We start from the raw sequence: 252,953 nt of genomic DNA, 5'->3' as shown, positions 1-252,953 counted from the left end.
AAACCAACCCCAGGAAACATTTTGTCTGTTTATCCTATGAATTGGCAGAACATGGGCTGCTGTATCCTGAAATATTCTATCATCCCCCACTAAATAAATAGGGAACTGAGCAGTTCCTAGCTACAGATCACAAATGGAAGTGCTGAGGAAAGTAAACATCCAGCTCAGCTCTCACCTCAGTGCATTGCTGGCTCCAGCTCACCTGGAGATTCTCCATAATATCCATAGGAAAATAGGCAAGGACCTTGTGGGGCCTTTCTTTAACTGGACATCAATTTCTTTGAAGTGCTCACATCCTTCTTGTCTAAACTTATCCATTCTACATGGATAAAGACATCTGTAAAAAAGGGAATTATTTTCCAACCTCTGCCTGGCCGGGGGCCACTGGAAGCTGTGTGATGTTCAATCTTACATTCAGCGTGGCATGAAAAAAAAATGTACAGGGGAACTCTTAGGGGCTCAATCAGGCTGCTTTTCAATACTTTAACATGGAAATCTTTCCCTTTAGTTAAAAAAATTACAAATATATGTATATATGTTTTATTTTAACACAGTGACCTTGGGGGATTGTGAGTTTGGGGTTCAGAGGCTTTTTTCCCTCTAGGATTTCTAATGATTTCTAATGGCAGCAGGGATTCCTGACTCCTGCATGCAGGATTTTAGCTGCGGGCAGGGCAGCAAGGACAGGCTGTGCTCTGTCAATCTGGTAATGAGCAGTAATGACAGACTCTAAGCTGTCATAAGAGGATATGACCGAGCCTTGTTTGGGAATGGAGAACTCAGCCCAGTCTGGGGACAGCCAGGATGGCCTGAGGGAAGGGACCTGCCCACAACAAAGAGCTTTTTGCCCTCTCGCCAATAAAACTGACCCCTCCACACGATGTTCCCAGCTCCTCCCCCCTGCCCAGCCTCCCGCCTCTCTCCTGTTCCAGAACAGGTGGTCAGATCTGGATTTGTTTCATTTTGTCCTAAACACGGTGTTAATTCTGTGCTCTCACTCAACCACAGCTTGTGGGGGAGAATTTTAATCCTGGTGAGATTTCCCACCCTTGCAGATTCCCAGATGGAGATTGCAGCAGCCTTTGTCAAGTGTTGGGGCTGCTGCAGGCTGTGGGATTTTGGGGAAGCAGTGGGGATGTCCAAGCCTGCAGGAGGAGCTTTCCTGCCCTGGGGCCAGGCTGGGCCCCTTCCCTGAGCAGCAGGGCAAGCAGCATTCCCATTTTTGCTCAGGAAGTCACACACTAATTACAGAGCTATTGCTTTCCTCATTTAAGCAGGCAGTTAATCCCAGTGCTATTAAAATCCCAACATTCCCAGCTTCCCTCAGGAACACCGAGTGGCTGTTCACGGAGCAGCCTCTTCTGTGGTGACACTGGGCAGGACACAAATGCTGCACAGTCACTACAAATCCATATTTTGCTGCCCTCCTTTCCCCAGGAGACAGCCTGGGGCAGGATCTGTGCTCCTGCTTCCTCCTGTGACAAAGAAGGTGCCACAGGAGGGCACAAGGAAAGTGAGTCATTCTTGTCATCATTAATTAATTAGTGTCCTGCTGTTCCCCCAGGCAAACCAAACAGATTACACAGGGTACAGTTGACATAAACAAGTAGGAAACTCTGCTTATAAAGGAACTTGGGAAGACATTCAGTCCCAAACGTGCCAGAGCTCCAGACAGTCCCAGTCTCTTTGCAGGATGCTCTTGGGTGCTTGGATCCGTTCTCCCTGATGAAGGTGGGGTTCCCAGATTAAAGGATGCACAGAAATTATTCTCCCTGATGAGATAAATGTTTCTGTCTCCAGCCTGGATGGGTGAAGCTTTAGGGTCTGACTAAACCAGAGCCAAGGTCCCCACTTCCCAGCAGGTGCCCCATGGCAGTCAGTGGATATCCAGTCAGTGGATATCCCCAGATATCTCCACACCCAGAGAACTGGGGGGATCAGGACAGCATCATCCCCATGCTCAGGCACCTCTGAGTTTGCAGAGACCACCTGGAACAGGGCACACAGGAGCCCCTGCTCTGTCCCACCTCCCTGTACTCAGGATCTGTCTTTTAAAACTGTTCAGGCAGACACAGGTGCACTTTGCAAAAAAGCCACTAAAAAAAAGCCAAATCCCATCTGCATTTGTGCATTTCCTTGTCTCTCAGCATTCCTTGCCTTGGACAGCAAAAGCAGCCTGTCAGGATGTGGCCTTCCCTGGTGTCCCCTGAGCCACCCCACAGGAAAAAACTCACCAGAAAAGGCCATATTGTTTAAAAAAAAAAAAAATAAACTTCCAGTCTCTAGAAAGAGAAAAGAGAAATCTTCCAGTCCCTCTGCTCAGAGAAAAGCTGTCGGGGCGTGTGCTCAGCCTGCCCTCCTGGTCTCTCCCAGCTTTCTGTGCCTCTCCCAGAGCTGCTGCTGGGGGAGGCTGAGCAGAGCCAGCAGTGATGCTCCCCAGAGCTTGGGCTGCCTGCCAAGGAGCCCTGCCAGGTGCTGCCTGTTTAAATTGCTTAATATATTGTATTAAACAAAGATCAATATCAGGATCATGAGCTCCAGGCCTGGCTTGGAGTGTGAGCTTGTCCAGAGCTCACAGCATCCTCCACAGCTGGGCTGGGCACCCTCAGGGCTCCAGGGAGCTGAGGCAGATCCTGCTGGTCATTCTCCACCTTCCCCAGCCCAATACAGAGAGTTTCTGCTCCTAAACTGAGCCTCTGCAAAGCCTGGGCTGCTTTTTCCTGACCCCAGCAGGGAAACAGGTGGGAAAACCCTGAGATCTCCGTGTGCCTGATGATGGGAAAGGCCTCAAAGCTCAGAGGAGGGTGCAGAGCCCCAAACTCAGCCCAGCCAGGGTGTGGGAGGTGCAGTCGCTTTGGGGATGATGGACAAAGCCACAAACCGTGCTGTTAGTCCCCATAAAGGTGAGTTTGTCACATTTCCAAGTGCTGTGGGCTCGGGTCCAAGCTCTAATGGCTTCATTGTTGTCGAGTTACAATGGGCTGTGATAAAATCTCCAGCTCTACAGAGCATTTCCTGGCAGGGGTTCAGAGCAGCCAGCACACCTCGGTTCCAGCTGTGGCAGAGCACCAGTGGCCATCCAGGGCACAGCCACCAAACTCCTGTGGCATTGCCAGGTTGGCAGTGATGCCTCAGGTTTAGCTTTTATGTTTTTCACATTCTGTGCTGCTTTAGTGTGTGGGTCTGGGCTCACATCAGGGATGCTGAGCTCTGTGCACAGAGCAGGGACACAAAACAATTCCTGCTCCAGCTGGGCACCAAGGACAAATGACCCAAATCTCAGCCCAGGAGCACAAACACCGTGGGCTGGAGAGAGAAAAACAAGCAGGGTGGGACTGCAGGGGCTAAAGCTGGAATGGGACAATGAACTGCAAGGTGCAAATGGAGCAGAGCTGATCCCAGGGACAGAGCCCGTGCCCGGCCGTGCATTTTGGGGCCATTTTGGTTCATCTTGGGTGCAGCCCTGGCTGGGCTCTTGTGCTGCCCATGGAGGAGATCTTTGAATAAATCCCTGCTTTATTCTTTAGTTCTGTCCAGTCTCTGCTGTAGGTCAGCCTTCACAAGGCATCAGCAGTAGCCACACAGCACCAAGGATGGCAAAATCTGTGCATTAATAACTTGTGCTGGGCCTCTGAGTGAAGGACGATGTGCTGCACTTGGTAAGTAAAGTGTCTGAGGTCTCACAGCTACGCTGGTTTATTAATTTGCCTCGTTAATCTAATTTGCTACACTCTTTTGGGAAAGATTAAATGAATCATTTGTAGGCATAAAAAATCAGCACAAGGGAAAGAAACGAGGAGGTCTGGCACAAAAAAAAAAATTAAATTCAAAATTCATTTTAAAAAATTGAATAAATGTTTGTGGTGACCAGAAGCTAAAATAACAAATATTTGTTATGAGGAGGAAAATTCCCCTTTCCTCTGTAGGTAGGTGGGAAACCCTATGGAAACCCCATGCAGGACTGAAAATGAGCAGAATTTAAAGATGTGTGTGAAGCTGGGAACCACAAATTGCTGAGGGGGTTCTGTGGTACACTCACATTTGTGCCTCTGTCCTTTTGTTTTCTCAAGTATAGATATGGCTTTTCAAGGAAAACAACAAAATTACAACATGTGAAAAGCAAAATGCTCAAACAAACCTTGTGGGTAGGTCACCACAACCCCTGGTAAGTCAGATGTGAGATAAACTTCCCTTGTTTACCTCATCAGTTATGTGTGTGGTCAAGGGCACATGACACTTTGTTATTTTCTGTAAGCCAAACTGGGGGGGGAATCATCCTTTCAGATTTTCAGTAATACAAATTTTCCAAATTTGATTTCCAGTAATACAAATTTTCTGCTTAAATTTTTTGCTTTAGCAGAAATTCTCTGAAATGAGATGGAAGCTGTTGCCTAATGAAGAGCCAAAGACAGGTTCCAAGTCCAATTCACCTGATTTGGAGGTGGGTGAGACACTTTACAGAGGGATGGGTTTCAGGATTTAACCCTTAATTCCACAGAGGAATTGGGAAGACCTGGAGCAGGGCAGGGTTTTAGGGATTCTCCCAAGCAGGGGTTAACCTTTGCTTTGTTTAAAGGGGAATTTCCAAAAGCCTCATGCAGGACATGAGAGGATGAATTTCTAGGCTGAGCCTCCCTGTTTTCCCCCCAGAGCAGGCTCTCTTTCAGCAGCTGTTATGTTTAGCTGTTTTGCATGACTGAATTTCCATTCCCTGACTGCACATCATGTCCCAGCTTGGAGCTGCCACCAGTTTGAGACTTTAAAAGGACTGCTCTCTCCTAGACTTCAGAGATTTCAAATTAGAGCCTGTCAGAGAACTCCCACCCCTGATCCAATGGCAGATCTGAAGTTTCCCTCCCTTTGCTCCAATATAAACCCTTGGAACAACCCTTTGAAAAGCACCAGGTCCTGGACTGCCCCCACAGAATTAACCCAAGGCAAGGGTCAAGACTTGGTCCCACCTTCAGAGTTTTGTAATTCTTTCATCAGTATGACACTTTAAAAGTTCCTTTCATCATTATGACACTTTAAAAGCTGTTAACTCCTTAGTTCACCTCATTTTCAGAATGTTTCCAGCCAGGCTGAGTGTCTGCCTCATTGAAATGGAGCATCACCACCATTTCTCACTCAGATGTCTCAGAGGTCATGGACCATCTCAGCTCCTGCTGCAGAATATCTAATGCCTGAAAATAATTGAAGGGGACCTTTCTGAGACTAAAAGTCCTTTATCAGCTGGGAAGGTGTGGATGGATGAAGCCCATCAGAGCCCATATTCCAGAGCAGATAGTGGAGGGTTAAAGAGCTCAGGTGATGAACACAGTCCTGCAGGAACAGAGTGGGGACAATAAACACTGCAGACATCAGTGAAGGCTGCAGCTCCCCCTTCCCCTGCCTGGCACTGCAATGATTGCCAGCATCAGCACACGTGGCTTCCAGCTCGGTGTCCAGCCCTGCCACTGCTCCATGGAGTGGCCATGTCCCCTCCCATCCTGTCCCCAAAGCCTTCCTGACACCCTGGCACCATTCTGCTTCTCTCTCCCTTAGCTGTCCCATTTTCTCCCTGTAGAAATAAACCACTTTTTTTCCTGGAAGATTTTTAGTGCTTTTGCTTTGCAGAGATCAGTGTTTTTCCTGAGTGAAGCCCAAAGCCTGTGAAGGAGTTGGCTGTGCCAGACAGGAATTCATTCCCTGTTTATTCCCAGGTGGAACCAGTGGGATCCACCATCCCCTGCCTCGTGCTTGGTGCTTCTCTGTTGAAATGGGATCTGCCGGCTCTCCCACCCTTCTGTGAGGGATTTTAGTGTTTTCTTCTGGTTCCCAGCTGAGGCAGCAGTGGAATGAACTTCTGGGCTGCCCAGTGAGGGGCAGGCATGGTGCAAGGACTGAGGGACCTGGGGACAGAGGGGATTGCTGGAGGGTCTCAGGGAGATGCCTGGGAACCAACACTTCTGAGATCCCCCAAAAGGAGGTGAGCACCAGATGCCAAATTCTGATCCCTGTCCCGTGGCAGCAACTCACTGATGAGTTTTAGGGTGATTTGTTTTTCTCTTTGCTCTTAGCCACATAAAGTGATAAATGGTTCACAATCAGAGATCCCAAACTGGAGAATTTTAACAGCTTCAGCAGAAGATTCAGCCCTAAGTTTGCCTCCCCCAAACACACAGCAGTGGTCAGAAGGGTCCTGTCACTGCACATCCATCATGGGGCAGCCACATATCCCTGTGCATCCACACCTCCCTCTCCCTGCTCTCCCACTGCAACAATCAGACCTTTTCCAAAGACATTTACCAGCTCTTTCCCTGTTCAAAATCCTAAAATAATTGTCAGGAGCTATTTAAAGCCCTTCACAGCCCATGGGTACAAACAAAACCCTTCTGGGAGAGCCCAGCCTGGCTGTTTGTAACAGGACACACAAAGCTCAGTCACATTGCCTGGGAAGCTCAGGCACTCCTGAACATGCCTGCAGCTTTGTGTGCCCATGGATCATGAACCTGCCCTTTGATAATCTGCCCTGGTCAGAGGCAGAGCAGGTTTGGGTAATGCTGGCTCACCCTGGTGACATTTCCAGCTTAATTGGTGAAAAAGCTTCCGCACAAGGGGTGCATCCCACAGCAGGGAAACACAGAGTGCTGTTCCATGGAGCTGCTCAGGGTCTGGAGGGAGAACAGGCTTTAAATGTGGAGAGGAAACAGGGAAACACAGGTGTGGAAAATGAGCAAAGGGTGTGAGTGAGCCTGGGAGGAATCCAGCTGTGACATCCAGGGGTTTACTCAACAGCAAAACAGGCTGCAAAGAGTTTTTCAGGCTGGATGGGGAACTGGAAACACAGGGAGTTTCTTGCCACAAGTGCTCTACAGTGCACAAATGTCAGCAGACAGAGTTCCAAGTGGCTCTAAGGTCACTCCTATAAATAAATCATCTCGGCCCCGAGGAGCCCTGCAGAGCTTCCCAGGAAATGTTCATCCTGGCAAATTGGAGCTGAAAGGGGAGACAGGTAATGACTGCTCCTTTCAATGCTGCAGGAACAGCGAGCTTCAGCAGGACCAGCAGTGGCTCCTCCAGTTTTTCATCTCTCTGATGAATAATGCAGCACATCCCATGAGGGGATGGGCAGCGTGTGCCAACAAACTGACACCAAACACCAGCAGGGCCAGGGCTGCCAGGGATGGTAAAAACAGGGGTGGATTCACTCCACAGGAGCTGTGTTTGCACACTCAGGTGTGCTGGGGTGGGTCATCCCTGGCTCTTTAATCAGGCATCACCCAGTGCCCACCTGCAGCTTGACCTGGATCCCCACACAGAATCCTTACCTGGATCCCTGCACAGAATCCTGACCTGTATCCTGCACAGAATCCTTACCTGGATCCCTGCACAGAATCCTTACCTGGATCCCCACACAGAATCCTTGCCTGGATCCTGCACAGAATCCTTACCTGGATCCCCACACAGAATCCTTGCCTGGATCCCTGCACAGAATCCTTACCTGGATCCCCACACAGGATCCTTACCTGGATCCCTGCACAGAATCCTGACCTGGATCCCCACACAGGATCCTTACCTGGATCCTGCACAGAATCCTGACCTGGATCCCCACACAGGATCCTTACCTGGATCCTGCACAGAATCCTGACCTGGATCCCCACACAGGATCCTGACCTGGATCTCCACACAGGATCCTGACCTGGATCCCCACACAGGATCCTTACCTGGATCCTGCACAGAATCCTTACCTGGATCCCCACACAGGATCCTTACCTGGATCCCCACACAGGATCCTTGCCTGGATCCCCACACAGGATCCTGAGCTGGATCCCCACACAGGATCCTGAGCTGGATCCCCACACAGGATCCTTGCCTGGATCCCTGCACAATGTGAGGAAGGGAAAAGGGCATATATATATATATATATATATATGAGATGGGGCAAATTCCCCAGGCCTGCAATGCACACTGTGCCACTGCTGAGAGTGAAAACCACCCCTGCAAAGGAAAACACAACATGTAGGCAATCATCTGATTACATGCTTTAATATTTCTGCAGCACAGAGCTCGCTATAAACTGCTCTGCAAGCAGAACTTGGGGTGCTGAGGAGGGGAGGCATTAGGGCTGGGGCAGGCACTGGGGGCCATGGAGGGTTTGCATGTCTTGTAATCAACTTCCATTGCATTGAAACCACCACTGTTCTTCCAGGAAATCACTGGATTTCAAAAGAATAAACCATAATTATTTTTTTAAGTACTATTATTCCATCCTTATCCTAAAGCTTCTGCTGACCTCCAGCAGCACAGATCAGATCCATGTAACACCCTTTAGCCTCAACCCACTTTAAAATATTAATCCTCATGCATGGCACAGCATTTCCTCTGGCTGGGGAAGGCTTGGCAGGGATAGGGATGAGCTGCTGGTGCTGCAGCCAGCAAGGGGAAAGCAGGATGGCAGCAAGGATGTGCTGGGCAGAGCAGGGGCTGGGGCAGTGCTGAGCTCTCTGCTCAGCTCCCAGGGCAAACCCAGAGGGATGGCACCACCCCAGGGCATGGGGAACTCAGCAAACCCACTGCAAGGCAGGAATAATACCTGCCCTGTTTGGGGAAAACTGTGTGTGTGGTGTTTGCAGGGTCCCAGGAAGAGGGAAGAGATGAGAATCTGGCTCCATGTTTCAGAAGGCTGATTTATAATTCTATGATATATTATATTAAAAGAAAATTATATACTGAAACTATACTAAAAGAATAGAAAAAGGATTCATAAGAAGGCTGGCAAGGAATAGAAAGGAATGGAATGATAATAAAATCTTGTGACTGACCAGAGTCCAAGCCAGCTGGATTGTGATTGGCCATTAATTAGAAACAACCACATGAGACCAATCCCAGATGCACCTGTTGCATCCCACAGCAGCAGATAACCATTGTTTGCATTTTGTTCCTGAGGCCTCTCAGCTTCTCTGGAGAAAAAATCCTAACGAAATGATTTTTCATAAAATGTGTCTGTGACAAGCATGTGTATTAAAATACTCCCATGGTAAAATTATCTGTGCCATTTTTTGAGTTAACATTAAAAATAGCTACATAGGAATGCAAAACAACCTCTGATTTTAATTGTTTTGCTTTGGAAAATAGAAGGGGTGGAGAAGGTTTCCAAGTGAGAGAGAGCTGCACTAAAAAAGAGTACACGAGCTTCATGATTTTTCATAAAGGAGGAAAACTGCTGATTAACCTGAAAATATATCAGGAAAGGTTCACTGTGGACTGAAAGGGCTTTTCTCTCAAAGTGGTTCAAATAGAGAATTTATGATCAATACCAGTTTAGAGTCCATAATGAGCCCAGCTGCAAAGGGGTGGCAGACACCTTCCCGTCCTGCAGGAGCAGGAGAAGGATGAGCCAGGCTCCTCCTGCCCTCCCACTCATCAAACAGGCGCCCCAGAGATGTTGCCAGTAGCAACAATGAGACTTTCACCTGCTCAGAGCTCTCCCCTCTGCATGAGCAGCCTCCTGGGCCCTGCTCCTGCTGCCCAGGGTGCACCAAAGGCTCTGGCCTCACGCTCTGTCACAGACACATTTTATGAAAAATCCTTTCCTTAGGATCTTTACTCCTGAGAAGCTGAGAGGCCGCAGAAATGAAATGTAACCAATGGTTATCTGCTGCTGTGGAATGCAACAGGCGCATCTGGGATTGGTCTCATGAGGTTGTTTCTAATTATTTAATGGCCAATCACAGCCCCACGCCGTCCCACAGTGTCCCTCAGGTATCTCTGTGGCCCTGCAGAGCCAGTCCCCAGCCAGCCCCACGGCCTCTCCTGCCATCCCAGCTCCCCTGCAATTCCAGTTCTGGAACTCCTCTGTGCCTTTCCTCTGCCCCCAGTGCAGCCCCAGCTCTGCCCAAACACTGCTTGCCATTCTCAGGGTGTTACCCTGGCCTAAATCATCCTGAAATGTGGATTCTCAGGGATGATAAAAGTGCAGATCTCCCCTTCCAGCACCTGTAAAAAGTTGTGCTTGGCTTTAGTACTTTGCATTCTCTCACCTTCCTCTGAAAAAAAAATCCAGGTTTTTTTTTCCTTGTTATTCTGAATCCATTTTTGAAATGACAACTTGAGTCAGTGCCTTTTGTAACTGCAACTGAAAAAATAAAAATAGGGTAGATGAAATATCTGCAGAGAAGTTTGCTGAAGCAGAAAGAGCCCCACACAATAGCAGGTGTCAGTCTGCACGAGTATTTCTGGCAAGGGAAAAGCACGGGCTGTTCAAATCAGGGATGTTTTGATTATCATTCCCCCCCACAATGACTGTGCAGTTACAGCTAAGAATTATCCAGAGGTGTTAAAAATTATCATTGCCAAAAACAGAAGGAATAAAGAAATTGTGAGGCAGAGCAGGGGAGGGTCTGGCTGTGAGGGAAGGTGCCACACAGGGAGGCCCTGCTTGCTCAGAAAAGCTGTGGCTGCCCCATCTGATTTTGCAGGGCCCTAAAATCAAACCTAACTATGAGATGGAAAAATAAAATCAAACCAGTTGTACTTAATGACAAAGACATGGACCATGAAACAGAGAAAATTAGAGAAAGAGAGGAGCCAGGTGCTGTGAGCTGCTGGTTAGCAGGGACTCCACACCGACCCAATTCCCTTGCTCAGATGTGATTCCCAAGGGCCAGCATGAAATGAGCTGCAGTGGAGTTTCCAGGACAGCTGGATAAAGGGGATCACTCAGCTCTCCCTGCAAGGCTGGGTGTCACCAGGGTGGATTTATGGGATACAGGTGCATTTCTGGGATACAGGTGGATTTCTTTAACCTGTGCCAGCTTCAGCTGAAGATCCAAGCAATGCCACAGCTGTGCCTCATGTGCCCTGGTCACTCCAGCTGCAGAGGGACTCACTGCAGGGCTGGGGCTGCCACTGGCACCTCCAGGGCTCTGGAAAACCCTGTCTGAGGGAGGCAAGCCCATCAAGAGCCTGGGGTTAATTCCACACCGTCAACCAGCATTTGGTTTTGAAATTACCCTCCTACAACACTGAAGGCTATTATTTAATCTGGCAAAATCAATCTCCTTCCTGGGGAACATCAGCACAGAAGAAGTGCCCAGGGTGAGTCCCAGCCCTGTCCCCATGGATTGCACACAGAGCACCCACACAGGCTGCAGAAATGATCTCTCAGTGCTCCATAGTTTTTTATTGCCTCACCTGCTTTGAATTGCAAGAGCTTTGATAAATGAACTGAGGAGTTCCCCAGCTCCTCCTTGCCATGGGTGAGCAGCTCAGTGGGAAGTGCCAGAATAACCAGGGTGATTTTTCACAGCAGGGCTCACTGACTCCCTGCTGAAGCCTCAATGCCTTTTCCTGCTCCTTTATCCTTGCAAACTCCCTGCTCTTCCACAGCAAGGCACAGATACTTTATACATTTTGGGAGATGGGCTCAACAGGCAATGTTTGAATTTGGGTATAAAAGCTTGATTTAAGGAGTTTTGTGCAAAATCAATAGCTCAGAAAGCAAACATTCCCTGGTAGCAACCTGTAGGAGAGCAGTTAAAAATGGGAATAGCAGCACTGGGCTTTGTGCATCCATAACAGGGAAAGGCATTGGGTTAAGATCCCTTAAATGTGCCAAAGCCAACAATTCACCTGGGTCTGGACAATTCACAGCCATGAAAAAATGACAGAACAGGAGCAAACCCCCCTCAAGCACCAGGGACAAGTAAGAAACCTGCTGCTAAAGTAACAGCCTTAATCCCACCAAATTTATCATTATAAATATCATTCTAATCATTATCACGATAAATGTCTGATTTATCCTCACAAATCAGACATTTATAAGGATAACTGGCACATCCTTCATCCCACCCTAGCAGGGTGGGATCATCCTCCACAGGACGAGCAGTGTGAGGGCTCTGGAGCTCCAGGGTGGGCACTCCTGGGAGTCTGAGCAGAGGGACAAGGGCCTGAGCTTTCTCCTCAGTCTCTGCTCAGGGATTTATTGTGGGGCACTCCGAAATTCAAGGATTAGAAGAGCCTGAGGTGTCTCTTTCTGAAGGGACCTGCTCAAAAGCACCTGCTGAAACCAAGCTCCATTTCTGTGGGAATTAAAACTCCCCCTTTGCATGGCTGATACACCCATGGCAAGTTCAGCTTTCTGCTCTTCCAGGTATCCAGGCTGAATTAAATTTAACATCCCCGCATTAAGGGTTATTGTTAACCAGTGACAGCTACTTTAACATGCCCAAAGTCAGCAGAGCATTCACCTTCCTGCCTGCCAAAACCTTGTATTATTGCAGAGCAATATATTATACTTAGAAAATATATAATATGATATGATATGATATGATATGATATATGATATAATATAATATAATATAATATAATATAATATAATATAATATAATATAATATAATATATATTAAAAATACAATATATATATTAATAATATAGTATAGTAACACAGTGATAAATAGTAATATAGTAATATAAAGAAAGTATGGAGGGTTTTGTTTCCTCTAGTGTAGGTTCGACTCCTGCTTTTCTAAATATAATATATATTTAAAAAATTATATAAATATATATAATATATATTTAAACATATTATATATATATCTATAACTAAATACTTATATATAAACATAAAAATGTAATATATAAAATACAATATAAATATTTATAATATTATTATAAAAATTATATATAATTATATATAAAATAATTTGTGATTATATATAAAATATATAATTACATATATAAATATATAATATATAATATATTAGAATATATTATATATAATTATAATTATATAATTATATTTAATTATATATCATTATATAATTATAACTATATATAATATAATATATATTTATTATTATAAAAATTTATATATTTAAAATATTTTATGTAATATATATTAAAATATATTATATATATCTATAACTATATAATTTTATTTTTTATATATATATATATATATATAAAATTCTTAGAAAAGCAGGAATCTAACCTACACTAGAGGAATCAAAGCCCTCCATACTTCCTTTATATTCCTTTCTAGTAGGGTCAGATAAACAAGCTATTGGACCCATACCCCAAAAATGATGGTTCATCTCCTTCCCCTGCTAATGAACCCCCAGGCAAAACTAATCTTTATCACTTAAAATATATCACATCAAATATTTATCACATAAAATATATATATTTTAAAGCAGAGAGGTTTAAACATTCCATATTCTATGACTCAAACCTCTCTACAGGTTTAAGATAAAAATTTTGCTGAGCACCAAGCAATGCCTTCTGTGCTACCTCTCTGCTAAGTCTAAAAAGTTACAGCCACAGCATTTGGGTGATATCATCCTGTTTAAAGCACTTTTCCCTAAGTGCTGAGTATGAACATTTTATTTATGGCTAATATTGGCTATTTCTTATTAATATCACAGACTGCCAATGATCGCTGCTCACAGCTACAGCAGCCTCTCACTCTTGAAAATGTGTTAAAAATCACAAACTGCTACCAAAAAATTGTTGTTCTACCCCATGGTAGAAATGGGCTTTCTGAAGTGAAAACTATTAGCAGTACTATTTTTCCTCCTTTGGAAAAAAAGCCACATTTCCCCAAAGCAAAATATTGAGCAGGAAAATAAATTAGGTAAAAGTTTTAAAAAAAATATTGCTTATAATGGAAAAATTTCAAAACACCTGTGTGTTTACTCTAGTAGTTTATTCTACTGACTTGTCTCTTGTGGATTTTTATATTTCCCTTCCAACACCTTCTCCAGCAAAGCCAGAGGAAATAAATACAAATAAACACAAATCCACATGAGGGGAACGCCCAACTCTTCTCTTTAGTACCAGGTGAGAACTGAGAGCCCTGGTGCTGGCAGAGCCTGGAGCAGGGAACAACAGGATCTCAGGAGAGCTGGAAATGCTGAATGCAAACCCCTGCAGTGACCTGGAGTGGTGCAGAGCAGCTTTCCCAGCCTTGGTGGCCTTGAGCTCCTTCTGCAGAGCTCAGCAGGCACCTCTCCCTAATAAACCTGGAAAAGGCAATAAGGTGTTTTGTTTTCTCTGGATGATGCCTAGGAAAAAGACAAGGATGTGCGAGTTACCATCTTATTTAAAGGTCAGAAAGAGGAAAAAACTACTTTCCTAGGTGGAAAAGCCTCCTATGTTTCCACTGGCACAGAGCCTGCTGCTGGATTTACTCCTGAGCCACCCACACCACGAGCTGATGGGATTGTGACGATCCTTCTTTCCTGAAGGTAACTTTGCTGGATGCAGCTGACCTGCTCTGACATCCATCTCCATCTGCAGGGCTTGCCCTGGGGAGCTGAGCCTGAAATTCTCTCAGAATGAGGAGAACAATCTCCCAGGCTGGAGCTCTGGTAAAGTGAGCTCTCCTGAACTTCTGCTCCTCCTGCCTTTGAAGCTCTCTGCTCCCACCAGGGGGAATAACACGAGCCATTCCCAGAGGGGAATCCAGGGATTTTTGTGCACAGCAAAGGAATCTCCTCTTTTTCTTCTTTTAGGAACTTCAGTCAAGATGCTGCTGCACAATGTAAGGTTATTTACAGGTAAGAGTGAAGCAAGAAAAGCCAGGAGTCACCGGTTTGAACATTGTCACTCTTGGTTCCATGGGGTGAGACAGGTGTAGGGGTGAGAGCTCTGCAGGAGCCCCCCAGGAGGACAAATGGGAATTTGAGCCACAGGATATTCCTGTCACTGGCCTGAACACAGCTCGTAGAATCCCAGAAGGGTTTGGGTTGGAAGGGACCTTAAATCCCATCCAGTGCCACCCCTGCCATGGCAGGGACACCTCCCACTGTCCCAGGTGCTCCCAGCCCCAGTGTCCAGCCTGGCCTTGGGCACTGCCAGGGATCCAGGGGCAGCCACAGCTGCTCTGGGCACCTGTGCCAGGGCCTCACACCCTGCCAGGGAACAATTCCTTCTCAATATCCCACTTAAATCTCCCCTCCTTCATCTTAAAGCCATTCCCTGTGTCCTGTTCCTCCATCCCTTGTCCCCAGCCCCTCTCCAGCTCTCTTGGAGTCCCTTCAGGCACTGCAAGGTGCCCAAGTTTACCAGTTTACTAATGAAACTAATTAAATTCTATTTTCTTCCCAAATCCATAAGCTACAGAAGCAGCACTATAAAGGCACATGCAAATACCCCCACAAATCTGACATGACAGAGAAATGTGTGTGTGAAACCATAGATATTGGAGAGAAAACAGAGAGCCAGAGGAAGATTCACCTCAGGAAGATTCACCTCAAAGGAAGCCAGAAACCAACACCTTTTAAGCTGATCTGCAGACTGCTCAGAGGCAGAACCATGGAAGAACCCAGCAAAGCAAGCCTGTTATCAAAAATAACCCTTAAAATAAACCTTGCAGCACCAAAAAAAGCAAAGTTTCAGACTTATTCTAGTTACATTCAGTGTACTCAGAAGCATCTTCCCACTTAACAGGAGTTTTATCAGTTTGCTTATCTTATCTTGATGCTACCCCAACAGTAACAGCTTCTCTTTACATTTTAACTCAGGACATGTCGGAGGCAGTGAAATGTCCCCAGAGAAGTGAGACATGAGCTCTAAACCTGCAGAGTCATGAATATGCCAAAATTAACAATGCTCACAAGTCTTTCTGCCAACATTTTCCATCCCATAAGCAAAGACAGGACTTGGAGACTCCCAGAGTGTCAATCCAAGCTAATTTCAGAAATATTTGCTGATGCTTCCTTTTGTAAGCATATGTGATAGCTCTAATTCATTGAGGCTTCCCATATGGTGCATCCCTGTTCTTCTTACTATCAACAGTCAGAGGGGGAATAAATTTTGAAATAAAGGAAACTGCAGTTCCAGGTTTCTCACAATCAACCAGAAAATATTTCACTGTACCAGGAAAACTCCAGGATTTGGAATAGGACACAGAAGCCAATTTTCAGTAGCTTTTCCTCAATGCTGCCTTCCTGTTGGAGAGAGGACACAGCTACAGGCCCTGCTCCTGGGGATCACCAACAGGGACAGTCCAGGAGTCACACTGGAACCCTGGTGTTGCACAGGTGTGAAAATTCACAATTTAAAGCTACTCCCTGCGGCCTTCTGACAGATCTCAACCCACCATTGTTGTTTCTTGACAGGACTGTGAAGAAAACTGCAAAGTTGAAGCAGGTGTATTTTTACCAGAATATCACCTACATTAAAAACAAAAAAGCCACACCCTTTATCTTTATGAGTCAGCAGTTATGGTGAATGAAAACACCTGCAGGTAGGCACTGGCTGGAGGCACACAATGACACACCTGTCCCACCTACATGGTGCATGAAAAACCAAGCAGAACTCGTAACATTTTTTGTTAAACAACCCCAGAATTCAAGGATCTTGTACAAACATGTGTCAGGCATGGAATATTCCCTCTGCTACATCCCCTCAGTCCCAGCCTGAACAAACTTCACACACTTCTGAGCTGCACTTCTGCTGCCCAGTGAGCTCCTCCACCAACGTGGCACCTGACAAGCATTAAAACCTATGGTAGGATTAAATAAGATTTTATTGTCACATTGAACTGCTTTCTCAGAGATGTACATTTTGCAGGTTTCTGTGCAGAACAGAAATGAAGAGGGTGGCTGCCAACCTGTCAGTTCTGATTTCAGCATGGACATGTCCACACCTGAGCCACAGGTGCTCACAGGTGGTGTCTCCACAGCCAGGTCTCTGTTCCAGGGATTGCAACACTCCAAGACAAAAATCCATCCAGTTAAGGCTAATGAGAACAATGTCAAATAGTTAAAACCAGAGCACTTGATGTTTAAAGATGGAACCACTTTGAAGAAAAGTGGCAATTTTAACATCTCATTTTTTTCCCAAAGTTATTTTGCTTAATTTAGTACAGGTAAGGAGAGGGTAATGAACAGACTTTTGCCTATGGATATGATCCAGAAGACTAAAATTTCAGTGGGTAAATTGGAGATATTTAAAATTTTTCAGCAACTGTTTTGCTGTTCTGGGTGTAAACTGAAGAAGTGGCTATCGATACCTCAAAGTGATAAACGCTGCAGATAACCTCATCTTAAAATGTGTATTTTCTCATTTACACATCAGGGATAAAGTCCAATAATACAAACTTCTTAGTGGCACAATTTCACATATTTTGGGCAACGTTAGCATACAAGCAGTATTTAAATAAAAGTAAGTGCATCCAAACATGAAATTCTCTAAATATACCACACTTCATTTATCCCAAACGGCAGTTTTCTGACAAGAGCTGTAATTCAAATTAAAATAATCATTTACATGTTTCACCCAGAGGAAAAGAGGTAATAAACCCAGGGGACTCTCCAAACAATCTTCTCCTACCCTATCCCCTATTTATCACATAAAATAACTCATCTAGAAGCGTAAATCCAATACTCAGATGCAAATAAAATGCAAGTAGCAGTCTCTGATGTTTGCAATTTGCAGACTCCAAAGTCCAATCATGATGGAATTTACTACTTCTGTCGGTCATTTACTCCTGTATGTGCACTTCATATTTATGCTAAAAGAACACATGAGACAATAAATGAGGCTAGTGTGGCATAAAGTCATTGTAAACCCAGCGAAACCAGAATAATTCTATTTATGACATTCATCTGGATGATTTACCAGGCATCCCACCCCCCCAACATCCTTTACAGAAAAAAAGGCAACCATCAGTTGAAGTGAGACACATTCTGTTTGTAAAAAAGGTCAGACCAAACCCCTCCTCTGATGAGGGCATGCCCACAGAAGGAGGTTGACCACGTCTTTTCCTATCAGGCTTCTCAGAATTATCAAAATTTCTTTGCTTGCAAAGGCCAATTTGGCTTACCATAGAAAGCTATTCGGAAGGCGGCTGATATATTTATTATTCCCTTTCAAAAATTAAAATTCAAGGCATGATAGTGCAAGAGGTAAGTTTTGATTTGAGAACATTATCTGTAGACTAACTGTGCTTAGTTACTACATCCCAATTTATTGTCTTAAAGAAAATATGGCAACAAAAGCTACAAGATCTCTATAAATTTCATTTTGCCTAAATTTTACCAGTACATCCATGAACCTCATCAGTATTAGTACAACTTGATTATCCTAATGATTCCATTATAAAACTTGCAAAATGTATCACAAGGTGAATAAACCATCTAGTGCAAGTCTTCTACATTTCGTGTGCACAGTAATCCTGTGTAGTTCATTTCCTCCGGGTCAAATCCCCAAAATCTCTCGGTAACAATTATGAAAAAACAGTGTCACGTGGATTTGTTCTGTTTTCCCCCCTATCAAATCTGAGAAGTTTGAGTGTTCCTGGAATCACCATCGGGATGTGCTGAAGGTCGTGACTCCCTTGTCTGTGAGTATTCACTGTCAGAGGACTCTGTGGGTTCAAGCAAATTCTCATAATCACTGTCTTCTGATTCGTCAACATTGTCAGGCAGCGCTCTTTGGGAAGATGGCATGGATGCTCCATTGCCAGAATATTTCAATCCTGCACTTGTGGAAACATAACTGGAAGACCCCACTGCCTGAGGCCGAGGCATGAAGATGCTGCTGCTCTCCAGGAGCCCGGGGCTGCCAGAGCTGTCGTGAGTGCTTGTGTTGAAATCCGAGTAGGGCGGGGGAGGATCGGACACGTCGGAATCCTCCAGTGTGCAGCCTTCCACAGCAAAGCCAGTGTAGGACATTCGGGGAACAAACATGGGTTCCACGTTATCTGTTGGCATTTGCCTGCTTAAAATTGCCTGCTGCATTCCTACAAAGCAAAGAACAGGAGGTACTTAATGCTTTCTTGGCAACGTGCTCCCATGACCTGAGCTGTGACCACCTCGCCTGCCCTCGCTTCTTTCCTTCTGCTTGTTATCAAATGCTCACCCCTGGCACTGCCTTCCAACTCCAGCACTGGATCCTGTCCTCTCAGTCTGCTCTTCCCATCTTTCATACCTCTGATTTAAGGCTTAGAGAGTCATCAATACACTGCCCCTGGCTGTCACATCAAACCTTGTTTAACAATGCACCCTTCTCTTTGAGCGTGACAAACTCCCCTAAATTCAGCAGTGCAGCCTGAGCCTCATCAGGATCAGCTCAATTATCCCAGTGATCCCTTTCAAACCCAAAATGAGTCAGAAAGCAAATAAACCAACCAAGTGCAAACATGCTACACTTTCATGTGCACAGTCATCCTGTACAGATCATTTCCTCCGGTTTAAGCTCCCAAAAAACACAGCTACAGGATGTTTCCACAGCCTGTTGCTGTTTCCATCTCATCTTTTCTCTGTATTTTTCAGCTCCTTCTCACATCAAAAAGCACCTGTGCTAGAGCTCAACCTGTTCCTCTCTGCCTGTGTCTTACTCAGTAAAACTCAACTCATTTTTCATCCATAATTGATATTTGATATTGTATCTTAAAAGTATCACTTTGTACTTTCAATGCCCCTTGTGCTAGGGGACAATCTCATAGTACCTGCAAAGAAATCACCATGTCTTCTTCTCTCAAATTATTATTGTCTTCTTCCCTCAAATTATTATTTTAATAACTTCACTCACATTAAAAATCCAAATGATGGAATTATAGCTGGGAGTGTAGCAGGGTATCAGAACAAGAATGTGAAAGTCATCTTAAATGAGCTGATTTGGAAACTAATTTGAAGAAGACGTGCACAGGAATAATGAACTGCAAGAGCTGCAAAAATGAGGAACACTTGCATCCTTCTGCAGAAAAGAAACTTGATTTATGTAAAGTATAAATCAAAATGCATGAGGTGTGCTCAGCTGTGGAGATACAGGTATGTATCATTTCACTGTAGTTGTTAAAAATATAACCAAAATATATGTAACTATGAACACCATAGTTTATAAAATAGGGAAAACTGGAGAAACCCTACAAAACACAAGGGATCTAATAGTCATGACCTAAGAGGAAAGGCTGGAACAACGGGGATTAGTAGGGAAGACTGAAGAAAGCATTTTATTCTTAAATGTGCCTAAGAGGCTGCTGCAGAAAGGTAAATTTGAGTACTGCACACTAGACACAAGGAAAGACTTCCTGGCAGGAAGGTTTTTAAGCACTGGGAGACACTGAAGTTTTTGACTGGTTCCTAAGGGATTATTAACCAACAAACCTGCCAGAACTGATACTGGAATGTGCAAGGTGAGGGACACATTGGGATCAGCTCTGTTTACTGGAGAAACCCCACAGGGAGGGTGAGAGCTCCTCTAACCAAGTCACTGAGATGTCTCTGGGGAATGAAAAGAGCACGTTCCCTCAAGTGGCTGCACAACAACAGCACTCCAGTTCTGGGCCACACCAGAACAGCACTGGGAGATTTCCTGGCATCTGGGAAGTGCACAGCACTCACCAAACCTGGAACATCCTGCTGCATGTACAGAACTATTTCAGTGATCTGGCAGCTGAAGTCTCAACTGCCTTTCATAATGGAGTGTTTAAGTCATAACCTGCTAACCCAAGGTTTGTAGGAACACCAAGCTCTCACACAACACTCCCACAGGAACTGGAATCAAACTCTCCCTTTTCCTCACTAAAACTAAGGAAATTCTCCCAGCATTGAGCAAGCGAGGGAACAGAAGGCCAGATTCAGTAATTAACTACTCACATCTAAAAATACTGCATGTTTTCTTGTTTCAGCCCTCTCACATGATTCTCTGCTCTGGCATCAATTCTCAGTCCAGCATTTGCATCTCCCTGGTAGTAGCCAGAGCTGAGCACTGACTGCTCTTCCTCCTCCTCCCCCAGCTTTTTCCATCTGTGCTGGGATCAGCTCCAGTCACACTAAATATCCACCTCTGCTTCCCCATAGTAGCAGCTCCCTGCCTACTTCATCTACAGCCAAGCAGGAAACAGCAGTGACTCATTTACTTCCACCTTTCAAATGGTCCTGGGCTAATCCTGGCTCTGCTACCTTATCTTTGAGATTCAAAGAAGAACTTGTGCTGACTAAAATGTTCATGTGATAACAGTGCCTGGAGAAAATTAAAATACCAGTCACAGCAGGAGCAGCAGGCCCTTTGCAGAGTTTAGGGTGTTCACCCACCTAAACCCCTTTTTTGTCACACACTGCTTTAGGTAACAGGATTCAGAAATAATAAAAACCACCTCATAGCTAAAATGACAAAATTTCATTATTTGCTTATCAGTTCAAAACATGGGTAAAAAGAGGCAGTGTTTGCTGAAACAATGTGTAATTTGCTTATGAATTATTTAGGTTTTTGTCTTACTTCCCATTTGCCTGTTCTCTGCCCTTACTCTCTACCTTCAGTCTTCCCTTGCACTCACAAATTCAATTAGATCAGCAATGCCTCTTTGGAAGGAGCTTCACAAAACTTATCTGCTGCTAACCAAAGTCTCCTGAGGCCACACTCAGTTTTAGGAAGGAAGGACAGTGTGGCAATCAGCCAAATGTGCTCACACAGCAAGGCTCACTGACTCAGGACATTATGGAGCAGCAAAATAAGATGAACAACACCTAAAAAGATTTTCTTCAACACTGAGAAGTGATATTTCAGTGCTGAACATCTTTACCACTAAGTCAGCAAATGGGAGTGGGAATAAAGACTTCATAAAACCATGGATAGCTCCTGGCCTGTGAACACTGTATCCTGTTTCTTTACTTCAAAAAGAATCTCTTCAGTATTTAGCTTTTTTTTCCCCTCACTTTTCTTTTCCTACAACTGATCTTTTCCTGTGTTATTTCCAGAACAGACTTGCTTATTCTTTCTTTACAGTGTTGTCTCTGCTGTATTTTAAGCTTGCTAACACTGGATGATTCCAGCAGAAATACCTTCAACACACACTTTCACAGCTCAGGTGTCACTCAACACAAATCCATCATACTGCCCTTCCCACTGGGATGTTTTTTCCCACGAATTATCAGCAATACAACAATTACTTTAACTCCACAAAACATTTTCTCCTCACAGCACCTGCTTCTGAAAGAAAAAAGGTAATTAAAAGGCAACTTACTTATTTCTTGTTCTTTTTCATTCTTCTTTTGTGCGATTTGCCTTTTTAACTTGTTTACATCAGCTTGAAAAGATTCAACAACACGTTCACTTTTTTCTACATCTATACATACTGCCTGGGAGAAAAATGTAAGATATGCTAAGATTGGGCAAAAATGTAGGAAATAGTTTCAGGACAACATTAATAAAGCTAGTACCTGGCAAGAAGCCATTGAAGCACAAAACTAAAAGCAGGATTTAACTGCAGCAGAAATACTCAACCTCAAGATTGTTTTCTTTACTGGTTGTTGCTGCATTATAGGAAAAGCATTTCCAAAAAATGCATCATGACAGGAGATTTGCAATAAGATGCAAAATTGGTTGGTGTCCAACATCCCCTGGAAGTGTTCAGGATGGATGAGGCTTGGAGTAGCCTGGGACAGTGGAAGGTGTCCCTGCCATGGGAATGAGAAGAGCTTTAAGGTCCCTTCCCACCCAAAGCATTCTGTGATTCTATGAAATTAAATATTGGCCATGATCACTTCCAGGGATGCTGATTCCACCACTGTCCTGAACAGCCTGTTCCAATGCCTGACAGCCCTCCCAGGGAAAAAATTGTTCCTAATCTCCATCCTAAACCTCCCCTGGTGCAACTTGAGGTGGTTTCCTCTCCTCCTGTCACTGTCACTTGTTACTGGAGAGAAGAGAGCAACAATGTCTCCCCTCAGCCTCCCTTTCTCCAGGCTAAGGAAGCCCATTTCCATTTGTCCAGACAGCAACTGAAACAACAGCAGGAGCACAGAGGACAGCCATGCTCCTGGCAATGACAGCATCACACAACAATGCCATTAGCTAATGGACACAGCTCTGAAGAGAAACTTTGCTATTCCCTGAAGCTGCCTGGAAGTGTGTGCCTTCCAAAGGAGGCTGGAAGGTGCCAATTCCCAGTGAGAAAGAGCAGTGGGTGCAGGGGGTGGCTGGAGGGATTGCTCCTTGCTCCCTGCTCAGGAGGGAAGCAGCAGAGCACAGCCAGCAACCCCCCCAGGGCAGAGGCACGGGGAAAGCCTGGAACGAGCTGTGACTCCACACAATCAGCAGATGTGTGAGCTGCTCCCCTGCAGCACAGCTCCACTGCTCTTCACACAGGACAAGCTGTGAGCTGACAAGCTCACAATGAGCAGAGCTGACACTCCAGGCATTCTCAGATGCTTTGGCACATTTGGAGCAGGATTCACTCATGCTCCACACAAAATGTTCACAAGTTTTAACTAACAGATGGTGCTCTGCTCGTGCTCCATACCCAGAGCCAGGAGTCATTTTTAAACCTCTGCAAATCCCTACAGCCTTCAGCAGGGCTTCTCTTCACTGCAAACCCTTAAAAATGACTAACACCTCCCATAAATCACTAAGTATTAAATCCTTTACTTGCAAAAGACAAAAAATTGGTGCTATTTGTACCAACCACTTTCACAGAGGCCACACAGAAGCACTGCAGAAGCCACTGCTCACATTAAATACAAACTGAAACATTTAACTTTAAAGTCAGTCTTATTTTCCTACAGTTCATGATAATTCCTTATGGGCTCTAAAAATCTCCACCTCCTCCATGCCTGCTTTAACCAAAGGATGAATAAAAGATGCCACATATACACAGACCAGTATGGAGTAAAGGATGTTACCTGTACTTTTTCCTGAAGTGCATTATAAACCTGATAGATAGCCCTGATGTCCTTCATCACTCCATCTTTGTCAAAAAAATCAGTACTAAAAAGAAAGCAGAAATCATCAGTGATGAGAAAAGACAATACAGGCTTCTAGCTCATGCTGTCTTTGAATTCCAGTTAAGCAGTCTATCACTGTATTTTTAAAATATATCTTATTGCTAAATATGCTATTTTAGCAATAGTACATTGTTGAAAATGTACCATACTGTCATAAACAAAAATTTGGACACAGCATATTCAATACCAAAACTCCTCCTGGAACAATAAAGTCTCACTTGAATGAGATTAAACTTGTGCCAAAATCTTTAAGCTTGTATAATTTCATTGTTAACAGCCAGAAAAGCTACTTTGAATTTATGGCATTTAATTGAAAATACTCAAGAAAACCATCAAGAATTCAATGCTTCTGAGGCAGACTCCAAGTGCACACAGAATTCCTTGGGGAGGTGGGTGGAAATCAAGCCAGAATTTCCAGCCAGAAGGGTCCCAGCATGGACTGGCCACACCAACTCTGCCTTTCTGAACAGTGCACTGAGTTCCCTTGGTTCTTCTACAAAATCCAATTCTAACCAGGAAAAAAGCACACTGGGAACTGACCACTCTCCTCCAGACCTGGTTTTCTGGTTTTCAACATGCACATTTGTGTTATTCTCTGTGAGGTACAGAGAGCAGAGCTTGATGACTACTTCATTTAGAAAGGAAAAGTCCTTACCCATGTTCCTTAATAACTTTGGCATAATTCTGAGAAGTATTTGGCACTGAAGAACCTTTGTATTCCTGTTGGCTAGTGTTGCCTAGATTAGGAATAGTAAGTGACACCCTTTGATTATACCTGCAGAGAAGGTTCAGAAAGATTTATTAATTCAATTGAAAAAGATTCTTTACAAAAGCATTGATATTATCCCATCCCTCTGACAATCAGAACTCATCTAACTTTAAAGCTTCTGCATTAGGTTTGTTATAAAAGCAGCTGAATATTACAAGTTGTATTCAAAATAAATGTAGGATCAAAAACCCTTAATACAGAGCTACCTCTACACCTCCAAGAATGTGCAAACTACCAGAGGTATATTCAGGTCCTCTAGAAGAAACATGGTAGTGACATTTGATGTCTCTTAAAATAGATTATTTTTGTCTGATGACTTAGAGATTGAAAAGATTTTTTGTTTTTTTGTTCACCCTAATTTTAATTTATAGATTATTTGCACCAAAAAAAAAAAAAACAGAACAAAACCCCAAAATAAAACCAAACCTGTCATCATTAATAAGCACCCCAAGACACCACTGGACAAACACAAAGCTTTCTTTAAGTGCAATTGTACAAACTCCTAAATAGTTTAAAAATAGCAGTAAAAAGCAGAAAAAAGAATGAGGACTGCTTCACTGGCAGAGTTTGCTTACCTTCTGTTTGGTCTAAAAAGCACATATTCTAAAGCATGTGTGGAGTTATTTGCAGTGGAAATGAAGCTGAAGAGAAGGAAGACGAGGTCAGGCACTCCAAGGATGTGTGTCAGCTGTTTATGGATGATGTGCTCTCTGTATGACATCTGCTGCTGAGTGTTTCTCCTGAATCTGTACCATCCAATAACGTTCTGCAATCAAATACATCAGGAAAAACCCACAGTGTTACCTGAGAGACACACATTTACCTTAAAGGGGCTGATATTGTGGTATCACCATCACCCAAAAGCTTTAGCACAACGAAACAAACTGAATTCCTCAAGATGTGAGTTTGAGGTGGTCAATACAGCCCTACACTTTTGGAGATCTACATTCAAATCCTTTGCATTTCTTCAGGGGAATTAGACATTGCTCCCAGTTTAATCTAAGTACCACAAATCCAACAACTTCTGTACAGGATAAGCCCTGGATCAAAACAAACCATCAGATTTGTGAAGGAAAGTATTTATTCTACTTAACTACCTTTTTTTTTAAATTTGTTTCTCAAACCCACTCTTTTTAATGCCTGTAAGGGGATGAAAAGATAGAAAACTTACTTTTCTTCTGTCTTTGAGAATCCTGTCCAAACTCTCCTCATTAACTTTGCCTGCATAGTCATAAAAGCTTGGACAAAAAGGAAGAGAGAAAGGTAAATACATAGTTTATACACACATTATACATAAAGTAAATAATTTCTATTTTGACTGTTCTACAAGTAGATGGCATTCTAGACAATACAAAGCAACTTCCAGAGCCTTACTTTTACCACAGAAATGCACTGTGCAATTTTGTTGTGACCAGCATCCTGTAAAACTCTGCTTTGATAATCAGAAGCCTACCAGCCCCAGAAGAAATGAAAGCAGGGCTATCCCAAATGCAACTCCAAATCAATTTCTGGAGCTCCAATCCTGCCACTGCACTCACTTGGATGGATCCTTGATGCCAAAAGAGTCAGCAATAATTCAAAGTATCATGGTCTTTCCAAATGGCTCTGCTTCCACAGCTGAACCCAAACCCTGATATGTTATTTTGTGGACAGAACAGATTTAGGAATTTATAAATCTACTTATGCAGACAGGTTTAGGTATTCAGCTAGATCAGAGTGCATGATAAAAGGAAAAACATTTGAAAATAGATTCTTCCTTGGTCTCTTTCAAGAGCTGATATTAACACCTAAAGCAGTGCAGGAAAATGCTCTGGTTTAGGGGTCTGTGACTTCAACTTTTGGGGGGTGGGGTAAAAAACCACCAAATCCTGAGCTCAGTGCTTGGCTGGTAAATCAGGGTGGAAATGCCATTTACTTCAAGGTGGAAGTTGTTGGGAAAACTCAGACTACAACTAATGACAAATTTGAGACACTATGTTATATTTACACAATTTTTTCAGTTCATGTTTGCAATATTTATTTATAACCCTGGTGGACATCCAACTCTTTCTGTGTCTGTGCTTTATCTCCATGTCTGGAGTCTGCAGCATTTTAAATCACTGAGTTAAGAGTACCCTCTCTGTAATTATCAGCCAGCAAAGTGACTGACTGCAGCTTTTCTCTTTAATGCAACCACTGTCAATCACAATGTCTAAGCTACTGTGTCTTCTTAATTGGCTGGAAATCTCTCAAGATGAGAGGAGATTAATTGGGAATTCCTTCTCAAAAGGAATTCTAGACAGTGCTTTAGAAGCCAACACTGGGTAACAAGTGAAGACTATAGAGAAAATCTACATGTAAATAGATGGAAGCTGTTAAATAGAATATATTAGCCCCACATTTAATTTAAATTCTTGAGTTCAGAAGATCAGAAGGCAAAAATAACTAGAAAGCTGAAGATTTTTCAGTAATTACTTGGTGCAGGTTGGTTCCACTAAGCACAAACCAACTTGTTAACCCAGCAGGTTACCAGGGTTAGGGCACACAGGGACCCACCAGGCCCAGGCAGAGCCAGCCTAGACTCCAACATTTAAATTTAATTGAATTTCAATTGATTTTGACATTCCTCCTCATCATCAGAGTGATATGAGCTGAGCTGACCTGACTGCTGCCCTACCTCCACAGCTGCACAGAAATCCAAACAGATGGAGAAATAAACCCCTCCAAGCTACACTACAACTGTAAACTCCTGCTTTGATTGTCATGGTTGGTGTCACTTGTGTGTGTTCCTGTAAAACCATCAGATGAGCAAGCACTGCTGGGGACACCTGAAATGCTAATACATTGCAGAGAGCTCCCTGGTTTTATATTCTGCAGCCAGCACAGCAAGACAACAAAAGAAGCTTACCTAAAGAGTTTTGAACAAGGCTCATGGTTATGGATTTCTGCAAGAACAAACAAACAAATTTAAAAAGTGACATGTGTCCAACTGCTCCAGGCAAAGAGAAATTACAGTGGCATATCTTGCATGAACTTTCCACACCAGAGCTACTGAGCAAGAAACATTTGTGTCACAGCACACACTGCCCCCACTGTCTCCACACTTGATGACACAGCACCATACACAGAAAATGCCTTCACTTCATAATTTCACCTTTTACACAGAAAATTATTTCAATAAGCAAGGCATACACTTGCCCAGATGCACAGAGATTTATATCAAATACACACTTTTGATACTATTTGATAGTTACAAACTCCTCACAAAGGCATTTGTTTTCTTTTTTTCTACACCCTTCCACAACAGCTTATTTGCATCCATCTACATTGTTTCTTACAGCAGCAAGGAATGAAAAAGAGATGGGGAAGGGAATCACTGATTGTAGTGTTTAAGGAGGCAAGGCAAACAGAATCTGTAATGAGAAAAGGGGTTAAAAGCAATTTCAAAACATTTAGCTGCACTTTATAATTCTGTTATATGAAATATTAAAAAGTCAGGGCAATGTTTTTTCATTGAAAAGGTTGTGACAAATGCTAAGATGCTTATTTAATCAGCAAAGGTTGTAACATGTCAGCAACCTCAGAGGAGAATAAGAAAAGAGTAAAAATCCAATCTTACATTGCCTTTGCAACACCAAACATGACTTATTTTTATATATATATATAAAAAATATGTATCTAGCACATATATGTATATATGTACCAGTATATATGTATCTAGCACACATACTATGTACACATACTTTTATTTAAACACCACCACTAAGGAGACACAAAAGAAAGTGAAAAGTCATCTGTGACAACAGTGCCACAAAACTGTCAATCTCATCAGCTGAACTGGCAGCCCAAGAGTTCATTTTGGTGAATAAGTATTGAAGTAAAAACGGTAAATAAAAAAATATCCAGCAGGTGTTGAGGAGTGGGTGACTTCCATTCTCACTGGAACCAATAATGTGACAAAGGGGTGAATTTAAAAGGGAGCAGTTTTTAACACCACAAACACTTGGTTTAGGAACCCAGGGCAAGGCTGCAGGTGGTGACATCACTGCCAGCAATAACCAAGATCAGTGACCAGTGAGGAGCAAGGTCTAATTAAAAAGCTGTAAGTGACTGGCTCTGCCAGCTCTGCCTGAACACACAGAGCCATCAGTGAGTATATGCAAACACAACAAATGCTGTGCCTTTATCTTCTGGAATTTAGCTCACAACTGACACTTCCCAGTCAATTCACCACCTGAGTTCTCTTAGGAATAACCAGGACAGGAAAGCACTGAACCTTCTGGAGCCCAGAGCACAAAGCCATCACCACTGCAAGTGGGAGATCTCCTGGGATGTACCAGGGTGCCCCTGCACACGTTCACAGATCACCTGGCTGTGCCACAGTGTCAATTTCATGTTTTTCTTTGCTGATTTACGTCCTGAGATATTTCAGGGACGCCGCTTGTAGATTTTCGGCGTTTCTCTTTTCTCTTTGCTCGGCTGATTTATGTCCTGGTGATAGCTCAGGGAATGCCACTTGTAAGGTTTTCTGTTCTGTTGTTTAGGTGGCCTGGAAAGGCCCAGGGATGGCCTTGAAGAGCCGACGCTTCAAAGGACGAGGAGAGACTTCTGATCTTGTCTCGGTCTTGGTGTTTATTAATTGTTTATCTAAAAGATTTTCTTTCAGCCCGACAGAGGTCTGCTCAGCAAGTCAGCCATGAGCACACTGCGAGCCCCCGGGCGGTCACTTATCTTTATACCCTAAGTTACGTGTACAATATTTATCATTTTTCCCCAATACCTTCTACGCTTATTAACCGGTGCACTTCTAGTAATAACCAATCCCAAAGTGCCACCATCACCACAGAAGATGGAGGCCAAGAAGAAGAAGAAGAAGGACAGGACACGCCCCAATTCCTCCATCTTACTTCTTTAGACCCCCCTGTACCAAAATCCTAAACCCTGTGTTTTACACTCTAATTAACTTATCCCTTCACCATTCACCCAGTGAAATCCTCCCATCCTCATACAGGCGTCATCTCCTGTGTAGGATCAAAATCCTGCCACCAGACACTTCTGGCAACATTCCAGGATTCCCGAGCCCCCCAAGGGTGGTCTCGGCCTCTCTGCACCTCCATCCTGAGGTGCTGAGATCCCACACCACAGCAACATCTGAGAGTCAATCCAGAGCTGTTTGTGCTCTCACTGAGCTTCATGCACAGCCTGCTTTGTGATCTGGGATCACAGCCACAAAGCCAGGTTTGTAAGGGGGTTTAAATCTATTTTAACAGCTGGTTTTATATCCAGAAATAAAAAGGCAGTTTCTTTCAGGGCTTTCCTATTTTCTATAAACAAAACATGCAACAGCCTCTCATTCATGTCTAAAAAATCTCCTTCAACCAACACTTAGCAGCAAGATTTTGATTTTTGCTCAGTTTTCACAACACATCAGCTGCACAGAACTTGTGCTTATCAACAAATTGTCTGACTGATATTCCTTGTCCAGTCCTGCTGTGACAGTTTATGATGTCACCAACTCCCAGCCATCCATCCAAACCCGCTTCTGAAAATCTGCTCCTTCCAGTACCAGTAAATCAAGCAATAAATTAATTTTATTTTGGGCACATGCTGTATTTAGGCAACTGTGTCAAGCAGGAAATTCCCCACAGTAATTTTTCCATCACAGAATGCAGACAAATATCTTCCATAAATAATCCTTCCTCCATAAAAGGAGGTGCAGGAAACCCCTGCAACTTGCAAAGATTTGTTTCTTTCTTCACATCCCAACCACAAACACACAGACACTGTGGCAAACGTGATCCTGGAAGTCTGACACAGACAATCCTGTGATTGTCTCACACCATAAAACAATTCTTAATGAAACCTCCTGAAAACATGAAACCTGAGCAGTGCCTGTTTCAGAACAACTCAAAGTTACATCACTTACCTATCACTTGTAGGAATTCAGTGTTGCTGATCTGTGAATCACTAATGCTGACAGTCTCTTCTTGTCTCACCTCTCCCAGCAGAAATCCTTCCTGCAATTTTAAAAGAAAAAGATTAAAAATAGAGAAAAAAATCCACTATATGCAGCCATTTACTGTAACTTTCTTAGCTTCAAACTGAAACAAAGATGAAGTTTGAAAGACACATCTGAGTTCCAGTGGATAGAAACTGCCCTGAGGTTTTACCAAAGCTGTTTTTTTGCTTTGCCAGCATCCTTTTACAGCACTACAGGGATGGGCTGTCCAGAAGGAACATTCTGCACACAACCCACACGGGCAAACACATCACAAAAGGGAGGGCTCAGCCCCAAATACAAGGGGGAAAAGCTCCAGCAAAGCCAAGGGAAGAGGAGTTCAAACCTGCAGGGACTTCCACAAATTTTAGTGTAGAGACTGGGCTGGACCCTGACCAACACCAGGGATTGCAAAACCCAAGAGCAAATTTAACAGTAAGGCAATTTTAAGGTACATTAATTTATTCTCCATCCCTACCCAAAATGAAGAAAGAGACTGAGCTGGAATCAGGTTTTGGCACAAGGTGCAGAGGAAAAGAGCAAGCTCAGGCTAAAAAGGTGCCAACAAAACCCAGTGATTTGGGAACAGCCCAATCTGCACTGCACCCGTGGTCGGCCGCAGCTACTGGAAAATCCCTCGTGGAGCTTTTACAGGAGCGCTTTCCTGCCACAGCCCGTGTGCTGCGGGAGCCACACCCCGCGGGGAGCACCCCGGGCACCCCACAGCCCGCTTGGACACCCCGCATCCCGCCCGGGCACCCCGCATCCAGAGAACAGCCCGGATACCCCGTGGGGAGCACCCCGGGTACCCCACATCCCGCCCGGGCACCCCACATCCCGCCTGGGCACCCCACATCCAGAGAACAGCCCGGATACCCCGTGGGGAGCACCCCGGGTACCCCACATCCCGCCTGGGCACCCCACATCCCGCCCGGGCACCCCGCGTCCAGAGAACAGCCCGGATACCCCGTGGGGAGCACCCCGGGTACCCCACAGCCCGCCCGGGCACCCCACATCCCGCCTGGGCACCCCACATTCAGAGAACAGCCCGGATACCCCGTGGGGAGCACCCCGGGTACCCCACAGCCCGCCCGGGCACCCCGCATCCAGGAAAGAGCCCACGCATCCCGAGGGGAGCACCTCTGGTACCCCACATCCCGGGGCAGCATCCCGCAGACCCCACATCCCTCTCCGAAACCCCACACCCCACCCAGACACCCCACATCCCGGGGGCAGCATCCTGGGGTCCCCACACTGCAGGAGAAGCACCCCGGGCACCCCAAATCCCAGGGAGCAGCCGGGACACCTCACATCCTACCCGGGAAGGAGCAAACCGGGCAGCCCACATCCCGGGTACCCCGCGGAGCATCCGGGCACCCCACACGCCGGACAGCCCGCATCCCGGCCGGACACCCCGCATCCCGCCCCGCTGTGTCCGTCTGGGGCCGCCCCCGCCCGCTGTGACCCGCGGCCGGGCCCCACCGGCGGCGGCGCGGCCTGGAAGCCCCGCAGCGCAGCCGCCGGCCGGGGTGCAGCGTGAGGGAGCCCCGCGGGCCCGGGGCGGCGGCGGGGGGCACGTACGTGGTCGGCGCTGCTGTTGGCGCTGCAGTAGCACACGGAGCTGAAGGTGTAGCCGGAGATGGACGCCGCCATGACGGACACACCGCCGCCGCCGCCGCCACGGCGCACGCGCGCCGGACGCAAGCCCGCTTCCGGCGGCGCCGCGGGGCATCATGGGGAGTGTAGTCCTGGGAGGGACAGTGTGGTACCACCCCCCCCCCCCCCCCCCCATGGGAAGGGTGGGAAACTGTGGGAGCCATTGGAACATTGAGTTTGGAACAGACCCCTGAGCCCAACCTGTGACCGATCATCAACCGGTCACTCAGCCCAGAGGACTGAGTGACACGTCCAGGGGTTCCTTGGACACCTCCAGGGGTGGAGACTCCTCACCCTTTCCAACCTTTAACAACCTCTTCTACGGAGACATTTCCCCTGATGTCCAACCTGAGTCCCCCTTGTCCCCGCCTGAGGCCGTTCCCTCTGCTGCTGTCCCTGTTCCCTGGAGCAGAGCCCGAGCCCCCGGCTGTGCCCTCCTGGCAGGAGCTGTGCAGAGCCACAAGGTTCCCCCTGAGCCTCCTTTGCTCCAGGCTGAGCCCCTGCCCCGCTCCCTCAGCCTCTCCTGGGGCTCCAGATCCTTCCCCAGCTCCGTGTTCTCCCTGGACACGCTGTTCTCTATCTCATCCTGAGGAACATTGGTGCGCTGGAGCTTGTCCAGAGGAGGCCACAAAGGTGATGAGGGAGATGGAGCCCCTCTACTCTGGGGCTGTTCACCTGGAGAAAAGGCTCCAGGGAGAGCTCAGAGGTGCTCCAGGGCCTGAAGGGGCTCCAGGAGAGCTGGAGAGGGACTGGGGACAAGGATGGAGGGACAGGACACAGGGAATGGCTCCCTGCCAGAGGGCAGGGATGGATGGGAGATTGGGAAGAAACGCCGCGGTTCACACACACGGAGCTGTACAGGAGGCAACTGAGCAGCAGTGCTGTTTATCACTCTCATTTCCTTATTAAAACACCTTGCAATAAACCTTGTAACAGCAATAACGTCTGTGGCATTTGCAACGAATAAACGAATAAATATCCAAAAGAATATAAATATTGCGCTGATTTTCATGGAATCACGGAGCGATTGGAATCGGAAGGGACTTTCAGGGCCATTTAATTACAACTCCTGCCGTGGGCAGCGACACCTCGCACAGACCGGGTGGCCCCATACCCCATCCAACTCAGACGGGATTTGCAATATTTATTTATAATCCACATTATATCCAGTTTATAAGCCCGGGGGGATTGGGAAACCTTAGAAACCACGCCAGGCTCCGGAGCGGGCCGCTTTTAAATGCTCTAAAACATTAGAAACCACTCAGGTGCCTGCGCCCCCCTCACGGCCGGATCAGCGAGCCCGGCTCCTCCCGCCCGGGAGCGGCCGCGGCCGCTCCGCCCGCAGCGCTCGCTGGTTCCGGGGCGGGCCGGGCATGGCGCTGGCCGGGGACGAGCCCTTCAGCCCCTCGGTGCTGGGCACCAGGGAGCAGTGAGTGCCGGGGAACGGGCGGGTGCCCCAGCGGGGCGGGCACGGCCACGGGCACGGGCGGGACGGGGCTCGGAGCCACCCGCGCTGGGGAAGGCGGCCCTGCCCACGGCGCGGGGAGGGGACATGGAAGGTGTTTAAGGTGCCCCTCTCGGCACGAACCGGTCTCTGGTTTATGTGTTGTTTATTTGTTTAGAGAATCTGTGATTCTGTAGAGTGGCACTGCTGCACAGAGGATAGAGCGGTCTCAGCCTTTCATGGAATTATGGAATGGTTTGGGTTGGAAGGGACCTTAAATCTCATCCATAGGCAGGGACACCTTCCACTGTCCCAGGCTGCTCCAAGCCCCAATGTCCAACCTGGCCTTGGGCACTGCCAGGGATCCAGGGGCAGCCACAGCTGTGTCAGGGCCTCCCACCCTGCCAGGGAACAATTCCAAATATCCCACCAAAATCTACCCACTTTCAGCTTAAAGCCATTCCCTGTGTCCTGTCCCTCCATCCCTTGTCCCCAGTCCCTCTCCAGCTCTCTTGGAGTCCCTTTAGGTGCTGGAAGGGGCTCTGAGGTCTCCCTGGAGCCTTTTCTCCAGGTGAATGCACCCACTGCTCTCCCAGCCTGGCTCCAGCCTTTGGAGCATCTCCAGGCATTCCCTGGAAACTCCCTGGACTCTCTCCCACATGTTCATGCTCATTTTATGCTAAGCACCAATGCCTCACCACCCTCACAGTCAATTTCTTCCAAATATCTAATCTCAATCTATCTCTCAATTTTTCTTCCCATCCCTCTTTCATCTAAATATTTCCCATATTAATTATGATATCCTCTCCTTTCTTGCCCCCCAACTCCAGCTGGGATGCTGCCTACGAAAGAGAACTGCAAACTTTTCAAGACATTGGAGATACCGGGGAAATCTGGTAAACAAAATAACTTCTGCAGAGCGTTTCTGTAGTTTCTTTACTGTAAAAGACATTGCAAAACCTCAGCCAGCAATTCAACGAGTTGGTGACAAAATGATGGGGAGTTTACCATTGAAACCAGCAGTTCCTCTCTGGCCCAATTTCACAGTGAAGATTGCTCAGCTGCACTTGGACAAGTGTCATTACACAGAAATTGAGCTGGTAATTGAGCTGTATGTTACTGGCAAATGTGCTTTTTATCCCTGAGCTCAGGTTTAACTACACAAGTTGCCCTTGCTGCTTCCTTTTTTAATATATGGATGTTTTCACCTGCCAGAGTTGGAGTTTCAGTGAATTTTAAGGCTGCAGGATTCATTTTCATCTGAACAAAGCAAACATGAAATATGAGCTGCGGCAGCTTTTACTTGAGTAACAGTGAAAAGGGCTTTGCAAAAGCTGGAGAGAGTGAGAGATGAAATAAACTTGCTGTACCTTTTGCCCATTTTTTTTCTGGTTGAATTACCTGAGCCCTTGTTTTTTGCAGGTTTGGAGAGGAAAGCATGGTGCGCATAATCAGGTGGCTGGAAAAGCACAAGGTCCCCCTTGACAGCTCTGTGCTTGACATTGGGACTGGCAATGGTGTTTTACTGGTTGAATTGGTTGGTATTTTGCAAAGTTTGTGTATTTTTTTATACAGAATCAGAGCAGTTTAAATACAGTTCTCACACGTGGCAGTGGTGGTCATGTAACCTGTGTGGAACACCAAGAGTGTCAATACTTCAGGCTTCAAAATTTGAAGTATTTCTCTAAATCAGTCAGCCCGAGCATCCCTTGTTTTAACTTTACCTTCCTGTTTCCCCACATTTAAAACTGCATTTCTTCCCACTGTTGTTAAAACTCCACCAGATAAGGAAGTTGATTAATTCACAAAGTACCCTCATGTACAAAACCAGACCCTTTCTCTGCATGCAGTTCTGATAATAACACTCATTATTGATACAAAAAAGTAGATAAACCCAAGGGATTTTATGTAAATAACTTTAAAAGTTGTTGACACTTCTTTTAAAGAAGTGTCCATTTCTGTCAGGGTGGGTGGGAAATCTGATCAGGTGTGCTCTGAAGATTTTGTTGTGCACAAGATGTTAATGAATTCCAGTATTTTTTTCCTGGTTTTGATTGATTTTTTTTTTTTTTGGTGTAATACTGCAGGAGAGTTGGTAAAGGGCACAAAAAGACAAAGTGTCACATTGTCACAGCTTCTGTTGTTTTGCATTCTCCTTTGGCTCCAGTAGTTCCTGTAGGAATTAGAAGGGCTGAAAGTCAAAGTCTGGTTTGAAGTGGAATTTTTATTTAATATGAACTTTGATTTTAGAAGATTTTAAAGCCTTTATGGAGACTGGCTGCTACACCACATCACAGGAGAATTTATGTCACCAAAAGCAGAAATTGCTCATCTTGCTAAGAGAAATTAGCCTGATAATGGTGATTGTTGAGAGCAGTGATAGCTCTATCATGGTTAAAGTACCCAACAGAAAAATCTTATTTGTAAGACTTCCATTTTATACTGACTCCACTGGCAAATGGGAGCTGATTTTTCTTACTGTAATGGGCAAATGACAGCCTGATAGCTTTTAAAAACTATTAACTCCTGTGAGAGCACCCTCCTCCCTTACATTAAGCACCTCACAGTACTGTGGTTTCTTTCACAGGAAATTGTCAGTCCAGTTCCCTCTTGAAGAGTGGCTTCAAAAATTACCTTGTTTATTTTTGCTGAGTAATTCAGCATCTCACTTGCTTAGTTGATGTAAAAGGAATTTTTTTTCTGTGCTAGCTGCAAGGTTTGGAAATCAAATTGGAATTCTTTTGGCAGCTACCATAGGAGTGTTCTGTGGAATTCTTTTGGCAGCTACCATAGGAGTGTTCTGCCACTGGAGTTGGACTCCATGATGGGATAGAAATGGCTATACTGGAAAAAACTCAGTCATAGAGGACAGGAGTAGCAGCTCTCTGCAAGGGAGCTGCTTGAGGGTACAAAAGTATCACATAAGTGGCACCCCTTGCTGTTTTTATTATCCCTGTGAACTTCAGGGATCTGGGAGCTTGGATTCATGACATAGTTCTTTTGCCTTCCATAAATTCCAGCTCTTCTGAGGAAACCTTGCTGCCACAAAAACCTCTGGCCTCCTCTTATATTCGTAAGTAATATGGGAGCCACCACTATTGAAGAGTGAATAATCTCTGGAGTGGGGAGTGTTCACCCAGTGGGGCTGTCAGCCCTGAACACGGGGCAGAGCTGACAATGTTCCAAACTCCTTCTGCTCTTCAGTCTCCTGCTCCAAGCAGCAGCAGCAGCACAGAGTGCTGTAAATCCCCTCCAGGGCAGCTGCAGGGTGCAGTGTGGTCACGTTTGGCACAAGTGAGGGATCCCTTCCTGTCACAGTCAGGCCCTGCAGGTTCTGCAGCATTTAATGCTGTTTATCTCTAAACCTTCCTTCTCTGCCCCCAGACTAGAGGAGTGAATGGGAACTCCCTCAAGTGACTCAAGCCTTTCCTTTGCAAACAGAGGAGCTGTTGTGGAAACCACTCCTCCACCCCCAAACCTTCAGCACAGGCATCTGAGGAAGCCTGCTTTGCTCCAGGGAGGAACGTGGGCAGGAGCCTGGGCAATAAATGTTCTCCATCCCATGCAAACAACAGTGGCTTTGTGTTCAGCTGCAATTAGCCCTCAGTTCAGAACAGCTGGTTAGCACCAAGCTCAGGCCTCAGGGGCTGCTGCAAGGAGGAAGGACACTTGTGGAAACTCCTCATCCTTTTCTTGGCAATTGGGGTGTCAGCCTCTGGAACAAGCAGACAGGCAGCTGGTTGCTTAACAGCACTCTGTGTGTTTTTCCAAAGCCCAGCCTCCTCCCTGTCTGTGCTGTGACAGCCTGCAGCTGGCCAGAGGATCAGAGCTCTTCCATCAGGTTTGAATCTTGCCAGACACGTGGGGTACCCTGAGTTTGTACCTTCTACCCCAAGCTGGTCCCTTCAGCCTCTGCCTCAGAGCCAGGACGTGTCTCCCTGCTCCCCTCCCACGTGCCAGGAGCCCACCTGCTTTGCCAAAGGGCTGCTGGGATCTCACTAAGTTCCCTAAACTGAGTTATCCTTATCTCCAACAAACTTAGATTAACAAAGTCTCTGTGTGCTATTATATGTGGTGCATAACCTGCCTGAAAATTGCTGATACAGACACCTGGCAGCATGCAAATAGTTGTATTCAAATAGACATTAGCATGAATAATTAGAAAAATGTATGATTTTGCAGTGGATTTCTGTCCTAGTGCAATGTATTGCATCTTTTGGCTCTTAAAATTTGGGTTATAAACTAAATAATTGCTCAATCTCCCATGGTACATGTCAGAGAGGTTTTTTCCCCTTGTTTTGAAGCATCTGTCACATGTCATCACTGAAAATTCCTGGTTTCTAAGTTACTTTTGGTGCAGATAAGAGAGCCCCTCCAGGGTGTTACTTTTCCCAGTTGTGCTCAGTTTTCCACTTGACATAAGCCAGCTTTCAGTCACCAGTCATTTTGGTGAGGTTTTTTTTGGCAGAATAAAGTTATTTCAGCTCATTCAGCTATTGAGCTCTTGTAATGGGAACAGGTATAAAAATGACTAAAAGGTGAGTTGTGTTTTTTGTCCTGTTATTAAGAGGAGGAGAGGCAAGATGGATTATAGGTAGGGAATGTTCTGGCTGGATTAAAACAATTGCTAGCACACTGATTAAGATTCTCTGCTTCTGTCTAGGCAAAGTCTGGCTACATGAATCTCACAGGGATTGATTATTCACCTTCTGCAATACAGCTTTCAGAAAAAGTAAGAGACAAAGAAGGGATGTCTAACATTAAATTAAAGGTAAGTCTTGAGAGAAAGGTAATTGAGGAAATAGAAAGCAATTGAGCCCAAGATTAAATGAGCTAATTGATATTCAGATGTTCTCAGTGTACTGAATGAATGATGTCTTTTGAGATTCATTTGTGAGAGAACTCTACCCAAATAAATCTATTTATGGGAAGGTTTTTGGTCTTTATTTGATTTTTGTTTGTAATGGTCATTAAGGCTAACGAGTTTCCCTGCTTGGAACAGGGTAGTGGTTTACCAAGTGGCAAGTTCTGTATTTTAGCTGCTACATTCTGAATTTCAGACTTGAGGCAGAGGAAGAAATCCTTGAGGGATAGATTGCCTACCATTAGCTGAACAACAGGAGGGTTGAGAGGCCTTGCTGGAGCAGAGGTGGGAGCAGATCACCTCCAAAGGCCCCTTCCAGCCTCAGCCATGCTGGGATTGTGTGGCTGCCTGTCATTCTGAGCTCTTTGCTGTGCTGTCCTACCCTCCTGCTCCCTACCTGTGTGATGTCTCTGCTCCTGTGTGCCAGCTGTAAAATCTCTTAGTGGCAGCCTCTGTCTGTTCTCCTGCATTTGTGCAGTGCCTGGCACATGGCAGGGATCAAAGTCCAAACAGTGATTTAAAGAGTGAGCTTCAAGTGTGTTAGTTTGAGCTTTAGATTCCAGCACATAGATCATCACACAATGTGTGGAGAAGAAAGAAGCTGCCATGGCTCTGTGAGTTACCCCTCCCTGAGCACACCCATTGTCAGCATTGAAGCTTTGTGTCCTGAAGTCTTGCTTTGCATTAAAGATTCAGCAGCAGAAGATTGTTCTCACAGCTGCAGGCTTCTGCTTTAGGTAGAAGACTTCCTGGCCCCCTCAGCTGAGCTGTCAGGCTTTGACATTTGCATTGACAAGGGGACTTTTGATGCCATCAGCCTGGACCCCAGCGACGCGGCGGGGAAGCGAAGGCTGTACGTGGCATCCCTGGGCAGGGTGCTGAAACCAGAGGGCTTCTTCCTCATCACCTCTTGCAACTGGACCAAGGAGGAGCTGCTGGACGAGTTCAGAGAAGGTAGGCAGCTGAGCAGAGCTTTCTGCCAACGTGGGGCTGCTGAAGGAAGGGATGAGGGAATTTTAATGTGTGTGTGTTAGCATATTGACTTTCCCAGATCAGGATTAGAGGAGGTGGAGCGATTAGTAAATGCTCCAGCCTGTCTTCCCTCTGTTTTCCTCGGGAATTACCACTCCTGTGTTTGCCAGTGCCAAGGGAGGACAGGTTTGCTGACGCTTTGGAGGTTGGGAATTTCAGTCTAATTACCCTGGGAAAGTGTGTGTGTGGCTGGCTGATACTTTTTGGGTACTTGATTACCAGGCCCAATTCACCCTTTGATTGCTCCGAAATTGGGGCAACATTGTTACCCATGTTTAGGGGAACTGGCAAGTCTGTGACCTTTCCTATCACTTTTGATCCACTTAGGGGTTTTTTTTTTACATGCCAGTCAGCTTCTGAATCCCATGCCTGAGGCTTGAAACTCAGTGTGGATCTGAAACAACCATCCCTTCTGGGGAACCGAAATTACTGGCAAGTTCTCATCTTTTCTGCCATTAATTTGTGCAAGTCAGCCTGCTAGGATTTTTATTATCCATGGAAGAGTTTCAGCTGTATGGAGCCGTGGTGCAGTGTAACAATACAGTCCTATAAACTCACAGATTAACTGACTTGCAAGTTTTCCAGACGAATAAAGAATGGTTTGCAAAGGGTTATCCAAGAGGCAAATAAAACAACTTCCTTCTAATAAAAGCATTTCAATTTCTGTCTGGCAGGATTTGAAATTCTGGAGGAGCTGCCAACACCCAAGTTTTGCTTTGGAGGAAGAATTGGAAACAGTGTTACAGCATTGGTTTTCCAAAGGAAAAAAGTGAGGCCATCCGTCTTGGACAAATTAGATTAGATGAGAAAAGTCTGAACTTTAAACCTGACAGAAAACCTCAGACACGTGTGTAAATAAATGCTTTTGGAGTGCGCAGTAAAATACTATGTATGGAGCTCTGAGGGACTATAAAACATTGCCCTAGAAACATTTCAGCTTTGCATAATTTGCCCATAAATTGTGTCCTTGCTACAACCTCACTTGTTTCAGGGAAGCTGCAAGTTTGCAAGAGAGAGGAAAATCAGATGTGCTAAATACAGAGACCAATATAACAGAATTATATTTGTGTTTGAAATATAAAGATTGTCTGATATTTCATTTCTGTGCTGGTAAGCAGTGACCTATAGAGGTAAAGGTATCCTACAAAGCAAAAATCTCATTTCTCTGTTGTGCAGTGGAATAGGGAACAAGCTTTTGCAATGTAAGTGCTGGCTCTTTAATGAACACGAGGGTGGCTGGTAGGGAGGGAAATGAATACAAAATCCACAGCACTTTCCAAAAAGGACCAGTTGGTACTTTAAATTCAGATTTTCAGACTTAGCATAATTGTGTCTCCTCTGAAGTAGCTCAGCTCTTTTCCCACAGAGGGAGTGTTTTAAGTCTCCCTTTCCTGAGTGTGTTCATGCCTGGTCAGTTCCTTTCCCTGATCTCATGAATACATAAAGGTGTGATGTTGCAGCTTCTGGTGTGTGTCATGTGCCTCCTTCATTATTAACCTGCTGTATGGGAATGTCTTTGGAGCCACAATGACAAGAAGTTTTCCAGTGAATTTCTCAGGGTGGATTTTAACTGCATAAATCCAAAAGAATTCAAAGCATAACTATCCATTCCTTGTGCTTTTTTTTAAACATGTATTCTTTAAACTTCTGTGTGCAATCCTTTTGCTCAATTTCATTGCCTTCATTTCTTCTGTTTTGTAATCTCAGAATATTGCTGTTGCTTGAAAGGCAGGAAAATGAGATTTCTTCATGCCTCGACAAACACATTTGCAGGTGACAATAAACTTGTTCTTTCAAACATCAAGGAGGCCCTCTTAGGCAATCAGGTTTTGTTTCACAGGCAAGGTCATGTTTGCTTATCAGGGAATTGCTTCTCCTACTTTCCATGCTTCTCCTCATTCCCAGGGCTCAGGAGATCTTTAAGGGTCAATAAATACTTCCAGTCCTCTCCCAGGATAGGAATCAAGGCATTCTTTTGCACAGTGGTGAGTCCTCCCTCTGTGATCCATCTGTTGCTGTTTTCAATATAGGAACCTTACTGCTGCATCTTTTTTGCAAAATGAAATATACTCAACTGGGAGAATGGTTTATCAGCAGTGCTGAAAAAATTCAGTCCCAGGATGATTCTTTGTATATTTGGTCAGAGTTGTGTTCTAACCTGAGTGCCAAAAGCAAGGGCTTGTTACCATTTGTTGTAGTTCTGTGTTCTGCCCCTGCCCAGCAGCCAGCTGGAATGCTAGGAAATGTAACTGGGAATCCAAACAGAGTTTTTTTTTAGCATAGTAGCACAAAGGATTCAAAGTACACTACTGATAACAGCCTCAGTAAAAAGCCTGTGACATTTTTGGCATCAGGTAAAGTTAATACAAGGAAATTTTAATTTTCAAGGACTCTGGCAGGATGTGTTTTGGGCATCTGTTTTATTCCCATCTGTAATTTTTGCTAATGAAGTCATGATGTGTATTTAATCATGGGATGAAAATAAAATCAGGACTGTCATGGATTTTCTTTTAATCAATTACTTGGACTTTAACCATAGATTCCCACTCCGCAAGATATGGAAGAGTCAGGGCAAGGATTGTTTTCTCCACTTCACAGAATTGATTATTATTAGTTTTTGTTCTCTGGGTAGTATTTTTGTATAACTTGTAAAGCTGAAAAATAAGCTTCTTAAAATTGCCTGAAAATAAGGATTTCTGCATCTGATCTGTAGTTTGCATATTCCTTCAGTCCCAAGCACTTCCAGGTGTCACTGGAGAGCAGAAAAATGCTTGTAAAACATGTTTTAGGAGCTTTCTTTTAAGGCAACAATAACCAAAGGCTTACTATTTAAAATCTGCTCTGTTGGAAACCTGGCATTTTCTGGATAATGGAGTCTAGGAAGCTGCTCCAATACTGACTTAGGCAGTGGGGTATTTTTGGCTATGAGAATTTGGAAATTACTTGTCCAAGATTGTCCTTGATTTGGGGCAGTTCATGAAATGTTGATGCATTTCAGTGAAAAAAAAAAAAAAACTTGGAAAAAGAGGCAGAGGAATAAGTAGTGATTTAGGAGGAGCAAGTCTTTGCTGGAAGCTGGGGGAGTGCTCCATGATGGTTCCTGAAGGTTGGAATATTCATGACTGCTCAGCTGTGTGACTCTTGGTTCCAGCTGCTAAATGCAGGAGAATAAATGCAGCATTTGAAACACGTTTCACTCCTATTGTTTTGCTTCCTGAAAACTCTGCCTGTGATTTCACTGTCAAATATGAGGTCTGTGGGTAGTCAAATGAGCATCTTCCATGGATCCCAGAGGTGGCTGAGCCCAAGGCTGTTCCTGCAGGACTGAGTTTAGGCTGGGTGATGCTGCAGAGCTGGCAAACCTTCCTGCAGTGGTTTTGCATAGAGTGTGGGCAGAACAAAAAGGGTTTGTGTTCCCTGCTTCATTGACAGCATGCTGAAGGGTGAAATTCTCCCAGGACTGACCTTTAATTCCTGGCAGATTGAGGACGGGTTTTAGTGCCTGAGCCCAAACAAAGCACCTCCACCGACATCTGTGCCTGGTGCAGCTCAAACCTGGCTCCTGATGCCTCCTATTGCCAAGAAAACTGAGTTTGGGGATTCTCTTCTGAGGCATTTACTAGGAGAGCCATTGAATTCATTGCAGGGTTTGTGCCACTGAAGGAGCTTGGAGCATTTTACTCTGGAATTTTATGGGGCTTATCACAGAGCTGAACTGTCAGGATGAAATATCTGAGAGAGGTGAACAAGCGATATTAATGAAATAATTATTGATTTGGGATGTCTGTTCTAGGAGAGTTTCTACACATGGGACTCTGCTGGAGTGTCAGGTAAATGGGTTCTCAAGACAGAAAGCCTTTGCCCTTTCAGCATCACAGTACCTTCTTGAAATAAGTACTCCTATAATCATTTTTATAGGGATTAAAAAGTGAGAAATACCAGACATGAAAATCATGGCACAACTGAATGAACACAGAAAATTCAGAGGGAAGGATAATGTTTCCTTACCCTTGACTTCCCTTTTGGTGACCAGCTTGTTATCTGCAGGAGAGGCATGTTCATTTGATGGCTCTTAAGGAGCAGGAATAGTTAAGGAATCCCAGAATTTGGGTTGGAATGGACTTAAAAAACCATCTCATTCCAACCCCCTACCATGGGCAGGGACACCTTCCACTAAACCCTCCCCAGCCTGCCCTGCAGTGCTGTCCATAGGCTGCTTTTCTAAAGGTTGATTTTTTCTTTTTTGAAGGCTTAAGAGATATGAAATGAATATTCTGTTCTTGAAACTCAGTGTAATTTTGTGGTGTAACATGAAGAATTTCTGGGAGCTACAACTGTTTTTTAAGAGCTGTTGGGTTACATCAGAAACACCAACAGAATTATGGCAGCTGCTGTTCCAGCCAGGGCCAGCAGTGATGCAGCATGTGATTACAGACTCTCTGTCCCATCAGGAGAATGTTCCTGCAAATCATTATTGAGAGCACTGTTGCAAAGCATCACTGAGGCTGAAATAGCTGTTTGTATTATGGGCTCACCTTCTGGAATCCAAACCCACTGTTGCAACAGCATTTCTGAAATCTGGGAAGAGCCAGCTGCCTTGATTGTATCACAGGATTTGTGGTGTTTAACACCTGTAACAAAGGAGATTCAGGGTTGTGGAGTTGTTTGTTTGTTTGTTTGTTTAATTTGTACTTTTCTAACCAGTGTTACAAAGGAGCTTTCAGATATTTGGGGTTTTAAACCTGCAGTTGGTATTTACAGCAGAGCTCATTATACCTGGGCGAGGAAGCGCATGTCCCACCACACAGATCTCAGGTGTGATTCTCTGGAGAGCAAACAATGTTCTCTCATACAATTTGTATCAGAATTATTTCAGTTCTGCGCTGGTTGTGAAATCTGTGAGCCCAAGAGTCAAATGAATGGGCAAATGAGGGGATGAACTGAAGTCCCTCAGTAGAACCACTGGGTTTGTTCCCAGGTGTGCAGGGCACAGCACTCAGATACCTGCAAAGCTGCACAGCTGAGCTGACACAGCCTCTCTGGAGTTATTTTTATGTAAGGACAAGTTCTTGAATAGCTTTTCTGCTGCATTAGGCACAGCAGGCTGCTCTTCATCGCTGACAGTGGCTTCCATGTATTTCTGCATTCCAGGAATGCACTGGCAGCACTGTAGCCATTGTGAGGAAAATCTGCCTGTGCATATACTCTGCTGTGAGCCAGGGTGCCTGGTGTAAGGCTGCCAAATTTTGTGTTATTTCATACCAGACAAATTCTTTAAGCGTGGTATTTAGCAAAATTTTCAGTGTTTTGGCACTGGGATTGCTTCCCTGATCTTAGCATGCCAAGAGGTGCAGAGCATGGCTTGCTGCAGCAATAACTGCTTCATTTTATAGGCCCTCCAAGCATTTTAATGTATGGAATCATCCCCTGTAAAATAGGAGAGCACAAAGGAAATAATTGGGCCAGGGCTTTGCAAAGCAGTGTGGAGATCTGCCTTTGAATTCCTGTTGCTTGCTGCCCTTTCTGGGATGAGAGGAGGGGGAGCTGCCCTGCACAGCCTTACCTGCTTGGGCTGAGGGGGTGGTGAAGGGTTCTGTCCCATGACTTGGCTGCAAGGAGGTTGAGCATGACATAACCCTTGTGGTGGCAGCTAAATTGAGGAGCAATTAATGGCTACCAAGGGCTTTCAGTGAAAGGGGATGAGGTGTTATAGCCTCCAGACAAAGGAGGAAAAGGAACGCTGGCCTGTTTTGTTTAACACAAATAAGGGAAAAGCCAACCTGCGGCTTAATTTCCATTTGTTAGGTAACAGTATAGCTTGAAAGGAGCCCATTTCTCTGTTACTGGAAATTAAGCTGAGTGCTGTCAGGCAAACCAGCTGCTGCCAGGTAACACATCAATTCTGGGTAATCACAAGTGCATGACAAGCAGAGCTAATAGAGCCCAGTGAGGGAGCAGACACAAACCTCAGCACAGTCACTGCAGCAGCCAGGTATGCATGGACAGTGTCATGTGTCAAGCAGAGGTGAGGAGAGTGTGCTTATATAAAGAAATTTTAGCTGTTGATAGGGCTGAGAACTGAAATTCAAGCAGAAAGATCTTTCACCCCAATTTTCTGTAGTAATTAGCTTTGCTGGCTGCTGCCCTACCCCAGGGCTCCTCAGCTCCATGGGTGCTGCACTGGTGCTTATCCAAGGTAGGGTGATGCTTTGGGGCATGTCTGCAGCTGCCTCGGGCCTTGTGGATGATGGAAAAATAACTCTGGGCTTATCTTAAACCAATTGAAACCCAAATATGACTGACAAAGTGATGAGCACATCCAGGCTCCCATATGTACTTCATGGCCTATTTATTTTATCCATCACTGTTTCCATTGCTCCCAGTCTGGGGCACCCAGATCAGGTGTCACACCCTCTGCCAAGGCAGGGAGGGAGGCAGCAAACACAAAGCTCTTACATGTGTGCAGCAAATGGCCTGTGACATAAAAAAAGAGATTTTTAAGTTTGGTGGAAATCCCACAGTATGCCAAATGCAGTCAGAGCTACACTCCTCATCTCAGCCCTCTGCACAGCAATGCTTCACCTGTTTAGGGCATCTGTGATTCAGGTACTTTCTGACACAGAGCACCTTGACCACATTACAGAGATGTGCTCATTCCCTGGGCATGAAATATTTATTAAAAATACTTCTGCTTGCTGTTATAAGGATTTTGTGGATTTGAGGATTTCCCCTGAAGGTGAAGGGTGTTCCTGGAGACCTTTGGTGTTGACAACATGTCCCTGTGAGTGTGTGGCTCCCAGCACAGCTGGGTGACAGGGACATCAGCCTGTGGCTGGGACTCTCTGACTCTCTGGGCCTGGGCAAGCCCCTTACCTGTGTTCTTTGCCTGGCAGGAGAAGCAGAAGGATGGACACAGAAATAACTGGGATGGCTCAGGTGCTCAGAAGGACACCTCAGAGTCCTTGTGAAAGGCACAAACTTCTGAAATTGTTGGTAACCCTGGTGCATATGACATGAATAACAACAAACTGGAGAGACAGCGAAGCATTGGAAAGGCTACATGGAAAGAAGGCTGTAACTGCAGCCAGATGCTGTGTACAGGGAGTGAAGGAAATGCTGTCTATCCACAGGGCTTAGCACTGCTACATTAACATGTCTTAATGGCTTGGACCCCAGAATCACTTCAGGAGGACCATGGGGATCATTAGATTTTTTCCTATCCGTGGTTTCCATCCCCATCAGGAAGGCTCCCAGTCAGTGGGGAGCAAAGGCACTGACATCTGAGACAAAACCACAAATTAAATCAGCTCACAAATGAACTGAATGAATTTTCTGTCCATGAAGAATAAACTCTCTTGGCCAGTTCTTTAAAGCTTGAAAGTTATTTATTTTCTTTTCCCCCCTTCTGACAAAGGGAAAAAGCACTGTCCGGAACCAGGGCCTTTGGGCAGCCAGTTATTTGAACATTACTGAAAATACTGTCTGTGCAAAACAGGTTTGTGCTTCAGCAACAGGCTTTCACACGTGCTGGGGATTCTCCAAAGCTAGCTCATCTGTTGGGAAGCACAGAGGATGAGAGGCACAAAATGCTGGGTTTGGAGCGAGCTGCAGAAGCAGACAGAAAACAACTTTCTGCTTGAGTCTTGGAGCCCAGGGCTGCCACGGGAATGGATTCAATTACGCTCTGAGCTTTATTGCTGAAATATTCCACTGGGAAACCATAAAAAAACCTTTTCAGACTTGATTCCCGAAGTTCTGGAAAAGGAGTTAGCAAGTGTTTTATTGCTACCAGTCTCAACACGTGATAAGAAAAGCAAATACTGAGTGGGATGGAAGAACATGATGCAAAAGCTCCTTCACATCATCAAACCCTTCTCCCTGTTCATCACCCACTCAGACTGGCCACTCCTGCTTAATTTTATGTGTACTGAGCACGGAGCCACTTTTGTTGAGATCAGCCCTCGCTGTGTTGGTGGGAGCTGCTCCTTTGTTAAGTATCTGCCCGCTACTTCTGCTTGCCTCCCTCTTTCTTCGCTGCATTCAATACTGAGTGGCAAGACTTCCTCGACAGTAATTTGTTGTCCTGGGCAGTGCACAGCAGGGCAGGACACCCGGAGCACTGCTGAGCTCACAGCCACAGCCTCTCTTGCCATTCATGCCCTTACTTGTCCCTCACTTGTCCCTGCATGCCATCCCCAGCCCTGTGCCCGGCCATCCAGCTGCGTGGATGAAATTCAGCCCCAGATTCATTCCTGATGGCATCTGTGTTGTCTGCTAGCATATGTTTAAGATTAATGTTTGGGCTCTGTTTTGTAATGAGCCCTAAATCTTCCTTTTAGCTGTCATGTCGTTTCCTTGTTCGCTCGTTACGCTCGCTCTCGGAAGGAGCCCGCACGCTGTGCGTGGTGCAGCCTGGCTGGATGGAAAATGTCACTGAGAGCTCTGTGCTGCTGAAGGCCATTGCCACGTGAAGCCAAGCAGATGTTGCTCTAGTACTGCAGGGGACTCATGGCTCCTTCCTCAACGGGGTTCAAGGGAACTGAAGAGGGGCTTGGGACAATAAGGCTGGACTGACAGGACAAGGGGGAACAGCTTCAAACTGACAGAAGGCAGGCTTGGATGGGATATTGGGAAGGTGGGCAGGCCCTGGCACAGGGTGCCCAGAGCAGCTGTGGCTGCCCCTGGATCCCTGGCAGTGCCCAAGGTCAGGCTGGACATTGGGGCTTGGAGCAGCCTGGGACAGTGGAAGTCATCCCTGCCCATGGCTGGGATGTGGAACTACTTGATCTTTAAAGGTCTTTTCCAACCCAAACCATTCAATGATTCTGTGAAAGGGTGAGAAAAATTAAGGAGAGGGATTTTTATTCCCTGGTGGGTACAGGGGCGCATGGTGTCCATCAGTGATGTGCCAAAAACTTCAGCGCTACTTCTCGCGGGGACCCTTCAGTGAGCTGCTGGTGCGTCCGGCTGTCCTGCTCCTCCCCGGGCCGGCCGTGCCACCAGGAGTCACTCTCGGCCTCCGAACGGGCGGCGGAGCCCCAGGCGAGCCGCGCCCGCAGCATCCCGGGCTGCGGGGCCGAGTGCGGGCGCTGCTGCCGCTGCCGGCTCCACCCGCGGCTCCCGCCGGGCAGCGCCTCACCGCCGCCCGAATCCCCCTTTTTCATTATTTTTGGGGTTTCCCCCATACACACACGCTCTTCCTGGCGATGTTTAACCCGGGGATGCCCGTTCGGGGCGGCAGCCCAGGGTCTCCCCCGCCTCCCCTCGCAGCGAGCGCTCCGGTGCGCGGCTCCCCGGGGCGGGCGCTCCGCAGGTGCGGGCCGGGCTCTGCCGGCGCTGGCTCCGCTCAGGAAGTGACAAGCACATTTCCTCCTCCTCCTCCTCCTCCTCCTACTCCTCCTCCTCCTCCTCCTCCTTCTCCTCCTCCTCGCTCCCTCCCTCCGCCCGCCCCGCCCGCAGCACGGCGGCGGCGGCGGCAGCGGAGCGCGGTGGGAGCGGCGCCCACAGCCGGCCCGGCCGGGCCGCTCCGCCGCCCCCGCGGGACGCGCTCGGTAAGCGATGCCCGGAGCGCAGCGGGGCCCTGCAGCCCCGGGGGGTGCCGGGGGGCAGCGGACAAAGGGCGGCGGTGCGCCCTGCCCGGGCACGGGGCGGCTCGGAGGGGATGGGGTAGGACGGTGGTACCCCCGCCGCCACCGCATCCCCGCGGAACGGGCTGGGGATGTTCGCCTTTGTGCCGTCGGGGCTCTCCCCGCCCCGGGGTGAGCGGGGGCACGGCGCAGGAGCCGCCCGGGCCCCGGAGGGAGCGTGCGGCGGTGGGATGCGTGTCCGGAGCGGCGGGGGTGCGGGATGCTGAGCCCGGCGTGCGGGGATGGGCGGCTCGCCGGAGTTTGGGAGCGGGCAGCGAGCGGTCCTCACCCGCTCCGAGCCCTCTTTGCCACTGGAATGATTTCCTGCGAAAGGATCAACACGTGCTTTCCTTTCTGCGGGCCGAGAGCGCTGCTCCGGGGGGGCTGGAGCTCGGCTCCCGCCGGGCTCGGTGCTGCCCTGCCCGGTTCGGGGGCTCAGCCGAGCCGCGCCTGAGCATCCCCGCGGAGATGCACCCGCTCTCCCAGGGCCCGCCACACTTCCCACCGTGCCGTGCCTCGCCTTTCACTCCGGGCACGTGTGAGGCGGCTCGGGGCAGCCGGACAGACGGACAGGCCGGTCCCGGGAGGTCTGCAGCCCCCGGCGCTGCTGCGATGGGACACGGCAGCGCCTCGCTGTGCGCAGCGCCCTGGCATAGGGGGGCTGCCCTGGAAAGCCTGTAAGTCTTGTTTCTCCATTCACTGACGTCAGGTTGATCGGGTTCTAAGGTACGTGAAGGTTTCACGTACAGCTGTACGCAGAGATTTCACGGCTAAGGGGCTTTTCCTCGATAATTTAAATTTCCTTGACACGGAGAGGGTTTGTAACAGCGCGGTGCCTGTCACTGAGTTGCGCCGCTGCCTCTCGGTGCCGTGCGGTCTCCACAGACGCTGGTGTACCTTGGCAGCTCATCCCCTCCTTAGGAAATCCTCTGGAGTGAAAAGTGAGCGTAATTTGTTATGAAATAGGCTGATAGACAAAACTTCGGCTGGCGATTGAAACCAGATGTGCATATTTTCCTTTTGAATCCTCGAGCAATACTAAAAGTCTGTTTTGACAGATTAAAAACTACTTGCAAATTGCAGAGGTAGCAGTGCTTTGTGATAATCCAGTAAAAACACGGAGGGCTGCGAGCATCTCTGCCCAGAGCTGGGTATTTCTGAGCACAGGAGGTGCTGCTGCCATCACAAAGCACAGATTCCCTTGGCCTGCCTCTATCGTGGGCAGAAACATTTACCAGGGCTGGAAAAAGGGCTGAGGGCTGGAAAAAGAAATAAAGAAACCCCAAAACAGTGCAGATAATGTTTCTAGAGAAAATATTTGGGGTGGGTCATGAAACAGATTAATTAGAGCGATAGTAAAAAGCCTGAATTTCAGAGCGGTTTGCTCTGTCTATACCTCTCGTGGCTCGTGCAGGTTTGAAGTGAGCTTCTGATTTACTTCTTCATTTTTGGGAGTCCTGGGGAGCCTGAGGATGCTTGTGGTGGTGGGTGTGTCACACCAGCTGTGGCACGGCCCTGCTCGGGGGGGCAGGATCAGGGCTGGAGGCATTTATCAGGAGAAACACTGCTTCCAAAAGTGGGGGGGAAACCCAGCCAAAACAACCTGCCCTGGAATTGCTTCCTTCTCTGCTCTTCCCCACCGTGCCCAGCGCAGCCACGTGGAGCACGGCCACGCGTGCTGGGCTTGCTGCTGCATCCCTGGCTCCAGATTTCTCCCTCCCAGCTTCCACCCAGAGGAGAGAGGGAGAGAGGGAGGGAGGGGAAACTTCTGTGACTTCCAGCTCTGCACAGGGCCGAGGTGTCCAGGAAGCACAGTGGTTATAGAAAGCAGATGGCCTTTTGCTGTAAATGCACAACTTTGCATAGAAAATCTGTGCAGATCAGTGCGGTGGGAAATTGATTTGTGCGAGTGAGATCCAGATTTTTGTATATGCAGATCAGGCAGACTGTGGGACAGAGCCAGCACCAATCTAGGTTAATTTTCAGCTATGGATACCTGTATAAATAAATACATGTGTATAAATATGCACACATGCAAATAGGCAAACATATACCAATAAAAATTCCCAAATCTGCATTGGTTAATTATATGCAATATATTTTTTTTCTAGTAGTAGCAAAGGATTGCTTCATTCTCAGCAAAAGTATAGGCAGAACAAGATACACAACTTTTTGCCAAAACACCTGTATTTGTGTGCAGATCTGACACCATGGGCTGTGTCCTGAGGGGTGGGGAGGGGAATGAGCTTTATCCCACTTGTCTGTTTATTATTGCTGGTAAATTTCTGATTTCTCAAATGGCAGCTGTGTGGTCTGAGACCCTTCCTCCTTTTTTCTTTCTTTCTTAAAATGTTGCATAGAACTTTTATTTGCCAGGATGGAGGTGGTTTGCACTTGCCTTGTAAAATCTCGATGGAAAAGAGGACACCCCAAGCTGAAAGGGTGGTTTTGGTTTTGCTCCCTTCCCCCTCCCGTGTCACGTGGCTTGTCAAAGGATGTTGCTGGGAAATTGTCCTTAATGAACATTAATCTGTGGCAGGGCAGACTTTGCACCAAGGGGCTGGGGCAGGGCGAGGTGCCAGAGATGCTCAGAGCTGTTTGGAGAGCTGGGTCCAGTCTCCTTCCCACATCCCAGGGGAGGCACAGAGCAGGCAGAGCCTTTGTGGCAGATCTGCACTCACCAAAACTCTCTGCTGGAGTGAAAATCCTTTCAGAAATACAAGTTTTATTCCCGTGGCCATGGGGGACCAGGGCAGCAGAGGAGCTGGGGTGTTGCTCCTCTGCAGCTCCTCATGCAAACTCTCTCCTTGGCTGACGTTTTCTGCTCCTTTCTCTCCCAAAACGGGAGGAGGAGGAAGAGGAAGCAAGCCTGCTGACTCGGGGAAACAGAGCTAAAACAAACCAAAGCAGGTCTGCCGAGCAGCAGAGGGCTGTGAGTGCCGTGGGTCTCGCGTGTGGGGGCAGCCACAGCTCCCTTTGCAGGGGTCCCTGCAGGGCTGGGCAAAAATACCACCAAAACAACAGCCTGCTCCTCAGAGAGCTAAATATAAACTCAGAGGGCCAAGAGGAGGGAATTTTCCACCGTGCTGCTCCTCTGTGCCTGCCAGCCTGCCCAGAATGAAGCCTGTGGCTGCTCCCCCAGGGGAGCTCCTGTCCTGATCCCCAGCATGGCAGGGGATGAGTGCCACCACTTTCTGCAGGGCTGAGACCTTCTGAGGATTCCTTGGAATTGGGCGGACCTGAGCCCTGGAGCTCTGGTGCTGCCCACAGGTCTCCCCACGAGCAGTGGCCGTGTTGTGGTTGTGAAAGAGGATTTCTCCAAGGTCACCCTCTGTGCCTGCAGCTGCAGCCTGGCTGCCCATGGCCCAGCTGTTCCTGCAGAGCAGCAATGCAGAACGCGGCTCTGCCACAGGAAGCAAATCCATGGCTGGTTTGTTTTTCCAAACTTTTCTGAGCTGGCTGCCTTTAGGGAGACAAAAATTCCCAAGCAAGAGCCTGTTTCTGAAATCTGCTGGGATGGTGCATCTCAGTACAGGCTGTGGGGTCTTTACTCATCCACAGGTGAGCTGGGGATTGAAATTTAACAAGTGTGGTGAAATTCCAGCCAGAATTTCTGCTGGCTTCAGGTGGCTTATCCATGAGTTTTGTAGCCGGTGGCATTGGATATGTGTGATATTGCATCTTATGCATCTGACTTATGTTATGTAAGATAAATAAGATTTGGTATCTGAGAAGTTTCTTTGAAGTGCAGGGAGGAGTGAACTGCCCTAGACTGACCTGGAGGAGCAGAACCAAACCCTGTGGCTGCTCCCAGCCCTGCTTGCTGTGGGTCCCTACATGGATGGGTGGGAAGTACCAGACCAGTTTGGCTCAGTAATCACTTCATTTGAGTAATATTTTAAGAACTGGTTGAGTGAGTGTAAAAAATCTGTTCTGGTGCGTTGAGTTTCTGTACCTCCCCCCTAAAAGTGTGCCCAAGGGAGACTTGGTCATGGTTTTTGCTTTTAGAGGATTAAATATAGCAGCATCATTGGTGTCACTCCTCTGTAGTCCATTTGAGGCATCCCCTGGGCCACATCATTCCTTGGATTTGTGGCTGCTGGCCATGGCTTTTGCTTTCAGCAGCCAGGGCTGGGGGCTGCCTGTGCGGTAGGTACGGGGCCGTGCTGAAAGAGGAGTTTGACTTTTGTGCTCACAAATCCTTACCTCTCCTAGGGTTTGTATAAAAATGGGATCGGGCAAGCTCTGATCCAGCAGCTGGAAAAGCTGCTCTCCCTCTCTCTGCTCAGAACCAGCCCCTGACAGAAGGAGCAGGGGTTCCTTGGATGGTTGTGGAATGGTGGTGCAGGAGGATGCGGCTGCCCAGGTGCATCAGCGACTGGATTTGCTCTCAGTGACTGGTCTGGGCCAGGGGGTCCACAGACTCACCCCTCATCCTGCTCCTAAAGCCAAGGGCATGAGTTAGAGTGTGTTACTTACTTGCCTTTAAGGTATCTTTTTTGTCCTTTCTCTTGCAGTGACCCCACACAAGCTTCGTGCTCATCTGCCCCAGCTGTGAAAGTGCCAACATCACTGTTCTGCATCAATGAGAAGTGTTAATTATAAGGAAAATGAATTAATACAGAAAACTGGTCTTCTCTGCTTAGGACAGCCTGGCAGCACAGCTAGGCCAGGTGGAGATGGCCATTTCTCATTGCAAGTGATATGAGAAATTCACAATAATTGTGATTTTCTGTGACTGCCTTAACCTTACTGAGAGCAGCCTTGTGGTGTGCTGGGCAGTAGTTGTCAATGCTATGAAATTACTTCAAGTGTATATATTATTATCCCAGTTACCAAGTGCTTTGGGGTTTTTTCTGTCCCAGCTGGTACAAATGAATATTGTATAATATTTTCGAAAGGACAAGCTTTAATATTATGAACTAGGTGCCAAAAGCTACAATTGTGTGCCAAAGCTGAAGAGCCACTATAATTATAAAGATACAGAAAGCATTGGAAATATCCATTTTTGGGTTTGTAGACTCTCTGTTAGCTCAGAAAAACAGTAAAGCCTAGAGAAGCTGTGGCTGCCCCTGGATCTCTGGAAGTGCCCAAGGCCAGGCTGGACAGGGCTTGGGGCACCCTGGGATGGTGGAATTTGTCCCTGGCCATGGCAGGGGTTAGAATGAGATGCTCTTTCAGGTCCCTTCCAGTCCAGGCCATTCTGTGATTATTGGATTGTCAGTTGTTCTATAAATGAGATGCAGTGCAATGGATGGTACTTCTCAGAGTGAAAGCATTCTGAATGAAGATGTACATTGCCAAAATGGAAACGTTTCATTTAGAAACTCTCACCCACATTTTCGGTTGTGCGTGGTTTGTGTTGTTGGTAGAAATTATTTTTCCTGTGGTGGTTTCAGATGTAAATATTTGAAACTTAATTTAAATAAAAGTTCCATCCCTGCAGTGTGGTGGGCTGTGCTGCCTATGCCCTCCCTGTGCCTGTCTTGTGAAGCCCATGATACACCTGAAAGGTGGCAGCTTCAGGAGGAGCTGGACAGGAGCCAGGGCAGCCTGAGGAGGAGCTGCTGTGTCAGCCCACCCTCCTGACCCCTGCACATCCCACCCTGGGACGTGGGACTGCTCTGTGGATCACCATTTCTAGTAATTTTCTGAGTTTAGTTTGTTACAGCACCGACTCGGTGATCTTAAATGTCTTTCCAACCTAATGATTCTGTGATTCAGTGTTTTTCAGACAGGCCCCCCAGTGCAGAGATAAAGCTGTAGCACTGGCTGAGGTCCCCATGCAGCCATTTGTGATGCTGTAGTTTATTGCAATGATTATTGGCTGTGCTGCTCAGGAAAGAATTGCACTTTGCCCTTGCTCTGGATCTGCCTAGCTCCATCTTCCTGCTGCGCTGGGAGGTGTCCCACTGCTGGGCTGAGGGACCTGCTCAGCTTCTCCTGCCCTCTCTGGGGCAGCCAGGTCCTCCTCAGCAGTTACCACTCCCTGTTCCCCCTGTCTTGTGCTGTACCTGAGCCTTGAGGCCCCCAGTTACCCCTGGAGTCCCCCCAGACCTTGGTGAGAGTTGGGGGGAGGCTCCATGGAGAGCAGAGCACAGAGGCTGTGCCATCCCTTCTCCTCCTGGAGACCCCAGATTTGTCCAGTGGACATATCCCTGCATGCCTGGGGAACCTGCTGCGCCATGCAGGGGCCTGGGCTCGTGCTCCTGCCTTTGGGGTGAGTGGCTCTTAAGCAATTTAGTTTTTTGGGAGGTATCTTAACATCTTAACATCTCTGTCATCAACTGTGCTGGTTGCTCCTCTCTGTTCTGTGCAACCATGCTGTTCTCTGTATTTAGCACTTTGCTGGTCTCATCACTTGCAGAGCACTGGTTTTCCTGTTTCCTTCCCAATTACTGCCAGAAATATTGCATGGCATAGGGTGGCAGTGCAGTTTGTGCTGCAGCCAGTGTCACCAGTGACCTGCAGCTCTGTTTGGGATGTGCCAGTAAGGGGTTATCAGTGCTGTCACCAACTCCTGTGCACTTTAATGAGCTGTTTTACACCAGTGCTCCCTTTCACCTGCACAAAGGCTCCAGGTGAGGGGAGAGCTCTTTGCTTGGTGCTGTAATTGTGATTCCTGACTCCCTGACCTTGCACTGAAACCAGAGCCTTGCTGTGCCTGAGGTCTCACTCCCCACATTTACCAGGCTGGTTGTGCTGTGCTCAGGGACCATCCCTGCTGATGGCTCAGAGGGCTTTTTGGCATGATCTTACAAAGCTGAAGGTGTAAATTTATTTGGAGCTGTTGTTTAAGGAGGATCTATATTTAGTGCCTGCTGTTTAATATCATCCCAGGTTACTCCTGACAAATGTGACTGTGTTGTTTTCCTTTCTGCTCCGGACAGTAATGTTTATATTGTCTATTTCTTCCTTTAATGATTCCACCATTCTTTCTGTTTTTGTCAGCGAGACTTCTTATTGTCCTTAACATCCATAAAATCCCCTGTATCTTGTTTTCTAACACAACCTGCTGTTTAACTAGCAGTCTCATTCATTTAAGGAGCTGGCCTTATTTTAGGCACTTCATAATGATTTACAAATTCCAGGATTCATTAATCCCTTCGCTCATTAGGGTTGCAAGTTGATACATGTTTTTCCCATGTGATGAAGGTGGACATTTTTGCTGCCCTATTTGTCCTGGGCAATCATTCATGTTTGTGCACTGACAGAATACCTGGCTTGGTTCCCTTCCTGGCAGCTTTGGAGCAGGGGTGGGATGCAGCATTTAGGTCAGTTCTCCTCGGGATGCTGTTTCAGGAGTGGCCTTTGTGCTTCACACCATGCTGGTGCTGGGGCCAGCCATCTGTTCTTTGGGCTTCCCCTTTCTGTGGCACAAGGGAATCTGTTTCTCTCCTGATTTTCACCCATGGTGTAAGAGAAAGAGGGATGCTTGGAGACTATCCAGAGATAGGGTGGAAAATGCAGATTTTTACTTTCTTTTCCCCCTTTATTGCTGTGTATTCACGGTGTCATAACTGAGCTCGAGGAGTGAAGGGCAGAACTGTGTTGCTGCCAGCCCAAATAAAACCAGGGGCTGTTTGCATTTCCATTACTTTTAAAAAATTTTCCTCACCTCCAAAATGGGCTGCAGAATCTGGGCTTTTATGGCTGCTAAGCTGCAGTGCAGCTCATCCTGCCCTGCTCTGTGGGAATCCTCTGTGGGCATTACTTCTCTGGCTGGGCAGTCCCCTGGTGGGCACCTTGTGTGCCAAAGCTGAAGAGCCATTGTAATTATAAAGATACAGAAAGCATTGGAAATATCCATTTTTGGGTTTGTAGACTGTCTGTTAGCTCAGAAAAACATTAAAGCCTAGATCAGCTGTGGCTGCCCCTGGATCCCTGGAAGTGTCCAAGGCCGGGTTGGACAGGGCTTGGGGCAGCCAGGTTGGTACCTCAGGCTTGCTGGAGCTGTTCCCCATGGGAAACATCTCAGTGCTGGCCCTCAGGGACCCCTGATGGAGCCAAACCTGCAGAAGGTTTGGGCTCTACGTGCTGCTGACACCTCTCAGGAGCCCTGAGCGTTACAGCAACAGATTCCGTATTATCCCAGCCTCGCGAGCGTCTCCCTGGATATTAAAAACACCAGCTAAAAGCCAAGTCCAAGCTCTCCATGAACGACTCTGTGGAAATGCTGTTGGGCACGTTTCAGAGCTGCTTTGGCTTTGATTTAGTCAGGTAAACACCGTGAGTGGGTGTTTGCTTTGACTTCTCCCTCGTAGCCAAAGACTCCCTTTGAGGGCAGGCAGAGCCTCCAGTGCTGCTCCCCATCACAGCAGCAGCCCAGTCTGCCTGTGCCTGGTGTTGGCAGAGCCTTCCCTGCATGCCTGGGCCCAGCAGCAGTGGGAACCCCCAGTTTCCTCAGGATCAGGGGTGCCCCTTGCCCAGGGCTCCGCTCAGCCTGGCAGAGCCTGGTGCCTCCATCTGGATGCAGCCCAGTTGGGATGATGCTGCAGGATGACATCCCCGGTTGGCATCTCCTGCTTGTCCCACACTCTTTCTGCTCTGTCCCCCTCGAATTTACCCAAAATCAGCTGCAGGATGGCTCTGACACCAGAGATCACCTTTGCCACGTGGCGGGTAGTTGCTGGGGGAGGCAGGGTGGGTTCAGCCCATCCTCTCCTTGCCCTGCTGCACCAAGAACTGTGCTCATCACACATTCCCCCATCTCCACCAGAGCCATCATCCCAGCTCCTTGGCAGCCCCTGCACGTAGGAAGCATCTTCTGGTAGCAGATTGTTGTGTATTTAATGAACCCAAGGAAAACAAGGCTGCGAAGGCTGCGGGGCGAGGCGAGTTTGCTCCTCAGTCTGCCAAATTCCCCCTCGTTCAGACAACCCACAGATGTTTGGCTGCTCCTGCCCTAAAGAGATTTATGGAAGGTGCAGGGCTTGGAAAATTATGGGGACATGGAAGTGGCAGTGTGGGCAAAGGTTTCCTGGCCCCGGAGGGCTCCTTCCCTCCCTGCACTGTCCCTTCCCTTGGTGTTGGTGGCAACGGGTGGACAGACAGCAGGGAAAGTGCCTTTGAGTTGCTAGGAGGATTAATAAAGGCTCCAGGTTTGTCTTTCAGGAGCTCTTTGAAAGCCATTTCTCAGCTGAGGAATGAACCCCCAGAGCCTGCCCAAGAGCCAAAGTACTTTGGTCCAATGCAAACAGTGTGGGGTGTGCAGGTGACAGCAGGCACGTGTGTGACTCTGTGTGGGCACAGACACCATCCACTGAAATTCTTTTCATTCTGCCTGCTGAGTTCAGGGAGAAAATTTCAATTTTTGGACTGTTCTAAGTGATCATTTTGTTTGGCTTCACACGAGGGTTCTGCAGTCTTAAAGGATTTATGCATGAAAGGGAGGTGGTAGAAGATAACGTGGAGTCTGGCAGGTGATCCATACATCCAGGGTTCTCCTGCTTTAGATCCAGGCACGTCCATAAGGGCTGCCAGCCTCTCCCTGTTTGCCATCTCAGCCTTGCAGAAAGGAGAAATCTGACTTACAAGCAGCATCCAAATTGGCTCTGACAGCGATGGTGGTGTTGTGGGTCTTGGCAAGTGCTTCCCAATTACTCAGTGAGATGTCCCAGATCCTGCTCCTGCCTCAGCTGGGTGGGTTTTCAGTGGTCACTGATGAGCAGCAGTGTTACAGTCAGTGCTGCAGCTCTGAACTCGCTTTGCATCTCCAGGATTTGCTTCTCACAGGGACCCTGAGAGCTCTGGAGCCAGCAAGTCTGAAAATCCCCCTACCTGAGGGTGGGCAGGGTCTGGCACAGGTGCCCAGAGCAGCTGGGGCTGCCCCTGGATCCCTGGCAGTGCCCAAGGCCAGGCTGGACAGGGCTTGGAGCACCCTGGACACATGGAAATTGTCCCTGTCCATGGCTGGGGTTTGGAATGAGATTTAGGGTCCCTTCCAAGCCAAACCATTCAGTGGTTCTAACCCTGAGAGCATTAATATGTGTCTGTAAGCAGATGGAGGTAGTTTGATACAGGTACTCTGAGGGGTTCATGAGCTGTTTGAAGTTGTTTGTGCTTGAGAGGTGAGTCAGTAACAGCAGTGTGGTGGGGCTGGCTTCAGCTCTGACATCTCAGGCTCTATATTGGAAAAGAATATAAGGAAGGAACAAGAATTGGGGTTTTGTGCCTGTTTACTAGAGCAGCACGCTCTGAGCAGTAATTAAAAGTAAACCCAGACCGTGCTGCCTTGTTCAGCATCCCTACTTGTTGAGATGAAGCAGCCAAAGCAATTCTCAATTCAGCAATTCCTCAGCTTTTGGGAGCGTGGCCAACACTCACAGTGTCTCACAGACCACTGCAAATTCTTGTAATAAATCTCACAACTGGGGCGGCGGGGGAAACCCACAGAAAGGTGAGATGGACCAGCAGGCTGGACTGCTGCTGCTGCTGCTTCAGCTGCTCTTCTCCAGGGACAGCCCTCCCAAGGACAATTCTTCCATGGAAATAGGGCTCAAAGGTAGCAGTGGAATAATGAGTGGAATAGGCAAAAATTGCTCAAAGAAAATGTGTAATTTCTGTGGTCATTGGGACTGGAATCAACTGTAGGCTCTGTCTGCATGGCCCACACTTCCAGGGATGGAGCAGCCACCACTTCTCTGGGCACCCTGTGCTGGACCCTCACCACCCTCACAGGGAGGAATTTTTCCTAATATCTAATCCAAGCCTACTCTCTTTCAGTTTGAAGCCATTCCCTGTCCTGCTGCTTCCCAGGGCTCCTGGCTTGCACCCCTCTCTTGCTGCTGGCTGTTTTGCAATGACTAATTTTGCTTTCTTCTTTTCCTTTTCAGTTGCCAGGGAGGAAAAGGCACAGTCACTGCCAGCACCATTTCCTTCGAGCTAAAGATGTTGAGACAAAGCTCCTCTGCCCCTGCCCTGTCCTTTCAGCCCTTCTGCTGCTGCTGTGCCCAGGAGTCCCTCCCCTGCCACTCCTGTTCCCTAAGAGCACGGGGGCAATAAACCTTTTACCCAGGTAGTTGCTGTGGAATTTTCCTTAATTCCTTATTCCTTTTCTTGTGAGTGCTTGCCTGCAGTTGAGGTTCAACCCAAGCACGTGGATCTGGGCATGAGCTTGGATTTGAGGCTCTCCCTGGAGATTTGGGGGTGTTTGGATGAGTGGTTTGGGGCTTGGAGTGCAGGAGACCCTCTGCCTTGTGTGACTTTGGTGTTGGGCTGAGGCAGTGCCATGCACGTGGAGCAGGGGATGGGGTGAAATAACAGAGTTTTGTTTGCTTGTTCATTCCTTTATGGCTGTGGGCAGGACCCTGGTGTGGCTGTGGTTCCTGGTAGTGAGGGTTATCTCAGGCTCCATCTGTGGTGGCTGCACGTGGCAGTTTTGGTTGCTAACGTGGCCCCATGGGATGGGTGCTGTCCTGGGAGACCTCGAGCTCCTTCTGGCTATGGATTTCCTAGCGTGGCTGTAGTTCAGGGAGAAAATGTCAATTTTTGGAAGGTTCTAAGTGATCATTTTGTTGGGCTTCACATGAGGGTTCTGCGGTCTTAAAGGTTTTATCCATCCAGGCTCCATCCAGGATGCCCTGGCAGGACAGGTGAGCTCTGGGCTGTGCAGGTGAGAGCCTGTGTTCTTGTGTGAAGCTGTTCCTCACAGGCACTGAGGTGATGATGGTTCCTGAGGCTGTGCAGACCCTTGGAGGACCTCACCCCACACACTGGCTCCCCCTTTGCTGTTACATGCAGGCAAGTCCTTTACTTGCTAATTAAAGCCTGCCCTTGCCTTGTTAGCCCTGGTGAAGTCTGGGCTGGGTGCAAGCAGGAGGCAGGGGAAGGCATTTCCTTGCTCCTTTCCTTTGGCTGGCAGTCTCTGAGTGCCTGGAGCATGGGGCAGCAGGAGGTTTTGCCAGGCAGGAGTGGAGCACTGTGAGAGCCATGATGTCCTGGATGGTGTTTGTCCTTCCAGCACCCTGTGGAGCAGGAAGAACAGACTGCAGGCTCAGAGCAGGGCTGCAGCCTTTCTCCTCCCTAGGCTGGGCATCCTGGGGCAGTCTCTGCTCCTGGCAGAGTCCCAGGGGACCATCCTGAAGCCGCTGCCTCCGTGGAAATTCCATCCTTTGAAAGCCACGTGTGCTGGCTCGTGATCCTGTTTGCTCAGGACTAGTCCATGGGGCATTTCCAGAGTGTAAAGATTTCTTCTCGGGCCCTGAATGGCATCTTTCACATTTATTGGAGGTTTTCACCCCATAAATAAATTCAATATTCTCTAATGGCATAGGCTCAAGCAAGGGGAACAAACTGCCCAGAGCTGAGCCTGCTCAGCCCTGTTGCAAAGACAAATTATTGCCTGAGTGAGGAAATAAACCCTGACTGAACTACATGCAAATGATAGACTTCATGGATTTTTTCCAAATTCATAACACAATAAATCAAGAAATTAAAGATGTACTCCTTGGCATTGTCCAAAGCCCTGAGGGTGAGACAGGCTGTGCCATGAGGAGATTCAGTGTAGCCCAAATCACTTCTAAGAAATGGAAGGATGGGGAGAGAGGCATGATTTTTATTTTGGGTGAATATTGCCATGTTATGCTTGCAGAAAGCCTTAAACCCCACAATTTTCAATTCCAGTCACCAGTTTTGGCTTTTCCCCCAAATCCTTTGTAGCCTCCTGTAGGGTTTGGGAGGGGATGACCAGTCTGGTCTGACTGCACAGAGAAATCAAGGTGTGCATAGAGGAGGGAATTTCTGTGTCACTGGTGAGGGTGGGATGGTGCTGGAGCCCTGGAATCGTGCTCAGAGTTTGGCCCAGAGTGATTATGTAGAAATAGATTTGTAGAAAATTTTAAAAATTCAACACAAATTTTACACAGTGTATATTTGTATGTAAACTTTGAGATAAGAAATGTTGACTTAGAGATACTATAGAATAGGACAGACATTAAGAGAAAAATTGAACTAAAAACAAGTTTCAAAGGATGGCTTTGTGGGTAATATTATATACTTTAGAGAAATAGAACTATAAAAGATGTATTGTAGTAGGATTTAGATACTTTGGAGAAATAGAATTATAAAAATTGTATTCTAGTAGGATTTACAGTTAGTTGTAGTATTGTAATTAGTATAGTGTATTGTAATTAGAAAATAGCTTCTGATTGTGATGGCATGAATTATAACATCTGTATTGTCTCACCCTTCTCATGAGACTGAAATAGGAATAAATTTTTTTAAAACACCTCTCAGTTGCCCCATCTCTGGGTCAGAAAAGAGCAGAAAATCCAACAGGATTAGTTTTGGTTCTTCAGACATGTGGGTCTAACCTGCATTGAATAAATTCCAGAAATCCCAGTGGCTCCTTGCTCAGCCCTTTTCTTCCAGCACAGCACAGGGAATGGTGCTGGGACAGGGCTGGGGAGTGGGGTCCTGCTTGGGTCATGGCTTCCTCACTTTGATCAGCATTAAAAATTCAGCAGGGGCAGGTGATTTATATTCTGAGAGAATTCTCACTGTTCTGCTTGTGAGGTGTATCAGTATGCAAACCACATCTCCAGCTCCTTGTTCCCTGTGCCCTTTCCACTGTAAATAGGTTTTATGTCAGTGTGTGTGGCTGGAGATGGATTATTGAGCTGGACAGGGGTTGAATGTGTTCTGTGCAGAGGGGTGGTGATCCCATAGCAAGTGGAAATCTGTGTGGTGCTGATCCTCAGTCTCTAAAAGGAGCATTCTGGGGGTCAGACCGTGGAATCATGGAGTTGGTAGGGCTGGAAAACACCTCTGAGATCATGGAGCCCAGCTGTTTCCCCTGCACAGGCAAGGCCACCACTAACCCATGTCCCCAAGTGCCACCTCCCAGGGCTTTTAAATCCCCCCAGGGATGGGCACTCCAGGCTTGGTAACCCTTCCTGTGGGGAAGTTTTTCATCATTTGCATGGGGATGTGCACTGGTCACTGCTCAGGCTCCCTCCAGCTGTGGCAGAGCATCTGGCAGACAATTTGCTGAATCCTGAGGTGTTTTCCATGCAGTTCAGTATAGCAGGTGAGCAGGGCATGGCTCTGAGTGGTGCTTGGAGCCTGCTGTGTTACCAGTCATGTGTGAGACCCCCCCTGCAGGGAAGGGCTGTTTTTCCCCCATGAGCAGCTCTAAGGCTGTGCTTGTGCCTTGTAAGGAGCATGTTTGTTCCTCAGAATTTATCTTTCAAGCCTGTGGATGAGAGTTGGACCATTTCACTTAATTTTTTTCCAAGCCAAACACTCCATAGGTGTGATACTGTCTAGAAAGCAGCTCTGAGAGAAACCTCTTCCCACCTCTGCCACTGCAAAGATCACATGAGGCTTCTGCTTGGTCTGTGTTTTCAACCATGTAGAAAGCAGGGTTTGCTGAAATTTGGGAATTTCTGTGCCCTAGAGTTTCTTGGGGACTTTTCATAAAGCTCAGGAGATTTTGTCAATCCCAATGGCCGTGGCTCGAGTCTAAACTTAACCTTGACATCATGATGAAGATAGTTCCTTTATCTGATTGCAAATGAGGAAATACATTTCTTAAAGTAATTAATGGTCCCTGCAGAGCATCTTTTTATTACCATGTGTGTGTGTGTGTGTGTGTGTGTGAAAGCATGCAGTCTATAAATACCCAGTGGTTTCCTCCTCAGCATCAATAGGGTCCATCCTGGCCCTGCAGTTTGTGTCCCATGGCATTTGTTTGCATGGAGAGGATGTGACAGGGCAGGGCCGTGCGTCAGGAGCCCTGGGACGCAGGATGGGGAGCCAGAGATCACATTTCACTGGAAAGTTTCCCTTTTTACTGCAGTTTCTCCATGGGGATGGCTCCAAAACCCAGCCAAGCCTGGTTGAAGTTACTGATACCTGCAGTGCCTCAGCCCCAATCTTGAGGGTGGTGGTGGCTGCCAGCTTGGCAGCACTTTGCTGTGTTGCCTGTCATTAGGGCTGTGTTAATTGCAGGGAGGTGTGATGGTGTGTGCTGCATGCTGGCCAGGGCAGGGAGCCTCTGCCTGTACTTGCTGCTGCTCCTGCCTGGGTGTGTACCCGAGTCTGCTGCTGCAGCATTAACCATCACCTCAGGGAAGGGCAATTATTCCTGAAGAAATCATACCTGGTGAAGGTGCTTGGCTGCTTTCATGCTGCTCTGAACCCTTGTTTGATCTTTGTGCCAATGGTGCCCCAGTGTCTTCCCAGCACAGAGTTTGTCACTGCAGCCAGCACTCCTGGCTGAGGTTGTCATAGATAAAAATCACAGAGTCACCCAAAATGTGTTCAGAATGCACCTTAAAGACCATCTCATTCCACCCCCTGCCAGGAACACCTTCCACTGTCCCAGGTGCTCCAAGCCCTGTCCAGCCTGGCCTTGACGCCTCCAGGGATCCAGGGGCAGCCACAGCTGCTCTGGGCACCCTGTGCCAGGGCCTGCCCACCCTCACAGCCAAGAATCCCTTCCCAGTATCCCATCCAACCCTGCTCACAAATTATGTGTCATTTTGACACTCTGAAATGTTTACTTTTCTATCTGACAGTTTTCACTTGGTCACTGGGCAGCCCAGAGGTTTATGATGAAGTTACCAGTAAGCTGTAAATTATGATTCCATTGATAGCCCACAGAAAGCTGGAGACTGGACCAGGCACCCTTGAGAACAGTAAATCTTCAGAAAATGTATTGATTCCCAATCTTGGCTTTGCACTCTGGATGAACTTTGTTCTCATAAAATAATAGAAGGTGATTTTTCTTTACCAGCCAGCTGGCCTTTAAATGAGCTACTCTTAACACCACTGCAAGCTCTAATCCAAGTAAACATGGACAGGATGATTCAGGAGCTGGGAAGAGCAGCCATATCAGTTCAGCATAAGGGTTAATACCTAGTGGAATATTTTCATCTATCATCCTTAAACATCACAATTGGCTTTGACTGGATGGTACCAGATCAGTGTTTTGTGCTCTTTGGATTGTGCAAATGGTGACTTTGGTTGTTTGCATTAACGAGCAAAGCAGCAAAATAGAGAAACAGGATTAGGGGAGTGATTTGGGGAAAATGCTGATTTCAGTAATCAGATTTCAGTTGCAATCTGTCTGCTTTACAAGGGAATAAATCTGCTGGGGAGGATGGCAGCAGGGCTCATGGTCAGAGCTGGCTTGCAGTTTTCATTTCAAGAGCCTCCTTGTTGTCCAAGTTTCCTAAAGCTACCTAAGAAATAGTTGGAGATCAAGAGGCATGGTGTGGCCCTTAGGGTTTCAGGGCAAGGAGCTGTCCCTCCTCCCTTGCAGGAAACTCTTTGCCTGGTGTTTCTCCCTAAAGGGCTCTCCACAGATTGGGAATCATGGAGTGACTGGTGAGATAGGTGCATCCAGGGGATTTCACAGCCATAATGATGCTGGAGAGGCTTTTCCTGTTGGACATCTGCTCCCAGCTGGTCTGGGGGCAAAGGGTTTCTGGGGGATCAACCCTGGAGCTCTAATGAGCTCTTCTTTCAATCTTTTGTATCTTCAGTATGGGGGATGCCAGTCCCCTGTTCAAATGGAGAATTCAGAGGAAACTTTATTAATTTGGCTGCAATACTTGTGTCCCTGTGGATGACCTTGTGTACCTTGTGTGCTTCCAACAGCTCCTGTGGGTGCCCCATCCTGTGCTGGTGGGGAGCAGAGGGACATCCACAATGCTTATGATCCTAAAATAAGCACACCCCTCAAGCAGCCACCATCAGGGTGTTTTCTGGGCAGTGCTTGCCCCTTGCCCAGTGCATCCACCCCCCTCAAGTTGTTCCTGTCTCTCTCTTTGTGCAGGGAGCTTTCCCCACCCCGAGGCTGTCCCTGCACATCCCCGAGGAGCTGGCAGGGCCCAGCCTCTCCTGGGGGATCATGGACTGACAGAGGAGCTTTGCCAGCCCCAGCTGCCAGCCCCCTTTGCCTGGACCCTGATGGAGGCAGGACTGCATTACCATGGTGATGATCTTAACCAAAACTCGGGAAAACAAAGGTGCTGACTCCGTAACATGCGGGACTGAGCTGGTAAGCTTTGTGAAATCTCTGCTCAGAACTCTTTCACTGCCACGAACTGTGCTGTAGCTTTGTAATAAAGCTTTTCTTTCCTGCAGGGATGGGTCTTTAGGTGGTTTGTAGTGCTGATTTCTACAAAGGTTCATTAATATCCAAGGAGCAGGTGATTAGTAAATGATTGGAGTGCTGTGGCTTTTGCATATGTGGATTTCAGTAAGCACCAAAGGGGATAAACAGCACAAAGAAAAAATGAAATCAGTGCTGTGAATAACACAGGTGAGAAGTTGCTTCACCGACAGAGAACAGATGCTGATCATTAATAGGAGGATGAGCAAGAGGGAAGCAGGATTAAGTGGGAGATGGCAAAGGGCAGTGCTGTGGTACTTAATTTCACTGGGAGCCTGGAGAGGTGCAAATCCACCATGCTGAATGAGCAGGCAGCAACAAATAAAGCAAATGAGAGGTGGCAAACAAACTGAGGGATGCTGTGAGGGCTGAGTGTACCTGTGGTAGGGGAAAATAAGGGGCAACAGAGCGGGTCAGAGCAAACGAGGAGGTGCAGGGTGATGGAGAGCCGTCAGAGCAAGGCTGGTTGTGGCCATCTGCCCCCCTGTTCTCCTGGAGAGATGAGCATGGTCTGAGGAGAAACTGGCCCAAAGGCTCTGAGAGTCTCAGATAAGGGTGTGCAGGAAGCATCTGGCAGGATGAGCCATAAATGGGCATTCTGAACATTTAAGAAATAGAAATGCCTGAGTTTGCTGAGGATGACAGAGTGTCCAGCTGGGCTCCCCAGGCAGAGAACACACTGTGCTGGGGTGAAGGCAGGCTGCCCTGGCAGGGGAAGGCAGAGGAGAAGGTGAGCAAGCCAGAGGCAGTGGAGAATACTGCCTTAAAAGGGTGAAATCTGGGAAGGGTATTGATACATTAAGAAATACCCTTGCTGTAGTGCTAGCTCCTGTGGGAAGGCAGCACCTCCCATGGCTGCTGCTCAGGGTGGGAAGGGGGAAGCCTGAACTTTCAATGCCAGCTGTGCCCTGGGCAGTGTGTGGGGCAGGTGAAGGGGAGCTGGCTCCGGAGAGGCAGATGAGGGTAATTTCTTGTACTCTTCAGAGAAGGGCTGGGTGCTCAGGGTGTCTGGTGGTAGAGATGCAGAGCTGTAACACAAAACTTTGCCCTCGTGTGTTTGCCCGGTGCTTCCCGAGCTCCGGGGCTGGGTGAGGAGTGCAGGACAGTCCTGGGTACACAAGGGGAATTGCTGGGTTGCCTGGATTGTTAAATTGGGGCAGACAATCACAAGAAGGCTGATCCACTGAAGAAAGCAAGAGTTTTTCTGTTGACTTCATGGGGAAGGCCAAAAAGTGAAACCCAAAGGAAATCAATGTCTGAGCACTGGGGCAGTGTCTGCTGCCAACAGCCAGTGGGCTCCTTTGGTTCAGCTCCCAATTTGGTATGAAAATTCTTACAAAATGGTAATTATACTCAATATGGGACATATGTCAGGCTCCTCTCCCTCCTGCCTTACAGGCAGTGCCTGCTCTCTGGGGCTGGCACACAGATGTGCACTGGCACAGCCCCTGCCTTCTCTGGGGCTTGTCCCAATTCCATCTCTGCTCCACTTTGGCTGCTCCTTGGAGACAGCTGCCTGTCCTCTCTGCCTCCTGATTAATTCTGCTGATGGGTCACAAGGTGGGGCTTGACAGATGGAGATATCCTCACTTCACCCAGAAGAGTGGCACATGCCCCAGAGGTGACTGACCCTTATTTACCTTCTCCACATCCTCACCCTGTATTGTTTCATGCCTCCCTACCCCTCTACACTCAGTATTTCCAGCATTCTGTATAGGAAGTGGGAGCCTTTATTGGATTGTTCAGGTGCCATCATGTAGTACAACATTATTATTATTATTATTATTATTATTATTATTATTATTATTATTATTATTAATAATAATAATAATAATAATAATAATAATCCGGTCCTCATGATGCACTGGAGATTCTGGCACAGAGAAATTTTGGCTGCTCCGTCCCTAAAAGTGTCCAAGGGCAGCTTAGATGGGGCTTGGAGCAACCTGGACACATGGAAAGTGTCCCTTTCCAGGTGGAACTGGATGTCTTTAAGTCCTTTCCAACCCAAACCATTGTGAGATTCCATATTTATGCGAGCAGGCAACGTATGAAACGTGGATCAGGAGGGAAGGTGTGAGTGCAGTGGCCTAATGCCAGATAAAACACAATTATGGCAGTGCAGATGGACGTGGGGGCTGTGCTGGTGCTTCCCTCAGATGATGTAAAGCCCCAGTCAGATGGGATGGTGTTGCCAGGATAGACACTTCAGAAGCCAGAACATGGATATTTTTAGGGATAATAAAAGAACAATTAGTATGAAAGTGTGTTTTTGCAGGCATAGCTGGAATGGCATGCAGCTGTGGGTAACATATTGATTTATTACATGTGAACCCATCTATGCTCATTTTTAGAAGTCTGATGGTGCTTCTTATGCTGTCAAGGGGAAAATTCTTGGGGAAAAAAAAAAAAAGAGTGTGAAAAGCAACCAGGATTATGTTGCACCCATGCAGTGGCATTTCCCCCTATTTTTAGTGCAAATCAGCACAATCTGAGTGCAGACTCCCCAGAAGTGCTGAGGTGAGGATACCTTGCCTTAGAAACACATTAAATGCTTGAAAAAGCTAAATAGCTGCTTTGTACCTTAATGGGGTTGGATGAGGCTCAAGATACCACTTTTGCTCCTTTCTTGCCCAGTCCAGGATTCCCACTGAATTGCAGCTCCCATTTTAGTTTCTCCAGAGTTTTGGGACCTCACTGCAGCTCTTCCCTGAGGTAAGGGCTGGCTGCAGGACCCTTGATCTGCAAGCTGAGGCCTTGAAAAGCTCTCTGCACAGAGTTTCATTAAAGTTGATTTCCTTGAGGAAAGGTGGCTGTGTCTGTGCCCTGGTCCCTGCTGGAACAGGGCCATGGAAGGTTTTGCCCAGGCTGTAGGATGGTGTTTGGTGCCCAGGTTGGGTCTGTGAGCAGTGAATAGCTTTTCTGGTTGTTTGCAGCACACTCCAAAGATGAGTCAAGGACCTACCCTGTTCTCCTGTGGCGTGATGGGTAAGTACAGGAACTTCTCTCTGTGTTTCCTCTGCTCCTGCTTCCTCACAGTGGTGGGTGGGAAGATGTCCTGACTTTTGGATGCCTCCAAAACCACTCCCCTGCAGCCCACCCCACCACACCTGTGCCCCTCTCCTCGCCAGAGGTACTTTTTGTGCCCTGTTGCCATTGCTGTGTGAATTGCTTATCTCCTTTCACCTCCCCTTTGATACATCTCCTTGTTTTTAGAGCTACTCTTACAGCTGAGATTATAAACATTTGGGATCTGAGGTTGTGTTTGAGTATCCAGCCCAAGACTCTGGCTCTTGACTGTTTGCATGATGCAAGCAATAAATGACAGCATTATCACTGAGATGTTCTACCACCTGGCACCAAGTGGTTGGACAGGCCTCAAACAATAAGGAAAATGTCTCATTTTTGCTGCTGACAGGAAACATGATATAATATGTTTGACACCTTTTATGTCAGAGCTTGCTGTCAGTTTTTATGCTGAACAGCCACCAAAATGGATGAAGGGTTGGCGCCTTGGCTGATGATGCTGAAACACTGATAGTGCCAGAGGATGTGCTGCTGTGCTCTTCTCTTTGGCCTTCCTAGCAGGGAGCCAACCCCTGGGCCAGGCCTCAAAACCCAATTAAAATTGTAGGTCAAGTTTGAGCCAAGCTCCTTGCTGTGAGAGCCAGTCCTCCACAGACAAAGAGGCTGCCCCTGTTGCTCATGGACACAGCTCTCATTAGTGTTAATGAGAGCACATGCACTGACAGGAGATGTCCCCCAAACTCTCTGATAGCTCCAGCCATTGGCAGTCTGGGGAGATGGACAGCATTTGTGGGGTTTTTGAGATGAAAATCAAAGTCAAGAAGGGATAGAGACAGCCCCTTGCCTCTCCCCTGCCTCTCAAACACGACTGAGGAACAAAGAACCCAAATCAGATGGTTTTGTCTTGCACTGTGGCACTGGCAGGCTCTTCAGCAGATACAGAGTCTCTGCCTAATTGAGGAGCAGCCTGTCTTTAAGAGCTTTTTCAGAGCCTTCTGCCAAATTATCCTCCTCCTGAGGGAACTGAATGTCATCTCCTTGACCTCAGCTTGCCCTGCTGTGGGCCCTGTCATGCCCAGTCAAGAGGAGCCCATCCTTCCCTCCTGTGAGGGCATTGCTTGGCTTGGGTTTCATTTTAGTTATTTTCCCTGAGAGTTCTTGTCCACAAATGCAGGCCAAAATCACAGACTAATCCAGGATGAAAACTCGATTGACTTTTTAAATAAATTGCTATCAAAATGCAAAACTTGGGGAATATTTTAGTCCAAAGGGCCAAGTCCCTGTTGATGATGGATAGCACTGAGATAAATAAACACAGTGAAGTTTGGACTGGTAGCACTGACAACACGAGGCAAAGACTCACAGTCCTACCTGTGTGGAAGGTTTGGAGGGAAGTTGGCTGATTTTTTGGGGGGTTTTAGACAAAAGAGAATCTTAGAAAATAATCTTTCTGATACCTCTGGGATGAGGGCAGCTTTGGGCAGAAAGGCAGTTTATTTCTGGACCCTATGGCCATGGGGCAGCAGGGCAGAGGGAAGGTCAGCCTCTGCCAGGGAGAGCATCATCCAAACCCTGGAGCTTCTCTTGTAACGTACCAAACACTGCAAGAATCTGAAAATGGATTATAGATTGTAACCAAACTCAGTGTATTGAGTAAACACTCTTAAAGACCTGATATGTTGGATGATGCATGGTTAGGTCCCATTCTCAGGGTGACCTAAATAATCTTTTGGCTTTTAGATTTGTGAGAAATATTTCTGCCAGTGAAATGATAATATTACTGAAAAGATTGGGTTTTATCTCTATATAGCCCTTTGCCTGGAGGAAGATTAAAGGTGAAGTACCTAAAACAATAAATACAACAGCTGCTGCTTTCTCTTCTCCTTGATGGGTCCTTGAAACACCCAGTAGTATAAGAATTGTCCTGTTGACGGATAGTTTGTTGGTTTGCTTTTTTTCCCTCCTTTTTTTCCCTTTTCCTTCCTCAGCAGTCCCCATGGCAGGTCCCCAGTGAAAATATCTGTGCTAGAAAAAGGTGGCATATTGGAAAATTGTGGCATTAGGGTGGTGAGGGCCTGGCACAGGCTGCCCAGAGCAGCTGTGGATGCCCCATCCCTGGAAATGTTCAAAATCAGGTTGGATGGCGCTTGGAACAACCTGGGATAGTGGAAGGTGTCCCTGCCCATGCCTTTTGCTATCCAGCCAAAGACAGAAAAATTCCAGTACAGGAAGTCAAAAGTGATAGAACCCCAGAATGGTTTGAGTTGGAAGGGACACTAAAGATGATTTCACTCCACCTCTGGCCATGGCAGGGACACCTTCCACTGCCCCAGGTTGCTCCAAGCCCTGTCCAACCTGACCCAGTGAGAGAAGCTCAGTAGGTGTGTGCTGACAGCTGAGATCTCCTGTTTTCTGTGTAAGCAAGAAATTATCTCTGAGGGAAGCTGCAGGCAGGCTTTTATTGAGGCAGTGACAAGGTGCTTGCACATGCAGCATCCCATGATTGTAAAAAGCAGGAGGAGGAGGAGGATGGCTTTGAGCCACTGGGACAGATCCTGCACTCTGGGAAGTGCTCTTTTCAAAGAGCATCATTTCCATTTTCCCTTGGAGGGCTCTCAGAGTTTGCCCTCCTAGGGTGCTGCAGCAGAGCAGGGTGAGGGATGGGGCACTCAGGTCAGTTTTTCTGTCCTTTGGCACTCTCACATCACTCCTCCACCACGTTTGGCAGCATCATTGTTCTGAGCATGCCAGGGCAGGGCTGCAGCCTTGGGCTCACTGTTGCACAGCTCTTTCTTGGAAGTGGCTTTTCACCATCCTTGGGTGACAGAGGAGAGCCAAGAAACCAGGAGAAAAGCCAGCTCATGGAATCATGAAGGTTGGAAAAGACCTCTAAGATCATCAAGTCCAACCTTGAACCATGGGGGTGATGGCCCTTGAATGCATCCTGAAAGCACCTGCCAGGCTTGCATGCCTCCTCTCTCTGAACCAGGGCTTTCTGGATTTTGGGTATTGTTTGGAAAGGCCAATAATGGTGCACATTCAAACACAGTCACCCTGCAGAGAGAAAAAGCTGCTGGGGGTGTTCTGGTGAGGTTTATCAGGGACACCTCTCCAGAGGACCCCACTGAATAGCTGGGCAGGTTTCACTGTCAAGGTTGGGATTTCCCTCCCCCATGCAGGCTGTTGGCACAAGGAGCCCACAGGTGTGTTTAATCTCCAGAGCCGATTTTGAGGCTGTTGTTTTCATTTCCCGTTGAAGCACAGCTCTGCCCATCATATTTTGATCTTATTTCTGCACTAGGAAAGCTCCCTGGGACTGCCATCAGCTAATTACAACCATTAAATGTGTCCCACACTTAGAAATTATCTCCTGAACATAAACAGGGGGCAGTGGAAAATGCAGGCTCCCTTTTCCTCTGTGCACAGGAACTGTGAGACCAAAATTCCACTTGAACAACATGGAAAAAAAGGGAATTGGATGTGCACCTGTGCCCAGACAAATGTTTGGGTTAGGTTCCAAACAGAATCTATCTGCCAAAAAGGATAAGAAAAATTGATTGAAACCTCTAATTGCTTTACAAGTTGCCATAATAAATTATGTATTAATGTAAATTATTTCATGGGAAAAGAACGTAGAGGAAACTTGAGCAGAAGGATCATGCATTATGTATAAAAAGGAACTGTAAAAATATTATAGCAGCACATTTGTGTCGCTGTAGTTAAAGTTGTGTCAGCGTTTTGGTTTTACACCCTTCTCTGTGGTTATGGGTGGCCAGTAAAATTTACTCTGTGTCACCAGAGGGGCACAGCAGTCATTTGAAAAGCCCAGGACCATCACTGAATTGCCTGATGTGTCTGTGGGTGCTCCTGGAGCTCAGCCTTTGGCAACTTGGCTGTGGTGCTCTGAGGGTGGATCCTGTTCTCTGTGGAGCAGTGCAGAGCTCTCAAGGATGGAGAACAACACTCATGTCCCCAGTTTTGGGCTGTGACTCCAGTCCATGAGCACCATGAGGGTTTGTTTGATGTGGGGAAGATTTTGTGAGAGAACAGCTGGGTTTTGTTGAGATATCAATGTTTATCTTTGCAGTTCTGAGTCAAAATCCAGAAGTAAGATGCTGTTTCATCCAGGGACACCAACAGCCAAGAAGGACCTGTTTAAGCAGGGCAAGAGCCCCTCAGGCTGCACTTGCAGCGTGCTCTGGTTGTCCCTTTGTTCTCCAACAGGCAAAGGAGAGTTTTCCAGCCAGGCAGTTCAGTTGCAGACCAAGGGCTCTCATGGTGGGTTTTATCCTGGAACAAATTGCTGCCTCAGGGTAAACCAGGCTGAGGTTTGTAGTTTAAAGGAAATTAATACATGTTTAACTGCAGCAGAATTAATGTCTCCAGTGCAATTATCGTTATCAACGTGCGCAGGATGGAACTTTTAGTCTTTAAAAACTGAGCAGAAAACCAGCTGCTTTTCCTCACTAAGGCTTTCCAGAGCTCTTTAATTATACCCTCGGCCTTTAGCTTACTCAATTTTCAATTTTTTTCAGGGCAACCTGCTTCCTACTTGCACTGAAAACCCATTTTCTGGGCTATGTGGCATTTTGGGACTGGTCAGTGATGGCTGGGGACTCGGAGGGACCGGGTTGTGCCAGCTCACATTGTGCAAGGGGAAAAGCAAATAACCCCAAGCTGGGGCTGGGGATAGTGGTGCTTGTACCATTTTCTTTGCCAGGTTTGGAAGATTTATAGCTGTTTGTGCTGAAGCAGGGGTGAAAGAGGAAGGTGTCCCGTATCCTCCTCACCAAGGCCTTTTGTACAGTCTCCAGCCAGAGGATCGTGGCAGCTTGCCATGAAAAATCAGCTTCTATTTCTGTTTCTTTTGTCTGCTGACCTGACCCAAGAAATCTCTCTGCTGGCAGCATAGTACAGAGGAAAAATAATAAAGATCTAAACATAGATGGAGTTGTCTAGAGCAGATTTCTCACTTTTCATTGTGTTTATTAAAATGAGGAGAGCAACAGTTGAAATGCCGTGCGGTTCCTGCGGGCAGAGCCAGGCTGTTTGTGGCTGGAGCTGTTATGGCAGCAGCTGGAGAAGGGAGAAATAGGAAAATCGGCCAAGAGTGGTGCAAGGGGCCCCAAATCTGACCTCCTGACTTGAAACCTTAGTCAGAAGTGTTCTGCACCGTTGCATCTTCCCTACCAGGCTGGTACCTGCAGCTGCGGGCTAGGCACAGCTTTTGATTCATCCTTCAGTTGCCTGAGTGGAAATACCCAAAAAGCCCCCAAAACATCGCCTGGTTTAGATACAATCGTGTGAAACTTGGCAGCGAGGGTTCTCCAGCACGGCAGGGCTCTGTGCAGCAGCCACCGACAAAAACAGGCACAGGGGAGAGGCTGTTGGCTGATGACTTTTTTCCACTGCAGCAGCTGGCGGGGTTGTCCTGCCATGGTTTTCCTGCTGAGTGTTGAAGGTGTATCTGCAAAGAGCCCCGTCCTTTGCAGGGCAGCCCAGCCCTGAGGGTGCTTTGCTTTATTCTTTTGCTGTCAGTGGGATGTGTGTGGGAATGAGATCATGCTCCTTAATCTCCTCTTCTACCATGGCTGTCCATGGGAAGATGGGGAAGGGTCTGGAGCACAAATCTGATAAAAACAGCTGAGGGAGATGAGAGGGCTCAGCCTGGAGAAAAGGAGGCTCTGGGGGCACCTTCTCACTGTCCACAACTCCCTGACAGGAGGGTGCAGCCAGGTGAACATTCCTTCCAGGTAAAAAAGTAATAAAACAAGAGGAAACTGCCTGAAGTTGCACCAAGGGAGGTTTAGATTGGATTTTAGGGAAAGGCTGTCGAGGCCTAGGCAGTGGTGGAGTTCCCATCCCTGGAGGAATTTAAAAGCCATGTGGACATGGCCCCTGGGGACATGGGTTAGTGGTGGACTTGGCAGTGCTGGGTTAATGATTGGACTCAATGATCCCAGAAGGCTTTTCCAACCTCAGCCATCCCGTGATTCCATGTTTTTTAAATTCAGCTGTAAATTCAGGCAATTGTCAGTTGTGGAGCCCAGGACAAACCACACAGATCTGAGACATGATTTAGCACAGAGATAACCAATAGCCACAACATTTTACACCGCTGAATTCCCCTTAGCTAGTGCAACCTGGAATATTCAGAGGCATGTTTTTATCTTCCTCTAGCAGTTTTGCTCCTGCTGGGACTGTCACTTTGTCTCTCTCTCCATCTACACCACACAACCCACTCTGCTGGCAGTTCAGGAAACCATATTCCAAGAGTTAATTAATTTGTACTGGAAAACGTCCCATATGCTACTCTTTTTGTTTATGGACATAGAAAGCGAGTCGCAGAATTAATTAACGCTAATGCCTGTGCGTGTGTGTTGTTTTTTGTTTTTTTTTTCCCTTTCTTTTCTCCTTTCTGAACCAGAAAATGACAGATGGAGAGATCTCAGCAGGAAATGTCCACTCCAGCTCGAGCAGCCGGGCGCCAGCATCTGGGACTGCCTGTCAGACAAGGGCGAGGAGGGCTCGCGCTGGCCCAGGGACACGGCCGGCACCTGCTCCGTCACCAACCTGATCAAGGAGCTGAGCCTCAGTGACCCCCACGGCCACCCCTCCGCCCCTCCCAGCAAGCGCCAGTGCCGCTCCCTGTCCTTCTCCGATGAGATGTCGGGCTGTGGGACCTCCTGGAGGCCCCTGGGCTCCAAGGTGTGGACGCCGGTGGAGAAGAGGCGCTGCTACAGCGGCGGCAGCGTGCAGCGCTACTCCAACGGCTTCGCCACCATGCAGAGGAGCTCCAGCTTCAGCCTGCCCGCCCGCTCCAACCCGCTGTGCGGCGGGCAGCCCAGGAGATCGGCTGCTGGAGGGCACGGGGGAGACAGGGTGGACATCCAGAGGTCCCTGTCCTGCTCGCACGAGCGCTTCTCGTGCTCGGAGTACGGCGCGCCCTCGGCCTGCAGCACGCCCGCCTCCACGCCCGAGCTGGGCCGCCGCGCCGCCGGCCTGGCCCGCAGCCGCTCCCAGCCCTGCGTCCTCAACGACAAAAAGGTGGGCATCAAGCGCAGGAGGCCCGAGGAGGTCCAGGAGGAGCGGCCCTCGCTGGACCTCGCCAAGATGACCCAGGTAAGAGGTGGTGGGGCTGTCCCTGTGAGGGGCTCAGGTGTTCTCAGGAGCCTTCAGCGTCCTCCAGGTTGGGTGGCATGGAGTGTGATGTGGATGTTATGGGGAAACACATCCTGCTGGCCAGGCGGAATAACCCCTTCCCTTCTGAACAGATTTCTTTGACAAATTCATGTGTTTCTCTTCTCTTTGCACACCAAGTGCACCATGTCGTCATTTCCTTCTGACATGGGTTTTGAGCAGGAATATGTTAAACCCCACGTTTTTGAGTTCAGGGGAGAGGAGCCTCAGGCCTGCCATGGTGAGATGAAGGCAGCACCCCAAGGCCCCCAGCCTTGGCTTGTCAGGTGTTGAATTCTTACTGCTACAGGCTTTATTTGCGCTTAGGCTCTGTAATTTTCCACTCTAGAGATGTTATCATGTTTCATTTTCAGTTGCAAACACAGAGCACAACCTCCCTCTTCCATCTGCTGCTCAGAGCCAGATAACAGACCTGAAGCACAAATCAGGGAGGACTTTTGCTCCTTGGTCCTCTCCCTGCTGGACCAATGACTGGACATCAGCAGGAGACAGAGCAAGAGGCTGCATTGAAGGACAACCTTTCCCTTCCACGTTCATAAGATTTCTTGCAGTTTTATGATTTGACATTTCCCACATCAATAGTTTTCAGTCACAAAGTCAATGACACGTCAGCTCAGTGAGGAATGGAGATAATGGGGGGTGTGAAGGCCCCAGGGCTCTCACTGTGGGAGCAGGGGTGCCCTGGCCACATCCCAGGGTGGGCTGTCACCTTCTGCTGGCCTTAAAAATTCCCCCATGGTTTCAGTTCCATGGGATCACTTGCAGTGCTTCATCCCAGAGTCACCTGTGTTGGGAGTGTCTGCCCTAAAGGGTTTTTGTAGTGCTGGGGCCAGCAAAGCCTGTATGGTGCAAGGCATCCCCTTGTTTTCTGCAGGGAAACTGCTGGGAGAAATTCACCATATGGGTGAGATCCAACATTGTGTGTGCATTTTCCTCTTACAAGAACATGATATTTTATGGTGTTCTGGGCTTTGCAGTGCAGTGGGTGTTTGAAGGAGTGTAGCGGTATTGGAGGAAGAGATCATCTTTTTATCCTCCAGAGGAACTTGGAAGATAAAAAGGGTGAAGAAGTCACATATTTGGGTGAGATCAGGCAAAAAACATGAGGATTGCTCTTGTCTTTTCATAAATCACAGCAACAACATTTATTATGCCAAGCTTATTTTATTAGATAGTAAACTGGATGGACAGTCAAAACCACATACATGGGTTGTTATACTTTACTAGCCACAGGGTGGAATAGCACAACTGCCCTCTGGTTCTCTCTGTACAAGCAGACAAGCATCATTTCACTTCCCTGGAAGTGTTCAAGGCCTCGTTGGACGGGCTTGGGACAACCAAATCCAGTGGAAGGCGTTCCTGTCCATGGCAGAGGGTGGAATGAGATGGGCTTTAGGGACCCTTTCAGTCCAGACCATTCTGTGGTTGTCTGGTATGATGGAAGGGAAGGAGGAGACTGTCCAGGCTCTGGCTGGACAGACCTTTGTTGCCCTGTGAGGATGTTCTGAGGCAGCTTCTCCCTTGCATCAGCCCAATGTTTGTTGGCTGATTTGAAAAAATGGGCTTGGCCTAGGAGATCCCGAGGGTCAGCAGGAGCTTCCCTTCCCCTCCAATGGATGCTGAGGCCAGGCACATGTTTATAATTTGGATGGCCATGGCTTTGACATGGGTGGGTGATCCAAAGATGACAAAAAATCCAATCACTTGGATGTCCAAAAGCAGCTCAGTCCATGTTCCTGGAAAACCCTCAGCTTGAGGAACAGTTATGTTTTCTCTGGCTGCTGTCCCCCACATCAAAACACCTTCCAAAGTGAGAAAGCAATGCCTGAACGCTCAGTGTTGAGGTGGTTCAACCTCTGGGAGAAGTGATACCACAAGGAAAGGCTCAGAAGCTCCACACTGTGTGGCACAAGCTCTGTGGGAATGGGGAAGGGGTTGCCTAGTTCAGCATCTCTCCTAGTGTCTGTGGGCAGCCCCTCTCCCAGCCCCTGCTGTCCCTCTGCTCCAGGCTGGGTGTCCGGAGCCGCTGCCGAACGCCCGGTGGTTGCTGCAACCAACAACCAACAACGGCATCACTAAGGAACTCCCCAGTGGGACCCAGTCCAAGCAGCTCCCATGGATATTTTCAGTTTCCAGGCAGGAAACCGAGCCAGGCTCAGGTGCCCGTGGCAGCGGGTGAATCCCCAAGGCAGGGCTGTGCTGCTGGGTGTGGCGTGGCAGGGCTGGAGCGGAGTGGGAAGAAAGGGGTTGGGCTCGATGATCTTGAAGGTCTCTTCCAACTTTGTGATTCTGTGAAAGCAGAGCTGTGCAAGGGCCAGGGTTTCAGAGCTGAGAGCTTGTGGAGAGCAGCACTGGCAGGCAGCTCTTGGCGTGGGAGGACTGGCACAGAGGGACGAGCAGGATGAGGCAAGTCACGGGAAGCATTCTTGTCTTTGGTGGGGCACGGTCAGAGCCCTCCCTGGGATGGGAAAGCCAGGAAAACCAACTAATTCCTGGTGGGGAATAAATGTGCTCGAGAAAACTCTGCACATTTGGGCATCTCCCAGGCTGCTTTTAATGCTTCCAGCCCAGGAGATGCAAAATTGGGTGATTTCAGAGGAAGAGCTGAAATAATGACAAGTGTCTGTTTGGCTGCATGCGTGCTCAAGTCTGGGTTTGTATGGGATAGAAACACCTCGTGTGCAGTGGGCAAAGCAAAGGACAGCCAAAGTGTCCAGAATGGACTTTCCAAATATCCACAAAGTACTCACTTTTCAGATGGAGAAACTGAGACATGGGGTTTTCCCTGAGTCCTTGAGCGCTGTTGTCAAAGTGGGAACTGAGCTTTGAGATGCTGGGTACTAAATCAGCATCTGGCTCTGGCAGCAGATTGGTTAATTTTTTACTTGTGCTGGTAACCACGTGTGTTTGTAGGCCTGAAACCTGGTACCATAATCAAAATAAAAATAATTTGATCTGAAAGAAATGTTTTCTTCATACTGGGAGGGATATTTAGGCCAGGCAGGAGGGGAGGGAGCCGTTCCTGGAAGCAATTACATGGCTACATAACTGGGCTAATTAAGAGAGAAAACTAAATGTTGAAGTTAAGCTGGCAGGGAGAATACTTAGGAAAATATTGCCTTTCATTCCTCAAAATCCTGGTTGTGTCTCTTCTGTCTGCAATTCCCATAGCCCAGAGAGGCAAGGTGAGCCCATATCCCTCCCTTTATTATTTGCTCATATGGTACCAAACCAGACAGGCTTCAACTTTGGGCAGAAACCAAACCCTGCACATGGTTGTCATTGAAATAGCAACAATTTTAAAAAGCCACAGGCACCAGGACAATCCTTCTGCTCCTTTTAAATGCACATGAACTCTTTGCCTTGTGCCTCTTTGCCTCAAACTGGGAGTGATCGGGGGGTCTCAGTCAGGTGAGTGGGTGATGATGAGGTGTCATTTAATTATCCAAGCCCAGAAGCAGGTGAGGTGGGAAGAAGCTGGTTTCTATCTTCACTCCAGTCAAGGAGAGTTTGGGTGCCTGGCCTGGCATCTCTGACTTCCTTAACATGAGGATATGAACCATCCTCTCATTTCAGCATAGGGTTTGGGCTTGCTTTGCATCCTCAGCTTTTATTCCTCCTTTCCACATGAAGCACAAGCCCAAGGAGGGCACATCCCACCTCCCTGAGCTCAGCAGTTGTTCTGGCAGAGTGGTAATGAATCTCCTCACGGCTTGCTCTCCTTCCCAGCACAGTGCTCTTGGCCTCATAGCCCCAGGGACTGTGTCTGTAGGTGCAGCCCAGGTCAGAAATGGTTGGGATCAGATTTTTCCATGAATTAGGAGGTTTTTCAAAGAGCTGGTTTTCCTTTTTCTGATGTGAGTGCATCTAAAATAAACAGGAAATTAAAAGTGTCACAAAGGTGACAGGAGGTTTCTTAGACCCCAGGAGTCCTCCCAGCTGGGCTGATTTTGGCAGGAATGAGCGGCTTTACCCTTTGCAAGTCACTCAGAGAAGCATCTGGGTGAATTAGGTGAGAAGATGGATTTTCTAAAATAAAACCACACTCTGCCAGAGATGCTGTGTGGTGGAGAGACACCCGCTGGGTTTTCCTCCCCCGTGGTCTGGTGGATTCTTCTCCAGAGGAACTTGGCATGTCCCACCTCCACATCTGCTGCTTTCTGACATCCTGGTGTGAACATTTCCTGGGATCTCAGGCATTGTGTACTGAAACATCTCGTGGCAGCACAAACATTGGGTTTGGTGGCTTGGCTGAGTCATTGACGGGAAGCTGAGCCATAGGCCAGCCCTGATCTTGGTGTGTGCAATTGCCTTCCTTCACACAGGCTCTGGGCAGCTGCAGGGGACTCATGACACATCTCCCACACCAGGGACTGCCACCCTCAGTGGGAATTTGCAATAATCCCCAGCTGTGGCCATGCAAGCCCTCGCTATCTCTTCCCCATTCTGCTTCCTGCTGTCTGAAATTTTGATGTGGTGGTCACGGAGAGATTTCAATTTGTGTTAGGATGGTTCCAAACACAGCTATCCTTTATACAGATGTGGTTTTTAAATGGATAATTTATTTTTATATCTGTGTTTTTATAGGTATATGTTTATACATATATATTTAAATGGTTAAGGCCAGGCTAGATACAGCTTAGTGCAGCCTGGTCTAGAAGAAAGTGTCCCTGCCCAAGTCAGAGTTGGAATGTGATGGTCTTTGAAGTTCCTTCCAAGTCAAACCATTCTATTTTTCTAATTTTTCTAATGTCTATATGTATTTGTTCAACCCAGCCATGTTCCCTGCAGCACAAACCCTAGACAGGAGTAGCCCTGGCTGGAAATGGAGGGTGGTGCTGGAGAGTTTGAAAATACAACTTTCCATGAAAAGAAAGGCACAAATATCTCAGTGGCATGTAAGGCTTTGCACTGCTGACAGGAATTGTCAGATGTGATTAGATACTGGTTCCTCCCAGCTGTAGAATCTATGTATTGGTAGCAAATGAAGACTTGGAGGTGGCTCTTTTGCCCCATTTCTGATTGCTCTTCAAGGTTTTAGTCCCTCTGTCAGCCTTCAGAGAAGTTGCAGTTTGAAGAACTACATCTGTCTCAACAAATGTTGTACTCCTGGTCTTTTCCTCCTGAGTTTTCTCTAAAATCCATTTAATTTTCTACAAAGGTTGTACCCATGAACACTGAGGATTCCCAGGCAGCTGTCAAAGCATTTCTCCTCTGTGAAGCTCTGTAATTATGTAATGTTTGCAGTGTATGAGACAGAGAGTAGTACTCTAGAATAAACAAAGCAATTAAAATACAATATTGCTCTGCATCTCCATGGCTTATGGAGAGCATCTCGTGGTCATGACTTCACAATTTCTTCTCTGTGAGGGATGGGTGCTGGCAGCAGTGGGCACAGCTGAGGAGGAGGTGAGGGTGAAGCCCTGGGTGTGCCTGCTGAGGGTGAGCTACAGAGAGGACTTTGTGCCTGTTGTGGGAAGGGTCTGGGCACAAGGGGACCATTGACGTTGTTCCCTGGACAGACAGAGCCTTTCATGGGTGACTTCACTGCCCTGCCAGGAGCACGTGCCTTCAGAGGATGGAGTCATTTGCACCAGGGATCACAGGAGCATCCCCTGAAATGAGGATGTGTGTTCCTTGTGCTTTGCAGCTAAAATCAGTTAAAATCAGCTCCAGCCTGGGCTGGAGATCCAGAGGGTGTCCAGATACAGCTCAGAGTGTAATGCTTGTGGTGGTTGGGAGCCTGGCTGGCCCCTCTGCCTTGTTTTCCCTTCCAAACTTAGGAATGCTGACAGTTTCCATGAGGATGCAGGCACAAAGGAGTTTGTACACTCCCAGGGCTGAAACAAGCAGCTCGCCAGTTTGAAATTATTCAGGCTGGTCTTGGCACTGAGTGGGAAGAAATTTCAAACTGCAGGGTGGGAGAAGGGACCTCTCCTCTCTGAGCACCCAAGTTTTCCCTTGAGGGGTAAAAATCTCTAATTTTCACATAAGAAGATTTTCTGTTTAAATTTTGGCATATTTCAGGCTTGCTGGAGAGGCCAGGAGAGGTGGAAGTGATCTTGGTTGGCGTCAGCACCTACTTGAGCTGGTGACAAATATTTCCAAATGCAGTGATAGGCAAAAAACTGGAGGTTTTAAATTCCATACGTATCCCAGGAAATAGTTTGCTATTGATGTAACTTCTGAGAGAGATTCCAGCTTCCAAGCCCCAGTGTTTTTTAAATAAACAGGAATGAGAGTCTGCAAAGGTCAGTTTGTGGCTTGGTGGGAAAAAGCCTTTGGGTGAGGATCAAAAGAAACTGGTTTGAAGGTGGGAGGGACACCTTCCACTATTCCATGTGGCTCCAAGCCCCAAAAGTCCAGCCTGGCCTTGGACACTTCCAGGGATCCAGGGCAGCCACAGCTTCTCTTGGCACCCTGTGCCAGGGCCTCCCACCCTCACAGGGAAGGATTCCTTCCCAAAATCCCATTTAACCCTGCCCTTAAGGCATTCCCCCTTTTCCTGTCACTAAAGTCCCTCTCCAGCTCCAGTTCAGCACCCTCAGGCACAGGAGGGTGCTAAGGTCTCTCCCAGTTTCATCCCATTCCATCTCCTGCTCCTGGCTGGATCTCCTGCCCTTGCCTCCATCCTCCATCCCCTGCTCCCAGCTCTACCACAAGGCCCAGGGATGCAGAGCTGAGTGCTGCACTCACATGGGAGGACAGGGCTGGGAACACAAACAAAGCTTGGCAGTGTCTGTCCCAAAGATGGACAAAATCCAATTGTATCCCGAGGATGCTCATCTGATTCACCACGTGCTCATTAACCCTCCATCCCCAGGCTTGTGTGTGCTCTGTGACTCCAAAAAGCAGCTTTTGGAAAGCACAGGGATTCAGTCCTGAAGGAGTCAGCATGCTCAAAAGTGGCATTTTGGCTCAAAAAAGCCAAAAGGGATTTTTGATGATGGTTTACAAAAAAACCCCAGCACTCTAGGAGGTAGTGGGAGTTACTTGGAACCACTTCCTTGCAAAAACCTCCCAAAGCATTTGAGGAAGGCAAAGCATTTCAGGAAATGGTGCTAAATAAGTAAATAATAAATAAATAAGGGCCCTTCATTTTTCCTTTCCAGAAAAAGATGCTCAGGGTTAGCCTGAGGTTGAGGCTGTGACAGAAAAATGAGGTGTATTTTAAGTCTGCATTGGATTTGCAGGAGGTCTTGGCAGGTGGGGGCAGTGGGTGCAGGTGCCACACACTCTGGATTTTTGGTCATCCACAATGTTATTTTATCCCTTTATTTGCTGGTATTGTCTTTTCACTACTGCTGAAACAGTGACATGAAGTTTGGTTTTAATTTTTATAAGGTCCTGCCTTATGATTTAGACCCTGAAGTGAGAACCACAGCGGCACAACAGAAATGTTACATCTGTGCTGAAAATTATGAAGTATGGAAATGGAATAGGGGCTGAGAAAAAAAAAAAAATTCCATATTAGTGATGTTTCATCCTACCCTGGGACAAGTCAAATCAAGGAATTTCCCCAAAGATGAGCCACTCCAAATCCTGGGGTTTTGACAGCTCTGGGGACAGGTCAGGCTCAGGTTCCCCCTTTTCCACTGAAATCCATGGCACTGCAAAGCCACCAGTGGGAGAGAGAGCAGCCCTGCCACTGTCCCCACTGGGCTCCTGGCACTGCTGAGTGCATTGGCAGGAGGGGCCTTGTTGGTTTTTGGTTTTTTTAAAATTTTTGTTAAGGTTAGGATTGAAGTGTTAGAGATGGTATTTTGTAGGTTTAGATGCTTATTATTTTTATTTATGAGTTGTGAATTTTTTCAGTATTTTATTAATAAGCTATAAAATAGCTATTTTTATATAAGGTTTTTAAAGTTAAATTATTTAACTAATAAATGATACTTAAACTATTTTAATTTTAATTTAATAATTATTTGAAGTTTGTAATGTGGATTTTTTTGTTTCATTATAAAATATTATTTAAACTTATGAAGAAGAAAGTGAAGAAGAAGGCAAAGAAGAAAGAGTAGTTATTGTCTTAAATTTTTTATTTTACTTTTATATATATTAATATATTTTAAAACTTTAAGTTTTCTATTTAGTGCTATTATATTCTTCTAATTAAATTATACCCTTTTAATCATAGTGTTATTAATTAATTTTGGAAGTTTACTCTATGGCTTTGGAGGAAATATAGTGTTTTGTTGCAGGTTAGAGTCTGTTAGTACAGAAAGTTTTAAATTCTCAGGGCTCTAACAGGACCTGCAGTGCTCAAGGGATCTGGATCCCCAGAGAATGCAGAGAAGGAGGCAGAGGTGAAAACCTGTGAAGGGCAACCTGTAAATAAATAAATACAGTGATCACTAATGACCTGTCTGAGCAATGGATTTTTCCAGCAAAGGGTTTGGTGTCTGTTAGAGAAAATATTTGTTCTTGGCAGGAAATGAGGGTTTCCTCCAATTATTGTTATGAATAGGAAAGGGTTGGGAGGCTGTGCTGGGCCTGGGTCCCCACATGTGGGAGGCTGTGGATGCTGTGGATGCTGTGGATGCTGTGAGATGCTGTGGATGCTGTGGGATGCTCTGGGATGCTGTGGATGCTGTGGGATACTGTGGATGCTGTGGATGCTCTGGGATGCTGTGAGATGCTGTGAGATGCTGTGGATGCTGTGGATGCTGTGGATGCTGTGGATGCTGTGGATGCTGTGGATGCTGTGGGATGCTGTGGGATGCTGTGGATGAGATGCTGTGAGATGCTGTGGATGCTGTGGATACTGTGGATGCTCTGGGATGCTGTGGATGCTGTGGGATGCTGTGGATGCTGTGAGATGCTGTGGGATGCTGTGGGATGCTGTGGGATGCTGTGGGATGCTGTGAGATGCTGTGGATGCTGTGGATGCTGTGGATGCTGTGGATGCTGTGGGATGCTGTGGATGCTCTGGGATGCTGTGGATGCTGTGGGATGCTGTGGGATGCTGTGAGATGCTGTGGATGCTGTGGGACGCTGTGGGATGCTGTGGATGCTGTGGGATGCTGTGGGATGCTGTGAGATGCTGTGGGATGCTGTGGATGCTGTGGGATGCTGTGGGATGCTGTGGATGCTGTGGGATGCTGTGGGATGCTGTGGATGCTGTGGATGCTGTGGGATGCTGTGGATGCTGTGGATGCTCTGGGACGCTGTGGGACGCTGTGGATGCTGTGCTCAGGTGGGACGGTGGAGCCCCAGAGTGGGTTTCACTACTCTCTGATTCCCTGCATTGCTGTATTTCTCTGTGATTGCTGGGATTTGTCTCTCCAGCCTCTCCCTGGGGCTCTGTAGCACCAGAGGGATTCCCACTGGTGGGTCACACATCAGCTTTTGCTTTTGCACTTGTGGAATCTCCCTGAACATCCTCAGTGTCAATGAGACAGATACATACTCCAGAGACAGAGTAGAGCTGTGAGTAAACCCAAATTTTCTCCACAGGCTCCAAAGGCAGCATCAGAACTAATGGCTTAAAGCCTCCTTGTTGCTTTTTTGGTTTTGTTTGTTTAATACTGTGGTCTGAAGTGGCTTGGAAGGATAACAGACATTTCTGAGCCTGCTCATGAAAGCTGGTTTTCACACCAAACAGAATTAAAGCAAAATTATCTGCTAGAATTTTGAATGCACCAATGGTGCCTGTTGCAAAATGAGGATTAGGGCTGAGTAAAGGTTTAGTGAGTGAGAAGGGGAAGGCTGGGAAGGCAGACCCTGAAGACCAGGGCAGAGGTGTGGTACCCACTGGGGGCAGGGCAGGGAGCCACCCTCTGCTCTGGGATGCTGCTGCAAGGTTCTGTAGAACCTTGGCCTGGTAGAGGCTGTGGGGCTGCCTGTGAACTACTCAATGCCTCCACAGATCAAATTTTAAAAGAAAATAGAGCAGCACATGAGTTTGAGCTCCCTGACATGGCAGCACTGTGCCTAACCCAGCTCTGCTCTGCACCAGGCCCATGGCCTCCTTCTGCTTCTCACACCCCCATCACTGCCTCCCGTGTTTAACTTCCTCAGCTATTCCAGCATTTCTTTTCCAACACTTCAGCACTCAGAGGATTGATGAATTCAGAGAACTTCATCACTCTGAGGAGTGAAACACTTCTGTGGGAGTACAGGGTCAGTGCAAGCCCCCTGACCTTCCCCCAGAGGCAATGTTGATTTTGGAAGCCACATGGGGCAATGGTCACCAGTGCTCCTTGTGGCAAGGTGGATGTGTCTCCCTCTTTTTGGGGTGGCCAGACTGCAGCAAGGTGTGTGCTGGTGAGACTGGGGCATCACTGAGAGTGTGATGGACCTGCTGGCAAAGCTGCTCAGATGCTCCTTTGTTATAAAGAGGAGAATTGGTTATTGGAGCCTCAGGATTAAGCCATGCTTGCTGCAGCTCCCTCCCCATGTCCCTTCCATCTCCACTCCCCAGGAAACCAGCCTGGGCATGGAGTTGGAGAAGATTGTGGGTGCCTCAAAGGCAGTGCAGAGCTTTGAACCCCAGTGATGTGTTTGTGTGTGTGTGCACGGCCCAAATCACAGCAGCTGCCATCATGAAGTTCTGCAGAGTTTAAAAACCAACTAAAACCCATTTTCCAGTCTCATTTTTTCAGTCTCAAGCACCTCTCCCTCCTCCTCAGCAGCACGGATGAGCGCTTTCCCTGGCACAAACACCAAGCAGGATTTATCGTGATGAAACAACCAAAGCATTTATTATAACGATATAAAGATAACAACGCAGGCTGGAGGTGTTTTACAGGAGATGTTTGCCTCAGAGAGTGATTTAAACCTGAGCCAGGCAGAGAATCCCCCAGTGGAGGTGACTTTGCTGGCTCGGGAGGGCTGGCAGAGGCTCATCATTCCCACATGGAGATCACTGCCCGCTTCCCCCTTCCCTCTGGCACTGAGTTATTTTCAGCTTTCTGAAGCAACTGTAGCCCAGTGTGCTAAGAGGAGGTGATGACAGCTTGGGAGGTAGGGCCCGTGCTGCTGACAGCTTGTAGTGTTACACCTTTTTGGGAAAATTGTGGCAAACACCTGGCAGGGTGAGGGAAAAAAAGAAAATAAAGGTGTTTGAGCAAAAGCTGTGATCCCCACAGTGATCACAGTCCTGCTGATGTTTGCTCTGGTAGAGCCACCACGTTTGCAGGGATGTGTTTTGGGAAGAGCTCACAGCTGGGTGTTTCAGCATGGGAAAATCAGACAGGGGAACGTTGCTGAGGGATTTCTCCAGCTTGTTGTTGGGGCTCTGTATCCAACAGCCCCATCCCTGATGGGGAGGGAAAACCTGAGGAGAAGGATGGATGTGAGGGGTGAGTGGCTTCCTGCAACCTTCTCTGATTGTAGCCTTGGTCCCTGCACAGTGTGGGGCATCACAAGACCCTGTGGGAAGGAGAAATAGCCTCAGTTTGCTCACCAGTTGATCTGGAGCAACCCTGCACCTTATTCCAAGTGACCAAGAATTTCTTATTTATGTATTTTTAGATGATTTTTCAACTACTTCCACTAGCAACACCTCATTTTCTCTCTGAGGGCTTGCCCAGTGTGCTGGATTAAGGCAGCTTTGGGAAGGGTTGGGGGAAGAAAAACCAGCACCTCAAATGGTCAAAAATGGGTCCTTGTGGTCAGTAAATGTGGTTTTGGTGTAAGGTGCGTTACAGGTGCTTGCTGGGTGAAGTCAGGATGGCCAGAAACATCTCTCAAAATCCATCTGTGCTGGATTCCCCCAGTTTCCCTGAGAGCAGCAGGATTTGGGGTGCCCCTTTTTGTCTGGCACTGGAGGCCAAGGTTGTGGAGAGGCTCAAAGGGGCCCAGAACTGCCTGGCCATGGGGAACAATCACCACATTGTGCCACCAAACCTGCTCTTTGCTGGCTTCAATAGAGGACTTGACTGCCTGGTTTCTCCAGCTCAGCACCTCAGCACGTGCTAAATTCACCCCATAAATAAAAAATGAGCAAAGAACTCTGGAAGGGCTGCAGACAGACAGTGCATTGATGGTGGAGGCTGATCCACCACTGCTGGAATCTACCCATGAAATGCTGGCTTGGTGATCACCATCCTGGGGGGACCCTCCTGACCCCAGCCACTGGCAAGGTGAGCTGTGGCATTTTTTGGCAGGCAATACCTGTGAAAACTTGCTTTCTGAGCTGTCAAACCTGCCTCAGAGGGAGCATCTCTGCCCAGAGAGCACCTTCTGCATGTGGCCTTCCTCCACCAGCAGCTGCTGCAGCACCAGGACCATCAGAAGGGGTTTTCCATCCTCTTGCATTCCCTGGAATGACTCCAAGGGTTGCAGTGTGTGTGGATTTGAGCAGGGAGAATGAGCCTGTTGGCTTGGTTGCCCAAGTCCCATAAAATGCAAAATTTCCCTGGAAGTCAAATAACTTCATGGCTGTTCCCTGAGATGTTGTCCGAGCTTGGAAATGTTTTTCTTTTGGATGGGAAGAATGTCCTGTCAGTGTGTTGAGTTACTCTCCAGTCTTCATCCTCCTTCATCCACCACCACAGGAATCACTCATCTCCTCTGAAGCACTGGAGAGCATCTCCCACCCTCTGAGGATGCTCTATCCCACCTGTAGCAGCCCAGCATGTCCACACCTGGGTACCAAACCCTGGGAAAGGCCTGATCCAGGAGATGAGCTCGATTAAGAAGGAAAAAAATTAACATTCCCAAAAGTGCCAGAGTTTTGTTTGTAGAAGGGATTTGCACTTCTGAGAGGGCTGTTGACTTTCAGGAGACCTAGGCTGTTCAAGTGCCTAAATCACTGTTGGAAATATGCTTGCAAATTTTGTGAAGTGCTTAGAAAATATTTCTACTATGTCCTTGGGCCTTCTGCAGTGGTAATTATGAGTTGTCCATTAACCACAGTGTGCAGCTCTCTGCTTGAAGCTGCTGCATGCTCAGCACCCAGAAGACAGAGGCATGGTTGGGATTAAAAAAAAATATGACCAGGATGATGTGAAGGCTGGGTGCAATTGCATACTTAGAGAACAAATGTCCTTTTTTTCACACGGGCTTGGGGTTTGTGGGTTTTTGAAGGTTTCAGAGACTGAAGGCCATGTGAAATGAAGCTTCCCCCAGCTTGGGCAGTGGCCAACTCCTCCTGGGGCAGCAGGAACTTCTCTGTTTAGATAGAGCAGCCTCCGCAATGACTCTTTTTACCATGTGCATGGGGTAGAGGAGCACCCAAAGCCACTGGTCCATGGGTCCAACTCAGCACAAGGCCCTTTGATTTGTAAAGAACTGATTGGAGTGTGATGCAGAGCCCCTGCATCTCCCTTAGGGGCTCTGTAAATGGGTGATCTTCCTTTGTTTACAGCCTGGGGTAATTTGTTGTGGTGGAGTTTCTCCCAGCTCACCTGGATTTGAATGAAAAAACCTTCAAGCAAATATGCCTAATTCCTTGGGAATGCCAGTGGGGATGCTTCGGAGCAAGGTTGTGTCTCAGGCTGTGTGTTTGATCCTGAATTGGGCCAGCCAGAGCAGATAGAGGCAGCAGCCCTGTCACTCTGTGTCACCAATGCTCTGTTGGGTACTGAAGTTCTCCTGGCTCCCTCAGCTACTCCTGGTGCTCCAGATCCTTCCCTTGCTCCATTCCTCCCTCTGGATACTCTCCTGCCCCTCTTTCTTGTCATGAAAAACTGACTGGTAACAGATGAACATTTCTAGCTAGTGACGGGGCTGCCTTCCTCCCAGGGATTTATGGAATTCCCATTCAGGCCTATCCCATGGGTTGTGTCCAGAACAAATGTCTGAGAAGTGAATGCTCCATCACTCACTGGCTTGGTGAGAGGCTCCACAAGCTGCTGAGATCCTCCTCAGCCTCCTCCTGCTCAGAGCACACACTCTGCCACTGGCATGGCCTTGTTATTTCCACTGACACTCAGTCATGTGGGTTTAGTTTGTTCTTTAAAAACCAGCCCAGGCTGAAGGCATTCCCTGGCAGGTGAGCACGCTCATGGCCAGGCTGCATCCCTGGGAGGTTCTGCGTGCTCTGCTCCAGAGGGTTTGGAATGCTTGCATGCTCCTTGTCATTCTCAGAGCTTGAAACTGTTTAGAAGGTGTGACAGTGCATAAACTGAATCAGGTTTCTGGCCAAGGTAACCAGGCATGGAGACTTGGGGAACAGACAACTGTGCTCGCCTGGTCTTTAGTGAGGGGAACAGGAACAGACATGAGCCATCACAGAGGAGGGTTTAGCAGGATATAAGCTTTCAGCTATTGAAAGAAAGTGCTGAAGTTTTTCTTGGTTAATAAGGGGAGTTATTGGAAATGTTCATTCATTTTTGGTGAGCTCTGTTCTGCCTCACAAGTGGAACTGGGCGATGCATAGGGTGGAGATGGTGATGGGACCCATCCAGAGCAGGCTGGGGGTGGTTTTGATCCTGTTGCTTTTTGCAGGGGCAGGGGGGCCACAGGACCTGCCATGGATAGGGAGATGGAGTGTTGCAGCATCTCTCCATCTCCTGAGGACCTGCTGAGTGTTCCTGCTGCTCTGCTTGTTTTTTGTTGGGCTGAGGGAGCTCGGGTTTGGGGTCGGGAACACTCCTGGCTCATCGGATTATCGGACCGGATTATCTCGGTCTCCACCTCAGCTGCCTCTCTCCCCTTCCTCTGCAGAACCGCCAGACTTTCAACAGCCTCACCTGCCTCAGCAGCACGGCCGAGGACGGCTCCCAGCGGCTGCCGGGCCCTCAGGCATGGGCGGCGGCCCCCGAGGTGATGCCGGGCCGGACCCCCGCCTGCACCCCGGTCCCGGAGCCGGCCCGCGCCCGGCCCTGTGAGCACCGCGCCAGCAGGGACGACCTGTCCTGTGAGGAGGAGGAGGAGGGCACCGCCAAGGAGGAGCACAGGGCGGCATGGAGGAGCACCGAGAGCCTCTTCCAGCTGGATGGCGAGCTAGACATCGAGCAGATCGAGAACAACTGAGGAGGGAGCAGCTCTGCCCGCCCTGGGCTCTGAGGGCTGCCAGCAGGGCCAGGGAGGGCTCCTGGCTGGCGGCGAGTTTGTGGGATCCTGTCACTGCTCCCCTCCTGCCAGCTGGAGGGGACCAAGCAGCTTTGCCAAAATTTCATCAGGTATTTAGAGGAATTCGTGTGCATGCGTGTGTAAATCTTGAAATTCTTTGTAACTACTGTAGCCGGAGATCAGCCAGGCCGAGGAAAGTGCCTATCCCACGGGGAAACCAGGCACAGGGATCGCCAAAAACTCAGAATCCATGAGAAAATGGCTTTTGCCAGGATAGGGGTGGAGTGATGGAGCTGGCCATGCTCCCACAGATTCCACCTGTGCTAGTTCAGAAAGGAGAAACCACCACCCCTGGGGCTGGAGAAAGGGGGACAAAGCAGAATATTGAGATTTGCAAAGCGAGCACTGGCTGGTGGCACCGGGGTGGCCACGGTTCCTTTCCTCCGGCCACATCCCCTGTGGCCCCAGCACCCCCTCGCTCCCCATGTCCCTGGCAGTGCCGTGAGGAGGAAATCAAAAGTGAAGTCTTTTGCTTAAATTTAATAATGGCAAGAGCTGGATTTTTACTCCTTTATTTTTAGTTTTCCTTTTCCTGATGAGGAATTAAACAGATCCCTGGCCCATGTGGGGCGGCATCCGCAGCAGCACTTGCTGGGTGCTGAACAGGGATGCTCAAATGCCTTCCTTCCCTATTTTTTCCTTCCCAGCCCCCCTCTCTCAACTCTTTTGGGAAAAAAAAAACCCTACTCAGGCTCTGTGCCACCCTCATTTGTGTTCCCAACACCCTGTTTTGAGCAGGGCTGGGCTGTTTACCCATTTACCAGCAGCTGTGCCCACTTTGATACCCAGGGCATATCTGCCACCATTTTTTTTGGCTTTACTGTGAAGGGCTGCCTGCCCGAGGCACGTTGTGGAGGGGTTACTTGACAAAGTCAGCTGGAAAAAGGCTGAAAATCCAGGTAGCAGCACTGAAAGCTTTTCCTCTTCCTGTGCCTTTTTAAAGCACAGATAAAGTGGTGACCATTATATTTGTACGATATGAATTCTCTTTGCTAAAAATAAGCTGTCCACTTGCTAACAGGTTTAGAAGGACACATATTTCTTTTTTCTCCCTCTGGTGTTTTTTTTTTTTTATTATTATTTGTTTGTTTGTTGAAAGCTCTAGGAAAGCTGTACAAATATCTTCCAGCATCTTCTGGATTCCTTCTGCTGGTTCCTTCAAGCTCAGGGGTCACTTCCTGAGCTTTGCAAACCTGAGAAAGGAAAAAAATCATTGATACCAAGAGCAGCTGAAGACAGGACATTTTTAATGGGGTTCAGCAGCCCCACTGGCAATGCCTTGAGGGTCCATAACTCAGAAAGGCAGAGAGCTGCTGGTACAGGTTTCATTCATCATTTCTGGTTATGTTAGTGCACTTTTTTCCACAGTGGTTTGGGATGTGTGTGGCATCTCCCACCACAGTGGAACCCATTGGTTGTTACCCCTGTCCTGGCACTGCTGAGGTTTTGCTGGTGGCTGTGCCCACTCCCTCCAGGCAAGCAGGACAAACCCCAGATATCCAGGGAGGGGATGACAGGGATGTCTTTTCATTTTGGAGAACCCTCCAGCTCTTTTAAAGTGTCACTTTATGCATCACTTAGAAAAAAATATATCCTGGGTTAATTTTTCTCCCTCCTGTTGTGGATGGTCCAGCCACGCCAGTGTTTTCCCGGGCTGCTGCCCCTCTGTCTGTGCCCCTGCAGTGGCACCCTCACAGCAAAGTTCTTGGCTTTGAGTCTTCCTGATGCTCCCTCCATCCCTCCCTCCCCACCACTGACAGGTCCTGGTCTGGGGGCACACAGCTGCTGCTGGCCACAGGCACCTCCTCAGCTGAGCAACAAAGGGCAAATCCACCCAAACCCACATCCAGCCACCACCTGGGCTCTCACCTGGGCATCCCCAGGGCTGGAATTCCTAAGGGCTTCTGTTTTCTTTCCAAGGGCTGCTCCTGGTGCCACGCTAATCCCCAGAGTGGGAAGGTGGCCAAGGGACCACGGCCCAGCTGTCCTGGACATGGTGGCCGACGGGCCACGGCGCAGCTGTCCTGGACGTAGCCGTAGCATTCAGTTTACATTCAGCACAACCCGTTTGCCTTACTAAAAATGCTTCTCCAATGAGTCATGGCCTTAGACTGGGCACGTTGGCGTAGGCACAGACTACAGTTAGCGACAGTTTTGAGGCCACAGTGGTGTTCTGTTGGGTATTTCTTGTTGGGTTTGTATGATTTCATGTACTTATTCTCAGTTTAAGAAAGCCTTACTTTTTACTTTTTTTTCTCTCTCTCTCTCTGTAGAGGTAAAACATTTGTGGATTTATATATATATAAATATATATATATAAATAAAGTAATTAAAATATTAAATATAATATAGTATGTGCCTCAGATTCAGGGGACATCCTGTTGATTGTAAAGTCAGAAGTGGCGTTGCTCCCCTGGTGTCAGGAGATCTCTCCCCTAGGCAGTGGGAGAGCAGGGCATCCCCTGGGGGTCTTGCTCTTGGTTTGTAAAGGTTTTCACTTATTAGATATTTTGGGAGCCCCCCAAACCCCCAGCAAACCCCTGCCGGCTGCCAGAATGTGATACTAAAGTAATATGCAGACAAGGGATGCTATTCCTTGCTAGGTAGCTAAAATAGGTTCATTATTGTGAAGGGACTCAGTGGCTTGTCCAAGGTGTGACCCAGTCTGGGCAGCAGCTGTTTTGGGATGACACCAAAGCTGTGGCAGCAGCAATAAAGGTTCTTCATCCTGAAAAAAAATAGGATTTTAACACAGAAAGTCTTAGCAGGCACACGGGAGTTTTGCTGTGTGTTTTGCAGATGTAGCTCTTTGAGCCTGTCCTATGAAAGAGTACATGAAAAAAAGAGAAACCAACAAAAAGAAGCGTTTGTAAAATAGATTGTAATTTTTCCACGTGCTAGCATAGCCTGTTTGGCCAATAAAATTGTGTTTCAAGTGCATTGTTTAAAGCTCCTGGCTGCCCAGGCAAACAGACTGATGTAGGATGTTCTAGGATTGTAGCAGTGCTTTGCGGCGTGTGTGGGTTCCGTGTTCGAGAAAGAAAAAGAAGAGGATGGCCAAATAAAAAAAAAAATACACAAAACAAAACAAAACAAACCAGAAAGATGGGAAGAAGAATAAAAACAAAGCCTTCTGAAGCTATGACCTGTAGTAGCCAAGTCTCGCTGGCAATTGCACAAGCGCCGCGGGCCGAGCGTGTCCCGGGAGGGGCTGCCCAGGTGTGCCCTCCCCGGGCGGGCCAGGAGGCTGCTCCTGCCCCCTCCATGACTTGATTGCACTAGAGCAGCTCAATCTCAGGAAATTGCTTGTTACTTTTACTGTGTAAATAAAGCTTCCTGGTTCAATAAGCCGTGTCTGGCCTCTCCGTGCTGTCCTTGTGGCCGGGTGCGGCTGCGGGGTTGGGGACATGGGGACATCACTGACCTTCAGGGTTGTGGCACTGGTTGGTGTTTGATGGGACTGGAGTTGGATGGAGACCCCTCCTCTCCTCTGCTGGCTGCAGCTCCTTGACATCTCCATAGATGCTGGGAAAGGATGTCCCAAAAAATGGGTGGGGGTCAGGAAAGCCTTCAACCAGGGGCCTCCCTTGGGGTGTCTCTGGAGGAAGGGTGTCCCAGCCATGGGGTGCACAAGAAAATGGACATTTTGTGATATTCACATGCAGACAGACACTCTGCACCCTCTCCATGGTGAGGGGACATCTCCCATGCCTCCCCCCCAGCCTGTCATTGAGCTGTAACACAGCCAAAGACATAAACAACAAAATGCAAACTGAAGTGCCAAGTAGCACCTCCTTCTTTGTGTTTGAGGACAAACATAATATCCTGCCTCTTAAAATCTAAACTCAGAGCCCACAGCAGGCCAAGGGCACATGGGGGTGTTAAAGAAGTTCTTGGGGAAACAGGGCAGTATCTCCCTGCAGCCTTTGCAACCCAAAAAGGAAAACGGCTGCACTTCCTCCAGCAGGCAGTGTAAAACTTTCATGACAGATGGCAGGATGTTTATCTGCCTAAACTTAATCAGATTGAAGTGATAGGCTTAGTATAATAGAACAAAAAAGGAAGAATTAGGGGTTAAAAAATTCTCAGTGATCCATCACAGCCTGAATGTTTGACCAGGGTTTCCAGCATCCTTCCATGTGTGTGGATGCTGACAGTGCCATACACTTTGGCTGAACCACTACCCAGAGGACAGAAGATGCAAAAACAGACCCAAAAAATTGCACTAAGGTCATTTTCCCAGATGTAGTTTATTTTATTAGAACTTAATTCCCAGCCTCCTTTCCCCTGCTGTCCCCAAGGGGTGCTATGCAGCTCCAGGGCCAGCTGGTAGCTCTGAAAAACAAGTGTTCCAACACTCCAGAAACAGGCAGCATCATTTTGGTGTCCTTCAGTGAGTGGGGTCATCTTCAGCTGTTGGGACTGCTGGAAACAGAGCTGAATTATCCTTTACCTCCTGCTTGCAGATGCAGAGAGCAGTGGCTGAATGCAGTGGCCAGCACATGCTGCCTGAGAGTATGGATATATATTAAATATATGTAACACAAACATAATTACATGATTTCCATGGTCCCCTGGAGATCTGGGGCAGGTTGAAGCCCAAATACTCTAGCCCAAAGCCCAAGAGTGTACAGAACTGCTGATATGTTGATTAAAAGTGGACTTTTGCCTCTACAAGGTGACCCTTGCAAACACTACCACATGTCAGTGAGGGTGGGCAGAGGACTTGATGGAATAACCTCTAATATTTTAATTTTTTGACCCATCTTGAGCCCCTTCCATGCTCTTGCCAGGTGCAGCATGGCCAGGTGTTCCCACACATGCTGCAACAGCTGCACTGCAAAACTGACAGGGGGAGAAACCAAAATCCCAGGGGAAGGGCTGCAGTGCCTGGAGGCAGGGAGCAGCTCCTTTTAGAAATCCTTATTTTGATTAAGAAAAAAAGGCAAATCTCATGCCTGTCCTGGCAGCAGGAGGGGGCTGAGCTGGAGCTGAGCTGCAGCAGCAGATTCTCAGCAGGCCTGTGGGGCAGGATCAGGCTCAGGGGATGTTCAATGAGTACAGAATCCTGGAATCTCTCAATGGTTTGGGCTGGAAGGGACCTTAAAGCTCATCCTACTCCACCCCTGCCATGGGCAGGGACACCTTCCACTGTCCCAGGCTGCTCCCAGCCCCATCCAACCTGGCCTTGGGCACTTCCAGGAATGAAGCAGCCACAGCTTCTCTGGGCAAACGGCGCCCAGAGCAGGGAGCAATTTCTTCCCAATATCCAATCTAAACCTGCCCTTTTGAAGCTGTTCCCCCTTGTTGTATCACTACACGCCCTTGTGAAAAGTCCATTTTCAGCTGGAGCTGTGTCCGACTCTGCTCTGACAGCTCAGGGACTGCACATCCAGGATTTTAATGGGGAGAGGCAGGAAACCCACACCCCCTCCCACACAGGCTGCTCACAAACCCCCCCCTGCAGAGGGAAGGCAGAGACCATCAGTCCCATGGCCTTTTCCAGATTTTCCAGGCAGGGAAAAGCATTTCAGGTCCTGTAAACACCTCTGCCAGTGCTGACCCAACTGAACACAGTGACAAACTAGGCCAGATCCAAAGGACAGGGTTTATTCCTGACAGGATGGGGCAGTTATTCCCTAATGTGTTATTGATTCCTGTGCCCCCTCCTTGGGCTGCTCCAGACAGGCTGGTCCTGGCAGAACCACAGCTCCTGCATTGCCAAGGCATGTGGGGCTGTCCCCTCCACAGGGCTTTTGTGCCACCTGAGGCACACACAGGAGCTTGGTGGCCTCCATCAGCCCCAAGGACATCCCCCATCCCACACAAGGACCCCAAAAGGCACAGGACATGGGGGTTAAACAGGTAAATCCATTCAGGAGGGGGTGCCCAGGCTCCCTGTTTCCCACCTCCCCAATGTGAGCAAAGATCAAAAGGGGGAACAGCCCCCAGCATCACCCAGAGGAGGCTGAGGCCCCTCACAGGCACCAAGGGCAGGGCATTCAAGACTTGCCAGAGGACAGCAGGCTTGGTGTTCCCTTGGGTGGGAGGTCAGGAGATCATTTTAGTACCATTATGTGAAATATTTCAGAAGGTGGGTGCCCACCACCCTGGACAAGGCTGGGCTGGGTTCATTCAGGTGAGATGGAGGTGGGAGAGGATGAAGTGGATCCATGGAAGGGCTGCATGTGAGGGCTCCTGCTGGGATTTACATCTCCTGCAGGATGATGTCCACAGCCTCAGCCAGGTTGTTCACGTAGGCATCAGGCTTCACCTCGGGGTGGTTTTCATCGGAAGGCCTGGAAGGAGACAGAGGGGCACAGCTGAGCAAGGGCAGGATCCCAAAGAGCCCCCATGTCCCTGGTGATCCTGCTGCCCACAGAGCCCAGGCAGAGCCAATGGAGCACCCCTGAGGTTCACAGAATTCACAGAATTTCTGGGTTGGAAGAGACCTTCAAGATCATCGAGTCCAGCCCAGCCCCAACACCCCAACTAAACCCTGGCCCCCAGTGCCACATCCAGGCTCTGTTAAACACACCCAGGGATGGGGACTGCACCACCTCCCCGGGCAGCCATTCCAGAACTTTATCACTCTATTTCCTGATATCCAACCTGTATTTCCCTTGAGGCTGTGTGCTCTGGTTGTGTCAGTGCTGCTGCAGACAGAGCCCAGCCCCAGCTGAGCACAGGCACCTTTCAGGAGCTGTGAGAGTGATGGGGGCAGCCCTGAGTCTCCTTTTCTCCAGGCTGAGCCCCCCCAGCTCCCTCACAGGTTCCTCTCAGGGTTTTTGTTCCCAGACCTGTGCCCTCACCAGTGCCAGGGACAAGGGCACAATGACCTCCCTGCTCCTCTGGCCATACCATTCCTGACTCACATTCCTCCCTCTTCTGTTTGTTTTTCCCCTTTCTCTCTCCCACACCCAGGTCTTTCCCACATGCCCAGGTGGATCCAATGTCCTTTGTGCAAATGAGCTCGGCAAAACTTTGCAAAACCTCAATGGGAAGAGAATTTCCAATTAGTTAATTAACTAATCCAAGCGAATGCACTGCATTTTACATGGCACTTCTTCATCCAGGCAATAGCAGCACCAGGCAGGGATTGCTGTAAGGACACCTCACTGCAAGCCTGGGACCCTACAAAATTACAAATAATTATTCTCCTACGGCTTTTATCTAGAAATAGGCAGAGAAAAGAACTATTCCCTTTCAACCTAGAGACACAGAAAGTCTTCCTGAAAAGGAAGGTTCTGCCAGGGTTTAATTTTGCAGGACCACCATCTCCTGCAAACCCAGCAATGCTGGTTTGAAATACCACCAGAAGTAGGCTCATTCTCACCCTCCACCAAGTCAGCACCCCAAAGCAGAGTGACTTGAAGCCATTTTTTGCCAATACTTAATTAGCAGCGCTGGCCTAACGAGGCACAGCTGCACAATCCCATTTTGCTGATTTAGCAGCACTGCTGCTGGGGAGGGGGTAGATGTGGGAGGCAGAAATTTTCCAAACCTCGTGGTCCTGTTGTGGCTCTTGGGCTGAGAAACCCAACAGCTGCTGAAGGGGAAACATATGTACTTTATACACTTAATGACCTTCCTTTGGGAGAGAGATGGGAGCCCAAATGTCCACCTCCCACCTCTCCTGCTCCCTGGGAAGGGCAAACCTTTATTTAGCACAGCCTCTCCGCGGGGAAGATGCATTTCCCACCGGATGCAGGGGAGGCACAGAGATTATTATTATTATTATTAATGATGTGCAGGATTTGGTGAGCACTTGTCTGTACAAGCACCGAATCACTTCTTCTGTCCCAGCACTGAAGCTCCCCAGGGCTGTTTCCTTCCTGCTCTTTTCTCAGCAGTGCTCCTCAGCCCATGAGCTCCTCACAAAGGCATGGCCTCTTTTGGAAGCCCACACTGTGTGCTTGAGGCTCTGCTTGCTGCAAAGCTGGGCTATGAACTAGAAAAAATGAAATATTTTTGTATTTTCAGCAATATTCATCTTTCCTTGTGTCACCTGCAAAGCCATGCCCAGCACCATGCTCCAGGAAACAAACTCTGCATCTTATTTAAAGGGTGGATGCACATAATATTCTTTAAATATCCCAATTCCATCTTGTTACAGGGCTAGGGAGCAATCAGAATAATTACTATGATTTTTTAGGTTTTTCTCAACTGAAAAAGAGTTTGCTGATGGAGAAAAGCCTTCACACATAAAGCAAGTAAAAATCCAGTGTGTATCCATCCCTTCAGTGGTAATTACTGCTCACTCCTGATTTAACCAAGTGGCTTTGATGAACACAAAAATAACTCTGGCCATACTGTAAAATATCAATTTCTTGTCACTAATCCCTAATTTGAGCGGAGAACTAAATAAAGCAACCAACAAAACTTCTCTTTGCATTTTACACCCTGAAAAATGTTCCTTTCCTAGATTACACATTAGGAGAAAATTCTAAGAACTGCCTGAAATGAATGCTTCTATGAGAAATTTTCAATTACACAGCACTCTTTGATCTATTAAAAGGATTTTGTGATTAATATCTGTGCTGACTACACAGAAATCCATCTGTAATTCAGCTGCTAAATGCCAGTCATCAAGGAAAAGTCCTGTACACACTTAATGGGTGCTGTGAAAAGGGGGTGTGTGTATGTATTTATAAATATGTATAGAAATATAGAAAACATATATTTATATATATTTAAAATATATTTATATTAATATATATAATATAGAATATATAAAAATACATATAATATATGTATTTATATATATAATTATAAATATATATAACATATATATAAAAAATTATAATTTTTTTTTACCCGTTTGCCCAAATACCATGGGATCACATCACGCTCCTGGCTCCACTGAAGTCAATATTAAAACACAATAAATAAAGTTGTCTGAACTCTGCAGGAAAGCAGAGAGCTGGATTAAACACACTTCCCTGCTCTGCTGCCTTTTCCTAGGGCTGTGCGTGGGGCTTTTGTCCCTGTCAGTGCCACCACAATCCCTGCTTCACGGGGCCCCTTGCTTTGTCTCACAGGCATTTCGTGGCTCTCAAAACCAGCCAAGGGATGGGTTTGCTCCCCCCTCTGGCTCAGGGCTGCTCTTGAAGCATCCGAAGAAAGGGAACTGCAAGCAACAACCCCCCAACTCTAATGCCAAGAAACAAAGCTCCAAATGCAGCAAAACAACTCAGGAGCCCAAGTCTGGGTGCCAGAAGAGAGGCAAAAGAGAGAGCTGTGCCATAAAACCTCTGGGCAAACCCAAATGCAGGATGAGCCCTTATTCTGTTGTCCAGAGGGAGCAGAGACCATGTCTCTACACCAGCCTCTTCTCTGGGGAATTTGGGCTTTTCCAAAGAGAAACACCAGCCACAGGGAGTTTTAAGATGCCCTGAGGTGAAGCAGAGCCCTTGGAGCTCTGCCCTGATATCCTGGGCATTGCTTTGATGGGTGGACAAGGGCACTGGGTGCAGGTGGAAGCTTGAGCCAAGAGCAGATTTTGGTCTCATGGGTCCAGCTCAGCTTCTCTCTCAGTGACAACAACCCCATGGAACTGCAGGTCACAGAACTGACAGTGAAGGTTACCTTTTAATACTTTCTTCTTTCATATTCCATAAATAAATAATAATAATAATAAAATCTAAAAATGTCTTTAATTTGCTAGGTCAGTTGAAGAAGTTAGCATTGAGCTAACTTTAGGACAGACTCCTTCCAATATTTTTTCTCATATGGGGCTCTGGTTACAGAGAAGAGCATAAATCAAAATGACAGAAAATGATATACTGCAGCTGAACATGGAGCTGTCAGCACTGCTGGCCAGTGCACAAACTTGCTTGTGAAAAATCAACTACAGCCTTGGGAAACACTCTCTTCCATAAAGCAGGACTCTTTTTTCCACAGAGTGGCTGAGCACCAGGGCCTGGAAGTGCACAGCATTTCCCAGCCCAAACTGGCCATGGCACTGTGAATGTGACACCTGTGCACTGCCTTTGGTGCCCACCTTGCTGGCAGGGAATGGAGTGGGTTAGCACAGGATGCCTCTGAAAGCCAGGGTGGTCCTTCCTGGTCCTTATAGGCACACAGGGTGATGTTAGGAGAAGAAAAGCCACCCAAAAGGACCAGTGCATAGAGCACATGAACAATATGAGCCGTTTTTAACATGATGCAGCTCAGACAGTGGTCCTGTGTCCATCAAATGCTCCTCAGGAGATGCCTGAACATCCTCCTCTCCCAGGGGTTATTTACCACTGTCAGGCCTGCAGCAGCTCTGGGGCCCCTGTGCCCTGAGCCAGACCCTCAGCCCACACTAAACTGGTTAGTTCAGATCAGTGCTGCACCTGGAGACATCAGGGAGCAGCAGAAAATTGGCTCTGCAGTTTTAACTCTTCACCTGGGAAGAGAAGCTCCAGTTGTCAGGGAAACTCCAGTATCAGAGCTGCTGCCTGCCAGAAAGTGATGGCTTCCTCCTGCTGAGGCATGAAACCAAACTGTACAGGGCTGGTTTAAAAAATCAGCCTCTGCAAAAAGAAGAAGGTTCACTTACTGTGTGGGTCAGATTTCCACTGCTTGGACTGGGTTCCCTGCCTAGACTCAGCATCAGGAATGGTCTTGAGTTGTCCCAACTTCTGGGCAATTTTCTGGCATGGCTCACCCAGCTGCAGCTGAGCGTCTCTGAGGGATGAAGGGATCTATGCTGGCTTGCCTGGTCGTCTCAGGAATTACTTGGAGTCTTTGAAGCAAATGCAGAGGAAAGATGACCCCAAACCCCAGATTTTGAGTTAATTCTTTTGTTTCCCACAGCAGTTGGGATTCCAGGTGTGGAATATGGGCTGGAGAGGATTGGATGGCACTGCCACAGGGAATCACTGCTGGGAAGGGAATTGCACCTGCAGAATGTGGGATGGGACTGATTCTCTATGAGCTGGCATTAAACCATCCCACCAGGAGCTAAGAGGGGATATCTGAGCTCCAGGCCCTCCCAATGCTGTCCTAGGGACCCTCACACTCAGCCTGGAACAGCTTTCTCAGCACCTCACTCGTGCTCTTCTCCAGCAAAACATGGGGAACAAAAAGGAAACAGCTGGGTTACTGCATGGGCAAAATATTTAACAGATAAAAGGCCAAGTGGATGTGATAGATGAGTAACACCATGATTGATTCTCACAATTAATGGATAATATCATGTACATAGGTTGAGAAAAGTTTTATAGGTTTATAGTTATGTTGTACCCCCTCCCATGGTTATCAAGGGCCAGCTGGGGTTGGGACACCAGGGAAGGCTGGCTTGTCACTGGTGACATCTGACCTCCAGTCAGGATCTGAGAAAGAGATCTCCACCACTGGACAGCAAAGAAGTGGTTGAGGGACAGAACTTTGAGAGGGGTTAAAGAGTTTAAAACAGAGACCCTCCATTGTGAGGGGGCTGAGCACATGGCGGGGAAAATCTTTTGCTCTCAGTGCTGTAACTCTTTTTTTAATTCAGTCTTCTGTTGTATTTTTGATAAGGTTTAATAAACCTTCCTGAACTATGCAAAGTGAGTAGCTATTTCTGACATGGAGGTAGCTGACATTGGATTGTCATGGTCACACAAACAGCTCTGGGATCCAGCTCAGCCTGCTGAAACCTGCCCGAGAGTGAGAGCAGACAGGCATTGATCAACACCTGGTTGGTATCACAGGTTAAAATTAGCTCTTACACAGCCCTTCAGAAACTGGGGCAGGCAGGAAAACACCAAGCAGGGCCAAAGCAAGGCACCAAAGTGAATCTGGAAAAGACAAATGGTCCCACATTGCAGTGCCACAGTCACTGGCAAGCCTGATCCCAGCTCTGCACCACTTCTGTCACACAGCAAACCCCATCCCAAAAGTCACCCTCTGCTGGACCAAGGCATCTCTGGGTCACCATTCAGACTCCCACCAACAGCACCAATTCCTCCTCCATAAAATGAGATAAAAAAGCCTGAGACTATTTCTCTCGACAGCATATTCTTCAGGGGCCCTTAGCATGGCTGTAAAATATGCAAGACTGGGTTTAACGAGGTTTTCTTTATGAGGAATGCAAACAGGCACTGTAACCTTTGCTGGTTGGTTTGGAAAGATGCAATAATTAAACTTGGTGCCATGAGTGAAACTCCTTTTTTTTTTTTTCTTTTGTGAAACATGCAATTTAATCAGTTTGACACTGAAAACCCAGATAAATCACAATGACTGACAGGTCCCTGATGGACAGCTGAGGGATGGTTGTAAAGCACATTTCCTGATCATACAACTAGAGAAAAATCTGCACCAAAGTCAGTAACAGCACCCAGGGCTGGAGCAGCTCCCAGAACTCCAGGAAACCCATACCTGAACCCTCTCATGTCATGGGCAGATCCCTGGGATAGGAAGAGAGGCTTTTGTGATTAAAAGACTGGATTTGGAGAGCTGCAAGCAAAGCAAACCTGCGTCAGAGCAAACCAGCATCCTCCACTGCTCCTCTCTTACCTCCCACTAATTGTGTTTAATCGTGACTCATTTAAATTCAAGCATCCACAAACGGGTGGAAATTACAGCCAAATTGTTTGCTAACACCTGAAGGAAGTCTGTGGGCTTGTGACTTAATTGTTCCCATTTCTGTTAAACTGCTGCAGTTTTAACTGAGCAGAATAAACCAGATTAAGTCCAACACTTCTCCAGGTAATACATCTCAACACGTGGGCAATACTAAGATTGAGGGCATAGGGAGTTATCCTTCTGCATGGTTTACCTAAAATTAAAATTAAAATTAAATTAAATTGCCAAATGCTAGAAATAACAGGATGCTGGAGTGGTTTGTGTTAGAAAGGACCTTAAAGATCATCTCTGCCATGGGCAGAAACACCTTCCACTGCCCCAGGCTGCTCCCAGCCCCAATGTCCAGCCTGGCCTTGGACATTTCCAGTCCAGGAGCACCCACAGCTGCTCTGGGCACCTGTGCCAGGGCCTGCACACCCTTCCAGGCAACAATTCCTTCCCAAAATCCCATCCAACCCTGCCCTCTGGCAGTGGGAAGCTGTTCCCCTCATTCTGTCACTCCATGCCCCATCGAAATTCCCTCTCCAGGTCTCCTGCAGCCCCTTTAGGCACTGGAAAGTTGCCATCCCCCAGCATTTTGTTTTTGTGAATTTTAATACATTTCTTGGGGTGAGCACTTGTGCTTTTCAAACATACATGCGCTGAAAATTTAATTGGAAGTGTTTAATTGAAATTTTTTAGTTTGTAATCAGTTGGCTGCATGGAGATGCTCTAACCAAAGCTCTCAGATAGACAATTCCAGAAATAACTGCTCAGAAGAAGGTGCTGAGAGCACTGCTAGGGCTAAAGGAGGTGCATGAGGGATGCCTGGTGTCCCTGCTGCACTCTGCTCTACCAGGTTTTCCACCAGGTCTTTGTAAACTGCCAAATTCTGGTGCAGGACATCACTTTGGGAAACAAGGAACAGGTTGGAAATGGGGATTGTAACCACAGGTTTGAGGAGGTGCAGGGACAGCAAGTGGGACTTTGTCAAAATGAAGAAGTTAAATGAGCAGAGGTGAGAGAACAGATCAGGAGCTGGAGGCTGGCAGGAGCAAAATTCCCTGGTTTCACATAAAAACTTGGGATAGAACACAAGTATTTCCCATAGTCCTCTCCACAGGCATGACATTTACTCGTGGTGATTGCAAATTAACCCTTGAGGAACCCCAGTTCCGGGCATCTCTGCAGGCTGCAGTGCACCCTGCACTCTGAGCACACAGAGCTGAGGAAGCTCTGATGGCAGCTGCTTCCCTCCACCCATCCCTCTTTATTTTCTCTCTCAGGAAACACAGCACATGTGAACATGCCAGATTAAAAGCTCTGGAGAACAAAAGTCCTGACAGTCTGTACAGAGGATATATACACATCTAGTAAGAAACAGGCACAAAGGAAGGCAGGGTGGTGATGGGAAGACGTGATGTGAAGTGCTGCTGTTGGGACAGAGGGTACTCCTGCCTCAATGCTCTCATGTCATTACACCAGAGCATGAGATTTTATCAGTGCTGACTTCTTTCCCTTACCTCCAAAACCCCTAATGGAAAGTGAAGCTGGTTTGAACAAATATTTAAACAAGCACAGCACTGGTGTTCCGGCAGCTGGGCAGCAATTTTCCTGTCAGAACTGCACAGCTCTCTCATCTTGCACAGCCAGAGCAGTTCAGCAGGGGCCAGGCATTAAAAGTGTGCATACCAGCACTGTGGTGGAGGAGAGGGAGCAGCACACATGCCTGATCTGGTTTTGGACTGGTTCCCAGCCTGCTAATCCCAAAACAGCTGCACACGTGTCCTGGGAACAGCTGGCAGGGCAGGGAGAGCTGGAACCTGCTGGGCACAGGATGGGGGACACCCAGTCAGCCCCTTCTGCCTCAAGGGGCTCTGTCCCTTCTCCTCCACCCATAATCCAGGGATCCTGTGGGCTCTGAGCTGCTGTGGTCCCATCAAGCCTGAATCCAAAGGTGAAGCCATCATGGCTCCATGCTGGGTGGTCCATGCTGGGTTTGAAGACACAGGTGGAAGGGAGTTACTGCATCAGGAACTGCCATGCTCAGCCCCATGGAAACCACTGCAATCCATCTCACACAGTGATGGAGTGCACTGGCAATATCTGTTCAATGTACTCTGCTAGGCCAACCAGAGCAGCCAGAGGAAACACAAACATCTGAGAGCACAAAATGCTCCTGCTACTGCAGAGCTGAACATTCGCCCTCAGCTACCTGAGGTTCCTCATCAGGCTGGCCCAGACCCATTTCACCCAGAGATGTCTGTCCAAAAACAAGATGGTCTGCCCAGGGTGGTCACCTGGACCTCTCCAGGAGCCTCCTGCTCTGGACAGACAGGAAAGGGGAAAGGAGAAAGTACACACAGAACCACAGAATCCCTTAGGCTGAACTTATCCAAGAACCATAGAGTCACTTAGGCTGAAAAGGCCTCTGAGATCACTGAGTCCAACTGTGCCCCCAGCACTGCCAAGGCCAGCACTGCCCCATGCCCCCAAGTAACACATCTACAGGTCCTTTAAACCCCTCCAGGGATGGGGATTCCACCCCTGCCCTGGGCAGCCCCTTCCAATGTGTAATCACTCTTTCCATGGAGAAATTCCTGGTGATGTCCACCCTGAGCTCCCCTAGCCCAGCCTGAGGCCATTCCCTCTCCTCCTGTCCCTGTCCCCTCCTGTCAGGAGCTGTGCAGAGCCACAAGGTCCCCCTGAGCCTCCCTTGCTCCAGCCTGAGCCCCCTCCCAGCTCCCTCAGCTGCTTCTCATGGGACTCGTGCTCCAGCCCCTTCACCAGCTTTCTTCCCCTTCTTATTCATCCCATGTTCAGCCCAGTTTCTTAGATAACAAGTCTGGATAGGAAATAACCTCTGGAAGAGATGATTCTTTTCCCTACTGACTCTATTCAAACCAGATGACAAGCTCATACCCCAGAGCCAGTTCTTGGACAGCCAGAGCTAGGGTTAGGTGTAAAGAATCTTAACTTTTCATAGAATATAGATAAAGTTGAGTGAGATAAATGCAACCCCTTGTTGGAAATGAGCCATGAATGCCAGCCATGAATGCAATGACCCCCTGGCTGGCCTGGCTGCACTGGGGGACCAGGAGCTCTCAGCGCACATGTGGATGCACCAAGTGCTGCAGAGCAAGCACAGCACAGCTGTTTCCAATAAAAGCAAAGCCTCCCTCTCCCCCTCAAAAGTGAAACAAGCACTTTTGCTTGTTTTCTGAGAAAATCTGAGAATTGCCCCTGCTCTGCCAAACTATCCAGTCTAACAGGGTGTTTGCAAGCACCCTGAGACTCAGCTCTGCCTGCTTGGATTAATTATTGATGACCTGCTTGGCTTTGCCAGATGACCTTACTCAATTCAGTAGAAAATAATTTTAAACACCCCTGAGAAAGAATTTGGACATAAATATTTGCTTTGTGCATACACACAAACAGATGTGCATCTTAAATGGAGCTGATGCATTAGCTATTAATCAGATTTAATATTACACAGGAGTGAGAAAGATTAATTTCAAGGGTTCAATGTAAAGCTCACTGGTGCTCAGACTCTGTTAGATACTTTTAAAGACCTTAGCCTAAGAGAATATTTCATTGCTTTCCTTTAATAGATCACTTACAAAATCCCTGTGAAAGGTGTAAAATCAATGCTGGCTTCCACATTTGCAAAGCATCTCACAGAGATTTAAGTCACAGAACTCTGGCAGATGCAGATTCTAGCAAGAAAGGAGCTTTGCAGATTATAAAAGAAAGAAGCCTTAATTTAAGGTTTCAAATGCTGTTTTGAGAAGTTTGGCTTAAAAAATCTTAGGCCAGATTGGCACTGATAATGCAACTCTAGAGACAAGACACTCCAAGTTACAGCTTTAAAAGACTGTTTCTCACCAAAGAAGAATTTGAGCTACCCTAAGGAGAATAATATTTGTCTCCAGATGCTGCTCACTAAATCAGCTTTAATTTTAAATGAGAATGAAACTATGAGCTATCTGTGCCACTCCCAGGAAACCCAAGCAGACAGACATGCAGCCAGTTCTGCTTCCAAAGGGCAGGAACAGCCAATTCACACACGTGTGGGGAACCAGCACCACCCTGCTCCAAAACTCTTCTCACGTGGGAAGCCAGAAAAGCACCTACACAGGAAAATGAAGGCAAAATTTATATTTTTGTCTGCAAAATTGTTCGGCCTGGACAAGGCAACGGCATGGGGTCTGTCTGACTTCTCTTCCCAGACCAGATTCCAGATAGGAAAATTGCATCCAACCTCACTCAAGGGTGTCAGGAACACTAAATGTGTTCATGCTGAACTGACATAACAAAAGGGAATATGTATTTGGGCTAAACCTCAAGAGTTCTGCCTTGGCTTGGAGTCAGTGCATGATTGATGCCCTCTGGGAGGGCTCAGAGACACCTGAGCATGCAGAGCCACCCAAATAACTCAGCCCTGCTCCTCTAAAACTCCTGCGCCTCCTAAAGCAGACACTTTACCAAAGTTATTCCAAATTAAGGCTCATTTGCTTAAGCAACTCTGTAATTGAGATCTTCACAATCTTCTCTTTGGAAGTTTGCATGGCCTGAATGTCTGCCTGCCTTCCCTTCCATGACCACAGTGCCAAGGAAATGAAACTTCTTTTGCTTGGGAGATATATTTACCAATATCTGGAAGTGTTCCAGAGGCTTGGAGCAACCTGGGGCAGTGGAAGGTGTCCCTGCCCATGGCAGGGGAGGCACTGGGTGGGTTTTAAGGTCCCTTCCAATCCAAACTATTCCATGATTCTATGAAGTGATGGAGCTGGCCAGGTTTGCTTGTTGCTTCATTTCACAGATGAAAACACCCAGATTTGCTGAGCTGTTGAGCAGGTAATGAAGGGAACTTTGTGCCTGCAGCCTCCAGGATACTGAGTGGGGTTGCTGGGGCATTAAGACCCTAAACCCAGCAGAAAACAACACAGCTCTGTATGGAGCAGCACAGCCAGCCCACACTGGATCCCTTTCATTTTTTACCTGGCAATGGGGACCTTCCCTGCAGAGGAAGGCAGGATGTCCTCAGCAGATGGGGCTCACAATGTGGGAAGCTGCTCACAGGATGAGGACAGGCCAGGCTCATGGACTGTGCTTTGCCCAAGGATCCCAGGGCTCTGCAGGGAATGTGCAGAGCTGCTGCCCTGGGAACACCAGCGCTGCAGGGATGGCTCTGGGCTCCTCCTGCTGCTCCTGGCTCCCCTCCACCCCAGCAGGACGCAGGAGGGAGCCTGGGCTGAGGGAAGGCAGCGAGCACATTTTTCAAGGTGTCAAACCACAGCTAGGCTCGTGCTTAAGCATGGATTATGGGAAGTGCACTGAGCTAACAGTGATAGTGCAGGGATTAATTCCCCACGATCCTGGCAGCCAGCCCTGGGGCTGGACACAGAGAACAGGCCAAGGGCTGTACCTGCTTCCTTCCAGCTCTGACTTCCAGTGTCCCACTGGCTGTGTGCTCAGTGCAGGCTCAGAGCCAAGCCCTGGCTGAAGCCTTCCAGGAGTTTTGTCATGTCAACAGGGATTTTGCTGCATGTTATCAAAGAGATAATCCCAAATATGCAACAACTGAGTGATGAATATTTGGGTTTGGGATGCTTGCTTTCGGTTCAGGGAGTTGCACAGGTTCAGTCTGTGTCCTGTGCTGACTTTCACATCCTCCAGCATCATTTTCTCTGTCAGTCCCTTCCACCTTCATAAATACAATGGTTAATACTATGGCCACCTACAAACAGCTTTTTTTAATTAGTTTTTGTGGGACTGAGTGGACATTTCCCACAGCAGTTTATTGCTGGCTGTTATCACACAGCAAACCACAGCCTGGAACCACAAAATCATCCAGCAGGATGAGTTTGTACCACACCTGGCACACCCAGAACAGCACCAGGCACCACTGCTGCTTCCAAACCCTGCCACATTCACCCTTGTAGGGCTGAGGTGGTTTCTGGGTCAGCTCTTCATGAGCTCCAAGACCCAGATCAGCTGTGCAAGGTGTCCAGGAGGGCTGGGAATGAAAGGGGGGCCCAGGGGCTTCTCCACCTCCAGGGCAGCTGAAAAGGCTTTCCCATTTCTTAGGATCAGACTGAACTTGGGACATTTCTTAACGATGAAATCGATAAAAAAGACTCAACAGCTTTAGAACAGAGGAGGAAAAACCGCAAACAAACAAAAGCAGTGGCATGGTAACTGCTTCACCTTCTTGGTATCTGCAGTATTTGCTTTTATCTGAGCATTGTGGTTGAGACCAGTTTCCTCCCTTTGCATCAGCTTCAAGTGAAGGCTGATCCTTTGTAGAGTGAACAGCCCATAATGAACAGCCCATAATACTGGTTTTAGCTGTGCTTCTGTAACCCAACCTGGCCTGAATGAAGTCTATTTACATACCATGCTCAATACCTTTGAGAAAATCTAATACTTAAAATACTTCAAAGGTCTACTTTGTACTGGAGGTGGGACAGCCCAGGCTGTGGTGTGCACATATTGCTAAATTCCAAAGGCATTTCAGGGTGGAGATATTTGTCTGTGGAGTTAAAAACAACCCAACAATAAGCCAGTCCCCTTCAAACTGCATTCAAAGCAGCACAGAGCAATCTGTGGAGGGCTGATCAATCCTCTGATGTTTTTTCTCAGTCTAAAATGAAGCAGTGGCTTGGGGGTGTGTGCTATATAAAATATATAAAAATATTATAAAGAATTTTTTGAAACAAATCACCCAAGTTTTTGTGTGGAAAGGGCTTTAGCAGATCATAAAGGAAGAGACTTCATCAAGTAAAACATTAAAGGAAATGTTCTAACTTACAGCACTATACATTAATGCTCAGCAATGTAAAGAGCTGAACTGCTTGTTGCTTTCCCACCATAAATTACTACCTGCAGCTAATGGAAAACCTTCCTCCAGCCCTGTTTATGCACCTCACTCTCATTTCATACACTCACATGGGTGGAAAAAACAGCAAGGCAGCCTGGAGTTGTCTGAAGGCCCTGCAAATGGGCATGTCCTGCGAAAGCAAGGAACATTTAAAAATACCATATGTGTTTGGTACAAGTTGCTTGAGCAGCTCATCACATATGCAATACTCTGCAGGTTTCATGATTGTTTATATTGAATTTAATAATTAGCTTTAATGTTAAACCATGCTGCCACTCACACACAGCTGTTTCCTCCTCAGGAAAGGGCACTTCCTTCTTTTGGGGGAAAAAAATATTCATAGAACCATGGAATGGTTTGGGTTGGAAGGGACCTTAAAGACCATCTAGTTCCATCCGAGAGAAAAGGGGCAGGTGGCTTAAAGGAGGAAGAAAAATTACCCATCAGAGGGATGCAGAAATGCAAGGTGACATTTGGACCTGGGTTTCACTGCATCTGGAAGATGCCAGAGTCCCAACCACTTTCCCAAAGGATTAATTAAGGAATCCTCCTCCCAACCCCCATTCAGAAAAATCTGGCTGGAAACTAAAAGAACCAGCAACTGTTTACCCCATTAGAGCTGTGCACTAAGAAAGGACAGCCTCCTACAGCTTCCCACAACTTGGGGCAAGATAAACATCTTTGTTGTACAGCAAGAGCCTCTCCAGTCTCATTGATGGAGACAGAAAGTGCCAGAGAATGGGAGCTGCTGAATCCAGCCTCTGATTAGCAATTAAGCACTTGGAGAGGGGCAAGGCTCTGGGCACAACGTCCTCCCCAGTGATTCATGGCAAACCTTCTCACATAAATTAGCCATCCCTGTGATTTTAGTGCTTGGGTGTGCTCGTGACAAAGGAGCCTCACAGGGCTCTGTGCAGCCATCAGATCCAGCCTTTCCAGCCTGAAAATCTGGGGTAAGGTCCAGGAAAGGCTGTAGGTGGACCTGTACTTCCCTTACCGTGTGTGGACAAGCCCCAGGGTCACAGGGAGCGTCCAGGATGCCACACTGCATTGGGCATGATCCCTTTGGCTTGATCCAGCCAACACCAAGTACGGGATGGGAGGCAGGCAGGGGCTGTGCATGGCTCTGTGGAGCTCCCTGAGGCCACAGCAACCTGGGCTAGTGGAAATTGTCCCTGCCCATGGCAGGGGGCTGGAATTAGATGAGCTTTAAGGTCCTTTGCAACCCAAACCATTCCGTGGTTCCTTGTGCACCATGGCCTGGAGTCCAGCCTCACACATCCACCTCCACAGCAATGCTGTGACCTACCCTGGCACATGGAGGAGAGATCAGATCAGGTATTTTCTCTGCCAAAGGAGCTACATAAACTCCAAAGGCTGCTCACATCCACAGTTGATGTCCCTAATTGAAATCTTCAAGGAGGCTGGGCTGATGGATCCTCCTGACACAATGTGCCCAGAGAAATTTACAGAACTCATCTGCTGAGGGCTTGGCTTCCCCACACACCTCCTTCCCCCAAGAAAAACTACAACTGAAAAGTCCTCCTGGTCCTCGGAGGAAGCGCTGGTTTTTATCAGATGGTAACAATGAGTACATCATGAAATCATTTAATAGTTCTCATTAAATGCCTTGCTGGAGAGCAGCCCTGATTTATGGACACTATGCTGTGGGTATAAATAAAGCTGCAGTTCGCTTGTAACACAGCTGGTCCCGAAAATTAATGTTTTGTTTTCCATAACCTTTGTACTCTCCCCTTCCTCTGCTACTATGGCAAAGCTCAGGGCGTGTAACTCGATCGCTCTGGGGAAGAGCAGACACATCCAAGGGCTCTGCCCTGCCTTGGGATGCAGCTTCCCAGGGGCAGCCCTGCTCCCCAGCTCTCCCTCACACGTGGATCCACCTCTCTGTTTCCAAACACAGCCCTCGGGGGCAGCCCTGCCTCTTGTGCTGGAAGCGCTGCTGGAACAGCCCATCTCCCCAAGCCCAGGTCCAAGAAATGTTGATATATTTAGCACTGCTGCATAACTTTCCATCCTTAGAAGCCCAGTGTTCCTCTTTCTTTCTGTGGCCAGGGAATAGGACAAAAGCCACCCAAACCAGATGTACATCCGTCTCCAGAGCAGAGGAAATGTGAGGCTGCTGTGACACAGGACAGTGGCCAGAGACATTTTTTAATGCTTATATTAACCACGGCACCTAATCCTAAGCAAACACTTCATCAGCTGCACAGTGTTGTTTTTTTTTTTAAAGACTTTTTTAGTCCCAGCACAAGGTGTTCACTGAGAGTGTGACTGAGCACAGGGAAAACTGCACTTCCAGGCCAGGCAGATGTGGAGGAAGCTTAGGAAAGAGTCATTTTAAACAAGGACGGGGAGCAGGGCTTTGCAATCATATGGTTTGCAGCTGGGATTTACAGGCATGATAATTTTATAACCCTCTCCTTGCAGGTTTGAAGCAGTGCAATGTTCTCTGCTGCTGCAGGGACGGGGCTGCAGGAAACATCCTCCTGCATCTGACAATTTAATGTGGTCCTGAGCCTGCACCCCGTGCTGCAAAACAGGCACTGGGAGCTGGCAGAGCCACTGGAGTGCAAATGGGCACTTGAATTACACAGGCATTACAACATGAAGGCTTAAACTTGACCAACTTACTTCTGCTCACAGCCAGGCCTGTTATATCTGATTGATTTTATGAGTATATATGAGATTTTCTTCATAAAAGTGACTTCATGTAGTTCTTTTCTGGTTGAAACCAAGAAAGCTCTTACTCAACCCAGCATTTTTCATGTGTACATAATACATGAGGCTGCAAAATGATTGCAAGAGGAGACTTTCAGGCAGGAGGGCTCAAAGCACTGAGACAGCTGAGAACAAAACAATGAGAAAACCACCTCTAACCATAGCAGGAAATGTGGGAAAGATTAACTTCTTTTTAAGAGTAATATTTTTACATTTCCACAGACACAGCCCCAGTGCATATTCCAGGCACTAACTGTACAAGGACTCACAATCTGCCCAAAACCAAACCTCAGCTATCATCAAGCTTAGTTTAGCCACATATTTGGCCTCTAAACACAAAGAAATTAAGAGTTTTTCCTTGGGAGGCAATGCAGATTCTGGCAACAGCTATTGAGTTTCAAACATTTGAAAGTAATTGCTAACGCACAAAGAAGCTGGAATTGAGGAGAATTTTCCCCAGGTTGGAGATCAGTGCTGGTTTCCACTCCAGCAGCTATTGAAGTCACTCAGGCTCGGTCCAACATGCCCTACACAGATGTCAGCACTATCCCCAAAACACAGATACTCACAGACACCTACACGCATTTGGAAGTCCATTTCTCTGTAGATGGAGAAAATTTGTATTCAATTACCTTCCTTTAAAATGATACATAAAGCAGGAAGACAACTTGTTAAAATAGGAAAAATTTATTGAACTAGTTTCTAGGGTGTATTTATTTGTAATATAAATTTTCACTAGGTGATGGATTTAGATTAATCTGACCTAAAGATTCTGGCTCTTCTCTCCTACCAGTTCATGTCTTGATAATTAATAAAGATTTCATTTTTTCTTAGAATTCAGTTACATAAAAATACATCAGTTTTGCAGAGTTCATTAACTCCAGGATTTCTACTGTTCCACAAGGTTTCCATGGTTGATTTTGGGCTGCTGTAAGTTCCAATACAATTTTTCTTGCCATGAACTTTTCATTTTATTGCTCTTTGGGTTTATGAGACAGGCTGGGAAGGAACAGAGGACATGGAGAACCTACTGCTTCTTCTGACACTGGTGTGTGACCTCAGGTACACCACTTGGCCTTTCTTGGTTTCCACAACTGAAAAATGAGAATAACACCTTGCTGCTTTGTGTGAGCACCTCAGAACTTAACTGAAGGAAAAACAGATACGAAGAGTGAGGTGTTTCCAGACCCTGCAAGACTAGGCAGGGAGAAGACCCAGAGTGATGGATGAATCTGTGGCCAAAAGGAGAATGGATCAGCCACAAACTGTTTGGGATGATGCCCTGGCCCGCTGGGAGCCATAAATGGATTTTGGCATCGACTTCAAGAACTTCAGAGTTTGACCTTCTACATTGCAGGACCTCAGGTGTAAACCAGAAATAGCAGACTTCTGTCTTCCCATCCCCTCTCACCAACATGGATTTTGCACCCCTTAAGGACAGGCTGTGTCTTACCTAAGGTGTTAAAATCAGTTTTGGTATGAACCTGGAGGAAGACTGAAAGGCAGTGAAACAGCCCTGCAAGGAACACAACCAGCAATAAGAGGAAGAAGAGAGAGAGAAAATAAGGAGGAGTTGTTTGTGAGTCAGCATTGAGCCCCTCTGGGCTGAAGCAGCCATGGGGTGTGGGTACAGCAATTTCAGTGATAAATTTGTATATAAACTATGGGATAAACCCTGGTCTCTCTGAGCAGCTTCCTCTGACTTGAGTGGGAATTGCTTCCTTGCAGCTGAGAGCAGGATTTGTCCCTCTATGTGCAATGACAAAGAAGAGGAAGAGCCTTCTTAGATGATCATCACAGAAATGATCTTGGCCTTTCTAACACTGATACCAAGAATTCAGCTGATAAGCCCGTCATGATTGCACTTCTGCCAGAATAAATTTGGAAATTCAGGTTGTTGGCTTGTGTGCAAGAATGCACAAAGTTTCTACTGATTGTATACAAGAAAGCAATGGCCTGACTTCCTTCCATCCATACCTATGGAATCACAGGATTGTTAAGACTGGAAAAGACCCTGTGCAAACCCAGCAACACATCAGGTCCTTCCCTCAGGACAAGGGGTGGCAGCAGCTGCTCCCCAGAGCAGGTCCTTACAGTTACTGCCCCAAGGAAGGGAGCTGCTGCCAGGAATTCAAGGTAGCCACGCTTCCCTTGTTTACTGTAAATATTCTGCAGCCTGATTCAATCCTCCACACTGGAAAATGCTCGCTGTTCCCAAGGCAGGGGCAATCCAAGTGTGACTGCTTCATCCAGATTCCTTTTGGGGCTCTTCTGGGGTTCTCCAGCCCCCAAGGGACCATGACCAGCAGTCTGACTGTCCCTGAGGGAGATGGCTTTGGCCTCAAACAGGCTGAGCCACTTCTTGCGCAAACAAGAGAATCACAACAAGCATCCGCCTCAGGAAGAGTTAAAACCAAGAGTCCCGCTAACGCCTAAGTGTTACAAATCTTTCCAGTTAAAATAAATTATTCAGGAGATGTCAGCCTCCCATCAGCACCATATGAGCTACATTTTTAATAGTTCTGTGCACTGAAGACGTTCTGTCACAATATCAGTGAGACTGAGCTGTGAGACGAGGAAGACGAAAGACGAGCTGCACTCTGCAGGGCCACGAAGCACACGTCGCTCCAGGCAGAGTGAGGGGACTCAGACACACAGAAATAATGCTCTGACTTCAGCAATCATAGCAGGAGCCTCTTAATCTCCCTCAAAAGTGTTGTCCTACCTGATGGATAATTCACCCACTACCTTCCACTGTCTTAGGTTTCATTTATTGCGAATGAATCCACTCTGCGGCTCCACCAGATTTTTCCAAACATAAGCAGGAATCAACACCTGCCTTCAAGTCTCCTAGCTTAAACAATGAAGAGTCTTCTGCTCCATGCCTCTAGGTATAATAATAAAAGAAGGGAGCATTTCTCTTTGCCTCAGATGTTAAAATAACCACCTATCTGCCCACTGACCCATAAATTAATTCGTTTGTCCAAATCACAATCCACTTGGCCAAACTCTTCTATCTCCCTCCCATCTCTGTTCCAGAAGAGGGGAAAAGGACCACATTTCCCACAGGGAAGCTGTTTGAGGTAAGTAACCCAAGAGCAGAGTCTCTTGTCCTACTCAAGGCAAATGGGCTGTTGAGGAATGACCCCAAATTCCCACTCTTCTTGCTTCTGAACAGGAAAACAATTTTGCCTGCAGCGCTGCAGTTTCAGCTGGTTCAGCTTTCAACTGAGCGAGAAGGAGACACAAGGAGCCACTGCAAGGCTCCTGCAAATCAAAGGGGAGAAAAAGGATGGGGATATGGGAGATCCACAGCCTGCTCCAGCAGCACTGGGAGGCACAGCAAATCCCAAATCTGAGGAACAAACACCACCTGTGTCTCCTCTCTCACAAATGAGAACAGCTGCTGACACAAGCCTAGCAGCACATCAGTAGGTCTGCTCTGCTTTTAGGCTGAGCCCAGCAAGGTTAATTAAGGATGTTTTACTAACTGGCTCTTCCCAGACAGACTTAGATTAAGAGATGGCTGTTGAGGCCAACAAGGCAGCATAAGGAGGATGGAAGAAAGGACCAAGGCTTGGCAGGAGTTGAGGGAAAAATGCGGCCTCTTGTTGATGGTTCCGATGAGTGCAAGGTGTGAAATCCCTCTGGATGCCCTCACACACTGCCACTGCTCACCCAGCACCTCCCTGGGACTGGAAAGAATCCTACAAAGCACAGAAATGCTGTGGCCAGTCCTGAGCAGCCAGCAGAGAGAACACGTACGTGCCCAGGCTGGAATGAAGAAAATCCAAATGCAAATTTGCTGAAGGATCACTTGCAGGAGTCGAGTCCCTGGGGAGCGGCAGGATGAGCCAACACGGTGCTTTCTGAGAGTCAGGCCTGTGCCCAAAGGAGAGCTGAGTGATGCCATCGACCCCAGGGAGAGCAGGAAGGGCACTGAAGCCTGAAGGTACAACTGAACTACGAGCTTGGAGCAGCAATGCTCCTCCTGCCTGTGTGAAAAAGAGTAACAGCCCCTGCAATAAAGCCAGAACTCCATCAATTTCCCCATTGTGATTTATGCCTGCTCCCTCAGCTGTAAAACAGTTTAACTCCACTCACCTGCAGCAGATGGGTTTCATCTGCCATGGCTTTGTACCTCGTAAACTTGGAGGCAAGGGGGATGAGCTGGCCCTGTGGTCAGCAAGGGAATGCTTGGTAAAGGCCAATCCATCATCCAGGCTGGAGCCCACAGACACAGGAGGGGGCTGGAAGTCGGCTACTGTGTGGATGCACCCAGCATTTGGTGGAACAAGGGCAAAAAGAGAATAGGAAGAGGCAGGGATTGAAACAGTGCCTGTCCTCACAGCACACAGCGCACGTCCCTGCAAGACTGTGAGGAGGGACAGCTGGGGAAATACTTTCCTTTGGATACCTGGGAGGGTGAGGAACCTTCATCCCATCAAGTGTGAGGTGAGCAGAGCACCAGTATGGAGAAGCAGAGCAAGGGTGGGGAGAGCCAGCTGCTGGCTTTTAGAAGCAATCCTCCCAAAAAGGTATCAGGGAGGTCAATTCCCTTCCTCATCTCCTACTCATCCCATGGAAAAAATAGTTTATCTGACATTCACAAAAGAAACACTGATCTTTTCCAGAAGTACTGAGCAGAGGATCAGCACCAAGATGTACCACAATGAATTAATTCTGGTCAGTACTGGTTACAGTTGTGGTACCTCCAACAGGAATTGTGCTCTTCTAAATGGAATTTCTAGCAAGGTTAGAACTGAGGGCCTGCAGAACTCATCTCCCTGAGAAAAGCACATTTCTCAGTGCCCTCTGGAAAGCTGCTCCTTGTCATGTCACTCTCCATCCACCCCAGCAGTCCCACTCATTGCCTGGGAGGCTGAAGACAGTTGTAGGGATTTCCAGACCTGGTCTGTGTTAACAAGAAGTTGACCATAGTGCAGCAGCCAGAGGTGCAAAAATGCAGTGACCTTGTGAATAGCAAAGACTGACCACAGGCAGAGCAATTTGTGTTGTTTGGAGCCAGCCTGGCAGTGGCTGCATTAAGAATGCAGGGATTCCAATGTGGAACATGTGTTTGCTGAGCAGCAAAGCTGGGGCTGTGGAGCCTCCTTCCCTCTCTTGGCAGCCTCAAAGTTGCTTCTGGTTTATGACTTTGGGGGTGAGAGCACCATCAGACAGGTGGGCTGGGAGGAGAGCAAGGGTTTATCCTGCCATCTGTCCCCAGAAACTGTGTGTCAGGAATGATGGACAGCGGTGGGAGCAGCAGGATTTGGGAACATCAGCAAAGCTGGGGTCAGGTCCAAGCTAGTAACCACTCTGGCCAAGCCCTGCTTTTTATTTAAACTCCTAAAATCAGTTGCTGCTAACCCCCTGAGCAGCTTTTTTGGATTCTGTGGAACACTGATCTGCTCCAAGCACCTCCATGTGATGGAGTGGCTGGGAGTGGGGACCACTGAGGGTCCCTGGCAGAGAGGGCTCAGGAACACCCAGAGCTGGGTGACTGCTCTGCAACCCCAGGAGATTCTGGGGCAAAGCCAGCCTGGCTATACCCCAGGGAATTAACCCCAGAAAAAGCCCTTGTGCTGGGGAGCAGGAGGATGCACAGGTTCAGGTCCTGCCCTGAGGTGCATGAGGCTGCCAATGTGGGAAGGGTTAAGGTAACCACAGTCCCAGGCTTGTTTACCCCAAGCATTAGAGAGGGATAGTTTGCTGTGAACACACTGATCAATATCTCCCAGCTGCCAGTTTAATCAGGATTAAGTGAGCAGCTATTATTTCTGCTCTTTTCCAACAACATTTAGCCATCATGTGAAAACATTTCTTCCATCACAAACAAATTAACCTTGATATCATCTATCCAGACATCTTAAAGGGACTTAGAAAACCCCAAATCAAAACACTAACAAGAAGGGCCAAGACCAATAATCTGGCTTTAATTAGAAGTTTTCCAGCTCACAGCTCCATGAAGGAGCGGCGGGGATGCTTGCTTAGAGCCAAGGTGTGCTTGCCTGGCACACGGAGCTGGGTGCTGAGACAAGGCTGGATGGACACCTGCAAATTCTTTTAGAGTCCTAAAACATTGTGGAGGAGCAGGGAGCAGCCACCAGGTGCCCAAAGCCCCTTCCAGAGCAATGTCAGAGCAGAGACACCTCCCTGGGACGTGGCCAGACACAGGTGCCCCCATGGCAGGACAGGTTTGACTCCTCGGGTGCCAACAAAGCAAATCCCTGGAGTGCCCAGCCCTCACAGCAAACCCCAGGAAATATTTTACCAGCCTGACTGGCACAGGCTGCAGCTCACCCACAGGCACTGGGTATTTGTGTACGTGCAGACAGCTTCTCCTGTGAGGCACATCTACCTTGAGCAGGGGTGGCTGCCTCAGTGTGCAGCTACACATACAAACACAGCACAGCCATTCAGCCCTGGGACTGAACTCCCCAGGCTAAAGATGACAGATGCTTCCAGAGCCACCAACAAACGGCCACAGCACAGCCACTCTGAAGAGCCAGCTTCTATTTTGTCTCCTTTTCCCTAAAAAGTCTCTTGTTCTCATCCACGGGGTGACTCATGGAGGAAGAGAACACAGCTTAGGAAGAAGGGAAGCAGGACACACAGAAGCCCAGCTCTGAGCTTTGTAAAAGCCCTCTCTCTCAGCTATTCTGCACATGGCAAAGGCACCAGAAGTTCTCTGAAAAAAAGGATGACAGACGGGGCTGGACTTTCTTTCCAAGCTTCCTCTGAAATCACACTTGGCACAGCGGCCCCAGCCTGTTGAAAGAGCATGGGAACGTGCGTGGCAAGAGCTGCTCTCAGGTTGGAGCTCTCTGGGCCTTTCTAAGCCATCTGGGCTCTGATTTAGCTTGCAAGTCTGTCAGTCCCAAATGAAAAGTCAGCTCCTGACCCAAGGGTTCAGCTCAGGGTCGACAGCTGAGGAGTGTCTGAAGCAGTCACTCTTTAATCCTCCTGGTTAACAGCACTGGGGAAAGGTCTTTGCCAGGGCAGAGGAAAACTCACCTGATCCTTTCCCATTTCCCAACTCCACTGTCTCATCTAGCTGGAAAAATTCTGCTGTTTCTCCTCTGCTGGCAAAGGAGAGAGAGACCCAGTGCAGGCAGAGCTCAGGAGCTGATGAGTTTCACAGTGCTGGGTTACACAACCCTTCCTCCAGCCAGCAGAGCAAGGTTTGAAAGGCTGGAGCTCTCCCTCCAACCCTGAACCTGAAATCCCACCTGGATTAAGTTTCCTGCAGCTATTCCCAGGTGCAAACCCCAATGGCCAGGTGAAAACCACCATGCCCAAGTGGTGAGCAGCCTTAGATCAAACAACTGCAGTGCAAGCTCCATCTGCTGCAAATCCTCATTATTTATGAACTCCAAAGCTCTGGGAGATGCAGGGACCCCTGCCTCCCTCTTCCCCAGGTAGATCTAGGGATGTTCTTGAAGAAGGGACCAATTTCACCATGATTCACCATCTGGTGTGAATTCTGCCCTCTTGGTGCTCTATGCAAGCCACAAACACCCAGCCCTGGGGTGGGGAAGCACGTCACGAGTGGTGAGAAGCCTTTTGAGAGCAAACCTCAGAACTCTTTCATTGCAGAGCTCGGCTTCCTTCCTCACAAACCATCCCTGAATTGCAAAGTGACACCCAGCCCTGATTAATAGATGTGTGGCTCTGGGCCTCCACCCTGCCCACTTGTGTCAGGAGCGGTGCTGATATGGATTTAACTGAGGAGCCATTGTTCACAACGGGCCAGGCTGGGCCATATTTCATCCAGAAAAGCAGAGATTGCAGGGAGGTTGGCACATGGCAGGGCAGGTTCAGATAGCATTGAAGGTCAACCTTGTGCAGGGCTGGAAGCTTTCAGGATCGTGGATAAAATCCTGCTCTCCGAGGAGTGGGAATAATCTGGGTGACAGCCGTTACCCAGAGCTGCTCTGGGAATGTTAAAATAAGGCTTTGCAGGGTTTCTTGAGAGATCTAAGAGAGTTTTACAAACATCAGGGAACCAAATCTCAGTGCTCCCAGGGTGCAGCACAAACAGGCTGGGATAACCCACCGAGGCAGGTCTGCAAGCGCCAACCACTCCTGCATTTGTTTCACTGGAAGGGAAACTGAGGCCCCGGGGGAGTCGAGCCAACATTTCCTAATTTGAATGCCTGATCTTAGGCAACTCATCTGCATGAAGAAATAATTTATAATTTTTACTACTAATTCTTATTTTTTTCTTTTTTCTTTTTTTTTTAATCAGATTAAAGTATTACAAGGTTGATCCCCTTCCAGACAGCTTGGTTGGCTGCATTGTGTTTCAACACTTGGATTTTTCCCACAAAAACACCACCACTATATTGCAGAAATTTGATCATAGGTCTGCACATGCTTACACAGAGAGCCTTGAAAATGGCAACACCGAATAAGTTTTTCCAACAAAAACAAAAATTCCCTTTGAATATTACAGCTGATAGATAAAATATATAATTACTACTCCATAATTAAAAAAGCTTCCACAATTTTATTGCATATTGCCCTTGATCATGTGGAAGCAAGGAAGAACAAAATCATTAGAAGCTGAATTATTCTCAAAGCCTATTATCATGTATAATCTTATTAAAGAAAATTCATGCTGGTGTAGCCTCTTACCTTCACCACTTACAGAAGAGCCATGTGGTGTAGTTCTGAGTGCACAGAGATAATAAAATTACAGTGAATTATGTGGCCTGTGTATGGCCAAAGGACCATAATTCCATCCCTTCGAGGAGGGCTGCTGATTTTTCTCAGGGAGGCGACACCAGCACTCCTCAGTCACTGTGCATAAAGGGACTATTCATCATTATCTGCAGACAAGCAATTTTGGGGAAGATCTCGTGGCTGCCAGGGCAGAAAGGCACAGCTTGCTGCCACGGCTCGGCCAGCAGCCAGTGCTGCCTCCCTCAGCTTCCACGGCTGTGGGTGCACTGCCCTCCCAACAGCCCTGAGCGTGTCCCGGACACTCTGTGGAAGGAGATGATCTGTGTGATTGGATGTCCATGGCTGTGGGTGCCTGCACTGCCCTCCCAACAGCCCTGAGCGTGTCCCGGACACTCTGTGGAAGGAGATGATCTGTGTGATTGGATGTCCATGGCTGTGGGTGCCTGCACTGCCCTCCCAACAGCCCTGAGCGTGTCCCGGACACTCTGTGGAAGGAGATGATCTGTGTGATTGGATGTCCACGGCTGTGGGTGCCTGCACTGCCCTCCCAACAGCCTGAGTGTGTCCCGGACACTCTGTGGAAGCCGTGGAAGGAGATGATCTGTGTGATTGGATGTCCACGGCTACAGCCCTGAGTGTGTCCCGGACACCCTGTGGAAGCCGTGGAAGGAGATGATCTGTGTGATTGGATGTCCCTTCCAACCCAAACCATGATGTGAGGGAGGGCAGGGCCACTGCTCCCTGTGGCTCCCTCGCCCTGGCTGTCCCTGCAGCTAAATCAGGATGCTGCACACGGGGCAGGGAAATCCCACCTGCACTGGGCTGATAACAGGGACAAAGGATGCCTCAGGAGCCCAGGCACAGGCAGAATAACCTGTCAGCAGATGTGGGGGAGCTGGACTGGCCCTACAGCTCCATTCCCCACCAAAACTGATGAGATCTGAGCTGGTCCAGCCCACCACAGTGCCTGTACAGCCCCATCGACCTGAGCCAGATATCTGGGGACAGGATGGGTGACATCGTGGGGTTTAGGGTCAAGATCTGTCTTTCCTAACCAACCCTACAAAGGGAGTTTGGCTGGTCATGACTTAGGGACACAATACAGGACACAAGAGGAGAGAGTTCTTGCATTCATTGTCAGGCATGAGAGCTTTGTTGTAAGAGGCTGGGATTATCCTGCTCACTTAACTTTATGTAATCTTTTCAGAACTAACATTTCATTTCACCCTTTTACTAAAAGAAACACTGGCATGCATTCCTGTTTTGCAGATGATCACACTTGACACTCTTGGGAACGAGGAGCTCATTCAGCCTTGTGGTGTGCCTCTTGCTCTTTGGGGTCTGCACATGTGTCCAGGTTCAGTTTATCTCAGCTAAAGTGGATTTCCTTTGTTTTGTTTTTCTTTTCCTTTTTTATAATATCTAGTTTATGGATCTGTGCTTGGCTGCAGTTCTGTTAAACACTTGAAGATGTTACCCAGCTCCTCTGTTTTCAGTGGAACTCCAATGCATTTATTCTGCTTTAACAAAGCCTTAATCTTGCCCCTTCCTGACTCTGTGCAGGGTTCAGTGTTCATTACTCCCTGAAACAGCCAAAACACCACATAAATTTGGCTGCTCCTGCTTGGTTCTCAGCACAAATTGCAATTAGTGAGCAAGGGCTTCATTCTAAATAATTTTTCTCCCATTGTCTGCCCCAAAGCTGGAGAGGAGCAAGAGATTGGAGGGGATTGAGTCTGGCAGCAGTGTAGTTGAAGGCACATCCCTGCTCCCTGCTGTGCTCCTGGAGGATGTGTGTTCAGAAAGCAGGAGGCTTTAGCCACGAGAGCCATGTATTATCACCCTCTGAATAGCCTGCATTGCTGTTCTCCTACAAAAACCCAGGAAGGCTCTTTATCTGAAACCAGAATTGCATGAAAATTAGCTGGAGCTCATGAAGTAGCATCTGCGATATCTTTTTTTTTTTAACCCTGCTTTACCTCTCCTCATCTCAAACATGTAAATCCTGTCCCTAACGAGATTAATGGCACAGAAACCTCAGGAGCAAAATCTGTGGCTTTTGGAGGAACACAGAGCTGGGTTTTCTCAGTAAATCACATTCAGGTGCAGCTCTCAGGTGCCTGCTGACTGCCCCAGCTCTCCCCAGGGTTACATGGTCATGTTTGCACAGACACAGATCCACATGCATTTGAGGCTTCCCCATGTCCCAAAGCTCTGAATTCATCCTGAATTAGATTGAATCACCTCAGAATCACAGAAGGTTGAAAAAGACCTCAAAGAGTCCAGCCCCACCTGAACATCTTTTGAATCCCTCCAGGGATGGTGACCCCACCACTGCCCTGGGCAGCCTGTCCTATTCTTCTCCTAAACTTTATTTCAGGGTGTTGAGGTGTCTGGACATTTCAGGGTGTTGGATTTTGGACATTTCAGGGTGTTGAGGATTTTGGACATGGCCTCTTCTGGCTGCAGGCTCTCTCCTCTGTGTGCTGCCACAGGAGTGACATTATCTCATGCTCGTGAGTCTCCTTTACAGCATCTCCTGCCCCTCCAGCTCCTGGCAACCTCTTTGGCACATAATGAGGTTTACTCACTCAGTGCTGCTCCTGCTCCCCGCTCAGAGGGTTGGGTACTTCTTCTTGCAGAGCTGGAGGCTGCAATTCAGCCCTCACTGGGCTCAAACCCTCTCTGCCTTGCTTGTGAACTCATACCACAGACTTGGACATCAGGCAAGCAGGACTCCTAAATAACCTTCAAATTCTGGTGTAAAATTCCCTCCTCTATCAACGCAGGGCACACCCAGGACTTGATAAACTGAGCAAACACCAGCCAGACATGGCTAGGTAGGGCTCTCTAAAATGAGATTATCCTGGAACTGCAGAACTCACAGATATCGTGCCACTGCCATGGCAGGGCTCAGCAGCTGCCAGGGGGTTTGGGATGATCCCAGACCATTCAGGCACTGATTTGGGCAGAGAGATGTGTCCAGAGCAGCCATAAAAAAAAAAGCTGTGCTGCTGTGTCACAGTGAGAGGGGAGCTGTGTGGGCAGCCCCAGTTACAGAAGTGTCACTGGAGGTGCTGTGGCACCAAGACCAGAAGGGTTTGCACTGCCAGACTTGCTGCAACAAGTGCCACACCTCAGCCCTGAGCTGGTGTGAGGAGCTGCTGAGCCTGGCTGGTTTCTGGTGTGACCCAGATGAGATGTTCTGACTGGAGGAAGCCTTCAGTTCTGGTCTAGGTGTCACCTCAGGAGCTGCCTGGTGACACCCTGACTCATAAACCACACGCTCTTCCTGAGCTCACACCTCCTGCTCCCCAGCCCTGCCCCTGAGCAGCTGCTGCTCTCACAGAGCCTCTTCCCCGCTCCTCGTGGCCAGCAGAGCACGAGGCATTCCCAGCTCTCCCCATGTCAGGATCCAGCACATCCCTCTGGCTGTCCTGGATTGCCCAAACCCCTGCCAGGGGGCTCAGAGACCCTGGCACAGAGCCCAGGGTGCCCCTGTGGGTTTGATTATGACCCATGGAAAAAATTACCAACCTTACATGAAGATCCGCAAGCCACAACAGTTTAAGCAGAATATTAGTGAAGTTATCATGGGGTGAAAAAGTAGATTTTGGGGTTTCTGGTATGGGGGTTCAGGGGGCAAGATGGAGGAATCTGGGCATGTTCAGCCTTTCTCCTTCTTCTTGGCCTCCATCTTCTGCTGTGATGTTGGCACTTTTAGATTGGTTTAGAGTAGAAGCTCACTGTCTAACATGGGTGATAGGTATTAGGAAGTAATGATAAATATTGTACATGTAGTTTTTAGTATAAAAAGATAACACCACCCTGGGGCAGGCAGAGTGCCTTGGGCTGTCTTGCTGAGTGGACCTTGGCAGGCCAGGAGAAAGAATTTTATAGATAAGAAACAATAAACAACCTTGAGACCAAGAAATGAAGAGCTCTGACTCCTTCTTCAAGTGCTGGGCTGGGAAAAGAGACTTTCTAACTTTTCTTGGGGTCACTCTGAGCAGCCAGAGATCCCGACAGCCCCACAGATCTGTCTGTCTTTTGGGGGAAAGCCAGGCTGGAGAGCAGATCCCTTCTACCAGCTTCTGTCCTGTCCATCCTAGGGGCACCTGGAACATTGACATCTGCTGGGCTGTTCCTCAAAAATCAATCCTTGGCACCAAATTCACACAAATGATGCACCAGCTTGTCAATGTGTAACTGCCCATGTCCCACTGGTATTTTTGGGGTCCTGCTCCCCCTCAGAGGTGAGTCTGCATTTCCCCTGTGCCCTCCCAAGCACCTCCAGGTGATTTAGAATCAGGAAGGGTTACTGCAGACAGCTGAAGGTCACAGCTGGGAGAACAGGGATCACAGATACTCAAAAATACTTTTATGGTGGTTGGAGAGGCCTCAGAAGCAGTGAGTGTTTGACTTTGCAAGCATGTCACTTCTGGGAGGAGCTGGGTGGAGACACCACCTCCAGCAAATGGCTTTCTCCTGCCCCAGGCAGCACCCAGAGAACAAGAAAGGGCTGTGCTTTGTCTTAAAGCAGTGCAGAAACAGGTGCTGCCAAAAGAGTGGAAGAAATTAAGTCCAGTGCTTTCCAGGGAGAACACTCTGTCTGCAATCCCTTCCTCATCTGGCATTAAAAATTTGGATTAAAGTAGGTCAGTTCCTCTCGAGCAGCAGAGGTGAAAGGCAGAGCTGAGAGCCCTTCCTGACCCCCTGCACTCTGGCATTTCAGCTTGAGCTCTGCTCTCCCTGGGCACTGCTGCTGTACCAACACTCAGCACCTTCCCTGGGGCTGCTGGCAGCAAAGTTTTAATGCTGTTTAATCTCTGCCCATCTTTGCAAGGTAACAACAACTCCTGGCCCCACTCTCTGTGCCCAAAGCAAGGCACAAAATGGTGCCTCTTGCTCAGCAATTAGATATGCAAAAGGTTCAGAATTGCAAATTTCCCTCTCTCCCACAGGGCACAGGGTTGGAAGGGACTGAGGGCAGCATGGAAAGAACAATCCAGATCTATATTCCCTCAATTTTTGAGAGCACAAGAAAATTTTGAATGGATACATCCTTTGAAGTAACATGAATTCCACTTGGATGAAGAATTTAATTAAGTGCTGCAGGCTTTAGACAACACATTAATATTTCCAACAGTTTGATCCCAAACAGCAATTAAAGCTCTTTCTGATATGTGCTAATATGTGTTACACGTTTTTGTTTTAATTAGAACAAGATTGTAATCCATACTTCAGTTAAGTTCATTACACTTAGAATCTTAATGCAATCAAAAGACCAATCAGTCATTAGCTAAGTCCATTTTAATTAGCATTTACAGAAAACTTTTAACTGTGTGCCTGTCCTTCACAGCAGGTGACGAGATGGAGAATCATCTCAAGCTCTGTATTTTGTGTCCCTAACTCATAACCAGCTAAACTCAACTTGCAGAGGTTGCTTAGAGGCAGCAGCTGGCCCCAAAACCCCAAAATGTCACCCTTTATTCCCTGAGCAGCTCATCTGGGCTGGCCCAGGCCAGGATGGCATGGTCAGACCTGGCCATGGAGGTGTTCTGGTTTTGGTGTTTCATGGTGGTGTTTTGGTGGTGTCATAGAGGTGTTCTGGGGGTGTTTCATGGAGGTGTTCTGGGGGTGTTTCATGGAGGTGTTTTGGTGTTCTGGGGGTGTTTCATGGAGGTGTTCTGGGGGTGTTCATAGAGGTGTTCTGGGGGTGTTTCATGGAGGTGTTCTGGGGGTGCTTCATGGAGGTGTTTGGTGGAAATTGGAGCTGCAGGGCCAGTCCAGCTCCCCCACACCTGCTGACAGGTTCCTCTGGCCTCCTCTGTCCCCACATGTCCCTGTGGCCTGGGCTCTGTCCCCACATGTCCCTGTGCTCCTGACACCCCATCACGAACCAGCTGGCTCTGAGTCACCACCTGTCCCTCCCTGGCACAGCCACAGAGGAAACCTTCACATAAATCTCTGCAAAATCTGGAATGCCATGGAGATTGCTCACACCAGGCTGAAAACAGCATCTTCTCAATGCCCAGCATCCCAGCCAGGAAAATGTGCTGCCTTTGCTGAAACAAGGAGATGGATTTTCCAGAATTCCCCAAAATCAATTGGCTAAATCTGTGAAGTTCAGGATATATACATATATATAAATATATTAAAAAATATATTGATAAATATATAAAATATATATGTGTATATATATTTCATATTATATAATATATAATATATAATATATAATATATAATATATAATATATAATATATAATATATAATATATAATATGCAATATATAATATATATTATTTATATTATATACATATATATACACATATATACATATATATGTGTATATATATGTATATATACATATATGTGTGTGTGTATATATATATGTGTGTATGTATATATATATGTATATATATATGTATGTGTGTATGTATGTATGTATGTATGTATGTATGTATGTATTTGGGAAAACATGAAAACTAGACATGGAAAAGTCAAATTGGAGCTGCTGTTGGACAACTTCCACATGGTTTTTGTAGAGCACAGGCTGATTTTATCTTCTCCCATCAGACTTTGCCCCACGTTTGGGACAAGGCTCCCCACAACAGGGAGGGAAAGAATTCCCCTTTCCCTGTCCCCAGCTCTCTGAAAACCAGAATGCAGGATTTTGTTGCAGCACTATAAGTGGTGAATTGCACAGGGCAGGAAGAATTAATGATTTATTCCTTCATTCCTCAGTGCAGGCAAGGCCAAACCCTCCGTGAGAGCCAAGGGCTGTGCACTGATCCCTGGAGGTGTTTTACTGTGTAAAACCATCCTGAAACTCCACATGAGGAGGAATCTGTTGGGGCAGAGGGTTTTCCCCTGCACAGCTGCATTCTGGGAGCACACCCACCTGTCCCTTCCCAGCAAAATCACTAATATTGTATTTTTGTAGACTTCAGGTGCCTGATAAATCTCCAAGTGTCACCTGGAGAGGCCCCTCCTGCCTCCCTTTCACTGTTCCCAGCTTCCCAGCCCTTGTATCAGGATAACACCTGAATGGCCCCAGGCACTGCAATCCCTTCCTGCAGAGCATCAGGTTCCTTTGCTTTCAGCTCCATTCCCTTAATCCCCTTCTCCCCACAACACCTGCTCCTCAGGCTCTGCTCACTCCCTCCCAGGGCACAGGATAACAAATTGACTGCCACCTTTCATTATTTTTCCTGGGAAGGAATATTTTCCCTGGCACTGTGGTACATCCCACCTGGAAAACACACAGCCCAGCTTCACCCTGTGAAAGGGATTTAGCTGCTGGTGTTGGAAATTTTGGCGGCATTCTGGGCTAAGTTTGTGCCTTAAAAGCCAAATCTGAATTGATTCCCTCCCTCAGCACTCTGACAGGGGATGTTTTAGGAGCAGCACTGATGGATTGCTCACCTGGAGGATGCTGCTCCCACCTGGAGGCTCCCACCTGGCCCTGGCAGCCCCAGGTGCACCAAGGCAGCAGCACCCACTGAAAGGTGCCCCCAGTGCCAGTGCCACATCCAGCACTGCCATGGGACCACAGCAGCACCCACTGGCCCAGCTGAGCCCTCTGTTTGCCACCCCAGAGCCTCAGGAGGGCTTAATCCTGTTTTTAGGAGATCTAATCCATTAAACAAATGCATTATGCAGATTTGCTTTTCTCCTGGAGCTCCAGCAGAGCTCTGGGCTCACATCTCTCAGTCACACACAAGGTTTTTCGCAGTGGGCACAGAACACATCAAAAATCTGCCTGGTACAACCAACCACCCTGAAATTTCACAGATTTTCCAGCCATGGACACTGCCATGTACCTGCATGCTCTGCCTCCCTCAAACCTCACCCCACAGCCCAAATCCTGCCTGGCCCAGCCTGAAGAAGCCAAAGTCACCCTGAGCAAGTGAAGACTGAAGACCACAGCCCAAAGGATGTGTGGTATCTATGGCCTAGTAAAGAAGGAAAGGGAATTTTTTATTTTCTTTTTGAACTTACAAACAGAGCAGAAGACAAACCCAGTGGGAAGAAATCCCAGCTCTTTCCTTTTAATTGAAAGTAGATCCATAAAATCCTCCTAAGTCTACTGGCTAATGCAGGCACTGGGAGGCAACTGGAACACACTTCCCAAGGGCAGGGTATGCCACAATCATTGCATTTAAAAGTCACAGGGGTTTTAAGTTTAAAAGTAAAAACTGCACTGATGTTCCCTTTTCCCGCACTCACTCACTGCTCCTGACCTCCTTCTGCTAATGCAGGGAGCCTGATTTTGGAACAGTCCCAGAGAGATCAGAAATAAGCGTGAGTCAGGGATGAAGTTTCAAAGATGTGATGTGGCAGCGATTGGATTTCCCAGTGTGATGTGTCAGCTGAAGCCTGGCACTGTGCTGGACCTGCTGGTCATGGGAAATACTCCAGGCTGGACTCAAGAAGAAGGATTTCTTCATGTCTGGTGGATCAATGACCTCCAGCAACCATGAGGTCTCTTCAGAGTTTATAAATAAATAAAGAAAAGGAAGATTTAATCTCCCTACTATGCAGCACACTGCATATGCAAATATTACACACATGAATATAAAGCAAACTAAATTCAGACGTCAAACCCTGCACCTGAACGTCTATTAATTAATTTTTCAACGCATTTTTCAGGTGAGATTGTGGCTGAATGGCCAAAGGTGAGCAAAAAGCCCCCAGTCCCTGCTGCTGGGTGGAGAGCTGGGCACCACACTGGGGTGTGACATGGGACAGGGCACTAACAGTGAGGCAAAAGAAAACATTGCACAGGTTACTTCTCATAAGGAGCTGGCTTTTCCTACAGGAATATCTGCTCCAGAGTGGCTGGGAGATGGGACTGTGGGGAGTGGAACTGTGGGAAAGCAGCCCTTGGATCCAGCAGAGGAACGAGCTGCCTTTGATGCCATCTGCTGGAATGGTGGCTCCAGGGCCTGGGAGCTGCAGAGCACAGAATCAGGGCTTGTTCCCCTGCTGCAGGTGGGATGCAGGTTTGGAAAGGCTGCTGCTCTGCTGAGAGCACAGAATCAGGGCTTGCTCCCCTGCTGCAGGTGGGATGCAGGTTTGGAAAGGCTGCCAGGCCACGGTGATGCTCTGCAGGCGCCAGGGCTGCAGTGGGACTGCCAGCAGCAAAGATTTCAGAGGATTCCCACTCCAGGAGTGCTGGTCCTGCCAGCCCACAGATGTCCAGGGAGAGCTGGCAGGGAGGCAGAGCCCAGGGAATGCTGTGAGGCTGGAAATGCAGGAGGTGATGGCACTCCTAGCAGTGGAGAGGAGTGTGATGGTGATCACAGGGGTCTGAGGATGAGGGAAAAGATGAGGATCTGACTCCATGTTTCAGAAGGCTTGATTTATTATTTCATTATATATATTACAGTAAAACTATACTAAAAGAATAGAAGAAAGGATTTAATCAGAAAGCTAGCTAAGAATAGAATAGGGAAGAATGAATAACAAAGGCTTGTGTCTCGGACAGAGAGTCTGAGCCAGCTGACTGTGATTGGCCATTAATTAGAAACAAGCACATGAGACCAATCACAGATGCACCTGTTGCATTCCACAGCAGCAGATAACCATTGTTTACATTTTGTTCCTGAGGCCTCCCAGCTTCTCAGGAGGAAAAACCCTAAGGAAAGGATTTTCCATGAAAGATGTCTGTGACAGAGGAGGGACCCAGCAGCTCCTTAAGGGAGGAAGAGCTTCCTCCACCTGCAGCCAGAGCCCAGTGCAGGCACCAGACTGGAGCCACACGAGGCTGGGCTGCTGCCTGTCAGTGACAGGAGAGGCAAGATTGGGATGGTGTGGCAGAAATCCTGGGATTTTCCCATGAGGATGGGCCAATCTTCACCAAGTCACTGCACAGCACCACCCAAGTCTTCCTCCTCCTCCCCCATGTGCCTTTCAGAGCCCGTGACCAGCTCACACAGGAAAAGCAAGGCTCAGATCTCTGCTCATCTCTCTTGTGCTGCTGCTGCTTCCCCTCTCACTGAACCAAAATCACCAGCTTGTGCTTCATGCAGACCCTCTGCAAGACAAACAGACAACACCTGGGTGCTTTTTGAGTCCTAGCTATTTTGGAAAGATGTTAAATGCCACATTTCCCTTCCTGGGGTGATTATTTACAGGAGGTTATGCCTTTTCTTTAGGAACCACAGCAGGTAAGACCAAGACTGGCCCAGGGTTGTTTTTCTCCCTGTCCTAGTAATTATGATTTGCAGATAGGAAATTGCTGACGAGTGTCCCCTTGGATGGCAGAGCCAGCAATCTCAGGATAAAGGACATTTCTCCCACACTGCCTCCCAAAACAAGCTTGACAACATCGAGGCAGCCACGTGGCCTGGCTGGCTCCTCCATCAACCAGCCCTGTGCTGAGCCCTGCTGTGCCTCTACAGCACTGCTGGGCCTTTGGAAAGCTCCTCTCTCATCCTGCTGTACAAAAGATCCAGCAGAAAAGGCAGGGAAAGGAGAAAGGATTGGCTGCCATGGGGAAGGAGTAAAGGTGGTGTCAGTGAGCAAACAGCAAACTCGGATAAACCACAGGAATAAACTTTTCTCCTGTAGCTACATGAGACTTCCCTGCTATTGGAAAGGACAGCTGGCCAAAGCAGATAGAGGAGAAGCCCAAACTAACAGCAGATCTTCATAATTCCACGCTGCCAGTATCTCCATTCCAATAAATACACAGCCCAACCAGCTGGGCCCTGCAGTGCTGTGCCAATGGGCTGCTCCTTATCCCTGTTTGGTGCTTGGACAAGCAGCAGAACCCAGAACCAAGAGTTTTCAAAGGGAATTAAGAACAAGCCTGAGAAAGTTGCTTATCTGGAAATAAAAGCCCTTCAAAGCAACGTGGATGGTTAGGATCACATTTGGGATTTGTGTGTAAGCCCGAGGACAGGAGCCCCACAGCCCAGTGCTGGTGGGGGGCTCATTCTGCAGCATGTCATTTCTCCTGAAGGGACATCACAGAACCCAGCAGGACCCCCATCCTGTGTCCCACTGACCTCCATCCTGTGTCCCAACACCACACCCAGCTGCCTCCTGTGGCACAGAGCAAAGCACAAGAGGGAATCAAGGCACATTTTTCAAATAAAGAAACAAATAAATAAAACAGGAGTCTGAGGCAAGGGGATGGAGAAAGGAAAAAAAAATGATGGAAATGACAGGATGAGTGAAGACTGAACACACCTGAGGTGTAATAAGGGGAGGGGTTGACTGAGTAAAAAAAAAAAAAAAAAAAAAAGGCAAATTCAGTATATTCTGCTCACAGGGCCACACATAGCCCTGTTTAACAGGTTTTGTTGCCTCCAGCATTTCCTGGGCATCTGCCACGGAGATCTGGGCTGCCTCTCGATCCAAACAAATGGGATTGATTAAATCCTATCACACTCTCAAGGATTTCTACAGGCAGCCTGTTCTGTACATTTGCAACGCGGCGCTCTGACCAAATTCCCCACGGAGCAATTGCTATAGGAAAACTGTTGTTTTACTGCCCTGTCAATCCTCTAGGAGGTGCCCATAAAGGCAGCAGCTCCTGCATTTCCTTGGCAATCAGCCTCTTTCCCCAGGATGGCCCCCTGGGAGCAGGGAGCTTGTTCTGCTGTCAGGATGAGATGCCCTGCGAGGGGCTGAGGGATGGGGTTTGTCTCCAGCCACCCCTACAGGAGTGTGGAGTTCTCCCTTTGGAAAACAGGGCTGGATGTGAGCTGGGACAAGCAGCTCAGCTTCTTCTGTCAGTTCTTCCCTGAGTGCTGCTCTCTTGGACAGAGCCTGCCTGGCTGTGTGTGTGGGTTTGGCTCAGAGCAGGGCCAGTGCTCTGATTGCTCCCCAGCAGCACTGGCTGGGTTTGCTCTTCCCCCAAACACCTCCCTGCACCTTCCCCGTTGCCCAGGGGAGGTCAGAGGGTGAGCACAGCCTGTCCCTGAGGGGTTCTGAGCAGGGCCTGGCTTTCCCTGGGCAGCACTGCCTGGGATGTGCCCCCACAGCATGCAGCAGGGACTGGGCACAGCACCCAGCAGGGACTGAGCGGGGACAGCTCAGCCCCCAGCAAGGGGGACCCTCCTCAGCAATGCCACCCTGGGCAGGAGGAGCTCTGGCAAGCAGGGCACAATGCCAGCATCACAGAGGGCACTGAGGGAAGCTTTTGATTTTCCTGGTCTGCCCAGAGCCATAGAGAGATGATTTCTGCTCCCAGGAGAAGGATATAATCCCTGGGTGTGTTTAACAGAGTCTGGATGCGGCACTGGGTTTAGCTGAGGTGTTGGGGCTGGGTTGGACTCCATGATCTTCAAGGTCTCTTCCAACCCTGTGATTCTGTGAATTCTGTGTATAGGAAGTGTGAGAGCAGGCAGGCAGTGTCAGAGGAAGCTGGAGCTGCTGGCACTGCTGATGTGCCTCTGCAGACCCTCCCTGAAGCCAGCAGGAACTGGGGCTGGCACAGAGAATCCCATCCCATGCTGGGGCTGGCACAGAGAGTCCCATCAAGACACCTGAACAACCAAAATCCCCTCCCTGAGCAGCCTGCAGCCAGGCAGGGACAGGCACTGGGACAACCCCAGGGACCTGAGCTGCAGAGCTGTTCATCCATTCCCATCAGACCCAGCAGCTCCTTCCCATCCAGGCAGCATGGAATGACACTCTGCATCATTATTCAGCCTGGGTTAAGGTTTGAATGTTTCTATGGCAAACTCCACTGCTTCCTTTTGGTTTTCCTCTCCTGCTGGTGACAGGCTGTGCTTTGGCAGGGACAGAGCTCCTGGGAATGGCCACAGCAGGGTGTGGGAGGAGGGTGCAGCATTTGGAGCTCAATGATGCTCACTGCACCTGGAGCAGAGGGTCCAGGCACTGATGGAGGCCAAGGGAGTCACTCCATCCCACCCTCCTCCACCACCCTATTTAGCATCTCCTTTACTGCACTTCCCAAAACCCCCCAAGAGCAACTTCTGAGACACCTCACATTTACACAGCATGAAAATCCCCTCCCAAGACAGAGCACAAACACTGCCACAGCATTTTGCAGCTGAGAACAATCCCAGGTCAGGATTTCAGGAACATCCCTGCCTCTTGTCAGTGTGGGCTGTGATGTTTTAAAAGTAAAAAAAAGAACAGGAAGATTTGGGAGGTGCAAGATATTAGATTTGGGAGGTGCAAGATGTTTTCCAGCTTGTCAGGAGTGATGGGGAGGCTCCCACTGGCTTCAGACAGGGAGGGACCAGACCTGCTCATCTCTCCACACAGATGGCAGCACTCCCTGTTCCACAGCTGCTGCACAGCTGGCAGCAGGAGCCTCAGCCCCTGCCACAGCCCTGGCTGGCACCACCTCTGCCAGGGCTGCAGCAGGAAACCTGGGAGATATAAAAAGCTCAGGAGTGGCTTTGATTTCCTCTTCCTCACCCTTGGAGCTGCTGCTGGCTCCAGGATCAGCAATCTGCCTAAGGAGGGTTAAATGTGGAGCAGGGCTGGCACTGAGGGGATTTCTTCTGCTCTGGAAAAAGGGAGGTTCATTTTTTGTTGCTCCCCAGCATTTCCCCAAGCACATGCAAAGACTCCTTCTTTTGTCTCACTCAGACCAACTGTTTTGTAACTTCCAGGTGACAAAGCACTGATGTTCCCCCATAAACCACAAATCCCACACCATCCAACAGCTCACCCCAGCTTTGCAGGGCTTGGATGCCTGCAGAAATGTGATCAGGTACAGGGGAATGGCAGCACAGGAGCTGGAGCACAGCACTGTGAGGACACTGCTGTGGCAGCAGGGACACTGGAGCCTCCTGTACACCCCAGACACATCCCAGCCCTTCCTGTGCCCCTGATTGTCTCAGGGTCTCCACTGCTCAGACTGGCCCCAAGATGTGTTAGAAAGTCTCTTTTCCCAGCCTGGTGCTCAAAGAAGGAGTCAGAATTCTTCAGTTCTCATTCTCAAGGTTGTTTATTGTTCCTTATCTATAAAATTGTTTCTCCTGTCCTGTGACAGTGTTCACAGGGGTCTCATGTTGAGGGAAAAGATGAGGACCTGACTCCATGCTTCAGAAGGCTTGATTTATTATTTTATGATATATATTACATTAAAATTATACTAAAAGAATAGAAGAAAAGGTTTCATCTCAGAAGGCTAGCTAAGCTAAGAATAGAAGGGAATGAATAACAAAGGTTTGTGGCTCGGACAGAGAGTCCAAGCCAGCTGACTGTGATTGGCCATTAATTAGAAACAACCACATGAGACCAATCACAGATGCACCTGTTGCATTCCACAGCAGCAGATAACCATTGTTTGCATTTTGGTCCTGAGGCCTCCCAGCTTCTCAGGAGGAAAAATCCTAAGGAAAGGATTTTTCATAAAAGATGTCTGTGACAACACCTTCTACTAGACCAGGTTGCTCCAAACCAACCCCATTCAGCCTGGCCTTGGACATTTCCAGGGATGGGGGAAACATGCAGGGGAAAAAAACCCCAAATATTCAGGAAATAAAAATGGGAAGGTGCTGAAGAGGGGAAGGAAGGAGCTTTGTTCCCTTCCCACCCACAGCTGAAGCTGGCCAGGTCCTCCTCACCTGCAGAGCCCAGTGGAAGGAGAATGCTCTGAGTGTCTCCAGCTGATGCTTGGCCTGTGCTCCCATGTGCATCCCCAGTTCCCACGGCCTCCAAGTGGTGACAGTGAAAATAACCAGAGCAGATGAACTCCCAAGTATTCAGATTACCAAACTGCACCTCCATAAATCTGTCAGATCCCCTGCTGTAGGAAAGGGTCTGGGGTGTTAAACAAATAGGCAATAAATTTCAGAGGATTTGGTAAAATTGGGATTGTTGTTACTTTTCCATTCCAAGAAGACTAATCTGGGTTCTAATTATCCCAGCTACATCCAGGCTTTTCAATAGCTCATGCACTGATAAATGAAGCGTTCACTCTCACAAATGCCTCTCCTTCCCCTGATGGATGCAATGTGTTCCAGATGGATGGAGAAACCTTTCTTATTCCCTCTTTTACACTTGCTAAGCTATTTCCAGGCATCCAGAGCAGCACAGGTGTAAATCAGCAGAGCTCTCCCCATTTACTCCACTCCTTGAAGCAGCTGAGGATCCAGCCCCTCATTTCTAACCCTAAAAGCACAGATTACACAGAGGTGATGGTCCCATAAACGAGTGAGGTAAGAAAAAACCCCACCACACAAACACAAAAGGCATTAATTGCACAAATCACTCTGGGCCTGCCAGCCCCTGCAAAAAGCCACTTTAATTAGGCTGATTGAAATGCAGACAAGGTTTTTTTCCACCCTCTTTCCACTGAGGTCTTTGTACCCAATTTGTATGAACAGGAGCTGGCCTCCACATCCTCAGCCAAAACCTGTCCTCTCCCTGCTCTCCCAGCAGCGAGGACAGGGGGAAGAGGAGCCCCCAGAGAAGAGCAGCCCCTGTGCCTGATCCCTCTGCTGATGGAGGGAGAGCAGCCCCTGTGCCTGATCCCTCTGCTGATGGAGGGAGAGCAGCTCCTGTGAGTGATCCCTCTGCTGATGGAGGGAGAGCAGCCCCTGTGCCTGATCCCTCTGCTGATGGAGGGAGAGCAGCCCCTGTGAGTGATCCCTGCTGCTGATGGAGGGAGAGCAGCTCCTGTGAGTGATCCCTCTGCTGATGGAGGGAGAGCAGCTCCTGTGCCTGATCCCTGCTGCTGATGGAGGGAGAGCAGCCCCTGTGCCTGATCCCTGCTGCTGATGGAGGGAGGCAGGGATGCTTTGGTGATGACAAAGGTCAGTGCTGCCCGCAGAGGAGCGGGTTCTCCCTCTGCCCCGCCACTCTGTGATTCCCAGGCTTTCCTCAGGGCACTGGGATTTTCTGAGTGCCTGCCCAGGGCCAGCTGGGAGTCCATCTGCAGCAGGGCTGAGCCCACACGCTGCCCCTGAGGCGGTCACGAGTGGCATTTCCAACATATGTTTGCACAAAATGCTCGCGTCCCTTCAGAGCGAGCACGTGAGCGCTCAGCCCTGTGGGCAGTGCCAGCTCTGAGCTCTGCCTCCTGCACAGGGAGGGACTGCAGAGCTCTGCTCCAGAAATAAATGCATTAATGTTTGTGTTTAACCATCAGAAAAACAACAGAAAAATAAAGAATGGAGAGGGGAAGGTGTTGTCCTGTGAGTCCCCCACAAGTGTGCAATGGGGAAATGAGGATTCAGCACAGGGAAGGGGATGTGTTTCATCAAGCACTGCTCCTCAGAGTAAATGCACAATATGGCTCAATTCATGCTGTAATGGTCTTTTAATATGCAGTATTTTTATCTGCATGTGATCTGAGAGCTTGTGCTACGTGCAGCAGCGCTGGCCAGCGCCGTGTGTCTGCCAGCGACTCTGTCCACTGTCTCACCAGCCCAGAACCCCCTCCCTCCTGCCAGGCAAGGCTCATCTCCCTTAAAACCACAGCACAGACATCTAGGGATGTGTTTTCAAAGAACTCCAAAAGCTTATGCACATAAGAATACAGCTTTGTGCAAAACTACTGCATCACGAAGCTCAGGGGCTGTTGAGCACAGAGTGATCAGTCATGCCAAAAACTGCAGAAGGGACTTTTCAAAGCAGAAGCCCATTTGCTTGGGTAAAAAGGCAACTCCCCACCTCTCCACATAGTTTAAGGATGACAGGGAAGTCGAGTGTTTGCTAGAACATCTCAAGCAGCAAGGAAAACTAAAAGTGCTCCGTTTGCAAGAACGAGAGCTGGCTCGTGCAGCATGTGCTCACTCTCACGTCTGTCAGCTCCACTAATGCTCACTGGAATGAAAGGTCTGTGCTGGAGCTGCAGCAGGGCTGCCATTCACTCCTGCAGTGCCAGATTTACCCCAGCTGCTCAGGTTTAGCCCTTGCCACTCACCCAGCTGCTCCAATTGGGCTGTGCCTCATCAGGAGTGCCAGGGATCAAAAGCTCAGAGGTTTCACTGCCTGCCTGCAAGCAGAGATCTGTCCCTGGGTCAGGCTTCAAGATTTCATGCAGAAAAAAGGTAAACCATGGAAAAAACTGGTCAATCCCCTGTCTGGCAGCTTGACGTCCTTGTATTTGATGCTGGCGTGGAATTAAATTCCTGACCCTGCCTGGGTATCATTGCCTGCCCCAGGCTCACCTCTGCAACATCATTTCCCAGTGTCACACAGCCAGTGTCACTGCTGTAATGATCTCAGAGCGCTAAAACCCCAAGAAGGAAGGGCTGCTGTGCCTGAACCCCATTCTCAGTCTCTACCCAATACATTGGTTTCCTATCAGATGTCTGTGTTGACACGGTAAAACTCTTTCCCTCTTCATTATCAGAGTGGGGTGAAAACGCCCAGCAGCACACATGGAATCAGCTCCTGACACAGTGTTTACACAACAACAGCAGCTTTTCCAGCTTCACTGGGGACCCAGAGACCAAACAGTGCCCATGGTTGTGCTCCAGGCATCCCTGCTACAACAGCATCATAAATACATAATGAGAGTTTAAAAGGCAGAAGGAAAACAGACAGAGGAGAGTCCCCATATCACACTCAGCTTTCATCCTCTGCAAAGAGCTGCAGATTTCAGCACTGAGGGAAAAGTGTCCTTGTTAGAGGGGGAGCACAGGAGCTGCCTGGCAGCATCCACAGGGAAAAGACCCCAAGTTCCAGAAGAAAACTGCCACCACATTTTGTACACACTGTCACTGTTACACAAGAAAAAGCAGCTCAGCACAGAAGCATGAGGAACCGTGTTCAAGCACAGAACAAGAACAGCAAGGTCACCCATGCCATGTGAGCACAGATTTGGATCAAATCCCTGAAGGTTAGCCTGGGAAAAGCTGTTTCAAATATCACAGCACCAAAACCAAGGCAGTCAGTCAGCACCTGGCCATCTCAGGTGCTTCCATGGCCACCTCCAGCAGTGTCCATGCACTTGCAAATCCAAATCATGCACAGCTGTGGCCAATATCACCACACACCACCGGGTGGTTTCACAGCCAGAGCCTTGGGAGCAGCACAGTAACTTTTAGCACACTTCAAAGGAAAGGAAAATGTCATCTTCACAGGGCAGACTCAGCCTGAATTGACTTTATCATTTATCCTCAAGTTATACACAGACAACACTCCCAAAACTCCTTTCCAACCTGCAGCTCCAATCCTGTTCCTCCCCCTTCAGGTCCTTCCCTCTCTCCCCTGATTCATGGCCACGGCAAATGTGCTGTTTGATTATCTGCTGACACATGCATTTAGCACTTCTCCACGGAAAGCAACGAGTTTGGAAGCTTTTCCAACTTCCCCTCTGGATGATGTCACCCTGGGTAGGCGCCAGGCTGGGTTTCAAGTGAAAATCCTTCACTTTGGGGTCAGACATCCTCCTATTTTTAGGCCTGAGCTCTGTTGTGCAGCCAACAGCTGAGCTGGACAGTTCTTGTTATTCCACGAGTCTGCTGGCTGTGTGCTGCCCACAGTGCCCTCTGGAAATTCCCAGTGAGAAATGTGTCCCCTCAGTCTGCACTGGGAATGGGGATGGGAGCTCCCACCTGGCTCTGACAGCTCCATCAGCCCACCCTGCCTCCCAAATTCCTGTGAGTGCCACTGCCTCATGTCCCCAGGTGCCACATCCACACAGCTTTTAAATCCCTCCAGGGATGGAGACTCCACCACTGCTCTCTGAAAATTTCTTTTTGTCAAGAAATTTTCCCCAAAATCCAATCTAATTCACCCCAGGCACAGCTTGAGGTCATTTCCAATTGTCCTGTTGTCACCTGGGAGAAGAGGCTGACACTCACCTGGCTGCACTCTCCTCCCAAGCAGTTACAGACCAAGAAGGTCCCCCCTGAGCTCCCTTTTCTGCAGGCTGAGCCCCTCCAGCTGCTCCTCATCAGACTCACTGCACTAATTTCCCTAATTGCAGCACCTGATCAGCAGTGCCTGTGCTGTGGCCATTTAAGCAAGTGAAGGAAGGAAAAGCTTTTGGGATGAGCTGCAGATCCACCCAAAGAGCAGCCAGGCTCCTGCTCTGCCCCTCCCAGCACACACCCTGTTTGCAGGGAGGCTTTTGGCTCAAAGGCCCAGAGGATGCAGCCCCCAGGCAGCAGCAGCAGCCCCGTGTGCTGAACCAGCTCCTCTCAGCAGGGCTGAGGTGGAACCAACCCCGCTGTGACAGCCACAGCAAACCACAGACAAGTGACAATTGGGATGGTTTGGGGGCAAAGTGTGACTGTGAGTCACGTCCCAGGCCAGCTGCAGGCTGTGTGCACCCAGCCAGAGCAGGGACAGGGACACCCCAAACCCTTCTGTCACCCACCCTGCACTGGAGCTCCTGCTGCAGCACAGCAGCACCCTCACACATCCCAGGCTGCAGCACACCCACAGCTGGCCCTGCTGCTGCTTTCTTTTTAACTCTGTGAGCCCCATCACCCTCCCAAAGGGGTGAAAGCCAGCCCAGCAGAGGCTGCGGGAGGGCAGCAGCTCCTGTGGCTTGGGGCTGGCAGCCCCTGTTCCCCCAACAAAACCTGCATCCCCCGTGCAGCTGCTGGAATCACAGAATTGATTGGTTTGGGTTGGAAGGGACCTTAAATCCCACTCAGTTCCACCTTCTGGGACACCTTCCACTGTCCCAGCTTGCTCCAAGCTCTGTCCAACCTGGCCTTGGACACTTCCAGGGATGGAAGGCAGCCATTCTGAACCCACTCATAGAGAAAAAAAATAAATGTCACTGCCTAAGCCTGCAGGGACTCTCCAGCATCCATGGGCACACAGAGCAGCATTTAAATAGGAATGCCCAGGTGTTCTGTGCTTGCAGGGTGCCAGCACAAGGCACTGCTGCTCCTGAGCATGTTTACAGCACAAGCCAGATTAAACTTCAGATATTGAACCATTTGCTGCAAGGGAGTTACATCAGCAGCTGACGTGCCCTGTCTCTCTCTTATTCGCTTCTCTCTGCCTTTGAGAACAATGCTCTGCCTTGGTTTTATCAATCAGAGCAGTCTGAGAGGACTCCTTGCAGCACCAAAGAGCCTGGAGGACATTGAGCTACAGGAAAAGACAAGCAGAGAGGAGGAACCTGTGCTTTAAAAAAAGGGAAATCTCTAATGAAACCCTAATTGTGCAGCTGTGCCCTTTCTACAGCACATTTCAGCACTCTCATCTGCATTTTCAAGGAAATAAACTGGTTTTCCATTGGCATGGAATTCATCAATGCTGCCAAAGGCTGGACAAGCTGATGCAGCTCAGCGCTCTGCAAGGGACAAGAAAGGCTCCTTTCACTGGGGAATGCTTCACTGCAACCTTCTGCTGAGAAAAGGGATAAAAATAGGGATAAAAATCAGTGAGGAGCATCCCCTGGGCTGTGCTGCTCAGGTCACAGGTGCTGTGCAGGTGGACACAGCCTGTGGAAGCCCTGGAAAAGCCCTGAACTGCCCCAGCAGCAGCTCAGCTCAGGAACTGCAGGCAGGAGGGAAAGGAAAACACTGTGGACAAGCAGCTGCCAAGGGCTCTGGTGCTGCTCAGGCAGGGCAGGAGGGCGGCTGCCAGCCCAGGCTGCCAGAGCACGTCCTGCCAAGACAGCCAGGCTCCAGAGCAGAAGGGAATGAAAGAAGAAAGGCCATTGGCCTTGGGTGCTGTCAGAGAGGGCCTGGAAGTGCTTTGGTCCCATATCCCAAACCAGCTGAGCCACGTGTGCCCCCAGGTCCTGCTGCCTCTGGCTTCAGGTGGCACAAACTGGCACCAGCTCCTCCCCTTGCAGCCTTTACCAGCCTCAGAAGAGGAGAAACAGAAACCTGAGCTGCCTCTGAGCTGGGAGGATGTGAGGCAAGAGGGGAAGCAGAATTGCAGCTGATGTGGTCAGTGCCAGCCTGCTCTGCAAAGTGCACCTTCCCTTCCCTTCCCTTCCCTTCCCTTCCCTTCCCTTCCCTTCCCTTCCCTTCCCTTCCCTTCCCTTCCCTTCCCTTCCCTTCCCTTCCCAGGGCTGCAGGTGACACAGCTGACTGCAGGGTCTGCCATGGGACAGCTCCTGAGGAATATTGCTTTTCCTCACTCACCTGACTCATTCCTCCTTTATTTCTCCTGCTCTCATTGCAGATTGATCTTTTTTCTGATATTCAGGTGTGTCCTGAGCACACACTGCTCCCTCGACGTTTGTTATGCTACCAATAAATAAATTACCTGCTAATAAACCCCCCTCAAACTCCCACTTCCCTTTTAGGCTGAAGATAATTAAATTTATGCATGAGTTAGTAATTTCTGTGACTGGACACTGGAATATACTGGGAAGGTGGAAGGCTGTGCACACTAAGGCACTGCAGGATTTACTCTGAGCTTCCTCTGCAAAGCTGATTCAAATATTATGGTAACCAAACTGTGGTGAAGCAATTGATAAAACCATGTGAAGATCCTCTCACAGACAGAGCAAACCATCATTTAAATATGCAATAAAGGGTGATAAGGCTGTGCCTTGGCCCTGCCTGCAATCAGCCATCACAACCAACTCACTGACTCCAGCTTTAATAAACATTGCTTAAGACATTAACCAACATGAATACAACTTTTATAATAAGTTATACTATATATATATATTGTATAACTTATTATAGAACTTTTGTGTGTTATATATTATTATTGTATATTATATATGATTATATGTATTATTATATATTTATACTTACTGTATAACTTATTATAAAAGTTATTTTTTATATATATATATATATATATATATATATATACACACACACACACAGACAGGTAATACAACTTTTCACAGTGCAAATGTGGGTTGGAACTCTTTCCATTTAATACTTGAAACTGGTTTAATGATCAGGATGTGAGGCCCTAGGAATGCCTCTGGCTGTGTTCCTGCACAAAGGGAGTGTCTGCCTGCTCATTCTCATTGCACACTGCTGGTACCCAGGAGATGGGAAAGAACTCCTAAAATTGTTCATCTTGGCTGGTTGGTAACACGGGGAGCAGGAAAGGGGGGGTGGAGGGATGCTCCTGCTCTGCAGAGCAGCAAGAGGTGACTATTTCTGCACAGAAATTGTCATGAGTGTCACTGAATTACACAGTGACAGCAGTGAATTTACCATGTGTGGAATATTTTTTAAGAATACTTTTATAACTCCATTTAATGACAGAACCTGTTTTTCCCAATCCTTAGCCTAAAAGATTTCTCTGCCCCAACTTCTGTCTTGGTCACATTTTGATTTCTCTCCTGGAAAGCAAATTCACTACAAATTCTGTGTGATTTCTTTAACCAGGCAAGAGGAGCAGATCACAAGCCACTTTATTAAGGAAGTCAGGGTAATTATTCTCAGAGGATAATTAAAAAGTAGGGACACATGAAGTAACCTGACCCAGTTCTGAGAGCAGTGGCAGAGCTGGCAGGAGATGGCAGCTCCCAGGGGCTCCATCCCTGGGGAACCCTTGATGTCTGCAATGAGGCACCTCAGGGATGTTCACTGATGTCAGCATCAGCCATGGCCATAGATAAATCCCTGATCCAAGGAAGGAAAGCCCAGGTGGGCACTGAGAGGGGATGAATCCCCACTGCCACATTCCAAAGCCAGCCCAGAGCTCTCAGGTGAGCAGGGGCAGTGGGCCATGAACACTCCTGGCTGCTACCACACATCAGCAATGGAAAAATTCATCATTTACAAATTTACAAATCAAAATCTCTAAAAAAACTCACAGGTGAGCAGGGGCAGTGAGCCATGAACACTCCTGGCTGCTACCACACACCAGCAATGGAAAAATTCATCATTTACAAATTTACAAATCAAAATCTCTAAATAACAACGAGTAGAAGGGGGGAAGCAATTCTCACCCCCTACCAAGATCCATCTGATGCACCTGGAAGCTGCTTCCAGAGGTACAGGGAGACACTTGGAAAAGCCTCAAAGTAATTTTTTCTCTGCTCTAACTTGCAGGCTACAAAAAGGAATGAGGATATTACACAGCATTGCAGAATCAATAGTTATTGTGGGAATCATTGGTTTGATGTCAAGGCCAATTAGCTGCAAGTGGAATTAGCACATGCCCTGAGCTGGAAGACAAGAACATGTTCTTCCCTAGATGGGAAAGATGTGGCCAGGTGTGCACAGAAATTCTGGAACTGGCACCACATTTCCCAGTGCTGACAAATCCCACAGCCCTCAGGAGCCTGCAGCAATGGCCTGGTCTGTCCTGGCCATGGGACAAAAAGACAGGAGAAACCTGCAGCCCAGACTGACCCTTTGCAAATGGAATTTACACCAGGAAAGGCCAGCACAGCTATTCACCCTGTGTCAGGTCACCCAACACACCGATCTCATCCCCTCACCTTCCCAACTTTTGCTCTGATCTGTGCCAGCAGATTTATTCTGTTTCATTATTTATAGCTTTTCTGGGACTGATCTATGCCTGCTTTGGCTGCTGAGGAAGAGTTCAACATTTGAGATGGAGGGAAACAGGCAAAGTGTGTCACATTAAAGGAAATGCGCTTTAATGTGTGTGTCACATTAAAGGAAACAGGCTGCACAGGTTTTAATTGACTTTAAAGATCCAAGAGAAGCAAGACAAAAGAGCCAACTTGCAGGACTCCACGCAAGGTGGTGCAAAACTGAATGTTTAATCCATATTTTGAATCTGGTGCTGGGAACAGCCAGGAGTGGAGAGGCTTAGCTGAGGTCAGGGGGGTGAGAGCCTGGGGAGGAGGCAACGCCAGGGCACATCCCTGCATAACCTGGGTGGGCAGCAGACCTTGAAAACCACAGAGGTGTAGAATCAGAGAGCATCCTGAGCTAGAAGTGACCCAGGGATACTCAGTGCAGCTCCTGGCCCTGCACAGACACCCCAACAATCCCACCCTGTCCTTGGGAGCATTGTCCAAACTCTCCTGGAGCTGTGCAGCCCTGGGGCTGTGCCCATTCCCTGGGGAGCCTGGGCAGTGCCAGCACCCTCTGGGGGAAAAAACCTTTTCCTAAAATGTTCATGTAAACTGCACTGAGCCCTGAAAAAGCAGGAGAGCTGCCCCAAGCACCCTTGTGCAGCTGGGGACATCCTTTGGGTGAGGAAGGAGGGGGACAACCCCAGCCCAAACCATTCAGTGGTGCTGTTATTGAAACTTGTGGCAATCCCAGCACTCCACCAACACCTGCAGCAAAGCCCTGGCAGCTCTGTGCTTTAAAGGAGTTTTGGACAAACAGCCAGGATGGTGGGGAAGCCCCAGGCCGTGGCTGACAGTGTGCATGAGCCAATGATGCCATCCAGAGGTGCTCGGGTGTAGCACAGAACTCTCTGTCATCAAAGGCTAAAGGCAAAGATACCACCGTTGTATATCTTATATATCAGATTTTAAGCTAACCTCACCACCAAATAATTACATTTTATTTATTTTTGATTTATCTTGCCCATCCCTTGTTATTTTCTGTCTCTCCTCACCGTGTGCCTTGATTTTCTAAGCGTACTAAATAAGTCATTCTGAAAAATACAGATACACCTCTGACCTCTCCTGGCAAACGGGAGTTACTTCATTCTACTCCCAGTGCTGAGAGCAGGCCTGGCACAACACAGGGAACTGAGAGAGACACTCATCTGTGTCTGACTGCTCTGCAACAGTGCCTGGGCTGAGAAAGCACCAACCCCACACTGAAACAGGAAACAAAATCTTTGTTCCCCATCCAGGACAGCCAGCTACTCCTTTCAGCTGTGAGTTCATGACTCGAACTTGACACAAGAAAATGCCTCTCTAGCATAGGATTACACACATTTATGTGTGTTTGTGTGCACAGAGTTTGTGCCAGCTGCCTGAGCAGTGTGGATGCAACATCACCATTTCATGACACATTTCATGATGGGTAAAGTACAGAACAGGAGATATCTGGTCAGCAGCAAAGACCTAATTCACCGCTGTGTGCAAAGGTACCTTCTTTGCTGGCACCTGGATCTGTGTGGCAACAAAATGGGGCTTTGCAAAGTGATTCCATTCACATCAGCATAAAATCAACCACTGAATCCTTATTTTCTCCATTAGGAACCTTATGGGATTATAGCCACAGAAAGTCCTGAGTTGGAAGGGACCTGCATGAATCATCAAGTCCAGCTCCTGGGAATAAAAAGATTACAGACAAATAATCCCAAAAGCATAATTTTTTAATCTTTGAGATTTCCCAAGCTTTATTCAGACACATATCCGATTTTCAGATGTACTATCTTAAAATTTTAGAAAATACAATACACTGTACCTGACTTTTTTTCCTCAGAAACCATCACTTACTGGTCCATTAGAATTCAGGCACAGGGTATTATTTTATCACCTTACACAAACTAAAAAGGAAAATTTATGAACAGATTGACTTGGAAACAAGCAAAATAACTTTTCAGATAGTTAATGGCAAGCATAATTGCCATGTGCTGTATCCCTCCTTTATAGTCTCAGTATTTCAGAGTGAAGAAAAACTGAAAATACAAATGACATCAGATGGCAAAGGGTGTGGCTGAACCATTCTACAAGGAGGCATGGTTCTGGGTAAGGGGAGATGGCTAAAATGAGATTTTGGTGTTGGGATCACAATGTCAAGTGGAGGGACAGGTCTCTGCACTGCATTTGGAGCCACCTTGAGCTGCCCTCAAACCCAACCTGCTCAGCACTGGCCATGTCCTGTTTAGAGGTGCACTCTGTGCCCCCTCAGCAGCTGGCCTGTGGCAGCTCAGTGAGAGCACAGACCATGGGGACAGCAGCACAAGGACAGGTTTGCTTTTGGAGCCAGGGATGACCCTACAGGACCCTGCACTCTGGCAAGGTGAGCGCTGGGGAAGCAGCTCTTGTGTTTCAGACACCTCAGGGCTGAATGTGTGTCTGGAGGGAAGGGCAGACATATGGAGCCCTTCCTAAAGCTGTGAGGGAGGAATGACCCACAGGGATGGCTGAGTCAACAGTCTAATTTTATAATCCCAATAATATAACCCCTGTCATAGGTTTCAGACATGTCTTATATCAAGTGTACAACACTTTCATGCAGCAGCAGAAAAAAAATAAGCAAACCCCAGGAAATACACAAGCTCTATGTGCTCTGATGAAGATAAATACAGCAGGAATTTAGCAGAAAGTATTTCTTCAAAAGATCAAAGACAGTCTGTCCTCCCCTTCCTGCAACTTTCACACAGTGTTTTCCTACAAGAAAATACCAGCATCCACCCAAGCCTGTGCTGCACAAGGAGGTATTTGGGCAGACAAGAAATGCAAACCCACATTGAGAACAAGGGAAAAGGATGGGAAAAGGCAGGGACAAAGCCTTGAGGCTGTGCTCTGGAGGAGCAGGGTAAGCACTGACCTGAACTTGCCCGTCCGCACCTGCAGCGCTCGCATCCCGCACTGCTGGGCTCCCCCGACATCACTCACAATGTCATCCCCGATCATGATGGCCTGTCAGGGCAGTGAAATACAGGAAAAGTTCATTTCTGCCATCTGTCACCCTCCCCTGACATAACAAACAGCTTGATCTGAGGCCTAATGCTGCCACTGGACAAATTAAACACGATAATATTGTCACCGTATTGATTAAAAGTCATCCTGCCCTGAGGGAAATTCATGCCACAGCTCCTCCAGCAGTGAACTGGCACAGCACACACCTGTGCAGTTTGTAATCAATCACACAAATCAAAGGGATTTGGGGCACAGTTGAAAGAAAATGGTGAGTTTTATGAAGTTAGGCCTCTTCCCTTCATAACAATCCATTCCTGCTATGCTCCAAGCAGCTTAAATTAAGCTTAACTTCTTAAATCTGGTGTTCTACAGGCTGGTCAAAAGCTTAAGCTTGTAATCACTGAGAGCTTGATCCCAACCTGTTCTCAGGTTGATACAGAAATTCAGGAAATCACTGCAAAATGGAATTTATACATTTTTGCACAGAATGACACAATGTGTACAAGCCTAGCACTGTTTGTGTTACTATCAGTTTAAGTATATGCCAATATTAATTAACAAAAGTGAATGGATTACCAAAAAAGTAACTGGTTGTGCTACGATTTGTCTGCTGCTTGACAAAAAGAGTGCACAGAGCACCTTCCTGCCTCTGTTAAAGATATTTATTAGATCTGAGTGCATCAGCCAAGGGGTCCTTTCTGTTGACAATCACATCACCAAAATTTCAAGTGCTCATCATCCTGCATTACAAATTACTGTATTTATTCTATTCTTCAAATTTAAAATGATTGGGGGAATGCCATTTTATAGTTTCAACAAAATCCAGTATATACACAAAACAGCGTTTTCCATTAACGATCAAAAAAATCAGCTTTATACCTCCCAAACGTGTTCTGGATTATTCTGCAGAGAACAGAGGCAGCACCTAAAACTGGGGAGGCACAGATTTGGAAGTCTGTAATGTGGTTTATCTATCAGATTTTTTTTTTTTACTTTTGTATTGAAGTTGAATTTTGTCTAATACAGAGTTAGCTGCATCTTTAACTATTTTATTTTCATCTTTTAAATCAGTGTTTTGCTTCATGAATTTAACTGCCTGGCTTTCACAACCATAATACCTTCCAGCTCCAGACACCTCTTCCTGAATTTCCATTCCTTCCCCAGCTCTGTTTTGTTTGAAGAATAAAAATACTAAACTTCCACAGCTATTTTTATGAATTATCTAATTGCAACAGGATCTTCTCCCACGTATTACATTGCATGCAAAGGAAATCTCAGGATATACCTAAATTTTCTGAGAGGATTCATAAACCAAACTGAGCCACAAACATGTAAATCTGGGACAGCTTCTCCTGTAGATGGTTCACCTTTCCTTAGTGCTCTTCCAAACCAGAAATTCAGCATGAAATGGGGAGAAAATGATAGGTTAGAGTTAAGTAATAAGGAAATAAAGCATGTAAATGTGGATAAGGAAAAGAGAATAATTCCATGGTTGCATGGAGAGCTGCAAGAACCTGGCAACACCATCGCCAGCCAGGCACCATTACCAATTCCCCTCAAGCTTCTCCAGGATATTTAATCACTCTCAACCACTGGCTTTAAGAGATTTTAATTCCCTTTTCTTACAGAATTCCTCCCAACACCTCCCTGAGGGTGAGAGGGAACAGACCTGCACCACCTCATGCACTCGCTCAGCCCAAACCCCAACATTCGGGATGTAAAGGCAACTTCAGTCCTAATAACCCTGAAAAGAATTTCCTGTGACAAAAAAGGGCAGAGCAGGGCAGCCTCTCCGTGCAAGCCCTCTCCTGCTCACCAGGGCTGCATTTGACCCCATCCAGGGAAGTTTCCCTGCAGGACTCTGCAGCTCTGCAAGTGCAGCTGCAGCGGAGCAGCGATGCCTGTCCAGGCCAGCTTGTGGCACACGCATACAAAAACGTGCTCCAGCCCCCAGGGATTTCACAGATTTACTATCAGTGAAGGGCAATAATCACTAAAGGAGGAGCAATTATTCCAAAATCATTTAGGATTTAAAAAAATCATTGGCAAGAAGATAGAGGTCAGGAGGTGCGCTGTCAAGGGAAATAAAAAAACTCCACCTGTCAAACCTGGGTTTAACTTCCTCTCTGACTGCAATATGGTAAGAAGAGAGAGAAAGATATAAAACTGAAAGGTCACATAGCCACTGGAAGCTGGAATGAAAAGATCTCCATTTGTGTTCACATTTTACACAGGGATCACACCATTAATCCGTTCAATCCTTCTGCAAAAGTTACTTTTTTTAAAATTGGCTACAAATTAACTAAAAAGAAGGAGAACAAAAAATGCAGTGAGTCTCTGGGTGTAATTTCAATTTCCCTAAGATGGTGAGAGGTGGTGTGTGGCTGTACAGACACAGCAAATAAAGCACATGTGCCAAAGCTGAGGGAAAACACTGCTCTCAAAGGGTTCCACCAGACTCAGCCCAGAGGGGCAGGGAGAACAGAGGAGATCAACACAATTCCTAGGAATTTGGGGTGGAAAGGCAAAATATAATCTCCACAGTCAGCTGTGCAACTGGTGCTGTCTGTGCCACAGACCCTGAGCAGCCAAAACCAATAAATATTTAGAGATGCTGTTGGGGTGGTGAGTGGGAACCTCAGGTAGGTTTTGTCCACAAACAGAGTTCAGCATTCATTAACTGGTCACAGGAAAATGTCTGATCAGAAAAGGAATTACAGAGTAAGGAAATGAAGGAGGCAGAAAGAGGAGAACACCCTGATTTAGCCATCCCTCAGATGGGGATTTTGGAGGCTGGAGCCCATGCAGGATGCGAACAGAGATGCACAGAAGGCAGTGCGCTAATTCTACCAGAATATTTAGCACAGAGAATGCTTCTAGAGTCAGACATATTTATGCCTGAACAGATTTTTTGCTGTAGATTTAACAACCTTAAGCTAAATGTGCTAGGACCATGAGGAAGTAAAGCTTACACACCGCACCTTGATCTATTAAATCACTTCACACCAGAAATACAACACATTTACTTTTCTCCCTGTCCTCCTTCACCCAAGGAATAATATCCAGGCTTGAGGATCCCACATTACTGTTAATTTTGTTTCTATCTCAGAACTCCAAAGGTGCAGGGCCAGACAGCTCTCACTAAGATTTCAGCTGGCCTGAAGCTTCAAACTTCCCTTGGGCACGTTTATTTTGGGATGGAGGATCCTGCCCTGTTGGGCTGGTGGGCAAGGAGGGTTTGCTGGCCCAGGAGCAGGTGCCCCGTGCCACCCCTGGGTGATCTCTCTCTGCTCTCATGCACCACTAACTCCCACCCGAGGCTTGCAGGTGGCAGCAATGGGAATTGCTTAACTACCAGCAGTTTATGGACTCCAGCATGACCTGCCATAACTCCCATTAAAGCAGGATAACTTGCTACAGAGAGAACTTTTTATGATTATATAAAACTACCAGAACCTTAACATTATTTAGGTTTTATTGTAAAGCTGTAAAAATCATCCACTGTTAACAGCTGCCTTAAAACACATGAATTAGGCATTTCAGTAACCTTTAAGATGTGTTATTCTTTGTCATAGCTCTGAATTGTAAGATAGGTCTGGTTACCTCTAAGAGGTTTAAATTTCCAATCTATTAAAGTAATACTGGCAATCTGTTATTTCTAGGCCATTGAGGAAAGGTTAAAATGAAAATTGGACTTTAGGGAGTTTCTCTTATTCTAAGTGCAGGCTGAAAACATCTCAGCAGCAGAAGGCAGAGTCAGGGTCTCAGCAAGAAGCAGTTATCAAGGGAAATGACTGGTGATAACTTTATTGATTAAAGCAGCTTGAGGAATTTCAGAATTGCCACTGTCTCAAATTACTGTGGTGAGACAGCTTTATTAAAAAGGTATTTTTCATTAAAAGCCAAGTGAAAGAAAATTGTAGCATGTTTTCAAAAGCACAGCTCATCTAAAATGGTTTAATGATGGTATGGATTAAATGCATTCCACAGGTGGAATAAATTATCGGAATAAACATTTTGTAAAAGCAAAGCAAAGTAAAACCAGGCCCTGTCATGTTACTACAAATGCAGAATTTGTCCAGGAGAAAGATTAAAATGTAATGCAGTGCATTACAGAAACTTACTGAAGTGGCTATACTGAGGTTTGAAACTGAAAATAATGAGGTTTTATTACCGTGTACCACGAACTAAACCAACCTGCAAATCCTTCCTCAAAAATACATTAAAGTCACAAGGTCAAGCAAAACTTAGGAAAAGATGCCAGAATTAAGGCAGTTTGCTTGTTTGGAAATTGTTCCTCCTACACATGTGTGAATCATGATCCAGGCTTCAACTCCAGCAGTGTGGTTTATTGTTTCCATGGTGGAAAGCATGGAGTGACTGGTGCCTTTATCCAGTGGTGTCTGCTGCACTCCTCCTTGGTTAGAAGCACAATCCCTTCACCTACAAACTCTCTAAATATAAAATACTATACTTACAAACTAGATATATCAGTACAACAAATTAATGGCATTTACCACAAGAAACAATATGATGAAAAGCCAAAACTCTGACAAAACGTAAGTTAGGCACGAGCAGCAGACATGGCAAAGAGTGGAGAATGAGTAAATAATCTCTTCTGGGGACTATTCCTGCCTTTCTGTACCCAAAACAAACACTCCTGAAGCTGATGGGAGCCCTATGGGAGCAGCTTTGCCAGCCTGGGGATGCATCACATCAGGTTTGTTCCCTGGGGCAAGGATCAGAGACAGGAGTTCTGCACCTGGGATGTTCCAGGGACACTCCAGACTGGGATATCTAATTCCTGGGAGGATATGGACAGATTGAAGGGAGCACAGCAAAAAGGAGGGGGATTGAATGGAGGGAAGCAGCAGAAATAAAGCACAGTTTTGGCAAAAAAAAACCTTCTGCAATGATAACAAGTCTAGACATAACTGGATGGATGAAGAAAATGTCCAGGAAGTTATTTTGGTTGTTAACTAGAGTAAAACTAGAAATAAGAAGATGCAGTTTAAAAGGGAAATATCCTGATAAATCTCAGGAAAAGCTGCCTTCCCCCAAGACCCACGGAGCTGAACACCATCCCCAGGGCACTGACAGTTGTTTGGCTCTCTGAAAACTGCTGTGGACAAAACATTAATAACTGTGGAGCAGGGAACACTCCTGCATGGGGAAGGAGATGGATTACATGGCCCACTAGGTCTTTTCCATCTCCCCACTCTGTAATAAAGCAAAACCCAAGCACATGCTGAATTACAGGGCCATAATTTCATCTCCAGGCTCCAGGGACCTACAAGCCACCCCAAACTTCCCTCCTGTTGTTTATAATGTCACCCAAACCCCCCTGATGGAATTATTGTGCTGTAATTCACTGCTGTTTGTGAGGCTTCTCATACTCATCCTTATGTCCTGTGTGACAGAACAACAAATCAATAAAGAGGAGCTGGAACAACTACAGAGAGGGGAAAATGGGCTGTGCTGAGGAAGCACAGCATGTTTCTGCAAAGCCAGAAATTCAGGAGGGGGTTTTGGGGTCAGTCAGTGCTTCCTATTCACCAAAATGATAAAATATTTTTTCTTCTGCCTTTTTCTTTTACTAAAAAAAGCTAGTCAGTGTGAGAGCACAGGAAATAGAGGACATTTTGGGATCAATTCCATCACCCTGCAGCCACCAGTCTCCAAGCAGACTGCCAGGCATTAGGGCACCTCTTTTGCCTCTCTAGGCATTGAGTCCTGGTCACATTCTCTCCCCTTCAGCCTCTTCTGTAACTTTCCACAGCTACAGCAAAGCAGGAAAAAAGCAAAAGTGGGCACAAACATCTGGCACAGCCCCTGGGCATGGCACCTCACCCTTACCTGCTCTGGTGGAACTCCCAGTTCTGCCAGGGCTGACTCAAAAAACCTTTTGGATGGTTTCCCCACCACCTCAGCCTGGATATCACAAGCATACTGGGGGGCAAAAAAAAAAGAGAGAGAAACAAAGAATGCTCATTGGAAAAGGATTTGTTCAACTCCATAACTCCAGTTATAAAACCTTGTGAGTATTGATTTTTGCCCTTAAATAACACAATGGATTAGCAGGTGAAGGTGGAGATCAGAGAATTTGGATAACAGAAGTGTTTAAAGTTTTCTGGCAGGAGAGAAAATGCTCTTGAAACACCTCAAGGTACAAATCTTTCACATTTTCCATCACTGAGTAATCTTCAACTCAGTTCCAGTACTGCTCATTTTGTTAGGAGCATCACTCTTAGAGATGTAACAAATATTCTTTATATAAAACTATCAAAAGTACTGGAGGGCCTTAAAAGCTATAGAGGATTTTTTCAACCACCTGCATGATTTTAATGATCCAAGTGAAAAATTGAGTTTCAAATCCAGGTTTTGAAAAGTTACACTTGAAAAAGCAGATTTTACAAGTTACATTTTCTTGCAACTAAATATCAGTGCTACGATGAAAAAAATTGTTTCTTGCTTATTCCTAGAAAAAAGCTAACATGGACCTTCAGGTTTTCCTGGGTATCTTGCACACAATATTCCACTTTTTTCTTGTCTGACTCCTCCTTTCATGGGCCTCACTTGCAATAAGGGTACCACAATGGAAAAAGTTCATGGCTTAAGTAAAATAAACTTAAACCAAAAAGAAGAACAAAGGCAGAATAGAAGTTAATCCACCCACCTTTAGAATGCAGCAAATGAGTTTCAATGTGTGGAAACTCCCTCCACCAAGGTGAGTAATTACAGAAGATGACCCATATTTATGCCAGTTACTCTTTTAACAAGGTGCACAGGGTGAGTAAGCACAATTCCAGCTATAAAATACCTCCAGTGCCTTCATATATGCTCCAACATCAAGTTTCAGCCCATCAGTTTCTTTATAGTAGCGTCTGGAAATGAAAGTGATAAAGTTCCCATGAAATGAAAATGCTGGCAGTTAAAGAAACCACATTTTATTATTTCTGGATCTTTATGGATGTCCATATGGCTGCATAAAAAGTCAAGTAATCAGAAAATCCCAGGCCAGGTTTAACACAGGAGTTAAGGACAGGCTCAGGACTGCACAATGCCCAGGGAAAGGATCCCAGATGCCCATCTGGGAATAACCTCACTGGTTCAGAGGGATTTCAGTGTGCTTGAACCAGGATGGGCTGTGCATTATTGCACAGTGACACAGAGCCCTGGCAGGTAAAAGGTGAGGGCTGGCCCCAGCCAGCAGCTGTGACCCCTCCTCAGTGTGCCTGCAAGGAGACCCCAGACAGGACCAGCACTGCTGTCTCAGCCCCCACACAAGGAAATCCTGCTTAAAAGGACTAAAAACTCTCCAAGCTGAATTTGTTTCCTTCTAAAAATGCTCCACGAAGCTCAAGGAATTAGGAGGTGTCTTTAGAGAATGTAGCCATGATATTTTATGAAAAATCCTCTCCTTAGGATTTTTTCTTCTGAGAAGCTGAGAGATCTCAGGAACAAAATGTAAACATTGATTATCTGCTGCTGTGGAATGCAACAGGTGCATCTGGGATTGGTCTCATGTGGTTGTTTCTAAATAATGGCCAATCACAGTCCAGCTGTCTGGACTGTCTCAGTCAGTCACAAGCCTTTGCTACCATTTCCATTCCTTTTCTATTGCTTGCTAGCCTTCTGATGAAATCCTTTCTTCTACTCTGTTAGAATAGTTTTAATATAATATATATCATAAAATACTAAATCAGCCTTCTGAAACATGGAGTCAGCATTCTCATCTCTTCCCTCATCCTAAGCCCCCTGTGAACACCACCACAAGAGAGTTTTTCTGGAACAGCAATTCACATTCACGCAGGTCTTCCAAGCTCTGGGCAGAGCAAAGACATGTTTCTGTATGACAGGAAAAAAGGTAGGATGAGCAGTCAGCTAAGATTTTATGCCTTATCCTTCTGCCATTTTCGATTATTCAGCATAGCCTTCCTTTAAAATGACCACTTGACCTTTGCTGGAACAGCCATTAACCTTCCATAGTCTGGCATAAACAGCTTAATTTTCTGACAGTGGCATGACAGAAGAAATTACAAAGCCAATTCCCACTCTCAGCCCAAAACAGATGCTAAATGTAAATCACTCCATTTCCAGGAGCAGGGCATTCTGCTTCAGTGCCTCTGACACTTTTGTTTTCTATGGAATGAACTAAAACTTCTACCAAAACCAACCTTACTGGCCCAGGGCAGGCACATTGCTAAGGCCCACCCAGCTGTGCTGGTTCTGCAGGTTGAAAATGAAGCTGGGTTTTGTAGATGGCCCTTTGCATCCATGAGGCTTCTCCAGTCAGGAGAACAGTTCTCATAATTTATAATCTCCCTCCTTTGAGTCACAGAACTCACCAGAGAAACTTGTATTCACATTACCTCAACAATCAGCCAATAAAATACAATATCCTCTTGGTGAAAACTGAGCTCTGAATATCCCAAAATCTTTATTTTTAAATAAAAAGTAATATTTCAAAGAAGTAATAAAAAGAGCTGTTTCTATCAATGAATGACCAAATAAACACTTTTACATGCACAGGGTACAAAGAATTTTTGCACTGATGACAATATGGGTCCTAAGAAAAGGTTGATTCTACACTTAATTTTGAAATATGATATTACTTAACACAAAATTTGATTACTTCATGTACATTAGCCAGTCTCCTGTTGGCTCAACATTTTCTCCTTATCCTTCTGAGAAACAGTAAGGATTTTTCAGCCTGTTGGAGGATTACAGTGTCAGGTAAAGCAGCACAATGAATTTAACTGCTCCTTCCCACTGATAAGTTCTGCCCAGCTGGATCAATAACCCACAAACTAAGAAGGGTTTTCATGCCCATTACAGTCTATTGAACCACTGAGCAAAGTTGTCACTGCACTTTCCCCAAGATAAACATGCATAGTCTCTTTTAAACCCATGCATCACACAACAGATAAGAATAACTCCTGTTGTTCCTGTTGGGATTTGTCATTATTCAGCAGGAATTAATACTGTCCTGTTTAAAATCTCAGAATACACCTAAATTAATTATTTTCAGGAAAACATTCCAACTCCCTGACTGGATTTTTTCCTGTGTGGGAAAACAGGAGGTCAAAATTTACCCTTAATGTGCAGTGAATAATTAAAAATGCTGTCTGACATTAAAACTATCAAAACAACTGATCTGCCACTTCAAAAGCACCAAACTGCCTCACAAACCTACACCAACAGCTCTTTACCCAAGCATGGCCTGGGGAAACTTCGAGTTTCCTTCACTATGAAAAATAATTTAGATTCAGTTCAGAGAGGAACAGTGGCTACAGGCAGCAGTGGAACCAACAGTTCTCACCTCTGAGATACTATATTCTCATTTACTTGGGGGTCGTACACATCAAAATCCAAACTCTCCATGATTCCTATTAGGCTTTGAGGCTCTCTTGAAGCACCACAAGTCCTCTTCATTGACAGGCACCTTACCAGGAGTGCCTACACTGATTTCTGTCCTCTATTAAAGATATTATTAAAAAATGCAGAGACTTGAGGTAAAACAGAGCTCAACTCACCCTTTTCCAAGGGAGATCAAAACAGGCTTCTCCATCCCAATCAGAAGTCGGAAAGCCTCGTTGAGGTTTGCGTAGGTGAAGTTCTCTGCTGCATCTCCAAGAACCACACAGTTTGGGTTTGTCTTATCAATCTCAGCAAATTCAGGGACAAGATCTACAGAAGGAGAAAAAAACAAAAAAAATCACAAATCCCTCACTGTGGATTCTTGTCTTCTTTTTTATGCCAAGGTTGGGATTAAAGGTGTGAGATGGTATTTCTTGTTGGGACTCAGATGTTCATTAGTTCTTATCTATGTTACAGTCTCACAAACTGTGAGTTCTACAGCACTTCACTCTAACAAACAAAGTGGAGATGTGTGTCTCTCTCTACAAGGCCTTTTAAGGATAAACTGTCTAATTAAGAAATGACACGTAAATTATTTTTACTTTTAACCCCATAACCAACCGCCCATGGCCGCAAGGAGGACTTTTTAAATCCAATTACACAAAACCACCCAAACCCATGGAGAGGAAGGACCAGCCTTTACCCTAAAACCTCAATCTTGCTTTATGTATATTACTATATTCTAAACCCTTAAACTCTAAGTTTTCCACACTGTGATATTGCACACTTCTATTCAAACTCCACACCCACAATCCTGCCACTGTCGTATTTTATGAAAAATCCCTTCACCAGGATTTCTTCTCCTGGGAAGCTGGGAAATTTCAGCTTCTCCATGTTTTGCTGCTCTGGAATGTGATTTGGAGAACTGTTTACCCAGCATGTGAATTGTTTTTAATTAAGGGCCAATCACAGCCAGCTGTGTCAGACTCTGAGTCTGTCATGGGTCTTTTATTATCACTCTTGTTTAACCTTCTGATGTCTCCTTTCTCTTTCTTTAATATAGTTTTAGTATATATTTTTCTTTTAATATAATGTAATATCATAAAATATAGATCAGCCATCTGAGAACTTGGAGTAAATTCTCATCTCTCACCTTGTCCTGGGACCCACAATAACCCTGCAACAATTAATAACCACAATTGGTGACTGCCAACAATTGGTGTCCCTGAGTGAGTGACACCCTAACACAATCCCAGTTCTGTCATTCCCTTTTGGAAACCTTCTCCACAGCCTCAGGTCAGTGCAGTGTTCTCTTGGGGGTCAGTGCCTGGCAGCACAGAAAGTCTGAAATTCTCAGCATCCAGGGCTTCAACACCTCATCACTTCAGGTCCCATGGAAGCGACTGTGGTGGCATTTGCAGGGGTCCCAGATGAGGGAAGAGATGAGAATCTTGACTCCATGTTTCAGAAGGCTGATTTATTATTTCATAATATATATTATATATTATATTATGTTATATCTTACACTACATATTATATATTATACACAATATTATATATAAGTGTATGTTATGTTGTGTTATGCTATGTTGCGCTGTGTGCTGTGTGTGATATGTTATGTGTGATATGTTATATTCTAAGACTATACTTAAAGAAAAGAGAAAGGAGACATCAGAAGGCTAGCAAAGGAAAAGAATGGAATGATAATAAAATCTCGTGACTGCTCACAGCCTCAACACAGGTGGGTGTCATTGGTCATCAAGTAAAAAAAATTTCACATGTTGGGTGAACAATTCTCCAAATCACATTCCAAAGCAGCAAAACATGGAGAAGCTGAAGCTTCTCAGGAGAAAAAACCCTGGCAAATTTTTCATAAAATATGCCTGTGACAAGCAACAAATCCCCAGATTCACGCATCCCTTCACTCACGACAACACATGAAAAAATAAATTAACCTCGGCCTGACCCAACTCTTCGTACCCCTACTCATCTATCCCAAACCAAAGAGGCAAACAGAGCCCTCCCCTCCCTGCCCGTGTGCCAGGGCTGTCCCACCGTGGTGCACCAGCAGGTGTGGCCTCAGGCCGCGCTCCCTCAGCAGGTGACAGGCGGCCGGGGCCGGCGCTGTCACCTGCGACACCGAGATGTCGAAGCCCAGGGCCCGCAGCTTCCTCACGAAACTCTCCCGCGTCGCCTGGGTCTCGTTGGTGCACAGCTGCAGCTTCAGCCCAGAGGCTTTGATCCTGGGGAGGGAAGGCAGCAGAGATGAAGGAAATGAGACAAGAGTCACTCTCAAGGGAAATACGGGTTGGGTATTAGGAAAAAGTTTTTCACAAAAAGGGGGAAAGTTTTTCACAGAAAGGGGGAAAAAGCCCAGAGGCTTTGATCCTGTGGAGGGAAGGCAGCAGAGGGGATTAGCTGATGAAGGAAATGAGACAAGAGTCATTCTCAAGGGAAATACAGGATATCAGGAAAAAGGTTTTTATGGAAAGGGGGATTGTTGCAGAATGAGGCCTTTGTCGAGGATGAGCCATTTGTCGGTGAGGGGAGACTCGGACACTCAATATGAGTGATAAGCAAGTTCTGTTTATTGAAGAGAGCATCAGACACTTACACAGCAAGTAATAAGCTTATGAATATTCTGTAAGCCAAGCAATGTATTGGTTAAACTATACCATCAACTCTTCCTCATTCCTTTGGGCCTACATTCTCTATTTCCTACGTCTCTCTGTCTACTTGTTATCATTCCCAGCTAGGCCCAAGGACACGCTATCTTGCAGGTGCAAAAACTCAAACTAGCTGTGTTTGGTACTTTCCCAGCTCCTGGTCGGCTAACAAGCAAATGTCTACGTGACCTCTGTCATGTAGCCATTTCTCCACAGGGGATAGAGTTCTGGAATGGCTGCCCAGGGAGGTGGTGGAGTCACCATTCCTGGATGCATTTGGGAAGTTTTTGACTTTCCCGGTTTGCCCAGAGCCACAGAGAAATGATTTCTTGTTGAGAGTTTTTTGCAGATTGAGGAGTTCTTGCTAGACAATGGCCACATTCAGCCAATGCACAATCCAGCCTGCTTGTACTAATGGACACATTCACAAACAATGGATGACGGACATATTCAGAAATGGGGTCGGTATATCCTTGAAAGAGATACAAGAAGAAGAATCATCAGGACTCAGCGAGCTTGGGAAAGTAAGAAAAAAAAGTGAGCCATGGGTGGGCCAGACAGCCACAAGAAGACACATGAAAAATTAGGTGATCCAATCAGCATTCTCATTTAGATGCATTAACAGCTAGGATTAACCAATCATGTATTAGCTAGAGATGCATAGACAGTAGAGATTTATTATAAATATAGTCTTTTTAGGGATAATAAATTTGGCTTCACTGGATCATACTGGTTATGGTGTGATGCCCCTGAACCTCCCCACCCTGCAATTTCTGCTCCCAGGAGAAGGGTGTCATCCCTGGGTGTGTTAAACAAAGCCTGGATGTGGCACTGGGTGCCAGGGTTGAGTTGAGGTGTTGGGGTTGGGTTGGATTTGATGATCATGAAGGTGTCTTCCAACTTGCTCATTCTGTGAATTCTGCTAAGAAGATGAAGATGATATTCCAAACCAGGAGCAGCATCCTTTGCTGTGACCAGATGTACCCAAAATCCTGACTCTGGGCACTGCAGCTGCCAGTTAGTTCAGTGATGTTTTATCAGCACTGGGGTGGGTCCAGCCACATTTATCATTAAATCTCTCATAAAACACCTGTGCTGTTACTTAGTGGATCATCCTGAAAAATCTGGCATTTAACTGATTCATTAGTAAATATTTACAGGTAATTGGCTTCTCGGGGGAAGGAAACACAGCCGTGAGTGTCCAGAGCCAAGGACATGGCTCCTGTGGACTGGCACTCTGCAAAAGTTGTGTTGTTGCCCCATTCCTGCAGTGTCCAAGGCCAGGCTGGGCAGGGCTTGGAGCAACCTGGGACAGTGGAAGGTGTCCCTGCCATGGCAGGGTGGAATGGGGTCTGTAAGGTCCCTCCAGCCCAAACCATTCTGTGAATCCCCTGCAAGCTCTCTGTCTCTGAGCAGCTTTGTTTCCCAAGCTGGGAACCTGCCATGGATATCCCCAAAAAGCCTCTTCCCCAAGGATGAGCTGTCAGCTGTTTGGAGAGCCAATGTACTTCAAAGTGGCCATAGAAAATCAGAAGCATTGAAAATGTACCACAGTTAATAAAAAATAAACATTTGCCTAAGGGAATTTCACTCAGTGCCTCTAATACATGAAAATGCCTACTTTTTGCCAGTTTTCATGTGAATTTGTGCAAAATCATCTTTGAGGACCTGAGCACATGCAGATTCAGATACTTAGGTAAGTCTGGAAGCAGGCCTATAAATTCTTATTAAAATATTATGACTCTTCTTTGTAATAAAACAAAAAAAAGGACTTTTCTTTTAAGGAAGACCCTGCACTGATTCTCAGGACAACAAAACACACTGGGTCCATTTTGTAGGGAAGGAGATCTCAATTGGTTGGTGCAAACACCAAAGCCACCTCGAGACAACAGATCTGATGATGAACTTTCCATCAAAGGATTCTTAGAAATCTGGTCCTGACCCAGGGAGCCCCTTCTGCTCATCCAAACTACACACCAGTGTCTTCTTTAATAATGCTGGTGATTCATTTCTTATTATTTGTCTTTCCTAATCATAGATATGTGAATTATCAATTACACTTAGTGGTTAATTGCCCTTCATAAAGATAGCTTTTCTCTTTTAAATTAGGCAGTTAATATATTGTAACTAATAGCATCCACTTGTACATTATAAATATATCTTCATTGATTGGAGCACTGAATGTGAGATTCACTCTCAAGTTAATGAAGCAATTGAGTGAAGAAGAGCAGGGTGTACCCAGGGAATAATTATTGTTAATGAATTATGATGTGACCTTCTCAGAACAATGAACAATTGGTGTGACAGTGGGATGACAATATTCCACATCTGTTATTTGAGACGGTTTCAGCTGGAGTTGAAAAGCAAAGCAGTGCAATTTGGATACACAACAAACTTTATTAGAGTGTGCCATGAGTAAAAAAAAAAATACTCTAAATGCAAAGCCTCCCTACACATTCTTAGGGGAAAAAAAATTCCATGATTCACAACTGACTGGAAGCAAACTTCTTTTGAATTAGAATCTGCTTTTTCTCTTCCTAAAGGTCAATGAATTGAGTCCAGGGACAACACCAACCACAGAGCTGCACAGACCAAGCAGCACCCTCACAGGTCAGCTCAGTGACAGCACAGATTCAGTTTTCATGTACTTCAAACTTCAGTTCTTTCTCAGCATTTTGGATGGAAACCAGAGTGACACTTCTGAAAGGACTGAGCAAAGCAGGAGGAGTCTGGACACATCCCAGACTGCTTCATGCCTTCAGGGCCACCAGCAATTACCATCCCAACAATTGAGCTCAGGAAATGCTCAGGATCAGGCCTACAGTCAGGCCAAGCTGGACAAAAAAATGGGAGTCTTCTGGTGACACATGAAAAGGACTTTTAAAAATATCCTAGAACATTAAATAAAACAAAAAGCCACAAAACTCTAGAGAAGACTTATTTCTACAAAAATATCTTTCCAGTGAAAAGTCACCTTTTCCTTCCCACTTAGCATGAAAAGAGCCCTGTAAACTCAGTCAAATCCCACACAGAACAGTCACACTCACTTGCACACTCAGTATCACACACTCTGGGATGATCCATCCCTGGATGCTCAGCACAGGGATGGAGAGCAGAGCCTGCAGGCCAGCAAACATCTATTAACTCAGAGCTTCAATAATTAGGGAGAGCTTTTACCAACAGCTCTGCATGGGGGAAAACCTGCCTCAAATCATATTCATAGCAAAACTCTCATTCAGCTTCCCTGGCCTGGCAGATTTTGAATGTGGAGAGACTAAAAGTGGCTTGAAGGTCCGTGTCTCACAGGTGTGATGCTGTGCTCAGTGAGCCCACAGGGCTGCAAAGCCTCAAGGAAATCCTCCAGGCTCTGAACTGACCCACTGCTCACACTCCCAGCAAAGCAAGGCACTGCAATTTCCACTGCTGGCAAGTGTGGGGATGTCAGGAGAAGAATAAAGAACAAGATTTGTAATGTGATGTCTTATGAGATAAAGAGCAAGGGATTAGGTACCTGCAAGAGCAGAAGAATGAGGCAGCAGGAGATGAAATACACGACACACGTTTTATCTAGATTTCAGAGTATTACAGATTTATCAGCAGGTCCATTACAGAAGCACAGGCACACCCAGGAAACCCAGTCAATCAGGCCTTCAGCTGACTTGCACACCTCGTGGCTGTGATAAAGATCCCACTCAAACACCAGGAAAATCAATGCTGATTAGGGCAGTGGACAGGCAGCACTGCTGCCCCTGCTGCAGGGACCCAGCATGGCCCAGGTACCTGTGGGCACCCCCAGGCTGCCTCTCCTTCACCGTTTGGGGCCATCAGCAGGCTCAGCTTCAGACAAATTCACTTTTTCCACCAAATCCACCAATTTCCAACATCACTGCTCACACCACTCCTAATGCCCAAGAGCAGAAACAGGGGGGAGCTTCACTGGAGCTAGGCAGAGCAGCTCCTGACCCTCCAGGCTGTAACAAATGCCAAAATCAGCTAAAGTGGCAAAAAAAAATTGTCAGAGCCTTTCTTGGAGGGGATGGCAGAGCAGAGATGGCAGCAGGGAGCAGATGGAGAGGCCACTGTCCCCTCCAGCTGTGTGTCACTGTGCTGCCAGTGCCTGCTCTGCCAGGGAGCTGCCACAGCACACAGACAATGAAGGGAAAAGTCACAAAAAAAAACCTTCCAAGCCCCAAATTAAAAGCAGACAGGTGAGCACTGAGCTACCACAGCAGCCCTTCCAAGCCCCAAATTAAAACGAGCACTGAGCTACCACACCAGCCTTACCAGAGGAGGGATTTAAGCCCACTCCAGATCCAAACAACCACTTGGCCACCCAAAACATCCCCAAATCTACACCTGGGGCACCCACCCAGCCCTGAGCACCTGCCCAGGGGAGAAGAGGATGTGAGGGGTTTAATTGCAGCCCTGAGCAGCTCGGTGAACTGACCTTTACCTCGTTCAGCTGGAGCAGGACACGGGGCTGAGTGACAATGTCCCCCAGTGCAATTACCGTGCGTCAGATGAGCCGGTCCCTTACAAATCACCTCGAACTTTACACATCTGCTGGCTGTCAGCATCTGCCAGGCTCACTCACCCGAAAATAATGAAAAAAAACTCTCATTATTGCTCCATAACAGGTAAAGTGTTAGGACAATTATTGGACATCCTCACTGACCTTGTGCAGACTTAGCCAGGCGCCCTCGCCAACCTTCATGGGCAGCCTTTGGGCACATAAAACACAAAATCTGTTCTTTCAGGTGATGTAAAGGTTGTGACACCCATTGTAGGAAAAGCAATGGTCCTGGAATCCAGACTGGGAATCATCAAACTTAAATTCACATTATCCTGCACATGGCTGGAGCAACTAAAAAAAAAAAGGTATAAGGCTAAACTTCAGATTTCCCATCTTTTCCCACTGTCTTTTGCAAGGAAGGTTTTTCCTAAGATGGGAATAGGCAAGTGCAGCCCACAGCCAGAGGTCCTGTGCAGATGGGGAGTGGGGCAGAAAGCAAAACCCTGGAACAGGCAACAAACCTGAGCTTGGAGACTGTCCAACAACAACTTCAAAGGGGTTTGGAAATGTGCTACAAGAGATTTCTAGCACTGGCTTTTTATCCTGCTTTTGGGGATAAGATTTTGCAGAATGCTTTGGGGTATTTTTTAATTTAAAACAAAGCATGCTGAGCACTTTTGCTATTTGACTCTTTTGCATCAGTGGACAAATATGAGTGTGCTTCAGTGTAAACCTTCCAGCACTCTGATACTTTGTTTGAAACACAGGGAATCAACAGCACCTGCAACCAAACCATAAAGTAAAAACAGCACTTGGGCAGCAACACCATCCTTCCACCTGGGCAGGGTTAATGTTAGTGCTCTGTGCAAGGGCCAGGGTGCTGGTGCTCCAGGTAAAATCTTTCCTGATCTTGCTTTTTTTACCCAGGAGAACCTCCCTGGGAGCACCACACACACCTGAGGATCCAAAGGGGTTTTCTGGCTCAGCACTGGCTCAGAACAATAATTCCTTCTGGGGTCCAGCTGTGGAAATGCCTGGTGTGAGCAGAGCACATTTGCTCTGCTTGAAAAGCATCTCTTTTTTTGGCAAAAATGTGCTGTATTTTCTCTGCAAATCTGTATTCCTGCCACTCCAGCAAAGTCATCATTTCAGAAGCCTGAAGGAGGCCATAAGTGCCTTTGCCCATCCTTACATGGTACAAGCCTCTCCCAATTCCATGGAAACACTGAATTCCCTGGTGTTTTTTAACCTGGTGGGTGCAATGCAATCAGAGGACTGTGGATTAAACTCCAGGGTTTCCCTTCTCTCTCCCAGCGCCCAAAACTTTCCACTCCTCTGATTTCTGCCATCACAGCACATCTAAACCGCTTCAGTCTTGCTGTCACATCTCTGATGCCACTTTTGCCCCCTGACCTCCTGGTGTTCCCCCTCACTGATGTCCTGTCATGGGTCCTGAGTACAGCCAGGCTCATGACAGCCCTGGTTCTCTGGGGATCCAACTTTCTGCTCCACGTAGCCCTGACAAATCCTTACACGCGGCACTTTCTGGCCCCAGTCCCTCCTGCATTACTGAAACTCATCTCTGCATCTGCCATCTCCCCGGCACAATTTCCTCTCCAGCCCCATAGGGCTCACCTCTCTCTAAATATAGAAGGGGATAATTTGGAGGCAATCCAAAGGAGGGATTGCAAAAGGCATTAAAAATAGGAGGGCATTACTTTGCACATGAATAAAAGCAGATTAATAGGCACACATGAAGGAACCACAAGAAGCGGCCAATGTTACTTAAGGGTGGGCAAGGGTGACAAAAGAAAAGGTACATTTATAAGAGTAAAAACTCTGGAAACACCACTTTGAGACAGTGTTTGACAGTAAAAACTGAAAAGCAAAAGCACTTAATTGTAGCTCAAAGCAAACTTTAAACACTCACTAATGCCTGCCTTTAGGTGTTTGGATAATTTAGAATTTTGCAGAGGTGGAAAGAAATCCTGGAAGTTTTAACTGGAAATCCTGGAAGTTTTAACTGGAAATCCTGGAAGTTTTAATACTGAAACAAACCCAAAGTCCATCTTGTCCTGAATTCTCTACAAAGGCCATTGAATACAGCTGTATATCAGAATTACTGCACAAATTATCCAACACCATAAATCATAATCCACCTCCCTGAACAGCAGGGAAGACAACGGATTTGTAGGCAGCAATATGCCACAACAGTAAAATCTAGAATTCAGTATTTAATAAAAATAACACATACTTCTGAAAGGAACTTGCAGAAAGAAAGTACAAAGCAGAATACAAGAAAAATCTCTCTGGTCCATTAAGTTCAGTAACAAGATGCATTTAAGGCTGCAGATTACAAAATCAGCTTAATCTATTACACCTAAAAGACTTTAACCATACTGCAAATGGTTTAATAAGTAAACTCTGGCAGAACTTAAATAGCTGGTAAATCTCCACTTTGGGAACTGCCAAGAAAAAAATCTGATTTTTGGGGATTCAGTTAGCATGAACAGGTGTGGGATAGATTTATTTGCATTGAGCAAAATAGTTTTATGGACAACACAGTGAATGATACCCCAATAGCTTTTATTCTGTGTAAAAAGGGGGGGTGCATGATCTTTAAGGTTGCTTCCAACCCAAACTATTCTATGACTCTATGAAGCTGCTAATTGCTCCATTAACAACTCAGTCAAAAATAAATTATCTTTGACAGGGTTGAATTCTCACTTTGTACACAAACAGCACCTGCTTGTAAAGAAGGAATTCTATTTCTGAGACCCTGAAGGTTAAGGATGTGTAAACTCCAAAAATGCAAGCACTTACTCATGCAATTTGTGCACAAAGCAGGTGAACACCCACAACTTTGGGGACACAAATCTTTATAAAGAAATAATGAACACTGCTGATTAGGAAAGTAAATATGGGTTAGGAACAGCCCCTGCTCTCAGAAAACTGAGACCTCAGCTGATGTTACAGATTGGAGTGCAGCTGAGGGTCAATTCCTGGATCCCCTTTTGGCTCTCCCAGGGAACAGCCACAGGACAATACAGAATGCTTCATTTTTGTGTGTCTGCAGCTTCAGGAGGGCAGTGACACCTGGGGCACTGGGTTCCTTTGGGTAGAAAGTGCAAAGAGAGCCAAGTACAAATATTAACAGATATTTACACAAGAGTCTGTATACTTTATTTGAAGGTCTCTTTCCAGGAGAAACAGCTCCTTTTCTATCAAATGCCCCGAAGGCACAGCAAGCCTTGGAACTCTGAACATCTGCACAGCCCGTGCTCAGCCACATTATCTGCTGTGACAACAAAGATTTCCTACTCCTCATGGCACACACACTTCCAAAAGGCTCTTTGTGAGCTCCCAACTCCTCTGAACCCCCACACCCTGAATTGCTTTACAGTCCCAGTTCCATTTGTTCTCCTCACAATCTCCCTCTTGTTAGACTCTCCAGGTATTTTATTTCAGCAGGAGTGTCCAGCTGCTCCCCAGCCTCCCTGCTCCCCAGATTTCCGCTGTCCCTTTTCAAGGGCTCTGTGGAAAGCTGTGCTAACAGATGCACCGCCCCAGCCCAACAACAGGATGTTGTAAACCTCCAACTCCTGCGTGCTTTTCATATGGATATGTTAATGGACACACTATCAGCACACAGCCGTAAATGCAAATGCCAGAGCACAGCCTGAGCATCTTTTATGGGTGTTTAACCACCTTCTGTCTTGTAAGGGAGCAGCTCCCTGCGATTTGTGAGATAAAAAGCAGCTAGCTCACCTCGTGTCAATGCTGTGTAAATCGATTAGCACAATGAGAGCACGGCACTGAGGCTCTGTTAGGGCTGGCTCCAGGAGAAGCCTTTAAGTCACCGATGGCCCTTCTGATCTCACCCATGGGCTTTCTGATCTGCTCCAAAGCATCTGCCAGGGAGCTGCACACCCCGGGAAGAGATGTAACTTTTTCAAAACAAACAACAAAGATCCGCCACAATAAGTTAAACAATCAAGAAACATTGTGTCTTAAAAGTTTTAAAGGGATAAATTACTTCATCGAGCCACTTTTGGCATTTTTAGCCATCCACTGCTGTAATATCCCCACCTAAAGATAACAGCAACAGTCCCCGGAGAATTTAGAGACATTCCTGGCTCCAGGAGTGCCAATACCCTTTGGCACACAGGTGGATGAGTAACAAGGATCCAGATTCATCTTATCCCTTGAGCACAGGACACCAGCACTGCTCAGCAAACACTCCTGTGGTTCACTTCCTCAGCCTCCAACTCATCAACCCCCTCTCAGAGCACACTGAATCCTTCAGTATTTCACAGGTGAGATGTATCAGGGCTGCAGGTGCACCAGCAATAAACAAAGCAATCCCAGCTGTTAACACTTAGTGTTTCACCACAGGTTGTACCAATTATTGATGCCTTGCTCAGGAGGGTCTCTACAGCAGTGAATGTCACCTTGCTCAGGATGTTCCAGTGTCCATCAGCTTCTCTGGCCATGTCTCTGCTCCATCTGACTCTACCGTTGGCTAAAAACAAACAGACAAGAGGGAAGCAGCCATCACAAAAAGAAACCAGGCCAAATTCTGCTGGCAGAAATCAGGCTGCTGCTCTCACAAACACTAACTCACATAACTGCACAGCAGAATTCAGCTGAAAACAAGGGAAATAATGCAGAAAATATCGTTTTAGGAGGCCAGGACAGCTTCAGTCACGTGAAACCAAAGACAAATTATTATGTTTACTTATTATTTTTACTGGAGTGTATACTATATGTTGTTATACTAAGTTAATTGCTGTAATGGGGAGGTGATGTAGCAAGACAGTCTGAAAAGAACAGGTCAGCTGTCCTGCTGTAAGAGTCCTTATCTGTACTCTATCAAAATGGGATTTAAGGTTTCTGTTGGACATATATATGCACTAAAAGATGTTAGACAGCTCCTTCAGCAGAGGATCACAGCAATCTGAATTAGTTATAAGGTTCCTTACTATCTGCAATTATGGCTTTTTAATTGATTTTAAAGAAAGGAATTAATTAAAAAGAGCTCCTTTTAGCTTTGATCCATCTGCTTGAAACCACCCAGCTGTACTGTGACGCAGACACAAATATTAATGACCAACTGGCAATGGGATAATGAGTCAATAAAGAGTTTAAATGGTGTGAGCCAGAACAATTACTAACCTAATAGGCAGATAAATAAGGCTACTTGACTTTACCCAAGGAAAATGATTATTCTTCACCACTTACATCGAATGATCTGAACAAAGTGGTTTGGTGGGGTTTTTTCCCTTTCTTGGCACTTTTCTATTCTGCTGTTCCCACAGCTATGAACACTGCTCTGCAAATCCTGCCCAAAGGAGATCAGCTTTCCCTGCACAGCATTCCAGAGCCTTTTGCTGGGTTGCATCTCCAAACCCTCCTCAAAGACCCCTGCAGCCCTTCCAGACAGGTCAGATTAGCTGCTGAGGGCTCCCTGTGACTAACAGGCAAAAAGGATTTAAAACATTCCCAGGATTTCCAGGGAAAATTTTCCTACATTTAGCCAAAGGCCAGAGTTTTACTGCTGCTTCATCAGCATATTTCTGATGTTACTGTAAGTTAGATGCAGTTTAAGTTGTCTCCACACAGGAGGTTTCAGCAAATGCGGTGACAAAGGTTATTAAGTAACAGCCTGCAACCTGACAAAAGATGAAGTTTAAAATTTAGAAGCAAAAAAAAACAACGTCAAAAGCATCTGGTGAACCACAACACAGGTATTACTGAACCTGTCCTGGTTTCTAAAGGCATGATCAAATCTCTGACAGTATTAGTGCAGTTGCTGTTATTTATGCTTGGTTTGGCTGTGCCTGGAGGCCTTGGCTATGTTCTGGGCCGTCCCAGGCTGTGCTCTGCACACACATAATCCCTGAAAGAACCACAGGCCACAGGATTTCAACAGAAACAACTTCTCCCTCTGCCTAGTTTCAGTGAATTTCCTGGGAATGCTGCCCTCCCCTTGGCTGTCCTGGCACCTGCAGTTTCTTCTGGACAGGTAAGAACCAAAAACTGGCCAAGAGCCTCAATAAGGCTTAAACTTTCTTCAAATATTGCTCTCTGACACCACTAGGAACTCTGATCTATCTGATAACATCTTCTGTGCATCCTATGTGTGTTTCAAGAAATATGAACAGAGACATAATGATGGGGGGAAAAAAGCAAGCAGCAAAGAGTTCTGTTATTACCACCTAGTTTGGATCTTCTCCACTTCTGCCTTTCCATGGTGGTTCCACCAGCATTTAGGCACATATTTAACTAACCTCATTTGATTAATTATATTGAATTCAATATTTCTTCCTGCCTAATAATGCACTTGTCCCTGTTGTGTCTGTGCTGAATGGCCCCAGAGGGCAGAAGCTGCAGAGGTGCTCAACAAGCAGAGCTGTCAGTGTTTCACAGGGGTTCAGAATTTAGACATTTGAAACATTCCAAGTGGGGTACATGCAGCAGCACAGAATCACAGAATGGTTTGGGTTGAAAGGAACACTGAAGTTCCAATCTCCTGAAATGGACAAGGACACATTCCACTGCCATAGGTTGCTCCAAGCCCCGTCCAGCACTTGCCAGGTGAAACAGATCTGGATTTTCCACAGTAGGTGAATGAAACATCACAGAACCAAAAGGCTCTTCCAGAAATTCACAGCCACACAATCAATATTTGTCTTTAAACAAAGCTGTCCCTGCAGCCACTGTTCTCCCCTGGCCCCATCCTGCTCCTCTGGTCAAGCAGGGCTGATACAGACACACTGGCAAGTCAACCTAATTAATTCAAGTTAGTTAAGTTAAAGTTACTTAGCTACTGTTACCTGGACAGCATCACCCAGATAAAAGTGAAGGAGTTCCCTACCTGTGGGCACTGGGAGTAACTCACCAAGACCACACTTTGCTTTTGAGTCACTTCCAAGCTAGGCAATCATTAACCCCAGCACAGAAACTCTCCACTGCAGGGTTGCAAATTCCAGCTAATTTGACAGCAGAGTTAATCAATTTACAGACACACCAGCGTGGGCAATATCTGAAAAACCATTAGCAGGGGACAGTGATGGACCTCCTACAACACTGCCATCTCCTGCCACACAAAACAGGGGACACCAGCTAACACAGAAACACGCAGGAGAGTGCCGGATGTCCTGCACACTGCCATCTCCTGCCACACGTGTGGTGACACCAGCACACACAGGGACAGCGCCAGATGTCCTGCACGCCGCCAGCTCCTGCCACACGCGCGGTGACACTAGCACACATAGAACCACGGGGGACAGTGCCAGACCTGCACACTGCCAGCTCCTGCCACATGCGCGGTGACACCAGCACACACAGGAGGTTGTCGGGCTCTCCTCCCCATCAGCCCAGGCTGTGCGGGCTCCCTTCCCTAAAACAGCCCCCAAAAGCACCAAGCTGCCCCCAAAACCCCCGATTCCCGTGCGGCACTCACACAGCGCAGCACGGGCTGGACTCACACCATGCCCAGGCGGTGACCGCGCTGTGTCCCCGGCCCCGCGCTCCGTCCCCTCTCCCCGGCCGCCCCCACCCACCTGCGCACGGCCTCGACCGAGCCCGCGATGGGGACGCCGCCGCCGGCGCCGCTGTCGTAGAGAACGCCGCTGACATCGAGCAGCAGCCCCCGCACGGCCCGGGCCCAGCCCCGGCCCCGCTCCGCCATGGCCGCTCCCGCCGCGGCGCTGCCGGGAAACGCAGCCCCGGCCCCGCTCCGCCCCGGGCCCGCCCCGCCGCACCGCACCGCCCGCCCGGGGCACGGCGCGCTGGAACTGCCGCTGCAAACGGCACCGGCAGCGGTCACGGCCGGGCTGGATGGGGAGCGACCTGCCCTAGCGGGGGGCATCAGCACCCATGGCAGCGGAGTGAAATTAGATGAGTTTTAAGGCCCCTTCCAACCCAAACCTGTCCTAGTGGGTAGCATCCTCACCCATGGTAGTGGAGAGAAATTAAATGATTTTTAATGCCCCTTCCAACCCCAACCTGTCCTAGTGAGTGGCATCCTCACCAATACCAGTGGATTGAAATGAGATTATTTTTACCACCCCTTCCAACCCAAACCATTCTGCGATTCATATGACAACCAAGAAAAAAAAAACCCTACTGAGTCATTGTGTAAATAATTTTACAATCGCAGATAAGATGCTATCAGCTGTGTTCCAGCTTTACGGATAGTATTGTTTTCTCCCAAATATCTTCTCGTTGCTAATGTCATCAATAGCATGGCACGACTCCCAGAATGTATAAGGGGCTGTGGTGGAATTATAGTCCATTTTGTTTTAAGGAAAGCAGAGGAGCCTTGGCAGCATTGATTTGCATCACCGCTTCTGGAATAGCCTCTGGCTTCTCCCTAAAGATAATATCTAAACTGTGAAATTCATTAAATAGACTCAGAAATGGATCAGGTTATTTAAAACAACATTACTAATGGCACAATATCTCAGCTGTCTGCAGCGATAGTGAACATTGTCTTGGATAGTGTTATCAGTGCAGGACACCCGCTATGAATATTGATCCACAGCTTGTTACAGCCATCACTTGCCGTCAGGACAGGTCAGGGTTGAAACCCACCTAGCATCAAAGCAATTTAAAGACAGCACTTGGGCTGAATTTTAATGCCTGAGCTGGGAAACGGACCAACTTCAGAGTGCTGGAACTAATCCATGAGTGTGTGCCCTTCCACATGCATGTATGTTTGTAGGTTGTTGTGTATATACATGTGAAACTGATGAGATTTGAAAACGTCTTGTAGCTCACAGATTCATTTCAATGCTGCAATTTACATTCTCAGCTCCTGCAGACCCAACGACTCAAAGAGAAGTATTTGTAGTCTCACATATACCAGATTTTTTTCCCAGTTCACCAGCTCCTACATCCCCAAAAGCAAGCTTTAGCCACCTGTAGCTTGTGAGTGTGAACTCCTCAGGTCTGAGCTCCCTTCTCTTCCACATTCTTGTGGTATTCTACCCCAGAGGCCGGTGCCAAATGGGCTCTTGGATAACTAACAGTAACAGTTACTTTTAATCACATTACCCCTGCACATCATCATCTCATCTTCTTGCTTTCCTCTTATCTTAAGGCCTATGCCAAGAATTATTTGTGAGCCCAATTCTGCTGAAGCTGAGACAGCGATGAAGAGGAGAAGAAAGAGGGCAGTGCTCTGCATCTCTCCATTGGAATAAAGCAGGTGGAGCAGCAGATTCCTACTGAGGGCTGCCTTCCCTGGCTGAAGGGTGCCTTTCCCCAGTCTATCTGATGATTTATGGCACCAAAATATGCTGAAATGCCAAGGAGAGGGAAAAGCCTCCCCCTGAACAGATACAGGTGTGCAGAAATACACTGCAAGTGCGTTTTCAATAAGCAGGACTGGCTAGAAGTGGTCCCAGGGCTGGTGCAGAGTGGGGAGGCTTGGCCTGCTGTCACCTCCCCTGCCCCAGTTATAGAGTGAACAGGCAACAAAGTGTTTTCCCCCAAGAGAAGGAGGGTTGGTTAGGGGGTTGCTCAGTGGGTAGGCGATCCTCCAGCACAGGGAGGCCTCAGTTTCTCCTGGCTACTAACTGGGAACAGGGAGAGAGTTGCAGGAGTGGCCCAGAGTCTGAACCACACTGATCCCAAGCTGCTCCCAAACGAAAAGCTGCTCCTTTCTCCTTGAGGACCAGGCAGCAGCTTCACATCCCAAACAGCAGCTGCCGGCACGGGAAGCACTTGGAGCTTGGATTCTGCCCAGCACAGGAGAGGGATGCAGGAGCCATCCCTCCTCTCTAGGTCCCTCTGAACACGAGGCTCACCCCGCTGGAGCCGCACTGACCGGGAGAGCTGCAGGTGGCTCAGTGAAGGGCGAGGGCACAGGAGGGGACAGGTGCAGCCGGTGGCTCTCGGGACCCCAGGGGACACCAGCTGCCGTCGGGCTGCCGGGTGCGGCCGCATCCCTCCTCCGGTGCCAGGGGCTCCTGGCCGCCCCCTCTGCACGGGGCAGGTAACGGGAAAGCCCCGACGCCGAGAGGCTGCGCTGGAGGGAGGCGCTCGCTGCGCCCCCGCGGAGGCAGCGCGGCGGGGAGGGGGCGCGGGGGCGGCGTGCCAATGGCTGCGCTGCCCCCTCCTCTGCCCCCACCCCGCCGCCGGCCCCTCCGCCTCCCCGGCCGACCCTCCTCCCCGGCGCTCACTCCGCGCCGCCAGCGCCCAGCGTGCGGCTCCGGAGCGGCCCGGGCCGGCCCCGCGCTCCGCCGGCTCCGCGCTGGGAGCCAGCAGGTCTCCGGGCAGCGCGGAGGGTGGGGTGGGATGCCGGAATGCCCGGACCGCGGGGCCAAGGCGGCCCCCATCCATCATAAAATCTCCTTCTCCATCTTAGACATCCTGGATCCCCAGAAATTCAGCAGAAGACGAGAAGCGGCTTCGGGGAGCTGGGGCAGCGCCCCCCGCTCGGGCGAGCGGGAGAAAAGTTTGGGAAGAGTTGAAGTAGGAAAGGATGCTGCTGCTCCCGGCAGCGGGAGGAATAAACTAGAGGCACATGGTAGGAACGCGCTCGCGTTTCTCCGGCCGGCGCTGGCGGGGCGCGCAGGTGGAGGCGCCGGCACACGGGGACCCTCGGCCCGGCGGGACGCGCTCCCCACGCGGGGTCCCGCAGGAGCGAGGGAAGGGGGGCTGGAACTGCATTTTAAGTCTCGATGATGCAAAGGGAGAAGTTCTGGATATCCGCGCGCCCTGCCCGGCTCCCGGCGTGCGGAGCATCCTCTGCGGCCGGAGCAGGAGGGCGCACATCAGGGCGCGCCGCCGCCACGCCCCGGCGCCGGACGGGCCACGGCTCTTACCGAGGCACCGCACGGGTTTCTGTCCCCCAGCAAGGGCGGCCCCCGGGCGCTCCGTTCCCCGGGGCGGCAGCGCTCGGATGCCCCGGCCCGCGGGACGGCCGGCTGGGTAATTGCCCAGCCCGTCCCCACCGGAGGATGCCTTAGCTCCCGGTGATCGATATCCTATTACCGACTCCCGCCTATCTCCTCCCCGCAGCTTGCAGGTGCCCACTTCAAACCTCCTTCCCCCGGCCTGATCCTAATATTGTTCGATTAAAACTTACCTTTAATAGATGACATCTATCGATCTGGCCCTCGCAAATCTGAAACTCCATTAGCGCAGGGATGGGGAGGGGGGGGGGGAGGGGATTTATTTCGCTTCAGAAGGGGACTTTAATAACTTCTTTTTTAATTGGTAAGAAATCCATATCGACGGCTCCCCCCTCCCCATCGCGGATGGGGTGGCACAGCGGGGGGACTCGCGGGGGTCTCTCACGACGGGTGGAATTTTTCTCCCCTTTATTTTATTTTTAGTGATTGCCCTTATGTTGGGGGGAGGGGGGGATGTGGGAGCAGAAGCGCGGGGTTCGGAGGGGGAACGGCAGGAGGGTGCGCTATCCCCTGACGATCCCCGCGGTCTCACCTAGATGCGCACGCCCCGGCGGAGAGCGGCGCCGAGGACGCGGGGCAGGAGCGCGACGAGGAGGAGCCGAGCGGGGACGGGAGCGGCACCGCGAGCCCGCCCGGGCCGGAGGAGCCGGGATCGCCGCGGAGCGCCCGGCGGCGGCGGGCAGAGCCAGGCTGCGGGAAACCGCGGCGGGCGCGCACCGCCTTCACCTACGAGCAGCTGGTGGCCCTGGAGAACAAGTTCCGAGCCACGCGGTACCTGTCGGTGTGCGAGCGCCTCAGCCTGGCGCTGTCCCTCAGCCTCACCGAGACGCAGGTGAAGATCTGGTTCCAGAACCGCCGCACCAAGTGGAAGAAGCAGCACCCGGGCGCCGACGGGGCGGCCCCCGCAGCATCCCCCGCGGCGGCGGCGAGCGGTGGCAGCCCCAGCCCGCCGGGCCCCGCCGCTCTGCCCTTCCAGACTTTCCCTTCCTACGCCGCCGCCAACGTGCTGGTGCCGCCGGCCGCCCCCTTCCCGCTGGGCGCCGGCCCCTTCGCCCCCTTCCTGGGCCCCGCGTACCTCGGCCCCTTCTACGCCCCGCACCTCTGAGGCGGCAGCGCTGGGCAGCCCCGGGAGCCAGGAGCGCACCTCAGCCCTTTTGACCCAGCGGGAACACCGTCACCACTTCTGCTGCTTGCGTGGCCATTTGAAGTGTAAGAAAGTTGATTTTTCCTAGGCGTCGCGGCAGCACGCTTAACTTTGACACACAGAGAAAAAAAACCCCACTGTAACCACTGGATTTTATTAGCACCTTTGAGATGTAATTATAGGTGTTGGAGATGGGAAAAGTAACCCTCTTTACACATGCCTGACACTAATTCCCTGCAGATTCTTCTCCAAGTTCATTGTTAAGATGCTCCTCGCTGCTGTTCGGCTTGCCAGCACACGTCTGAAGCCTCGGGGGCTCGGGAGCTGTGGCACTCGTTAGCAGCGCTGCGATCCCGATGCTGATGAGGGTGCAGGCGGCCGTGTCGAATCCCAGGGATGCTCCACAGCGAAGACGTCCCCAGGCTCTGACTGTGCTCGTGGGACTCTGCCGAGCCCTGTTTGACCCACGTTTCGTTATCATTTCTGAAAACTGCCAGTCACGTTCTTGACACCCTACCTGGAGGAGAGCTTCGTTTGGGAAGGTGCAGGAAAATGCAGCTCTGTGTCATCGGGAGACAAGAAGGAAAAATCTGCCTGGTCAGTGGGAAAGTGTTCAACTGCTGCTCATGTCCATGGCTTCTCTGCCTTCCTCTGCAGTTCAGTTCAGTCCCAATGACTTCACAGGTTTTGGATAAGAAATCTAAAGATCATTCTTTTTGCAGAGACCAGTTCTTGTAATAACACAGCATTAGTGCCAAATGAGGCAGAAATGAAAACATAAATCAGAGAAAATGATTACATTATTCATTTCTTTAAAAATGGGGCATTTGTGGTAGAAAGTAAGTAAAACACAGAATTTCCAGCATGCTGAGAGACCTACTTACCATAACAGAGAAACACATGCTTTTTCTGGTTTTGCTTTTTGGAGCATTTGTTAGAAGGAAAATCACATTTCATCTTCGTCGTTACAAGCATTGGAATGAAAAGGAATTTCAGCTGGGGGCTCATCTGCCCCTGAATGGATGGGAAGTAATTGTTTTAAAAAAATCTGTCTCATGTAGTTTTACAAATTATTACAACACAGTATTCCAGACTGTATCCTCTCTGTCTCTGACAATGCTTTAAAGTACACACTGGCTTTCCAACCAAAAAACTTAGCTCATAAATCCTATCTAGCTCTTGTGTTGGTCTAAATAAAAAGGGTTTTTAAATTATTCCCTGTTCAACTGTTTTTAATTTTACTGGGATGAGGCACTGTCTGCTTTGTGGACTATTTGCCCACCTAGTGTGGGTTTTGATGGTCCCTGTGTTGCATGTCAGTGACTGAGGGTGATACCTCATCTCCTCTGGGTGGCTGTGAGGAGATGGGTGATGGGACAGCCCTCTCCTGCCAAAGTCACCCTCCTGACTGCCAGCTTTGCAGGCATCAAGGGTGTGAGAGCCACAAGCCTAAATTTGGGCCAGCTGAAAGGACCTGAGGCTGTCGTTCCACAGAGGAGGTACCCAGTGTCTCCTCAGTGCTTTGCAGAGCTACTAACAGAACACAAAGTTCACCTCGGGTCACGGGCTTGGAAGTCATGGCTGCTGTGTGAATGCCTTTACTTGGAGGTTAATTAAAGTAACTTTTAAGCCCTTATTTAAGTTAGAGTTACAAAAGACAGGGGCATTTCAGCTGCTCGGGGAGCATCCAGAGCTGCCTGCCTTTCTGGCCAGGCAATCAGCAATCCCAAATGTCTGAGCCATCAGGTGCCACCACTGCTGACAAACTGTGTGTCCACTTCTGGCCACCCATGGCAGTTAAAAGTTCAAGCCTTGCAGGGTGGGAAAGGCATTCCTGCAGGCTGGCCCAGTCCATCTTCTCTGCCTCAAGCTGGGACTAACTAGACTTAAATCCTCTTGACTATTCATGGCCTCCTACTTGTGATTGTCATCACTGTCCATGCAAAAAACAGGTCTTGATGTCACTTTGCTGTCACTCTAAGAGGTTCCCAGAGCACGATAGGGTTGGTTACCCACAGTGTCCCCACATTCCTGGGACAAGACAGGCTTGTGCCCTGCTATGGTCACAGGGTTACTTCTTCTCCTTGAGAAATGTAAATCCCAGCAAAAAAGCAGGGAATGTTACATGTCAAAATAAATAGTACAAATTGTCTCTTCCTTCAAGATGTGTTTTTTTGCTGTTCATAAACCTTTCAAGGCTCTGCTTTGCCAGCAATTTGACCTTTGCCAAAACTGTATTCACTTTAGAGGAAATATTGATTCCTATGCAAGACGCTCTAGCCTTTCTTTTTTGCTATTACTCTGTTTTAGTCACTTCTAGTCCAGATTCCCAAAAGGTGTTTCACAGTTATTTCCAGAGAATGTAGCAGTCATGGTCCCCACTTTGCATGACTTGCACCTCTGCATGGCACTGGAAGGGGGATGCACGTCAGTGGGAATGCAGATTTTGTGGCTCTGATCCCAGGCCACCAAAGTTCTCCTGGCTGAACTCTTCCAAGCCCTTTGGACAGAGCCTTCCCTCCCTGCTTTGTTGAGTGGAGGTGCTTGGGTGGATGATTCTCGTTAGGGATGTGGTGCCTGGGCACTTATTCCAAGCAGTCCTGGGAACAGCAATTGCAGTCAAACTTTGCCTTGGCCAGATGAGGCCATTTGCACTGGTAACACTTCTAGAAATGCCCCACTGAGTATCCATTATCTCTAACAATTCTGAATAAAGATTTGTGCAATATTTTCAGGCACAGACAGAAACTGACTCTACTCACAGCTGAATATAGATGTTAAAAGGAATCACGAGTAAGTCCTAAGTGTAAAAAGCAAAAATGCATCTATATTAAATTAAAAGAGCTTTGAATTCAAATGCTCCAGAGAGAACAGGAAAGTTAGGAGCCTCTCTCATTCCTGGGCAACCTGATTTAGTGGGTGGCATCTCTGCCCATGGTGGGGTGTTGGAACTTGGTGATCTTTAAGACCCCTTCCAACCCAAACAATTCTGTGATTCAGCACCTGACAGTGTCTGCAGTGAGCAGGCAGCAGCAGTTGGGGGTCAGACTGCCCGAACTACTGCCAATTCTGAGTCCAAGAACCACAAAATCACTTTGGAAACAGACTTCATTTAACCTGATAATGAAACAAGTACAGGAGGCACACTGTGACATCACAGTTAGGGAAATGTCAGAAATGTCAATCTAACCAGAATTTCAGAACTGTACTTAGGAAAAAATATCCACAACAATTCATGCAGTTGAGTTTGCAAAGTTGGAGGAATACAATGAAAAATTAAACAAATGGAGGAACAAAAGATAAAATATATTTATTGGCATGTCATTGACCAAGCATTTTTCTTGAAGGAAATCAATGGGATTTGTTGTGTAATACATGACTGGAAAATTAAACTAAAGTCTATTTCCTTCCTGGCAATCTCTCTCTGGTTCTCTCTCATTATTGTTATTAGAACATGTGTAATAAGATTTGTGCTGCCTACACACAGGCTCTTGAGGTGAGAACAGACTCCTGTTTTCCACCTGTGGATTTTTCCTCACTGAGATCAAGTAGGACCATGAGAGAGCCAGAGATGACCCAAGACAAGGAGCAGAGAGAGCTCAGAGGTCTCCTACTCTCCCTGTTTCTGGCAAAGAGAAGTTCCTTCAGAAGAGATGTGATCACCAATTTTTGTGGTCACTGTGGAGCACACGAGTCTCACCTGCTGGTGGCAGCAGAGGTTGAGAGGTGCCTGGCAGCATTCTCTGGTGACTCAGGAACGCATGAGAAGTGCTGCTGCGCTCCCAAACACCTCTCAGGAATGGGAGCAAAGTCTGATTTTCAGCAGATTTACAACTCACAGGCAGACGAGATGTCTAGCAAAATATTTGGTAGGTGAGATCCTCCTGAAGAAAAACTGATAATTATGTTCTTGCATCACTAGGCCTGAACCAGTATGACCCTGTATCAGCTGAAGTCACCTTGATCTTTACAGCACTTTATTGTCATGGCAAACTCATGTTGTGGGCCCCATTTCTGGTAGTGCACTCGGAAAAAGTTTCTGGGAAGATAATGACGTCTACAACTAATTTATGAGCTGCTTGTTACAGGTTTGCTTTATCCTCTTAGCTGGCATCTTTACCATGTTGTTCACAGGAGCTCTTCCGTGGTGTCCATGATTCATGCAGCCTGTAGCAACATCACCACTGCTTTCTACTGTAGCACTGATATTAAACTCCATTTCTCTTAGACTTTCCTCTTTAAACATTGAAGAGTTCCCAAAGTGGCTTCTTTCTCCAGCTGATCACTGCTTTTCCTGTGTTCTTTGTAATGCCACAGGAAAAATGTAATTAAAAATGTGGCATGCCATGGGGCTTAGGCAGGCTGCAACACTGCAGAGGGATTTTAGCAGGATTCAGGATCTGTGCTTTTCCACTGAGCAGCCTCTGACAGATTGAAAACACTTTGAGTAATACCAGATCTATGTACAAGATCAATACAAATAAAAGATTTTTCTCCTTTCCACACATGCTGATTTATTACAGTTTAAAGAAAAACACTGTAAACATTAATTTTAAAGAAGAGATACTATATGAAATTACATCACCTTTGCAAAATGGGAACCTTCAAAGCTGTCAGGTTTTTTATCTGTGGGTCTTTAGGAACCTGACACAACAAACTGAGCATCACGTCAGTTGAAACCTTGTCCTCTCAGGTGAGGGCAGTTCTGTGATGATGTCCCAACATCTGATATCTCCTGTGGTGTTTGTGGGTACCAATTGGACTGACAGCTTCCCTTATCACCCAGTCCCTTCCATGGAATTACCCTGCAAAGAACAAGCATTGCTGAATTCAGGATTTGCTGCATTTCACTGGAATTGCTCCAGAAGAGCAACTGATGAGTCCTAGAACAGTTTGGGTGGGAAAGGATCTTAAAGACCATCTAGTTCCAACACCCCTGTCATGGGCAGGGAGCTCTGACAGACAAGCTTCAGGAAGCAAAGAATGAATTAAATTCTTTACCAGTTTCTTTGTCCCTTCTAAGGAACAGGCACTTGGTAGTTTAAGAGTAGACAATTTCTGTCAAGGTCTTTCTGAAGATCCCTTCTTTTTCTATGCTTTCCATGCTTCCATATCTCAAGGTGTGTGATTTTTGAAAACAATGATGATGAAAGAAATTGTCTTGAAACAACAGATTGAAAGCAACTTCCTTTGTCTTAAGATGTATCAAGAAAACCTTTAATTTTCTCAATTATCTAATATTCTAGAAAAATCTAGGGATTGTTTAAAGTCCTGCCTGGGGAAGTGCAGGAAGTCTGGGGCAATGACAGGTGATGCAATCGGTCACCCTGCTGATCTTTCACCTCAGTGATGCCCAGTTAAACCTGACCTGGTGCATTATGTAACCTGCCCAGTGTGTGACCACAGCAGCCCTGAGGTCAGAGCTGAGTGCTCACCATTTAGCAAGGTTGGCAATCCTGGTGGCAGCAATGTCACACCCTGCAACAGCAGGGCTGGTGGGGATGTGTCACTCTGCAATTCTGAGAAGTTTCCCAGCTCCTGAGATAAAGCATATCCAGATGTTCAGTGCTCAGTCCTGAGATTAACCAAATTGACAAGGTATTTATTCTTATTACCCAGTTAGAAGTATTTATGTTTGTTTTCTGTGTGCTCTCAGAGCTGCCATCTGGGTCAGATTTTCAAAGTCAGGAGAGCATGTAAAGGAGTTTTCTAGAAATCATTGTCCTGATGAAATGCAAGAATGAAGATTGTGAGTTAGGAAGGTCCTCAGGATCCAAATCAAAATACACTCATTCAAGGAAGGAGCACTTGGAAACCTGAAATTTAAACCAAATCTCATTCCAATTTTCTGGATTTTATTTTAACATTTGTGAGTGTTATGCTATAAAATGCCATTTATAAAGCTCTTTTAATCTGTCTTGGGAAAGCCAAAAAAAGATTGTTTTTCCCAAGCTCTCTCCAATTTGTCTTTTTGCTAGTATGATATCCAAGAAATGTGATGCTCATCAGACATGTGTGTAGAAAGGCTCATTAAGTTAATTACAAGTCCAAGAAATGAAAGAGCTTATATATCACCTTTAGGTTTCACACAGAAATAAAACATCTCACCTCACTTGTGGAAGGCTCTGGATGTACAAATTGCTGAGCTGCAGAGGAAAATCACAGTGTAAGTTCAAACATGGGGAACACTGCCTGGGAGAAGACAGCAATTTAAATTCCTTTGTTTCTGTAATTCAGTTATCTATGCTGTCATCTAACAGAGTATCATGGAAATCTTTGTAAAATAAGCCAACATACAAATCAGGGAGGATAAGCATGAGCTGTAGTTCAAGGTTTATATTTCAAAAGGAATATCAGCTCTAAGGGTTGTTTGTGGTGCTTTACGCTGGGTTAACTAACACCCACCCAATAAAACAGCATTATTCTGAGGGGGCTGTGCTATGCTTTGCCAAACTATCTTGAAAGATATGAACGAAAAGAGAAATGTCTAAGTGGAGTAGAGAGGCAGATCTACTTTGCATGCATTACAATTTGCTGCTGCCTTGCTCTGACACACTGCACTGTGAAATATTCTAGCTGTGCTGCAGGAAAGGCTGAGGTTTCTTGTCCTGCAAGATATGTCTTAATGTAGAGTTCTACTATCAGTAAACACGCAGAATAACACAATCATGGGCCATGGAAAGCCATTATTTTATATAAGGCACTATAGACAATCCAATAATCCCACCCTGTGCCTCACAGCATTGTCCAAACACTCCTGGAGCTCTGTCAGGCTGGGGCTCTGCCCACTGTCCTGCGGCCTGTTCAGGGCCCAGCCACCCTCTGGGGGAGGAACCTTCTCCTGACACCCAGAGCAAACAGAGGAACCTTCCCCTGACACGGCCCAGCCAGTCCCTCACACCCATCCCAGAGAGCAGGGATCACTTCTCCTCTGCCCATCGTGAGGAACCTGCAGGGTGCTATGAGGTCTCCCCTCAGTCCCCTCTTCTCCAGACTGAACAAACCAAGTGACCTCAGCTGCCACTTGTACGGGTTCCCCTCCAGACCCTTCACCATATTTATAGCTTCCTTTTCCTTCCTTCACTTTTCAGTAGCTTGATATCCTTCACTGTCAGACTGGGACTGCAGGTTGAGTTCCCCAGCAATGTCAACTGTGAGGTTTGCCTTCAAACCTGCCTTTGGCTCAGAAAAGTGCCTATTTTTCATTTTTGCTGAGTGGCAGCAGAGTTTCAACAGAAGGAGAAAGGGTAAAACCTGTCCTTGTGGCTTTGTTACGGGTGGGAAGAGAGGTGGAACTGTCCTCGTGCCAGCTCTGCAGATGTGTGCTGCTTTTACGTAATGATGAACTTGCACCTTGAACTCCTGGCTTGGTGAACTCCATATTCAGCCTGAGCTCAGAGGTGAGGAACTGAGGAATTGAACACTGGTGCCATGGGGCAAAACATCAGCTCTTGGGGAATGCTGGATGTTTCCTGCAGTGTTCCTAAGACAGTTTAAACTTCAGTGAGGGTCCTGCAGTCCTGCCTTGGCACCAGTGCTTGAGCTGCTCCCACGAGCAGCACGTGAATCCCTGGCACACGCTGAGCCTGTGCAGCCAAACCAACACACAATTCCCTGTTATTTACTCTGCCCCTAAACAACCACAATAAGGGGGATGCAATTCCTCAGTCTCCTCACATGCCTAATTCCCAACAACTTCAATGAGCATTTCTGCCAGAGACAGGGCTGTGGAATTACTCCTAACAACTGGCATGACTTAACTTGTTCCTTCTTATAACTTTATGGTTTACTTACATGTCAAATTGTATTTTCTGGATTAGCAGAATGAATATAATAACCCTCTTTCTTCAAGTAGGTCAGTTTTCCTCTTTTCTGCAGGGCAAATTACTGTAAAATGTGAACATTTCATGGATTCTCTTTTCCATATTTTGGTTACTGTCATCATGAGTAGTGTTTTAGTTATCTACAGGTAACCAAATAGTACATATTAAGCTTCTGCTTTCCGTTTTTTATTCACATAAAATACCTCATCTAGCTGAGAGCAATTCCTCCAAGATCTACAGTAATAGCTTCTACTGTGCACAATGTGAATGGTTTAAAATTCCAGTTTTTAAAGAAGAAAGAAGTATGTGTTTAAAGAAGTGTTTAAACAGTGTTTAAACTGAAAAGTTTAAACTACAGTGTTTAAAGAAGAAAAGTGGATATTTTCTGTGTCTTGATAATAAATACCAAAAACAAAGGAGGAAAGAAAGTGAACCATGACACTGATCCTACATAAAACTGATCAGGTTTAAATTAAACAGAACTTTGAAGGCACTTTCTCTCAGGTCTTGATTAACCAGATTCCAGTTTGAGAGTAATTTTTAAATCTCAGAAACAGTTAATATCAGCTTAAAAAAACACATTTATATATAGTATCTGTGCATTCTACATCATGTCTTTATTTCTTATTTCAGATGTTACAGAATCCAAAAGCAAGCAAGCTTTTTCTTGCTTGAGGGTTGCTTGTTTGCTTATTTGCTTGTTTTTGAATCTCCACCTTCCAGACAGGAATCTGCTGTTTTCCTGCATGTCTGGCTTCTAAATTCACCTCTTGGAGCAGTTTGCCTCCATCCCCATGAGGCAGAGCCCAAGATTCAGCACTTCACTTGATCTTGTTGCCTTTAGTTTGCACTCTTTACATTTCCAGATGTGCATTTCCCTTGTATGATGGGTGCTACTTAATCCTTTGGACAAGTTTTGTTCTTTCTATATTTTTCTGGTTATTGTAAAAAAGAACATGGTTGGAGGAATCTAAATCAATTTGGAGGTGAGCTTAAGAATAAAAGCATTTAAAGATAGGTAAAAGGCAGCTCTTGAGTTGAGTCTTGAGTCTCTGAAAGATGAAAGGGATGTAGCTCCCAGCATGTTATTTTTGTGGTTAAAAAGGTAGAAGGCATCATTAGCATCACCTAAGATAACAGATCTATGTTAATGAAATGCCACGCTAATGAAATGTCAAAGTAAAAAACAATCCAACCTTAAACCAGAATGTTTTACCTGGGAAAATCCCATTGATCTCATGGATTGCAAATCCTGGACCATGTCCTATAAGGCTATTTAAGAAACGTGAGTAGGCAACAAATAAAATTATGTGATTTTTTGCCGCACACCAGAGATTGTAGAGTCATGGTTTGAGTTGGAAGGGACATTAAAGATCACCCAGTTCCAAACTCCCCTGCCATGGGCAGGGACACCTTCCACCATCCCAGGTGCTCCAAGCCCTGTCCAACCTGGCCTTGGGCACTGCCAGGGATCCAGGGCAGCCACAGCTGCTCTGGGCACCCTGTGCCAGGGCCTAACAACACTCATAGGGAGGAATTTCTTCCTAACATCCAATCTAGAGCTACTCTCTGGCACTAGGAAGCCACTCCAGGCCCTTGTCCAAAGTCTCTCTCCATCTTCCTTGTCAGCTCCCTTCAGGGCCTGAAGAAAGGCCTCAGTCAGGTCACCCCAAAACTTCTCCAGGCTGAACAATCCCAATTGTCTCTGGTCCATCCCTCTGATTAACTTGGTGGCCTCCTCTGGACTTGTTCCAGTAGGTTCTTGTTTTTCCCATGCTGGGGACCCCAAAGCTGGATGCAGAACTCCAGGTGGGATCTCACCAGAGTAAAGCAGAGAGGCAGAATGAACTGGGACAATGTGTAATACTCAAAGCAGAGAGGTCATTGCTTGCTTTCAGCCTTAAAATGTTAGGCTTTTCACCAAAAGTCATAACTTCAACTAGAAATAAAGGGTTTCAATAGCTCCTAGACAATAACTGCCTATGGACTTAAAGAACTGGGCACAGTATTACTGTGTATTCATTCAGCAGTCATGACTCTGAAGTGTATTTTGCAATTTAGCACCTAAGGCACAACCTTTTGGTGCTTTATGAACTCATCTTTGGCAGCAGATGCAGGGCATTGTTTGCTGGCAGAACTGGGCTAGTAGGAGACACAAACGTATTAGCAAATTGAGCCTTACTCTCTGTGTGTTTATCATCTGCTCTCCTCCCTCACTGCATCAGGCTGACTGCACATTGAGAAAATTTCCTCCGAGGGCGTTGTTCTCCAAAGGCATAAGCAGTGCTGCTCCCTGACATCCAAGGTTTGAGCAATTTGCTTAGAAGATATGACAAGGTTCAGGAATATTTTCAAATTGCTTGCTTTAGTGAGGGGAAGCTATGCAAATTCTCTGTGTGTCAACTAGGATATTGTGTTTTCTTTGTGGAAGAAATAAATTGCTTTCCAGCATTGATAAATTTGTCAGAGCAATTTATGGACAAAAAGCAAGAGGCACTAAGAAGTTACCACTGCTAAGAATAAGGGGGTTTTTGGTTTGCCTTTTTTTTTTTTTTTTTTCTGGGGGGTTGTTTCTTTGTTGCTCTTCCTAATGAGGTGGATATGATAAAAAGTGAAATATTGTTTGTTTTCTTCTGTACTCTGCTCTTGTGAGATCCCACCTGGAGTGCTGGAGCAGGCCCAGAGGAGGGCACAGCAGGATGGAACACCTATGAGTAAAGGTTGAGAGAATTTGAATTGTTCAGCCTGGAGAAGAGAAAGATCCAAGGAGACCTCAGAGCTCCTACCAGGGCCTAAAGGAGCTCTCAGAGAGCTGGAGGGGTTCTTGGGACAAAGGAATGGAGGGACAGGACACAGGGAATGGCTTCTCACTGCCAGAGGGCAGGGTTAGATGGGATATTGGGAAGGAATTGTTCCCTGTGAGGGTGTTGAAGCCTTGGCACAGGGTGCCCAGAGCAGCTGTGGCTGCCCCTGGATCCCTGGAAGTGTCCAAGGCCAGGTTGGACAGGGCTTGGAGCAGCCTGGGACAGTGGAAGGTGTCCCTGCCCATGGCAGCAGATGGAACTGGATGAGTTTTAAGGTCCTTTCCAACCCAAACCAGTCTATGATTTTTTTTTTTATAAAACCAGAATGTATTTATGAAGCACACCTTACAGTTCCCCTTAAATGCCCAGATCTTCTGGTTACAGAATGCTCTCCAGGTGTAATTTAGCCTGGGGAAAGGTCAGGGTTGCACTGGCTCGCTGCAGCCTGTCCTGCTCATCTGCTGGTCCCAGCTCAAAGCCTGGCTCAGAGCACATCGGGCCCTCCTGGACCTAACTGTCCCCACGTTCCCTCCCTCTCTCCCAAGGCAGCAGAGCCTGAAGTTCAGGGTTCCATCAATGCCCTTCTGTAAGGAGAAGGGCAGGGCATTGGGACAATGGACGGACCGTGACAGACTGGAGAGCACATTGGTGTAGGAAAAACCACCTGGCACAGGAGCTCCATGAGCAATTCCTTAGAAACCTCTGTGAATCCCTTGCTGTTATTCTGAATTATTTTCTGTTAGCCATATATTAAAAGATTGGGGAAAAGCTCATGTTCATATCTTGGGAAGAGAAAGGTCAGAGTTGAGCACACACAGAGCACTTGTCATCACATCCCTGGGGAACCTGCAGCCACCAGCAGAGGTACCACCACCATCCCACACACTTCCTATTCCCAGGAATGTTTTCCCAATTCCTCTAAATTTTTTGTCAGTGCTCGCCCTTTCCTACAGTAACTTCCTCGAGGGCACAAGTGCAGATGAGCGGTGACAGCGGCGGGAGGGTGCGGGGGTGGACGGGTTCCGTGTGTGGGGTTCTGTGGCTACAAAGATTGCTCCCAAGGCTAGTTCGGCAGAGCGGAGACGAGCCGCCAGCCTGAGGGACGGGGGTGCCGGTGTGAGGGATGAGGGAAGGTGGTGAGGGAAGGGGTACGGGATCAGCCGGTCCGAGCGTCGGAGCCCTCAGTCTGAGGGCCGGGGTGCCAGTGTGAGGGAGGGCGGAAGGAGGTGAGGGAAGGAAGAACGGAGCCCTCGCTCTGAGGGCCAGGGTGCCGGTGTGAGGGACGGAGGAAGGCGGTGAGGGAAGGGGGAACGGAGCCTCCGCTCTGAGGGCCGGGGGGCCGGTATGAAGGATAGCGGAAGGCGGTGAGGGAAGGGGGAACGAAGCCTTCGCTCTGAGGGCCGGAGGCACCGCCCCTGAGGACCGGGGATGGGCGGGGCGCTGGATCGCGCGCGCCCGCCAATGGGGAGACCCCGCGCCAAGGGAAGGTGCCGCAGCGCGGGGGCGATGGCCGCCAATCAGCTCCGATAGCCAATCGAAGAGCGCAATTTCAGTGACGTCAGGCGAGAGGGGCGGGGCGAGGAGCGGTGACAGTGGCCCGCGGCCGCATCCGCCTCTTATTCACGGGCCCCGGCACCGGCAGCACCTCCGGCACCGGCAGCAGCTCCGGCACCTCCAGCAGCACCAGGTACGGCCTGTCCGGCCCTCGGGGGCCATCTCTGCCTCTCTCCGGGCCACCGTGCCCCGGTTCTGTCCCGCCGCAGCCGGCCCGTCGGCAAGGCCCCGGGAGCGCTGTCACTGCGCGGGGAGCGGGGGAGGTGACAGTGCCTGAGCCAGCCCCGCTCCGCGATGCCACATCCCTGCCTCTGCACTGTCTGTGACCGTGGCCTTCGGAGAGGTGGCCAGCGGGATCTGGTGTTTTACCGCTGGCTTTATTGCTTTTATTTATTTATTTATTTATTTTTTAATTCGGTTTGCTGGAGAAAAGAAGGCTCAGAGGGGACTTTATCCTTTCATAGCTCTCTGAAAGGGGACTGTAGCCAGGTAGGGATCGGGCTCTTCTCCAAGGTGACAATGACAGGATGAGAGGAAATGGGCTCAAGCTGTGCCAGAGGAGGTTCAGGTTGGACATTCTTCACAGGAAGAAGAAATTCTTCCCTGGAAGGGTGATTTGACATTGGCAGGGGCTGCCCAGGGAGGTTCGGAGTGCCCATCCCTGGAGGTGTCCAAGGAATGGCTGGATGTGGCACTCAGGGCTCTGGGCTGGGGGCAAGGTGGGCATCGGGCACAGGCTGGACTCGGTGATCTCAGAGGTCTTTTCCAGCCTCAGTGACTCTGCAGTTCTTGTCTGCCAGCCCAGGTCCTGAGCTGTTCCTGCCGTGGTGCTGGTCTGCACAGGCAGCTTGGCATGTCCACACTGATGTCCCCCTGCTTGTCCCCCAGAGGGTTCACCCCTTTGACTCAGCTGGTAGAGGCTGCAGCGTGGCACCAATTCCTCTCTGCTCTGTCAACATGAACCTGAGTGTTTTCATGTGCTTGACAGCACCCCCTCAGTTACCTTGGGGTGTTTTTCAGTGTCAGGTTCATACAACCATTCAATTTACCTGTGCAGTCTGCAGGATCCTGTCTGGATAATCTTGCTCAATAGCTGAGCAAAGCTGTTCGAGTGTTTTACAGCTGTGTTTTGAGTGGTTTTCTGTTCTGATGCAAGACCTTTTCTAGTTGGTGTAATTCTGGTTCCTGATTCCTGCACTGCCTGCTCCACTGCATGATCATATTTCTCACACTTGGTAATTAATTTTATTTTATTTCATTTTGTTTGCTTGGGTTTTTCTCCTTATTATGCCCCTCCTCTTTCCTGAAATTTCTGTTCACCTTGTTCTGCTGATCATCAACCCCAAATTTTCCCTCTCCTTTTAACTCCAGATGAATCTGTAATTCTCAGCTTTACTCAGCTCTTCTCCATGTAATCTTCCCCACTTGGCTAAAGTGATGTGGCCTCCCTAACACAGTGTGCAGAGCAATTCCCTTCATGGAGGAAAAAGCCCTTTAAAAAAAAATCTGATGAATATTTTCCAATATGCAAGAAGTAAAGCAAGAACCTCAAACTGAGGATCTGTGATCCTTCATGCAGAGAGGTACCTCTGATACAGGGCAGATAAGAGTTTAACTTCTTTGTACATTTCATTTCAGGAATGTCTGGAAAATCTCCAAAATCTGGAAGCTTGTGATAGGATTAGCTGCTCTGCCATGGAGCTGTGCCAGGGGCCAGGATGTCACAGACCAATTACATTTTAGGGGTTCAGCAGGTTGAAATTTTGAGTCATCAAATTTTTTTCTTGCACAGAGAAGTATTTGTCTTTTTTGTTTGTGAAATCCTTGAATAATAATCTTGAAAAGTATTAACACAAAGGGCTAATCTTTAACAGCTGGAGACATGCCCAGAGTTGTGTAGGATTCACCTCTTGCTGGAATGGAGAATGCTGACTCTTCCTCAACATTTGGATTTTGGGAGATGGAGAAAAGTCTTTTGGCTTTGGTTAGAAGTGAGGAGCAGAAATGTAATACCTGGGGAGTCTGCTGAAAGAAATGCCTCTCTGTTCAAGGCAGCACATTCAGGGGGTGGCTTTTTTCCAAAATAAATTAGGGATAAATCCATCACTTACTACTTCTGTCTTCTGCAAGCAGCCTGAAATAACAGCACCTTTGAGTAAGCAATCCTTGCATCCTGCTGTTGGTATTTAGGGGAGGTTTTGCTGCTGTTAGGGGGTGCAGCAGTGTCCAGGCTGCTCAGCTCTTCACTCTGCTGTGTCACAGGGGGGCTGCATTTGATAAGCAGAGCACTTGTTGTGATCTGTGATCCTGCTCTGGGGTTAAACCTTTTGCCAGTTTGTCAGTGGGATGTTCTGTGAGACCAGAAACCCAAGCTTTGGGGACTCTTGGCTCTCTGCTGTTCCCTGCTGTGGGAAGAGCTTCCTCAAACAGCTTTTCAAGTGCCAGCTCACATCCTCTTCTCTGGAAGTATCTTTATAGTGACTGAGGAGCAGGCACAGAGAAGAAATCAAAGTGCATTCTCCTCATGAAATCCTACCCACAGGTTACCCCTAAATGGTGAAAATACAAGGTTATGTATTCAGGGGAAATTGCTGGGAAAATACAGAGTGCTCTAATGATCATTAATATCTGACATATTATTACTTTACATCTATTTTCTGATCATAGAATCCCAGAATGGTTTGGGTTGGAAGGGACCTTAAAGCTCATTCAGTGCCATGGGCAGGGACACCTTCCACTGTCCCCATCCAACCTGACCTTGGACACTTCCGGGGATAGCCAATATCATGGAAGTTTGTGACATGATTTGTCTGATGAAAATCTAGTAGAAATTGGGCATTTCATTAGAACAAGAAATTTGATGAACTTACCTTTCTTCCTGTAGTTAGTATTAGTAAATCAGAATTTAAGGGGAAGTGAAAAAGGAACACTTACAGGAAAAATGATGTAACTACTTCACAGACTTGCTGAGTCACACAGTTTAGTTTTCTTTCTGTTTCTGTAAGTGTAGAGAATAGAAAAAATTACTTGTTTGATGTTAATCCCACCTTAATTTATACTTTATATAAACTTTCTTGGCTGAATTGCAAAATAGTTGAGGAACCTGTAATCCTGGCAGTAAAACCACTTCAATCATTCAGACATTTCTTCTGAAGACTTCTTAGTGCTAATTATTAACTTTTTTATTTTTTCCCCTCCAGGCCTGTGTCAGAATTCCTGAAGCCCATCATGCTTTCCAAGCTCACCCGCTGCCAGCCCCTCGCTGTTCTCTGCCGGGGTTTTCATTCCTCCCTGAGCTCTGCTACCTCAGTGGCTCCCAAAAAAACCCTCCAGAGGCCTCTCTCCTCAGATTTAATCTTTGAACGTGAGGCCAAATATGGTGCTCACAACTATCACCCACTGCCTGTTGCTCTGGAAAGAGGAAAAGGTATTTTATTTAGGTTTTTCCTGGAGGTTGAAGGTGTTGTGGGTGTGTGGAGGTGAATGAGAACATGGCAGAATGATTTTGACCAGAGTGATTTTGACCTGACTGATTTCTGAATCTTTGTTGGGTTCTTTTTGGGTGGAATTGAAATCATTGATGAAATAAAATCATCAGATTGTTGATTAGAGAGCTGCATTATTATGCATAAGGGCACCTGAAAAAATTGTGCTGTCTCTAAAATGTTTTAAAGGATTGATAATTTCCAGAATAACCCAGCAAGTAATTTTTAATGACACTTAATTTCTTCTGTTACCTTGTAAGGAGAGGTTTAATGTTAATGTGAGCAGGAAAAGGTGCATTGGAATCCTATCTAAGTCCTTGTGGGCTGTTCATATATTATCACTTAATTTAAATTTACTCTGGTCATTAATTATGTATGAGGAGCCTTTTTTGGTCTTGTCTTTTTTTTCTGTGTGCTGACCACAGGTTTGTTTTCCCAGGTGTTTACGTGTGGGATGTTGAAGGCAGGAAGTATTTTGATTTTCTGAGTGCTTACAGTGCAGTCAACCAAGGCCACTGTCACCCAAAGATTGTGGATGCTCTGAAATCCCAGTCTGAAAAACTGACCCTGACATCCAGAGCATTCTACAACGATGTCCTTGGGGAATATGAGGAGCTGGTCACCAAAATGTTCAATTACAACAAAGTTCTTCCAATGAACACAGGTAAAGAAATACTTTGTTTTCATTTGAGTTCTTGTCTCTGAGATTCACTGGTTGTGTAACATTTTGTGCTGCACTGATGGCTTGTTTCATGTGCAAGAGTGATAATGGTGCTGCTTTATGTTTTAGGAGTGGAAGCTGGAGAAACTGCCTGCAAACTGGCTCGGAAATGGGCCTACACTGTGAAAGGAATTCCAAAATACAAAGCTAAAATCATTTTTGCAGGTATGTTAAGTGTGTGTTACGAGTTGAGGACATGAGGATCTGGACACTGGGTTACTGGGAGGCAGCCTGAAGTCACAGGGAAAGAAAGAACATCCAGTGCTTCATGCTCTTTTAATCACTTAAAGTGCAGTACTTTTTATTCCTGAGTTGTTGTTCCTGCATAACTTTTTTGTGGGTTAACTCCTCAGCTTGGTGCCACACCTCTCACAGATTGCTCCATAGGGTTAAACTGTCCTCTTGGCTTCACCCACCAGGGCTTTTGTCCTGTATTTTCCAGGTCTTCCAGAAACTGGCATTATCAGAGTTATTTTCAATTTTCCAGACTACTAACAAAACTTAAGGAAATTATTGTGTAAATTTGTCGGGTGTTAGAGTATAATTTTCTTTTGGTTTCTGATGTAGCAGCAGGGTGTATTTATGCCATCAATACAAAATCAAAATGCTAACCATTAGGAAGGGGATCCTAATATCTTGTTAGATAATTCTTAAAATGTGGAAAGTGTGATGTCCTTTAAAGTGTTCTGGCTCTTGGTCAGTTTTGTAACCATTTCCCCTTTTTTTTTTTTTTTCCAGCTGGCAACTTCTGGGGCAGGACAATGTCTGCCATCTCCAGTTCTACTGACCCATCCAGCTATGATGGCTTTGGGCCCTTCATGCCAGGATTTGAAGTGATCCCATACAATGATCTGCCAGCTCTTGAGGTATTTGACAATTTTTTGTTCTTTTATATGGAATCATTTTACAATTTCTCTTTGGTAATAGCAAGGAAAATCAGAAGTTTATACTTTGAAACAGACATTAAGATATCTGTAAGTAGATGTATATATATATAAGGAATGTGTTTGTTGTAACTGTGGATAGGAAATGTGGGTAAATTCTGCTTTGGGTTTGATTTTCAGTTAGGCTTTAGGATTTGAAAGAAAAACTACATGATCTGTTTAATTTCCCAGCCACCTGGTCTAGTGGAAATGTCCCTGCCCATGGCAAGAAGTGGGATGGGATGAGCTTTAAGGTCCCTTCCCACCCAAACCATCCTGTGATTCTATCACTAGAATTCACTGCAGTTGCAAATATTCATTTCCAGTTTTACATCCTTAAAACCATGCCAGGCTGCTGTTCCACAAGCTCCTGAAATACCAGTGATTCTCAGTATTTCCCTGTGTTTTCTGAGGTTAATCCTGTCAAGCACCTGGGGAGGGGTGACCTTGATTAGGTACAATTTCTGTGAGTAAAAACCTCTGTACCTGTTGGGGCTGCTCCATACAAGTGGGTGGGCTTTGGAGATTGAGGGATTATAGGACAGAGCAGCTTTTCTCCTTGGACTTGGCTTAGGGGCCACAAAGGTCTCTCAGTGGTTACAGCTGCAGTGTGGAAAGGCTTGTTCAGCTCTGAACCTACAGCAGGCTGCCCATGGTGAGAGGCCTGCAAGTATTTAATGCCTTCATTAGAGCTGGATTCACTCTGCTCATGGGGCAAAGCTGAGAAAAGCTGTACTGAATTCATGCTGGGAATCATTAGATCTCTTGTGCCTCGTGGACTTCTAAACCTTTTTGAACTTGATAGTGCAGAATGTACCTGTGGACTTTGCTTTAAAGTAAAATTGTCAGGAGAGGCTCAATTCTTTTTGTTTAAGGGAAGAGTTGAGCAATTGTTTGTATTGTATGGGGCAATATGAAACTGAGGGTGTTTCTGAGGTGATTTATGAACTGATCTGATAAACTGCTTTGCAGTTTAAAGCTGGGTTTGCAGTTTGCAAGGTTTGTACTTCCCAGGCCAGCACAGCAGCTGATTTCACACTGCCAACAGTGACACAGCACTGGAACTGAAGTGGCACTCAGAGAGAGCTGCCTGACAGCAATGCTGTTTTCATCCTTTCAGGAAGAACACCAGGGCTAGAATCAGGTTCTGTTACATGTATTTTCTGTATTTGAGCTGAGTAAAAGCTTTTTCTTTTTGTCTCCTCTCCCCGTGCCCAATGTTGCAGCGTGCCCTTCAAGACCCCAACGTGGCAGCTTTCATGGTGGAGCCAATTCAAGGGGAAGCAGGAGTGATTGTTCCTGACAAAGGCTATCTCACAGGAGTGAGGGACCTCTGCACAAAGCACAATGTGAGAGAGAATTCACTGTGGCATTAAACATTCAACACTTAACACTACACACTGTGTTTACTGGTGTAACTTGTCAGGTCACCCTTCTATGCAAGGTGTACAACTTTATATGCAATTTAATAATTCCCTCTTCTTTCAGTGGAACAATGCAGGTATACCTCTTGTGTTTCCTGGTAATATCTCTCTAAAAAGTACTTCTTAGCAGTGCACATTATTCACTATTTCTTACTATTGTCACTGATTTAAGTTTCTAGTTAATATTCTTCAACAGGATTTATTTTAGATTCACTTAACTTCTAATTTCTTTTCCACAATATAAGTTTCCAATTACCATGGCTATCCAAGACCTTGGTTGCTGATGTGCATAACTGCTACCAAGAATCAGTAACAATAATGGGTCACTGAATGAAACACTGAGGAAAATGGTTATCAGTGATCTCTGATTTAAAAATCAGTGGTCTCTCTTTCCAGTAGAATTCAGATTCCTAGTTTTTAAGTGCTAGTCATAATTATTTTCATATTTTCAAAGAAAGACATTGACATATTATTAATAAAGTTGTCTTCATTATTGCTGTGATACCTCAAAAAGTTGTATTAGGATTGGGTTAGGAATGACAGTGAAAGTAATTCCCTGTTCTGTTTGAATTTTTCTTCTCTTTACAGGTTCTGTTTATTGCTGATGAAATACAGACTGGTTTAGCCAGAACAGGGAAAATGCTGGCTGTTGACCATGAAAATGTGAGACCTGATATAATTCTTCTTGGAAAGGCCCTTTCTGGTGGCTTATACCCTGTGAGTACTAAAGAAATACCAATAATTTAAAGTAACATAAAATTACCCAAACATTTGTTGAATAATCTTTTTTTTTCTTAGTCATCAACACTGAAAATCTGCCAGTTGGAAGAACAATAAATCTGATGTTTGTTGTACTTGGAAATTGTTGTTTGCAAGACTAACTATGATTTATGACCAGACAGTCCAGCTTGAGAGAGACATAATAAAATAATGGAATAGCAAATACTACCTTTATAGCTGAACAACTGGCATTATTTCATTTGTCTGGCATGCCTGCATGGCTGATTTTATCCTCTTGGAGTGACTTAAATTCCGGCTGATTAGGCTGGAAATTACAATGCCTTGAACTATTTTGGCCAACTGACAGAATTTCCGAGTTGTTAAACCAAATATTGAAGCTTAAACTCTTGAAATAATATTCAGTTTGGAGAAATTCCCCTCACTGGGATTGAAAGTTGTGTTACCACTATAGCTAAGTGCATTTAAGGGATTAATTATGGGATTGTCAGATCTGCTGGGAATGTAAATGAAATTTATCACCATAGGCTGAAAACTTTCTGAGCTCTGAGGGAAGGTTTGCTTTAGACATATTAAAGTTTCCTGTTGTAAGTATGTGAGTTTGCTGTCCTTCCCATTTTAGGTGTCAGCAGTGCTGTGTGATGATGAAGTCATGCTGACCATTAAACCTGGTGAACATGGATCCACATATGGAGGAAATCCATTGGCCTGCCGTGTGGCAATGGCAGCACTGGAGGTTTGTGTGGGGGGCTAGAGGTCTGGAATCCAAATTAAAAAGGGTCTCATGATCTTTGCTTAAATAAATGGTATTATTTTTCATGCTATCAGTAGAAATCTAGCTTTAAATAAGTATGGAAAATTGGTAGTGGTTATCTGTAGATCATAATACAAATTCTAAATCTTTTATTGGAAATGCGGCCCACTTCCTGTGTTCTTATGATCTTAATGTCTTAAATGTCAAAATAAAATTCATCTAGAGGAAGTTTTAAAGCAATTATGTAAATTTAACCAAATACCTTCATTAATTTCATGAAGACATTTTGAAATTGGCTTATTTTACTACATCAGGAGAAGCTGTTGCTCTGTGAGCTCGAGAACAGGTATGGATCTCAAATGGAAACTACAATGTCCCATCCAGAAGGTGCAATTCAATTATTTTGTAATTGCTTAATTGACTACATTGATGCAGGTCACACAGAAAACCTCATCACTACCCAGGACTCAGACTTGGAGAAATTCAGAGCCTTCAGAGGTTTGCTGTTTACTTGCAAATAACAGCAAACAAAGAGCAGTTTATTTAGAATAAAATTTCAAGGACATTACTGTTTCTTGTAGACATGAATGAGTAAAGGCTCAATACCAACCTGCTGGGACTTGCAGCCTGTGCAGGGACACTGTGGCTGCAACAGCTTTTGTGAATCAGCAGGTTCAGTGTCATTACCCATCCTGCCCCATGGTAAACAAAACAAATGCACTGCCCTTCAGCTGACTGTAGATCTGACTTCTCTTTAGGTAATTGAAGAAGAAAATCTGGCAAAAAATGCAGAAATAATGGGTAATCTGCTAAGAAGTGAGCTCATGAAGACTCCATCTAATATTGTGACTGCTGTAAGAGGAAAAGGGCTCTTGAATGCAATCGTAATTCGGGAAACCAAAGGTGAGGAAATAAAACCAACTGCACAAACACAGCATGGAGAAGTATTTTTCAACTTTAATTGTAGGTAGGGGATGGCATGTAGACAGGATGTTTGTGTTCAGAACATGGCTACAGTACTGTATTACCACTGAAAATTGATTTAAGTTACTGTGTGCTGTTAAAAATAGGGTTTTTAATTAAGAAAGCTTAAATTGTAGCTGAGGCATGGCATGGAGACATGATGTTTGTGTTCAGAACATGGCTATAGTACTGTAGTACCACTGGAGATTAATTTAAATTATTCTGTGCTGTTAAAAATAGGGTTTTTAATTAAGAACAATTGTTTTTAAATTAATTGAACTCTTATGATTTGATAATGTTCAAACCTGATGGTGAATCTGCCTCCCAACAAATGACTTTATCTCTCCTCTTTGGGAAAAAACTGTCTACAGCTAGAACACCAGTTCCTGCCAGATTATGGGAGCATGGGCTGGGATTAGTTGTTTTCAGAAGAGTTAGAAGAATACAATGAATTCAGGAGGGTACAAAGAAGGAAAAAATTAATGATGGAGAAGAAATTATATCAGAATAATATTGAATTATAGCAGAAATCTGAATATCAAGGTACTTGATGAAAGGATACAGTGCTGCAGGAAGTGGTGTCATTTTCCACAATGATGCGCTGAAACCCAGGTTACATAAACATAACCTTATCTCAAGTCCTGTCCACATGTTCCCTTACCTCCTCCTCACATGCTTCCCCTTTTAAAATTTATTTTGAAGTCTGAGTGCCAGACAAGCAGTGAGCTGTGAAGGAGCAGAACTGTGTGTGCTGAGGCAAAGGACGCTCTGGAGCAGTGTCGCTGTGCAGATTGCAGAGAGTGACCTCTCCTTTGTGATCACCCCTCTGCCCGCTGGCACACAGCACCAGGTGCTGCAGGTGTGGCACCTCCTCTGCTGTGCTGGGAACGTCCTCAATGTCCTCAATGTCCTGCTGATGTTCTCCCTCCCTCCCGTTGCAGATTACGACGCCTGGAAGGTGTGTCTGCGGCTCCGCGACAACGGGCTGCTGGCCAAGCCCACGCACGGCGACATCATCCGCCTGGCCCCGCCCCTCGTCATCAAGGAGGACGAGATCCGAGAGTCCATCGAAATCATCCACAAAACCATCCTGTCCTTCTGAAAACATGGCCCTCACAGCCTGGCCGCTGACTGGCCCAACGGGGTGTGTTCACATGTGTGCGATGAAGGCCTGCTCTTGAAGCAAGCATCTCTCATTCCTTTCATCTAAGAGGACTTGACTATTACAACATAGCTGTATCTTTAAATTATAATGGCTCTGTAGAAAATACAGAATGGTTTTAAAGAATTTCCAGTCTTGAAACACTTGGAAATAAAGTTCTGTATGTACTGAACAACTAAGTTGGAATATTTGAGGGAGATACCTATAGAAATCTGCTTAATTGTTATAAGTCTTGCCCAAAGTTTAAAGTGTGAGATATATATATATATATATATTTTAGGTTGCCTTGCACTCTCATATCACTCTCCAAAACATGGCATTTGGCAATTTTTGCCTCTCAGCAAGATGTCTGTAAGATGGAAGCACTTATCATTGTGGGTGAATTTCTGTTTTTCATGTGTAGCTTGAAAAAAAATTCTAATGCTGAAGGTTTGACAAACTGGGTGTTATGCTGGTGGACTTGAGAAGCATCGAGCTGTGTTCTGTGTGTACAATATTTTGATTGTATGACAAGAGATGCTGTTTTTAAGCCTGGCCTCAGTGTTTGGCTTTGCAATCTTGTAAAATAAATCTGAACATTTAGATCTGTTTTTACTGTTACAAAACTTTCTATCATCTGGATGTTTATATTAAAGCACATTTTGCATTAAAAAAAATACGTTGACGTGCAATGAAAATACTCTGAGTCTTCAAACAGACAAAACCTCATAGAAACTTGGAATTTTAAATTTTTCTTAGTTGGTTTTAGCTGAACTAAACCCCAATTAATCACACAGTGCAAAATGTTCCCTTTGCTGAGCATAGGGGTTAAATACAGTCACATGCTTTGGGATTTGGAAGGCTCCTTAGTTCATGGCAGTGACCCAGTGGGGTGACAGAACATTCTCCCTTCCTTGCCTTGGGTGATGTGGCAGCTGTGGGTGAAGTAACATGTTAGGAATAAGATAAAAAAATGCAAGGAGATGTTGGTGAGGAAGTTTGATGTTTTTGAACACTGGGCTTATGGGCAAGGAGGGAAATACGTGGGAGAACCCATGGGGTAAACAGCACTTGCTGGAGACCTTTCAGAGCCCCAACAGGTAAACTTCTGAAACGCCTGGCAGCACAAATGTTGACTTTTTTAGAGTTACAAGGCTGACAAGGATGAAGGACATGCTCAGATTTGTTCCTGCCCCAGCTCAGGCACAGTTTGCCTAATTGCCAGAAGGGGCTGCAGGGTGGAAGGTTCCAGTCTGTGTTTTGGTGCTTCCCTGTCCTCACTCTCAGCAATATTCCTGCCATGAGTGTGTCATGCTGACATTGTGCCCCTCAGACCACAGAGCATTTATTTTCCTTCTGTGCAACAGTCATCCACATACTAAAGTTTGTGGTTGTTCTTGTTTCAGTTCTTATCCCTTTTGTAGTTAAAATTCTTTTGTTTTTTCCTTAAGAGGTGCCATTTTGCAGAGCACTTGCTGTTCTGCAATTCCCTGCTGCCCCAGTCCCTCACTAAAGCTGGGAAGAGCCAGTCAAGTTCACATGATTTGGGTGCTGTCCTGCAGTTCATGGCCACCATTGTGGAGCACTTTTTTTTTTTTGTTTAAACTGTTTTGAAGAACAGCTTTGAAGCTCTTCCCCCTTGTTTTTCTTATTTGTGTAATAAACAAGAATTGCATGTAAAGCTCTGTGACATGCTTTACTAATTTGTATTCTCTAAGAATATTTCTCTGTCTGCTGATGATCAATTTGAGCTCAGATTTTACCCAACACACTTTCTGGTTGCAGTTTTAATAGGCCGAGACTTTTCAGAACTTGAGAATTTTTTCTTTTTCTCCAGCACACCATTGTTGAATCTCTGAGCTCTTAATTTGTCTTTTAGTTGCTTCATGAGTCCAATTTTTTTGCAAGCTTATGAGAATTCCTAAGACAAGTCATCCTAAATTGCTCTTATTTAATGATGGGGTAATTGAGTTTTCTCTTTTAACCTGAAAGCTCTTTGGCTCTCTTAAGTAATCAAGGTCCAGGGTGTGTGTCTGGAACCAGAGCTAGAGCAGACAGAGGTTTTGATGGTTTGGTTTATTACAGTTCGATGCCAGAACAAGTACAAAATTACATGTATTATTTCAGAAGTGAAGACATACAGGACATTTCTTCCAAGGAACTAAGCCTGTCACCAGCTAACCTCCACTTCACAAACAATAAAAACCCTGTTGGCAGAAGTTTGTGAGTTAGGAGGTGGAGCTGGATGGTCAAAGGGAATGTCAAAGCTCCTTTTTCTGTGCAAAGTGGTAAAATGATAGGCTATGAGAAAGCTTTTGTAATGATGTGTCCGTTTTGGGGGTTTGCTGTATCATGGAAAGTGGTTTTTGTGCCTTCTGGCAATCCTAAACTTGGCCAGTTCTCAGTGACACCGCCTGAACCTCTCAAACTCAAATTCTGCTGCTTGTATAACTAATGTGCTTGTAAAACCTGCCTGTGCTTTTGTTGTCTGGGATCTTAATTAGCCTTAGAAAATTTCTTCAGGGCTTTTATTCCCAAAAAAATGTAGACAACTAAAGTGCCTTTACCCGCTGAGTGCCAGAAATCAGCGCTCTGGGGTTTGAACTTGTTCCACTGATTGCTCAAGTGGAGGTAGCTCAGCCAAAGGCTGGTGTTGAGCAAATTTTAACTTGAAGGAGGTGAAACTGAAAATAATTTACAAATTAGTGTAATATACACGCTGGAATGTGCAGAGAAAATGTATGTTTCATGAAATGAGTTTGGTTTTTGCATTGTAAGGTAGTAGAAAATTGAGAAGTGCAATCTCAGAGAATTCCCTTTCTGAACCTTCCTAGTGTATTTTTTTTAAGTTTGCATTAGGTAGAGATGCAAGAGTGCAAATGGCATTACTTTTTTTCTGCTGTAATTGAAATTTATTTTTAAAATGGCACTTGAAAGAACTCTGTATTGCCTATACAGAGGGCTTAATTTTCTTTAGCAAGAGCTGTATAGCAATAAAACTTTTTAAAGGCACAAACATGTATCTGCAAAATGTTGCTATAAGAATTTGGCTGAAAAGGCCTAATCTGTCTCCATTACATATTTTTGTGAAATAGTTTGTGATGTTTCTCTAAATCAGGTATATGAAATGCTTTTCTAAATGAATAGTGACCCTGCCTTCAGTGCTGGGCAAACACACGAGGTAATCCAAGCACCCCAGAGCCAAACCAGCATTCCTGAGGCACCCAGGGCAGCCCTTGGCTTCACTGGGAGCTTTGTTTGTGGAAATAATACTCAATTGTGCTGGCACCTGTGCACTTTGGCAAGGGAAAAGCATGTGGGTTTTGGCATAAAATCTTTAAATATATATATTGGCATAAAAAGAAAAAATTACACTCTGGGTAAATGTAAACCAAGATTTAAGGGGACTATGTGAAACACTGAGAGGCAAGTGCCACACACTGAACAGGGGAGAGGGAAAACATACAATGCAGGGTTTCCTTTTCTTCCTCCTTCCTGTTGGTAATCTTACGAATCATGCTTATGACATTGTCCTTGACCTGGGCTCTTTTCAGCTACAAACCCCATGAATTTGTGTCATCAGGCAGTATTTACTAAAGTTAAGTAATCTATTTTGGTAATTTTTAATAGGACCCAAGAGCCTGGTGGTCATGACCGGGTAAAGAGCTTCACATCTTGAACCTGTTAGAATTTTCCATGAGGAAACAATCTCTGTTTTGTCTTCTAACAACAATGTTGGGAGGATGAGCTAAGTAGAAAAACAGGCCTTAGTTATTTCTTTGTTCTTTTTAATTTTTTGTTTTGTTTTGTTTTGTTTAGTCTGCAGCTGCTTCTTCATCTTTTCCACCCTTCCAGCAGCAGGTGGAGCCAGAAGCTTTGCTTTAAACTAAGAGTTTACTGCTGGGTGGAGAGTTTTTGGAATTTGGGAACTCCTGGGGGCTTGCTTTTGTGCTTTATCAACACCAAGGTGTGACACAAGCTTCGGTCTGGGCTCTGGGTGCTCTCTCAGTGCATAACTTGTGCTGTGTGCTCCTGTGGCTGATCTTGAGTGAAGGGGATTGTTAGAAGAGTTCCTGTACCTCCAGTGTGGCAAATTCTGACTGATAGAGATGTGGGGACAGCTGAGAGAGGAAAAAAGGGGCTTTCCTTCTCACATCACTGAAGTCGAGAAATGAGAAGGTGGAGATTTGAGACAAAATTTTAAGTAGACCTTAAAACTTGTGAACTGCTTTCCCTACACCTCCCTGTCATGTTTCCATCCTTAACTAGTTGGAGTTGCTGTATTTTTGCAGTGAAAATAGGTGTTTTGCTGAACGTTCTCTCAGCAGGAAAAGCGAGGGAAAAAACATTACTGGATTAAAATCCCCTTGTAATACCCCGGGGGAAAGCTCATGAAGCTTCTGTGTTGAGGATCACTTGTAAGGGGTCCTGAGGCTCACCAAATGCTTGAAAGTGGTAAGATTTCATAGAATCATTAAGGTTGTAAAAGACCTCTAAGGTCATCAAGTCCAACCTTTCAGCTTTGCCTGTCAAACAGACGGAGTTACAGCAGTCAGATTGCTCATGGCTCAAGGAAGACCAGCTGACTTAGGCCACAGTTTGGAACGCTTCTTTGTTTTTAATTTCCAGTTGAAGTTGTTGAGCTTTGGATTTCATCCTTAAGGCAGCCCAGTGTGGTGAATGTACTGTGCTGCATGTAAGAGGTGACCATCAGGAATCCTCTTCAGCTGTTGTTGCCCTCAAAGCTTTCTGTCCCTCTGCTCGGGCTTGCTTGGAGAAATCCAAGCAGAGATGGTGCTGTTTGGAAAATCCCCAGGCTGTTATCGGCTCTAGTCCAAACAAATACGAGTAGAAAGCAACTCCTACTCGTTCCTGTATAAAATCCCAATAATCTGCTATGATTTAGGCTGCAGAGAAAGCCCCTCAAGAGTAGTGACCCTTGGCTCAATGTGCAATCCAAACAAAGGCCTGGACCTTGGATGAACTCCCAGACCTTCTCCGGGTCTGACACATGGGAGACCTAATCCTCAAATTAATACAGTCATTTGGAAGAGCTGTGAAATGAGAAAAGGGAGTAATTACCCTCTAAACACTGAGTTCCCTGTCTGCCATAGGTATTTCCAGCAGGAATACCAGGCTGCCCTGTCTCAGATGAGCTGTGCTAGAGCCTAGTTTTGTGGAAGGAATAATTGGCTCAAATTGGCTGTCCTGGGAGGAATGACAGTGGTGTACATTCCATCTGGCTCTTGTTGGCAAGATGGCCAATGCCTGGTCAGTAAAGTATTTGGCAGTTAGGGCTGTGCTGAAGGACTTGGACTCACATGGATGTGGTGGGAGTTTAAAAATAATTTTCCTTCAGAAGTCATCCTAAGACCATTGAAAGAGAAGATCCCCAGGAGTGCTTCCCTACATGCACTGGTGTTGCGACAAGAGCATCTATTTTCCAGTATTCCTTAGTAGTTTTGAATCTTTTATCCTTAAAATTCAGAAATCATTAAATATGAATTACTTGGTCTTTTGAAAGCATTTCTAAATAATGTGTTAGCAGAACAAAAAAGTTAATTTCTACCTTGATGGAGGCAGGAAAGCTGAAGAAATCACAAAGCCCATGAAAGCTTCAGTGATTATCCTGTGCTCCACACCTTCTGCCACCAGTTCTGTGGCAGCTCCTGCCTTCTCTGAGCATAAAAACTTCTCTTTTTGAATGATGAGGGTAAGGTGAGTCCCAAAGGGACAAGCCAGCTTTGTCATCACAGGTGTCAGCAGCAGCAACCATAGAGACTCAGAGGAAAAAAAAATCCACACTTTTACATGTATTTCAGTATGTTTAATACACAAACTTTGGTCAGAACTTAGATTTAGCAGAACATTTCGAGTTGTATTGTGTTATAGATGTGTAACTGTACATTTTGTGTGTGGGAAGCCTTGTTGGAGCAGGTGGTTTGAGAAGTATCCTTTATTTGAGGTAATATTGTTTGCAGGGACAGGAAGCTGTTGTGATTCGAATTCATTTTATTAAAGCCTTGTTAAGTTTGTTCTGCTGTACCCCCATGTTCTCCCTGAGGTGGCTTACTCCTGGGTTTTACCTCCCTCACAGCTGCCCCTCATGCCATTCCCCACCCCTTGTTCCAGCTCTTCCCCTGCCTGTCAAGGCAACCCAGCCCCTTTTGTTCCAGAACCTTCCCTGCCACTCTCACCTCAGGCCAATCCTTGACTGCAACCCCCCTTTGGAATTCCCCTCTTCCTGGAGGCCCCATTGGCCCATGTGAGCCATCCTCCCCACCCTCCTACCCCAATAGGCCCCAGACGCTTGATGGAATCCCCTCACTCCTCCCCTGAGGGTTCCCTATTGGTTTGCTGTTTGTATCCACCCCCTGACTTGTAGCTGTATAAAACCTGTTGCACAAGGGAGTTGGGGGTTGAGGTTTTGTGTTTTTCTTGTCAGTTGGAGTGAGGCCTTTTGTGTGGAACTCTGAAGATGGAGATGCTCTGCTTTCATTCTCTGTCTAGTCCCTGTTGTGGGCGGTGTCTGGCACTGTAGAGCAAGTGACTCTAGAGGTTGTGCTTCTGTAAATCCCATACCAAGGCCATTCCCCACTGCTGGCACAGCCCTGGAGTTCTAAGAGCCAGCCCAGGCTCTGGTGGGATGCATTAGGAAGCCATTGGAGGGGCACGTGTTCCCACTACGTTTTCAGATAAAAAACCTGTAGATAGTGAGTCTCGGCTGCTCAGTTTGGCCTGAGAAGAGGAACAATGTTAACCAGTCAATGCTCCGTTTCGCAGAGCCATTTTCATTTTTTCAGCTGCTCTGGGAAGGGAGTGGTGAGCCAGTCCCATGTCGCTCCTGGGGAGCTGCTGCTTGAGGAGCTGCAGTGATTTGTAGACAGTCACCCAGCTCCATGCAGGACAGATGCCACTGCTCTGCTGCTGAGCCCAGCACCTTCTCCTTTTGCAGAACAAGGATATTCCACCTGCATTGTTTCTGCCACCACATTTGATAAACTAGAAGTTCTTGAGACACCAGTGTGTGGTGTTATTACATTTCTACAATCTCATATCTTCTCAGTGTATTTTTAGGGCTGTAAATGTTCACAGCGCAGACTCCTTCAACACACTGCTCCTTAGCCAGGGCTCCTTCAAGACTCTCCCTGACTGGCCAATCCACCCTCTTTTATCCTAGTTGTCTTCACCAGCCACAGCTGCAGCCCATCAAGAACAACTGGGATTTAGCAGGGCAAGGCATATATATAGATATTCAAGAACAATGCAGATATTTTATTAGGACTCAAAGGCCACCTATACTCTAAGTGTGCTGTGGAGGGGTTTGACAGCTGGCTTGCAAACAAAGTGGAGTTAATAGAAAAAGTAATAATTGATGATTTCTGAGTGTGTCTATAGCAAGGAAGAAGGCAAGGCTGTCAGCATGGAAACAGGTTAGAAATGATACATGAAAATTTACGTAAGCTAGACTACGTGCATAAGTAGATGCGTATACATGCCTTACTGAATTTCTGTAAAGCTTTCACCAATTATATTGACACTGATTGTTTTGCACCAATGAAAATAATAAGTTATTGTGGTATAGTTAATGATTTAAGGTTAGGCTGTGTGAAGAGTATATAAGCTAGCTGGAGAACACAAAGAATAAAAAACTTATTTCTTCTTAAACTCTGATCACATGTGTATGTCATGTCCAAGTTAACACTAAGAGTGTCTCTTACTTTAGAGGTGCCCTGTGCCTGGCATGACAGGACCCTGATTCCTCCTCTGGCCTCTAAGCAATGCTGTCATGGGGTAGGCCCTGAGTAAGTGATGCCCCATGCCATAAAGGGTTGCAAACTTCTACATAGGAGAATATTGTAAGGGAAAAATCAAAGAGGACAGGGGAAATGAGGGTGTTTGTGCCCCTGCATGAGGCTGGCTTCTTCCAGAGGAGGCTCTGAGTGTATATGGACCAGAGTCACGTAACTGGGACATGTTGTGTTGTCTGGACTGCAGTAAATGCCAGGCAGGCAGTTGCTGTACAAACACAGCTATTGCCTTGCTGATAAAGTCTTTGATTTCTCCTTCTCATGTACAGGAATAGTTCATTTAAATTAATAGTAAAGGCAGTGTGAGAAAGGGGCTGCCATTTGCATACAGTGCCGTCTCAGCTGAAGAGCTCAGGTTTGAGCTCCCAGCTCTGAAGTTTTGGAAAGCACAAAAATGAAAACAAGATTAAAACTAAGTGTGGTGGGTGTTTCTGTGCAGCCACTGGATTCAGAACAGACCATACCTATATCATCACACGCATCAGGTCACAACAGAGTGGCCTTTCCAAGCACAGCTGCTGCTTGCTAGTGAGGGAGCTACTGAAAGAAAATAATTTTGGATGACCTTTCTCTTTGTGGCCCTGTGGAGATGAACTGGGGTTATGTAACAGGGCTGAGGATTGCTACCGCTATTTATGTCCACAGGTGTGAGGTACAGTTTGTTGTGAGGCAGCCTGGATGCACTTCACCCTTGGCAGGGAGGGCCCCTTGCGCGTTCAGGCTCCTCATGGGGAATGGGAGGCCCGGGAACGAATGCAGGGTCCTCAGACCTGGATGGAGGTGGCTTTTTCTGAGCTGAAAGTCACCACTTTGTAATAAACACAACATGGGTGTGAGAAGGAATGATTTGGTTTAATCTAGTTCCTCTGTTTATGCTGTTGTTCAGCAGATAGGTGGGTGGTCACATGCTACATCAATAGCAAGACAATTAAAAGGGCTCATTGGGGAAGATGAAAAAGGAAAGCCTTATAAATATGATTGCATGGCAAAAGATTTTGAGAATATGGAAACTGTAAGCAAGATTGAAATGGAAGCAAGCTTTGAGGTACCTTAGTTACTGAACAGCTAGAAAACAATGGTGTGGCTGTGCTGGCAGTGTGGGTGCAGGAGCTGTGAGGGAGCTCCAACCCCTGTGTGAGTTCTGTCCCTGTGTGTGGCAGGTTGCTGGCAACCATGGGCACCTCCCTTGAGTGTTCACTGGGGTGGGAATGGGCTTGGAGACAAACACGGGCTCCAAGGTGAGGGTGGGCAGTCCTTACCTGTAGGCCCTGAAGTAATGGGTTTAGTTAATTACATATAGAATTGTCTGTCTGGGGCACAGGGCAGGTGGAAGGTTGTCACCATGATGTTTTCGGAAAAATCCCTTTGCCAGGATTTTTTCTCCTGGGAATATGAGAAGCCTCAGCTTCTCTGTGTTTTGCTGCTCTGGAATGGGATTCGGAGAATTGTTTACCCAGCAGTGAATTGTTTTTACTTAATGACCAATCCCAGTTCAGCTGTGTCAGACTCTGGTCAGTCACAGGTTTTTGTTGCTCATTCTTTGCTGGCCTCTCTGATGTCTCCTTAATCTTGCTTTAGTACAGTTCTAGTATATTATTTTTTTCATATAAAAAGTGGCTGTGGTGCTGCTGGTCCGTGGGACATGCCGGGTGCTGGAGCCTGGCCAGGGCTTGATGGCAAGGCAGAGGCTGAGGGGCAGCTGGGCTCAGGGGTGTGAACACAGCTGAGGAGCAGAGCACAGCCCTGCAGGGCCACTGAGAGCAGCTTCTCAGGGCCAGCAAGGCCTGAACAGCATGGCCATGGTACTCGGCAGATGTGAAGGGCAGCTATACACTGAAAATGTGCTGCCTGCCCTGGGGTCGTAGATTTGTATTGGTTATTAAGGTAAGCTTGGAGAAAGTATAAAGAAAATTACTGGAAAAGACATGAAGATTCCAGTTTAAAAAAACTTTATTTTTGCGTATTCATCTCTATGTATCTATGTATTAATCTATCATCTATGCATCTATGTATCTATCTCATCTATCACTATCTAGATATCTATAGATATCTATATATCTATCGATCTATGTCTATGTTTATGGGTCCAAATGGGTAAGGGTGATGGGGGTGTGGACAGGCTGACATTTGGTGCTGCTGTGTATTTGTGGCCGGCTGTAGGGCTTTTTTGCCCGCCGTTGTTGCTGCCAGACGTGTCTCATGCGGATTGGCCCAGGCTGGGAGCGGTTGTCCGTCGTGGATCCGTGGAAGATCCATGGAGGCCTGTATGGACGTTGTGGCCGTGGTGCTGGACTGCTGGCAGCCAAAGTGCCCTCAGACAGCCCCGGCAGTGGCTGTGTGGAAGTGCTGGGGCTGCTTTCATCAGCACTCTGGGCTGGCCCAGTGTCAATCCTGCGGCGTTTTGCGGGTGGGCCGTATGATACCGCTGAGGCACTGTCTTTCTTCGGATAGCCACGTTTGAAGGCACACCGAGGGCAAGAGGAAGAGCTGGTGGTCTTGGCAGGACACTTGCCCTGGGAGAGCTGTGATGCTGCCTGGCTGGAAGTGCTGGGTTTGCAGGTGTCAGCACTGTGGGCTGGCCCATCCTGGATCGTGCAGGGTTCTGCAGGAGGGCTGTGCGTTGCCCCTGACTGTATTTGTTCCTCAGTGTCGCCATGTTTTAAGGCCTGCTGAGGGCTGATGGAGCAGCTGCTCTTGAGGAGCACCGTGTCCTGGGACAGTGTCAGCAGTTCTGTGCTCGAGGTTTTGGGGTCCACAAGGTCTGATTTGCCAGTGGAACCTGCAAAGAGGGGCAGGCAGAAGGAAGGTTGTAAGGACAGTCCCCAGGCTGCAGGCAGGAGAGGCCGCTGTGGTATCCAGTGCCCTCCTGGAGCCAAGCTGTGTGCTGAGGGCCCTGGTGCCAGGCCCATCGTGGTCCCTGTGTGGATTGCATAGTGCTGAATGCTTTGTTGCCTACCAGTGTCGGTGGCAGCACAGGTGCTGCACTCCCAGGAGCAGGTGCTGTTCCCCAAAGAGGAGCAGAGTCGGTGGATGCCCTCAGCAGCGCAGGAGCTGCAGAGCCGCAGTTGCCAGGGTCTGGAGGAGCAAGGAGGTGGTGAGGACAAAGTGTCAGAGCAGGGAGTGCCTGGCAGAGCCCTTGTGCGTAATTGTACATCCCTGTGGCTGTGGGGAGACAGATCCCCCTCAGCTGGCTGCATTGCTGCTTTGGCAGCTTACCCGTGTGCCTCCGTGTGCTCCCTGCCACCTGGACAAAGGCACGTTGTGGCATCGCAGCGGCCATGCCTCTGATCTGAGGGTCCGACCTCTGGGTCACTCTGCCACGATGGGGGTCTGCCAGAGAAGGAAGGGAAAGAGTTGGGCCCACATCAGGCAGATGCCCGCAGTCACTGCTCCTTTGCCTGTGCCATTTCCAGGGACTGGTTGGAGCTGAGGGCAAGAGGGACAGGCCAGAGGGTGGGCAGGCCTGGCAGGGCAGTCCCTAGGCGGGCACTGTGCTTGTGCCTGGTGCCTTGTGAGGTGGGAGGAGAAAAGCCAACCTCTTAGAGAGTCGGATCCCCATGGTGAGCATTTCCGTCATGAACGGCTCTTGTTTGAGGCACCGCGGGCATCGGAAGTCAATGCCAGCGTGCAGAGCCAGTCTCTGGATGCAGTGCCGGTGGAAGCGGGCGTCTTGGCACGCGGGACACACCATGGTTTTGTAGGAGATGTTGTCTTCCACCGTGTCCAGGCAGATGGTGCAGGTGTTGTCCTGGCTTGGACGTGGCCGCAGTGCCTGCTGTGGGCGGTGCTCCCAGCAGAAGGACCTGTGAGGAAGATGGGGGAGATGAGTGAGGGAAGGGTGAAGTGCAGAGTCCTTGGGCCGTGCTGGCAGTGTGGGTGCAGGAGGTGTGAGGGAGCCCCAGCCCCTGTGTGGGTTCTGTCGCTGTGTGTGGCACGTTGCTGGCAACCATGGGTTCCCGCCTTATGCATTCACTCAGATGTAAAGGGCTTGGAGAGAAAAGCAGGGGTTCCGAGGGTGAGGGTGGGCAGCCCTTACCTGTAGGCCCCGAAGTACTGGGTGACACATTGTCCGTCTGGGGCACAGGGCAGGTGGAAGGTGCGGTCGCAGCCCGTCTGGCAGCAGGTGATGGTGGCCCCCATCTTGCAGCAGATGAAGCAGGTCTGGAAAGAGCAGAGCCAGCCCCGTGAATGTCAGGACTGGAGATTTGTGGTCTCTTTGCATCTCCAGACAGTGAGTGGGATGTGGGCAGAGCCAGCTCAGAGCCCCAGAGCCACGTGCACCCGAGGCCCCTGCATGTGCCAGGCCTGGGGCTTCTTTGCTGGGGAGCAGGAGGAGCTGGCGAAGCCTCTCCTGGTGCAAAGCTGCCTGCTCCTGCTGCCAGGTCATCCCCACCTTGTTGGCTGCTTCCCTGATGATGCGCCTGGTGTCCCCAACGAGAAAGTGTCCAGTGTCCTCGCGTGGGTAAAGCCCAGTGGCGAGGATCTGCAAGGCAGGGAAGGCCGGGAGCTTGTTAGGTCAGGGAGGCAGGGCCCTTGTGGGCTGAAAGCTGGAGGGAGCCCCAAGAGAATTCACCTGGCAGTAGGTGTGGACACAGAGCTTGAACTTCATTCTCTTGTCCCCACAGATGTCGTTGTCCTGGGTGTGGTGGCACAGCATGCAGGCTGCAGAGACAGAGCAAGTGCCCCGGGCATGAGCAGGACTGTGGGGCTGGGCAAGTGTCCATGCAGGATCAGCCCCAGGGCCCTGCAGGGTCTGTGCTGTGCTGGCTGAAGGGCAGAGCAGGTCAGGCGTGGCTGCCCCAGCAAGTGCCCAGAGCTCAGCCCAGTGTGGGAGCTCCTGCCTGGACCTGGCATGGTTGTTGGCTCCTCACTGAGTTCCTTGCAAGGCCGTGTGCCAGTGCCAGGAAGCTGTGGGGAGGGAGGCTTCTGCTGTCACCTTTTTCCTTGGGGACAGTTTCTGGCCGTGCCCTCTTGGATCCTGAGGAGGTTGATGGTGAGCGGCTGGAGCGTCTCTTGCGCTGTCCTGCTGGCATTTCTCCTCTTCACACTGTGCACTAATCCTAAGTCAGGGGAGAGATGTGTGTGAGCTGTGTCAGAGGCAGCAGAAGCCTCTGACTTACCCTGGTGCCTGAGCAGCCTCAGGCAAGCTCCTTCTCCACGAGCTCTCCTCGACTCTGAGGGTGGTGTTGATGTGCAGGCGTTTTTTGTGCCTTTGGCCCCGGTGATGATGTCACTGGGGCCACTGTGACATGGGCAGCACTGATATGTGGTGATGGGCGATGGTGGTGCCATGCCCAATCGCAAGTGGTGATGTTGCAGTAGTGGCTTCTTTGGAGGGGATGGGATTAACTTCTGCTGGGAGTAAAATTTGTATTTGTGACCAAATGAATGTGGGTGAGCCAGGGCTGTGTGAGGCATGGCTGAGCAGGGGTGGTGCAGCCTGTCGTGCTGCTGAGCCCCAGCTCTCCAGGGAGCAGGCTGGTGGCAACATCTGCTGGCAGGGGACACAGGTGGGCCAGCAGATCCCCGGCTGGCAGGGAGAGGCCAGAGCTGAGACCAAGTCTGCTAGGTGCGGGACGGTTCCCCCGGCAAGGGAACTCCTGTGTGGGTGCGGGCAGGTCACTCCTTGGTGGGTGCTGGAGGAGCGGCTCCTCGCCGTCCACCGTGAGCACAGTCGTGGATGGATATGGATGGCGCGACCGGGGTGAAGGAGGACCCGAGGCACTGGGGCAAACCCAACTGAGTTTATCTGGGGGAAGCCCGAGGGTCCAAGGAGGGAGGGAATCGGGACTACAAGAGCAGTTGAAGTGAGCCGGTGTCAGGGGTGAGCTGGTGGCCCGAAGCGGGATGGCAGGGGGTTTATAAAGGGGAAAGTGTAGGCAGGGTCGAGGTACAAATCAAGCAGTGGGGAGAGGGCTCAGAGGAGAGGACAATGTTGGGTGATGGGGGGCACACCTCTGAGGATTTGGGGAGAGGGTGGTGTGGTTAGAGAGTCCGGTGGGGGAGCGAGGAAGAGGGAATATTCCAGAAGGGAGGGAGTGGACTAGAGGTGATTGATGTTCATACAGTAGAATCCTCCCAGGGCGCCTCTGCCCCATCTTCCCTTTCCCCTCCTCCCACAGGAATGTGTTGCCAACCCTGGGGACGTAGACCTGTGTATGTTACACTGAGAGAAGCTTGGAGGAAGTTTGAAGAAAATGACTGGGAAATACATATGAGTTCTCTTAGTGTAAAAAAAACTTTATTTTTTGTGTATGTCTATTTATCTATGTATTTATGTATCTATAATCTGTCTATCTGTCTTATCTATCTATCTTTGTAACTATCTATCTAACTATCTATTTAACTATCTATATCTATTTATCTTATGTGTTTATGTTTCTTTGATGGGTAAGGGTGATGGGGGTGTAGACAGGCTGACATTTGGTGCTGCTGTGTATTTGTGGCCGGCTGTAGGGCTTTTTTGCCCGCCGTTGTTGCTGCCAGACGTGTCTCATGCGGATTGGCCCAGGCTGGGAGCGGTTGTCCGTCGTGGATCCGTGGAAGATCCATGGAGGCCTGTATGGACGTTGTGGCCGTGGTGCTGGACTGTTGGCAGCCAAAGTGCCCTCAGACAGCCCCGGCAGTGGCTGTGTGGAAGTGCTGGGGCTGCTTTCATCAGCACTCTGGGCTGGCCCAGTGTCAATCCTGCGGCATTTTGCGGGTGGGCCGTATGATACCGCTGAGGCACTGTCTTTCTTCGGATAGCCACGTTTGAAGGCACACCGAGGGCAAGAGGAGGAGCTGGTGGTCTTGGCAGGACACTTGCCCTGGGAGAGCTGTGATGCTGCCTGGCTGGAAGTGCTGGGTTTGCAGGTGTCAGCACTGTGGGCTGGCCCATCCTGGATCGTGCAGGGTTCTGCAGGAGGGCTGTGCATTGCCCCTGACTGTATTTGTTCCTCAGTGTCGCCATGTTTTAAGGCCTGCTGAGGGCTGATGGAGCAGCTGCTCTTGAGGAGCACCGTGTCCTGGGACAGTGTCAGCAGTTCTGTGCTCGAGGTTTTGGGGTCCACAAGGTCTGATTTGCCAGTGGAACCTGCAAAGAGGGGCAGGCAGAAGGAAGGTTGTAAGGACAGTCCCCAGGCTGCAGGCAGGAGAGGCCGCTGTGGTATCCAGTGCCCTCCTGGAGCCAAGCTGTGTGCTGAGGGCCCTGGTGCCAGGCCCATCGTGGTCCCTGTGTGGATTGCATAGTGCTGAATGCTTTGTTGCCTACCAGTGTCGGTGGCAGCACAGGTGCTGCACTCCCAGGAGCAGGTGCTGTTCCCCAAAGAGGAGCAGAGTCGGTGGATGCCCTCAGCAGCGCAGGAGCTGCAGAGCCGCAGTTGCCAGGGTCTGGTGGAGCAAGGAGGTGGTGAGGACAAAGTGTCAGAGCAGGGAGTGCCTGGCAGAGCCCTTGTGTGTAATTGTACATCCCTGTGGCTGTGGGGAGACAGATCCCCCTCAGCTGGCTGCATTGCTGCTTTGGCAGCTTACCCGTGTGCCTCCGTGTGCTCCCTGCCACCTGGACAAAGGCACGTTGTGGCATCGCAGCGGCCATGCCTCTGATCTGAGGGTCCGACCTCTGGGTCACTCTGCCACGATGGGGGTCTGCCAGAGAAGGAAGGGAAAGAGTTGCGCCCACATCAGGCAGATGCCCGCAGTCACTGCTCGTTTGCCTGTGCCATTTCCAGGGACTGGTTGGAGCTGAGGGCAAGAGGGACAGGCCAGAGGGTGGGCAGGCCTGGCAGGGCAGTCCCTAGGCGGGCACTGTGCTTGTGCCTGGTGCCTTGTGAGGTGGGAGGAGAAAAGCCAACCTCTTAGAGAGTCGGATCCCCATGGTGAGCATTTCCGTCGTGAACGGCTCTTGTTTGAGGCACCGCGGGCATCGGAAGTCAATGCCAGCGTGCAGAGCCAGTCTCTGGATGCAGTGCCGGTGGAAGCGGGCGTCTTGGCACGCGGGACACGCCATGGTTTTGTAGGAGATGTTGTCTTCCACCGTGTCCAGGCAGATGGTGCAGGTGTTGTCCTGGCTTGGACGTGGCCGCAGTGCCTGCTGTGGGTGGTGCTCCCAGCAGAAGGACCTGTGAGGAAGATAGGGGAGATGAGTGAGGGAAGGGTGAAGTGCAGAGTCCTTGGGCCGTGCTGGCAGTGTGGGTGCAGGAGGTGTGAGGGAGCCCCAGCCCCTGTGTGGGTTCTGTCGCTGTGTGTGGCACGTTGCTGGCAGCCATGGGTTCCCGCCTTATGCATTCACTCAGATGTAAAGGGCTTGGAGAGAAAAGCAGGGGTTCCGAGGGTGAGGGTGGGCAGCCCTTACCTGTAGGCCCCGAAGTACTGGGTGACACATTGTCCGTCTGGGGCACAGGGCAGGTGGAAGGTGCGGTCGCAGCCCGTCTGGCAGCAGGTGATGGTGGCCCCCATCTTGCAGCAGATGAAGCAGGTCTGGAAAGAGCAGAGCCAGCCCCGTGAATGTCAGGACTGGAGATTTGTGGTCTCTTTGCATCTCCAGACAGTGAGTGGGATGTGGGCAGAGCCAGCTCAGAGCCCCAGAGCCACGTGCACCCGAGGCCCCTGCATGTGCCAGGCCTGGGGCTTCTTTGCTGGGGAGCAGGAGGAGCTGGCGAAGCCTCTCCTGGTGCAAAGCTGCCTGCTCCTGCTGCCAGGTCATCCCCACCTTGTTGGCTGCTTCCCTGATGATGCGCCTGGTGTCCCCAACGAGAAAGCGTCCAGCGTCCTCGCGTGGGTAAAGCCCAGTGGCGAGGATCTGCAAGGCAGGGAAGGCCGGGAGCTTGTTAGGTCAGGGAGGCAGGGCCCTTGTGGGCTGAAAGCTGGAGGGAGCCCCAAGAGAATTCACCTGGCAGTAGGTGTGGACACAGAGCTTGAACTTCATTCTCTTGTCCCCACAGATGTCGTTGTCCTGGGTGTGGTGGCACAGCATGCAGGCTGCAGAGACAGAGCAAGTGCCCCGGGCATGAGCAGGACTGTGGGGCTGGGCAAGTGTCCATGCAGGATCAGCCCCAGGGCCCTGCAGGGTCTGTGCTGTGCTGGCTGAAGGGCAGAGCAGGTCAGGCGTGGCTGCCCCAGCAAGTGCCCAGAGCTCAGCCCAGTGTGGGAGCTCCTGCCTGGGCCTGGCATGGTTGTTGGCTCCTCACTGAGTTCCTTGCAAGGCCGTGTGCCAGTGCCAGGAAGCTGTGGGGAGGGAGGCTTCTGCTGTCACCTTTTTCCTTGGGGACAGTTTCTGGCCGTGCCCTCTTGGATCCTGAGGAGGTTGATGGTGAGCGGCTGGAGCGTCTCTTGCGCTGTCCTGCTGGCATTTCTCCTCTTCACACTGTGCACTAATCCTAAGTCAAGGGAGAGATGTGTGTGAGCTGTGTCAGAGGCAGCAGAAGCCTCTGACTTACCCCGATGCCTGAGCAGCCTCAGGCAAGCTCCTTCTTCGCAGTCTCTCCTCGACTCTGAGGGTGGTGTTGATGTGCAGGCGTTTTTTGTGCCTTTGGCCCCGGTGATGATGTCACTGGGGCCACTGTGACATGGGCAGCACTGATATGTGGTGATGGGCGATGGTGGTGCCATGCCCATCGCAAGTGGTGATGTTGCAGTAGTGGCTTCTTTGGAGGGGATGGGATTAACTTCTGCTGGGAGTAAAATTTGTATTTGTGACCAAATGAATGTGGGTGAGCCAGGGCTGTGTGAGGCATGGCTGAGCAGGGGTGGTGCAGCCTGTCGTGCTGCTGAGCCCCAGCTCTCCAGGGAGCAGGCTGGTGGCAACATCTGCTGGCAGGGGACACAGGTGGGCCAGCAGATCCCCGGCTGGCAGGGAGAGGCCAGAGCTGAGACCAAGTCTGCTAGGTGCGGGACGGTTCCCCCGGCAAGGGAACTCCTGTGTGGGTGCGGGCAGGTCACTCCTTGGTGGGTGCTGGAGGAGCGGCTCCTCGCCGTCCACCGTGAGCACAGTCGTGGATGGATATGGATGGCGCGACCGGGGTGAAGGAGGACCCGAGGCACTGGGGCAAACCCAACTGAGTTTATCTGGGGGAAGCCCGAGGGTCCAAGGAGGGAGGGAATCGGGACTACAAGAGCAGTTGAAGTGAGCCGGTGTCAGGGGTGAGCTGGTGGCCCGAAGCGGGATGGCAGGGGGTTTATAAAGGGGAAAGTGTAGGCAGGGTCGAGGTACAAATCAAGCAGTGGGGAGAGGGCTCAGAGGAGAGGACAATGTTGGGTGATGGGGGGCACACCTCTGAGGATTTGGGGAGAGGGTGGTGTGGTTAGAGAGTCCGGTGGGGGAGCGAGGAAGAGGGAATATTCCAGAAGGGAGGGAGTGGACTAGAGGTGATTGATGTTCATACAGTAGAATCCTCCCAGGGCGCCTCTGCCCCATCTTCCCTTTCCCCTCCTCCCACAGGAATGTGTTGCCAACCCTGGGGACGTAGACCTGTGTATGTTACACTGAGAGAAGCTTGGAGGAAGTTTGAAGAAAATGACTGGGAAATACATATGAGTTCTCTTAGTGTAAAAAAAACTTTATTTTTTGTGTATGTCTATTTATCTATGTATTTATGTATCTATAATCTGTCTATCTGTCTTATCTATCTATCTTTGTAACTATCTATCTAACTATCTATTTAACTATCTATATCTATTTATCTTATGTGTTTATGTTTCTTTGATGGGTAAGGGTGATGGGGGTGTAGACAGGCTGACATTTGGTGCTGCTGTGTATTTGTGGCCGGCTGTAGGGCTTTTTTGCCCGCCGTTGTTGCTGCCAGACGTGTCTCATGCGGATTGGCCCAGGCTGGGAGCGGTTGTCCGTCGTGGATCCGTGGAAGATCCATGGAGGCCTGTATGGACGTTGTGGCCGTGGTGCTGGACTGTTGGCAGCCAAAGTGCCCTCAGACAGCCCCGGCAGTGGCTGTGTGGAAGTGCTGGGGCTGCTTTCATCAGCACTCTGGGCTGGCCCAGTGTCAATCCTGCGGCGTTTTGCGGGTGGGCCGTATGATACCGCTGAGGCACTGTCTTTCTTCGGATAGCCACGTTTGAAGGCACACCGAGGGCAAGAGGAGGAGCTGGTGGTCTTGGCAGGGCACTTGCCCTGGGAGAGCTGTGATGCTGCTTGGCTGGAAGTGCTGGGTTTGCAGGTGTCAGCACTGTGGGCTGGCCCATCCTGGATCGTGCAGGGTTCTGCAGGAGGGCTGTGCGTTGCCCCTGACTGTATTTGTTCCTCAGTGTCGCCATGTTTTAAGGCCTGCTGAGGGCTGATGGAGCAGCTGCTCTTGAGGAGCACCGTGTCCTGGGACAGTGTCAGCAGTTCTGTGCTCGAGGTTTTGGTGTCCACAAGGTCTGATTTGCCAGTGGAACCTGCAAAGAGGGGCAGGCAGAAGGAAGGTTGTAAGGACAGTCCCCAGGCTGCAGGCAGGAGAGGCCGCTGTGGTATCCAGTGCCCTCCTGGAGCCAAGCTGTGTGCTGAGGGCCCTGGTGCCAGGCCCATCGTGGTCCCTGTGTGGATTGCATAGTGCTGAATGCTTTGTTGCCTACCAGTGTCGGTGGCAGCACAGGTGCTGCACTCCCAGGAGCAGGTGCTGTTCCCCAAAGAGGAGCAGAGTCGGTGGATGCCCTCAGCAGCGCAGGAGCTGCAGAGCCGCAGTTGCCAGGGTCTGGTGGAGCAAGGAGGTGGTGAGGACAAAGTGTCAGAGCAGGGAGTGCCTGGCAGAGCCCTTGTGCGTAATTGTACATCCCTGTGGCTGTGGGGAGACAGATCCCCCTCAGCTGGCTGCATTGCTGCTTTGGCAGCTTACCCGTGTGCCTCCGTGTGCTCCCTGCCACCTGGACAAAGGCACGTTGTGGCATCGCAGCGGCCATGCCTCTGATCTGAGGGTCCGACCTCTGGGTCACTCTGCCACGATGGGGGTCTGCCAGAGAAGGAAGGGAAAGAGTTGGGCCCACATCAGGCAGATGCCCGCAGTCACTGCTCGTTTGCCTGTGCCATTTCCAGGGACTGGTTGGAGCTGAGGGCAAGAGGGACAGGCCAGAGGGTGGGCAGGCCTGGCAGGGCAGTCCCTAGGCGGGCACTGTGCTTGTGCCTGGTGCCTTGTGAGGTGGGAGGAGAAAAGCCAACCTCTTAGAGAGTCGGATCCCCATGGTGAGCATTTCCGTCATGAACGGCTCTTGTTTGAGGCACCGCGGGCATCGGAAGTCAATGCCAGCGTGCAGAGCCAGTCTCTGGATGCAGTGCCGGTGGAAGCGGGCGTCTTGGCACGCGGGACACGCCATGGTTTTGTAGGAGATGTTGTCTTCCACCGTGTCCAGGCAGATGGTGCAGGTGTTGTCCTGGCTTGGACGTGGCCGCAGTGCCTGCTGTGGGCGGTGCTCCCAGCAGAAGGACCTGTGAGGAAGATGGGGGAGATGAGTGAGGGAAGGGTGAAGTGCAGAGTCCTTGGGCCGTGCTGGCAGTGTGGGTGCAGGAGGTGTGAGGGAGCCCCAGCCCCTGTGTGGGTTCTGTCGCTGTGTGTGGCACGTTGCTGGCAGCCATGGGTTCCCGCCTTATGCATTCACTCAGATGTAAAGGGCTTGGAGAGAAAAGCAGGGGTTCCGAGGGTGAGGGTGGGCAGCCCTTACCTGTAGGCCCCGAAGTACTGGGTGACACATTGTCCGTCTGGGGCACAGGGCAGGTGGAAGGTGCGGTCGCAGCCCGTCTGGCAGCAGGTGATGGTGGCCCCCATCTTGCAGCAGATGAAGCAGGTCTGGAAAGAGCAGAGCCAGCCCCGTGAATGTCAGGACTGGAGATTTGTGGTCTCTTTGCATCTCCAGACAGTGAGTGGGATGTGGGCAGAGCCAGCTCAGAGCCCCAGAGCCACGTGCACCCGAGGCCCCTGCATGTGCCAGGCCTGGGGCTTCTTTGCTGGGGAGCAGGAGGAGCTGGCGAAGCCTCTCCTGGTGCAAAGCTGCCTGCTCCTGCTGCCAGGTCATCCCCACCTTGTTGGCTGCTTCCCTGATGATGCGCCTGGTGTCCCCAACGAGAAAGCGTCCAGCGTCCTCGCGTGGGTAAAGCCCAGTGGCGAGGATCTGCAAGGCAGGGAAGGCCGGGAGCTTGTTAGGTCAGGGAGGCAGGGCCCTTGTGGGCTGAAAGCTGGAGGGAGCCCCAAGAGAATTCACCTGGCAGTAGGTGTGGACACAGAGCTTGAACTTCATTCTCTTGTCCCCACAGATGTCGTTGTCCTGGGTGTGGTGGCACAGCATGCAGGCTGCAGAGACAGAGCAAGTGCCCCGGGCATGAGCAGGACTGTGGGGCTGGGCAAGTGTCCATGCAGGATCAGCCCCAGGGCCCTGCAGGGTCTGTGCTGTGCTGGCTGAAGGGCAGAGCAGGTCAGGCGTGGCTGCCCCAGCAAGTGCCCAGAGCTCAGCCCAGTGTGGGAGCTCCTGCCTGGGCCTGGCATGGTTGTTGGCTCCTCACTGAGTTCCTTGCAAGGCCGTGTGCCAGTGCCAGGAAGCTGTGGGGAGGGAGGCTTCTGCTGTCACCTTTTTCCTTGGGGACAGTTTCTGGCCGTGCCCTCTTGGATCCTGAGGAGGTTGATGGTGAGCGGCTGGAGCGTCTCTTGCGCTGTCCTGCTGGCATTTCTCCTCTTCACACTGTGCACTAATCCTAAGTCAAGGGAGAGATGTGTGTGAGCTGTGTCAGAGGCAGCAGAAGCCTCTGACTTACCCCGATGCCTGAGCAGCCTCAGGCAAGCTCCTTCTTCGCAGTCTCTCCTCGACTCTGAGGGTGGTGTTGATGTGCAGGCGTTTTTTGTGCCTTTGGCCCCGGTGATGATGTCACTGGGGCCACTGTGACATGGGCAGCACTGATATGTGGTGATGGGCGATGGTGGTGCCATGCCCATCGCAAGTGGTGATGTTGCAGTAGTGGCTTCTTTGGAGGGGATGGGATTAACTTCTGCTGGGAGTAAAATTTGTATTTGTGACCAAATGAATGTGGGTGAGCCAGGGCTGTGTGAGGCATGGCTGAGCAGGGGTGGTGCAGCCTGTCGTGCTGCTGAGCCCCAGCTCTCCAGGGAGCAGGCTGGTGGCAACATCTGCTGGCAGGGGACACAGGTGGGCCAGCAGATCCCCGGCTGGCAGGGAGAGGCCAGAGCTGAGACCAAGTCTGCTAGGTGCGGGACGGTTCCCCCGGCAAGGGAACTCCTGTGTGGGTGCGGGCAGGTCACTCCTTGGTGGGTGCTGGAGGAGCGGCTCCTCGCCGTCCACCGTGAGCACAGTCGTGGATGGATATGGATGGCGCGACCGGGGTGAAGGAGGACCCGAGGCACTGGGGCAAACCCAACTGAGTTTATCTGGGGGAAGCCCGAGGGTCCAAGGAGGGAGGGAATCGGGACTACAAGAGCAGTTGAAGTGAGCCGGTGTCAGGGGTGAGCTGGTGGCCCGAAGCGGGATGGCAGGGGGTTTATAAAGGGGAAAGTGTAGGCAGGGTCGAGGTACAAATCAAGCAGTGGGGAGAGGGCTCAGAGGAGAGGACAATGTTGGGTGATGGGGGGCACACCTCTGAGGATTTGGGGAGAGGGTGGTGTGGTTAGAGAGTCCGGTGGGGGAGCGAGGAAGAGGGAATATTCCAGAAGGGAGGGAGTGGACTAGAGGTGATTGATGTTCATACAGTAGAATCCTCCCAGGGCGCCTCTGCCCCATCTTCCCTTTCCCCTCCTCCCACAGGAATGTGCTGCCAACCCTGGGGACGTAGATCCGTGTTCATTACAGTGAGAGAAGCTTGGAGGAAGTTTGAAGAAAATGACTGGGAAATACATATGAGTTCTCTTAGTGTAAAAAAAACTTTATTTTTTGTGTATGTCTATTTATCTATGTATTTATGTATCTATAATCTGTCTATCTGTCTTATCTATCTATCTATCTTTGTAACTATCTATCTAACTATCTATTTAACTATCTATATCTATTTATCTTATGTGTTTATGTTTCTTTGATGGGTAAGGGTGATGGGGGTGTAGACAGGCTGACATTTGGTGCTGCTGTGTATTTGTGGCCGGCTGTAGGGCTTTTTTGCCCGCCGTTGTTGCTGCCAGACGTGTCTCATGCGGATTGGCCCAGGCTGGGAGCGGTTGTCCGTCGTGGATCCGTGGAAGATCCATGGAGGCCTGTATGGACGTTGTGGCCGTGGTGCTGGACTGTTGGCAGCCAAAGTGCCCTCAGACAGCCCCGGCAGTGGCTGTGTGGAAGTGCTGGGGCTGCTTTCATCAGCACTCTGGGCTGGCCCAGTGTCAATCCTGCGGCGTTTTGCGGGTGGGCCGTATGATACCGCTGAGGCACTGTCTTTCTTCGGATAGCCACGTTTGAAGGCACACCGAGGGCAAGAGGAAGAGCTGGTGGTCTTGGCAGGACACTTGCCCTGGGAGAGCTGTGATGCTGCTTGGCTGGAAGTGCTGGGTTTGCAGGTGTCAGCACTGTGGGCTGGCCCATCCTGGATCGTGCAGGGTTCTGCAGGAGGGCTGTGCATTGCCCCTGACTGTATTTGTTCCTCAGTGTCGCCATGTTTTAAGGCCTGCTGAGGGCTGATGGAGCAGCTGCTCTTGAGGAGCACCGTGTCCTGGGACAGTGTCAGCAGTTCTGTGCTCGAGGTTTTGGTGTCCACAAGGTCTGATTTGCCAGTGGAACCTGCAAAGAGGGGCAGGCAGAAGGAAGGTTGTAAGGACAGTCCCCAGGCTGCAGGCAGGAGAGGCCGCTGTGGTATCCAGTGCCCTCCTGGAGCCAAGCTGTGTGCTGAGGGCCCTGGTGCCAGGCCCATCGTGGTCCCTGTGTGGATTGCATAGTGCTGAATGCTTTGTTGCCTACCAGTGTCGGTGGCAGCACAGGTGCTGCACTCCCAGGAGCAGGTGCTGTTCCCCAAAGAGGAGCAGAGTCGGTGGATGCCCTCAGCAGCGCAGGAGCTGCAGAGCCGCAGTTGCCAGGGTCTGGTGGAGCAAGGAGGTGGTGAGGACAAAGTGTCAGAGCAGGGAGTGCCTGGCAGAGCCCTTGTGCGTAATTGTACATCCCTGTGGCTGTGGGGAGACAGATCCCCCTCAGCTGGCTGCATTGCTGCTTTGGCAGCTTACCCGTGTGCCTCCGTGTGCTCCCTGCCACCTGGACAAAGGCACGTTGTGGCATCGCAGCGGCCATGCCTCTGATCTGAGGGTCCGACCTCTGGGTCACTCTGCCAAGATGGGGGTCTGCCAGAGAAGGAAGGGAAAGAGTTGGGCCCACATCAGGCAGATGCCCGCAGTCACTGCTCGTTTGCCTGTGCCATTTCCAGGGACTGGTTGGAGCTGAGGGCAAGAGGGACAGGCCAGAGGGTGGGCAGGCCTGGCAGGGCAGTCCCTAGGCGGGCACTGTGCTTGTGCCTGGTGCCTTGTGAGGTGGGAGGAGAAAAGCCAACCTCTTAGAGAGTCGGATCCCCATGGTGAGCATTTCCGTCATGAACGGCTCTTGTTTGAGGCACCGCGGGCATCGGAAGTCAATGCCAGCGTGCAGAGCCAGTCTCTGGATGCAGTGCCGGTGGAAGCGGGCGTCTTGGCACGCGGGACACGCCATGGTTTTGTAGGAGATGTTGTCTTCCACCGTGTCCAGGCAGATGGTGCAGGTGTTGTCCTGGCTTGGACGTGGCCGCAGTGCCTGCTGTGGGCGGTGCTCCCAGCAGAAGGACCTGTGAGGAAGATGGGGGAGATGAGTGAGGGAAGGGTGAAGTGCAGAGTCCTTGGGCCGTGCTGGCAGTGTGGGTGCAGGAGGTGTGAGGGAGCCCCAGCCCCTGTGTGGGTTCTGTCGCTGTGTGTGGCACGTTGCTGGCAACCATGGGTTCCCGCCTTATGCATTCACTCAGATGTAAAGGGCTTGGAGAGAAAAGCAGGGGTTCCGAGGGTGAGGGTGGGCAGCCCTTACCTGTAGGCCCCGAAGTACTGGGTGACACATTGTCCGTCTGGGGCACAGGGCAGGTGGAAGGTGCGGTCGCAGCCCGTCTGGCAGCAGGTGATGGTGGCCCCCATCTTGCAGCAGATGAAGCAGGTCTGGAAAGAGCAGAGCCAGCCCCGTGAATGTCAGGACTGGAGATTTGTGGTCTCTTTGCATCTCCAGACAGTGAGTGGGATGTGGGCAGAGCCAGCTCAGAGCCCCAGAGCCACGTGCACCCGAGGCCCCTGCATGTGCCAGGCCTGGGGCTTCTTTGCTGGGGAGCAGGAGGAGCTGGCGAAGCCTCTCCTGGTGCAAAGCTGCCTGCTCCTGCTGCCAGGTCATCCCCACCTTGTTGGCTGCTTCCCTGATGATGCGCCTGGTGTCCCCAACGAGAAAGTGTCCAGTGTCCTCGCGTGGGTAAAGCCCAGTGGCGAGGATCTGCAAGGCAGGGAAGGCCGGGAGCTTGTTAGGTCAGGGAGGCAGGGCCCTTGTGGGCTGAAAGCTGGAGGGAGCCCCAAGAGAATTCACCTGGCAGTAGGTGTGGACACAGAGCTTGAACTTCATTCTCTTGTCCCCACAGATGTCGTTGTCCTGGGTGTGGTGGCACAGCATGCAGGCTGCAGAGACAGAGCAAGTACCCCGGGCATGAGCAGGACTGTGGGGCTGGGCAAGTGTCCATGCAGGATCAGCCCCAGGGCCCTGCAGGGTCTGTGCTGTGCTGGCTGAAGGGCAGAGCAGGTCAGGCGTGGCTGCCCCAGCAAGTGCCCAGAGCTCAGCCCAGTGTGGGAGCTCCTGCCTGGGCCTGGCATGGTTGTTGGCTCCTCACTGAGTTCCTTGCAAGGCCGTGTGCCAGTGCCAGGAAGCTGTGGGGAGGGAGGCTTCTGCTGTCACCTTTTTCCTTGGGGACAGTTTCTGGCCGTGCCCTCTTGGATCCTGAGGAGGTTGATGGTGAGCGGCTGGAGCGTCTCTTGCGCTGCCCTGCTGGCATTTCTCCTCTTCACACTGTGCACTAATCCTAAGTCAGGGGAGAGATGTGTGTGAGCTGAGTCAGAGGCAGCAGAAGCCTCTGACTTACCCTGGTGCCTGAGCAGCCTCAGGCAAGCTCCTTCTCCACGAGGTCTCCTCGACTCTGAGGGTGGTGTTGATGTGCAGGCGTTTTTTGTGCCTTTGGCCCCGGTGATGATGTCACTGGGGCCACTGTGACATGGGCAGCACTGATATGTGGTGATGGGCAATGGTGGTGCCATGCCCATCGCAAGTGGTGATGTTGCAGTAGTGGCTTCTTTGGAGGGGATGGGATTAACTTCTGCTGGGAGTAAAATTTGTATTTGTGACCAAATGAATGTGGGTGAGCCAGGGCTGTGTGAGGCATGGCTGAGCAGGGGTGGTGCAGCCTGTCGTGCTGCTGAGCCCCAGCTCTCCAGGGAGCAGGCTGGTGGCAACATCTGCTGGCAGGGGACACAGGTGGGCCAGCAGATCCCCGGCTGGCAGGGAGAGGCCAGAGCTGAGACCAAGTCTGCTAGGTGCGGGACGGTTCCCCCGGCAAGGGAACTCCTGTGTGGGTGCGGGCAGGTCACTCCTTGGTGGGTGCTGGAGGAGCGGCTCCTCGCCGTCCACCGTGAGCACAGTCGTGGATGGATATGGATGGCGCGACCGGGGTGAAGGAGGACCCGAGGCACTGGGGCAAACCCAACTGAGTTTATCTGGGGGAAGCCCGAGGGTCCAAGGAGGGAGGGAATCGGGACTACAAGAGCAGTTGAAGTGAGCCGGTGTCAGGGGTGAGCTGGTGGCCCGAAGCGGGATGGCAGGGGGTTTATAAAGGGGAAAGTGTAGGCAGGGTCGAGGTACAAATCAAGCAGTGGGGAGAGGGCTCAGAGGAGAGGACAATGTTGGGTGATGGGGGGCACACCTCTGAGGATTTGGGGAGAGGGTGGTGTGGTTAGAGAGTCCGGTGGGGGAGCGAGGAAGAGGGAATATTCCAGAAGGGAGGGAGTGGACTAGAGGTGATTGATGTTCATACAGTAGAATCCTCCCAGGGCTCCTCTGCCCCATCTTCCCTTTCCCCTCCTCCCACAGGAATGTGGTGCCAGCCCTGGGGACGTAGACCTGTGTATGTTACACTGAGAGAAGCTTGGAGGAAGTTTGAAGAAGATGACTGGGAAATACATATGAGTTCTCTTAGTGTAAAAAAAACTTTATTTTTTTGTGTATGTCTATTTATCTATGTATTTATGTATCTATAATCTGTCTATCTATCTATCTTTGTAACTATATATCTATCTATCTAACTATCTTTATCTATTTATCTTATGTGTTTATGTTTCATTGATGGGTAAGGGTGATGGGGGTGTGGACAGGCTGACATTTGGTGCTGCTGTGTACTTGTGGCCGGCTATAGGGCTTTTTTGCCCGCCGTTGTTGCTGCAAGACGTGTCTCATGCGGATTGGCCCAGGCTGGGAGCGGTTGTCCGTCGTGGATCCGTGGAAGATCCATGGAGGCCTGTATGGACGTTGTGGCCGTGGTGCTGGACTGTTGGCAGCCAAAGTGCCCTCAGACAGCCCCGGCAGTGGCTGTGTGGAAGTGCTGGGGCTGCTTTCATCAGCACTCTGGGCTGGCCCAGTGTCAATCCTGCGGCGTTTTGCGGGTGGGCCGTATGATACCGCTGAGGCACTGTCTTTCTTCGGATAGCCACGTTTGAAGGCACACCGAGGGCAAGAGGAAGAGCTGGTGGTCTTGGCAGGACACTTGCCCTGGGAGAGCTGTGATGCTGCCTGGCTGGAAGTGCTGGGTTTGCAGGTGTCAGCACTGTGGGCTGGCCCATCCTGGATCGTGCAGGGTTCTGCAGGAGGGCTGTGCATTGCCCCTGACTGTATTTGTTCCTCAGTGTCGCCATGTTTTAAGGCCTGCTGAGGGCTGATGGAGCAGCTGCTCTTGAGGAGCACCGTGTCCTGGGACAGTGTCAGCAGTTCTGTGCTCGAGGTTTTGGTGTCCACAAGGTCTGATTTGCCAGTGGAACCTGCAAAGAGGGGCAGGCAGAAGGAAGGTTGTAAGGACAGTCCCCAGGCTGCAGGCAGGAGAGGCCGCTGTGGTATCCAGTGCCCTCCTGGAGCCAAGCTGTGTGCTGAGGGCCCTGGTGCCAGGCCCATCGTGGTCCCTGTGTGGATTGCATAGTGCTGAATGCTTTGTTGCCTACCAGTGTCGGTGGCAGCACAGGTGCTGCACTCCCAGGAGCAGGTGCTGTTCCCCAAAGAGGAGCAGAGTCGGTGGATGCCCTCAGCAGCGCAGGAGCTGCAGAGCCGCTGTTGCCAGGGTCTGGTGGAGCAAGGAGGTGGTGAGGACAAAGTGTCAGAGCAGGGAGTGCCTGGCAGAGCCCTTGTGTGTAATTGTACATCCCTGTGGCTGTGGGGAGACAGATCCCCCTCAGCTGGCTGCATTGCTGCTTTGGCAGCTTACCCGTGTGCCTCCGTGTGCTCCCTGCCACCTGGACAAAGGCACGTTGTGGCATCGCAGCGGCCATGCCTCTGATCTGAGGGTCCGACCTCTGGGTCACTCTGCCACGATGGGGGTCTGCCAGAGAAGGAAGGGAAAGAGTTGGGCCCACATCAGGCAGATGCCCGCAGTCACTGCTCGTTTGCCTGTGCCATTTCCAGGGACTGGTTGGAGCTGAGGGCAAGAGGGACAGGCCAGAGGGTGGGCAGGCCTGGCAGGGCAGTCCCTAGGCGGGCACTGTGCTTGTGCCTGGTGCCTTGTGAGGTGGGAGGAGAAAAGCCAACCTCTTAGAGAGTCGGATCCCCATGGTGAGCATTTCCGTCGTGAACGGCTCTTGTTTGAGGCACCGCGGGCATCGGAAGTCAATGCCAGCGTGCAGAGCCAGTCTCTGGATGCAGTGCCGGTGGAAGCGGGCGTCTTGGCACGCGGGACACGCCATGGTTTTGTAGGAGATGTTGTCTTCCACCGTGTCCAGGCAGATGGTGCAGGTGTTGTCCTGGCTTGGACGTGGCCGCAGTGCCTGCTGTGGGCGGTGCTCCCAGCAGAAGGACCTGTGAGGAAGATAGGGGAGATGAGTGAGGGAAGGGTGAAGTGCAGAGTCCTTGGGCCGTGCTGGCAGTGTGGGTGCAGGAGGTGTGAGGGAGCCCCAGCCCCTGTGTGGGTTCTGTCGCTGTGTGTGGCACGTTGCTGGCAACCATGGGTTCCCGCCTTATGCATTCACTCAGATGTAAAGGGCTTGGAGAGAAAAGCAGGGGTTCCGAGGGTGAGGGTGGGCAGCCCTTACCTGTAGGCCCCGAAGTACTGGGTGACACATTGTCCGTCTGGGGCACAGGGCAGGTGGAAGGTGCGGTCGCAGCCCGTCTGGCAGCAGGTGATGGTGGCCCCCATCTTGCAGCAGATGAAGCAGGTCTGGAAAGAGCAGAGCCAGCCCCGTGAATGTCAGGACTGGAGATTTGTGGTCTCTTTGCATCTCCAGACAGTGAGTGGGATGTGGGCAGAGCCAGCTCAGAGCCCCAGAGCCACGTGCACCCGAGGCCCCTGCATGTGCCAGGCCTGGGGCTTCTTTGCTGGGGAGCAGGAGGAGCTGGCGAAGCCTCTCCTGGTGCAAAGCTGCCTGCTCCTGCTGCCAGGTCATCCCCACCTTGTTGGCTGCTTCCCTGATGATGCGCCTGGTGTCCCCAACGAGAAAGTGTCCAGTGTCCTCGCGTGGGTAAAGCCCAGTGGCGAGGATCTGCAAGGCAGGGAAGGCCGGGAGCTTGTTAGGTCAGGGAGGCAGGGCCCTTGTGGGCTGAAAGCTGGAGGGAGCCCCAAGAGAATTCACCTGGCAGTAGGTGTGGACACAGAGCTTGAACTTCATTCTCTTGTCCCCACAGATGTCGTTGTCCTGGGTGTGGTGGCACAGCATGCAGGCTGCAGAGACAGAGCAAGTGCTCCGGGCATGAGCAGGACTGTGGGGCTGGGCAAGTGTCCATGCAGGATCAGCCCCAGGGCCCTGCAGGGTCTGTGCTGTGCTGGCTGAAGGGCAGAGCAGGTCAGGCGTGGCTGCCCCAGCAAGTGCCCAGAGCTCAGCCCAGTGTGGGAGCTCCTGCCTGGGCCTGGCATGGTTGTTGGCTCCTCACTGAGTTCCTTGCAAGGCCGTGTGCCAGTGCCAGGAAGCTGTGGGGAGGGAGGCTTCTGCTGTCACCTTTTTCCTTGGGGACAGTTTCTGGCCGTGCCCTCTTGGATCCTGAGGAGGTTGATGGTGAGCGGCTGGAGCGTCTCTTGCGCTGCCCTGCTGGCATTTCTCCTCTTCACACTGTGCACTAATCCTAAGTCAAGGGAGAGATGTGTGTGAGCTGTGTCAGAGGCAGCAGAAGCCTCTGACTTACCCCGATGCCTGAGCAGCCTCAGGCAAGCTCCTTCTTCGCAGTCTCTCCTCGACTCTGAGGGTGGTGTTGATGTGCAGGCGTTTTTTGTGCCTTTGGCCCCGGTGATGATGTCACTGGGGCCACTGTGACATGGGCAGCACTGATATGTGGTGATGGGCGATGGTGGTGCCATGCCCATCGCAAGTGGTGATGTTGCAGTAGTGGCTTCTTTGGAGGGGATGGGATTAACTTCTGCTGGGAGTAAAATTTGTATTTGTGACCAAATGAATGTGGGTGAGCCAGGGCTGTGTGAGGCATGGCTGAGCAGGGGTGGTGCAGCCTGTCGTGCTGCTGAGCCCCAGCTCTCCAGGGAGCAGGCTGGTGGCAACATCTGCTGGCAGGGGACACAGGTGGGCCAGCAGATCCCCGGCTGGCAGGGAGAGGCCAGAGCTGAGACCAAGTCTGCTAGGTGCGGGACGGTTCCCCCGGCAAGGGAACTCCTGTGTGGGTGCGGGCAGGTCACTCCTTGGTGGGTGCTGGAGGAGCGGCTCCTCGCCGTCCACCGTGAGCACAGTCGTGGATGGATATGGATGGCGCGACCGGGGTGAAGGAGGACCCGAGGCACTGGGGCAAACCCAACTGAGTTTATCTGGGGGAAGCCCGAGGGTCCAAGGAGGGAGGGAATCGGGACTACAAGAGCAGTTGAAGTGAGCCGGTGTCAGGGGTGAGCTGGTGGCCCGAAGTGGGATGGCAGGGGGTTTATAAAGGGGAAAGTGTAGGCAGGGTCGAGGTACAAATCAAGCAGTGGGGAGAGGGCTCAGAGGAGAGGACAATGTTGGGTGATGGGGGGCACACCTCTGAGGATTTGGGGAAAGGGTGGTGTGGTTACAGAGTCTGGTGGGGGAGCGAGGAAGAGGGAATATTCCAGAAGGGAGGGAGTGGACTAGAGGTGATTGATGTTCATACAGTAGAATCCTCCCAGGGCGCCTCTCCCCCATCTTCCCTTTCCCCTCCTCCCACAGGAATGTGCTGCCAACCCTGGGGACGTAGATCCGTGTTCATTACAGTGAGAGATGCTTGGAGGAAGTTTGAAGAAAATGACTGGGAAATACATATGAGTTCTCTTAGTGTAAAAAAAACTTTATTTTTTGTGTATGTCTATTTATCTATGTATTTATGTATCTATAATCTGTCTATCTGTCTTATCTATCTATCTATCTTTGTAACTATCTATCTAACTATCTATTTAACTATCTATATCTATTTATCTTATGTGTTTATGTTTCTTTGATGGGTAAGGGTGATGGGGGTGTAGACAGGCTGACATTTGGTGCTGCTGTGTATTTGTGGCCGGCTGTAGGGCTTTTTTGCCCGCCGTTGTTGCTGCCAGACGTGTCTCATGCGGATTGGCCCAGGCTGGGAGCGGTTGTCCGTCGTGGATCCGTGGAAGATCCATGGAGGCCTGTATGGACGTTGTGGCCGTGGTGCTGGACTGTTGGCAGCCAAAGTGCCCTCAGACAGCCCCGGCAGTGGCTGTGTGGAAGTGCTGGGGCTGCTTTCATCAGCACTCTGGGCTGGCCCAGTGTCAATCCTGCGGCGTTTTGCGGGTGGGCCGTATGATACCGCTGAGGCACTGTCTTTCTTCGGATAGCCACGTTTGAAGGCACACCGAGGGCAAGAGGAAGAGCTGGTGGTCTTGGCAGGGCACTTGCCCTGGGAGAGCTGTGATGCTGCTTGGCTGGAAGTGCTGGGTTTGCAGGTGTCAGCACTGTGGGCTGGCCCATCCTGGATCGTGCAGGGTTCTGCAGGAGGGCTGTGCGTTGCCCCTGACTGTATTTGTTCCTCAGTGTCGCCATGTTTTAAGGCCTGCTGAGGGCTGATGGAGCAGCTGCTCTTGAGGAGCACCGTGTCCTGGGACAGTGTCAGCAGTTCTGTGCTCGAGGTTTTGGTGTCCACAAGGTCTGATTTGCCAGTGGAACCTGCAAAGAGGGGCAGGCAGAAGGAAGGTTGTAAGGACAGTCCCCAGGCTGCAGGCAGGAGAGGCCGCTGTGGTATCCAGTGCCCTCCTGGAGCCAAGCTGTGTGCTGAGGGCCCTGGTGCCAGGCCCATCGTGGTCCCTGTGTGGATTGCATAGTGCTGAATGCTTTGTTGCCTACCAGTGTCGGTGGCAGCACAGGTGCTGCACTCCCAGGAGCAGGTGCTGTTCCCCAAAGAGGAGCAGAGTCGGTGGATGCCCTCAGCAGCGCAGGAGCTGCAGAGCCGCAGTTGCCAGGGTCTGGTGGAGCAAGGAGGTGGTGAGGACAAAGTGTCAGAGCAGGGAGTGCCTGGCAGAGCCCTTGTGCGTAATTGTACATCCCTGTGGCTGTGGGGAGACAGATCCCCCTCAGCTGGCTGCATTGCTGCTTTGGCAGCTTACCCGTGTGCCTCCGTGTGCTCCCTGCCACCTGGACAAAGGCACGTTGTGGCATCGCAGCGGCCATGCCTCTGATCTGAGGGTCCGACCTCTGGGTCACTCTGCCACGATGGGGGTCTGCCAGAGAAGGAAGGGAAAGAGTTGGGCCCACATCAGGCAGATGCCCGCAGTCACTGCTCCTTTGCCTGTGCCATTTCCAGGGACTGGTTGGAGCTGAGGGCAAGAGGGACAGGCCAGAGGGTGGGCAGGCCTGGCAGGGCAGTCCCTAGGCGGGCACTGTGCTTGTGCCTGGTGCCTTGTGAGGTGGGAGGAGAAAAGCCAACCTCTTAGAGAGTCGGATCCCCATGGTGAGCATTTCCGTCATGAACGGCTCTTGTTTGAGGCACCGCGGGCATCGGAAGTCAATGCCAGCGTGCAGAGCCAGTCTCTGGATGCAGTGCCGGTGGAAGCGGGCGTCTTGGCACGCGGGACACGCCATGGTTTTGTAGGAGATGTTGTCTTCCACCGTGTCCAGGCAGATGGTGCAGGTGTTGTCCTGGCTTGGACGTGGCCGCAGTGCCTGCTGTGGGCGGTGCTCCCAGCAGAAGGACCTGTGAGGAAGATGGGGGAGATGAGTGAGGGAAGGGTGAAGTGCAGAGTCCTTGGGCCGTGCTGGCAGTGTGGGTGCAGGAGGTGTGAGGGAGCCCCAGCCCCTGTGTGGGTTCTGTCGCTGTGTGTGGCACGTTGCTGGCAACCATGGGTTCCCGCCTTATGCATTCACTCAGATGTAAAGGGCTTGGAGAGAAAAGCAGGGGTTCCGAGGGTGAGGGTAGGCAGCCCTTACCTGTAGGCCCCGAAGTACTGGGTGACACATTGTCCGTCTGGGGCACAGGGCAGGTGGAAGGTGCGGTCGCAGCCCGTCTGGCAGCAGGTGATGGTGGCCCCCATCTTGCAGCAGATGAAGCAGGTCTGGAAAGAGCAGAGCCAGCCCCGTGAATGTCAGGACTGGAGCTTTGTGGTCTCTTTGCATCTCCAGACAGTGAGTGGGATGTGGGCAGAGCCAGCTCAGAGCCACGTGCACCCGAGGCCCCTGCATGTGCCAGGCCTGGGGCTTCTTTGCTGGGGAGCAGGAGGAGCTGGCGAAGCCTCTCCTGGTGCAAAGCTGCCTGCTCCTGCTGCCAGGTCATCCCCACCTTGTTGGCTGCTTCCCTGATGATGCGCCTGGTGTCCCCAACGAGAAAGCGTCCAGCGTCCTCGCGTGGGTAAAGCCCAGTGGCGAGGATCTGCAAGGCAGGGAAGGCCGGGAGCTTGTTAGGTCAGGGAGGCAGGGCCCTTGTGGGCTGAAAGCTGGAGGGAGCCCTAAGAGAATTCACCTGGCAGTAGGTGTGGACACAGAGCTTGAACTTCATTCTCTTGTCCCCACAGATGTCGTTGTCCTGGGTGTGGTGGCACAGCATGCAGGCTGCAGAGACAGAGCAAGTGCCCCGGGCATGAGCAGGACTGTGGGGCTGGGCAAGTGTCCATGCAGGATCAGCCCCAGGGCCCTGCAGGGTCTGTGCTGTGCTGGCTGAAGGGCAGAGCAGGTCAGGCGTGGCTGCCCCAGCAAGTGCCCAGAGCTCAGCCCAGTGTGGGAGCTCCTGCCTGGGCCTGGCATGGTTGTTGGCTCCTCACTGAGTTCCTTGCAAGGCCGTGTGCCAGTGCCAGGAAGCTGTGGGGAGGGAGGCTTCTGCTGTCACCTTTTTCCTTGGGGACAGTTTCTGGCCGTGCCCTCTTGGATCCTGAGGAGGTTGATGGTGAGCGGCTGGAGCGTCTCTTGCGCTGCCCTGCTGGCATTTCTCCTCTTCACACTGTGCACTAATCCTAAGTCAGGGGAGAGATGTGTGTGAGCTGTGTCAGAGGCAGCAGAAGCCTCTGACTTACCCTGGTGCCTGAGCAGCCTCAGGCAAGCTCCTTCTCCACGAGCTCTCCTCGACTCTGAGGGTGGTGTTGATGTGCAGGCGTTTTTTGTGCCTTTGGCCCCGGTGATGATGTCACTGGGGCCACTGTGACATGGGCAGCACTGATATGTGGTGATGGGCGATGGTGGTGCCATGCCCATCGCAAGTGGTGATGTTGCAGTAGTGGCTTCTTTGGAGGGGATGGGATTAACTTCTGCTGGGAGTAAAATTTGTATTTGTGACCAAATGAATGTGGGTGAGCCAGGGCTGTGCGAGGCATGGCTGAGCAGGGGTGGTGCAGCCTGTCGTGCTGCTGAGCCCCAGCTCTCCAGGGAGCAGGCTGGTGGCAACATCTGCTGGCAGGGGACACAGGTGGGCCAGCAGATCCCCGGCTGGCAGGGAGAGGCCAGAGCTGAGAGCAAGTCTGCTGGGTGCGGGACGGTTCCCCCGGCAAGGGAACTCCTGTGTGGGTGCGGGCAGGTCACTCCTTGGTGGGTGCTGGAGGAGCGGCTCCTCGCCGTCCACCGTGAGCACAGTCGTGGATGGATATGGATGGCGCGACCGGGGTGAAGGAGGACCCGAGGCACTGGGGCAAACCCAACTGAGTTTATCTGGGGGAAGCCCGAGGGTCCAAGGAGGGAGGGAATCGGGACTACAAGAGCAGTTGAAGTGAGCCGGTGTCAGGGGTGAGCTGGTGGCCCGAAGCGGGATGGCAGGGGGTTTATAAAGGGGAAAGTGTAGGCAGGGTCGAGGTACAAATCAAGCAGTGGGGAGAGGGCTCAGAGGAGAGGACAATGTTGGGTGATGGCGGGCACACCTCTGAGGATTTGAGGAGAGGGTGGTGTGGTTAGAGAGTCCGGTGGGGGAGCGAGGAAGAGGGAATATTCCAGAAGGGAGGGAATGGACTAGAGGTGATTGATGTTCATACAGTAGAATCCTCCCAGGGCGCCTCTGCCCCATCTTCCCTTTCCCCTCCTCCCACAGGAATGTGTTGCCAACCCTGGGGACGTAGATCCGTGTTCATTACAGTGAGAGAAGCTTGGAGGAAGTTTGAAGAAAATGACTGGGAAATACATATGAGTTCTCTTAGTGTAAAAAAAACTTTATTTTTTGTGTATGTCTATTTATCTATGTATTTATGTATCTATAATCTATCTATCTGTCTATCTGTCTATCTATCTTTGTAACTATCTATCTAACTATCTATTTAACTATCTATATCTATTTATCTTATGTGTTTATGTTTCTTTGATGGGTAAGGGTGATGGGGGTGTAGACAGGCTGACATTTGGTGCTGCTGTGTATTTGTGGCCGGCTGTAGGGCTTTTTTGCCCGCCGTTGTTGCTGCCAGACGTGTCTCATGCGGATTGGCCCAGGCTGGGAGCGGTTGTCCGTCGTGGATCCGTGGAAGATCCATGGAGGCCTGTATGGACGTTGTGGCCGTGGTGCTGGACTGTTGGCAGCCAAAGTGCCCTCAGACAGCCCCGGCAGTGGCTGTGTGGAAGTGCTGGGGCTGCTTTCATCAGCACTCTGGGCTGGCCCAGTGTCAATCCTGCGGCGTTTTGCGGGTGGGCCGTATGATACCGCTGAGGCACTGTCTTTCTTCGGATAGCCACGTTTGAAGGCACACCGAGGGCAAGAGGAAGAGCTGGTGGTCTTGGCAGGACACTTGCCCTGGGAGAGCTGTGATGCTGCTTGGCTGGAAGTGCTGGGTTTGCAGGTGTCAGCACTGTGGGCTGGCCCATCCTGGATCGTGCAGGGTTCTGCAGGAGGGCTGTGCATTGCCCCTGACTGTATTTGTTCCTCAGTGTCGCCATGTTTTAAGGCCTGCTGAGGGCTGATGGAGCAGCTGCTCTTGAGGAGCACCGTGTCCTGGGACAGTGTCAGCAGTTCTGTGCTCGAGGTTTTGGTGTCCACAAGGTCTGATTTGCCAGTGGAACCTGCAAAGAGGGGCAGGCAGAAGGAAGGTTGTAAGGACAGTCCCCAGGCTGCAGGCAGGAGAGGCCGCTGTGGTATCCAGTGCCCTCCTGGAGCCAAGCTGTGTGCTGAGGGCCCTGGTGCCAGGCCCATCGTGGTCCCTGTGTGGATTGCATAGTGCTGAATGCTTTGTTGCCTACCAGTGTCGGTGGCAGCACAGGTGCTGCACTCCCAGGAGCAGGTGCTGTTCCCCAAAGAGGAGCAGAGTCGGTGGATGCCCTCAGCAGCGCAGGAGCTGCAGAGCCGCAGTTGCCAGGGTCTGGTGGAGCAAGGAGGTGGTGAGGACAAAGTGTCAGAGCAGGGAGTGCCTGGCAGAGCCCTTGTGTGTAATTGTACATCCCTGTGGCTGTGGGGAGACAGATCCCCCTCAGCTGGCTGCATTGCTGCTTTGGCAGCTTACCCGTGTGCCTCCGTGTGCTCCCTGCCACCTGGACAAAGGCACGTTGTGGCATCGCAGCGGCCATGCCTCTGATCTGAGGGTCCGACCTCTGGGTCACTCTGCCACGATGGGGGTCTGCCAGAGAAGGAAGGGAAAGAGTTGGGCCCACATCAGGCAGATGCCCGCAGTCACTGCTCGTTTGCCTGTGCCATTTCCAGGGACTGGTTGGAGCTGAGGGCAAGAGGGACAGGCCAGAGGGTGGGCAGGCCTGGCAGGGCAGTCCCTAGGCGGGCACTGTGCTTGTGCCTGGTGCCTTGTGAGGTGGGAGGAGAAAAGCCAACCTCTTAGAGAGTCGGATCCCCATGGTGAGCATTTCCGTCGTGAACGGCTCTTGTTTGAGGCACCGCGGGCATCGGAAGTCAATGCCAGCGTGCAGAGCCAGTCTCTGGATGCAGTGCCGGTGGAAGCGGGCGTCTTGGCACGCGGGACACGCCATGGTTTTGTAGGAGATGTTGTCTTCCACCGTGTCCAGGCAGATGGTGCAGGTGTTGTCCTGGCTTGGACGTGGCCGCAGTGCCTGCTGTGGGCGGTGCTCCCAGCAGAAGGACCTGTGAGGAAGATAGGGGAGATGAGTGAGGGAAGGGTGAAGTGCAGAGTCCTTGGGCCGTGCTGGCAGTGTGGGTGCAGGAGGTGTGAGGGAGCCCCAGCCCCTGTGTGGGTTCTGTCGCTGTGTGTGGCACGTTGCTGGCAACCATGGGTTCCCGCCTTATGCATTCACTCAGATGTAAAGGGCTTGGAGAGAAAAGCAGGGGTTCCGAGGGTGAGGGTGGGCAGCCCTTACCTGTAGGCCCCGAAGTACTGGGTGACACATTGTCCGTCTGGGGCACAGGGCAGGTGGAAGGTGCGGTCGCAGCCCGTCTGGCAGCAGGTGATGGTGGCCCCCATCTTGCAGCAGATGAAGCAGGTCTGGAAAGAGCAGAGCCAGCCCCGTGAATGTCAGGACTGGAGATTTGTGGTCTCTTTGCATCTCCAGACAGTGAGTGGGATGTGGGCAGAGCCAGCTCAGAGCCCCAGAGCCACGTGCACCCGAGGCCCCTGCATGTGCCAGGCCTGGGGCTTCTTTGCTGGGGAGCAGGAGGAGCTGGCGAAGCCTCTCCTGGTGCAAAGCTGCCTGCTCCTGCTGCCAGGTCATCCCCACCTTGTTGGCTGCTTCCCTGATGATGCGCCTGGTGTCCCCAACGAGAAAGTGTCCAGTGTCCTCGCGTGGGTAAAGCCCAGTGGCGAGGATCTGCAAGGCAGGGAAGGCCGGGAGCTTGTTAGGTCAGGGAGGCAGGGCCCTTGTGGGCTGAAAGCTGGAGGGAGCCCCAAGAGAATTCACCTGGCAGTAGGTGTGGACACAGAGCTTGAACTTCATTCTCTTGTCCCCACAGATGTCGTTGTCCTGGGTGTGGTGGCACAGCATGCAGGCTGCAGAGACAGAGCAAGTGCTCCGGGCATGAGCAGGACTGTGGGGCTGGGCAAGTGTCCATGCAGGATCAGCCCCAGGGCCCTGCAGGGTCTGTGCTGTGCTGGCTGAAGGGCAGAGCAGGTCAGGCGTGGCTGCCCCAGCAAGTGCCCAGAGCTCAGCCCAGTGTGGGAGCTCCTGCCTGGGCCTGGCATGGTTGTTGGCTCCTCACTGAGTTCCTTGCAAGGCCGTGTGCCAGTGCCAGGAAGCTGTGGGGAGGGAGGCTTCTGCTGTCACCTTTTTCCTTGGGGACAGTTTCTGGCCGTGCCCTCTTGGATCCTGAGGAGGTTGATGGTGAGCGGCTGGAGCGTCTCTTGCGCTGCCCTGCTGGCATTTCTCCTCTTCACACTGTGCACTAATCCTAAGTCAAGGGAGAGATGTGTGTGAGCTGTGTCAGAGGCAGCAGAAGCCTCTGACTTACCCCGATGCCTGAGCAGCCTCAGGCAAGCTCCTTCTTCGCAGTCTCTCCTCGACTCTGAGGGTGGTGTTGATGTGCAGGCGTTTTTTGTGCCTTTGGCCCCGGTGATGATGTCACTGGGGCCACTGTGACATGGGCAGCACTGATATGTGGTGATGGGCGATGGTGGTGCCATGCCCATCGCAAGTGGTGATGTTGCAGTAGTGGCTTCTTTGGAGGGGATGGGATTAACTTCTGCTGGGAGTAAAATTTGTATTTGTGACCAAATGAATGTGGGTGAGCCAGGGCTGTGTGAGGCATGGCTGAGCAGGGGTGGTGCAGCCTGTCGTGCTGCTGAGCCCCAGCTCTCCAGGGAGCAGGCTGGTGGCAACATCTGCTGGCAGGGGACACAGGTGGGCCAGCAGATCCCCGGCTGGCAGGGAGAGGCCAGAGCTGAGACCAAGTCTGCTAGGTGCGGGACGGTTCCCCCGGCAAGGGAACTCCTGTGTGGGTGCGGGCAGGTCACTCCTTGGTGGGTGCTGGAGGAGCGGCTCCTCGCCGTCCACCGTGAGCACAGTCGTGGATGGATATGGATGGCGCGACCGGGGTGAAGGAGGACCCGAGGCACTGGGGCAAACCCAACTGAGTTTATCTGGGGGAAGCCCGAGGGTCCAAGGAGGGAGGGAATCGGGACTACAAGAGCAGTTGAAGTGAGCCGGTGTCAGGGGTGAGCTGGTGGCCCGAAGTGGGATGGCAGGGGGTTTATAAAGGGGAAAGTGTAGGCAGGGTCGAGGTACAAATCAAGCAGTGGGGAGAGGGCTCAGAGGAGAGGACAATGTTGGGTGATGGGGGGCACACCTCTGAGGATTTGGGGAAAGGGTGGTGTGGTTACAGAGTCTGGTGGGGGAGCGAGGAAGAGGGAATATTCCAGAAGGGAGGGAGTGGACTAGAGGTGATTGATGTTCATACAGTAGAATCCTCCCAGGGCGCCTCTCCCCCATCTTCCCTTTCCCCTCCTCCCACAGGAATGTGCTGCCAACCCTGGGGACGTAGATCCGTGTTCATTACAGTGAGAGAAGCTTGGAGGAAGTTTGAAGAAAATGACTGGGAAATACATATGAGTTCTCTTAGTGTAAAAAAAACTTTATTTTTTGTGTATGTCTATTTATCTATGTATTTATGTATCTATAATCTGTCTATCTGTCTTATCTATCTATCTATCTTTGTAACTATCTATCTAACTATCTATTTAACTATCTATATCTATTTATCTTATGTGTTTATGTTTCTTTGATGGGTAAGGGTGATGGGGGTGTAGACAGGCTGACATTTGGTGCTGCTGTGTATTTGTGGCCGGCTGTAGGGCTTTTTTGCCCGCCGTTGTTGCTGCCAGACGTGTCTCATGCGGATTGGCCCAGGCTGGGAGCGGTTGTCCGTCGTGGATCCGTGGAAGATCCATGGAGGCCTGTATGGACGTTGTGGCCGTGGTGCTGGACTGTTGGCAGCCAAAGTGCCCTCAGACAGCCCCGGCAGTGGCTGTGTGGAAGTGCTGGGGCTGCTTTCATCAGCACTCTGGGCTGGCCCAGTGTCAATCCTGCGGCGTTTTGCGGGTGGGCCGTATGATACCGCTGAGGCACTGTCTTTCTTCGGATAGCCACGTTTGAAGGCACACCGAGGGCAAGAGGAAGAGCTGGTGGTCTTGGCAGGGCACTTGCCCTGGGAGAGCTGTGATGCTGCTTGGCTGGAAGTGCTGGGTTTGCAGGTGTCAGCACTGTGGGCTGGCCCATCCTGGATCGTGCAGGGTTCTGCAGGAGGGCTGTGCGTTGCCCCTGACTGTATTTGTTCCTCAGTGTCGCCATGTTTTAAGGCCTGCTGAGGGCTGATGGAGCAGCTGCTCTTGAGGAGCACCGTGTCCTGGGACAGTGTCAGCAGTTCTGTGCTCGAGGTTTTGGTGTCCACAAGGTCTGATTTGCCAGTGGAACCTGCAAAGAGGGGCAGGCAGAAGGAAGGTTGTAAGGACAGTCCCCAGGCTGCAGGCAGGAGAGGCCGCTGTGGTATCCAGTGCCCTCCTGGAGCCAAGCTGTGTGCTGAGGGCCCTGGTGCCAGGCCCATCGTGGTCCCTGTGTGGATTGCATAGTGCTGAATGCTTTGTTGCCTACCAGTGTCGGTGGCAGCACAGGTGCTGCACTCCCAGGAGCAGGTGCTGTTCCCCAAAGAGGAGCAGAGTCGGTGGATGCCCTCAGCAGCGCAGGAGCTGCAGAGCCGCAGTTGCCAGGGTCTGGTGGAGCAAGGAGGTGGTGAGGACAAAGTGTCAGAGCAGGGAGTGCCTGGCAGAGCCCTTGTGCGTAATTGTACATCCCTGTGGCTGTGGGGAGACAGATCCCCCTCAGCTGGCTGCATTGCTGCTTTGGCAGCTTACCCGTGTGCCTCCGTGTGCTCCCTGCCACCTGGACAAAGGCACGTTGTGGCATCGCAGCGGCCATGCCTCTGATCTGAGGGTCCGACCTCTGGGTCACTCTGCCACGATGGGGGTCTGCCAGAGAAGGAAGGGAAAGAGTTGGGCCCACATCAGGCAGATGCCCGCAGTCACTGCTCCTTTGCCTGTGCCATTTCCAGGGACTGGTTGGAGCTGAGGGCAAGAGGGACAGGCCAGAGGGTGGGCAGGCCTGGCAGGGCAGTCCCTAGGCGGGCACTGTGCTTGTGCCTGGTGCCTTGTGAGGTGGGAGGAGAAAAGCCAACCTCTTAGAGAGTCGGATCCCCATGGTGAGCATTTCCGTCATGAACGGCTCTTGTTTGAGGCACCGCGGGCATCGGAAGTCAATGCCAGCGTGCAGAGCCAGTCTCTGGATGCAGTGCCGGTGGAAGCGGGCGTCTTGGCACGCGGGACACGCCATGGTTTTGTAGGAGATGTTGTCTTCCACCGTGTCCAGGCAGATGGTGCAGGTGTTGTCCTGGCTTGGACGTGGCCGCAGTGCCTGCTGTGGGCGGTGCTCCCAGCAGAAGGACCTGTGAGGAAGATGGGGGAGATGAGTGAGGGAAGGGTGAAGTGCAGAGTCCTTGGGCCGTGCTGGCAGTGTGGGTGCAGGAGGTGTGAGGGAGCCCCAGCCCCTGTGTGGGTTCTGTCGCTGTGTGTGGCACGTTGCTGGCAACCATGGGTTCCCGCCTTATGCATTCACTCAGATGTAAAGGGCTTGGAGAGAAAAGCAGGGGTTCCGAGGGTGAGGGTAGGCAGCCCTTACCTGTAGGCCCCGAAGTACTGGGTGACACATTGTCCGTCTGGGGCACAGGGCAGGTGGAAGGTGCGGTCGCAGCCCGTCTGGCAGCAGGTGATGGTGGCCCCCATCTTGCAGCAGATGAAGCAGGTCTGGAAAGAGCAGAGCCAGCCCCGTGAATGTCAGGACTGGAGCTTTGTGGTCTCTTTGCATCTCCAGACAGTGAGTGGGATGTGGGCAGAGCCAGCTCAGAGCCACGTGCACCCGAGGCCCCTGCATGTGCCAGGCCTGGGGCTTCTTTGCTGGGGAGCAGGAGGAGCTGGCGAAGCCTCTCCTGGTGCAAAGCTGCCTGCTCCTGCTGCCAGGTCATCCCCACCTTGTTGGCTGCTTCCCTGATGATGCGCCTGGTGTCCCCAACGAGAAAGCGTCCAGCGTCCTCGCGTGGGTAAAGCCCAGTGGCGAGGATCTGCAAGGCAGGGAAGGCCGGGAGCTTGTTAGGTCAGGGAGGCAGGGCCCTTGTGGGCTGAAAGCTGGAGGGAGCCCTAAGAGAATTCACCTGGCAGTAGGTGTGGACACAGAGCTTGAACTTCATTCTCTTGTCCCCACAGATGTCGTTGTCCTGGGTGTGGTGGCACAGCATGCAGGCTGCAGAGACAGAGCAAGTGCCCCGGGCATGAGCAGGACTGTGGGGCTGGGCAAGTGTCCATGCAGGATCAGCCCCAGGGCCCTGCAGGGTCTGTGCTGTGCTGGCTGAAGGGCAGAGCAGGTCAGGCGTGGCTGCCCCAGCAAGTGCCCAGAGCTCAGCCCAGTGTGGGAGCTCCTGCCTGGGCCTGGCATGGTTGTTGGCTCCTCACTGAGTTCCTTGCAAGGCCGTGTGCCAGTGCCAGGAAGCTGTGGGGAGGGAGGCTTCTGCTGTCACCTTTTTCCTTGGGGACAGTTTCTGGCCGTGCCCTCTTGGATCCTGAGGAGGTTGATGGTGAGCGGCTGGAGCGTCTCTTGCGCTGCCCTGCTGGCATTTCTCCTCTTCACACTGTGCACTAATCCTAAGTCAGGGGAGAGATGTGTGTGAGCTGTGTCAGAGGCAGCAGAAGCCTCTGACTTACCCTGGTGCCTGAGCAGCCTCAGGCAAGCTCCTTCTCCACGAGCTCTCCTCGACTCTGAGGGTGGTGTTGATGTGCAGGCGTTTTTTGTGCCTTTGGCCCCGGTGATGATGTCACTGGGGCCACTGTGACATGGGCAGCACTGATATGTGGTGATGGGCGATGGTGGTGCCATGCCCATCGCAAGTGGTGATGTTGCAGTAGTGGCTTCTTTGGAGGGGATGGGATTAACTTCTGCTGGGAGTAAAATTTGTATTTGTGACCAAATGAATGTGGGTGAGCCAGGGCTGTGCGAGGCATGGCTGAGCAGGGGTGGTGCAGCCTGTCGTGCTGCTGAGCCCCAGCTCTCCAGGGAGCAGGCTGGTGGCAACATCTGCTGGCAGGGGACACAGGTGGGCCAGCAGATCCCCGGCTGGCAGGGAGAGGCCAGAGCTGAGAGCAAGTCTGCTGGGTGCGGGACGGTTCCCCCGGCAAGGGAACTCCTGTGTGGGTGCGGGCAGGTCACTCCTTGGTGGGTGCTGGAGGAGCGGCTCCTCGCCGTCCACCGTGAGCACAGTCGTGGATGGATATGGATGGCGCGACCGGGGTGAAGGAGGACCCGAGGCACTGGGGCAAACCCAACTGAGTTTATCTGGGGGAAGCCCGAGGGTCCAAGGAGGGAGGGAATCGGGACTACAAGAGCAGTTGAAGTGAGCCGGTGTCAGGGGTGAGCTGGTGGCCCGAAGCGGGATGGCAGGGGGTTTATAAAGGGGAAAGTGTAGGCAGGGTCGAGGTACAAATCAAGCAGTGGGGAGAGGGCTCAGAGGAGAGGACAATGTTGGGTGATGGCGGGCACACCTCTGAGGATTTGAGGAGAGGGTGGTGTGGTTAGAGAGTCCGGTGGGGGAGCGAGGAAGAGGGAATATTCCAGAAGGGAGGGAATGGACTAGAGGTGATTGATGTTCATACAGTAGAATCCTCCCAGGGCTCCTCTGCCCCATCTTCCCTTTCCCCTCCTCCCACAGGAATGTGTTGCCAACCCTGGGGACGTAGATCCGTGTTCATTACAGTGAGAGAAGCTTGGAGGAAGTTTGAAGAAAATGACTGGGAAATACATATGAGTTCTCTTAGTGTAAAAAAAACTTTATTTTTTGTGTATGTCTATTTATCTATGTATTTATGTATCTATAATCTATCTATCTGTCTATCTGTCTATCTATCTTTGTAACTATCTATCTAACTATCTATTTAACTATCTATATCTATTTATCTTATGTGTTTATGTTTCTTTGATGGGTAAGGGTGATGGGGGTGTAGACAGGCTGACATTTGGTGCTGCTGTGTATTTGTGGCCGGCTGTAGGGCTTTTTTGCCCGCCGTTGTTGCTGCCAGACGTGTCTCATGCGGATTGGCCCAGGCTGGGAGCGGTTGTCCGTCGTGGATCCGTGGAAGATCCATGGAGGCCTGTATGGACGTTGTGGCCGTGGTGCTGGACTGTTGGCAGCCAAAGTGCCCTCAGACAGCCCCGGCAGTGGCTGTGTGGAAGTGCTGGGGCTGCTTTCATCAGCACTCTGGGCTGGCCCAGTGTCAATCCTGCGGCGTTTTGCGGGTGGGCCGTATGATACCGCTGAGGCACTGTCTTTCTTCGGATAGCCACGTTTGAAGGCACACCGAGGGCAAGAGGAGGAGCTGGTGGTCTTGGCAGGACACTTGCCCTGGGAGAGCTGTGATGCTGCCTGGCTGGAAGTGCTGGGTTTGCAGGTGTCAGCACTGTGGGCTGGCCCATCCTGGATCGTGCAGGGTTCTGCAGGAGGGCTGTGCGTTGCCCCTGACTGTATTTGTTCCTCAGTGTCGCCATGTTTTAAGGCCTGCTGAGGGCTGATGGAGCAGCTGCTCTTGAGGAGCACCGTGTCCTGGGACAGTGTCAGCAGTTCTGTGCTCGAGGTTTTGGTGTCCACAAGGTCTGATTTGCCAGTGGAACCTGCAAAGAGGGGCAGGCAGAAGGAAGGTTGTAAGGACAGTCCCCAGGCTGCAGGCAGGAGAGGCCGCTGTGGTATCCAGTGCCCTCCTGGAGCCAAGCTGTGTGCTGAGGGCCCTGGTGCCAGGCCCATCGTGGTCCCTGTGTGGATTGCATAGTGCTGAATGCTTTGTTGCCTACCAGTGTCGGTGGCAGCACAGGTGCTGCACTCCCAGGAGCAGGTGCTGTTCCCCAAAGAGGAGCAGAGTCGGTGGATGCCCTCAGCAGCGCAGGAGCTGCAGAGCCGCAGTTGCCAGGGTCTGGTGGAGCAAGGAGGTGGTGAGGACAAAGTGTCAGAGCAGGGAGTGCCTGGCAGAGCCCTTGTGCGTAATTGTACATCCCTGTGGCTGTGGGGAGACAGATCCCCCTCAGCTGGCTGCATTGCTGCTTTGGCAGCTTACCCGTGTGCCTCCGTGTGCTCCCTGCCACCTGGACACAGGCACGTTGTGGCATCGCAGCGGCCATGCCTCTGATCTGAGGGTCCGACCTCTGGGTCACTCTGCCACGATGGGGGTCTGCCAGAGAAGGAAGGGAAAGAGTTGGGCCCACATCAGGCAGATGCCCGCAGTCACTGCTCCTTTGCCTGTGCCATTTCCAGGGACTGGTTGGAGCTGAGGGCAAGAGGGACAGGCCAGAGGGTGGGCAGGCCTGGCAGGGCAGTCCCTAGGCGGGCACTGTGCTTGTGCCTGGTGCCTTGTGAGGTGGGAGGAGAAAAGCCAACCTCTTAGAGAGTCGGATCCCCATGGTGAGCATTTCCGTCATGAACGGCTCTTGTTTGAGGCACCGCGGGCATCGGAAGTCAATGCCAGCGTGCAGAGCCAGTCTCTGGATGCAGTGCCGGTGGAAGCGGGCGTCTTGGCACGTGGGACACGCCATGGTTTTGTAGGAGATGTTGTCTTCCACCGTGTCCAGGCAGATGGTGCAGGTGTTGTCCTGGCTTGGACGTGGCCGCAGTGCCTGCTGTGGGCGGTGCTCCCAGCAGAAGGACCTGTGAGGAAGATGGGGGAGATGAGTGAGGGAAGGGTGAAGTGCAGAGTCCTTGGGCCGTGCTGGCAGTGTGGGTGCAGGAGGTGTGAGGGAGCCCCAGCCCCTGTGTGGGTTCTGTCGCTGTGTGTGGCACGTTGCTGGCAACCATGGGTTCCCGCCTTATGCATTCACTCAGATGTAAAGGGCTTGGAGAGAAAAGCAGGGGTTCCGAGGGTGAGGGTGGGCAGCCCTTACCTGTAGGCCCCGAAGTACTGGGTGACACATTGTCCGTCTGGGGCACAGGGCAGGTGGAAGGTGCGGTCGCAGCCCGTCTGGCAGCAGGTGATGGTGGCCCCCATCTTGCAGCAGATGAAGCAGGTCTGGAAAGAGCAGAGCCAGCCCCGTGAATGTCAGGACTGGAGATTTGTGGTCTCTTTGCATCTCCAGACAGTGAGTGGGATGTGGGCAGAGCCAGCTCAGAGCCCCAGAGCCACGTGCACCCGAGGCCCCTGCATGTGCCAGGCCTGGGGCTTCTTTGCTGGGGAGCAGGAGGAGCTGGCGAAGCCTCTCCTGGTGCAAAGCTGCCTGCTCCTGCTGCCAGGTCATCCCCACCTTGTTGGCTGCTTCCCTGATGATGCGCCTGGTGTCCCCAACGAGAAAGTGTCCAGTGTCCTCGCGTGGGTAAAGCCCAGTGGCGAGGATCTGCAAGGCAGGGAAGGCCGGGAGCTTGTTAGGTCAGGGAGGCAGGGCCCTTGTGGGCTGAAAGCTGGAGGGAGCCCCAAGAGAATTCACCTGGCAGTAGGTGTGGACACAGAGCTTGAACTTCATTCTCTTGTCCCCACAGATGTCGTTGTCCTGGGTGTGGTGGCACAGCATGCAGGCTGCAGAGACAGAGCAAGTGCCCCGGGCATGAGCAGGACTGTGGGGCTGGGCAAGTGTCCATGCAGGATCAGCCCCAGGGCCCTGCAGGGTCTGTGCTGTGCTGGCTGAAGGGCAGAGCAGGTCAGGCGTGGCTGCCTCAGCAAGTGCCCAGAGCTCAGCCCAGTGTGGGAGCTCCTGCCTGGGCCTGGCATGGTTGTTGGCTCCTCACTGAGTTCCTTGCAAGGCCGTGTGCCAGTGCCAGGAAGCTGTGGGGAGGGCGGCTTCTGCTGTCACCTTTTTCCTTGGGGACAGTTTCTGGCCGTGCCCTCTTGGATCCTGAGGAGGTTGATGGTGAGCGGCTGGAGCGTCTCTTGCGCTGCCCTGCTGGCATTTCTCCTCTTCACACTGTGCACTAATCCTAAGTCAGGGGAGAGATGTGTGTGAGCTGTGTCAGAGGCAGCAGAAGCCTCTGACTTACCCTGGTGCCTGAGCAGCCTCAGGCAAGCTCCTTCTTCGCAGTCTCTCTTCGACTCTGAGGGTGTTGTTGATGTGCAGGCGTTTTTTGTGCCTTTGGCCCCGGTGATGATGTCACTGGGGCCACTGTGACATGGGCAGCACTGATATGTGGTGATGGGCGATGGTGGTGCCATGCCCATCGCAAGTGGTGATGTTGCAGTAGTGGCTTCTTTGGAGGGGATGGGATTAACTTCTGCTGGGAGTAAAATTTGTATTTGTGACCAAATGAATGTGGGTGAGCCAGGGCTGTGTGAGGCATGGCTGAGCAGGGGTGGTGCAGCCTGTCGTGCTGCTGAGCCCCAGCTCTCCAGGGAGCAGGCTGGTGGCAACATCTGCTGGCAGGGGACACAGGTGGGCCAGCAGATCCCCGGCTGGCAGGGAGAGGCCAGAGCTGAGACCAAGTCTGCTGGGTGCGGGATGGTTCCCCCGGCAAGGGAACTCCTGTGTGGGTGCGGGCAGGTCACTCCTTGGTGGGTGCTGGAGGAGCGGCTCCTCACCGTCCACCGTGAGCACAGTCGTGGATGGATATGGATGGTGCGACCGGGGTGAAGGAGGACCCGAGGCACTGGGGCAAACCCAACTGAGTTTATCTGGGGGAAGCCCGAGGGTCCAAGGAGGGAGGGAATCGGGACTACAAGAGCAGTTGAAGTGAGCCGGTGTCAGGGGTGAGCTGGTGGCCCAAAGCGGGATGGCAGGGGGTTTATAAAGGGGAAAGTGTAGGCAGGGTCGAGGTACAAATCAAGCAGTGGGGAGAGGGCTCAGAGGAGAGGACAATGTTGGGTGATGGGGGGCACACCTCTGAGGATTTGGGGAGAGGGTGGTGTGGTTACAGAGTCTGGTGGGGGAGCGAGGAAGAGGGAATATTCCAGAAGGGAGGGAATGGACTAGAGGTGATTGATGTTCATACAGTAGAATCCTCCCAGGGCGCCTCTGCCCCATCTTCCCTTTCCCCTCCTCCCACAGGAATGTGCTGCCAACCCTGGGGACGTAGATCCGTGTTCATTACAGTGAGAGAAGCTTGGAGGAAGTTTGAAGAAAATGACTGGGAAATACATATGAGTTCTCTTAGTGTAAAAAAAACTTTATTTTTTGTGTATGTCTATTTATCTATGTATTTATGTATCTATAATCTGTCTGTCTTATCTATCTATCTATCTTTGTAACTATCTATCTAACTATCTATTTAACTATCTATATCTATTTATCTTATGTGTTTATGTTTCTTTGATGGGTAAGGGTGATGGGGGTGTAGACAGGCTGACATTTGGTGCTGCTGTGTATTTGTGGCCGGCTGTAGGGCTTTTTTGCCCGCCGTTGTTGCTGCCAGACGTGTCTCATGCGGATTGGCCCAGGCTGGGAGCGGTTGTCCGTCGTGGATCCGTGGAAGATCCATGGAGGCCTGTATGGACGTTGTGGCCGTGGTGCTGGACTGTTGGCAGCCAAAGTGCCCTCAGACAGCCCCGGCAGTGGCTGTGTGGAAGTGCTGGGGCTGCTTTCATCAGCACTCTGGGCTGGCCCAGTGTCAATCCTGCGGCGTTTTGCGGGTGGGCCGTATGATACCGCTGAGGCACTGTCTTTCTTCGGATAGCCACGTTTGAAGGCACACCGAGGGCAAGAGGAAGAGCTGGTGGTCTTGGCAGGACACTTGCCCTGGGAGAGCTGTGATGCTGCTTGGCTGGAAGTGCTGGGTTTGCAGGTGTCAGCACTGTGGGCTGGCCCATCCTGGATCGTGCAGGGTTCTGCAGGAGGGCTGTGCATTGCCCCTGACTGTATTTGTTCCTCAGTGTCGCCATGTTTTAAGGCCTGCTGAGGGCTGATGGAGCAGCTGCTCTTGAGGAGCACCGTGTCCTGGGACAGTGTCAGCAGTTCTGTGCTCGAGGTTTTGGTGTCCACAAGGTCTGATTTGCCAGTGGAACCTGCAAAGAGGGGCAGGCAGAAGGAAGGTTGTAAGGACAGTCCCCAGGCTGCAGGCAGGAGAGGCCGCTGTGGTATCCAGTGCCCTCCTGGAGCCAAGCTGTGTGCTGAGGGCCCTGGTGCCAGGCCCATCGTGGTCCCTGTGTGGATTGCATAGTGCTGAATGCTTTGTTGCCTACCAGTGTCGGTGGCAGCACAGGTGCTGCACTCCCAGGAGCAGGTGCTGTTCCCCAAAGAGGAGCAGAGTCGGTGGATGCCCTCAGCAGCGCAGGAGCTGCAGAGCCGCAGTTGCCAGGGTCTGGAGGATCAAGGAGGTGGTGAGGACAAAGTGTCAGAGCAGGGAGTGCCTGGCAGAGCCCTTGTGCGTAATTGTACATCCCTGTGGCTGTGGGGAGACAGATCCCCCTCAGCTGGCTGCATTGCTGCTTTGGCAGCTTACCCGTGTGCCTCCGTGTGCTCCCTGCCACCTGGACAAAGGCACGTTGTGGCATCGCAGCGGCCATGCCTCTGATCTGAGGGTCCGACCTCTGGGTCACTCTGCCACGATGGGGGTCTGCCAGAGAAGGAAGGGAAAGAGTTGGGCCCACATCAGGCAGATGCCCGCAGTCACTGCTCGTTTGCCTGTGCCATTTCCAGGGACTGGTTGGAGCTGAGGGCAAGAGGGACAGGCCAGAGGGTGGGCAGGCCTGGCAGGGCAGTCCCTAGGCGGGCACTGTGCTTGTGCCTGGTGCCTTGTGAGGTGGGAGGAGAAAAGCCAACCTCTTAGAGAGTCGGATCCCCATGGTGAGCATTTCCGTCATGAACGGCTCTTGTTTGAGGCACCGCGGGCATCGGAAGTCAATGCCAGCGTGCAGAGCCAGTCTCTGGATGCAGTGCCGGTGGAAGCGGGCGTCTTGGCACGCGGGACACGCCATGGTTTTGTAGGAGATGTTGTCTTCCACCGTGTCCAGGCAGATGGTGCAGGTGTTGTCCTGGCTTGGACGTGGCCGCAGTGCCTGCTGTGGGCGGTGCTCCCAGCAGAAGGACCTGTGAGGAAGATGGGGGAGATGAGTGAGGGAAGGGTGAAGTGCAGAGTCCTTGGGCCGTGCTGGCAGTGTGGGTGCAGGAGGTGTGAGGGAGCCCCAGCCCCTGTGTGGGTTCTGTCGCTGTGTGTGGCACGTTGCTGGCAACCATGGGTTCCCGCCTTATGCATTCACTCAGATGTAAAGGGCTTGGAGAGAAAAGCAGGGGTTCCGAGGGTGAGGGTGGGCAGCCCTTACCTGTAGGCCCCGAAGTACTGGGTGACACATTGTCCGTCTGGGGCACAGGGCAGGTGGAAGGTGCGGTCGCAGCCCGTCTGGCAGCAGGTGATGGTGGCCCCCATCTTGCAGCAGATGAAGCAGGTCTGGAAAGAGCAGAGCCAGCCCCGTGAATGTCAGGACTGGAGATTTGTGGTCTCTTTGCATCTCCAGACAGTGAGTGGGATGTGGGCAGAGCCAGCTCAGAGCCCCAGAGCCACGTGCACCCGAGGCCCCTGCATGTGCCAGGCCTGGGGCTTCTTTGCTGGGGAGCAGGAGGAGCTGGCGAAGCCTCTCCTGGTGCAAAGCTGCCTGCTCCTGCTGCCAGGTCATCCCCACCTTGTTGGCTGCTTCCCTGATGATGCGCCTGGTGTCCCCAACGAGAAAGTGTCCAGTGTCCTCGCGTGGGTAAAGCCCAGTGGCGAGGATCTGCAAGGCAGGGAAGGCCGGGAGCTTGTTAGGTCAGGGAGGCAGGGCCCTTGTGGGCTGAAAGCTGGAGGGAGCCCCAAGAGAATTCACCTGGCAGTAGGTGTGGACACAGAGCTTGAACTTCATTCTCTTGTCCCCACAGATGTCGTTGTCCTGGGTGTGGTGGCACAGCATGCAGGCTGCAGAGACAGAGCAAGTGCCCCAGGCATGAGCAGGTCTGTGGGGCTGGGCAAGTGTCCATGCAGGATCAGCCCCAGGGCCCTGCAGGGTCTGTGCTGTGCTGGCTGAAGGGCAGAGCAGGTCAGGCGTGGCTGCCCCATCTCGTGCCCATGTCACCCCCCAGTGTGGGAGCTCCTGCCTGGGCCTGGCATGGTTCTTGATTCCTCACTGACTACCCCAATATGCCCTGAGGCAGTGCCAGGAAGCTATGGGGTGGGAGGCTTCTGCTCTTACGTTTTTCGTTGGGGACAGTTTCTGGCCGTGCCCTCTTGGATCTAGGAGAGTTTGATGGCGAGCGGCTGGAGCGTCTCTTGCACTGCCCTGCTGGCATTTCTCCTCCTGAGTGTTGTCTTCCAAGCCTGAGTGAAGAGAGAGATGCTTTTTAGCTGTGTCAGAGACAGCAGAAGCCTCTGGCTTACCCCGATGCCTGAGCAGCCTCAGGCAAGCTCCTTCTTCGCAGTCTCTCCTCGACTCTGAGGGTGGTGTTGATGTGCAGGCGTTTTTTGTGCCTTTGGCCCCGGTGATGATGTCACTGGGGCCACTGTGACATGGGCAGCACTGATATGTGGTGATGGGCGATGGTGGTGCCATGCCCATCGCAAGTGGTGATGTTGCAGTAGTGGCTTCTTTGGAGGGGATGGGATTAACTTCTGCTGGGAGTAAATTTTGTATTTACTTGGGCAGCTGGGATGCAATTCCCAATTGTGTGTCCAAATGAATGTGGGTGAGCCAGGGCTTTGTGAGGCATGGCTGAGCAGGGGTGGTGCAGCCTGTCGTGCTGCTGAGCCCCAGCTCTCCAGGGAGCAGGCTGGTGGCAACATCTGCTGGCAGGGGACACAGGTGAGACTGCTGATCTGCGGATCCCAGCCCACTGCTGACACCAAGTCTTCTGGGCGCACAAGTCCAACTTTGTGCTGCTACTCCCCGTGTTGCAACTCCTGTGGCAGCTGGTTGTGAGCCAGAGTGGCCTTTTCATCACCTGTAGGATTTGTTGTGATTTGTTATGTTGATTATGATATGTCATGCCACAAGTCTTTGTCCTGTCATCTCCTCTGCCTACTCTCATATCCAAGCAAGTTTCAGATCAGGATGTGTTCAATGTCCTATCAGAATTCTCATCTCCACGGACATAAAAACCTTCCCAGTCCTGGTGTCTGCTCCTGCCCTGTCAGGCGCTCAGCTCCGACCCACAGCAGTCTCAGGCCATGGTGTGTGTGTGGGGAATTTCATCTGGAATGCTGATGTGTGGAAAAGGATCTGGGGGTGGTGGTTGATAGCACCTGAATGTGAGGTGGCATGTGCCCTTGTGGCCAAGCAGGCCATTGGCAGCTGGCCCTGTAGCAGCACTGGTGTGGGCAGCAGGAGCAGGAAAGTTCTCAGCCCCCTCTGCTTGGGCTGCTGAGGCACCTTGAATTCCCGAGTTGGTTTTGAGCCCCTTACAGTAAGAAAGACATTGAGGTCCTTCTGCATGGACAGAGAATGGAATGGAGCTGGTGTAGGATCTGGAGCAGACATTTGATGATGAGCAGCTGAGGGGGATATCGGTCTCAGCCTCAAAAAACGGAGGCTTGGAGGGGATCTTGCTGTTGGACAGTTGCTTGGAACTACGTTGGAGCCATTTGGTGTTTGTGTCTTGTCTTAGTGAACAGGTTTGTGTATTTATGAAACAAACAGGAAATGTACGAGGTTAGTACTGAGATGCTAAAATATAGCACAGTGTTTTGAATAAATAAGAAGCAGATGAGAATAAAATTCAAGTCTCAGTGGTGGTCACTACCAAAGGTTAGTTTGTTGATAAGTGATCTTGTATTTATTAGTATCAGTCAAGAACTTTGTTAAGGCACGCTGAATTTGGAGACTTACGAAGAGTTTTCATACTCTTGGAGGTCAACTCTTGCCCTTGCCTGTGTACTCAGGCTTTCATACGATTTTATCTCATGGGACTGCACATGTGGAACTTGGTATCATTGTCCCAGCAGTCCCAGGAGACCTGAAGGAGGTGGCTTTGTTCCCTCTTTGGGCAGCTGGGATGTGCAGGGGGAGCTGCATCTGTATGCCCAGATGGCACCCATATCCTGGCCACAGCTTCTGTGAGAAAAGAGATTTATTCACATGAAGTGGTAATACCATCATACACACCTGATGTGAGAGACATGCGCAGAAACCGTCAAACAGCTTCTTTATTCCA

General features: G+C 49.0%; 16 protein-coding genes across 17 annotated transcripts; 4 read left to right on the top strand and 12 right to left on the bottom strand.

Annotated features, from left to right (window-relative positions):
* Nucleotides 1–17,028: 17,028 nt before the first annotated feature.
* On the bottom strand, nucleotides 17,029–32,132 carry ABRAXAS2 (abraxas 2, BRISC complex subunit). The gene is made up of 9 exons (XM_058810432.1): nucleotides 32,043–32,132; nucleotides 30,390–30,480; nucleotides 27,372–27,408; nucleotides 25,656–25,722; nucleotides 25,060–25,250; nucleotides 24,371–24,490; nucleotides 23,614–23,698; nucleotides 21,957–22,071; nucleotides 17,029–18,731 (listed from the first exon to the last, which is right to left on the bottom strand). Exons 1-9 carry the CDS (start codon nucleotides 32,112–32,114, stop codon nucleotides 18,262–18,264), a joined length of 1,248 nt encoding a protein of 415 aa, XP_058666415.1. The 5' UTR covers nucleotides 32,115–32,132; the 3' UTR covers nucleotides 17,029–18,261.
* A 1,356-nt stretch (nucleotides 32,133–33,488) lies between these two features.
* Nucleotides 33,489–42,526, top strand: EEF1AKMT2 (EEF1A lysine methyltransferase 2). Its single transcript, XM_058810624.1, has 6 exons — nucleotides 33,489–33,546; nucleotides 34,392–34,457; nucleotides 34,984–35,098; nucleotides 38,225–38,332; nucleotides 39,163–39,379; nucleotides 40,132–42,526. Exons 1-6 carry the CDS (start codon nucleotides 33,491–33,493, stop codon nucleotides 40,257–40,259), a joined length of 690 nt encoding a protein of 229 aa, XP_058666607.1. The 5' UTR covers nucleotides 33,489–33,490; the 3' UTR covers nucleotides 40,260–42,526.
* Nucleotides 42,527–48,907: 6,381 nt separating this feature from the next.
* On the top strand, nucleotides 48,908–94,801 carry FAM53B (family with sequence similarity 53 member B). Of its 2 annotated transcripts, none has more exons than XM_058810411.1 (5): nucleotides 48,908–49,008; nucleotides 65,867–66,091; nucleotides 69,142–69,193; nucleotides 75,660–76,354; nucleotides 91,046–94,801. In XM_058810411.1, exons 2-5 carry the CDS (start codon nucleotides 66,023–66,025, stop codon nucleotides 91,352–91,354), a joined length of 1,125 nt encoding a protein of 374 aa, XP_058666394.1. In that variant the 5' UTR covers nucleotides 48,908–49,008; nucleotides 65,867–66,022; the 3' UTR covers nucleotides 91,355–94,801. The 2 variants fall into 2 exon arrangements, with proteins under 2 accessions (XP_058666394.1, XP_058666395.1); XM_058810412.1 differs by lacking the exon at nucleotides 48,908–49,008 and adding an exon at nucleotides 59,936–60,100.
* An 896-nt stretch (nucleotides 94,802–95,697) lies between these two features.
* On the bottom strand, nucleotides 95,698–172,906 carry LHPP (phospholysine phosphohistidine inorganic pyrophosphate phosphatase). The gene is made up of 7 exons (XM_058810518.1): nucleotides 172,773–172,906; nucleotides 160,084–160,271; nucleotides 158,205–158,358; nucleotides 155,489–155,552; nucleotides 154,525–154,617; nucleotides 148,577–148,668; nucleotides 95,698–97,752 (listed from the first exon to the last, which is right to left on the bottom strand). Exons 1-7 carry the CDS (start codon nucleotides 172,898–172,900, stop codon nucleotides 97,662–97,664), a joined length of 810 nt encoding a protein of 269 aa, XP_058666501.1. The 5' UTR covers nucleotides 172,901–172,906; the 3' UTR covers nucleotides 95,698–97,661.
* Nucleotides 172,907–175,898: 2,992 nt separating this feature from the next.
* Nucleotides 175,899–177,237, top strand: NKX1-2 (NK1 homeobox 2). The gene is made up of 2 exons (XM_058811002.1): nucleotides 175,899–176,148; nucleotides 176,669–177,237. Exons 1-2 carry the CDS (start codon nucleotides 175,899–175,901, stop codon nucleotides 177,235–177,237), a joined length of 819 nt encoding a protein of 272 aa, XP_058666985.1.
* A 12,242-nt stretch (nucleotides 177,238–189,479) lies between these two features.
* On the top strand, nucleotides 189,480–200,304 carry OAT (ornithine aminotransferase). The gene is made up of 10 exons (XM_058810357.1): nucleotides 189,480–189,590; nucleotides 192,658–192,884; nucleotides 193,382–193,606; nucleotides 193,733–193,828; nucleotides 194,402–194,529; nucleotides 195,813–195,935; nucleotides 196,599–196,727; nucleotides 197,371–197,484; nucleotides 198,261–198,405; nucleotides 199,407–200,304. Exons 2-10 carry the CDS (start codon nucleotides 192,686–192,688, stop codon nucleotides 199,565–199,567), a joined length of 1,320 nt encoding a protein of 439 aa, XP_058666340.1. The 5' UTR covers nucleotides 189,480–189,590; nucleotides 192,658–192,685; the 3' UTR covers nucleotides 199,568–200,304.
* A 9,756-nt stretch (nucleotides 200,305–210,060) lies between these two features.
* Nucleotides 210,061–211,713, bottom strand: LOC131561637 (PHD finger protein 7-like). Its single transcript, XM_058811001.1, is given in 7 exon segments — nucleotides 210,061–210,297; nucleotides 210,300–210,492; nucleotides 210,634–210,747; nucleotides 210,954–211,220; nucleotides 211,454–211,590; nucleotides 211,592–211,683; nucleotides 211,686–211,713. Coding segments are annotated over 7 exon segments (1,068 nt in total).
* Nucleotides 211,714–214,356: 2,643 nt separating this feature from the next.
* On the bottom strand, nucleotides 214,357–216,009 carry LOC131561636 (PHD finger protein 7-like). The gene is given in 7 exon segments (XM_058811000.1): nucleotides 214,357–214,593; nucleotides 214,596–214,788; nucleotides 214,930–215,043; nucleotides 215,250–215,516; nucleotides 215,750–215,886; nucleotides 215,888–215,979; nucleotides 215,982–216,009. Coding segments are annotated over 7 exon segments (1,068 nt in total).
* A 2,642-nt stretch (nucleotides 216,010–218,651) lies between these two features.
* LOC131561635 (PHD finger protein 7-like) lies at nucleotides 218,652–220,304 on the bottom strand. Its single transcript, XM_058810999.1, is given in 7 exon segments — nucleotides 218,652–218,888; nucleotides 218,891–219,083; nucleotides 219,225–219,338; nucleotides 219,545–219,811; nucleotides 220,045–220,181; nucleotides 220,183–220,274; nucleotides 220,277–220,304. Coding segments are annotated over 7 exon segments (1,068 nt in total).
* A 2,646-nt stretch (nucleotides 220,305–222,950) lies between these two features.
* LOC131561634 (PHD finger protein 7-like) lies at nucleotides 222,951–224,603 on the bottom strand. Its single transcript, XM_058810998.1, is given in 7 exon segments — nucleotides 222,951–223,187; nucleotides 223,190–223,382; nucleotides 223,524–223,637; nucleotides 223,844–224,110; nucleotides 224,344–224,480; nucleotides 224,482–224,573; nucleotides 224,576–224,603. Coding segments are annotated over 7 exon segments (1,068 nt in total).
* Nucleotides 224,604–227,233: 2,630 nt separating this feature from the next.
* LOC131561633 (PHD finger protein 7-like) lies at nucleotides 227,234–228,886 on the bottom strand. Its single transcript, XM_058810997.1, is given in 7 exon segments — nucleotides 227,234–227,470; nucleotides 227,473–227,665; nucleotides 227,807–227,920; nucleotides 228,127–228,393; nucleotides 228,627–228,763; nucleotides 228,765–228,856; nucleotides 228,859–228,886. Coding segments are annotated over 7 exon segments (1,068 nt in total).
* A 2,646-nt stretch (nucleotides 228,887–231,532) lies between these two features.
* On the bottom strand, nucleotides 231,533–233,177 carry LOC131561632 (PHD finger protein 7-like). Its single transcript, XM_058810995.1, is given in 6 exon segments — nucleotides 231,533–231,769; nucleotides 231,772–231,964; nucleotides 232,106–232,219; nucleotides 232,426–232,692; nucleotides 232,926–233,062; nucleotides 233,064–233,177. Coding segments are annotated over 6 exon segments (1,062 nt in total).
* A 2,645-nt stretch (nucleotides 233,178–235,822) lies between these two features.
* On the bottom strand, nucleotides 235,823–237,475 carry LOC131561631 (PHD finger protein 7-like). Its single transcript, XM_058810994.1, is given in 7 exon segments — nucleotides 235,823–236,059; nucleotides 236,062–236,254; nucleotides 236,396–236,509; nucleotides 236,716–236,982; nucleotides 237,216–237,352; nucleotides 237,354–237,445; nucleotides 237,448–237,475. Coding segments are annotated over 7 exon segments (1,068 nt in total).
* A 2,646-nt stretch (nucleotides 237,476–240,121) lies between these two features.
* Nucleotides 240,122–241,766, bottom strand: LOC131561630 (PHD finger protein 7-like). Its single transcript, XM_058810993.1, is given in 6 exon segments — nucleotides 240,122–240,358; nucleotides 240,361–240,553; nucleotides 240,695–240,808; nucleotides 241,015–241,281; nucleotides 241,515–241,651; nucleotides 241,653–241,766. Coding segments are annotated over 6 exon segments (1,062 nt in total).
* A 2,645-nt stretch (nucleotides 241,767–244,411) lies between these two features.
* LOC131561629 (PHD finger protein 7-like) lies at nucleotides 244,412–246,064 on the bottom strand. The gene is given in 7 exon segments (XM_058810992.1): nucleotides 244,412–244,648; nucleotides 244,651–244,843; nucleotides 244,985–245,098; nucleotides 245,305–245,571; nucleotides 245,805–245,941; nucleotides 245,943–246,034; nucleotides 246,037–246,064. Coding segments are annotated over 7 exon segments (1,068 nt in total).
* Nucleotides 246,065–248,706: 2,642 nt separating this feature from the next.
* LOC131561628 (PHD finger protein 7-like) lies at nucleotides 248,707–250,359 on the bottom strand. The gene is given in 7 exon segments (XM_058810991.1): nucleotides 248,707–248,943; nucleotides 248,946–249,138; nucleotides 249,280–249,393; nucleotides 249,600–249,866; nucleotides 250,100–250,236; nucleotides 250,238–250,329; nucleotides 250,332–250,359. Coding segments are annotated over 7 exon segments (1,068 nt in total).
* Between the last annotated feature and the right edge of the window lie 2,594 nt (nucleotides 250,360–252,953).

This window comes from Ammospiza caudacuta, chromosome 9, assembly GCF_027887145.1.
Source record: "Ammospiza caudacuta isolate bAmmCau1 chromosome 9, bAmmCau1.pri, whole genome shotgun sequence".
Classification (NCBI taxonomy): Eukaryota; Metazoa; Chordata; class Aves; order Passeriformes; family Passerellidae; genus Ammospiza; species Ammospiza caudacuta.
The sequence above is the reverse complement of the archived record's forward strand: the minus strand, read 5'-3'. Positions and strand labels throughout refer to the sequence as shown.

Coding starts and splice junctions, on each gene's coding strand:
- ABRAXAS2 (XM_058810432.1), bottom strand. CDS start 32,114: ATGGCGGCGTCCATCTCCGGCTACACCTTCAGCTCCGTGTGCTACTGC. Junction 27,409..30,389: donor TGAATTCCTACAAGTGATAG/GTAAGTGATGTA, acceptor TTGTTCTTGCAG/AAATCCATAACCATGAGCCT. Junction 23,699..24,370: donor AAAGTTATTAAGGAACATGG/GTAAGGACTTTT, acceptor CTTTCTTTTTAG/TACTGATTTTTTTGACAAAG.
- EEF1AKMT2 (XM_058810624.1), top strand. CDS start 33,491: ATGGCGCTGGCCGGGGACGAGCCCTTCAGCCCCTCGGTGCTGGGCACC. Junction 35,099..38,224: donor GTGTTTTACTGGTTGAATTG/GTTGGTATTTTG, acceptor GCTTCTGTCTAG/GCAAAGTCTGGCTACATGAA. Junction 38,333..39,162: donor TGTCTAACATTAAATTAAAG/GTAAGTCTTGAG, acceptor CTTCTGCTTTAG/GTAGAAGACTTCCTGGCCCC.
- FAM53B (XM_058810411.1), top strand. CDS start 66,023: ATGGTGATGATCTTAACCAAAACTCGGGAAAACAAAGGTGCTGACTCC. Junction 66,092..69,141: donor TAACATGCGGGACTGAGCTG/GTAAGCTTTGTG, acceptor GGTTGTTTGCAG/CACACTCCAAAGATGAGTCA. Junction 76,355..91,045: donor ACCTCGCCAAGATGACCCAG/GTAAGAGGTGGT, acceptor CTTCCTCTGCAG/AACCGCCAGACTTTCAACAG.
- LHPP (XM_058810518.1), bottom strand. CDS start 172,900: ATGGCGGAGCGGGGCCGGGGCTGGGCCCGGGCCGTGCGGGGGCTGCTG. Junction 160,272..172,772: donor TCGGTCGAGGCCGTGCGCAG/GTGGGTGGGGGC, acceptor TTCCCTCCCCAG/GATCAAAGCCTCTGGGCTGA. Junction 155,553..158,204: donor TTGATCTCCCTTGGAAAAGG/GTGAGTTGAGCT, acceptor TTTCATTTCCAG/ACGCTACTATAAAGAAACTG.
- NKX1-2 (XM_058811002.1), top strand. CDS start 175,899: ATGATGCAAAGGGAGAAGTTCTGGATATCCGCGCGCCCTGCCCGGCTC. Junction 176,149..176,668: donor CCCGCGGGACGGCCGGCTGG/GTAATTGCCCAG, acceptor GGTCTCACCTAG/ATGCGCACGCCCCGGCGGAG.
- OAT (XM_058810357.1), top strand. CDS start 192,686: ATGCTTTCCAAGCTCACCCGCTGCCAGCCCCTCGCTGTTCTCTGCCGG. Junction 195,936..196,598: donor ACCTCTGCACAAAGCACAAT/GTGAGAGAGAAT, acceptor TTCTCTTTACAG/GTTCTGTTTATTGCTGATGA. Junction 197,485..198,260: donor TGGCAATGGCAGCACTGGAG/GTTTGTGTGGGG, acceptor ACTTCTCTTTAG/GTAATTGAAGAAGAAAATCT.